Below are 257,423 nucleotides of genomic sequence, written 5' to 3'. Positions count from 1 at the left end.
GGCAGCGGTTGCTCTTACAGACACGTCTTGGATGGGGAGTAAGGACAAAAACAATACGAAAAGGAATCGACATCACTGTGTCTTTTCAGAGAGAGAAAAAAACTAATTTCATGGTAACTGGGCACCTCCTCTTGATTGTGAGGGAGGGAGGGGATCTGAATCTGCCTTGTTCCAAGCTCTGGCGATCCTGGCAGAGCCTCCTCTGCTCTCTGCTGCCTCGGCTGGGGACTGAGCCTGGGCAGGAGGAACCATGCGGTTGGAGGAAGGAGAACTAGACAGCGAGTGATCACAGCCAGGATCTGAGATCAGAGAGAAGGAATGTTGTTATGGAGAGGCTGAAAGCTCGGGGTGGGGATGACTCATGCTGGAGAACATACAGCTGTTGGAGTGGGATTTGGCACCAGCTCACCAAGGCTGCGGAGCCTTCCCCATTAGCAGAGAGGGGAGAGAGGAGCCCCCGCGATGTCTCCGATCTGGCAGAGGCAGCTGCCAACCTGTGCTGGAGGTGATGGGGAGGGGAGCGCTGCCTGCCAAGGCAGGGTCACGACCCGGAGAGGTATTTTGGGCAGCAGGCAGGGCTTAGCAGTGAGGTTTCTGGCTAGCAGTGTCCCTTCTGCCTGAGGGATGTGAACCCTTAGTGCAGGGGCTTGTCTGCTTTCGGCTGGCGTCGGTGGCGCTGCCCTGGGGAAGGGGGGAGTTGGAGCAGTGGGGATGGGACGGGCCTGGATGGGTCAGCTCTGCCCAGCTCCGGGGTTGCCGCTGTGAAGAAGTACAGGGGACGAAGCAGACTTCCCTCTCCCTTCTCTCGTAACAGCGAAACTGAGGCACAGAGCGGGGATGTGATGTATTCCCAGCACCAAGTGAGCTGCCGAGGTTAAAAAAAGCCTCGCGACGGCCGTTGCTCACTGCAGCATCCTTGGCCCCTGGTCACGCACTCCTCGGGCTGGGAAGAGGCAGAACGTTTTGTGGCTGGAAGCAATCTCTGGCTGAGGAGTCAGACCACCATCCCCTCCCGGGCTGCTGGCAGCTGGTGCTCGTGGGGCACGAGGGCTTCCACCCGGCTCCCACCCAGCTTCTACCCAGCGGGAGATGCTGTAGCAGCTTCCCCAGTATTCACAAGGTTGCTGCAGAGAGAAGGGGGAAAAGCCATTCCCCCTGTCCACCGAAGCCAGGGCGGGCAGGGAAGGAGATTTGGGCAAGGCATTAGGAGCCGGGGGATGAGCCAGCATCTTCCCAAAGTCGCATTCAGTGAGATTTTTTGGTATCGCGCCTGGAAATAACCACAGTGCCAGATTCCCAGCGCCGTGGGATAAAAAGCTCCATAGGCTGCTTCGGAGGTGGCCCCGTTTCAGTGGTAACAGAAGCGACTGTAAATATAAACAGGCTTGATATTAATCACGTTCCGTAAATGTGGAGTCATTATCTTTATGTCCCTGGAAAAGTAATTATCTCTGGCTTTTCAATAAGAACTTGGAAAAGCTTAAAGACTTAAATTCTGGAAATGTCATCCGTCTCCACGTAGAAAACCTGCATTATTTCCACAGATTAATAAAAGTTAACCAAATTTACAAAATGAGTGAGTTTTAATATCTTTCCAAAGCTTTAAGTTAAACGCCTCATCTCTTCCCAGTGATTTATCATCCTGTTTTGCAAACTTTTCCTGTCTTGCACATGTCATACTGTTCTGTGCTGTATTTTATTCTCTACCCAGTAGTACCCTGGGATCTGATTTACAGGATCTCTCCTCCACTGCCATGTAAAGCAATTCCTCCTCGCCTGACCAGGCTCACGGGTCGCAGAGCTCGGCGTAAAGAATGATTTCTTCCATACAAACAACCAAAAAGAAACGTTTTCCAGTTGAAGGGAACATCAAGCTGATGACTTCAGGCCAAAACCCAGCTCTGTGAAGTTTTATGCAACTGCAAGTCCATAGAAACATATCTGCACTCGACAGAAAATATTTGGGAAGATAACACTGCCTGCTGCATTTACATTCCTGATGCTCCAGCAGCGGCTCGGGGGAGGAGGAGGAGCGGGAGCGAGGTGCTGCAGCCCCAGGACCAGCACTAGCCAGAAGCCACTTGGCCATTGCATTTCCAGCATTTCCAGCTCCGGCGACACAAGCTGGGGGAGGAAATCTGCATTGAAGCTGGTTTTAATTTCACCCAGTGTCTCTACAGGAGAGAGCTGCTGTACGTTAGGAACTGAGCTGAAAGCTGGAGGGAAGGTGGTGGCTCCCGTCACATACGTACCCACCACCCGGGCGGATGGCTCGGGCTGGGGGTCAGCGCCCTAATTTTAAGCAGCCAGAAGTGTTCTGAAGCGGGTTTTTTTGCTCTGGAATAGCTGCATCTGTCCATTGCTTCGCTTGCTTGGTCACGCAAGGGATCAGGATCTGACCCCTGACGGGAGAATGGGACTGTCTGGGAAGGATTGTCACAAAATGCACCAAAAGGCTTGTCCTTCTAGCTCTTTTCCAGGTTTTGGAGAGGTTCCCACATCAAAATGTTTTGGTTTGTCATTTCGGTTATATTCTAAATTACTAAGCATTAGTGCTTGCTAATGTTGAAGTAACAAAAATAAAAGCTGGAGTGAAGTGCTTCAGCTAAAGCTGGGATGGGATATTTCACAGAAATGCAATATTCTGAGATTGCCTTTTCATTTCAAAATGAGCCATAACATTTCCAGCTCCACATGGCTCTTGGGGGAAGGTAATTTGTATTTTCAACCCTCTCTTGCTTTGCCAGAGCGGGCAGGGGCAGGGCAGGGCTCGGGGCAGGTTGGGCTCTCGCTGACGGCAGGCAGGTACGGCAGCTCGGTAAAACCCCGGCGGTTCGGGGGAGAGGTGAGGGATCTTCGTGGTGTCTCATCCTACAGGAGAAATCCCAGGGGAATCTGATGAAACCATCGGGGCCAAATTTTAACGCACACAGAGGGAAAAATGCGTTTTCAGACCCTGTGTAATTGAATTGCCGAAGCCGTCGCTGTAGGGGCTCAGGACTCAAATTGACTAAGTGCTTCATCAGCAGCTAACGAACGTGATCGATGGGGTGACGTCTGCAGCCGCAGAGCCCTTAAGGCATCGGTGCTCTGAGGGGATGGAGCACACCAGGGAAGCATCGTGCTCCGCATGCCCAGCTCTCACCCCGGTCCCTGATGGGAGACCTGCCCTGCCACGGGGCCGACCCGGGCTGGGGTCTGTGTCCCCAACCCCTCGCACCTCCTGTCCCTTGTTTGTCCCCTCCATTATTAAATCACACCCTCATTAGCACCAGGCCTTCATTAGCAGCTTGCAGTGCTGGCGTGGCAGGGGGAGAGGGCCGCTCCCAGTGGAGGGACCCTCTCGGAAGAGGTGACACCAACGGGGTCTGGCAATGTCCCCACTCCTTGTTTGCCCCTGTAGGACACGGAGCCATCCTGTGCCAAATACCCCCTTCCCAAAACACTTCGATACTTGTTTTGCTGATGCAGAAGCTGAACATCTTCAGTCTGTCACACAAGGAAAACCGCAGGGCTCAGGGATTTGGGCAGCCACGAGTGGAAAACGTCCCCTCAGTCCCCAAGCTGAGGATGTACCTTAGGTCAGCACATTAAATAGGCTTTATTGGCAGTTAAGGTAACTGAGCCCTGCATTTCCCAAATACAGCGAATATCACCAAAGCAGAGACGTACCCTCACTAATATTTGCTCACTTTGGTGTCTCTTGCTGTGTCTGCGCACCAGCTCCCCAGGCAGCCCCAGAGAAGGCTCCGGTGCCGCTATCAAGCCTCTAAAGGATTAGTAATTAAAAAAAAAAAAAAAGAATAAAAAATCCCCCAATACAATGCCCACAGCCTTTTCTTGTATATTAAAGTTAGTTACCGCAGGTCAGGCAGGAGGAGCCTGAGCAGTGTCTCAGCACTAACACATTTATCTGCTCCTCAGCCCACGAGCTGCGTCCCAGCATCTCTGGAACGTTATTGCATTTATCCACATCCCCGCTTCAAGTAACATCCCAGGGCGCAGGCACGGAGCGGAGGCCTCGGGAGGGGGGAGGACTTGGGCAAGACCCCTTGGAAAAGGAGACGAGCCCAACCTGAAGCTCAGACACAAAGCTTTCTTCATTTGGGCTATTCGGCTTCATCCCTGGATCAACGCTCATCCTCTGCACTCCTTTCCTCGACAGATTCGGTCCCCCCACCCACATCGCTTCACAGGCAGGGAGCCGCCGCGTGCAAAGAGCATCTCTCACTTCCTAGGGCTTTGGAGGATGCAGAACGCTCCCACACATCTCGCAGCGATGCTTCCGGCAGGGCAGCCCCCCGGGGGTCTCAGCAGCCCTGCGGCACCAGAACCCCAGCATGCCCCCCCCATCCTTCCTATCCCGGTCCCGAGGGACACCAGTCGGGCAGCGGGGCTGGAGCTGCACCCTGGTCGTGGCTAAAGGTGATGGTGGTAGAATTAGATAGATGTGGGTGGAGGTGTGGGGCTGGAGCAGGGCGATGGGTTTGAGGCTAAGAGGGAACCGAAGGGCAGGAGCACCCAGGCTTTTAACAGCATCTTTCAGGGAGCTCATTTCTCTCTGACCAGCTCAGATGTTGAGGTTTATCTCAGACACCTGATTTTCCCTCCCCTGGGAAGGTCCTGGGGCCCCCCTGGCTGCTCAGCGAGATGAGATGTGGTGGCCTCATTGAGATCAACAGCCACAGGGCTTACACAGGGCTGGGACTCACCCAAAGGGCACATTTCCACCCAAAGGACACATTTCCATCCCAAACAAGCCAGAGCAGAGCTTGTTTGCCATGAGGCGTGGCTGGCGAGCAGCTGGGAGGAAGGCAGAACAGCTCTCCACAATTTCATCTTTGCAGTTTTCTTCTCTTGAGTGAGAAGATCAAGAGGAAGAAGAAACAGAGAGGGGACATTTGCTGGCATCCTTCTCCTTCCCTCTTGGAAAGGTCAGATGCCGAGGATGGAAGCCTGGCACAAAGGCTGTTTCCAGGAAATTATTTGGGCTCCAGCATCTTGCTGCTCTTGGCCTTTTCAGCAAAGGCCGGGCAGGGACAGGAGTGGGCTCCACAGATGGATGAGAGCAACAAGAGCTATTAAAGCTAATGGGTGGGAAGTGCCCATGAATAAATCAGCAGCATCCTTCCAGCCATCAAAGCCTGAAACCCTCCAGTATGGAGCAAGAAGCGGAGGGGACATCAAGACGATGTATGTTTGGTTTATGATAGGGGCTATTCGATGCTGTTACCTACAAACCCAAAAGCCTTGGCCCTGTGGATGCCCGCCCTGCCGCCGTGGGGTGGGATTTTGGATCTCACCTCCCAGCCCCACACAGAACCCCCCTCCCAAGGCCACCCTGGAACACTGGCGAGAGAAGCCTTTCATTTCTGAATGCCTCCAGGCTGGATCTGTGCAGGGGTTTCACGCTTGCCCTGCCCTTTCGATGCCCCAGACGGGAGAGAAGACATGGGGAGGCATCACCAGTTCAAACCTCCCTTTAACCAGATACATCCTCCGACCGTCCAGCCTGGCCTCAGTAATCCCAAATACTAGGCATTAGGCATTTAATCTTGCATTTTATCATGTCTCCTCTTACCAGGGGGTCTGAAATTAAAAGAGAAGCAGGGAAGAGCTGAGATTCTGCGGGTTTAATAGGTTCTGGCTGGTGGATAAGAAGAAAGGAAGGAGGAAAAGGCAGCGGTTTCTTTTGTTGGCTTTCCTTGGCGTTTCCCAAGCAGCTATAATTATTCCAAGAGAGGGGAAGAGATGCAGCGTCAGTGGAGGGAGGGGAAAAAACGCCCCCTCCCTGGACAGAGGAGGACCTTGCGCTCGCGTCTCAGCCGGCCCCGGGCGCGAGGGGGCCGAGCGGCTCCATGGAGCTGAGCCAGCGCCTGGGCTGGAGGCCCGCGGACATAATTTTCCATGATGCAAACTGTGGCGGGGCAGAGGGGCGGACACGGGGCACGGACAAGTCATGGGTTTGCTGCCTTTGAAGTCTTCTCCTACCTTGCAGGAAGGCTGGAAGCATCTCCCTTCGCCCTGGGCTGGTGCTGGGGAGGGCCCTGGTCGGGCTGCGAGGGGGGACAGATGCTGAGCACCGGGAGTGGCAGCGGGATGAGCTGGGGACAGAGGCAGAGGGGATGCGCAGCAAGGAGCTGGGGGCCGGGGGTCCCCATTTCCGAGCACTGGGAGCCGACAGCGGTGGGGTTTGGCTGCGGCTCCCGGGCAGTACCCAGCGCAGGACCCAGCTCTGCTTTGCTGATGCCCTACGAGTCCTGAGATAAAAAATTCCCAGTCTTCGTTCCCCCCTCCCACAGCCTGCTACACGTCCTCTGGCCATCTCACGTTTTACTCCAGAACAGAAATCCTGAAGCAGGATACTTCACCATTAATGCCACCTCACTAGTCACCCCCACATCCTACCAATGCTAATCAGAAATGGAGCTGCCCTGGCTAATACGCGCACTTGTATTATTATTATTAGCAGAATGAAGAGCTTCTAATTGCATTTCCCTACCCCCACCCCAGATGTTACAAGTGACTGTACTTTGACCTCAGTTGAAACACCTATTAACAACAGGTATATACCTTCAATATGCTATTATCTAGATAAAAATAAGCAGATCCACAGCTGATGGGATACAAGAAAAAGCCCACAGGGTGAAGCTATAATCCCGCTTTTCCGTATTTACCAGGAAAAAGCAGGGTCCAGGAGTTTCAGCATCCCGCAGCGGTGGCCACTGGCTGCGGGGGAAGGTCACTGGGAACCACTGTCTGGGATGCTGCAAAATTCCACTGCTGCCAGCCTGTGGGAACTGCTGCACCTCACTAGGAAGAAGATGAATTTTGGAAGAACTATGCACGCTTAAAGAATAATGCACCCTGCCAGCCACTTAATGCAGCCCAGATAAATGGAACCGACAGCTGGAGCTTACCCAGGTAAAAGTGCCAGGGCAAGAGGGCTCTGGGGACAGGCGATGAGCCTGGGGATAAAGTAGGACACTTTCAGGGCCGATACTGCGAGGTTGTTGCCTGTGTGGGTGTGCAGAGGTCATTACGGCTTTGGAAAGAGCGAGATGGGGAGGTGGGACCTCTCTCACAGCGCTGATGCTCTGCGGCATCCCTGAGCCAATTGCACTTGTGGGACCAGGCTGTACCACCGCATCCTCGCTGCCGGAGCCCTCTTATTCAGGGGGGCGCTGCCGATGATAAATGATCCAGAAATATGCAGTTTTAGGCCACCAAAGTGGCAAATCATCCTCCAGTGGCAAGGCTGCTACCCCAGACTATTTCTCTGCTAAAGACTGTAATTAAGTCAGTATTTTTGCAGCAAATGCATTTTCACCTTAAAAATAAGAAAGATGAGAAAAAAAAGAATGTGATGGGTGAACCCTGCTCTCTTTCACCTTCTTTATAGCGAGCGGTCTCAGCTCTAACTCCCCTCCAGCGCCAGCCTCAGCCTGCTCGATGTCCCTGTACATCAGGAGCTGGTGCCTCTCCAGACACCTCTTGCAGGGCAACTTATGAACTGCCATCCGAAGGCTCAGCCCTGCCACAGATCACTCAGAAACAAATGGAACAACAGCATCTGGCTGGGGGTTAAATAAAACTCCACATGCCATGGGGCCGTAGCATCGTCCTTTCCAGCCTCAGCCGAAGCTCTGCAGTTTGTCTGTGGGGTGCAGGGCATCCCCCTTGCCCCCGTTACCAGCCGAGACGTGTGACCCTCTCGGGCGTGACTGCCATCCTCAGCTGGACAAAACTCCCATCACCTTCTCGAGGCTCCCCTGGTCCCCAGTGGGGAGATGGCTTAAACCCCACTGGGATGCAAGGACAGCATGGAGCGCGTTCCCTGCTGCGCTGCAGGCGGGGGTTTGCAAGGAGAAGCTAGGAGAGGCTCAAAGCTCCTGGCAGCCAAGACGTGCCAGCAGATGTCCATTTATCTCACACTCTCATATCTGGAAAAATAGTGGAAATCCGGAATTCAGCAGGACCCCCGGACTCCTGCAAGGCCAAGGATTGAGCGCAAACATGCAACTTAAGCACAGCAGAAGAAGACATCCCGCTGCCCCCTGCCCCACGCTGCGCACTGGGAGATGGGGCAAGACAAAGAGGTGTCAGGACGGCTTCACGTCACGACACCGGCTACGCACACATCACACAAACATCCCCGACACGGCTGCTCTGCCGGTGTCCCAGGCTGGCATGCTCCGGGGAGAAGATCCCCACAGATATCATTTTGCAGCTTAAACCCATCGTGAGAATTAGGCTCTGCCCGCTCCCAGCCAGCCAAGCATCCCCAGCGCGTTGCTCCATATGGCAACCATTACCGCTTGCGGCAACCGGAATAGTCTGCACCGAGCACACACACACGCTCTCTCCCCTGCCAGCCTCCTGCCCTCCCTCGTGCATAATCAAGCCCACATGCTAACGAGCAGGCGTGCAAAGCCAACCTGCCTCCCCCCGCCCAGAGCGCTCGCCGGGGCACGGTTTGTCGCGCAACTCGCCTTGCTGAAAGGAGCCCGGCGTGAGCGCTCCCGGCCAAAGGACGGCTCAGCCCTTCCTTGCTCCGTTGTGTGCTTTGGTTCTTGGGAAGAAACATCCAAAAGCTGCTTCTCCAGAGTGAGGGAGCAGCCGCTGTGAGCTCCTGCTTGCCTGGGACAGGCTTGGACGTGGCAGCCGTGCAGCCAGGCAGCGCATGCAGTTGTTTTACAAGCGAAGCCAGTAATGCTGTTTGCAATTAAAACAGCCCAGCCCTTCCCATGGCAAGGCCTTGCTTCTTGCCGCTGGGCCTCAGCAAGCTTCAAAGCCCTCGGCTGGAGTTTCTTGGCACTGGGCAAGTTTTCCCCCTCCTCTCCAGGAACCTCACTTGGAAAGGACTCGGCTGCTTGGGCCAACAGCACGGAGCAGAGGTGAGGAGCCTGGTCAGAAATTCAGGAGGTGAAATAACACGTTGACATGCTTTGCTGAGAAATTTTACGCAGAAGACACCAAGCTTCGTACAACCCATCCTAGTCCATACATGCGTATCTGTATCTATATCTCCATAACCCCGGCGGGTTGCTGCAGCCCGGCACCCCAGCACGAGTCCCAGGATGGTCACAGCTCAATGGCCATCAGCGTAAAGGCAATGACAACCGTGAAAAGCTCTGGCTATAATCCCTCTGGAAAGGATTAAGCCACGCTGATTTCAGAAATGAAGATGTTTTATGGCCACCTGAGGACTGAACAAGGGAGGAGACACCAGCAAAGGCACCCGGGACGGACTGAGCAGGAACAGCCAGAAACCAGGTTTTTTTTTCTGGGAGCAAAAGGGATAACTTTAATTTAGGGAACCTGACGCTGTTTCCCCCAGCAAGTTTTCAATTATGGCCTGGCTAACAGAAAATCCTGTAATAATTATGTCAGTGTTGCAATGTTATGGAAAATACCGTAATGAGATTAGGTGTGCGCCGGGCTGCTCCAGCGAGCAGCGGGCACAGGCCGCCCCGGCGTCTGCTCCCCTCCGGCCTCTCCTGCTCCCCACAAAGATTTTGGAGCTCAGAAACACCATCACGTTGTGGGTAAACACTGCGGGTTTCTCCCACGGTAAGCATGGGCTGGAGGGGAGTCAAAGAAGGTCTCAAGACGTGGTGGCTCGCAGAGGAGGCTCTCCAGACCTCTGATCCTCTTCGGCTTCATAATCTCCAGTGGCGTTTTTTTTTTCCTGGAGGTATTTATGGCTCTTTCTGTGTTGTTTTCCATGTCCCACTGAATATTGCATGTGCTATCGTTCCCCAAGGACCGATAGTCTGCAGAAAGCTGATTCTTTGCAGGCTTCTCTAGAGCTGCTAAATGGCACCTCTTCTCTTCCCTGGCATGATAATATCTGCACATTTGCCACTGATTATATTTGCAGGCACGTTTGGGTGTGATTATTAGCCGAAACCCATCAAGGAGTCAAGCTCAGTTGTTAGAGCATCTCTGGGGGCTGCAGTCAAAAAACAAAAGCAGCATCTTTCCCTTTCATGGAGGCACATGTTGGAGGCTCAGCAGAGCTGGGTGGGGGCCGAGCCACCCGCGAGTCCTTTACTCCCATCCCCCTTGCCATAGGGTGTTTGGCTGGAGATCCCGCCCCAGGCACGGAGAGCAAGAAGCGAGGACTAGGAGCTAAAAACAGTAAAAAAAGGCAAGAAGCAGGGAGGAGAAGAGATGTGCGGGCCCAAAGGGAAGGTGGGGAATCTCTGCCCTGAGGCAGGGGCCTTACAAAGCTCCGTTCCTTACAAAGGTGCTTATAGAGATTATTATTGTTAATTTATGTAGATCCACACTTGCACTAGAAGAACTTGGGAACTAATTAAATGGCAACTGAAGCACAGCCTGGCCTCGGCTCTGGCCCAGAGAGAAGCAATTCCTGGGAAGAAACGATCCCGAACCTAGAGGGGACTCCAGCTGTCACAGATCCGCTTTCCTCTATGTGCCGCTTAATCTTTCTAGAAATTATATGAAATTTGGGGTGAGTTTCTGGAGAAGCAGTAAACAAATAGGCTCACTAACGCCAGAGTTCTCACGAGGCAACAGTGCAGGCTCCTTGGGCATCTCAACGCTACAAAATGGGTTCAGTCTCAGTGAGCCAGGGGAAAGGGATCATCTGGTGAGCAAAGACTTTTGACACCACATTAAGTAGAAGACTTGGATCTGGTCTCCAAGCAACTGTGTCTAGATGAAAACCAGGGGAAAAAAAGGAGCCATTTGGGAGAGTAATTCGCTAAGCCTGCTGTCGGGCGCTGGAGCAATTACACACATGGCTCTAATAGGCAGGAAAATAATTAACACTCTGCCAAGGGCTCAAGTGGTGATTTTATGAGTCCTGCTGAAGCCGAGCTCCCATAGGGGTATCAGAGTGGGGTTTTTTATTTCCATTCTTTTGGGACTGTTTCATGATCTAACGTGCAGCTATTGAATTTTTCCATCCATGAATTTACGCTGAGCTGCCTGAGCAGCAATGAATTAGTTGACCCTCCTGCTCTGCGAGGAAAGAGCTCCACCACACCTCGCCTCCGGGACCACCCAAGCCACGCGCCCGCATTACCAACCCCTCCAGCTGCTGATATTTCCTGGCCAATGTTTTCCAAAAGTTAACCAGAACTTGCTGAACGTTGCAGGGAGATTTTGTAGGTTAATCACACTCCGAGCTTGCGCAGGCAGGGGAATGGAGAAGGGAGAGAGGAGAAAAATCCTGCCATGTTAGTATAACACCACATGCAATGAATACTACCGAAAGCATCCTGTACACCTCGCCTGTGGGGATTCACCACGTCTGACCTCAGCCATCTGAAAATCAACTGTCCTCTGGGCTCTCCCAGGAGTTAAGGGGATGATGTTTCCACACATCCGATCCCAAAACAACTGTGTGAGGGAAGGGGGATTAATTTGTTTCTGCAGATGCTGATTTCTTCTCCCTTGACCAGCACAGAAGCTTCTTTGGCTTCTGCTCAAGAGCAGAAGAGTGTGAAGAGGGTAACAGAAGGTAAAACCGTCCATTATATGCAGAGTGTCTCTGCCATAGCAGGTCTTACCCCACAGGATCAACAGAAGACTCTGTTTTCTTTATCCCTTCCAGTAATTAATCAATTTTACTGCTAAACAAAGCCGCCTCTTTGAAGGAAGGTCTCCTCTTTTAAATCTTGTTTCAGAGGAAGCAGTAGATGATCTTAACCAGATGTGTCTTCTTAAAGCGATGCAGTTGCTGTTGCCGTGGCTGAAGACACTGGAAGATCAAAGGATGCCCTGAGAGTTCACTTTACTCCTCTGCAAAGACACTGTTACCTGATTTCCACCATCCAGAAGGACTTAAACACATAATCCCAGCTCTTCCCACTGATGAAGCTCATACAGAAACATCACATCTGTCTCAGCTGGGTGCTAGAAACCCCCTGGGTGGAGGCGGGCAGTAGCATCCACCAAAGGCTCCATCATCTCACCGTAAAGGCCGCGATACCCCAGTCGCTTGGGCGTTAGTTAAGCACAACACCTGGAACGAGAGCCAAGGCTCACGGTTGGCTTCCTCTGCCACGCCAAGAGTCTCCAGCTGGGGTGGACATTGGGTTTTTTTTGAGGTATTAGCATGTCATGCTCCTCCTGGTTACCACCACAAGCTCTGTGGCTACAAATGGACAGGGTTAATTTTGTTACCTTCTGAGGTCATGCCCAGCCCTTTTCTTTGCAGTTATAGGGGCAAATCTCTCTATTTTTATCCCACCTGGAAGAAGGCTCCTTGGCTCCACAGTCAGAAGGTCTGATCCAAGTTCATTAAGGTTTTCCATCTGCAGTGGGTGTAGAGTTATTTGCTGGAAATATGGTGGCAACATGCGAGAGTGCCATCCGCTGCATCGCTCTGGGTGTTTAATGTAACTTGATTGTAAATAGATGTAAACAAGCACTGGCTTTAGGGCAAGAGAAAAGCTTTGGCAACTCTGTCGTGGGGATAACTCGGTGCAATAGCAAAACAAAAAAAACCCAAACCAGAGTCTGCTTCCTGCCCTGCTTACATCCAGCCCTCATGCACATTTTATAAGAGGAACTGCTTGGGTATAAAAAAAAAAAATGACTCACTGTGAAACTGATAACACTGAACACAACTAAGTTTTGATCCAAAGCCAAAAATGCTTTATTTACTTGAAATGTAAATGATTCCTTTATCTTCTGCCTGGTTCACGAGTTGTTTAGGGCAGTTTCCTTCCAAATGGGTCACTCGGCACAGAGTTTTGCAAAATCCCGGGGAAGTGGAGAAAGCGGCAAGGAAGACACGGAAACCCTCCTGGCCAATTTATGGAGAGGAGGGTGGGAAAGGGGCCTCCCCATCCCTTGGGAGAGCATTCCCAGAGCCGCCTTCGCTGGAGACCTGCTGCGAGGATGCTGCCACGAGATGAGCAACACAGCCCGTGCTGCAACCACCAGCATCGCTCTCCCACTCACACCAGCTACATCTCCGATGCTCACTTATCCTTCCAGCCCAGCCTGCAGTCGCTAACTGGTGAGCATCAGAGGAGCACAGAGACCCGGACAGCATCCTGCATCAACCGAAGAGTTCTCCTTTGGGCGCCATGGCATTCCCACTTGCTTTGGGTCACCCCATCCTGGCTCCTGCTGCAGTGGTGGGTAGAGAGATGGTGCTTCTGCCTGGTCTCGCTCAGGCTGGATGAACTCGGTACTGCTTGCTCCTATTTATTCTGGGCTTTCTGGCTGTGGGAAGGGTCTACAGCCCATCTTGGTGGGAGCGGGGGGGGGGCTGTGTTGCTCCTGGGTCTGTGTTGCTGCTGTCTGAGAGCATCTTTGCGCTGGTTTGTTAAGGGATTTGGAGGAGCCAGTGGGAAAGCCGCGGGTCTGCCTTCACCCTGCAATGCCCCACAGACCGCCTGGTCCTTTGCTGCCCATCCCACCACCTCCGGGAGGGATGCAGGGTCAGGGAGGGCTTTTGGGAGAGTGGATGCTGCTGGGAAGGTGGGGAAGGGAGGGAGGCGGGTACAGAGAAGGGGAAGCTGCATGTGTGTGCAGTGTTCATGGGTGGGAGGAGAACCGATTGTGGGAGAGTGGCAGAATTAACTGATGGCATGAAGAACTGATCGATGGGGAAGCAGCTTCACAGGGCAGCGGAGCTGAGCAGGCAGGGAAATCCCGCAGGCAGGGGAGGGAGACCAGAGGGAGGAAAAACAGCCCAGGGAGAAAAATGGAGAAGGTGCTACTGAGCTCTGAAGACTAATTACATTAATTCTGTCAGCGCATGGGGCTCTGGCACAGCACAAGGAGGAGGAAAAAAATCAATTTCTTGGGGGAGGGGAAAAAATATTTTAAAAATCAACATTTCAACTGTTGTGTTTCTTCTGAAATGAAGATGCTTGAAAAGTTTTTCACTGAAACCAAAGAGCAAGACCTTCCCCAGCCACCAATGAGCAGCAGAGATGTGCTTGGGGAACGGGAAATTTATATTTGAGCCTCTTCTCTGGCCTTTTTCAATTCCACCCATAAGAGAGACGAGTTCAAGATGGTGCGAAAACCATCTAGAGAGACTCATTGAACAGTTGTGTGGTCCCACTTCATAACACAGAGACATACCACAGCTTCCCCGCACTTCGTTTCTGCCAGGGATAACAAAACCCAGAGCCGCGTGCCCCGGGCACCTGAGCCCAGAGCGGAAAAGCTTCACTTGAGTTTTAGGGGGGTGTCTGAAGCGGAGGCGTTTTGGCAACCCCGACCCGCAGAGCTGCCGCCTCCCAGCACAGCCACGACCCCAACCACAGAAACCATCTGAGTTTGAAACAACCTTTTTTTTTGGTTTTTTTAAACGCTTGGGTGATCTGAATCAATTCGAGCACACAGCTGAAAAGGAGCCCAGGCAACACTCTGCAGGTAGAAAAGCTTCTTAAATCAGCATTGCCGCAAAAAGCCACTTTCTGGCCCAAAAGGACCCACCACCGATGACACGTGGGGACATCAGGTTGACCCTGGTGAAACCACAACCCTGTTTTTGAGGACAAAGCTTACTGCAAACGCAGCACCCACGTGACCGACGGCACCGGTGCTGCGCTCCGGGGCGGGAGCTGGTCAGCCTGGCAGGGAAGGGGTTTGCTGGGGGGATGCCAGAGCCCCCGCGCCGGCACCTCTCGGGGCCGCCGCACAGATACCCTGCTCGCACAAGTCTTCCGTGCGTTGCTCGGAGAAATGGCTGGAAACATTCCAGCAGCAAATGTATCTGTCTCCAAAAGGGAAAAAATAAATATATATATATATCTTTCTTACATTAACAGTGTCTGGGTGGTGAATAATGTAGAGAGGAGAAAGTGTCATGGGGCAATTAATAAGCTGAGGCTGTACTTGGTGGCAAGGATGTAAGAAAGTATTAGGGGAATTGACACACAAAGCCAATAAATATTGGAGCAAATGCATTATTTGGGGAAAGGACCAGCAGTTCTGCTGATGGCTGGGGTGCAGCGAACACAGTTAAAGTCCCCCCCAGGCACAGCAGAGCCAACCTCGCCCTTGAACCCCTCCAACCACTGTTATCTCTTTTTCCTGAAGCCAGAAGTCGCCCGTTGGCTTCAGACGTGCAGGATGGAGAGGGCAGGTTCCCCCCTCCATCCCCGCATCCTTCTTCCCCGCTGGGTATTGCAGGGTGTCAGGGTATTGCGGTGTTTGTCTTTACAGTTCCTGCTGCTGGGTGAGCTGCTGGGCTTGAGGGCTTTACGTGGCCAGACATAATGCGTGTGTAGGAAACCAAGGCAGAGACCCTGCCGGGGGTCCCTGGAGGCGCAGGCTCCGGCCAGCCCTGTGGGCATGTACGAGGTAAGGGCTGGCTCCGTGCTCAGTACATACCTCCTTTTACGCCCCCTGGTAATAGCAGGTTAACTGAGCCCTGATAAAATGCTGATTAACACCTCAACCCTGCTGCAAAAGGCACAATGAAAATCAGTGTTTAAAAGCACTTAGAAGGCAGATGGGCTTGGCTGCTTCTTCATTTAAGGAGATGTACAGCAGAGCAAGCTTTGCGGCAGCCCGGTCCCACAGGTGAGCCCTGGGGGGGATGCAGACGCCTCCTCCCTCGGAGCAGCCCCACTGCAGCCCCCCAAAGTCCCCCAGGCCAGATCGAGGCATGTTGCACGTGCAGGGAATAAAGGCCGCAGTCAACCTCTCAAAGGAACAACGTAACTCCAGCATAAGCTTTCCTCTCAAAATTAGCATTACTTCTTTGAAAGCAGACCAGCTCACACCACCCCAACCATAAAACCCCGACCCGCTGCTGCCATCGCGCTGAACGCAGCCCCTCAGCGCCGCACCAGCTCCCTTGATACTGACGGGAGCAGAGCTCAGCCCCTTAAACTCGGGAACCGTGCAGCCAAGAGCAACAGCCTCCCACCGCCCCCAGCCCTCCGGAAGGCTGCAGCATCCCCAGCTGTAGAGGCAGAGGATGCTGGCATGGGCGCACGGACGCAGCGCTGCTGCTCTGCTGAAGCCTCCAAGAGAGGAGGCCAAGGAGGAGAGGACGGCGGGTCCCTTCTTTTATCGTGCAGACGTGCTGCTGCACGGGGTGGAGGTGGGGAGGGCGCGCCTTTCCCAGTCGCCGGCTCTTCCCCCATCGGCCACATTTGCCCCTTCGGCAAATTTTCACACCAACGTTAAGAACAAAGGAGCTGCTCGAAGGGGAGCTCGAAGCTCTGTGCAAACAAACAAACCACACAGTCCCCCGGCGAGCACTGCAGGCGACACCTTCCCTTACAGGAAAGCATCGCGCTTCCAGCAGAGAGATGCCACAAGTGAAGGTTTGTGCACGTACCTCCCTGCAGCGCTGGGTATCGCTGTCCTCCGCAGGGCAGAGCTGCTGGAGAGGAGGAGGAGGAGGAGGTCGAGGAGGTCTCTTCTGGAGGCGCAGGCTAAGCGGGTCGCCCACCCGCTGCAATGGATGCGCACAAACGTAACCCTTGAGTCACAGCTCCAAAGCTCGGGGTAATTACAAGGGTTTGACGGGCGTCTGGGACAGGCGGACTCTGAGTTTTGCTCCAGTGGCTTGAGCTGGTCTGAAGGGCTGCGACCAGGCTCGCGAGGGCAGAGGTGTGCGGCTGGAGGATGATGCAAAGGCGCGACGTGGGTGGCGCATCCCTTTCACCGTGCCTTGTCCGCACCTTAAATCAGAGACCCCTCCAAGCCCTCGAGCGGGTCTGCAAACCCCACCAGGGCTCGTGCAAGGGCCTCGGCACAAGGGAAGCATCAGCCCCAAGGAGCATGCTCAGGGCTGACCACGGCATTCAAGCAGGCAAAAAATAAACTACAGGTTTTTCCTGCCCAAGGAGAAATATGACTCGGGACAAAAAATTCCACGTCTGCCTGAGCAGAATAATCTGCAAATATAATCAGCCATTTGGGTGATTAATGCACCTTGCTCAGTTAAGGCTTCTCCATCAAAATCTTGGTTTAAAAAAAAAAAAAAATCCCTTCTGCAGAGAAATTCAGAAGTCACAGGTGCGCCGCCCCAGACAAGCACGCAGCCCTGCAGAACCCCGAGGGAACTAACAGGGCAAGTAAAAGCAAAATTTGAAGTTACCGAGCACGCAACATGCATCCAAGCTAACCAGACTGGGAATGGGATCATGGCAACAAAAGCAAACAAGCTGGGGTTTAAATAGGAGCAAAAAAACCTCGGAAGGGAAAAACCAATGAGAGCAAATGTTTACCCTGATGATGGGATAGTTTAGAAGTTACGGCTGGGCGCCAACTCTCCAATATTTTTAGTTTCGCAAGGTCTGCTAACCTCGGCCGCCGCGGTGACTCCGCGCCCGGGTCCCCTCTCCGGCGGCGCGGCGCAGGTGCGGCTTCAGCCTTTTGCCTCTATCAGAAACACCTCTCTGAAAATCAGCTGGGAAACTTTCGCCACCTGATTCTGGGGGGAACCAACCAAAGGCATATCACAGAGCGTTCTGTGAATTAGCAGCTAACTACAATTAAAGCAGAAACAAATGCTCAGGTGAGTTAGTTAAAACCTAGGAGGGATGCAGTGAAGAAGCCCAATAGGGCATTAAGGAAGGTAAAACAGACACAAAGACACCCAAAAGGCAGAGCTTTAACATCGATTTGTACCAGTAACAAAGTCTTGCTGGTTTTAGTTAAACGCTCAAGTTTGGAAGCTGCTTTAGGAAGACGGCGGAGTCCCGGGGTGGCCTGCAACAGGAAACCACGAGGGATTAAAATACCCTGTGAGCAGCAGAGGACAGCAAGGAACTGGGGCTCGGGCACAGCCTCAGCGGACGAAGCGGCCGAGGCTGCCGCTGTCCTGCCTACAGATCAAGGAGAGCTCAGCTATGCGGCTTGGCTCCGCCTGACGAAAGAGATGAAAGACGAAAATGCTGCCTGCGTTTTGACTGCCAAGTTTAGCGGGAGGAAAGCAAGGGGACGAAGCCGGGGCCCTCCGCGACGGCCGACCCGGCGTGGCCACAGCCCTTCGGGCAGCGAGCCAGGCCAGCCTCCGCGCAAGCACGTGCCGGGCTCGGACCCAAACACGGAAAGAACGAGTCAAGTTTGAACTTATATTAATTTTATTCACATTTCCAGAAGAAAGCATCAGTGGAGTGCAACGTCATGGCTAGTGTCAAAAAGCTCAAGTATTTGTTTGGTTTAAAACAGGCAAATATTTCGGAGGCTGAACCCAGGCAACGGGCGCACGCTCCCTTCCCCTGCATGTGTTTCCAGTTCAAGTAATAGGAATGTCAAAAATAAGCTAGCTCATCACATGACGGAGAGGATGTCAAAAACTTTAAAGCTTTCTGTGGCATAAATCCCTAAGCAGGGCATGAAAGTAGCAGGCAGGAAATCTTCTACAGCTGAACTAGCTTATCCCCTGGGCTGAATGTTTTTTTTTTTTTTTTAATTCCTTTGGTTGTAGAGTTTTGCTATCAGTGTTGGGAAGCGCTTCTGTCAACTTTAATGCGATTCATTACCCAGAGCAGAAATTTGCTGCTACTGGATTACAAGGATGATGGTTGGTGATGGCAGAGAAAAATTTTAACAGGACTCTCCACCAAGGAGAATAAGAGAAAAGGAGAAAAATCTGATCATTTTGGATTTCAAAAACAGGGATACAGGATCCATTTTAACTGAGAACCGAGACTTCCCAATTGCACTGCTGGCCCGCGGGAAGTTGTCACAGCTCTGGGCTGCTTCTAAGTAAAGCACTGGTATTTCTGAGTGACTTCTGGGCTCCGTTGGGCCAACGGCTGGTCTCTGCTGACGCTTAGCAGGCAACAAAACCCGCCTCAAACCAGGTGGCATTAACCAGTTTCAGCTTTGTCCACCACAGAGCTACAAGTTTTGGCTTTGTGCTACAAAGTGCGTGTTTCAAATCAGACAACAAGGCATCAGACAAGCAAAGGCATCTGCAGACCCCTCGCGTTGACACAGGCCTCGACCGGGACTGGGAAAAGGCAGAGCTGAGTTTGTGCAGGCAGATCCCAGCAGCAGAAACGAGTCACTGAGCCGCACGTGGAAGCGGGGCTCCCTGACGCAAGCGAAACGGCATCAGCAGCCAAGGAATTCCTAAGTTCTGGGGCTAAAAGATGAGCTGGTTTACGGTTTTTTTTTCAGTCATGTAAGCATTAGGGAATTTTAAACATGTCCAGTGAAGACACTGGAAATCTTTTTGCCCTTGCGTTATTGTGAAGCTGCTTGATTTTATTAGACTATAGCTATATTTGGAAAAGGAGTCAGTAATAGATGTGTCCACATTCTTGCTTGCTCTGCAAAGACAATTATTGGATTACAAAAAAAGGCACAAGAAGCACATTCCTCCTTCTTCTGTCCCTAAAAGGGTTCCTCCTTCCTCCTTGCTGAAAGCGCTACTCTTGCTGTCACTGAACAAACTCCAAGTACGCATTTTCGTCTTCGATCCAGCTGGCTTGGAAGCCCCTAGGATTAAAGGTTTCTTTTCTGTTTGAATAATTTCAGTGACTAGAATCTCAATGCCTGTTTCACCAATCCTCTTCATCCTCTATCTATATATAGTAAAAGAGATGAAATAATATTATATTTTGTTTTATTGCTGGAAGCAATCTGCTGTCCCCCAACTCAGTTACCCAAAGGAAGGAGGTAACACAGAAAATCTGGCAGGACCTGATTGCTAGCAACAAGAGAAAGGCGAAATTGCGCTCACCCCACCTGGCTGCGTGTCACAGAGGGGGAAACCGGAGCAAGGAAGGGCTCAGGGTTATTATTTAGCAAGTCGGTGGAGAGCCAGGAACAAAACAGTCTGGCTGCGGATCCTCTGCTCCAGTCGTCAAGGAACAATTTCGCTTTGCCTAGAAGGCGAGCTGTGTCAGAGCCCAGGACAGGCCGCTTACAATTCAAGTCTTTACGCAGACATGGGATGCGCAGAGCAGGATAAAGGAATGTGACTCTTTGGTGAATATCCTGGTTATCATACTAAAAGTGTATTTTAATAAATTAAAGTCACACCTTGTCTAGTCCATAACACTGCATTAAATTACTCTCCTGCAGTTGCCTGGCTGATATTTAATGTTTCAGCTATTTTATGTCCCACCACCCCTACGTCCTCTCTGTGGAAGGCTTAAACTCCTTAAACATCTTATGCAAAAAATAGAAAGTATGGAGACAAATTGCTCTATATATTAATCCAGGACTGAACAGCTTCAGCGGTATGCATTCTGCTCTATTTACAATTCTAAGGAACTTACTTCTTTAGGCAAGTGACGAGTGATCAGGGAAGGCAGACCGAGTGCATTCCTGGTGTCACCACACAGTCACGGACAGCATGTTCGTGCTCAGCTCCCGATGGCTCTTGGAGAAGCTGCAGGGCTGGGACTATGGGAACACCACCGGCGACAAAGACGCCAAGTGCAGGGGGGAGTCTGAGATGCCTACGGCTGGATGGCATCTCATCATACAACGCCCTGAGAAACTGATGCGACCCTGGGCTGAGGCTGATTGCACGCCTGCCTTCGCAACGCTGTGTGCGCACACTTAGAGCGCTCGGGGGGTTCACACACAGAGGATTCAGCCTGGCAGCTCTGAATGAAGCGGTGAAAAGGCTTCCCTAGCTAAGAAGGTTCTAGCTAAACTCCAGAAAGCCAAATATCTATCAGGGAGACCTGCCAGAGGAAGAGTCACGAGCCAGCGTGCTGCCAGGCACAAACGGAAACGCTGAGCAGAGCCCCAGCAAGGCTCACCACTTCTCCCAGGGCTTCCACTGTAAGAGGGCGGCTCTGGAAATAATGGTGTGGAAATCCCCCCATCCACGACACTGCGGTCTTAGGCCCATGTTCATAAAAGCACGCTCTGACTTCCAGCACAGCAGGAGATACTCGTGCTCCCCCACCACCAGGGGAGCACAGACTGCCCGCGCAGGAAGACAGCCACAAGCTTTGCTTCCTCCCCGACGCACATTAGCTCTCTTTCAAGAAGTAATTCTTAACCTCATTTTGCTGTCTGTTCAAACCCTAATTCCCCTCCAGCCAAACCTCCCTGTGTGCTCTGCCTGCCTTCCTGCTAGAGAGGCAGAGGAGCCAGTGCCCTGCTGCTACACCCTGACTCCTTGGTAGGACAGACAAAAGACCACCTGGAGGCTGAAAAGCCTAAAGCACTAAGTGCTTATGAGTTTTGGTTGTTCAAAAATTAAAAGCACATTGTTTCTAGGAAATGTGTTCGCAACTGTACACATATACTGGCCACTGCTGGGCATCTGACTCGTATTCCTAGCATTTGGCTGACAGTGGAGAGGACAAGAAGGAACTTATCAAACTCCCAGGTGCTCCTGAATTGTGCTATTTTGCCATAAGATGTTCCTGGTCCAGACAGCGGTTGCACAAAAGCACTGATGGAAGAATTACAGCTACAATATTCATCTTTGTCTCCTGTGGGAGACATCTTTATGAGAGATCTTTGCCTACCGAAAGCCTGTCTACAAGGGCTTGCTTCCCACTGTCTGGTGGCATGAACGAGATGTTTTGCTTGTCATCAGAACTGATGCAAGTCATCACTGATGGAAACCCTTTGCCCACGGTACCCTTCTGCTGTGGTGTAAGCAGCCCAGTAGCCACGGGTATTAGAACTACGATCAGTAGGAGAAACTGGAATTCAAAAATCAGTCCCGAGAAGGTCAGCTCTTGAGTCACAGCATCGAAGGGTACAGGTGAGTTGCTCTGAAGTGCATCTTTTCCCTATTTTCTTACTCTCTTTTCAGAGATTTTATACATACAGAATATATTAAACATGCTGGTGATAACTCAGTCTCTCTTTCAGGCACTATCATTGGACACAGCAGTCATTTTACTCATAGCTTTCTTCTTGCTATTGCAGCTCCACCAATGTTACCCTGGATTCCCCTTATAACCGGAGGTTTCTTCTAGATCTCAAAAAGAGATTGATATATCAAAACCAAATTCAATTACAAAATATAATAATATCCTCTTCTTGGAAGTGAAGCTGCCCCATATTCCAGACTGTGGCAGGATTTTTACGTCCTCAAAATACTTTTAATAAGTTCTACTTAATATATATCTGAGTCCCAATCTGCCTTTTCGGCACGTTGTAATGCTCTCTGTTGAAGATCTGTTCCCTGTCGATTCCTCATGGGCTCTGCCAAAGGGCTCCTCTCAGTTGTCTTCTGCGGACTTGAACATGAGAATGGCATTGTAGATCTTCAGGGCAGGACCCAGCTTGATACTGAGGATTTTAACTATGTCGCTCTGGTTCAGGAGCAGGAAGGCCTCACCATCTATCTGCTAGAGGGTGGAAACACAACATAAGATAAAGATTACTACCAAGAGGTAGGCAGGATCCTCACTTCTGGTCATTCAATGAAACAGCACGCAACATACATACAACAACATACAACAACAGAAGTACAAACACAGCTCTGAAGACTGAAACCTTGTATTTCTCCCTAGTTCTGGCACTCACTCCCCTGTGAGGTGTCCTGTCCTAGGCCTCATCCAGCAGCCCTTTTGCTAGAAATAGAGACGCCCAAGTGTGGGCAAGGCTTATGGAGAGACCATGAGTAGGATGCGGGTTCATTAGACTTTATATTTACTATACTTGCTCTAAAAAGCCAACTTTTAGAGCAAGCTCTGGTCAGCTCCGCTAAAAACCTCACATATGAGAAAAATTCCTGAGTTGTGAACATCTGGTTACCCTCACAACTAGTACATACTACACCTACAGACAACAAGTGTCTGTTTAAAGGAGAAACAGTGGGATATTGTGAACTCATTTTCAGTGACACTAAGTGGGCTTGCTTAGCCCATGGTAAAGGAGATCGTACGCTACACAAAAGGCATAGTAAAGACACGTAATCTGTCTGGACTTACACACTCTCCTAAGCCATCAGCAAGGAAATACTCGATTAGATTCAAAGTAAGCAAGTGCAAAACATACTACCTTGTGAAAATACAGGATGCTCTAGGTTAGCAGTGAGTGAAATCGTAACATATTCTTTTAAGAAGAGGTAAAAAATTTACTTGGGTTTACAAGAACATCCACAGAGACAACACAGATATAATTAATATAAATCCAAAATGCTGCAGGGAAGAAGCCAAAGATGAACGGACACAGACAAAGAATACGTGTCTCCCAAAGTTATTCCATTAAAGTCCATTTTCAGGGACTGACAGCATCTCATCTGTCCTCTTGATGTTCACCAGTGAAGCACGCAACACCGGACACTCAACTCATCCAGAATAACAGTTCTTCTATTTCCATAGTCTTCCTAACCAGACCTTTTTTGGACATCAATGACTGGTGGAAGAGGATACGTTGAATAAACATGGACAAACATAGAATTAAAGCAAAGAGCTGGGAGCCAACAGATTTGGTTTCCCCTTCTCTAACTACACAAGAGACCATTAGCAAGTTACTTAACCTCCCAGTATGTACACTGGAAATGACAGCAGCCACACAACGTCCCCAGATCTTATCTGCAAGCTGCCTAGAGTCTACACTACTGCAATGAACATGTTAAAAATAGCTTGAAACAAATGGACTGCTGCTTAAATTAAATAATATAGTCAAGAGTAGCAGAAAACTGCTGGAAAACAGCCCTACATTTCAAAATGGTTTTGAGTCCAGTATTATTACTATGCTTCATATTCACTGCATTGCCTCAAAGATGCTTATTTTAAACAGACCTTTCCTGAACTGGACCTAGAAACAAGCACAATATCAGTGCCTGTGCTTTATTAGTCATTTCTTTGTTCCATCTTATTTGGATGGTTTTTAAAATTCTGTGCACAGTTTGTTCCTTCATTCCTAATGTAAGCAGCAACTTATCCCTCTCCCCCCCCCGCCAAGAGAAGTCTGCAAGGGATTTATTTACGCTAAACGGCGAGCACTCAAAGGCCTGGTTACAGCTAATGGAGAACGTGAGTGAGCTCAGCAGTCCTGTCACTCACACCTGAGTTCTGGCCAAAGCCAAATTGCTGAAAGGGTTTTAATTTCAAACTGACAATTTGGTACGAGCACAAACCTGAAAAACAACCCAAGCCCCTCTCATTTGGCACGGGGAGTCATACTCTGAGGCTGCAGAAAGTCAGGTATTAAAATAGAACATGGCTATCTGCTCTCTGAACCAGAAAGCAGCCACTGTGTTCAGGACCCGTTTAAATTATGGCTAGGAGAAATAAAATACATTGTGAATGGTTGGATTCATCAAAAGATTTGCTAGTTACATCTTACCTACCAGACTCTCACCTCTGAATACATCTTCACTAGAAATCAGGATGCACCTTTTACACTCAGCTACACAGAAAGATTGGCTCATTCCAATAAATTCCATTATTCCCACTATATTCCATTAAAGAGCATTCCACTATACTGTTGCATTGTGAACTGCGCTTTTGAAAGATTGGCTCATTCCAATAAATTCCATTATTCCCACTATATTCCATTAAAGAGCATTCCACTATACTGTTGCATTGTGAACTGCGCTTTTTTGCAAGCTTCTGCGTCTTTTGCTTTACATTTTGTGTGTGTGCATGTTTTTTAAAACAAGCGAAAACAAAATACAGATACATAAATCCCACAAAATGCACTACAGCCTGATTCATCCTGAAAGGAAGCCAGCTCTGGGGAGCAGTCATCTATTAAAAACCTGCCCTTTACCGTCACTACAATGTGCAATGCTTTTCCTCAGTACAGAGGGTGCGCTCAGCGCCGCACAGAACAGAGGAGGTACAGCCTCTTCCCTTGAGCTCTTACAATCAGAGCAGCAGAGCTGTGACAGCAGAAGGGGAGGTACATCTGTGCAAGTTTATCAAGGGCTCATAAAGAATCTCCAAGTCATACCTGCAATGTGACTGGAAGCCAAAGCACTCAAAGCCTGTGTCTATGATCCACGCAAAGAAGCGTGCTAAGAAAGAGGACGGCCATATCCTGCGCTAGCTGGGGTCTCTCAGAAGCCACGGTGAATGCACTGCAAACAGGGAACAGAGTCCCGCCCGGCACGTGGCAGCAAAGGCAGGGCACACTGCGTGCAGGAGGTGCTCTGATTTCCCAACCACTGCTTGTTGAAGGAAAGGCTTCCCCCTTGCTCTCACCTCAGACCATGGGGAAGCCAGCGATTCCTGGGAAACCCTATGACTGCCAGCCTCACCAAGAGAAGCGGGCATATGCGCTTGTTAGAGGGAGCAGATGAGATCTTCACTACACCATTCCAACAGGACATCTTTATAATGATGCCAAACCCACGGCACAATAGTCCAAGACAGGATGTCAAGCATAAGCTAAGTGATTGGAACTGCAGGGGAAATTTAAAGCAGCAGAATGCAATTAGCCGTGCTGGAATTCAGCTCGATGCTGAAGCTGCCTCCTAAATGCCACAGGCTCTTTAATGACAAGTCTGAGCATGTCTACACTCCCTGCCTTGCAACTCCACGGTAACAGGCGGCCCAAGCCACCTCGCTGCCACCGGACCCACACAGCACAGGATTTGGGCAGACTTGACTTACCTCTTCCCTGAAAACAGATGCTTGTTCTTTGCAACCAGGTAAGCGCTGGATAAAGCTTACGACCTGGAAGTACATTCGGGAAAAGAGAAGTACGGACAATTAAAATGGGATACCATCAGGAAAAAAGGTCATATTTCTACATATGAGTTCTACATATAAGAATTTTTAAAACGTTGATACTTACGACTCTCCCATTAACGAAGGGTATATATGAAAAACATTACTGGTTTGTCACTGCAACACCCCCACAAAGCATATTCTGGTTACCTCTAAAACTTTCTGTACAGCCTTTTGACCATTTATCTTTCAGTAAAAGTCCGGTTTCTCCATTGCTCAAAAAGATCTTCATAAAATATCAACAATATTTTAACAGATTAAAAGCCGCATAAGGCTTTATTATTTTAAACCCATCCACAACTTCACTTTCTCTATGATACTGCAGGAAAGTAGAATTAAAAAGAATAAAGGATTTAGACAGTTTCCCATGATGACACGCCTTTAAGAGACAAGATAAACCAACCGAATGAGTACTGCTGGTTTACCAACATACAGAAGGCAGAGGAGCTGGGAAGGAAAGTTTTGGTTTTATTTAATCCGTGGTGGGTGTACAGGATCCATGGAACCAACAGGATTAAATGACTAAAAGTTAATTTTACATTTCACATTAGGGAAAACCTTTCAAAGCAGGAAATCTGTTAACATTTGGAATAATCTCCCCGGAGACGTGCAAGCAGCCCTTGGATTACATTATATAACACTAGGTAGTGCGAGGAGCAGCCCTGAATGCAGCGGAGGATGACTTAATATGTATTGTCTTCTCCAGCTGTAGCTTCACTGGTTCATAGATGATTTGTATACTGAGGCATAATCAGATCAAGCATCTCATGCTAATTGGATGCTCCCTTGCAGGAACAGCTCTGTTTCATGAGGCATATTCACTTGAGTTATTACAGATGTGACATTCCTTCCATGAACACAAACAAACAGTTAGGAGGGGTCACTGTCAAACACGAGCTTCCCTTTAACTCACGATTGTCAGACTCTCTCCTAAATCGTGTCACTGCATCTCCAGCTGATCCCACCACTTGACTAATGTTCATTCCCTTCCCCCAGTTCCCACCACGCAGGAACGGAGCTGTCAGCGTGCCCTCTGGTTTTGCTCTACCCTGGCAGAGGCTGATTTTTGGTGAACAGCTCTGACTCCGTTGTTTCTGTTATGCAATCTGAAAGCAGAGCATTGCTCTCGTGTTTCGCCCTTATCTCCTCCTAGTAGGGACAGCTCCATTTTAAAGGGAACCCCTAAAATCCACATCTCCATCAGGCTGTGACTCCAAATTTTCTTCTGTAGAAGTGCAAACTCGTTATTATAAACAAATAACAAAATACTACTTTCCTTTTGAATCCTCCCCACCCCCACCCCCACCCCTTATAATTAAAACACAAATGAAAATCCTTCCGCAGGGTCTGGTACCTTCCAGAATTTAGGGGACAGTTGGACCCCTGGGGGCAAGATGCTAAGTGCCCTTTGGTGTTTGGGGTACTGAGAGGCTGGTACAAATCCCCAGGCAATGATCTGTGGTGTCTTGCTCCTGTGTCCTTCCCTGAACAACTGCTGCTGGCTACTGTCACAGACACTGAGTGACGGGCCTTTGATCTGCCCAGAAGTCATTTGTATGGACACTGCAAGCACTCTGCGCCACAAGAGTGGCCTTTTAAACAAACAGGAGTCCTGGGCTTTACCAGGACTGGAGAAAGCAGAGGGAAGGAGGATGCAAGAGGAGAATACAGGAGAGAAGGTCCCCAGGGTGCAAGCCAGACCCTGGTTTCCACCGAGCCGCAGCGACCTGCCTGGCCCATCACTGCTGGGGGAGGAGAGTCCCCAAACCAAGACAAGGGAGGCTCAGGTGCACAAGGCCAAAACACGGTAACACCGTGTGCCACAGGAAACCAACACAGCCCCACGACGGTGGCAGTGAAGGCCTGAACCAAGGGAAAGGATGAGGCTAGAGGGGCTCAAGATGAGGGTGGGAGAGGTGTCAGACAGGTTAGGAGCACAGTGGGATGAGGCAGATCCAGATTTTTCCTTTGAGGAGGTGAACACCTGCGTGCCCTTCCTGGTGCTAACAACCTCGGTGCTCACAGAGCTATCTGGTGGAAGTGTCTTACACTACGACTGCGTTTTGGTAAAGGCAAGGGGCTTGAAAAAGAGCTTGATGCAATTCTGAGAACACCTTAGAAACTCCACGCAACCCATATGGCAGGTGCTGATGCAATCCCAGATGTGTGAGATATACTGAAATCAGCACAGAATTGGTATACCTCTTCGGGAAGGTTGGAAGGTAGTCTCATATGGCGCTCCTTCAATACCAAGCTATTGCAGAACTGACAACCCCTGGTGAGACTATGCAGGGAGGAGCTGGGTTTAACTGGGATTTAGTAACCCACAAGCAATTAGCATGAGGACATTCCCCCCACAAGGTATTAGCATCCGATGCAGGATTAACTAAGGAACGATACAACTCCAGCTCGCATTAATGTTCTTCTGTGATTCAATACCCTTCTCTAGCTGTGCTCTGAAAACATCACAGGAAGCTTTCAATAAATAACAAAGCTGCACTGAAGTAACTACTCTTGATGACTGTTCAGCGTTACCAAGAGTTTCTTAGCTTGAGGGCCCCTAAATACTGCTGCTGCTCTGCCATTTCAGCTGTCCTCAACCAAGAGGATTAAAGCAACATTTTTGTCCTTAATGTGGGTTTTATAAAGTAAAAACAGTTCTTCAGTCTGAAACCAAAGGAGAATTTTACGCCCCCATTGCTCTTGTTTCAGATCAGCAGAATGGCCTCCTTTGTGCAGCAGAGTTCAAAGCACAACCCAAAGGCAAATGTTTGCCCTGTAGGAAGATGTTAGGAGCCCAAATGCCAACAGATCAAATCTACTTTGGACTCACTAAAACACAGAAAGTCCTGCTGCTTTCATCTTCCAGACCTGTGGCTACATTTCACTGCACATGCTGATCCTGCAAGTGCTCACAGAGGCCAAATTGACTCCTGTGGGAATTTGTGATGAACATAATTTGCAAAACCAGATCCACTTTACTGACATTCAAGTCAAAACCCATAATGACTTTAGCCAGTCCACTGTGGTGCTGCAACTGATCATTTTATGTGCCATTCACGCTCCTACTGGCAGTTGAAACTTCATCCGTTGTTTCAGGCTGCAGCGCAGGGCACAGTCCAGTGGACTCTGGGTTTTGAATCGCTATATCCAGAGGGCCCTACGTCCATGCCCTGTGGTCCCTGCTTACATTCATCCGTTATCAAACTAATATCCCAGTTAAATTTACCCAGCAGTTACTTTAAAGGTCAACTGCAAAGGACATATTTTATTTGGCTTGTATCCTGACTCTGTTCTTCCATGAACCAGCCCCCATGTTTTATCCAAAAGAAAGAGATTCTGATTTTCATGTCAGAGGATTAACTGCTTCTGCCTCTATTGATTTTCTAAAAGACCTTTTGGAAAATCATCGGAAGCTTTCTGAAAAGAAGGACGTGAACAGCAAATCTTTCACAGGGATTTTTTCCTCCTTGCTATGAACTTAATTCCAACATATTTTCATTACCAAAAAAAACCCCAAGCCCAACAAAAAAGGACCAAGTTTGAAAACAGCCACACTAATTGCTCTATCTCCTGCACAACTGCTGTGGTTCCTGTCTCCTGTGGTACTGCAATCCCACCAGACTCTAGCAGTCCTCTAGCATGAAGAGCAAAGTCAAGATTGGATTTATCTGATACAAGAGGCACTTAGGGAAAATACACTTTCTAAAAGTCTCTGAAGATCCTCTGTGCATCATGAAGAACGACGCCTTTTTCCTGCTTTGCAGATTACCTACGTCCTTGCAAGCGCAACATTACAGCACATTTCTCTTGAATTAAATGGCCTGCGATTAAGTGCCAGGATTCAAATTGTCACCACTTCCCAAGTGGAGATAGAAATATTATTTATGCCCAAGGCACTGAGGCAAAAACTAACTACTCGGCACACAAAAAATACCGGCTTTTTCACATGCCACCTAATTACAGGAGACATCTGAAGAGCTAGGACTGCAGAGACACATCCCCAGCTGCACAGCTACCTCTGTCAGAAATCAGGTCAGGCTGTGGGCAGTTTTGTTCCAGGGGAATCAGGCAGGGAGACGCAGGAAGAGTGGGCATGCACGGTGCAGTTTGGAATTATCTGCAATGTAAAAGTGAATCAGCAGCAAAGTCACAGGAAAGGGGGAGGGAGATCAGAGAGAAACGGAATCTGCTGTCAGAGTCATGTTTCAGGCCTGAGGACTAAAAGATCAAGGGGTAAATAAACAAAGAAAGGGAGGGAATCCTATTCAGTTAAATGAGCCATGGACACCAGAGGGTTAACAGGGATCCTTCCCTTCCCTTATAAAGGGACTTAGGTATAACTTCTAGCTGAGTCAGCTATGGCATATGCAAAGCAAACAGAAAAGCATTGCCTTGGAAAGGAGGAAAATAGAAATGTCTTCCAATTAGCACTCCAGAGAGGAGGGCTCTGTCATTCCCGCACCCCAAGAGAGCAGAGGAGGGAACAGGTAACTCACCTCTTCCACAGTCCATTTGGCCACGTGTTTGGCCGTGAGGCCCGAGACCTCTGGCAAGAGCTTGCAGTGCTGCTCCCAGCAGAGATGCAGGCGGTGGGTCGGGTTAGAGGCCAGGGAAGGCATGAAGATGGACTGGTGGAGGGCCTGCTGCAGATCCAAATCAGGGTCTGGAAAAGGAAACGAGACAAGTCAGAGCGACGCTTCAAGGGAGAGCAATTAAAACAAAGCAGGAGGAAGGGTCACACTCTGGAGGGAAAAGCAAGGCAGGGTGAGCAGACAGCCAGGCACGGCTACTGTATGTCACGCTGAGCTTTCAGGGCGTTCTTCCCACCCTCCCGACAAGGAGAAAGAAAAAAAACCAGATAAGATAAGATTGCCAGGCTGGAGGCTTTATCGTTAGCTTCTTCCCTGGAAAATGATGTCATGCTGCTAACAGGGAAGATGCTTGCAGCGTTTTATTGACAAGGTGGAGGAGTTCTGGTAACAGCATCTTCGGCTGGAAACTAATGGCATTGTTCCAGCTCACAGCTGTAGCCAGCCTGCAAAGAGCACTACGCGTGCCAGCTGATGGCCTGGGCTTGCCACCTCCCCAGGAGACTCCCAGGCCAGGAGTGCTGCATGTTACCTCCAGACATCAACTCCCTCCTCATGTGTCAAGTGACGGAAGCTTTGAAAACCAAGGCAAAAAAAGGAAAAGATCACCCCTCCCTAATGAGATCACTCGAGTAGTGCAGAGTCATGGTCCTACAGGGACTTGCCTGGTTATACAACAGGAAGTGAAGCAGAGGATGGAAACAAGATGTGAAATATCCCTCTGGTTGACAGCGGTTAACGTGTGCTGTCCCCTCGCCCCCCGCCCTGCCAGGCTGCGTGTGGGGCGCGCAGGCTGCCCGGCGCCATCCCGTGGCAATCGTACAGAATTCCCGGTTTGCTCCTGCCCTCCGAAAGGCTCGGCGTGCCCAGCGCCGATACGGCTGCCGCTCGCCTCGGCTGGGTTTGCTCAGCGCTAGCACTGACGGTTGTTAGTAGGATGGTGTGTGTAAGGATCTGGGGGTGCGCCAGTCGCTACATGTAAAGCACAAAGGAAAATAGTATTATAAAGGAAGAGCAAATTTCCATGATTTGCCTGCTCCTCACCAGCCGAAGTGAAAGCAGCACTGGAGGCAGAGCCTGATCTATCGAAAGGTCACTCTCCTGTCCCCAGCTGTGTCACCCTACCTCGTCTCCACCTCCTAAAGGATGTGCGACAGCATCAAACACGGGTCTCTATTTCTAATAATGAGACCGAAGAGGGAGGATTTAAAAAAATAAAGCCTGAGTAAGAACTGCTCAGTTCAGGAGCTGATGCTCCTGGGAGGGCTGTCACCTCCTCCTCACCGGCCTCCCCCAACTCCGCGGGGGTGGCAGCTGGCCTTGCCCCCACCTCCCTGCCGCAGGAGGTCCTATTTATGCCCAAGGGTTTACGTACTGCCACGTCCCTGCAGGGTGAGCACCGCTTCTATCACAGGCTGTCTCCTTTTCTTCACTAAGCCCAAATCCTTGGGGGTAAGCACCAAACCACAATCTAAAGAAATTATTTTCCCTTTGAGAAGGAAGCAGTGTTCTAATAGTTTAAGTATGGATGGGATGAAAGCTCTGGGTAATCACGAAATTACAGGTCGGTGGATTATTGCAGAATTTCCCTCTGCTGATTTCCATCATTCTGCTTAAGGTGAATGCAAAGGGAGAACAGACAGCTTTCCCTGCCAGCTGCAACTGCAGCTCATAGCTGGCAGAGTTCTCCAGCTCTGACTGCAGAAGTCAGCACTAGGTAAAAATTAGTATTTTAACAAAAAAAAGCTAGGTACCTGTCCCAGTTTGTGCCTGCTTAGCTATTTTTGATTGGAGACTTATTACCATGTTAAATCCTCCTAAAAGCCTGGTCAGCTTGGTTCTCTGAACTAGCTTTTTATAGTAAATCTGAAAGTTAAGCATATGGTTTGCTAAAGTGGTATCAGAAAGCTTCTCTTAAAACTTAACCTATCGCGTACCAGAAAAAAACAAAAAGACATTGTTTTTCCATTTAGTTGTTAATTTTTCTTGTCACCCTTAGGAGAACCTTAAAAAAGTCACCACCCAAAATTATTCTAATTATGTTTCTGAATACCCAGTGGGGTCTAAAGAAAGAAGTCGATGGAAATTCAGCTGCCTGCCAGGTTTTGACCAAGTCTCTGTTGTCACCTCTGCTGGCTCTGTCAGCAGAATGGTCAGACTGCCTGGGGAACAAAACCCCTTGCCACTTCAGAAGAGTTTGCAGTGGTACAAGAGATGGTGCAAGCTTGTCTTCTCAGGTAATAAATATGAGGCTTCACTCTACAAAGTATTAAACATTTCACCTCTAAGTAATTTTACCCTTCCTCCTCATTTTAAAGGAAGAAAGACCACCATTACCATCACCTCCAGCACATGGTTTCTCTTGACTGTGGAATCAAAGACAAAAATGCTGTAAAGTTTAAAACGCTCCTTGTGACTGTGGTATATTGCGCATATATGCAAACACACAGAAAAAGAAAACTGAACCAACCTTTTCCATTGCTTTCCTGTTTCACCAGCTGGAACTTTATATAGGCATGCGAGCACCCAAGCCTGAAAGCATGAATTACAAAACATTGCAAAAGATACACAAATTGATATAATTTCTTCTCTATACAGAGATTAATGGGACTTTTAGGAACCAAAACCTTTTCCCTCTTAAAATAAGCAATAGTGCTGCTCTGTCCCTGACCCCTCTCTCTCAGCTAAGGACTGTGCTATTAAATTCATGGCTAGAACTCAGATGTGAGTTTACTGCAGGAAAGAGGGGGCCCAAAATAATGGGCGGAAGGAGGAGATTTACCATGTCATTCTAAAACCCTGTGCTGCAAATCTCTGATCAAATTGGGCTGTTCTAAGTTATGATTTACACCTGTATTTCAGATAGAACAGCAGCATCAAGAAACACAACTGTTAATGCATGAAAAGACACCACAAAGATCTTATTTACTTTTTCGGTTTGGCTTTGACGTCTGCAGAGGAATCCTCTTCTACCCAGTCTCTCTCTCGATTGTTTTCAGACCGTTCCGACAGACTGTGAACACTGCTTTGACATGACTTTTCACTGTCTTGTGCAGATTTTCTGGAAAGACAGATAAATGATAGTAGCTAAACTGACATCCTCCGTTCCCTTTTCCTGCAGGACAGCAAAGCTGGTTGCTCCTTGCAAGTGAGAGCAACAACTACCACCTAGTGGCAGAAGCTTTCCTCTCCCCTACCCTCATCACTGGCAGAGTACAAAGTGCTTTTTTTACTCTTCAGCGTGGATTGAGAGATTATGTGAAATAAATCAGCCAGCCCCTGTGGACCGAGGCTCTGATCCCAGTAGCTACAAGAAAACCAATGAAGCATGTGTTATGGTGAAATCGTAAGAGATTTGAGATTTTTGAATCCTTATACCTCTGGATAACATTTAAGAGTCTCCAGGGCTGAGTTTGATGCATAAACTGAGCTACACAGTTGCACAAGGAAGGACAAGCAGTAGGGTGTTATCAGATCTGCATACTGAACTCAGACCTCCCACTATCAGGAAATGAAATACTTAGAAGAACAGAAATATATTACAATTCTAGAATGCCGTACATTCTGGGAGAACCTCAAAGCTCCTGAGAGCGCTTTATGCTAACAGCGCCAGTGAAATGCGATGAATTCGGGTGCTGAGGTTAGCAAATGGAGACATTTCTGGGATGGGAGGAGGCAAACCTTGGCCACGTATGCCGGGGGGGAGAGAAGTATTCCTTTTTTCTGGCCAAATATATCTTGAAAATGTTGTAAATCTAAGAAAAACAGATAAACTTTAAAATGTATATAACCCTTCCTATACAGGAAAGACTGAAAGCATTGCTGGAGTTTGCTCTAGTGAGTCTGGATTCGTACAGACTAAAGGTGACAATAATAAAAGCCTTTGTGTCCAGGTCTGTCCCAGAACACATTTTAACAGCCTCCGGCAGTCCAAGAGCTGATACACAGTTTGCTTCAATGGTACTGAATTCCAAGATTTTCATGTAAGAAAATAAAATATCTGAAGGAGCTCAACTTGTTTGCCAAGTGATACACATATAGTCATTACGCCTACGAGCGTAATGCAGCTGACTCTGGGGTGGATTGGAGTTCCAGTTTAACGGTGCAAAATAACCTTGCTTGACAGTTTTAGGACAGGAAATGAAGGAAAAGAATATATTTTAAATTGAAACAGCAAGGAAAAATTTATGGAGACAGAATGCAATTTCCTTTGTTGGAATGTGACCAGAGCAGCAGGATTAAGGAATCAAGAAACCTATTAAGGCATATGAGGGTATAAAAGTGCACCGCTCTGTGTTAAGAGTGTCTGGGGCATGGGTCAATATTACAGACAGAAGAACTCAATGCTCTGCTGCTTCTCTGCCAATTCCTCTGGTTTTCAGCCTTGTAAAATGATTTTGCTCCCTAGTACCTGCCAAAGAAAAGGGTTCAGCTCACCTGGATTGTGGAGAGTCCTCCTGAGAAGACTCTCCTGCTCCCAGCAGAAATGGGGCAGGAGTCTCCAGCACCTTGGCTTTCTGCATGCTGTTGCTAGGGGAAGGTTTCTCCCCACTCAGGCGGTCCTGTAACAAGTTTTCTCTGTTGAGGTTCACATCAGAATATGGGCAGCCAACTAACCTGTGTTACAGGGAAAAAAAAAAAAAAAAAAAAAAGAGCTGATGATGCATGTTTTTAAGCTCTATGGTCTTACCAGCCTCAGGCAGACGTACCCATCAACAAACCCAGAAAACGTGAGGCCAAGAACACTCAGGGAGATGTTATTACCCAGCTTCAGGTGCCGGAAAGCAGGGGTCTGCACAGCAGGATTAGAAACCAAAGTTATGTTTTCAAAGAGTCACCTCAGAAAACAAGAAGAGCTCTTCCTCTGTAACCTGCTCGTTTGAACAATATTTCATGAAATGAGAGAGTCCTGTGACTTTTGCTCTGAAAAATTCAAAGCCCTTTACCACATTATATACTACTAGATCTTCAGACCTCCCACCTCAGATTGTTTTCTTGCTCTTTAAAATAGTTTAATCGAGAAAAACCTTCCTCTTCCAAGAGCACATAAGAAATCAAAAGGCAGAGCACAGAACATGAGCACTCCTCACTCTTATACTTTAATGATCTACCCACGCTTTCTCCCTCTTTAACTGTCACCTTGCATGCTGTTCTTGGGTATATTATTTTACAAAAATATTTCCTTCAGTAATGCTGGAATGTAGAAATTGTAATGAATCTATGTTGGATTGCATTGCAGTTGTAATGATTATACTGGTATAAACAGAATTTATGATGAAACAGCACATTTAGACACAAGAGGGAGCTGCAACTGCAGTTATAACTATCTCCGGAGTAAACACCCTGCGATAATTTCAGTGCAGTGCAGGTGCTTGTTGCTGCATTATTATTACAGACAGCAGTCAGACTTTCGCAGGCAGAACCCTTACAAAAGATCTCATATACATACGTATAATGTGTCCCGTATCGTGGTCCCCTGACATGACCGATACCGTGGCAGCCTGGAGTAGGACACGCTTGTCCCACTGGTCCCACTCGATCAATAGCACCTGGTAATAACAAAAGTTAAGCAGATTTGTAAAATGCTCCCTGCATCTGAAGAGCAGACTGTACTTGGGAAAATTATTCAACATAACAATATGTCATCTACTTTACCTAGAGGGACTTGCAAAGCATGTCCAGTTTTTGCACACCAGCCTACTGGGTGAACATCAGGGCTGTCTGCATCGACCCAGAAATCGTAATTATGGTCCCAACCATCAAAATGTATCTAAAAGAAGCACACGGTCTCAGTGAGAGATACAGTTAAGGACATGACTCAGCTTTTATTTTAACTTCCCTCTTTGTTTCACCTTGCTCGGCCCGGGCTGATTCATTCAGTCTTTCAGTCAAGCACAATCCTACTTTGTGCTCAGAGTAACTATGTGTTTTCCTGACCCCTGCGCCTACGTTTTACAGGACAACCAGATTCTGGTGACACAGCCAAATCACAGGGTCTGCAAGAAAGCAGGGATCATGGGGTGCTCCAGCACACTCTATACTCAAAGATTAAATCTATGCAAACACAATGCTTATTTAATTGTTTTGTTTTCTGAGGATCCCAAAACACCATAAAAGCCAACAAGTTCAGAGAGTTTTGCAGTGAACAAGGTAGAATTTTCCGCTGGACGAAGGGACTAGTAATAGCTCAGATCCAGGTCAGGATCGCTGCAGTTTAAAGGCTACTGGGTTGTCTGCATGGCAAAGTTTCAAACAAATGTATGAACTGAGTAACATGCTACTATATATTGGCAAAACTTGACTTTTGCTTGCAATCACAGTGATGAGACTGAGAATCAAATGGCTAAAGGGGAGCAAACTCCACTCCTGCCCACGTAACCATCCTTTGGGAAGGAGACCTGTGGCCGAGAAGCCTCCATCAGCACAGCCTCCACTTTACCTGGCTCATACTTAATTCCTCAGAAGCCAAAGCACAACAGATTTTTCTGGCAATAAATTTATGTGAAAAGAATTAGTTAAAATACATTTATGTAACAAATTCATACTGGAGAATGACGCTGTACCAGGGTTTAACCTGCTTTGGGTTCTCCTTTAAGCATGCTAGGAAACAAAAATTGTCAGGTAGCTTCCCACCAGCAGAACATTAACGCTGCCTTCACTCGCACAGATCACATAGAAACCGCTAAGAGATGGAAAATCATGCTGTCAAATGTTATTTCAAAATAGTTACATTAAAACAGTAACTAACAATACCAGGCAATTCCATCAGATTTCAACAGGACTAAACAGCAGCAATCATTTCCAGTTGGGCAGGCCTGTAGGCTAGATTATCTGCAAGGCTCCTCATACCAAAAGGTTTTTTTTCTCACTGCCAATCACTATAGTCCTCAGCACAAGGGCTCTTTAAAGCAAGGTCATACCTTAATGCGATGGTCATCTTTGTCAACTATTGTTGCCGCTCTTATCAAGACGGGATTTCTTCTGTCCACAGCCTCTAACTTCATATTAACTTGGAATCCGTGAGCAGGACGCTGCAAGAGAGGATTGTAAGCAGAATGCTAAGAAGTCTGGATGCTCAGAGCTAGTCACCTGCTCTGAACAAAATGCACTGAAGTTTCTATCTACCTTTCAAATGCCTTTGCAGCTTTGGCCCCTCATCTCACACAGCAGACTGATTCAGAGGTTAAAATCAGTTTCCTAGAGGACTAAGCTGACTGTTTGTCAGCAGCCCAAAACTACCCGAGGGGAAGCCTGAGCTTCCTCAGCACAGAGGAGCATTTCACAGCCAGGGCAAGAGGCACTTCCCTACCAGAAAACAAGGCCAGACACTGCCACAAGCTCCACCAACACACAGACTCCGCAGTCTGACAGCAAAGCTCCCGAACACAGCAGAGAGATGATCTCACATGTGACAAGGACAGCAGCCAGCTCTGACTGGCTTCAGACCGCTGTCTCACACCTGGACACCTGAAGCACACCACTGCATGACATCTCTCTTCACTACACGAGGTGACATCCTTCTTGGCATCTGGATATGACAGAGTTACCTTCACCAGGCAGGTTATCATCTACTTCTTATGACAACAACTGCATCTGCTTGCTGACAACTGTCGAGAACTGCGGTGCCGGGACCTGAGAGCAGCTCCAGGTGCCAGTCTCCCACCTGCAGTTGCTGACTTACCCTTTTCTCTCAAACCTCAGTGGTCAAACTACTTTGTAAAAACTCCAGAATGTCCTTTGACCTGATGCTTGCCCTTTGCAGCACCACAGATGTAAACCTCTAAGGAACAGACAGCGTTTACCAATTTTTCCATTTATCTTTAAAATGACTGACTGCAAATTCCTGCTCTGACCTCCGCAGCTGGGGGTTATGGAACGCTGGACTCATTCAAAACACGTCCTCCTTCACTTCTGCACACAAAGGTCAGGATTTTAGCGAGAGATGATAAATCGTGTCTTTGAACAAGATCAGGTTAATGAAAAGACGATTATTATCACTCTTCCCTCACAATCTTCCTTACCCTTTCTATTGCCAGTAGCTGGGGGTGGGGAAGGAGGTCCACTTCTGAGCTAAGGGGATTACAGACTCCAAACCTCAAGTTTTTTCCTTTAGTCTTTTCACCTGGACGCAGACATTTATCCACAGGCTTCCACCTGCACGACACAATCTAAACTGCTTTTACTTTTAAGAGCATCTTATTGAACCAATCAACCTTGTCTGTCTTCCTTGAGGAAGGAGCCTGAGTGCTACAGAACAAAATCCTGCCCAGAAGATGAGCAGGGCTATTTGTTTAAGTCTTGCTGAAGGGTTGCTGCCTTTTTGGCAATAGCTTATGGACGTTTCTGAACTGACAGCCCAAGACAATGGGCTGAAATAATGATGCTGACAACCAAGCTGTCTCCTCCTGCGTTTCTGGGTGGAGGAGAAGGCAGAAATCCAGACACAAGATCTGCTATTTGTGCTGATGATCAGTGTCTCCAGACTACATAAGATACCTCTTGAAAACTGTTAAAAACTAACTCAGTGAGAAATGTCTGTTCTGGCTGTCAACCTATATTTTCACGTACTGATTTCCTGTAATTGCAAGCTGGAATAATAATAATAACAAAAAACAAAATCAATAACTGTGCCATGCATTTGCACTTCAGACCAACCAAGCCAGAAAAAATAACAAGGTTTAGTCTTGAAAGAGTTCTATTAACTGTTGATATATCAAATGCCTTTTTTTCCCCGTCTCATTTTTGAAACATGGTCTTGGATGCTAATTTATATTCTGGAGTTTCACGAGAGTCAGAATTGGCCCTTCTACGATTGTCTCAAAGCCAGATACCTGAAGGAGCAAAACAATGGCTGTAGAGATCTACATTAAACAGGAAGAGAGGCAGACAAGGCAGTTGCATTCCCCCTTGGGAGGACACTTCGCTTTGGAAGAATCTGAAAAAGGGAGTACTCAGTACCAAAAAGGCTCCCTGTCCCAAGCAAAGCCCTGTTACCTTCGGGTGACATTTCTCAACACATTTTATATGTGGAAAAATCTGCAGAAGGAATGCCGTAATGACAGATTACTGAGGATTTCAAACTGGGAGTTTTAAGTAGGTCGTACTTCACTGTTTCCTTCTGTTTCATGAAGAGTTTTATTATCTTTCCAAAACATTTGTCTCTACAAAACTACTTCTATTGTTCCTCCATTGTGTAGAAGACCAATTGCTGCATTCTTTCGCTCTTGTATTCTGAAGGTTCCTGTTTTCCAGCACTGTTAGGATTTTATGAGCATGGCTCAGAAAAAGGCTGAGCCCACCCTGGGGGCAACAAATGCGTCCCACTGACAAGCTTCACTCATTATCCTGCACGCTGGCTCCAAGGTGCTTCACATGCTGCGCTGCATGATCAAAGACGCTGTCACCCCAACTCTGGAAAACCTTAATCCAAGGGATGTTCTGGATTTCAACTGTGCTGCAGATAACTCCAGCTGTGGCCTTACAGTTCTCTAAAGAGGCAAAACCAGCTTCTTCCTATTCCCCGACACCCACCTTGCAACCTACAACAACTTCAAATGGACACCTGCTGAAATCTAGCAATTATCAAACTTGTCTGGCTGGATTTTTACCTCCCTTATCTGAGGCCTCCCTGATTGCTTTTCCTCCTCCGTCCCAAAGAGCTTACCAACAAAATATACTGGAGGGCAGCAGGTATTAACCTGCAACACTAACTTCATCAAAAGGAATCAAGACAAGTGTCACGATGGCACAGAAAAGTTTTTAAACATATCGCAAAATTTAGCAAGGTGAAAGTAGTGCAGAAGAAGCTGCCAAGAAAAAAAACAAACAACTTTAAAGTATGGGGTTTTAAAAATAAAGTTATTTTAAAGGTGTTTGCTTTGCTTCTGCTCACAGTGAGCTTCCAGATAAATGCACTGAACTCCAATGTAGGACAAAAGCTCATGCTCCCAAGGTTGAGAGAACCATCTTCAGATTTAGTCTGCTGGATGATCTTACTCCATCTAGGAGTTTGGCAGAGATGCTCTGTCATCTGTTACTATGCTTATTTCTGTGGAGGGCACAGCTGGCTCCTCCCTAAAAGATGATCTATATTAGAACATGTAAGTCCTTGATAGGAACTTCTCATTCTACCTTAATTCCAGCCTCACCAACCAGGGGAAGAAGAATTTGCACAACTGCAAGGTGAAAATATTTTAGAGAAGTTTTTAAAACTTTATGCGGAGTTCACGATGGAGGAACTGCACACTTCTCATTCCCCCTCAGAGACATACGCACGCACCACCTCTTCCTCCCTTTGCCACCAAACGCTGACAGTTGCTGGCCAGTGATATCCTCTTCTGACCCCCATGAAGGGAGAGTCTGGAAAGTCTGTTCACCAGCGTCAGTCCTGCTCAGGCGTCAACTGGGAGATCCCCTTTGCCCACACAGCCAGACCTTGAGCGGACGACCAGCTCCTCCTCTTCTCCGTGCCCTCTCTGAGGCAAGGCACTGCCCTTTACACATTCCTCTGAAAGCTCCTTTATCTGTGTGGCCTGAAGGCTCTTCCCTTACATCCACTAATGGAGCAAGTGAAGATGTTTAGTTAAAAATCCTTTCCAAGACAGCTTTGCACGCCATTTCAAAAAAAAAAAAAAAAATCACCTTGCAGTCTGCTGTCTGTTTCATTGTAGCAGCAGTGAGAGATGATCTTAAACTCGAAAGTCAAAAACCTAGTTCCACCTTCTTGGCGCAGACATGGTGAACTGCCATCAAATAAAGCATCTAGCAAGAAAGGCTAGGTAACAGCAGTTTCCCCTACCCTCCTGATCTAGGACAAACAAAGAGGTTCACCAACCAGTTTGAATGCTCTTGCTGGGGCTGCCTGGGAATTAGTTTCTTCCAAGTATTTCTCCCATGAGAAGGCTTTGGAATCCTTGTATCCTGAAAAAAAGAGAATTTACATTCAAGTACCAAAAAAACCACATTTATTGTTAAAAACAACAGAAAAACAGCTACGTAACACATGGCTATGATGCTAATTTAGAGCTGGAAAGCAGTCTGTTTATTCATACACAGCACTTACAGCACACACAGCAGCACTGCAAGTTTCCGTAGCTTCTACACAGGGCTTTAACCCTGACCTGAAAAACCTGAAGAGTTAATTTCTGTACAACTTAACCAGTGCTTTTTCTCTAGGGAAAGCTGCCAGTTAAAAGCTAGTCAGAGTATAGCATCACTAAATTAATTTCCTAGTTTATTAACTATTCTGTGTGTGAGTGCCTGCAAGATTGTAGAAACTTCTTGTCTCCTGCTACCAGTTCACCCATAGCTGAGTAAAACCAGCAGCCTGGAGATAAAAGGCTCCATCGCCGATACCATAATCTCAGACCCCTACATGGGTGTGCTACTCCAACAACAACGGGATGTCTCTCCCTGGCAGCCACATTTAAGAAACTGCTCTATTTTTTCTCCCTTCCTATTTCAGTATTTTTTAGCCTCGGTATTGTTTCCTTTTGGCAGGAGGGTGCAATGGCTAAACACATAGGACAGCCTGCAAATTGCTGCATGTAAACCTCTCAGCAGAGAAATCGGAATTGACTGCAGATTCTGCTGGGAGCACAGGTAATCATGATAGGAGTAGGGGAGCTGCACGCCACAGCCTTGTTGCACGTTCCAGGAGCAGGAACAGGTTGCTGAAGAGTAAGCGTTTACAACCCCTTTTGCATCTGCAGCAAAGGCAGAGAGGCTGATTCCTCCAATGCGAGGGATCTTGTAGTGCCACCCACTCAACTTGGTACGCAGTAATTACAGAAATTCTTGCTCCAGGGCTGTCAATCTAGCAAACAACAGACATTATTTTTAAATTTTTGTTATTTTTAAGGTGAATGAGCACTTCCAAGGCCTGAAAACAACATTGATTTTCCTGTAGGTTCTGTCCTTTTTCATTTGCCAACATTCTCTTCTTTCACTGAATTCCAGTGCAGCAAAAAGAGATGTGGCTTCAGTTACTCCTTTATTTCCAGAATTCCATCTTATCATCTATGAAATCATGATTTCTCTTTCTTCCAGCTCACCTTAAAGGAATTGCTACAAATACTTCAAAGTTCTTTCCCTTCTGAAATCAAATTCAATTACAAATTACCAAACCCCGGTCCATTTTTGACAGAGCTATGAGAACAAAATAAAATGCAGTGGTAAAAGGTACGAACAATGATATTGTTCAGTCAGTAAAGAAAAAGAGTATTGAATGGAACCTGCAGTTTGCAAATACGTAACTATGTGGAAGATACAGCTTGCACATTTTTTGACTGAGGCATGAAATAAGTCTCCCTTTCAACATACCAGGTGGTGTTGTCAGTGGGGTTCCAGTTTCTTGGCAGTAGCCAACAGGACGAATATACGGGCTGCTCGCTTCACACCTGAATCAAGGAGGGAAAGTTGGCACTGGTCAATTTTAAAGCAAAAAGAAAAGCAGAATTTCAAATGCTGTCTGATCAGCTTTTGCTGGGTTAGCAGATGCTTTCAGTGGGTGTGATCAGGGCATAAAAGACAATCATTACCTCGTTAAAATTTGTAATGCCAAGTTTTCAAGGTGTTTAAGCTGCCCCAAAGGACAGGGAAACACAAAGAAGTGTGGTCTGGTGGAAGAAATGTCTGGTGCTGTAAAAAAACAACAAAAAGCCCCCCAGACATGCACCATACCAACCACAGCTCAGCTTGGTCATAGATTATCCAAGCTAAAATGCAAAAGCAGCAAAGAAACAAAAAGCAAACCCCCGTCCCTAACCGAAACACCACTACTGTGGAAGAAGAGGAATTTATTTCTAAGGTCTTTGCTAAAAACTGCACGTTATCCACTAATTCTAGCTGAAACCTAGTGGTAGTTTGCCTGGTTCCCTATTTTACTGCATGTTTAGATTCACTCAGTCCCTGAAAGAGGCGATGGGCCAATTTGAGACAGCCCCTTTTGTCACATCTGCTCCAAGGAAGGGACCAAAGCAGTCTTTCAGATCTAGGAAAAAAACTGTGTGTTTTCAGCCAAGTTCTACTTTGAAGCTTTGTTTGCTCATGTTTGCCATTAAAATTTTCAAATTCCAAATGAAACACAGCATGAAAACAAAGCTTCATGGGCTAAAATGGTAAAGGAATGAGATCTAAAGTCCTGCAGAAGGAAACACTGGTGTTACAAAGCTCTGCATGATGTATTTATGGCAAAGAAAGACCAACCTGCCACCAAACAGGTGCCCATTCTGAGAAAAACAAACAGAAGGAGGTAGGGGAGACAACACAGAATACTGACCGAATCAGTGCTATTTTGATAAGTGTGTGCCTGTGTGGCTTTCACAGACAAATTCAAAGGAAGTTGCTCCATTCATGTAGGTTGGAAAACATGGACAAAAAAGGGAAAGCGTTCCCTTGACTAATATTCTAATAATCCTGGCCCCAGCACGAGGGCAGGGGATCAAGATTCTCAGATGCAGAACAACCATAGTGCAGGTCAGGCCTCAGAAGCCTAAATGTTGGCAATTGCTTTTATTTTCAAAAGGCCCTTGCCAAACTCCGCCAAAAGAAACGGAAAGGATTTTTACTGCTTCAGTACTGCCTGCTTCCAAATTTAAGTTTGCAGAGAGACATGCCAACACCCGCTACTAGTCCTGGAGGAGAGGATGTTACTAATTCCAGGTGGTGTCACTCACGGGGCTTACTCTTCCTTTAGCTCTGCCAGAGGAATGGATTACATGAACGTTCCCTGACCTGACCCAAGTCAGCCTTAAACCCACATCAGCATTTCCTTAAACGATTTTTACCTTGAATGCTTCACGGGCAGTTCAAGCTAACCCCACTGGTTTTGCACTGAGCCAAGTGACGAGCACTCAAACAACAGGGGAAGCTACTGGGCAACAGGCACTTTGTGAAAACCCAAAGTAATTATTCAGCTTCCTGAAAACTGACTTAAGATCTTTAATAACTGACTTAAGATCCCAACTTCAGTGATTACATTTAAAATATTAGATAATAACCTGAGTGGAAGAACAAAATAAACGACAGTCTACTTGCAGATATATATTAGAAATAAAATCTCTTTACCAGTAGTCATAACTCTCATCCCAGTTATCGAAATGAATGAGCAGACGGTTATCCACCATGTCCGTGATGGTTGCGACACACATCAGCGACGGATTCTTCTTGTCCACTGCCTCTAGTTTCATTCCCAGACGAAAACCAGAGGGTGTGACAGGCTGAGGAACAGGACATCAGGAGAGGGAAATCAGTCACGTTCTAGGTCTGGCCATTTAAATTACCCTTATAAACTCATTTGTTGCAGGTTGTAACCCTGAAATCCACAGACCAAACCGCACTGTAGTTACTAGCAAGAGCTCTTCAGACAAGATTTCCACGCGTTCTGGCAATGATCGTTACTATTTCTAAAAAAGAGCTGATGTAGCTCGAATAACAGAATCTCCAAGTACACAGCACCACCAGAGATTCAAAGGCTAAGATGCACACCACGCCTTGCAGAGATGAGTATTGGCTGAGGATAAGCATAAGCACTGCAGGTCCTGTCTTGTTAGCAGAAAAGTTAGAGTGTCTTCAAGGAAAAGAGGCGAGACAGTCAGAAGCACAGCAGAGCTGCACAGTTAGGCCTTGATCCTACTGAAGTCAGTGCTCCGTCCATCTGTAGTGTCAAATCTGCCAGACTGTGGACTTTATGTCATCCGAGTGACACGAAATGGGAGTGTTATACAGGAACTGAGGCTAACAACCAAAAAGAAAGCAACAGCAGGTGAAGCATGAAGAATGCTCAAGATCCACAGCCTCATAATGAATCCCATGGCACACATGAGTACGCTGCTGGAAACCAGAAATTATTTTAGAAATTATTAAATTAGAGGAAAGTGACACAAATATCTTGACTGTAGGGACACCGCAAAACAGACTGCTGTAATATATTTAATAAATGGTAGAGTAAATCTTTTCCTCCAGTATTAAGAAGGAAGGGAAATACAAATTCTCTCTCTGGAAAGTCAGTGACTGAGGGAAGGAAGAGAAATTGTACTAGTTTCCCATCTTAAAAATAAATCACAGCAGGAAATAGCTTGTACCGGATTGTACCATGGTTGTACCTCTGACACAAGCATATTAAAAATGTGTAAATATTCTGGTCAAAACTCACTTAGCCACAGACCTATTTGGAACATCTTGTATTCAGTATCACCACTTACAGTGCTGAGGGTCTTAAAAAGGCTTTTTGGAGCTGCTTGAGCTTTGCAATTCTTCAAATAGGAAGTCCAATTAAATTCTCCCTCTTTGAAACCTAAAGAGACAGATAAAAAGATTGTTTTACACAGCACCGTTACATTCAGATTGGTTTTTCAGAAATGGAAATTACCTGGGAAGAATATGAACTTTGCATGCTAACTGCCCTTCTACAATCTTCAGGGGTTACGCGTTTCAGCTAAAACATCTCTTTTTCAGTATAATGCCCAATCATTAATCTCAACCTTCAAATGTTTCTAGGAAATTGAGTGCAAGAAAGAAACAAGTTCTGAACTCCAAAGCGACTCCTTGCTTTACACACTCATCCAATAAAGAGTTTCTAATTTGACTAACAACGTCAATCTTTGGGAGTACCAAAAGGAAGCTGTTTTGTTCTTTTGTGATTTACCGTATTAGTTACACCTCTTCCCTTTAAGCCACTGAGATCGAGTTCCACAATAAAATCATACTAAAAATGAAACACACAGAGCCAGGACAACTAGTTCTTAGCAGAATTTATGGTTTCTTGTACACCATTCTAATTTTTTTTCATACCTTTAGGAGGGAGCAGCTTATGACTTGTTTTTTCACACCAGCCGACAGGATGGATGTCTGAGGAATCGGCATTAACCCAGAAGTCATAGCACTCTGGATAACCATCAAAGTGCAATCGCATTCTGTATCCTTGCACCTATAGTGAGGGGAGCTCTGATTATCATAAAGGGTCATAAAGAAGTTAAAGAAAAACACTAATCAAACAATTCTTCCATATTTGGATTTATAGATAAAAGTAAATTTAAGATCTCGTTTATTTCTCAGAAGAGTTTTATTTTTCCTCATTTACATCTCCCAGCTTCCACATTCCTCCTTTGTCACTTCAAACAGGTGAAAATGAAATTGGTCAGTGTAACTTCACTGGCCTCCTATTCCGCACTCACGCAGGCATCACTGTGCGGCAATACCTGGAGTACAAATGCAGCCCGAGAACTTCTATGTCTACACCAAATCAACACAGATTTCACGTCACTGAAGAAGCATAAAAGCATCTTGACTTGCTTATGTTTACTAAGTGCAAGGGCCTAACTGCATTTTTCTTTTTCATATTTGCTCGTTGCTTGCAATTAACAGGTCTACTATTCTGAGTTACAACTGCAAAAATCCAATAGCAGGATTTCAGGCACAGATCCTTGACCACACAACACTATTCCTTCAGTGTCATCTTGAACTCCTCCTAAACCTGAATTAAAGTACTATTACTCTTATGTTGCTACTTTTTATTGAAAAAACCCTAAACGTACATGGGACTTTTGGAACCAAAGACAGGAAGAGCAACTACCTCAGCCACTGTGAGAACACAAAATCGAGAGGGGTGTTCAGGATCCAGCCCTTCCAATTTCATTCCAACTTTAAATCCATTTCGACCTTGTGGGAATGACTGATTCTGTGGGGGGGGGGAAGAAGGAAACATTTAATTCCTGAAGACAAAATCTATTGCAGAGCAGTCATCAGATGTACTTAAGGCTTCAAATTTTCAACTCGGAGAAGAAAATCCTCTGAAAGAAAATGATTGCTGCTTTAATAGACAGGTGCAAGTACGGACATCAATAATGGCATGATCACCATATTTCAGATTTACTTGTTATTCTAATTAATCTCTCAAAAACACTGAGCCACAAGCCTGTTGCAATTAGCTTTGAACAAATCTTTCAGCAGATGCAGAAATGAGCTCTATTCAAACACAAAAGAATCCCCTTCACAGCCCAATGTAGGAGGACTGGCAGAAACAAAGAGCCAGGAAAGCCAAAATCACTTTGCCTGTGTCAGCACGAGGTCAACAGTCCAGACTTTCCCAAAAGGTAATTCCTCATCTTCAAGTGGTAAAACGGACAAGGCATGTTTGATCTGGAGCCCATTTACACAGCCATTCCAGAAAACGTTTGTGGTTTTCATTTATCTGAAGACTTAATCCAAATTAAACATTTGAAGTATAGTAAAGGCTTGAAACAAATCTGAACTGGAATTGCAAATGGCTTGTTGCATCCATTGCAGTTGCCTGACTTTCCTTCTCATCTCACTCTGTAAGGTGCCAACTGCCCTTGGCTTTGAAGAGCTCCCTTGGAGCTGGATTTTTAATGTGGGCTGGTGCACTGAAGGGCAGAGGCAGCTTCACCCGGGCTAAATTCACCCTCTTCCACCTTCAATGCATCAGACTAGAAATGAACACATCTTCCACCCTCCCTCGGAACAGTCACTTCCCATTGAGACAAATCTACAACATTCAGAGCTACCTGACTTGCAGTTTTCTACAGAGGGAGGATGGAAGGGGTGTTGTACAACGACAGACGAAGCGCAGGACATACCAAAGACATTAAGCTGTCCCTCTCCAACATTACTTGGAGATTGCCTAACAGCCCATTTACCCAGAGCTACCCAAAGCAGATCGAAACAGTCATTGTTTATTTCTGAGTGAGATTCAAACAGCAATTTTTACACCCTGGTTTGGGATGAGACTCACAGGGCAGATGTTTGATTCCACAGTGCTTCAGGGCTGGAAACAAACATGTTGGGGTTTTACTGCCTGCTTGCACCAAAACAACTCATAAACGTAACTGCTGGCTTGAGGGTAGCCTCCAATCCTACCTACACCGAGTTAGTCATTCTGTGATGTTGCCTGAGAAAAACACAGCAAGAGAGTTGAAAAAGCTGCCAACCTCTCTGAACAGTTTTAGGGGAGCAGCTGGCATCCGTTCCTCTTCTAAGTAGGAAACCCAGTTCCATACCTTCTTCTTCCCAGGAACAACTAAGCAATCAAAAACAAAGAGAAAAATGAATGTCTCTCTCAGATGCCTCCTGCTCTGCCCTTTTTCTCCTCCCACGTACACACCAACGCTGTCTTGCTGTTGCACCCCAAAGGAGGCAGTGTTACCCAACTTTTGAGGAAAGGTATGAATTCCAGCAGTAGGAAAACAGTGCTCATTTCTCATTTAAAAAAAAAAATAAATTAAAATCACAGGTTAAATGAGTTGTAGCACCCGGATTGCTGGCAAGCTGCCCATGGAAAGCTGCCACCATGAAGTTTGGACAAGATATAATAGCTTAAAATTGTGGAAAATAATTCCTTCTCCTGATATTTCACAGAGGAATAAGGGGTTAGATATAAACTAAAAGACAGCACAAAGAGGCATATAGTTGCAGCTGAAATAAACCTAAAACAAAACGAACAAAAAACCAAGTGAATTTTTGTTCAGTTCACAATATTTTGTGTATGTTTATACACATACATTTATAACCTGCTAATACCACGATGCATCTGCTAGAGAGGCAGCTACCAGTACACAGACAATGAAAACAACTTGGGCAGACGCTTGGATTCATTCTAGCAGGACCGTGGTCAGACACACAGAAAATTACATTTTCAATGCATATTAAAAATCTCCCCCCAGTTTACATATGCTAATGCCTTTAAGGTATATCATAAATTTAACCCAAAGTCTATAATCAATCACATATTGTTTACAACTTATTTTCTATTTAGCATTTGTAGTCTGTGGCTACGAAGCTCTCCAAAGTCAATGGAAAAAACATTCTCACTGGCTTCACGAGCTTTGGATCAGGCTGTCTCCTTCTAGATCCTCTATGCTGTGCCCATCATGCCGGCAAATCTAGTAAATTCTTGCTAATACATTTCAGAAGACTGACTCTGGTAAGAGGGTTATGTACCTAATAAACTATTCTGAATGTGAAATGAGCTCTACTGTCCTTTCCTCTTCTGTTTACTATTATTCATTTTATAGTAGCTAGTAAAAAAATCTATAAACATTAAAGAAAAGAGACTATGAGCTTAGCTCACCTTGTTTTATTGGTTTAGTGTTTCTGCGGCTTTTCATATTATTTGATTTATTCTTCTCCTAGACACAGATACGTTAAAAAAAAGTTTAGCAATATTGTTTTTTCCTCCCTCTTTGATCATCTCACAATGCAGGTACAATAAGGATGTAACATGTAACTAACAGGACTAGCATTATTTTCTTTTGAATAACCTTGCAAGAACATTAGAAGGCTATGTTTCATATATAACTTTGATCCTGCAGCATCCCAAAGTGGTTTACAAATTATTTAATATATGCTACTAAAGGTCATTTAAATATGGCTACCAAAGAGCAACATGGGCCCAAAATCTCCATCACAATACACAGGATTTGCTTTCTGCAGTGCAGCATTTACTGCTCACGTAAGCAACCTTACTGTAATGCTCCACTTTCCTTTTCCTTTCAGAGGTTCTTATGTCCATCTATACCCGGGAATGGGTGCAGAAAAAAAATAACTTATGAAGCCCTGAAGGAAGCAGAAGCTTCAAGTAACTACTGCCACAGATGAACACCCCAGAAAACGTGCTGTCCCTGCGTCACACTCGGAGCCAGACTGCCATCCGCATTTCTTCCACGTGGTTTTCAAACTCACGTTAATTCATCCAGGGTTGTCATTTCTCAAAGCAAACCAAAAAGGGCAAAATCCAAAACGCAAAGCTGCGGCCAAACACGCCCCAGCAGAGAGGGGGGCAGTTCCAAACGAGAAGGGGGAAGAGACAGAATGCAAGTACTTCTGAAAACATACGTACTTAAAAACATCTTATAGACATCACAGAGAAAAGCTGAGCAACAAGATGAGTTAAACTGTTCCTGACATGAGAAGTTTCAGCTTGCATTACAGCCTACCCCAGTGCCTCTGCATTACAAAAGCACGTGAATATAAATAAAATGGTTGAGACCTGAGACACTATGCACTCGGTAGCAGAGTGCAGGCTGGCATAAGGAAGGGCTCCTAAAGGGAGTAAGATGCTTAATGCAAGCTAAGAAAAGATCAGGTCAGGACTGAGGCACTTCTATTCACCAGCCATTAGATGCAGGCTGCTAGCACTGTAGCGGGTGTACACGCAAGCACCTAACAAAAAGCAATCAGACTCTGCGGTTTGACACTAATCTTCAATATCACATAATAGTACTTGACTGTAGTTTGATAAAATACTTTTAGAGGCATGTGTTTTTATTACTGCAAAATACACTTGGTGCACAGGGCTATAACTACATCTATGAAGATACAGTCTGAGATCTTGACTTTGCCTTCACACAAGCTATTCACCCTTATGACTCCTCAGACTTCAGAATAGATATTCTTGCTACTGGTGTAAATCAGGATCAGCCCCAGACCATTCTCACGGGCACAAAACACCCTCCCTCAGCTCAGTTTGCATTGCACAGTGAAACCTGAGACACAGAACAGTCCCTGCTCTTCACAGGTCTCTTTAAAGACAAGACATGCAGCCTCATTTACCTCATCATCATCTGCATTTTCCTCGTCATCCTCAGACTCCAGAAGCAGCCTTCTCTTCCTTCTGAGACGTTTGACAGGTCTGTCAGCCTCGTTCACCTGACAGCCACTGCTGGTATTAAGATTTCTACTATTTCCCCTGTTTCTGCAATCATCTGGAATGTCTCTGGTATCACTAAACATCCAAAATGGAAAGCAAAATCAAATTAAAAGTGCAACAATACTCCTACAGTATTTCTGGTGTCTCTGTACCTCTTTGGAAGAATGAGGATGCCTGGGCTGAGAACCTGAAGACGTGAATCATGCCTGCAGGATTTGCCAGATATGTATCTTTTAAAAGCTCCCCGAAGTACTGGCACAGCTCTCACTGCCAAGGCAGCTCGAGAGGGTTTTTAATTTTGCCTTTTTACAACACTACAGGAAGTAATGGGGAACTGAGGCATCAAGCACACAGCCAGTACTTCCACAGGCTGGGAAGTGAAATGAGGATGGTGCTCTAGAGAGGAGCTTTCCTCTGCCGGGCACGGGAGCCTCGAGGGGAACACGAAGTTCACTGCAGAGCTGCGCAGGTGGCTCTGCTTCAGCCCTGCCACGGTAACGCTTGCTCTGAGGATTTCATTCTACTCACAGCAGCGCTTTTCTCTAACACAATGTTCTCTTTAAACATTTTTAAACACAGAACAGGAAGAACGTCGGGTTTCTTTACCTGCCCCTGTGCTGCTGGGAGCCCATTAGAGTACTAAACTTTCCATTCTCAAAGCAATCCATTTGCTCACAGGTTTGGAAATGGGAGCAGGGCACGTCTTCTCTGGGCACTGCAGAAGCAAAGAAAAAGACAACTATTAAATTAAAATGCTAAAACACCTTTCATGCAATCAGTTCTGTCAAAGTCCTCTACAGACTTTCATTAGGTGACCCTCAGTATCCCATTGTGAGGGAAGTAATTATTATCTGTGTGCTGGCACACAGAGAGAGTGTACCACCTCATTAAAGAAAAATCCCTTTTATCTGTAATATTTTAATTCTGGAGAAACCCTGCCCCCTGTAAAAGTGATAAAGGAGGATATAATCTCAAGGCTATAACCAGGACACAGTTACAAATTCTTTTATATTTCTTTATTCCTAGTAACCCTCTAACCTGAAAGACAAATGTTGAACAAGTCCATCTTGTTTGGATACTTTTAATACAGCTGGTTACGTTAAAAAACTTCAGCCTTTATATATACTTTGTACATATGAAAATCCTTCATAGGCAGCCTCTAAAAATAGCACGTTATTGATGGGAGAATAGAAACAATTATTTCTATATCTAGCAAGGGACATATATCAATCTTTCATCTGAATGAAAGCATGGAAATGTAAGGAATAACTCCAATACACCATTTATGTTTACTTTCTCCTATGATTTGAGTTCTTCCTGATGCAAATTAATTTATGTTTAATATTTTAACAAAACAAACTACAGTCATACCCATTACCAGGCATCTGCACTATCCTGATGCACTCTGTGCTCAAGAAACCTGATGTGCAAATTGTGCTCCTATGTGTATGTCATTCCTACTCTGCATTTAGTGGCACTGTTGGTGTGCACTGGTTTGATCAATCCGTTTTTGAACGCACCATTAAACACTTTAAAAGAAAAAAAGAAAAAACACACCACAGAACACTGAGATATGAGTCAGTTTGCTTTTTGTTTAAAGCCATTTTCATAGCCTCCTTACCAGTACTTGTACTCGTTCTGCTAAGATGACTGACATTTTTCATTTATATTTCATTGCTCCCTATAGCCCAATATGGATGTCAGATGGTGCTGGCTGGAACTGGGCAGATAGGCTGCCTACGCGCAGAATGCACGCATGCCTGCTTCTATCACAACCTAAAGCCTCTCCCTGGGCTGTTGGGCACCAATGATTCCAGGCAGGGAAAAGACAAAACAGGGAAAACTTGCAAGAACCAAGAGCGCTTAAAGAGCTCTGCTCAATTAGAAGTCACACTTGCCTATAGAATACACTTGGACTAAAAGGGTGGGAAAAACACTTAGTGCTGAGGTGTCCGTCTCAGAGCCGGTTCTTCGCCTGATGGATTGACATCACCTCAGCTCGCACAGATGAGGAGGATGACCCACAGTCAGCAGGAGCATAAGCAAATGCCTGTAAGCAAGTGAATCTGTGGAGCTTACAATGAAACTTGAGATGAGAAAAGCCAGCAGGGTAGACAGGTACAAAGCCTTCCTACCCAGAAACACACATAGTTCCATCGGAATCCTGGGGAAAGCCAACTGGCAGACATTTGTCCAGGCAGGCAACAAGAGGAGAGATCACCCTCTCCTCAAAGGACAAATTCCTTCCATAGGGATGTATGACTTCAGCGATGTAGCTCTGCCTTGACTAGGGATCCAGCGTCACTAACGCAGAGTTTACACAAAGAGTTAATGCCCTTCCAATTACCGCACCAGGATGCACTGGTGATGTCGAAGACAACGAGATGTTGCACAGGCTCCAGCAGCTGTCCTGTAGTGCCTGTGTGTCCCAAGCTAATTCTCCGGCCTCCTGCCACCACCTTAGGGGAAGATCTGTTTCGGTATGTGGTGTCAGGCAAACCTGACAAGGGCTCCCTACGCCACAACCGCACGCTGTCACATTTAACCAAGAGCATTTTTAAAATATGACCTTATGTTGGACGGCTAATGGTACTCTTGGGATGAGAGCTCTTAATCACCACTCACTGCCCAGCGCTGGTCTCCGTTAGTACTCTCTGCAAGACGCTCAGGCACATCTGCGAGGAAGCACTACTGAAACAGTGAGTAATTTAATCAAAGGAAACTAGTGACTGACCAAAGTATGTGAGGCTGGTCAGCCTAACCACCCGAGTGGTCTGGAATGAAGGAGGAGCTATGGGGCTAACACACAAATATTCTGTTTTGAGCTACTGGTTTCTGGATGAACAGAGTAAGAACTGGTCTGCAAAGAACTGAGACCCTTCTTGCCCATTACATTGATGTGCATGTCCAGTAACATCCTTGTATTATCCTGTTAAAACCCAGTTTTTCCCTAATTTCAATTATAGTAGCCTTAGAAACCTACAAAACTTTTACGGCAGTGTAACTCTTGTCATGAGCCAGGTTAGAGGAGATTCTCAAAGATGTTCTTGCCAAGATTCATCCTTGCAAGCTGAATCCCCTTGATTCAGGATTCACCCTGAGCCAGGAATCCCAGGTTAGTACTGCACCATGCCATCCATTCATGCTCCACGCTGCGTCATGCATGCAACCAGGGAAAACAATAACGCTGGAAACTCCCGTTGCCCCTGAGAGCCGCCAGCCAAGGCACAGCTATATCAGTAAATCAGTGCTGGGTCCTGCAACTCAGCCACATCCATCTTTAGCACAGCCCTGGGGCACTTCTGGCCTCGGGTGCCTTGTACCATCCCAAGCAATTCCCAAGCATGGTTCAGGAGTCAGCATGGAGCTGAGATGCTGCCCAGTGGGTGCGATCACTCTGCCTGGGAGGCTGAGAGTGTTCAGTAAGGTAACACGACCAGACCTTTCCAGTCTCAAAGCTCCAAACGTGGCAGTTTAATTTAATACAGACACAGACTTAATTGCTGTCACGACAAGTGCATCCCCTGTGTTTAGGAGAAACACTGATGTCGTCGCTGATCCGCCTCCCTGGAAAGAAGGGGCTCCAACTTCCCAGAATCACCACTTAAAGAGATCCCAGCACGCAAGTTAAAACTCACCGTGAGAGGGATGTTTGACTACATCGACAAATCCAGCCCAGATCGTTTATATATCCACACTTACCTTCCACAAAGGCGAGCACAATGCATGTGCCAGGTACTGTTATGACTATGCAGTAATTACATTCACTCTAAGTACTCCTAAAATATTTGAAATAAGACAGTGACTCACTCCGCATGCTGCATCAGGGAGCACCATGCTACTGAAACACGCATTTCAGTTAGACCCGTTTCTAGAAGCTTTTTCAGAAACACTATATTCTCTTCCACAGCAAAAAGCTCACCTTCCAAATCAGCGCTAGAGGCAGCACAAGTGTTGATAGCAGCAGGAGCAAAGCTGGCTGGGCTGGCATTTACTGCTGAGGCCGAAAGAGTTCTTATAGCTTCTGCTTCTGCTTCAGTAATGATTTCTAGCAGTCCAAACTCATTTAAACAGAACTGCAGGTAACAGAAGAGAGCAGTCAAATAAGCAGCTGTAAAATGGCTACAAAGGGGGACAGGAAGGAATATAGGATTCCCTGAGGAGCAACTAGGTATGGGACAAAAATAAATGGCTGTATGCACATTAAAAATAAGTAACCATAGAAGTGAGAAACACCCAACACAACTGTTTGACAAAATGACACCAATGGGCCCCCCAAAACCCCAACAATGGATGCATTTTGTTGTCAACAAAGGAAAGTAACGTTAATTCTACCTGCTTTGGATGCGGCCCCTTTATAAAACCCAGACCTCTGACAAACACATCAGAATAAATACCCTCAGAAAAGCAGTTTAACCCAACACTCTGCTCTGACGGTTCAAATTCGTCCAACAAAGCACAGTTACATTTACTGCAGTTATGACAGACAGCAACTTCCCTAAAACCTCAGTGCAAGGAGGAATCGCCCAGCTGTTGACAGAAAGGTCATGTTCCAGTGGAGAACTTGTCCAACAGGTCCCCACGCTGGTGCTGACTGGGCTTTGAAGACCACACGGGCACAGCGACAGCCAGGACTGCATAAACACAGCGAGCATCTGGAGCTGCAGGAGGCCAAGCAGTTCTCAGCCCTGCTTCGATGACACTTGTCAGTCTGGTGGGAAACACACTTCCCAGAGCAGCAGATGAATGTAGGGATAGGCAGAGGCAATATTGCTGAAGAACAGCAGACACTGCGAAACAATTAGCCTTTCTTCATTTGATAAGCTCCTCCTTGCACAGTACCACCGATGAGTGAAAGCCGCCGCGGGGCCCTGACCCAAGGACAGAGGGGACAGGGACAAGTCCAAATGACCTAGAAACACCTAACAGAAACCACAGGCAGCGCAGGCGAGTAGGTGACATGCACCAGTATGGCCAGGAGTCACAGCATCCGAGCTCCCAGTCCTGGCTGCCCCAAGTTTTGACCCTTAAGAAACCCTCCACCAGCTGCTGGGGTAGGCGACCCTGCCCCGGAGGTCCTGCTAACACACCCATCCATGGCTCCCCCACAGCACCTGCCCACCAGCCCTGCACGGACACAGCCTCTCCTGCTACAGGCCAAGAGTGAATTCAGATGCAGAACAAGTAAACCCCTCTAGACACACAACGAAGTGCTCACACCGTGGGGTAGCAATGGAAAAGGAACGATATGTGGCAGACTTCATAGACTCTCATCCTTTAAGCTTAAAAAATATCTTAGGCTATGAAGGAACACTTCATTGGTCCAGATAAAATTATTAAAGTGTGCCAAATAGTATCAATGTGCATCTTTTATTAGTCGCGATCTGCAACTGAGCACCAAAAAACAAAAACAAACAAACAAAAAAAAAAAAAAGAAAAAAAAAAAAGAAAAAAAACCCACCTTTTTGATGAGCCAATAGCTCTATAAAGATTACCCACTCCTTTATCTTCTCTCCTGCCTGCAATACAGAGCTACTGAACTCCAGAATGAAAGAGACAAGTCAAAGGTGGGTTGTATTTGCAAGCTCTGTTCCAAAGCTGTCATTCATAGCACTTCATTAGTTTGAGATCTTTTCTCAACCATCTGCTCTTGGCTCAAACCTGCTAAACCCAGTTTAAAAGTATTTGCTTCACCTCTGAGGTAGGGGTTCTCATTGCATTGAGAAGCATCATTCTTCCTCTACTCCTGCATGCTTCCTGGGCTCAGGATCCTGCCTCCAGCACCCTATCAAAGCCTTACCCCAAATGCCTTTCCCCCCTTCCCTATTTTTTATCTGAAACATGTATTTCTTAAAGCTTCAAAGATGATGGACTTGCTTCTAAAAAGCTCACTTCTTCCTCTGCAGCCCTGAAGACACAGAGCATTGTTTTTATTTCAGCATGAAGAGAAACAATCCATTTCAAAGAAATGACAATTCCAAGCAGACCAAGCTTCCTGCAGGAGACCATCCAGTTCAGAGAAGCCTATCGCTTTCCTCCAATGCCAGAAGAGCAGCAGCACAACGGTGCAGATCCCGGGGGTTCCTTGCTATGGCTGATAAGGACAGCTCAGCATCTGAGCAGAAGGTCAGTGGAAGGAGCACCTCAGAGCTCTATGTGCCATTAGGCAGCAGAGCGAGTGCCAAGCACAGCTCCCAGCTGGAGGTAGGGAAGGGTGCCAACAGTATTTTGTATTAGCAGATTAGTCTCTGGGGTAGCAGTGCTCCTGCATACAGAGTAACAGTTCCGATTCAGCCCAAACCAGTGAAGACAGCAGGCTGTTACTTCCTCCTTTAATAATGTGATGGTGTACCTGCAGCCACATGAACTGGTGAAGCCCAATCCAGGCCTCAGAAAATATAAGTTTGTGTTAGGAAAACAACGATCATCTTTATTAATGGTCTCTGATCTGATGCTGAGGACTGGCTGATCCACAGAGGCAACCTCCAATTTCATCCCAAGGCTTTTCAAGGCAATACCCCTCACTCCTAAGTTCTGGAAATGCATCACTGTGCTACTTCAGGACGGCATCTTCCTTTACACAGAGGGGTTCAAGATAGCACGTTTGCTAATATGAAATCCATACAAACCCTCCAGAACCAATCTGTCCCTCCTGAGAACTTTCTTAAGGGAATTAAGGAAAAATATATTCCATTGTGCGTGCAAGAACTAGAATACAGCAGGAAAAGAGGGGGGGAAAAAAAGATTATAAACAGAAAAAAAAGTGTTTGTCATTTCTGCAGGGAAAAAAATGTGTCTGGCATCTTAAGAATGAAGCAGCTTCCTCTGCAGCTAGTTATCATGTTCCAGCTAAAAGTTTCTACCATGCTCACTAACCACGATACTCAGTGCTCTCATATTTGATCATCTAATATAAAGCAATACAATATTATTTGGTGTCTTTCAGTCTACTAAAGACTATGGTGCTTTGTTGATTCTGTACTATTACGAGGAATCAATAAAAGTGAAGCTGTTTCTGCAGAGGAACATTACTGCCGTTTAAGAGAAAACCTGTGCCAACACACTGTTAAGCTCTTTTAAGAAGCAGAAGTATAATGACTTTGATTAAATGCAGGGCAAAAGTTAGGCCACTGCAAAATAACCATCCACAGCTGCTCCTAGGAAGTCAGTGGACCCAATTCCATGTCAGTTTTACGGGAGTGTAAACCACTGATCTCAAAATACTCCAAGCATGCAAGTTCATCCACGTTCTCTCGACATGTGCTGGCAGAAGCATTTTCCTCACAGCCCAAGTGAGGTCTGAAGCCCCCATGGAAGACTTCCGCGCAACGCGAGGAGGAAAAAGGAAGGAAGGGGAAGATCGACAATGCTCCCAGAAGGTGTAGGTCCTGATTCTCAATGCCTGAGGTGATACCAACAATTTGATTTTTCAAAGCTCTCAAGCCCCTTCAGCTCCAATTTATTTCACTTGAAATTGATTTTTCTCCCCCCAGAGATTCAGAACTTGCAGCCTTGAGGGCAATTTTATGTATTATTCTCAGCCGTCAGAAGTGCAATCGAAACGAAATAACAGTTGAAGGTAATTTGGGAAACAGTCAACAGACACCCTCCTCCCCCCTCTAACATAGAGCTCCATGTTTGTGACTATCAGATCTTGGCTCTGATTTACACCAAGGCTGTATTCGTCACTGTCATGAATATGTAAAATACAGACAGCCATCAAAAGCTGCAAAAAAGAACCACTGATGTGAAAAGAACCTAAAGACTCAACCCCACAAATTGAGAAAATTTGTCCTTCTGAGAAAATCTCTTTCTCATGGTGGGCTGAAATTAATGGGATTTCTTGCCTGAATATGTTCTATGGACATGACTAAGAATTAGGAAGACCAGGCCCATAGCTTCTATCAGCGGAAAACAATTATTTTCAATACTTCCTGCCTTTAGAAATCAATTGGGCAAGAAATTAGAAGGGGACAGGGAGTACAGCCAGGCTTTCAGAAACGTTACTAAATTTCACCACTTCCTTGGTAATGCCAACCCTGTTGTTTAAAGCAAAGTGTTCTCCCTGCACAACTTTTATTTGCAAACTGCAGAATATATCGCACATATTTGGCGCTGCCAAACGCAGGGTGGCCACTCATGTACTGTGTTCCTTGGTTTCTTACTTGTATGTTGCTACCAGGCAAGGTACCAATGCCGTCTTTCCAGTCTAAGGCATTCAATATATCAGGGTCTGCTGCCGGGATGCTGACGATTCTCTCCGAGACATTCTGTTCCATCTTTCTGCTTAGTTTTTGGGCTCTTTATTTAAGAAATAAAACTGGGGTGTGAAAACAAAACAAAATAAGAGGCACAGAATAAACAGGCCTGTTGCTTGCGTTTCACGAAGGGTTTCTAGAGCAATACTAGTTTCAAAAGATGGGGAAAAAAGTCGACCTTGCATTTTGCCCATAATGCTTAAGTGAATAGGAATAGAAAGTTTCTTTTCTTGAGAAACTTGCACATATGTGCAATGTGTAGTTTTTGGACTGTGTATTTTTGTCATAACATACAGTTTGAGGACAAAAAGATAAACCAGTAAGTTTCAACAGTTACTTGATCTGTATGACATTTTTGCCAATTACGGTTCATGGCACGATCCTGGGTCTCCCGGATTCAGCAGGAGCTTTGGTCTGGCTATCAGTAGTACCAGGATTTAAAATTACAGAAACGCAAATGAACAGATGTATGCAAAAATACCATACAGATGTGACACCTCTGTACTGCCGCGGGGAGCCGCAGCACCTAACGGCTGTTGCCAGGTCCCTCTGTACTGCTAAAATGTCATGGCTCTATTCTAGAAATGCTATAAAGCTCTTAAAATGCTGAAGCTTCATGTATTGCTTTCGCATCCCAGCAAATAAACTAATGGGTTCCATTAGAAGATTCGACTAAAAGCCATACTGCTGTATGGGCTCCCATACCCAATTACCCAACTATTTTTGCAGTAGATATTAACCAAACACTGACCATAAATTAACCGTACTTTCTAACCCTTTAAGTGTAACCTGAATATTTTCAATCTACGAATGTAACTGCTTGCTTTAAAAAGAAAAGAAAAGAAGATTCACAAACTTCCCTTGAACTGTCAGCTCTACTGATTTTTCCAGCGTGAGCAAAATGGCTGATGTTAAGCACAGCCCAACTGACAGGTCTAACAGCATTCCCGTGGAAATGGGTCCAAAGAGCCCCGGCTGGGGGTCTTCCCTCTGACATTTGAATGCTTGAGTTCAACAAGGTCACTCCCAGCTCTTAACTGGGAGTAAGAGCATCCAAGGACCATGTGCTTGATCTGCCTTTGGCAGACTGTTTCTCTCCCTGAGCATTGGAAAGTGCCTTCAGATACACAGCCGGGGCAGGTTTTTAACTGCTGAGCGCTTAAATTCGGGCAGGCAAACTCCACTCCTGACCTAAAGCCTTCCACATGCTAGACCTCCTACTTACAGGTTGGGAGTGCAAGTTTAATTCAGTCAAAGGCAAAACCACAGACCTGATGTAGGATAATTTATGATGTTTGAGCATTCCTGAAACTCTAATTCAAGGATCACAGCTCTTTATCATTATATTAATTGGGTCAAAAGCAGGACAGACATTTGCAAACTGCAATACCAAGGATCTCTGGGTACCACAACCTAATCTCTGTAGGAGGAGTTCCTCCTCCTCTTTTTTTAATTTCCCCCAAATATAAAGTTCCAGCTACTTACAATCCTGCATACTTGTGAAGATTAGCGGCATATAAGCTAGTCAGAATGAGTCAGGAGGGTGAAAACGGGAGCAAAGCAGAGCAGCAGTCAAGCTGCAGAAGCCAGTTCAGCTTCCACCGGCTTTAACTGAACTGCAGGTGCGGAAGATCCACAGCCGGTGTCCTTGGCTACGTACACAGAATGGATCCGCACCAGCACCGTGCGTCACGGCCGTACGGAGGGTTGTGCATCGGACTAAATAAGCCCTATGTAGGGTAGTGTTGAACAACTGTAGCCGAAGGCCTGCCATACATTAATATTTGATGCAGCCTTGTACATCTATAAACACTTGTTTGTAGCCAATGTTTTGATGCCAGTTTCAGCAAGGGCAAAGCCATCACTTTTTAGACGCTATTCTTTGCATTCAGGCTTTAAAATAAAGAAGCTCAAACACCAGGACTACTTACAGAGCTCCCTGTGGGAGAACGGGTTTGGAAGATACTTGGACAGAAGTAATTAAGAGGTAGAACTTATTTAAAATGTAAAAAATAATCCTGTACTAACCAGAGAAGACCTGATACAATAATGGGCCCTTTTCAACTCTGTATTTTATAAATCCAGTAAAACCCCCAGAAAAATATAATAAAGAAATTACTTTTCTTATAATGCTCCCGATCAGTAGAATCTACAATAAAATCAAGATAGCCCAATAAAGAGAAGCAAACTGTGCAATTAAAAAGACAGCAGAAACTAACTTGAAACATTTTGAAGAGTCGTAGTCAAGCACGAATGTTCCCCATTTGTGATTGCTTTTAATCTTTACCATTTTAAAACTCAGAAACATTAACGCAAAAAGAAGACACAACAAAACTAAGATGAGTCACTCAGTCCCAAGTCGCAGATTCAGATTTATGAAATGATAAATGACTGCCACGCTGGCAGAGATAACGGCTCATAATTAATGTGCTACCACCCGGACCTTTGCGCTTTATCTTGAGACAGGGAATCTGTAGGCAGAGGAGGTCAGAAATGCTGAGGTTTTGATCTCATTTCTGCCACTGAACCACAGCGCAGCCTTGGGAAACTGCTTCATCGTTGCTGTACAAAACCAGCTTTGGGTTTTAACATCCAGCTTGCCTTAGTTAGGAGACAAAAAAAAACAAACACACACACACACCCAAAGAAAGAAAAAAGGCACAAGTTCATACAAACAAATAAAAGTGTGAAGGCTAAATGGGTGGATGGGGATTCACTGTGTTTCTCTGTACACCATCAGGCCTAATGGGAAGAGAAACATTTCAACAGAAATCCCATTTCAGACGCTGCCAGGTTGATTTCCAATCACAGGAGGATTTCAGTGTCTTTATATGAGGGTAAATATGAGAAATACAATGGTGCAATAAACCCAAAGACTGTAAATCAAGTAACACCACTGGAGTTTGCAGCCCTTCTGGCTAAGCCTCCATGTACCAGGAGGCAAAATTCTGTTCGAGAAGCAGCTGGCATCAAGAAAACCATCTGATACTGTGCTGTTCTGGGAATAACTGATTTACAAGTCACCTTTCTTCTCCAAAACAGAATGGGAAACCTAGCAAAGCTGGTCATTTAATTCAGTGTAATATATACGCACTCAAAGCGAGTTGGCGTTCAGAGCTCTGTGCATCCCCAGTTTCTTGAAAGATCTGGCAGCGGTGTCTAACACCCAATGCATTAGATCTGCCAGCCACTTACGACATTAGCAGGGAACTGAACTGCAATTTAAAGAGAAACAAAAAACCCAATAATTCATGACTTCTCACAGGGCACAACTAATCTGGTCTCAGGAACTGCTTTGAACACTTACCAGTTCAGACACAAAAATCATTTGCCTGTCCTTTGCTATGATGATGACTGATGATACTTTACTTACCCATCAAAAGCTATTACTCACCTCGGGCAAGTAATATTTTGCAAGGCTGAACTAATACCATTACAAAAAAACCCAGCCTCACCTCCAGGAACCTCATCAGTCAGGGACTGAAATGAACTTCCAGAGCCTGCAACAGAGCTGTACCAGCGCCTCAAGAAAAAGTGTTAGTAGCCACTAGCAAGCATTTAACAGGGTGAAAAAGACTTAAGTGCTTCCACTATGTCAGTGAAGGGGGGGAAAAGAAAAGATAAAATTCAGAATTGAGGAATCCCAGGCTCCACTCATTGTATTTCCTACTAATTTGTTTCTCATGAAAAGAGAGAAAAACTTTAACTACAAAACAAGGAAAATACTGCTCGGAAAGATTAAAGGTGGGAAACTGTCTAGGAAAAGAAAAGGATGCCTTGGGCTTACAGCATGGGCTGCAACGGAGGGGAAGCAAACACCTTTGGTCTTAGCTCTGCTGCAAGACCCCTAAGATAAACTACTTTGGTTGTCGGGAGTTTGCCATGTTCATTTGTACGATACAGCCCTTCCAAGGTTACCCTAAGTACAGACTAAGGTGCGGGTTACGCTTAGGTGTTGCTGTGCTGGGAGGCCAATGAACAGGCACCATGGCAATGCAACTTAAATCAATTTATAAGATCAGACAGCAGTACCGTAAGTTTACTCTAAAGCCAGCAGCTGATCCTAGTATTAAGCCCAAATCAGCATCGTAGCTCGTAAGTTGCTATCTCTTGGTTTCTCGACACAGTTGTGCCAAAAATACACAAACATATGTATGTACTTATTTCAGCTGTTGAAAGAAAAGCACCCGCACAGGCCGTGGCCACTCACTACGCATAAGCACTTTCTGCAAAGCACCTGTTTTACACACAAACCCATCTGCCCAGCTGATACACCAGCCAGCTTTCCCCACGGAGCACAGTGAAAAGCAAGCGTGCGGCAAGGCGGCAGCAGCACATCTGACAGCCAAGGCTAAGCACGGTGCTGCCTCCCTTCTAGCCTAACCACCCCCATCTGCAATCATACTCACTTTGCTACCTCTCTCGATTTATGTGACATCATGAAGCCAGCAAGGAAGCCGCCTTTCTGCTGGAGGAGCTGAACGAGGCACTCAGCGCTATGCTGGAGACCATTTCCACCTATTCGCAATAGAAGGGGAGGGACGCAGAAGAAGGTACAAAACCTTCTTCCACGTCCACAGAGTTAACGCTTTCTGTTTGTTTACTGAAAGCGAGGAACAGACACACAACTTAATTTTATAGCTTCCATAAAAAGTGTTTGGCGCCAAGCTCCTCACCTCCTCCTGCTCCTAAGCTTCTAAAGCACAGTGGCACCCTGACGCTGACAGAGCCCTGTGCAAACCTGACACTCGATGGGCTCAGCCACGAGGCGCAGGGACGTGTCTGCGAGGCCTGAGACCATGACACCGCTGATCCCAGTCTCTGGAAGCCCCCTGTAACCGCTGGAACACTTGCACACTCTAATGAACTTCACCCAGTGCCACGCAGAAATCATACGCCGTAAAAACCGCCACGTTCAGTTGTTCTGCAGGAGCGACCCAAAGCGCTCCCTCGCAAGACGCTGGAGCTTGTGACATTTCTAAATCTGATCCAATTTCTACAACAACAGATGCAAGATATAAATACTTTCCATCACTCGTAATCAGAACTATTTTCACTCAAAACTTTACGACCTGTAGGGAAGCTGTAAGGTTTGTGATTCAAGATGAAGTCAATTTTGTGACAACATAAAAATTGCAGCACTGGGAGGAAAAAGTGACTCTTCTAATGGAAAACCAAACGTGCAGTCACACCGCTTACATGTTTAACTAAGACACAAAGAATTAATTTTGTAATAAAACATGCTCTTAAAGTGGAAGTAGCTAATGAAAACAATCAAGAGGAGCACACCATTACCCATAATGTTTTGCTGTCCTCCAACTTTTATGACAGCTCTAACGGCCGCGTGTCAGGGGTAGGCTCCCAGATGGACATTTTAAAGGGACGTCAAATCTCTGCACTAGTTATTTGACTGGCTTCTGTTCTGAAGCCACTTTGCTATATTGTACTTTTCTGCATACTTGTAATATTCTGGGGAATAATTAAGGTTGGTTATCTGAAATCCAAATGATTGGTGTTAAGGGGACTAGTCTTAAACTCCAGAACTACCACTACCTACTCCACAAGTTTTTCATGTGTCATACGGACGCCAACAGTAATTGTTCCCTGTTGAATAATTCATATCCAGTATTTCAAAAGAAAAAAATGTGCAAAATTCACAAAGCAAGCTTAAAAAATACAACGAAGTGTAGGCTTGTCTTTCAGACGCATTTGATGCTGAAGTCAGGAGGCAGAACCAGCCTCAGTGCCCATACTCTGTGTACATAATTGTGCAACAAAAATTGCAAAACAGATTTTTCTTCTGGTATTTGTTTTCTAAATAGCTTGGTATAGTATGCAGTCAAATTATTATCTGGAGATTTAGCATTCCTACAAGAATGAAGGAATTAAAGTAAAATCTGGCACAGATGGCCATATAAAAACATCCAAACTTCTTTCAATTAAGCATCACATGCCTTCTTTGTGTTAAATACAATGAGAAATTGCAAAAATACTGCTGTCCCTGTTACAGAAAAGGTTATGTCAAAAATGAACCTTCTTAGAAAAGCATTGAGTCTGAAAAGCGAAGTGTTTAGTCAACGAACTAATTAAACAAAAACCTAGAGAAGTACTTTTTCATATAATATGAAAAAAAAGCACAGCTTGTACACATACATAAGCCGTTTCGATCCCTCCTTTCCCATCAAAAGTTTCAGCAAGTACAGATGGGCTGATATCACAGTCATGAAGGGTGAGCAGGGGAAGAAAATGTGCAAATTTCATGTGCAATATTGCTGTTAACAACGCACTTAAGTACATGCTTAGTCCTACTGGATTTCCTAAAGGATTTTGGGTGCACTTTGGAGCTTCACTGAACCCCGCTCTTTCTTTAATTTTGACTATATCACCCAACTTTTCACCTTGAAAAATTATAACCCAATTTTCCAGCTCTTTCAAAAAAAGAGGAAAAAAAACACCTCATCCACAATCCACATTTTCCAAAAATTTTCCAAATGTAATTTATAAACAACTTGTGATTTATAAAACAAGGATAAACAAATGATACTTTGGGCTCTGATATTCCTGTATCAGCTTTAGCACAGTAAGTTACAAACCAGAGTTGAGATGCTCTTTTTCTCCAACAACCCGGGACCGTCCCCAGTCTTGCCATGCCTGCTCTCTCAACAGAGTGGGCAAGGGCCCCTGCAGACCCTCTCCAGGCATTTCAGAGGCAATTCCTTCTCCATACCCCTTCTGCAGCCAAGGGTGACCCACTGGAAGCACACAAATCTGCACCTGGTTTCAATACAAGTGAATGACAACAAAAAGGATTCTGAACAGGTGAGGGCCTTGCACTGTTTGAAATTAATAAATTTTTTAAAATACATCTTCATGGGACCGACCTTTTTCCTGTGTATTTACTTTATTAAAAAAACAAACCACAAACAAAACAACAAGCCAAACTTAAGCGACCAAGCCCTATGCTATCTCATTTGAAAAGCTGCATTATGCCAAACTTACATATATTCTGTCCCCAAAGTAGATGTAGCTCCAGCACCAACAGGGAAACCGGAGCCCAGGCTCCTGTGCACAGGAGCAGAGAGGATGGAGCTCAGGCTCCCAGGTCCTGCACCACACTGCCATAAAGACATCATCCAAACACAGCACAGGGAAGAAAGCATCTCCCTGAAGACATGAGAAGGGCACACGAGTTTAGCATTAACAAGCTGAAAGTATTGTAGCTCACCCCATGAATTCACCGCAGCTATCTTCTCCCTGCTCCAGCATTCTCACCATTCATGTTCCAGCTTCTGGGGACACCATAAAGTATCATCGTGGAGACCAAATACGAGGAAGCAGTCAAAAAAAAAACCAAACGACAACCCAACAAACTATGTGCAAAGAGAAAAGAACATGTCACACGAAGATATGGAGCAGCAGGAATGCAGGAGAAGCTGCCACATACTATTTGAAAAGCCATTCTAATGCAGGTTGGAAGACACAGCGCACCCCTGCAAGCCTTCCAAAACCCCCGTCTCCACCATCCCCACCGCAGAGAGCCTGATGACACTTAGCAGCGGTGACTATTTCTGTGCCTGGGATCACCTGATGTGCCAACGGGACCTCAGCTCTGCACCGCCCTGCTGCCAGCCAAACAGCAACATGCGAGAAAACTTTGATCTGCCTCACACCAGGCAAGAACGAACTCTGCTGCTGCTTACGTTCAGGTTTCTTGCTTAAATCATGTGTTTTGTTTGGTTTAAAAGCTATAGTATAAATAGGGTTAACAAAACAAATCCTGTGTGGTTCATGAATACAGCTCCTACCTCTGTTATCCCATCATTTATCTGGATTCAATCAGAAATTAAAAAAAATAAACAGGAAGTGAGCCAAAAGATGCTAAACCTAGTACGAAAAGATCCATTCCTTGGAGGTAAAGTATTTTGCCAATAAGTTGAACCATCCTCTGCAAAGTAATCTGCCATATTTAGCAAAGCACATCTGCACACACACCTCACCTGCAGAGCACAGTTAGCGCTACTAATTAGGAAGGACGGGGTTTGGTTGGATCTCTGTTTGCTTCAACTGCTAATTGATTCCACGTGTCGGAGCTTTCAGCTGCCAGCCTTCATTAACAAATAAACAGTTGGTCATTTTACCCCCCAGTCTCTGATCTAATTTTTCAACCCACTGCGCTACCTTCTTCCCTCTCCTCTACCTCAAGACAGCACACTGCTGGTGGGCTTGAGAAAAGGCTGGATTATATCAACAATTATAAACTATGGGAGAGAGGGAGCAGGGTTTGTCTGGGGATGAGGAATTGATGCTGTAACTCAGGAACCACCTTGTTATTCCTCAGAAAGACTATGAAGGTCCAGAGCAACTGCTGCTGTGGTTCGGTCTGGTTTTGACCCAGTTTAACTATGTTTTCCTGATATTCACATTGTGCAATTCTGATAACAGGACTTAGACCTCCAAAACCTTTTCCTGCGCAGAGAGCTGGCACAGGAAGGCTGAAGAGGCGACACACCACACCTTCATCCACACCTCTATCATGGGTCCAGTCACCACCCTGGGAGAATCTGATCTCATTGCCCATCTCCCACTGGCAGGCTTGCAGCCCACTGCACTTCTCACCTCTCGAAAAATAGCAGCGTTCACATGGAAAAGGGCAAGGGGGTTATACTGAGGCTTTACCCTCAAATTCGTGTCTCCCCGCCAATGGAATATATCACCGTACCTACAGGTGTTTAGACTAAAAGCTATGCATGAAGATAGAAGATAGATAAGGGAGAGTCAGACCTCCTCCTGCAGATAAAACACCACTATTTTATGCCAACCATTATGAAGTAAAATTGCAGATGCTGTTTTAAATCTAGATGCTACTTTTAATAATCAGTCTAAAGACCCATACTCCTGCTACTGCCTTAAAATTCCAATAAATAAGGAATTGGTGGTAAAAAGTGTAGACAAACAGCAGGGCTGAGGCAAAGAAAGCACACCCATGGGCCACGAGAAGTCAGGAATCATCTGCAGAGCACATCTGTTTGTAACCACTCACCCTACTGCAACTTACTTATTATGGCAATAAAAACCACAAAGGCAAGATAAATTAACTCTGGCCCAGAAAAATGGAACTGGCCCTGCACAATCTGCCCAGCAGTTGTACCCAGTTGTACTCGGCAGCTCAAATTCAGGCTCCATTTCCACCTCTGTACTCACAATGAATTACAATTTATTTCACACGCATTCAGCCTTAATGGGATTATTTGCAATGTAAGGTGCAATCAATTTTAGGCCAAAACTAGAGCAGAGAGGCCAAAAATGTCCTCCGTTTTAATTGCATCTGTAATTACTTTATAAGACTACAATCCAGCAAAACTACCCTGGGGACTCTTACTAATTATTATTACATATCTTCCACCACCAAGCAGAAACACTCACAGAGGAAAAGACTCTCCCCGCTCTCAAAAATATATAATCGAAATAGACGGGACAAGGAAAAGCAGGGAGCAAAACACTGATGCTAACGAGACCATGTCAGATTGCTGTTAATTGCTGCATGGTAAGAAGAGTTTGCAGCATCAAGTACCCATTTTCTCTCCTTTTACTTCTGTTTTATTATATAATAAGACATGAACCAGAGAGATCTTGTGCAATTTGGCACAAAAGATCAAAGCTCTTTATCCCTTAATCCCAATTACAGACCAACATGTGCATGTTTTTGTTTCTTTTTTAAAACTTATCTGGGCAACATTTGAATAAATTCAATGTTTTCATGTTAAAAATCTAATCCCATTCCTTGCGGCACTAAGCATTGACAAAACTTCCCTAACCCCTTTCTTCTGAACACCAAACATCATTAAGATTGCCCCATACCGATTTTTACCCGGAGCACAGATCAATACTTTTAAAGTATTATATTTATCCCTTTATTTATCTGGCACTGGCCTTCCCTCTATTGAAAAAAATCTTGATATCGTTAGGTCTAGTCTTTGCTGTCAGAAAGTTTGATGATTTATTTCCCCCCCTCATGTAAAAATCTCTCTTTTCAAACTTAAATCTTTCTGGTCTTGGGTAAGCCTCCAAGGTATCTTTCTGTTACACTCTATTTTTGAGTTTCGACGCTCCCAAGAAGTTTCTGCCGGCGCTGGGACCACGGCTGAATAACCCCGATTTTCTCAACCGCCTCTTGCGGACCGATCAGAAACGGGCAAAAAAAACCCAACTCAGAAACCATAAACATTTTCTCATTTTGCCCCACAGCCCGTGAACAACTTAAACTCGTCTCCTGAGCGCGTCCTTAGCTGAGCTTTATAGTGGACTTTTCCCCCTCGCAGTGGTTTAAAACACACTTTCCCCACTCAGCCGGGAGCTCTACGATGAGGGAAGCCCCGAGGGGCTCCCCCGGCACCCCGCGGGGAGGAGACCCCCGGAGCGGGCCCGTCCTCGCCGGGGTCGCGCCGTGACGGGGCGCGGGGCCGCCCCTCAGCCCGGAGGCGCCATTTCCCCTCGCAGACCCCGCGGCCGAGGCGGGCCGGCCCGCTTCGCCCTGCCTCGGCCCCGCCGCCGCCCCCCGCCGCAAGATGGCGGCCGGCGGCTTCCCGCGCCGCCTCCGCCGCCCCCCGCCGCCCCACTCACCCCGGCCCGCCGCCCGGGGCCTCTCGCCGGTACCGGGGCTTTTTCTCTTTAACTCCGGCAACAATTTGCCCCGGCCGTCCCGCGGGAGGGCGGAGCGCATGCGCGGCCGTCCCGCTCCCCGCCGGCCCCGGCCCCGGCCCCGGCCCCGGCCGAGGCGGCGCTGGGGGCAGGGCGGGAAGGGGACTGGGACGGGCAGGTACCGGGATGGGGCTGAACTGGGACGAGATGGCACTGGGACGGGGGTCAGCTGGGATGGGGATGGGGACTGGGACGGCGATGGGACTGGGATGGAAACTGCACTGTGATAAGCAGGCACTGGAATAGGGAGGAACTGGGAAGGGGAGGTATAGGGACAGGCAGGTAGCGGGGTGGCTGGCATTGGGACAGGGAGGCACTGGGGTGGGGCTGGGTGCTGGGACAGGCAGGCTGAGGGATGGGGGTGAACTGCGACGAGAAAGGCACTGGGGCAGGGAGGTGCTGGGATGGGGATCAGCTGGGACAGGGCTGGGCACTGGGACTGGACCACAGGCAGGCGGGGGTCCGTGGGGGCGCAGGGAGCGGGGCAGGCATGGGGCACTGGGGGCGCAGGGAGCGGGGCAGGCATGGGGCACTGGGGGCGGTGGGAGCGGGGCAGGCATGGGGCACTGGGGGCGGTGGGAGCGGGGCCGGCGGGGGTCCCTGGGGGCGGTGGGAGCGGGGCCGGCGGGGGTCCCTGGGGGCGGTGGGAGCGGGGCAGGCATGGGGCACTGGGGGCGGTGGGAGCGGGGCAGGCATGGGGCACTGGGGGCGCAGGGAGCGGGGCAGGCATGGGGCACTGGGGGCGGTGGGAGCGGGGCCGGCGGGGGTCCCTGGGGGCGGTGGGAGCGGGGCAGGCATGGGGCACTGGGGGCGGTGGGAGCGGGGCAGGCATGGGTCCCTGGGGGCGGTGGGAGCGGGGCAGGCATGGGTCCCTGGGGGCGGTGGGAGCGGGGCCGGCGGGGGTCCCTGGGGGCGGTGGGAGCGGGGCCGGCGGGGGTCCCTGGGGGCGGTGGGAGCGGGGCAGGCACGGGGCACTGGGGGCGGTGGGAGCGGGGCCGGCGGGGGTCCCTGGGGGCGGTGGGAGCGGGGCAGGCATGGGGCACTGGGGGCGGTGGGAGCGGGGCCGGTGGGGGTCCCTGGGGGCGGTGGGAGCGGGGCCGGCGGGGGTCCCTGGGGGCACAGCCCCACGCCTGGTGCTGCTCTCTGTGGGCAGGCGATGAAGCCCGGGCACGGCTGTGGGGCATTAAGCACATTCATGGAGATTTGGGAAATGGAGATGTAAATCGCTGTTACCACGGGCATCCAGCGGATCGTGACCGCTGCGGACTGCTCCATTGCGCTGCCTGCCTCGCCGATGATGAATATAAAATATTTCCCCCTCTTCTCTCCATTTGTTATACTTGTTTTTCTTCTCATCTGAGAATGTAATTTTCCTTTGTATTTGAATTTTGAACCAATAAAAGAACTGATGGTAGGTTTTTTAATGACGCTTTGGGGTTTTTTTGCCGTAGTAAGTGAGGAAGGAGCACGAGTGGGCCCCAGGCTGTGACAGCTTAAATGGAATGGCACTTCAGAAAAATAATAGATTAGATTTGAAATGGCTCCTTGGAAATACACATCATAATATTCTTCATCCCTTGAGTGAGGCACGCAAAATACCCGTCTTTAAAATTAGTCAGAAAAAAATACATGTTTCACCTTACCTGTGTCAGCTCCTGACTGGTGTTTAAGCACTTGCCAGGTCCAGGGGATGGTGAGGAGCTGAAAGAAATAACTAAACTATCCATGTTTATTTAGACTTATAGTTTGGTTTTAATTGCAGTAAGTTAAATTTTGTTGGGAGATCCCTCTTTTGGGGCTTCTCACCCTTTCATCTCGCTGCTCTGGCCACTTGTTTCAGGACAGAGCCCGCCCCGTGCCTGCCACATGGACTTATCCTTTCCCTCGGAGCTCACGTACAGGTTGCATTTCCCCTGTGAGACGGGTCTCCCAACCCTAAATCAGGTTTTAGGACTCTTTTTTTTTTTTTCAGTGCACCTGGGTAGATGCCTCCATCCAATGCTGCCTTCACTCTTGTATTTATTCAAACAGAAATATTGCTTGGAAATATTGCAGAACTATTGCAGATGTTCCACTGATTCTTCCTCTCCGGCCATATAATGTTATTATCATTATTTATCATCGGTGTTATTATTGTTATTATTACCATTATTGCACTGGCTTCACACCCCCTGCCAGTGAAGTCCCTGCAGTTTCCCGAGCCCGTTGTGCAGCACCATGACTGCAGCAGCTCCAGGCTGGGAAACACTAAGTGCCAGCACCGGTGAGCCGAAGGTTTGGCTGCAAAACCGACACTTTTATGCAAAATTAGCAGGAGAGAGCCACTCGGTGACGTTCAGACACCTGTGAGACAGAACTGACTGTTAAATTATACAGCAGGGCCCTGCTGAGGCAGGCGCCCATCGCTCCCGTTGCAGTGCTGGCGGCAGAGGCGTGCTGGGCATGGGGACCCGCGCCGCCACAGAGACCTGGTGCAGCCACTGCCCTGCCGCGGGGGGCACTTACGATGCTTCAGCCTAATTATCTGCAATAAGATGCCCCAAAGTGGCCTTACCCTAGAAATTCCTGCTCCGACACCCCAGGCCGCGCATCTGGTGCAAAAGGTACCTGGGCTGAAAATCGTGGTACCCACCGGGGAGGATGAGCACGCTCGGGGCGGTCGCCCTTCCCCAGGCCTTTCCCAACACCGGGTAGTGGAGCCTCGCAGCGCTCCTGCAAAGGGTCTGTGGGGAGGTGACGACACCCATCACGCGAGAGCAGACAGACCCGAGTCAGTATTTCCACCCCACAGGTAGGGAAACTGAGGCACGCTCTGTGCGGGCAGCGGGCTGAGGCTTCGCATCGTCCCTGCCCCTCCGAGGCACCCAGGATTATGCAGCAAAAGGAGAGGGTGCCATGGAAATGTCTGTGTTCCTATTTTTTTCCTGCTTTCCAGACATGCCTCAAATAGTTTCCCTTTTTTTCTCGGACAAAGCATTGAGCATGGGTGGAATTAGGAAAAAAGAGAGCAAGAGGCTCCCGATGCGCTCCCTTCCAGCGCCGTCCTGCCAGATGCCACCTCCCGAAGCTGCTGAATTCAGATAAGAATGTAGCATAATGCACCCAGAAAAGCAGCTCCTCTCTCCTGGACTACAGCGGGCTGTTTTCTCCCGTGGAGGGAGGCTCTGTGTGAACCGCAGCATCCCCCGAGTTGGGGGTGGTGGGGAAAAAGGCTTTTGATTTTCCATGCTGCTGCTTTTGCCTTTTTAAAACGCTGATCGCTGAGGATTTGGGGGTGATGAGCTGAGGTGCCGCTCCCTGGCCTTGCGAACCCACTGTGCTCGAGGGCTTTGCAGCCCGAAGCAGCTCCCTTGGGGCAGGGAAGGGGCAAATGTGCTGGTGGGTTGGTGACGGAGGGGTGGTGGGTGCAACGCTGCGCTCGTGGGACGTGACCTCGAACATCCCAGGCATTGGAGCATCTCTGCTGCCAGCAGCCTGTGGGGATGTTCCGGGGGGGGGCTCAGTCCTGGAAAAGAAGCAGAGGTGCCGGAATCGCTGCCAAGATGGGGACACAGGGACCAGGAGAGGTTTGAGGACCACCAGGCCAGCCCACAGAGCCCACCAGCACCCGCAGGCAGAGAGGTTGAAGGCCATGACTGTCATCATCCCAGTCTCCAACCAGGGACGCCGGGCTGTGATGGGGACCACAGCCGTTTCCTTGGAGGAGCCCGTTCCCACCCAGCCCCCCGCCAGACTCAGGGGACAAGGAGGCTGCAGGGGACCCCTGGGGATTTGGTGGTGGCTGGAGTCGCCCACCCCACAGAGGCAGGAGGTGGAGGAAATAATGCTTTTTATTTTTTTTTTATATAACCTTGTATAACTTCTGTAAACAGTGGCAGCAACCCCTTTAACATGCTAAATCCTGCTTGAAAGCTTGCCTTGCTAAAGGCTGCCTTCACGGCAGAGGATGAAAGCCCCAGCGGAGATGCACAGAGGGAAAGGGGCGAGGGCGTCGGAGCTTGCTTTGCTCAGCAGCTCAGCGCGGTTTGGGACAGCTGTCACCTCCCCACCACATCCACCCCATGGGAGCATCACCAGGCCCCCTGAGAGCAGGACACATGGGGACACAGCCCCGAACAAGCCACTTTCTGCTCCTGCTGCCAGCACTGGGACCCTCCTGTAGGAAGGCACTGGGGTGTTCAATGCCCAAGGAAGGGCCAGAGCTTAGAGCTGAGGTAAGCGTTTAATTTTTACCTTCCTGATGGTTGCAGCTGATGAAATCTCCTCTTCAGGAAGTTGCTCGCTCCCCGTTTGCCCCTACCACATCCTTTCTGAGCAGGTCCCCAGCACGAGCTGTAGCTGCGTCCCGTGCGTGTGGTGGCACAGCTGGGTTCCTGGCTTTGTTTATGCTTCATGCGAGCAATTGGAGATGTGGCAACCTTAAGCCAGCCAAAAAAAGGGCTCAGCAGGCTGGGAAAGCAGCTTGGCCTGGGGGTGGGGTAACGCTGCTGCTGGGGTCGCTCCATCACTGCAGCCCCCGCTTAGATCTGGGCGCGTTTAAGGGTAAACCAAAGCACGGGAGGGTGCAGAGCTGAATTGTAGCAAGTGCTTAAGCACAGGCTTCATGTCAAGCATGAGAAGAGCCCCAGCCCTTCACTGGGGTTACTCGTGTTCAGAACAAATCCAGCCGGATCACGGCCTCGGAGCAAGGTCTGCTGAGGTTGCAGAAGCCTGGAGTGCAGGTGAGCAACCCTGGGCTTTGCAGAAGACCCTGTCTCCGATAGGTGACCAAATTCTTTCTGAAATCCAGAACAGTGCTTTTAAATTGATCCTCTAGGTACATCTTTAAATACTTACCTGAATTTGTTAAGAGCTGCCCTGGTAGGGATAAGCCAAAGGCTCCTCCTGATACAGAAGCAACTTGGGCGAACAGGCACTGATCTCAGGCTGCCCAATTCTCAAATGTCTTTTTTTGTTGTTGTTTTTTTTAATCAAAACTTGTCTTTTCTACCCCTCGATGATCTATTTGCAACAGTCAATCACCTGCTTTGAAAATGGCAGGAAGAAAAGCAGGGAACCCGCCACTAATTGCATCCAAACCCCACACTACGGCCCTATTCACACACAGAAACCTCCCCACGGAGCGAGTGCCGCTCCGCGCTGTCAGCATCGCCCGAGGTGCCCACACACACAACCTCGGAGGATTTCTGTTTTTCCCACTGCAGGGCATGTCCCTTGCTGCACGCAATGAAAATTTACACCTCGGCCAAAGGTTTTCCCCCTACCTCCACCTCCAAAGGCCCATCTTCAGGTATCTAGGGAAGAAATGTTTCTCCCAGAGGGCTCACTAAAACCACGCTCACTTCATTAGGAGCAGCCTTGGCAGCCAGACAGCAAAAGCCAGAGTCACTTTTTAAAGTCTTAGCCTAGACTTTATCATTTGCAGATTTTCTTAAAGGTATTTTTCATCTAATTATCCCCTATTAGCAAGCATCTTGCCTAGCCTGGTTTGCTTCTGTACTAAGATTAGGCAGCAAAAGGGATTAGAAATGTTATTATGAAAGCCTAAGATGTTAAAGCACTAAACTTATACAGCTGAAAAAGACTGTTCCTTCTAAAGAAACTAAATATCGCTTCTGCAGAGCTTTCTGCTGTAGTAATATGACATTTGATAAAGTCTGAGCCACTCACCGAGCCCTGACCCCTCTTAAACTCTACGGAAATATTTTGCATTGAAAGCAACTCTTATGATCTATGGCGCTTTCATCTTTTTAATATGGCAGCACAAGTTTCAAATGATCAAATTATACGGAATTACTTGCACCTATGAAGTTAACATCTAGCTGCGAGGACTGCCGTCGCTAAAGAAAAGTTTTTGATTAAGCCATAACTAAGCTTTTTTTTTTTTTTTCCAGACCAAGTAAGAACCTGCAAAATATGTTTTGCCCGTTATTTTTCAGAACATTGCTGGCTGGCAGAGCGGGGTGCTGGGGACGTTGGTTCCTCACTCAAAGCCACCCGTGCAACAGAAGAGCTTGTGGAAAGTTCAGTTTGAGCAATTTGCCGATGGCCCAAGTCTAAAATCAGGTTATTATTCAGGAATATCTGCAAAACTCCTGCTAGAAGCTGCCTGCCTTCCTCCCCCAGCGAGGTGGACACGCCAGCAGAGCAGCCCCCACCACTCCCGCTGTTTCCAAGCCCAGAGCTCCTCGGAAGCACATCCTGCGCTTTTTTCCCCCCCTTTATAAAGGCTCCCCCCAGCACAGGTGTTTTATTAGCAGGAAAAAACTCCTGGCAACTATGCTGAGAAGAGACAAGCTGAGGCTCCAGCCCCAGCTCCAGATTGCTCTGCGTGTAACTGGAGAAGCCGGACCGGGGAAGCGAGTGCCAGGAAATTCCAGTTCCCAGAGCCCCTCTGGACACGGCCAATGCAGAGGAGACGGGGGTTCTGTAGAGCAGCTCCCTTCCAGGAAAGGGCCATACACAAACGGAACCTTCACTCCATGACTGGAAATCCCCAAGCTACAGTTCCCCCCCCGCATTTCGGGGCGGACGTTAAGACAAACACTGGCTGCTGCGCGGTGCCTGGAGCAAGGGCTGGTTCGTGCTATCGAAGTCTGTAACATCCTCGTCCCACCTGGGTCAGATGAACACCTTATTTAGAAAGTGATGGTTCACGCCTGAGATCCCAAACCCACAATCAGGGACGTGAAGTCGGAGAAGAACCAGAAGTAAGCAGCTGGGATGGCTTCGCGTTCTCCTGCTGAGTGTGCTAGGCTAGAGAAACCCCTCTAAAAGCATCGTGCTTCTTCCCCCGTCATTTCCCAACGGGGCTGTAAGAAAAGCTGTGAAAAGAGGAAACGACTGAACTGATGATCTACAGAATAAAGCAAAAGGCAGCGAAGGGCGCCTTCCGGGCCAGCCGCGCTCGCCTCCAGCATCAGCTGTACAACACGTAAGATGTTGTGGGACAAACAATGATTCCGGTTGGCTTGAGTCGAGCGAGTTCAGCGGGTGAAAAACTTTCTTCGCTGTATAATGGAAGCTGAAGCTCTCACTGAGTTTCACTGATGCAGTGGAAAACAGGCTTGTCACCTTCGTTATTGCTTCTGCTTCATTTTCCTGTGTTCTCCTTATTGCAATGTTAAAGCGCCAAACAACCCAGCGTTTCTAGAGAAATGAGTTATTTTAACTGGGTTGCATTCGAGTGTCGTGACTACATTTAATATTAAGCGGCTTTCTAAACCTAGACCCCAGTCTCTGCGAGTACCTCGTCTGTGGATTCAAGCTTACACCTACCAATATAAAGCAAATCGCAACACAACTCCATGGAACCACTACCAAATGTCATCAAGCAAAAATAGTCTTTATTCAAATTTCATGGAAACAGGAATCACTGTACTTTGCAAGACAGGGAAAAATAAAATAAAAAAATTTAATATAAAACAAGGATATTGTCACAATACCAGAATATGGAACTATGCTTTTCCCTATGGATTACTGCAAGTACCTATTTTTTTTTCCTTTTGACTGTGCTATTCACAACTTTGTAAGTCCAAAAAATATGAAACAAAAATAGTATGAAACTTAAGACTTAGCACTTCCACTAAATGGCATACATCGAAGGGCATCAATTCAAGGGCAAAGACTGTTGAAGCCGTCGTACCTACCTATCAGTCATCACTGCAATCAATAAACCCACCCAGGTGCAGCGCTCGTTCTCTGCAAGGCTCTTCCTGGAAAACAGGGCAATTCTGGTGCTCTAGGAAGAGTTATATTTAAAGAGAACCTTTCTGTAGGGTGGAAAATTTGCTGAACAGCCTTGCACCAGAGAGCACTGCAGGGAGGGAGCGCTGCAGTTAACAATGACAGACATACCATCAGGGTTGTTAAAAATATACAGCATCGACATGTTTTCTACTTCAATCACTTGCGCTATAACTACTAAACATGTACAAAAGACTTTTCCAACCGTTCCAAGTGTGGCTGCAGCAAGGTTAGGATCTGGAGCGAGACCTTGACCGCGATCGGGAGCGTGACCTAGAGGCAGACCTAGATCTAGACTTGCTCCGGGACCTAGGCTTTGAAACAGATTTAGACCTGGAACGAGAATCTGATTTGACATTTGGTTTTGACTTGGAAATGGATCTAGACCTGGAGCGAGACACCCGACGTGCGGCTGCATCCTCACCCTCACCTTTTGCCTCTTTTTTGTCAGAATCTGATTTTAGATGCTCCTTTTCTTTGGAGGCTGACCTGGACCGCTCGTGGCTGTCCTTCCTTTTCTTCTTGCTACTTGGTTTGCTGTCTCGCTTGCTGCGCCTCTTGCTTTTCTCACTCTTGCTGCGGCTCCTGCTTCTACTTCTGCTGTCATCCCTGCTTCTCTTCCTACTTTTCCTTTTATCCTTACTGTGGCTCCTGCTCCTACTCTCATCCCTGCTCTTGCTCCTGCTTCTAGCCTTGCTAATGCTCTTCTCCCTCTCTTTGCTTCTACTCTTCTCCTTGCTCCTACTCCTCATGCTCTCCCTCGTCTCTCCCCTGTCCTTACTCCCACTCCTGCTCCTACTCTTTTCCTTGCTGCGGCTCCTGCTCTTTGCTTTCTCATCACTGTTATGGAGAGTGCCCTCAGATTTATCTTTACTTTTGTTTCGGGATTTCTCTGCACTCCTGCTGCGGCTCCTACTTTTATCCTCTTTACTTGGAGTCCTGCTTTTCTCTTTTTGGCCTCTGCTACGGCTCTTGCTTCGACTACGGCTCTTGCTTCTGGAACGGGACACAGACCTGAAAGCACAAAGGCAACAGACAGCTCCACTTCAGCGTAACTTGCGTTTGACTAGCACTTAAATACTGCACATAATACCACAGGGAAAAGAAAAAACAAAGTGTTCCTACTGCAAATTTAGGATGATGCTTCTCATTTAAGTGAGTAGCCCCCATTTCTTCCAACACAAAGACATACCTGGATCTTGATCTACTCTTGGAGCGACTACTACTGGCACTGCGGCTCCTGCTCTTATGAGAATGTCTGCTTCGAGAGCGAGACCTGGAACAAAAATCAATCAGCTTAACGTCACCACATGCCCACGGAGAGCTTGTGATCCCCTCGTCCCCTGTGGGTAAAACCCCATAGTATTAAAGCACCTTTCAAGCAGCTGAATGGTGAGTGTTACACAATAAAATCACAAAGAGAACACCCTTCTCCCCACTGCTCATCTCCTGGTGCCATGTCTGGAAGTGAGCAGGGGTGTTAATCCGGAAGAAAATATGCAACCTTATTGAAGATAAGGAAGCAAGAACCACTTTCCCAATCAAGTCAGAGCCACTAGCTTTGACTTCAAGCTTTGATTTCATAAGCAAGCTGTTCTATGAACAGCAGAAGTTTGCCTGAGTTTTCCTGTGACAAGTTCTACCCCAGAATGGAAAGGGGAAAAAAATACGTGGTCACGTGCTGGAGTGGTTCTCCCGATCATACAACGAAAGCAGCAGATCTCTAAGAAACAGGGAACGGGTGGGGGTTTCCAAGCTGAGAAAGAACTGTTAGTCCTGGCGCTCACAGCAGAACACAGTGTTCAGAGCCAAAGCATTAAAAGCACCTTCTGTTTCATTCTGTGTGCACAGCTCCACCTGCCATGCAGCCTTCCGCAGGACAGCAAGGGCTAAGGACTCGATGTCGTTGGGGGAGAACAGCAGCACGCTGTCGGGTGCTTAGCCTGCAGATACACACATCCCCCAAGACACCTCTGAACAGAGGCCTCCTTCCCTTGTTACTTGCAGGTAACTAATACATTCTCAAAAAACTAGGTTTACCGAGAACTCCGAACACTTCCGAGGTGCTTTGGAACCTGCTGTATATTTGTGTAATTGCAGCTAGATTCAGCCTGAGCTACATTAAAGAGGCATACCTCGAATGGCTTCGACTTCTGGAGTAAGAGCGGCGCCGTCTCGATCCAGGTCTGTCTTCCACTAATCTAATCTTTCTGCCATTTACTTCTGTCCCGTCCAGCTTTTCAAGGGCTCTTTTCATGTCAGAATAGGATTTGAACTCAATCACACCTTCATTTTTCCTTCCTTTGTGTGCATCTGCATATGTCACTTCCCCTGCCTGACGCATATAATCCTAGAGGAAGAGGACAGAATAACCATTGCCTCGAATCCAGAGTCAGGCTTCCAGGCTGACCCCGTTCACTTCTGCAGCGACGCTCACTTAGCCTCTTCTATTCACACGGATGTCAGCAAGGCTCTTAACCAACAGCATTTGCAGTGCTAACGCCAAGGTTTCTGAGCAAACCCAATAACACACTCCCATTTCACAGTTTGTGTGATTAGAACCAAGGTGGTGTTGATAGCTTTGAGCCAAATGTTAATTTAAGGTCTCCCATCTACAGTCTAATATCAAATATGCTCTGGACTATGATAAGTTTCAAATGAAAAAAGGGATTAAAAAAATAAAATGCTTGCTCTCTAAATCACATTTTTGAAGGTAACTTGGGAAAGGTGATAAACTTGAGGTTGAACACAAATCATCAAGAAGACTACAGGCAAGCAGACTTCCCTTCGTCCTCCACCTAGGTAATGTCTCTCACTCTGCTGGAAGAAACCCCCCCACAAGTAAAAGCTCAATTCATTTTCCCACTTCATGCTTCCTGGCTTCTCGGTTTCAATTACTGAACACCTCCGATTGTCAGGGAGGGCCCTCCTGCCCTGCTCTGAGCAAGCCGTCAGACAGGGCCGTCTCTCAGCCACTGCAGACTCTGGCACAGAACTTCAGTTCAGCCTGTTTTCAACCCAGCTACTCCCACCTTAGGTACACTGAAACGAAAGCTGTTCAAAAGAAGCAACGCATCCAGTAGAGGATTAATCATGCCATGCTCTACTTACAATTTGTAATACCAGAAGCAAAGACAAGCTATTGACGGTGTGAAGCATTAACAGCAAAAGACATTCAAAGAATCTCAGTACGTACCTGAACTAGTGTTACATATTCAATTACAGACCAGTTTCTACTACGTCAAAGTTTGTTTAGAACAAATTTTACACATCCTTAAAAGAGAACCATAAAAGAAAGCGTTCCTGTAAGAACAAGTGTTTTTAACCGTTGCTGCTACGTTTGATAAGGAAACACTACCTTTTTGCACCTACTATTGAAATTCTGCTCCCTGGCCTGTCCCCCCATCCATGATGCAGATAATCACGAGCCAACACTTCACCTCCGGCGTACTCGGAGGCACTGGGGGCTACACAGTGTTACCCAGCGCTTCCACTGCCGAGAATCACTTTCCACTCCTTCCGACTTTGACAAATACTAACTTTTGGCAGCAGTTTTGCATGATTGCTCATTCTGGAGGCATCCTTTCCCTGAAACTCTCTTTAAAACAGCTTTACTTCGTGTGGAAATTCGTAACAGAGACTGTGCAAGAACAATGCTATTGTTTCCAAATAGCTCTAGCACCTTACAAGTTCTTGAGTGGAATCCAAAGTGACAAGGGTGAACTCCTCCAACTCCAGTGAATCCTACCACTGGCATGATTAAAGTCTGTTTTGACAGGGCTTAAAGGCAAGATAAACACATCTGTACGTGATGTTGGTTTGTGGTAAGGAAAAAAGTTACTCCCTCAGCGACACCAAGTCGGCAGGTGCAACTCCCGACGTTGCGTTAATGATTTCATGTCTGCAAATACACTTCCATATGGACTTAATGTGCGTATTACTTCCAAAATCTACTTGTATGCCTATGAGTGCACAGATTTATTAGCAAGCTGGAGTCAAGAACACAGGCGTACACCATTTTTCCCTTGTAGAAACGGACGCTAACTTTTTTACCCTTTGTGCTCTTTAATAGAGAGAGGGTAAAGAAAGGGGCCCCATACCTTAAGATCTTGCCAACTGCAGCGGCTTGACAAATTTTCCACAATCAATCTGTATTCTGTACGGGTAGGAGGACCGTACTTATCTCTTCCGCTTCTTCTATAACCATATCCACCTTTAGGAGGTGACAAGCAGACAGCAGTACTTCAACTAGGGAATTGGAGCGCGCTCTCTACATCCCGGATGAAAACTGTTCTGCCCCGTACGATCGCAAATGGATTAAAAATTCACCCACCCACTGGCCTAAATTCAATCCCCTTAGTATAAAATGTTACAAAGCTCCAAAGCATTAAAAAACAAATATTTACTACAAGCACATAATTAAAACAACACACAGAATTATAATTACGCTACAATTAACATGCAATTAAATTTAAGTTATTTTTAAAACAGTTTGAAAGAAGAAACCGAATTAAGCCAGTTGACTAATGTTACTTACATTGCTTAAAGGTTTTCTGAATATCTGACATGAATAAAGCTTTTCAGGCACCTATTTCAGATTAATCTCATCTGTCTCTAACCCTTGGGGTCCTCACCACCCAGGTCTAATGGGAAAAGGTTGCGGTCGTCACATGGCTTCCTTTTTTGGTCAGCCAAGGGCCACAAAGGTCAAAGAGCCTCTCATGGAAAGGTAACCCCGGGTCAGCAAATGGAACGGGCAGTCATCTTAGCCTCAAAGGACTCTTTCAATTAAAACATTGAGGTCTTTGTTAAGTCTATGTTAAACATCACATTGCAAATAAACCATTCAAATAGTTAAACGAAATGATAATAATAAAAATGGTACAAGAAACTGTGTTTATTAATTTATCAATTAAAATAGTTTAATACAGCAAACAAGTTAATAAATATTCAGATCAACAGTTACATTTACAGTTACAGAAGACTATTCACAACTTCATATCATTTTCTTTTAAAATTACTTTTTAAAAAAAATGAGCAAAAAATTATTTTATTTAAAATAAGCCACGGATACAAATGCATGTTAGTGCTTACTGCGTCCAGAACCGTAACTGCTGTCACGACGTGGGCCTCTGGCATGCTCAACGATCACTCTCTCCCCACAAAGGTCTTTACCATTTAGCTCATAAACAGCATCATCTGCATCTCGCAGATCATCAAACTCAACAAAGCCATACCTAGAGAGAGGGAGAGAACAAGGATCACTTTAATTAATCAGGTTCAGAACTGAACCCGAGGTCTCTGCGCCCAAAACCAACTCGCACCCCGCAGCGGTTTCTGCGGAGCCCGAGGAGCGGGCCTCTCCGCGTGCTGCCCTGCGGGTGAGCGGCGGTTCCCACCTCCTGAAGGCCACCTCAGGGTTCAAGGGCACAAGCGCTATCCCACAAACCCACTAAATATGGTGCTACGCCGCTTTATTCAATGAACTCGCTCAACAGCAGCGAGGCTTTTGATAGATATGGCATTTGATAGATACTGCGGGTGTTCCACGAATTAGGATTTATCCTGATTTTTGAAGAGCCCTGGGTTCATTCCCGGTTCTATTGGGAAGCTACCTTAATTCTTACACTTCACATGGATATATTCATTCATCTTGTAAACACAAGCAGTCTGTGCACCCTGTGTGAAAGGTCCAAGAAGAAATAAAATACCAAGGCAGGATAGGAAAAAGGATTTTGCTTTCATCAGACTCATGTTACTCTTGGCTGAGGACAGTACTGACGGTTTGGGTAAGAAAAGCAACGTACTCGTGCAACAGGACAGATCTTCCACCTGCTGAGATACCTGCAGCTTCCCACGTACTGGTGAGAAAGTGTTTTATGCCTGCTGTATTTCCAATATCCTAGCGTTTAAGGGAGCCTGGCGAGTCCAAGCCTTGTTAAGGGACTTGAGAAAATGCAGCAAGAGTAGCCAGGAACAAATTTCCTGGGCAAACAAAGACTCAACCTGCGGCCAAGAGGCCTTGCAAGGGCAGCACAGGGTCAGGTCCAGAGACGAGCAGAGAAAGTTTTGTGTTTGAAAATATCTGTTGAGCCTTGCTCAAGACTTGGAAGTCATGGGCAGATCAAGTGCAAGAGGAAAGGTACAAACTGAAAAAAACATATAATGCTTATTTTCAACATTCAGATAAACATTGTGGCATTGGCTTCCTATTACCAAAACCGAATGCAAAACAGAGACAAAAGCTTGCACGCCACTGCTTGCCTGGAAAGTTAAAGCCAGCGTTTAATCTTCAGGGGTGCCACAGACACCAGTGCCAATGTCAGGCTGCTGCAAGTGCCCAATCCCGGTTGGGTGGGGATCCCAAAAGACCAAGCGCAGGGTTTTTAAATAATTTCTTACAGCTGGTGCTTGGGGACAACCCGGTGACTTGCTTACGGTTGGTTGCAGGGCAAACTCACAGCAGCACTGAAGCAAAACTCGAGCCTGCCAATTTCTACCCTGATGAGAGCTAAACACCTCTTTAAAACCAACATTGTGTAGATGCCCATTATCCCAACAGGTCAGGGGAAGAGGACAAAAAGCATCAGAGTGCTGTTTATTGGAGTTCAGTGTCTACCTACAGTTGAAATCACTTCTCCTTCCGTTACCTGCCAAGGCCAGATCCAGGCTCCAGAGTCCCCGAGGCAACAGCCAAGGATGCTGCAGCCCTGTGCACAACTGGGAGCCTCTTTTTGGCTACAACCTCTCCGGCTGCTGTAGGCAGACACTTAATGCTGAACTGGGGTCTCCACAAGCCACACGAGGAAATTTTTTGAGAGTGCTGGTGTTTTAAATAATCCAGAAGAACAAACCCCTGATACAAAAATGCTGGCTTCCCCTTCTAGGTCACTCCATTTTTAAGCTTTCTCACTACCTCCCCCAACCACAGCTACAGCTTTCCTGTGTAATGGTACCTGTATTAACAAAATACTTAAGAATGACTCCAAACACCACAAATAAGGTGGCTGCTTTCGCATGTAAGTGCTGTAGTTTCACGGAAGAAACAAGCGTGATTGATTTATAACAATTGAAACAATCACAGTCATTATAAAACCATTTAAACTGCAACTTTCTTCCCTTCAATTCCAAAAATAGAGCAAGTGAGCTCAAATGTTTCAGATCTCACCCTAAAAGCAATTACTTACAAGGTGAAGTACCTGGTACGCACCAGCACTTTCAAGACAATAAATGCACAGACATTTGAAGCTAGAATAACGGAGGAATATCTGAATTCAATCAGAGGATAGTATTAAAATTGTTCTTTCCAGAAGCGCACCCAGGAGTTGCTTGGGGGCACTCGGTCACCCGTGCCGCACACCCGACACCACACAGCACCTCCAGAAGTTCTTTAAGACAAACAAGCAAGCTCACACAAACCTCGAGATGACTTGCTTTTAAAGAATACTAAAAAATCATACACCACATCACTCATAAACGAAAGTAGTACTGATCCACCTGTTTTATATGTATAACATTGCACCGTATGACCTAAAAACATGAATCAAAAACCTTCAGAAGCACAGTTTTACACCACAGAAAGCCACAACTGCTGACACAGCCTTAACTACAGCAATCTGAACCTGCTGTGATGACAGCAGTGCAAGTAAATCTTCTTTTAAATGTCTACTATTACTACTTCATACGTGGCATAAAAGGACTTACTAAAAACGTCAATGCAATTTACTTCAGCTAATGTGAAGCTACACCATTTTCTGCTCATGTATCAAAAAAGGAAAGAGCTACAGGAGGATGTGCTTATCCCAAGCAATTCCGATAGACTGAACCTCCTAAAAGGCGGTTTTTTTCATTTTTTAAATCTGAAGTGAAAGGAAAAATGGGATTTTCTAAAATTGCTTAATACCTCAAATAAAAGGCAGACCCTCATCTTTCTCCTTTCAGCTGCTCCCCCACCCTGCATCGCTACTGAAGCCTGCTGGATCCTCCCAGCTGCCTCGGCACCCCCCTCTCCATGCCAGCCCATCAGGACCACCACGGCGCCCACCTCACCACAGCGCCCACCTCTACGGCATTCCCCAGGTGCCAATTTTTCCCCACTACTCATCAACGGCTGGTGCTGGAGCCCAAAAGCACGAGTCCCACGAGCCGAGAAGGACGTCAGGGCTGCTTTCCCTGCCCTTTGCCAACACAGGCTGGAAATCCATGAGGTTTAGATGGGCCGCAATCCGTTGGGGCTTGACCGGCGGCTGCAGGGTCAATTCAGGAGCTGCTTTGTAGGTTCCCAAGAGAGAGACCTGCTCAACTCTCGCCCCGCTCTCCTCTCAAGAAATCAAGCTGGCGGTTTGGCAGCTTTCTGAATTTCACGTTGTGCAATTGCTTTGCACGGATAGCTATGCTCAAAGTGAGCTCGCTGCACCTCACCGCTCCTCCAACACCTCTGGATGAGCGAGGTCGCGGCAAGCAGGCATCGACGTGAGCAGCTGCAGAAGAGGAAACACATGAAAAACTGATTCCTGCCTTCAGCTTCATTTGGAATAAAGAATGCAAAGCATCCAGCCCTAAAGAGTGCTCCTGAAAGTTCACTTGTAGATGGTTTGCGATCCATTTAGGCTGCTCCCTCAGAGTGTGCACTGTACGCTCCGTAGCCAGGGAGGGGAACGGCGGAGACGCAGGCAGCACTGTGCCTGCCAGACATGCTCTGCCGTGGCTACAGCCAGGACACAAACCACTCACTTAAATGAGTCACTGAAGTTGCAACCTCAAAAAATATTTGAATTTCAATACTTCAACTACTTAAATGTAATATTTGGTAGCAATTGTTTTAAGTTTCTGGACTCATGACAAACGTTGCTGAGAATCTCTGGTCTCCTGGAACACCTTAAAGCAAAGAGAAATTAAAATCTCACCATTTCACCCTAATATTAAGAAAGAAAAAAAACCAATCCACAAATCCACTGGAATTAAGGCCCAATTCATTAGCAGGTCACCTTACCGTCATCTAGGTTTCAGCATTGGGTATCAGTATGTTGTGACAGCAATTTGATTTGGGTTTTTTTTTTAAACACCAATTGTTCTAATGAAAGTTAATGGGCATTAAATATTTTGGCGAGGATGGAGCAGGGAAATCAAATCGTTTCTCTTTGGGCAAGAACTACAGAATTCAAACCTAGCTAGGTGAAAGAATTGAATTTTGAAGCTTTTTAGTTTTAATTGCGTTCCTCAATCTGTTGAAGAAGGTACATCCTTCTGCCTTGCATGAAATCTCGAAAGCTGGTCAGAGTGATGCAGGCAGGTAAGTACACAGGTAGACTATTTTTTTTTAGGGTAGCAAGACTGCAAATAGGTTTGCCTATCAATGAAAGCTTGCAGCTCTTTGAGTTATTACAGCTAGCTTTTAGCGTGTTTTTAGGAGATAAAAGAGCGGGCTGAAAAGTCCAATTTTCTGGTCACATAATACGTTTGCTACCACCACACACGGTGCCGGTTGTCAGTGCAGTTCTGAGTCGGAAAAGAGAATATGAAAATTATGAGCGTACAATCAGAAATTGCAATGTGGAATGGAGAACGCCACAGAAACCAGACTTTTTATTTTCCCATCCTTCTCTCAGGTAAACATTGCTTTAAGTCTTCGAATTGCAAGCTTAAATTACAATTAGCAGCAAGCGAGACCCAGCTAAGCTTTTAGGACTCCGCTGTATCACATTTCATCCTCTTGCTCAAGCATTTCAGCTTAACTGCTGAAATACCGAGCAGCTAATCTGCTGGCTGAGCACCCAAAATAGCCCACAAATTTCCAGAAGAAACAGAAAGAATCTCTGAAGTCAAACACCGGCGGTAATTTTTGATCGTTTGCTAAGCACTACTAAAAATAAGTCGTGGAGAAAGGATCAGAGAGAGCGCAAAGCAAACCACAGAGCACCCCGGCAACAGCACAGCACAAGGAGACACCAAGCAGAGACAAACAAATTCCAGTTTGACAGAAAATTGACTTAGAGTGATCGGAATTTAGCTACAAACCAACAGCAGCCTGTTGAAAGAACTTCAGAATATACAACTAAAGGAGGAATTAAATTGAGTTAACCCCAGACATCCAGACTGAGCTCTACCTAACCCACAGCTGAAGCAACCAGCTACAGAAGCGGGAACAGCAAGGTGAGCCACAACTCAACTACATTATCTTAAGCCTCCCGTATTCCTTCTGTTACCTGCAACTTTTGAACTCTGTCTTCCCCAAGTGAAGATACAAAAATGACTTTAGCTCTGGAAGAAAGTGCATCGCATACAGGGCGCCCGAATTTCACACACAGGCAGGCTGTGCCTGCCTCCCCACTGTACCTGTTACCGCTCGTACTCATGGCGCCACAAGTTTGGGCCGCTCAAGCGCACCCGTAAGGCGACTCCTGCACCCGCACCACCTCCCCGCAGACGATCTCTAAACGCCGAGCTGGGATCATAGGGCTGGTCCTTGGGAGATATTTTTCAATAAAGCAAGAAGACAAATCCGTTAGCCATGTAACTTGGGAGTTCTACATCTGCCAAGGAAGTCTGGGTTTTTCCCCCCAACATCTGTCTATGAAACAGAAATATTTAATTTGGAGGCTTTAAACAGCAACAGAAAACCTGAACCCCCCAAAAAACTACTTGCAAGGATCCTCAGTGGGACTGGAAAACAGACTGCTCAAATATTTCAGGTACAGGCAATCCTCAACAGCACCTGAGGCTGTGCTGGTTGGAAACACTGACACGTGCACACTTGTTTGTTTTAATAAGAGCTTTTATTAATCTTACAAACCTATTACACATACACCTACCAGTACAACCAGCGTTTAAACTTAATGAGCTTTTTTTTTTTAATGCTCAGGGACTAACTTTTACAAGACATTCCTTGTCTCAATGCCTCCAGCAAAAATAATAATTGATAATAATTGGCTCTCCTGGCTAACAACAACAGAATCCACGTTCCACTCAGTCTTCTTGAGCAAGACTTCAAGTTGGGTTTCTTGCAAAAACTAAAGACGCCAACACTCATGAGGCTGGCGGCTTCACGTGTCGGGGGGAGAAACCCACCAAAAAAAGCAATTTGTTTTCTTTTGAGAAATCCACACTTGCATGTCTTGGGCATGTCCTGACGGAGTGGGATCCCACCCCTCCGGGTGCAGCAGGGGGTCAGGGGGGACCGCACGGGGTGGGTCAGGCTTTGGGGGGGAGCAGGATACCCCCACGAGCTGGTGCCACCACACGCCTCCCACCCCAGGGCTCCGAGGGCAGACCTCTGCTGCAAGGAGGGTGCCTGCAAAGGGGGGCTGGGTGTGCCTGCACCCCAAAGGGGTTTTGGGCGGGGGGGTGTGTGTGTGCTGGCTGGGGTATGGCCTGGCTCACCCCTGCGAGCTCATCCTGGGCGTGGAGGGGAACCCCTCAGGGCCCCCCCTCCCCCCAGCGGGGTGCAGGGCACAGGTGACCTGCCCCGCCCAACTGAAGAAGGGACCCAGGCCCGCCCGCCCCTCCCCGTTGCCATGGGAACACGGGCGTCCTGCCCCCCTCTCGCCACACAGGCCCCGGCGTCCTGTCCCCCACCCCGCTGCCATGGGAACCCAGGCGCCCTCCCCCCCCGCCCCCCAGGGGGGGACTCAGACGTGTGTTCCCCGCCCTCCAGGGACCCTGGCGCCCCGCCCGCGCCCCAAGGCCGCCGCCCGGGGCCGGACCGGTCCGCGCTCCGCCGGCGGGCAGCAGGAGGGGCCGGGCCGGGCCGCGCTCACCCGTTCTTGAGATCCACCTCCAAGATCTTGCCGTAGCCCTTGAAGAACCGCTCCACGTCCCGCTCCCGCGCCTGGTAGCTGAGGCGGCCGATGTAGACCCGCGGCATCGCGCCCGGCGGGGCCGGGGGGGGGCCGCCCGCGGGGGCGGGGCTGCACCGGCGGCCGAGCGCGCCCGGCGGGGGCGGGGCGGAGCGAGGCGGCGGCACGACGTCAGAGCGCAGCGCGGGGAGGGGAGAGGGAGCGATAAGGGGGGGAGACGTCACGTAAGGCCACGCCTCCCGGCCTGGCCTTGCGGCTCTTAAAGGGGCCTCGCTGCTCTGGGAGTCCGCTATGTTTAGTATCTTCATCAATGACCTGGGCGAGGGCATCGAGGGCGCCCTCAGTGAGTTTGCAGCTGACACCAAGCTGGGCGGGAGTGTCGATCTGCTCGAGGGCAGGAGGGCTCTGCAGAGGGACCTGGGCAGGCTGGATCCATGGGCCGAGGTCAGTTGTGTGGGGTTTAACAAGGCCCAGTGCTGGGTCCTGCCCTTGGGTCACACCAACCCCAGGCAGCGCCCCAGGCCTGGGGCAGAGGGGCTGGGAAGTGCCCGGCGGAGAAGGCCCTGGGGGTGCTGGCTGACAGCCGGCTGGGCATGAGCCAGCAGTGCCCGGGTGGCCAAGGAGGCCACCAGCCCCCGGGCTTGTGTCAGCCCTGGTGTGGCCAGCAGGAGCCGGGCAGGGATGGGGCCCCTGTGCTGGGCCCTGGGGAGGCCCCGCCTCGAATGCTGGGCTCAGGTTTGGGCCCCTCGGGACAAGAAGGCTCTTGAGGGGCTGGAACGTGTCCAGAGAAGGGCAGCGGGGCTGGGGCAGGGTCTGGAGCACAAGTGTGCTGGGGGGCGGCTGGGGGAGCTGGGGGGGTTTAGCCTGGAGAAGAGGGGGCTGAGGGGAGCCCTTCTCGCTCTCTGCAGCTGCCTGAGAGGGGCTGGAGTGAGGGGGGGGTCGGTCTCTGCTCCCAAGTCACCAGTGACAGGTGAGAGGGAACGGCCTCAGGGTGAATCAGGGGAGGTTTAGGTTGGAGATGAGGGGAAATGTCTTCCCTGCCAGAGGGGTCAGGCCCTGGCACAGGCTGCCCAGAGAGGTGGGGGAGTCACCGTCCCTGGGGGGTTTCAAAAACCGTGTAGCCGTGGCACTTTGGGACATGGTTTAGGAGACATGGGGGTGTTGGGTTGGGTCTTGGACTTGATGATCCCAGAGGCCTTCTCCAACCTTAATGCTTCTATTAGTCTATGTGACAGTGGGCTGCGGGACATAGCAGGGACGGCGGTCGCCCTTCCCTTTGTGCAGGGGACCATACTGGTCCCAACTTCCCTTATATGCAGGGCACTGATGGGGGTCCCCCACGTGTCAGGGGGCTTGTGGGGTCTCCTGTTGGCAGGGGCTTGTGGGCTGCCCCCTTCCCAGTACTCTGGATACCGATGGGCTCCTCCTTCCCCAAATGCAGACAGGGATGGGCATCCCCCATTCCTGCACCCTGGGGTGCTCAGGCGTCCCCCCATAGCATCCCCCCTACCTGGGGACATCCCCACTCCTGGCTGCACTCAGCCATTCCTCATTCCCACTGATGAACAACAACATTGCTCTTGCAGATCCCTAAATGCCATTTTTGGGGACTTATTTTTATCATTTCAGTTGACACATCAGATGCCTAAAACACGCCAAATCCCAGCAGAGGCTCTTGGGAACACGTCAGCCTTAGCAGCCAACCCCCCCCCCCAAAAAAAAAAAAAAAAACCAACCAAAAAACCCTCACCATCACCCCCCTAAAAAATTCATACGTTGTTTCAGCAACGCCAGCAGCTGGATTTCCAACCGCGATTCCGCTTGTTTGACAAGTAGAGTTAAATTTAATTATTTATTCCTTCGTGCCCTGGTGTAGGAGTAAGCACTCGGGAACATTTTGTGAAAGTAAGAGAGTTCTCTAAAGCTTGTTAGGTTTTATTGCCAAGTCAAATAAACAAGGGGGATAAAAGCTTTGCATTAATTTTTCTGGTTTATGTCATGCTTAATAGTGCTTTTAACGATCTCAAAGCCCTTTTCTTGCTTTTTTCCCCAGTTTATTCATCGATCAGGAAAGCACTGGGGCACATGCTGCTGCCCTGCCTCCAACGCCAGCGGCTTTGCTGCAGGGATAATGAAAATACAAAATACTGGGGTGTGTAATAGTGATGGGAGAGCAGAGGGCAGATGCTGGCAAGGAGTTTATCACAGGTTACATCTAGTAGGCTTCTTGGTGTGCTCTTGTCTAAGGTAGGTCTGCGTGAGAGAGGTTACTAGGGGATAAAATGGCTTTAATGTGGCCCAGCAAATTTGGCTGCTAACATGGGCTGTGAGTTTTTATTTCAAAGTGGTTTGATCTTCCAAAAGCAAATGCAGTAGTAGAGGAGCCCCCACCAAGCTTGAGCAACAGCCCTGCCCGACTGCCCTTCTCCTTGCACCCCAGACCCAGAATGTGCCTCCCAATGAAGGTGTGATGCTTAACTCCCCCTTTTCACTCCCAAAAGCCGAGCTGGAGGAGTGAGACTCTCCCCTGCAGCAGTAATTTTACATGTCGTGGTTTTCCATCACACGTCAGCCTCCAGGGAGGTAAATGTGCTGCTTGCGGCTCTTCCCCGCCATCAGCAAAACGCAGCCGTGGAGCAGAGCAACCATTTACCACTCTCCACTGGCGATACTCAAAAAGTCCCTACGGGAAAGAAAAAATATTGCATTGACTCTGAAATTGTGGGATGCTCAGGCACAGGATGGCATTACCCAAGGCATGACCCATGCTGCACCATGGCCGTGCAAGAAATAACCAAAATCCTTGTTCTGAGCTGGTGCAGCAATTTATTTCAATTGCAAAATATATTTAGGTAACGTTTCACATGTGGAGCAGCACGGAGAGCCTGCTGAAAGCTGGGAGCATCCCCAGGGTACATGGACAGCCACGACAGAAGCAGCGCTGCTGAAATCCCAGAGCGGGGCTTATCCCATAGAAGAGGGTACGGGCATTTCTGCACAGGGGGAAGGCGCCCAAGGGATAAACTTCAGGTCTGGGGCACTTGGATGCCCAGCGCTGCAGCCGTCCCCATCCATCCCTGGGCACCACCTCCCAGGGCCCACGGGACGCAGCACTGCCCTAGCAGGGCATTCCCACTGCACACGCAGTCGATTCACTTCTCGGCTCAAAACTGCTCTCCCCATGAGAAGAAAACAGGGCTTTTCAGCAGTTCCTTCTCTCCTCCGCTTCCTGTTGCCGGGACGCAGGTGCCACGCTCTGATGTCACCGAGATGCAGCACAGGCGTCACCGTGAGGACAGAGAACTTCCCCTGGCGCTGCCCAGGCCGCCGCACCACGGCATTCGTCCCGCTGACCGGCAGCACCGGCCCTGGCTGGCCGGGGAAAGGGCCAGGCGGGAAGTTGCAGCCAAGCTGTGAACAAAGCCGTTGAAATGGAGCCGCCTTCACCAGCGGCATCCCGGGCTTCCGACCCGCAGGAGCCCGACTCGCGGGCGGGTTCAGCTTCTCCTGACCATGCGCGAGGTGACACGGGAACACCCTGGGATGCTGCCACCGGACCTCTCGCAGAAGACGGCGCCTGTCAAGGTTTGCCTGATGAATCCCAGGCCGCCATCATCCCCCGCTATTTCTCAAAGGAGGTCTCTGCCAAGAGCAACCAGTTTGCAGCCTCCCTGTTCATCAAGAAACTCTGGAAGATCGTCAGCAGCCATCGCTTCCGCTCAGTCTGGTGGGGCGACAGCGGGAACTGGGTCGTGATCGCGGAGAGACTCTTCAGAAGGGAAGTGCTGGGGAGGAGGGGACCCCTGAGGATCTTTGAAACCGACTCCATGAGAGGCTTCCTTCTCCACAGCTTCTGCAAAATGGAAGCGGATTCTCCCGTATCTGTCTCCATCGAGGAGCTGCGAGCAGCAGCAGCGGCAGGTTCTGATCTGGGCAAGGTACGTCGCTTCCACCGCACGCGGAAGAGCCCTCAGGACTTTACGGGCAAGAGGGTAACGTTCAGATAAAATAAGCCCTTACAAGAGAGGAGATGGGGATGGGAGCAAACGGGCTGATTTCCTTGCACGGGTCATCCTCAGGAATTCTCGATGCACGATTGCGGAGGAGCAGAAATGCTGGCAACACAGAGTTTGGTCATTTCTGCTTACTCTGAATCTGTGAAACGGAAAGACCGTCCCATCGTATCGCGCTTTTCTTGTGCTTGCTCTGTATCTGGCTGCATCTAAACTGTAAATCTTCTTGTGGCACCTGCTGAACGCCAGAAAGACACACGTCAGCATCAGCACTATTGCCAACGTGTCCACGCTGAGGTGCCTGAAAACTAGTGGTATTTGGGTTTCTCCATCCGTTTTTAGGCTTTTTAATACCCTACACTCCTCTGCTCCCAGTTGCCAAAAACACAAGGGTGGTTAGTACTTCACTAAATGCAAAACCCAACATTTTTTTCAGCTGAAACTTGAGGTTCAAAATGCCCCAGAGAGCCCTTTTTAATGCCCATGTCTGTCTCTTCTGATGCAGATGCTTAGTTCTCGCATCTCTGCCCTCCTCCTCCTTGCAACGATGGCAACTAACTCCCCTCCTTTGCATTTTGTAGCTGCTCTTCTACTACAGCCCCTTTGTCAGGAGGGATTACCCCAACCTCCTCAGGTTGTGCACGCAAAGTGCTGCGGAAAGAGAGAGAGCCCCAGCTGCATCCCCGCGGGGCCCCAGGGCGAGGGAAGAGCACCCGAGGAGACGATGACCTGATGCCCGGCTGGCGGTAGGAGCGGAGGAGGCAGCGAACACCACGCACACACCTGCAAGCCCCGGCTCCGCACCGCCCGAGCCGCGGGCTGACACAGCCGCCCACGCGGGCAGTGCCGCTCCCTCCCCACCAAAACGGCGCCGCAGCCACAGCCCCGCTGGCAGCCGGGAGGCGGCTCCCGCTCCACCGCGGCTTCTCCACACGCTGTCGCACCTCCTGCCCCGGACAGTCCCCTCGCACCAGCCGTGGCACTCCCCGCATTTCCACCTGGGCAGACAGATCCAGCTGCTGCGCAGGGCCCCGGGGCTGGCCTGCCTCCGTCCCGCGCTCCCCGGTTTCTCACGGCCGTACCGGTAGCAGTTTTTGCCGTGCCCAGGCCAGGGCCGCCGCGCAGCCAAGCTCCAACCCACCGCTGCTGCCCAACCTGCGCCTGCGGGCCAAAGAGCGCAGCTGCCGGCGACGGTGCCGGGCCCCAGCGGGGGCTGGACTAGGAAGAGCAGAGACCTTGGGGAGCAGGTAAGCGCCGTGCAGATGGAAATGCCTTACTACAGGGATAAGTAATGATACGCTGTTTGTTGTTCTCAGTAATAAACCTTTCCCAGCTGTCTTGTCCTGTCTCTACAGGCTCACAGTCACCGTCTCGACACCCGGGGCGGGGGGTTGCCTTCGGGGACATGAAGGGTTTGGCTCCAGCCCGCGAACGCCAAAGGCCCCAGGCGCCGGCCCCGCACTCAGCAAAACCCAGCAAAAGGCCAAGCTGGGGCTGATCCAGGACCTGCACCGGCACCCAGGGCCACTCAAACCAACCCAACCCCTCATGGCTCTTGGCGAGTCCGTGCCCCTTCCTCCCCCAGCTCCCCCAGCCGCAGCGGGGCTGCAGGGAGCAGACTCGGCCTTCTCCTGCCCGTCCCGCATCCCACCTGGGGATAACTACAGCACTGCAGCTGGCAAAGCCCTATATCTCTCCTGCAGGAGGCACACAGCGGGCTTACGGAGGAGCAGCCTCTCCCATCACCATTGACTAAGGCTTCCTTTAGAGAAGGGGCTTTCACCGCAGCGTTTAAACACGATGCTACTTCATGATCCCCTTCCTTCCTTCCTTCCTTCCTTCCTTCCTTCCTTCCCACAGAACAGGGAATTCCAGGTTTGCCTGAGAGCAGACCTCTAACTCCTGCTGGGGGGACGCTCCACACTTCACTGCCATTTATGCAAACACCCACAGTGCTCATGAGAAATTCCATCGCCGCTTCGTAGGTTCACAGCAAATGTGCAGCGTGACACAGCACGGCCCGATCGTGAAAAGCTTCCCTGAATTAGGTCCCGAGTCAGAGAGGTCAGTATGTGATTCTGCCTCCCGAGTTAAGCATCCGTACGCAGACGAAGAGGACAACAGCCAATGCAGCTGGCACCGGGACGCAGTGGACAAATGTACTTCATCTCATGCCTTGTCCCGAGGAGCCGAAAACGGGTATTGCTGCGTCGGTGGCTGGGGTTATGGAAATCGGAGACCTTCAATATACCTGAGAGCTTTCCAGGTCTGCACACAGCCACGGAGAAGCAGATCAGAGTAGGAACACTATTCGAGCAGGGTTCACAGACGGAAACATACCCGATGAAGTCATGAGCGGTAAAAACGCTAATCCACAGGGGGGATGTCACTTGTACCAACCCAGGAGTTGAAGACATCTGGGCTTGTGACACGGTCTGCACCAGAGGACACACACATCGCTCCTCGCTTCGGGTTTCTAAGCCAGTGCTCTCCAAACCAGGGTGTGCCGCACGCTCCATCGGGACGCGGGAAGGAAATAGTTGAACTTCACAGAATCCCGGAATGGGGGGGGCTGGAAGGGCCCTCTGGAGCTCATCCCTGTCCCACCCCTGCTTGAGCAGGCACCCCCAGAGCAGGGGCACAGGGCCGCGTCCAGGCGGGGGGTGAATGTCTCCAGGGAAGGGACCCCACAGCCTCCCTGGGCAGCCTGTGCCCCTGCTCCGGCACCCGCATAGGGAAGGGGTTTGTCCTCATGTTCAGGTGGAGCTTCCCGTGTTCCAGCTAGTGCCCGTGGCCCCTTGGCCTGGCGTTGGGCACCACTGAGAAGAGCCCAGCCCCATCCTCCTGACACCCGGCCTTCAGATATTAATAAGCATCGATGAGATCCCCCCTCAGCCTTCTCTTCTCCAGGCTGAACAAGCCCAGGTCTCTCAGCCTTTCCTCCCAAGGGAGATGCTCCAGCCCCTGATCACCTCCGTAGCTCTCCGCTGGACTCTCTCCAGCAGTTCCCTGTCTTCTAGTCATTTTTATTTCATTTAGGTTTCCTCGTACAGCAATGGTATATTCTCAAGAGTAAATGACTTCTTTATGATACGTTGGAACGAGACAGGGAGCAACCATGAAAATCTCTCGTACCACACGGAGATTTGCTGCTTATCTCACGGCAAAGGGCTTAAAAGAGCTGTCGAACTTAAAGGAATTTTATTTAACAAAACGACAAGCGTTGCAAGCTTGCTGACGACCACTTGCTGTCAGTAGTATGCTACCTTGCAGATACTGCCCAAAAAATAAACACGCTTACGGTGCCCCTTCAAGGGCAAGGCACCGTTTGAACGACGAGTGAGACAGTAACTGCTCTTTGAAAGGAACCCATGCTATGGAGAGAGCATTTGCTAAAAACCCGAACCCACACCACCTTCCAGGTAGTTTGCAAGCACAGCTGGCTGACACTGGGAAGACGGACATTTACCAGCCAAGAAAACCCTTGGCCTAGGCAGCAGATGGATTGAATAACAAGGACCGGGGTTTGAGGAGCGCAGCCGGTGATGCACTTCTGCCATTTGCGTCTACACATCTGCATGAGGAGTTGGTTTCAGCCATGACAGGCATTAAAACCAAGTATCAAAATAAACTGGATTTAGGACCAGCCCTTCAGGTGGCTGTATCACAAAGAACTAAAGGCCGATTTTAAAAACTAATGAAGCGTAGGCATCACAGAGTCCTCACTATAAAATATTGTTGTTATTATTAATGGTATTTTTTTAGCAAGAGAAAAAGGCGGGGTTCTATTAGTAATGAAGTAAAAGAAAAGAAATGTTTAGAAATATTGTTCACCTTTATTGCCTACTTGTTTAATTTCTACTGCCTGTGATTGTCTGAAAAGGTACATAATACATTAGTACATATAATACTATATATACACTATAATATATTATATACTATATATACTATCATATATTAGTATATCTGATTTATAAATAAATATACATATATTGGGGGTGTTTATGTACAAAAATTTTTTACTGATAGGAATGTGCCATCAAACAAACCCCTTCCATAGCAGGCAGCAGTGGCCAGATGGACATTTCCTTCCCCAACCCTCTCCAGCAAGACCCTCAGCCACAGTCCAGTTTCTGCACTGATTATCGTAGAGTCATAGAATCATTTAGGTTGGAAAAGACCCCTAACATCAGTGAGTCCAACTGTTAACCCAACACTGTCAAGTCCACCACTAAACCATGTTCCTAAGCACCATGTCTACATGTCTTTTAAATACCCCCAGGGACAGTGACTGCCCCCCCCCTCTCTGGGCAGCCTGTGCCAGGGCCTGACCCCTCTGGCAGGGAAGACATTTCCCCTCATCTCCAACCTAAACCTCCCCTGATTCACCCTGAGGCCGTTCCCTCTCACCTGTCACTGGTGACTTGGGAGCAGAGACCAACCCCCCCCTCACTCCAGCCCCTCTCAGGCAGCTGCAGAGAGCGAGAAGGGCTCCCCTCAGCCCCCTCTTCTCCAGGCTAAACCCCCCCAGCTCCCCCAGCCGCCCCCCAGCACACTTGTGCTCCAGACCCTGCCCCAGCCCCGCTGCCCTTCTCTGGACACGCTCCAGCCCCTCAAGGGCCTTCTTGTCCCGAGGGGCCCAAACCTGAGCCCAGCATTCGAGGTGGGGCCTCCCCAGGGCCCAGCACAGGGGCCCCATCCCTGCCCGGCTCCTGCTGGCCACACCAGGGCTGACACAAGCCCGGGGGCTGGTGGCCTCCTTGGCCACCTGGGCACTGCTGGCTCATGCCCAGCCGGCTGTCAGCCAGCACCCCCAGGGCCTTCTCCGCCGGGCACTTCCCAGCCCCTCTGCCCCAGGCCTGGGGCGCTGCCTGGGGTTGGTGTGACCCAAGGGCAGGACCCGGCACTGGGCCTTGTTAAACCCCACACAACTGACCTCGGCCCATGGATCCAGCCTGTGCAGGTCCCTCTGCAGAGCCCTCCTGCCCTCGAGCAGATCGACACTCCCGCCCAGCTTGGTGTCAGCTGCAAACTCACTGAGGGCGCCCTCGATGCCCTCGCCCAGGTCATTGATGAAGATATTAAACAGAACCAGCCCCGACACTGAGCCCAGGGGAGCCCTGCTCGGGACCAGCTCCAGCTGGGGTTAGCTCCGATCACCACAACTCTCTGGGCCCGGCCATCCAGCCAGATTTTTACCCAGCAAAGAGTACATCCGTCCAAACCATGATCTGCCAGGTTGCCAAAATCCCACCCAGCCCTTGGCAAGTTATCTTAAATTTATGGTTTTTTTGCAAGTGTTGCCATGCGGACTCTCTGCTGATAGGGTTGTACAGAGCTGAACCTCACTCCTGAGTAGGAGTACAAAGTATTTCTCACCCCCTTATTCCACCGTTGGGTTTTATGAGGTTTACAGCACATCTTTGCAATTTTTACTCTTATGGTGCTTGTGGATGAGACTGGTTGTGGCTCTGGCTTTACTGGTGGAGCCACTGGGGGAGGGAGGGGCGAAGGCATGCATTGCACTCGCAGCATCTCATCCCCTGGCAGCTCAGAACTGAACTGTCCTCTTCCAACCCAACCTGGGTTTGAGCAGCAGGATATGAGTGGCTGCTAATTTAGGGACAGAATAAATAACCTGGGGTTTCTCTGTCACTTGCAATGGACCTTGAAAGGCCAAGCAGGCATGCCTCTACCCAGGCACCAGCCCCTCAGCCCAGGGCTCTGCTGGCCACAGAGCTGAGGGACCTCACCAGCAGCTTCCCCCCCCGCTGAATATCATAATTAGAACTAAAAAATTAAAAGAAAAATGAACTGTGCATTGCTTTGAAATGGCTTTTGAATGGACTTGTGGCTCTTGCTCCCCAGCTCTGTCGCCCCAAGGAAGAGCCTTGTCCTTTCCCTTGCAATAACTGTGGGGGGGAAAAAAAAAAAAAAAGCGTCTTTGCCTGCCTTGGGGCACAGATTTGGGGAAAGAGCGCTGGTTTTGGTGCCCCACAGGCACTAACAGGGCAAAGCCAGTTCCCTCTCCTCCACAGCAGCCGCCCACCCAAAATCACATCCATTCTGCAGCCACTTTTAGCAGGATACTAACTGCTTATATGCTATTGTAATTAAAGCTTTACAGGATGGAGAAACCCCAGGATTTAGGACAGGGAAAGGGCCAAGCAGCAAGGGAGCCCAGTGCGTCAGGTTTGCCCATCCTCAGTGCTGCGCATCCCCTGCCCACCCTCACACCCCCAACTCAGCACAGAAACTTTTATTGGCAGCATCTTAAAAAAAAATACAGATATTAGACATTGATTTCCAAGAGGTTCTCGTCACGATCAGTAGTAGTAGCAGAAACAGCAGCAAAACTGAATTCAAGTCCAGGTACTGCAAAAGGCTCCCCCTGCCCTGCACATGGCCGGCTGTGAGCTGCTGCGCGAGTCCCCTCCCAGCCCCGAATGCCACCACCCAGGGCTCTCCCCGAAGGGACGACGGTGCCTTACAGCTCCCGCTGGCGCAGCAGCGCTGGCTGGTACTTGGTAACTTGGTGCTTCTTTTATTGTTCCTGTTTGAGCTCATTTTTGAAATGAGGTGACGCCACAGGCTGGAAAAGCCCTTTGTGCTGTTGTCTTCCAGCCTGGACGGGCAGCCCCTGCTCCCATCCTGCCAGCACTGCACACGCTGGGCAGGGAAAAATTTAGAGAAATTTTAAAAAAATAAATAAATAAAAAATGGGGTTTTCTCTGCAATTCAGTGTGGGGAGTGTCCCCAGCCCAGGGGCACTTGGCTGCTGAACTTGGAGGTGGCTCAGAGGTGGCAGCAGCACAGGGCGGGCTGTGGTGGCTGGGAGCTGGGCAGCGACCAGCCCCGTGCTACCCTGCAAAGTCACCCAAACACAGCCAAAAATCACCTGGAGGGACAATGCAAACAGTAGAACAACATTGCCAGCTGCTAAGCCAGGCAGGAGACAGCGGTGCAGCCCTCCCAGCCCCAAGAACACACGTGCGGGGCAGCTGCTGCTTTTTTGACACCCTGAGCTGAGCAAGCCGCTGTCCCTGGGCTCCCTGAGCTTTCTCTTTACCTGAACTCACCCCAGCTAAAGCGAGATTGCAGCCTCCCCCCAGAAGCAATTATGCATGCTGCTGTCCATACACAGCTGCAGAGGCTTTTAGAACTTTAAGTGGGCACCAAAAAGTTTAAAAAAAATAAAAATCAATGGATCTGGAGGTATTTTTCCCTAAGCAACTCTCATCTGCAGACAAGGCACCAAGGGAAAGCTTGGCTGCGGTGCAGCAGCACTGGGCTCAGCCCACTGCCACCCACATGCCAAGGTTTTGGGGGGTCAGAGGAGGAGAATCTGCTTCGAGGACGTGAAGGGCTTCGTGGATGCCTCCAGCGCTGCCTTGTAGTCCTGGAGCGGGACCTCGGTGCAGGCCGGCGCAGCGAGCTGCCCCCTCCGGATGAGCTGGCACAAGGCGTCCATCATGCTGCCCAGGCTCTCCTGGTCTGCAAGGGAAGGAGGGAGCTCTCACCGTTGCACATCCCACGCCTGCACCGTGCCAGAGCCACCGACTGTCCCTGGGCGAACACCCGCCTGAAGCCGTACAGGGTCCCGGGGTGCAGTGTGCTCCCAGCTCGGGCATGCGGGATGGGGCAAGAGCCCCTGGCATGGTGGCACGCTGCGGTCCCTGCCTGAGCCACACCGCCCAGCGCCTGCGTTTCAGCTGCCCTGAGGACTATCAGCACTCATGACACGAGTAAGAACAAAGAGGATGGCACCGGTGTGGTGGTTTGGCAGCCGGTCCTGTGCTGACCCGCCGCACCGGTGCCGCCCCTCAGCGTCCATCCAGCTCACCCTGCGCGTGGTCCTTCCTCCACTGCGTCATCCAGAAGCCGCGGAGCCGCACGTCCCGGAAGATGAATGCGCTCTGCAGAGAGAGGGAGCCGCGCACCCAGGTGAGACCTGTCCCCTCCCAGCGTGACAGCGGTGGAGGGTGGCAACAAGGCTCCTTGCTCCTTCATTAGCGCTCCCGTTTGGGAGTCAGGGCACATCGGGATGCACAGACGCAGCTCTGAGGCATGGAGTCAGGGCAGGTTTGATGCTCAGCATCTGTGGGGCCATTCCCCCCCTGCTGGGATTTCACAGCAGCCCAAATCCTCCATAAATAAAACCAAGAGACCTGCACCAGGATGCAAAGCAGCTCAGCCCATAATGGACCCCAACAGTTAAATAAAAAGAAGTTTGGCGGCTCTCAGTTTGCAGGCAGGGGAGAGCTGAGCTCCCGTGGTGCCAAGCGGGAGCTCAGGAGCCGGGGACATCTGCAGTAGAGCATAGGGGACATGCCTCAAGGGAATCAAAAGCATCTTCAGTACTCACCACAGGCACCATTACAGGCTGCTTTGCCATCCCCCCGTAGGTGACCATGGTCCCTTTGGGCCTGGAAGTGGAAGGGGGCATTCAGTTATGTGGTCCTCAACGTGCAGCTTTGACCTTGCAAGCTCTCTCTCTGCCATACCCAACCCCACCGCTGCACTGACGGGGCTGTTCTCGCACCAAGGGCTCCCCCAGTTACCCCTCAGACTCCACTTTCCAGAGCTCCCCCCTTGCTCCCATGCACCGTTAGCTGCATTTGCAGCTAAATACACCAGCTACACCTGGCCAGGACCTGGAGGATCTTCATAACTGTACCTCAGATGCCTCCAGCCACCGGCAGCGTTCAAGACACAGTGATGATGGGTTAACTTTAAGTCACTGCTATCTTCCAAAACCACTTCTCCACTCTCCAAAACTTCAGTGATGACCAACATCAGCTTAACATCATCTCTGGCCACCTCTTGCACTCCGGGAGCCCTGGAGCAGGACCCTCCGGTGCCGGCTGCTGTCCCTGAGCCCGTGCCCAAGCCACCACCCAGCCAAACTTACTGCAGATGCCGCAGCATCTCCGTAGTGCTTTTGCCTCCAACGCAGTTCAGGGCGAGCCGGGGCTTCGGGGTGTTCTGCAAGAGTTTATTAAGAAGGTTCCCAAATTTTAAGGCTCCTTTCAAGGATTGGTCTGTGGTTCTTGAGGGAGCAACTGCCTTAACCTCAACATTTACCTGGGGGCAGCTAAGAGTCATAGAGCTAAAATCTATGATCTGGCCCTTGCAGTAGCATCAGAAGCCCTCAACTTCTGGCACTAAATCCTCATCTAGAGAGAGTTTTGTCTTTCTCACCATCCCTGCACCCTTCCCCATAGCGCTGAGCCATAGGGACAGCCCTGGACAGTCTCTCCGGTGGGATCAGCATTGAGGTACCTTAAATATATCTTTCATCTCTGGTTTTCTCAGCATCTCCTCTGTGACAACGTGGTCTGCGCCCAGGGCCATCAGTCTCTCCACCAGCTGTGGGAGATCAGGTCTGGGGAAGGAAGAAGGAAAAAAAATAAGAGTTGATGAGCCAGAAAGCAGGGTGTCACCTTCTCCTTCCTCCTCAGATGTAGCTTGGGGACACAGGGTGGAGGCTGGAGGACACCTTGGAGGAGCAAACAGGAGAAAATCCTGGGTTGGATGGTCAGGATGCCCAAATCCAGCTCCCAAACTTGCCCTACCTCCTGCCAACCTCCAGCCCAGGTCAAGGCTGGAGGGGCTCCTGCCCCACAGGAGACCTTCTCCGCTCCCAGGGGACCCACCTGTCCCTCACCACGTTGATGGTCTTGATGCCAGAAGCTTTGGCGATCTGGATAACAGCCTGGCCTACGCCACTGTTGGCGGCGTTCTGGATGACGGAGTCACCTGGATATAAATAAATCCAGATTTTCACTGCAGAAGCCACTGGCAAATCCACCCCGATTTCCTTCTGCCCAGCAAAGCCATACCCGGCGCCAGGGTCTCGAAGTCGGCCAGCATGCGGTACGCCGTGCAGGGGTTGACGCTCAGGGTGGCTGCGCACAGCAGTGGGATGTCACTGGGCACCTTCAGCAGCCCCTCCTCGGGGAACACCCCCCGCGTCCGCCACGTCCCTGGGGTACCGGCAGCATCACAGGCAGAGCAGCGGGAGGGCGGGCAAGGAAAGGAGAACGTTATGAGACCTCAACTCACGCTGCAGCCTTAACGCAGTCGCTGCAGCATTGCCACGTCATGCACCACCTAAATCCTGGAGGGTGACTTATGAAACACTTTCCCGTATGCGTATGGCCAAAATATTGCAAGAGGCAGGGGATGGATCCCCCACTGCCCACGGAGATTTATCACCCAGCAGAGTCTAATTGTTTCCCAGAAGGATAACGGGACTGGGGCTCCCTGGGCACAGGGAGTGTGCTGAGATAATGGAAATACTCCCCATCCTACGGATGAGCCCATATATTCAAAGCCAATTCAGTTAGATTTACTCCCTCTATATTTATATCTGATTTAACCCCCTATCACCCATTTACTTTTCTTTCTTTAATGTTTAAAAGTATCACATTTGGATCTTAACTAGATAGCTTTCCTTCTCCCATTAAGCGAAAAAGCCTTTTAAGAAGAACTAGGCAAGGAACAAGCTGTTATGCTAAACCAGAAGCGACCATTTTTCTGGCCATTGGCATTTTGGAGGAGCACAAGAGACATTTGCTGGAAAATAAATTCCCATGCTTTCCCATCAGAGCACTATTAAGAAGAAAACTGTAATGAGATATAACCATGACCTTGCACAGGTTAAATGCTTTATCCTGGGTCTTTAAAGAAGCTCTAAGTAGATGTGACAAGAGGCGGTTGTTTCCAGAGAAGCAGAGATTGCTGCTGTGCTTCGTAACAGCACAGAAGCCCCATAAAGGGTCTATGCTATAAAAAAGTAGATTATTTCTAAATTCCAGTTCAGCATAAGCAATGGCTTCGCTACCGCTCCAGTTGCAGTGCTCTGGGTTTTTGTGTTGCATGTGTCCTGTGAGCAGGAGCCCCTTCCCCAGGGACCCCCCATCCTTCCCCAGAGCCCCCCTGCATCTGCAGAGGAGCAGCAGCATCACTCGCTGTGGCTGGGGATCAGGTATCGACCTTGCTTTAAAAAACAAAACAAAACAAAAACACATTAAAAATAAAAATGCATGGCAGAAAGAAATAAACTTAAACCAAGATATAAACAGGTAAGATCTGAAGATGCCTTTGTGCAGCTCCAGCTGTTATCCCGATGCTTCTAGTCTGAGACAATCCAGCCCATTACATTTATTAGGTTAATACAGGACTAAATGGGTTCCAACTGCTGCTTCCCTCACCCGGAACATTCTCTAATGGAGCTTCTTTTTTTTCTTTCATTTTAAGTCACATCCAATTAGAAGTAATTGCTGTAAGCAGGAGGGGCACGTGGCTCTACCCACACCCGCAAAGACAGAGCTTTGGAGAGCAGCAGTTTTGCTCCGGGACCCCCAAAATCCCCACACCAGCTCCCCAAGCATCAGTTTGTACATGAGCATGACCGCAGGTTTGCTCTCCGTGCAGGCTTGAGCAGCTCCCAGCAGGCTCAAGCATCCCAAAAGTCCCCTGAGGATGGGGGGTGCAGAGGAAGACCTCGCCAGCGAGGAAGGATCCAGCAGGCCGCGGCTCCCGGCACCGAGCATGCCAGGGTACACACTCACCAAGTCCGGCACCTGCCAGGATGACCCAGTCCCCGGGTTTCAGAGCCGCCACACGACGCCCGACCTCCAGCACCTCCCCGACACCTTCATTCCCTCCCACGGCCGGCAGCGGGGGGAGGATGGCGTAGGTCCCTGCCGGGAAGCCCAAGGTGAGTTGTGTCCCGTCATACCCCAGGCCTCCCCATCCCATGAGCCAGCTCCAAACCCTCCGAGATCCCGCCGGGAGCATCCCGCAAGAGTTAATATGCAAAAAGGAAGCAGCCAGAACGTTACCTTGGATCATATTGATGTCGGCGGGATTGATGGGGGCTGCCAACATCTTAACATGGACATCAGAGTCCCCCAGCTCGGCCACCTCGAGGTCCTTTAGTCTGAACAGGGGACACAAAGGACAAGTGCATTAATACAGGCTTGGCTGATGTCTGCTGCACCTTGGTTTAAGCTGGAAGGAGATGCCTGTATTGCCTACACAGCTCATTAGACTTAAAATAAACAGCACTGTATTCCCCATCTCATCTATGTTGCTGTAGCGTGGTCTCCTCCACTGAAGAAACCCAACACCCAACTTGGATGGCCCCATCAAGACTCCCCTGTCCCCAGGGAGCAGCAGGTAGCAACACCCGCATCCACCCCTAAACCTCACACCCTCAGCCGGGGTTAGGAACAAACCAAATTTACGCCTTGCACAGAAAAAAGCCCCTCCAAGAGGGATGACGTCCCAACCCCTTTGCCACGAGGCTGTTGCAACGCAGTGAAGATGCTCTTACACGGAGGGAAGAGCAAGGCTGGATCATGTAGCTCATCTCCCTCCCACAAATGCATCCTCCCGGTGTGCACGGCCCCAGGGGAACTGCGACATAAATCTTCTGGGATACCTTGGGTCTTGCAAGGAGAGAGAAAAGCTCCTCCAGAAAACCCAGCAGTGCCACGACACAGACCAAGGGGAAAGAGAAACTGGGGGGCTTGATGGCTGCCTGACCCATCTCCCAGCCAGGGCAGTGCCCATTTGCAAGATGAAGGCAATTTTAACTACATTTAAACGAGCTTGGGGTTCTGCAAAGGCTGCCAATTTTAAGAGCAGTTATTTGCTGCGATTACCCGCCACTAAGTACATGTCATTAGGCCAAATACACCGAATTTCTTTTTGTGGCCTGGCCCGCGCTGGCAAAGTGGTTCCCCCTTCCCTCCTCCAAGCCTCCCGGCTGATTCGGAGATGACTTCGAGGTTTGAATTAAATAGCACCGTGCACGTGTCAGAAGGCTTTCAGCACACGGAAACTTGCATCACTGGCTGCAGCTCCGGCTGTAGGTCCCGTGTACGCCCCAGTACTCTTTTGGGGGAGGGCATCAGGCTCCAGCTCTTGTCCTCAGCAGCAGCCACCCCAACAGAGCGCCCGCAGCCCGAACCCCTGCCGAGCATCCTTGCTATGCGGGTGCATCCCCAAGCACAGAAATCCTCTGGCTGCATCACGCAAATCCCCCTCTGTCACCTCTCCGTCTGTCCCATCCCTGCACCCCCATCTCAGGGACTGGTCTTCTGCAAGGATTTCCCTCTCCTAATTAGCAATTAGGATGATGAGACATGAGGGAGGGTCCCGGGAGGGTCCAAAAACCTCACTTGGAGAATCTGGCATCGGTCAGGTAGAAGATATGGCCTGGCAGCCACTGGATATGACTGAGAGTCCTGACTTCTATGGATTTTGCTCAGAACCATGGGGTTTTGGCAAGGTTATGAATTATGAAGTCAGGTGCATGTCCAGTGTCCAGGCAGGAGGCAGCAGCGGCTGCTGTGCAAACCATCCGCCAGCATTAGCGGGATGAAGTTAGCTCCTTGCAAACCCACATCAAATCAAACTGCAAAGCTTTGGCAGGAAAACACGGTCACTCCATCCTGTTTAAGGTTTTAAAAAATTAAAAATAAAATAAAAATCAGCAGTACAAGACACAGGGACCCATTTGGAGGCACTGCGGCTGCTGGGCACCCGCGCCTCCTGCTCCCTGGTCCCCAGCAATGCTGTCTTCACGCTGTACGCATTTTTCCACCTTGTTAGGCAGCAAATTAAATCATCTTGGGTTTTGCCACCCTCTGCATGTCGGATTGAAATCCCTTCCTTTTTCTTAAATGAGGTTAAAAATTGAGGTTACAGGTAATACCTCACAGCACCTCTGCAACGTGTCAGCCCTGTGCCAGCACCTTGGGCACGAACCCATTGCTCAGATTTCCATCACATTAAAAAAACAATCAGATTTATATTACACAGATTTTTTAGATGGAGGCTGCTAGAAGCCAACCACCCAACATAATCCCACGTCACCAAGCAAAGTAACGCTCACTAATCTTAACAAATTCAGCAAGTTGCGCAAAAAAGCCGCTGTTTCATCTGGCTGGGGGTGTCGCGGCTCGTCCTGCCCCGCTTTAGCGTTACAGGAATTTGGATATTTTCAGAAACCTGAAAAAAAAAAAAAAAAAAAAAAAGAAGTCACGAAGCACAAGACCAGCCTTGCGCAAGCAATGGGACAAACCTCAGGAGCCATCAGCGGTGATAAGCACCATTGCACAATTAAATGGTCACGAGGAAAAGCAATCATCCATCCCCCCAAAATCCTGGGGGTTCAGTGTCTGGATGCACCCGGATAATGTATCAGCACCTCCTGCATTTTTAGGGGTGACCTGAGCTGGTTCAAGCAGGGCAGCAAGTCCTTGAGGTCTTCTCCTTAGAAAAACAAAAAGGCGTAAAATCCACCAAAATGTGACTTCCCCCTTGCAAGGCTTTTTGGCCTTTTTAGAAGAAAACCCCTGGGCCAACGCCGAGCGCCAGCCGCTGTCCCCAAAACCCGCGTGCGACGCCGATGGGCACGACACCGGCGTGGTCCCGTAATTGGGGCCTCAAAGAGAAACCCCATCAACGTGACGCAACCAAGGATGAAGCCAAGGTGCAGCGATGCCGGGGGTCAGACCTCCCCATTGTACCCCAACCTAAGCAAGAATGGGCTTCCTGGGAAAAACCACATGGTTTTAAGGCAAACTGAAGGAGCAGCAGCAGGCAGGTGGGGTACAGGGAAGCAACCCCCCACCAGCAGCTGCCTGCTTGACCACAGCAGACTGTGGGATGTGGGAAATGGGGGCACTCCCAGGGTCCCCCTATGTGCTTGGGAGCCTCCAAGCACCCTTGGTGCTGCCCCAGGGTTCCTACAGGGAGCTGCACCCCATCCCCACCCTGCTGCCCCTAGGGCAGGCAATCCTCAACCACCCCTGCAATGCACCCCAAAAACAGCTTGCCAGCACCCCCAGACACACACACCTCATCTGCTCCCAGCCCTGCCCCTACACCCCCAGCTTTGCCCCCCATTCCTGCACCCCCTACTGCAATGCACCCCAGTAGAACCCCCCCACCTCATACCTGCACCCCTTGCAATGCACCCTGCCATTCCTGCACCCCCTACTGCAAAGCACCTTGGTAGAGCCCCCCCACCTGCTCTCCCCACCCTGTACCCCCACTCTCCCTGCAATGCACCCCCAGCATCACACCCCATTCCTGTACCCCCTACTGCAATGCACCCCAATAAACCCACACCACACCCCCCACCCTGGACCTGCATCCCACTCTCCCTGCATTGCACCCCCAGCTTTGCCCCCCCATTCTTGCACGCCCTACTGCAATGCACCCCGATAGAGCCCCCCCCGCAATGCGCCCCCCCGCACCCCCCCTTACTGCACGACAGCCGGGGGCTCCCCGTGCCGCTCGTAGCGCAGCCCCCGCGGGGGGCCCCGCGCCGTGGCCGAGCCCCAGCGCACCGGGGGGCTCCGCACCCCGCGCAGCACCCGCGCCGCCGCCCGCTGCATCCCGGCTCCGCTCGTCCCGCCTCAGCTAGTCCCGGCTCTGCTAGGCTCGGCGCTACTCGCTTAAGCCCGGCGCGGCCACCAGCAGCGTCACGAGGGCAGCCCCGCCCCCTCCGGGTCGGCCCCGCCCCTCGCCTCTCTTAAGGAGGCTCGGCCACAGCTGCGGTGAGCCGGCGGGGTCTCTGCGGGGCCTCTCCGCGATTGCTGGGGCGGGGGGTCCTGCTTCGGTGCTGTTTTATCCCAAAACGCTTGTGAAAATATTGCGTGTGCCGGTGTCAGAACAGCGGAGGCAGTGCCAGCTCCCTGTGCCGAGCCACGCCAGCCCGGAGGCCTCAGTGATGGGCACAGGGGCATCCTATCAAGCCCAGGCAACGGGGTCCTCGGATCTTGGTGCATGTGATGTCACATTCTGGGAAGAACAGTCCCTTTTCTCTGATTTATTAACCGGTGGCCTCCAGCCACCCCAGGAGGAACGTATGTGCTTGCTATGGGCAGGGAGAGCTGCACGGCAAACGTTAATCAGATGATTACTTAAAACAACAAACGCCTGACACAAGTGGTGAGAAACAAATTCCTAATAGTAATTTAATTCAATGTTTTGTATAATTATCTTGAAGGAAAGGTCTCATTTATTCTTCCAATTAAAACTGATTAGATCGGAGGGAAAAAAGGGAAGTGCAGATGCCCGCCTCACTGATCGGCCTGTCACAGCAGAATAAACAGTGGGTTTTAAAAAGAATTTCTTATTTCATGTAGAGATTGGACTTCTCTGGCTGGGTGGTGGGAGCAGCTCAATAAATCCCGGTTTGCTCATCACAGTCCGCTTCTGTGTGCAATTAGGAGATTCCTTCATCAGTGCCAGCCCAGGGCTTTGCTGGTCCCCTGGGGACCGGGGCGCCTGGGGATGCACCGTGTGTGTGAACCCCATGGCAGGGCTGGTGGTGCTGCCCCTGGGGTGGTTGGGGAGCCGCGATGGGAGCCTGCGGCCGGACCCTGCACCTCCTGGTGCTTTGCTGTTTGCGGGTCTGGGGGGGTCAGGCTTCCTTCCCTGCCTGACAGCGCCTGGGTTTCGATGGCCTTCAGCATCACCTGTAAATCTGGCCGCCTTCCCTTCCCGCTCCTCCCATCCCATCTCGAGCACCCGGTACTTCATTCCCATAAAATTGCTTAGCAATCCAACGATACCCAAGTGAGAAGTTTCTTGGCTCATGCCCGGCAGATCTCCTGCCGGCAGAATGTCCCTCGCCTGTGCCCTCCCCAAACTGTCCCCGTCCCGGTGACACTGCGCACAGACCCAGGCTGGCATCTGAAATTAGCCCATGTCCTGCAGGGTGAGGGTCCCTCCAGGCTCAGATGACCCATCCCGAAGGCTGTAGTAATCTGAAATGAAAGATCACGATCAACTTGCTTGATATTTCACATTGTTTTTTTAAAAAAAGGAAAACGACATTTTTTGGGGGCGTGAATTCATGTGAGTGGAAGGTTTGAGATGAAGGAAAAGTCTAGTTTTGGAAAAAAAAAATCCCCTTCAAAGGTGTCGATGAGGATTTTTCTGCCTCCCTGCTCTTCCGGGGTAGGATTTGCAACTGCTTTCGGCGGCAAGGGAGGGCTCGGCACGCCCCTGCTGAAGGCTCTGCAAAAGGATGAGGGGCGCAGAGAGAAAAAGGACTTTTCCCACTGACTACTTCTGTGATGAGACATTTCGGCGTCGCTTGCAGCTGGGGTGGGTGTAACAATTTTCAGAGACCAGTGGAATTTGTAAGTTGATCGTTGCTGACAAACGCACCCGCAAACACCCCGGCGCTCGCCAAGCTGAGAGCACCCGCGTGCTGCAGAGCACTGATGCCACTCGTGACGCTGGTTGCTCTCTCCCGGCAAGATGGGTAGACTGGAGAAGCTGGATGGAGGGACAGGGTGGGACCGGGCGATGTTCACCCACCGTGGGAGCAGGTCAGCCAGATCCTGACGCATGGCATCGCATCTCCCTGCCTCCCCGGGCCACCTCTGGCACGGCCCGGCCATTAATTCCATACACACATTTCTACTGCGTTAAATACAATATGGCATCAAAACCCGGAGAGATAGGAGTGCTGGAGCAAGCAAAGTCAGGATCGACCTCGAGCCCTCGGGTTGCTGGAGCTGGTTCCCAGCCCCCTACGTGGATGCTGCCAGGATAAAACCCCACGCCGGAGCTGGGGACCTGCCCCCCGACGTCAGGGCGATCGCAGCCCTCGGATGCAGAGAGGAATTAGACGAACCCATGGATTTCAAAACACATTTTCTTGCTCTAATTGGCAGAACCCCCTATTATTCAGCATGAATCCTCGGGACAGGCTGGATTTGCTCTCTGCTCTTGCAGGTCCAGGAATGCCCCATCCATGCAGTGAGTTTGAAAGGGCTCAGAGCAACCATGTGCCACCGGTGACGGCACCGCGAGGAGCCATCGAGTGACAGCAGAGCCACGGAGGGCAAACCAGGCTTTCCCCATCTCGTCAGTCTGGTGTGATCCTGAGCACATCCGTGTCGCAGCAGCATTTTTACCACTGGGGAGGAGCAGTCCTCAGGAGGCTGAGAGGGGTGTGCGGTCGTCTCCAGCATGGCTGGTGGCTTTAAATCAGCGTTTTAATCTAATCACAGCAGTAAAATAATAGGATTTTAATAGCCTCGAAAACGGCAGCTTTCCGAGGGTGCCAAGAGCATTTAAGATTTTTTATGGCGGGGCGGCTGCAGGAGCAGCTTCGGGCACGGCAGAGGATGCTCGCGATGCAGGCGAGCCTGCGCGCTGGGAGAGGCGGGTGCCCACGCTCCGCACCACGTGGCAAAGGGTTAATAACTAATTACACCGGCAAAATGAGATGCCTTTCCATACCCTTAGAAATGTATGCATTCGCAAATCAGGGCTGGCAGACAATTTATGATTATTTTGTTAAAGTTTCTCCTGTAACAAGCACAATTTCCTGGTGATTAATGACTACTTCATCTCCTGAAATTGCAATTTTTTTTTAGGAGAGATGCATGAAGATCGTCTTTGCAGTTGAGGGTTTACGAGTGGGTGGGGAGAGGAGGAAGAGGAGACGGTTCCTGAGCACCTGGCACCGTGGTGGGTGCTCGGGACGGGGGAAGGAGCGATGCTCTCCACTCTCCTCTGCCTTAAACCCCTGTTATTGTTAATGAGCTATGATTTATCACAGCCATTGATTACTTTGACTAATTCATACTTGCTCAAGGCTGGAAAGCAGAAGTTCATCCGATGAGGAAGGTTTATTCTTGCAGATGCGGGGAGCCTGGGGGGGATGCGGGGATGGGTGGGACCGAGCGCCTGCAAGAGCTGGGTGACACCAGGGTGACACCAGGGTGACATTTGCTGTGATTTTATCCCCAAAACCTCAAGACCTGTTGAGGACAGAGAATTTGTCCCCTGGTTTACACGAACGAGTTGAGCCCAGAGGGTTCAGCCCGACCCCGGGAGCCTCGTGTGCGCTGTGCTGCCTCCAGCTGTCCTAGCACTTAATCAAGTTAATGTGGAATTATTAATTAACTGCTTACAAGATCAACACGCTTTTTAATTAAGGAGAATAATAATCTATTGCCTTTTCCCTTTTCAGGGGAGAAATTGAAGGTGTGTCTGCTTCGCTTAGGAATAATTAAGAAAGGTGAGGCTGGAGAGCTTGCCTTAAAGTGGGGTCCTTGAGGGGGGTGCTTGGTGTTGCACCTCGGCAGCCTTCCCGCAGAAGCCAGATGTGGTCCAAGCACTGCTGGGTCTCCGGGAGAGCCGACACCCTTGCAGGTGTTTCGGGTCAGGATGCTGGCCTGGGATCCCGGGGCTGGGACGCAGCAAGAGGATGAGGCTTTGAAAACTCACAGCCCAGACCCCCAGCCGTGCCCTGGGCTGCATCCCCAGCAGCGCGGGCAGCAGGGCGAGGGAGGGGGTCCTGCCCCCCTGCCCCGCTCCGTGAGACCCCCCTGCAGCGCCGCCTCCAGCTCGGGGCTCCTCAGCACGGGACAGACACGGGGCTGTTGGAGCGGGGCCAGAGGGGGCACAGAAATGCTCCGAGGGCTGGAGCCCCTCTGCTGCGAGGCCGGGCTGGGAGAGCTGGGGTTGTGCAGCTGGGGAAGGGGAGGCTGCGGGGAGACCTTATTGCGGCCTTCCTGTGCTTAAAGGGGGGCTGTAGGAAGGCAACCCCTTTATCAAGGCCTGTTGTGACATGCCAAGGGGGGGTGGTTTTAAACTAAAGGAGGGGAGATTTAGGCTGGAGATAAGGAAAAAAATTTTTACGCTGAGGGTGGTGAAGCCCTGGCCCAGGCTGCCCAGAGCGGTGGTCGATGCCCCATCCCTGGAGACATCCAAGGCCAGGCTGGACGGGGCTCTGAGAGACCTGATCTGGTTGAAGCTGTCCCTGCTCACTGCAGGGGGTTGGGCTGGACGGGCTCTAGAGGTCCCTTCCGACCCAAACCAGTCTGTGATTCTGCGATTCTAAAACAATCCGCAAAATAATTCCCTTTTTCAGGCAGAGAAAGGGATGCTCAGAAACAACCTGCGGGGGAAGGCGGTCGATGGGCTGCACCGTCCCACGGATCACAGAGCTCCTGTCTCCACCAGCTTCTCCCCCCTCTTTTCACCTGGTCACTGCAGCCACCGTCCCACCCCTCTCTTGTGGCTGTCCTAGGGCTCCTGGGCCTGTCCCCACCGCCTCATTCTTACAAGGCTTAGGAACAGCTCGGCTGTTATTTTCCCATTTTGAGCCCCATTCACCCCAAACCCTGCAGCACTGGCAGAGTCCCATCGCTCTGCCTCAATCACCTTGTTATTAGACGCGCCTGAATCTTCGAATGAAAAATACATTGTGCTTAAAGACCCACTTTACATAATCCTTGGTTTATCCCTGAATCCCTCATTTAACACCTCAGACCGTGCTGGACAATCCCATAAACGCTGTTGAATCCTTCACCTAAAAACTTGTGCCCGATGCTCCCGGATTGGGGCAGATATCACTGGATGCTCAAGGAGGCTTTTATTTTTTATAAGCATGCCGATGGCTGCTTCTTGTCCCTCTGATTTTTTTATCCCCCTTTAAATTGTTTCATTGTCAGATAATTAAAAAAAAAATACAGGAAGAAACGCAATGTTCAGCAGCTGACGGAGAATTGACGAGTTCTGATCCTCTGCCAGTGAGATGAACAAGGAGGTTTCATCCTGAGCCTAAGGCAGGAGAGAGAGATGCTGAGAGGATCCAGCTGTGCTGCTGACCGCTAGCTCTGCCTGCGAGCGGCGTAACCTTGGGGCATCGACCTCGCTTGGTCCTTGCTGTTGCTTTTCCCATCGCTGCTTTTTTTCCCGTGCGGCTCCTATTTGGGTCGTGCAGCAGAGTTAGTCCATCCCTAGACTCTCAGTGGTGATTAATGCCAAAATCATCCTTTTTAGGCACCTTTCCAGCTTGGGGCAGTGCAGGAGCTGGTCCCCTGGGGTCAGCGTTTGGGAGCTGATGCAGAATTGAGGTGCGACGCCTGCAGGGCATCATCCAGCCGGGCAGAGGAGGATTGCGGCCAGTGGGGTGAGGTGCTGCTTTTGGGACCCATGTTGCCACAGCGGCACCCAAAGGCATCACCCCTGGGTGACTTGGCAGGGAAGATCTCTTGAAATATCTTGAAAAGATGCCCAGTTGAAGAAAGGCATCAAATCAGCATCTTTTATTCTTTTTTAACTGTATTTTAGCTTTTCTTTTTTCCTCCCCCCTGCTCTATGTCCCAATAAGTTCCCATCCTGCTCCTGTCGGCTGCAGACCCAAAATATTTCCAGCCTCGCAGGAAACGGTGAGCATGAACTGTCTTATTTAGGAAAAGAATTGATCGATCTCTGGGTTTTGCTGGTTCAAAAGCTGGTTGGTTTTGTTTGTTCCTATTCTGCTCAAATGCCCGACGAGCTCTTTTTGTTGGAAACTGCCGAGCGCATCCTTTCTCCGACGGGGTTTGGAAAACCGCCAGACCGGAGCTGCTGATGCTCAGAGGAGGGCAAACAAGAGGGAGGAGAGCTGACCCTTCCCCCATGATAAAATTGAACAAAATAAAATAAACAAGCTGTAAAACCACATTTAAAATAACAATAAATAAGTGCTGCATACAATATTGTTCCCTCCTTTCCTTTCAGCTGGATTTTAAATGCTCGGGGAAGCCTGGTTGCACACCCATCTCCGTGGTCAGGCTCCAGCCTGTCAGCACCGAGAGATGATTATGAGAAATTTGAGCAATATCCAAAACCAGGTCTGAAAAAAATGGCTTTTGTGATTTTGGATGTGATCAGAGACCCAAAACGCCCCAGGTGATGTACAGCCCCCCTTCCCTTAGAAAAAAAAACACGCCAAGGCAACAAGGGAGGAGGGTTTTGGTGTAGATTTGCTTGGGTTTAATGCCTTTATTCTTTTTTTTTTGATCAAAGTCATTTTATTGCAAGGTTTAGGGATGGGCAAATCCACGCAGCTGGGATTGTAGCTGGTCTGGGTTAGGCACTGAGTGGACGGACAGATGGACAGTGCCTGGTTCTTTGGAATATTTTTTGGCTTAAAAGTGGTTTGTAAAAGTCCCAGGAGCAAATGTGATGCTCCTGGACAGCTCTGGAAAAGGGGGACTGACTCTGACCCTCATGTCCCCTGATAATGGGGTTTTTGCCTGGTTTACATGACAACGCTGGCAGATGCTGCGTTTAGGACCGCAAGGAAGCGCAGAGCTATTCCCCCGCTTCACCCCCACCATCACAGAGGCCTTTCCAGGAGTTAAAAAAGAGGCAAAAATGACCCAAAGTGAGATAAATAAGCCCAAAAAGGTGGGTGGCATGGAGCAGACATATGGGCTAAGCCTGCCCAGGGGGCAGCGAAGTGGATGCAGCCCCAGGAGCATCGCGGTGTGCCTGGAGGTGATGCCAATGGTGCCGGTCCCTAATGAGTCCCCGCGGCTGTCACCACTCGTGAGGGACAGAAACGGGAGGTTTTTGCGGGGTGGCAGAGAGGGAAAAAGCGTAGCCCTAATATCAGTGGTGGGATTTTACATTTTGAGGTGGAGCTGCTGCCTCAGACTCTTCTCTGCCAGCCCAGGAGGGGGGACCTGGGCTTTTTGCATCACTCTAACAAAATCCCTTCAAAATCCTGCTGGGGGAATTGGTGGGCACGGGGAGGTCAGGCTGAGCTGGCCGGGGCAGTGCTGCCCTATGGGGCCAGCCCAGAGGCTACGGGCTGACCCACTGGCTCCAGAGCATCTCCCACACGGGCTGGGATGCTGCCATGGGCCGTGACGGTGGTTTCACCTGCAAATTTGGGGAGATCGCATGCAACTCATGGGAAATGCAGGGGTAGCTTGAGAAAGCTCCTTCTGAGATGGAGAGCAACGCTTCTCCATAAGATCAGTGCCTGGGGTGAAAAAATTGCAGTTTTCTGGGTGCATGTGGCCCCCAAACTCAGCCTTGCGTGGGGCATCTGTGAGGCTGTGCCACCAAGCACTCAAAAAAAAATGCTGCTGGAGCAGTGCCTGGGCGAGGGTTTAGCTCTGGGCGTTGGGCACTGATCCCTGGGCTTCCCAGTTCCCTGCGGAGAAAGCCCAGCACCCTTTGAGCACAAAGCAGGAGGGGGGTTGGCAAGGGGTCAGGTCTTAAATAACATCTTCTAACATCTTCTAACATCTTCCCGGCTATTTCCTCTGGGAAGTCTTGTTCATTCGTTGCATTGAACAGGAATAGGAAGGTTTATTTGGATGAAGACACAGAAGTTATTTCATCCTTTCAGGCTGTGATAACTCATCTAATAGCCCTATTACATCCGGCCACGGCACTGCGTCGGGCGTCTGACCGCTCGGGGCTGGACGGATGGGGAGGAGAGCAGCGGGATGAGATAATCTATTTTGTCTGTTCAGAAAGAAAAAGGATTTTTGGCATTAGCAAAAGGCAGGTGATTTGAGAAAATAACAGAGGCTTATTAGAGATAAAGAACTGGATGGGTGTGTAATAGGTGTAGGTATAGAAAGAGAAAGAAGGGGATGCGGGGGGAAGAGGGAGAGAGAGACTGGTGTAAAGGGAAAAGGGGAAAAAAAAGCAGAAGGTAAGAAATTAGGGAGTTAAATTGCTTAAATTTCAGTGTAGGTTGCTGGGGGTTGTGTCCCTGCAGCTCGGCAAGAGCTGTTGGCTGCAGGGAAGGCACCGCTGGGAGCGATGCCTGGGGAGGTGCTGGCCCTGTGCCCTGTGGCTGTAATGGGGAAAAATGGGGAATTATTGTGCTGGCAGCAGAATGTGGTATTCTGAAGATAAATTAAAGATTATAGGGTTTTGGGGTGGAAAGCCCTGGTCAGCATGGAGATGCTTGTCCAGCTGGTTTGGGTGAGGCCAGTGCTCCAGGTCCATCCTGTGGCGCCGGGGTAAGGGCTTGGGGCAGCCCCGCTCCCTCAGTCTGCCTTTTTACGGAGACAACCGAGAGCAAAAAAATCCTCCCCAAAGCACTGTTGACTCCTAAAAGGTTCAAAAACCCCAGACCCCAGCTTTTTAATCCCAACCTGGGGGAACCCAAGAGATGTGGTGAGGCCATGACAGCTGCATTTGAGGCTGCTGACACCGAACACCCTGGAGTGAAAACATTTATCCTTCGAATGGGAGGGACGGTTTCAGTCGAGACCATTTGCAATCACGGCAAGGCCTATATTTTTCCTGCAAATGACTATACTTGAAGAGTGATTACTTCATTTTAACTCGATTGCTCCTACAGGGCGCTTGGGGGCTGATGGCAGCGGGGAGACGGAGCAGGGGAAGGGCTGGAGGCTGTGGGCTCATCCTGCCAGGTGCTGAGTGCTCACTGCCCCCAACCCCTCAGCTCTTGCTTAGAGTAGAAGGATTTCCTTGGGGAGGGATTGGGTGTGGGATTTGTACCCTGGGCACTGGCTGGAGCCTGGTCCTGGAGAGTGGTCACCAGCTCCATCCCTGCAGCTGCATGGAGCAGTGCTGTTTGTCTGTCTGTCCGTCCTCCCTGCTTCCCTCTGTCCCTCCTCTCTTCTCTCCGTGCAGGACTGGTGCTGTGCAGGATTAGTGCCATGCCATGCAGGATGGGTACTGTGCTTTGCCACCCCCAAAACCATCTCTGCACCCCTGCCTGCACCCCCTGGCCCCGCGCTGGCACCGCAGAGAGGCAGGTCCTCCCCACCAGCTCTGGGGGGCAGTGGCACTCCTCTGCCAAATTCCCCTGCCTTTCAGACCTGTTACACAAATGGGATTTGAGCTGGATGTGCTGGACAGGAAACCATCCTCACCCAGAGCCCTGAGGCCAATTCCTGCTTGTATCCAAACCTGCTGGACATATGAACACATTCCCTTCAGGCATGCACACGTCCCCTCCACGCATCCCCTCCGTGCATGCACACGTCCCCTCCACGCATCCCCTCCGTGCATGCACACGTCCTCTCCACGCATCCCCTCCGTGCATGCACACATCCCCTCCACGCATCCCCTCCGTGCATGCACACATCCCCTTCATGCATCCTCTCCATTCATGCACACATCCCATCCACACATCTCTTCTATGCATCCCCTCCACGCAGCCAGCAGAACAGCCATCCCGGGGGGCTCCTCCAAGCTCCTTCCCCCAGGAAAGGAGCCGCACGGGAGCTGGCGGCCACCCGTGCGGCTGCCCTGGGCCAGCGCCAGCCCTTCACAGGGAACAAGGCGCCTTTGTGGAGCCCACATCTCCCTCCAGCTCCTCTCATGCAAAATTCGGGCCGCGTCCCCATGACGGGTGGCAGGTCTAGGGTGCGTTAATGGTCCTCGTTAAGCAGCACAGATGTATTCCCAAATTAATCCTGGAGCTCGCACGAGGAGGTTGCGGTTTTCCCCCCGTGCTTTGGGCTGTGGGGCGACAGAGCAGGATGGTGACCTGCTGGCGAGCTGGGGACGGTTTTGTTGCGACATGCTGTCTGCAAAAGAAACCCCTTCCCGGTTCGGTTTGCAAAGCAATTGGTTTAGAAATACAATTTGGGGGTTTAAAAGGCCGTGGGAAGTGCAGTGCATCGCTCGAACAGGCTCGTGTGGATTAAAAGCTCCCTGTTTCCAGGTTGGCTCCCCCCAAATCCTGGGAATATCCTGCTCTGCTGCACCTCAGCTGCATTTCCCCTGCCCCCACCCCTGGCCTGCGATGTTTCAGTTCAGCTGCTGGAAAAAAAACCCAACCCATATTCTTCCCCAGCCTACCCCTCTGGTGCTGCATGACCCAGGTCCTCTTCCCGGCAGGATTTTGGGGGGCTTTTCCCTTCAATGCGTGAAAAAGCACCAACTCCCTCATCCCGACCTCTTAGGGATGTAACGGGGAGTGGGAGAGCGATGCTGGATCCTGCGGCATCCCTGGGGACCCAGGGGGACCCCGCAGAGCCAGCACCATGCCAGCCCTCTGCCGCCTTCGCTGCTGTGCATCTAAGCGGCTTAATTCCTTTATTGGGCATTATTTTAACAAGCTTTTAATGTCACCGGGAGAGGATTTGTCAGGATCGCTCCGTGCTTGGTGTGGGGCAACGCGCTGCTGGTGCCGGCTGGGGATGAGGCCGCATCCGCACCCAGCTCGGGGCTGGTGTAGTTTGGAGAGAGGTGTCCATCGCCCCTTGCCTTCGCCCCAAAATGTGCTGTCCCAGCCGGGGGACACAGATCCCTGCGGGTGGCAGGGGGTGTGACATGTCCGCTTTGTCCCAGGAGCCCTGGGGACAGATGCACCCCTGCGAGTAAGTGCCGCTGCAGTGCTACCCTGGCTGGGGGGCTTGCTGAGAGCAACTGGTGGGGACTGGGAATGGAGGGAACATGTTGCACACCCCTACGGCACAGGGAGGAGTGACACTGGGGACACTGCCACAGGGAGTGTTCGGGGCTGGCAGCTCTGGGGTGACCCGAGCCCTGCTGAGCCCCTGCGCCGGGGAGCTGCTGTGCTTGGGAGGAGGAGGAGGAGGCAGGGCGAAGGATGCTGTGCAGCGTTCCCAGGGCTGTGCAGGGTCCCCAGGGCTGTGCTCCGTCCCCGGGTCAGGGCAGTGTCCCCAGGTCAGTGCAGTGTCCCAGGGCTGTGCTCTGTCCCCAGGTCAGGGCAGTGTCCCCAGGTCAGTGCAGTGTCCCAGGGCTGTGCTCTGTCCCCAGGTCAGGGCAGTGTCCCAGGGCTGTGCTCTGTCCCCAGGTCAGGGCAGTGTCCCCAAGGCTGTGCTCTGTCCCCAGGTCAGGGCAGTGTCCCCAGGTCTGTGCAGTGTCCCAGGGCTGTGCTCTGTCCCCAGGTCAGGGTAGGGTCCCCGGGTCAGTGCAGGGTCCCCAGGTCAGTGCAGTGTCCTCAGGTCAGGGCAGGGTCCCTGGGTCAGGGCAGGGTCCCCAGGGCTGGGCAGGGTCCCCGGGTCAGGGCAGGGTCCCCGGGTCAGGGCAGGGTCCCCAGGGCTGTGCAGGGTCCCCAGGGCTGTGCAGGGTCCCCGGGTCAGGGCAGGGTCCCCAGGGCTGTCAGCAGAGCCACCTGTTAACGGCAGATTCCTTTGCTCCGATTACACCAACGCTGGGGGTCCGCGTAGGGGACACGATGCACATGGAGCCACGGGGACAGGACCGTCCCTGGGGCAGGACCACGCTCCCTAAACACAAACACCACCCAGCTGCAACCCCCACCCTGTAGCCTTCCTCCCCTCCTCCTCCTCCTTCCTGGGGGAACGAAGGTCCCATGAAACAGGCTGTTATTTTTAGCTCTGATTTAGCCGGTGCATCCCGGGTTTTCCACGTGCAGTAAATTAAGCGATCCTCCCGTCCTGGGAGCGCCTGCTATGATTTACTTGGCAAAAAGCTTTTCAGCTCCCAGGAAGAATTTATCTTTGAAATGAAGTTGCAATGATGCAGCCCGGGCTGGGATTAAAACTGTGGCAGCAGCGGCCTTTCTTCATCAATGCAAATGCTACTGGGGTGTCCGGTCCTTCACCTGCACCCCAAGAACTGGCTCTGGGGGTGGTTTGTCCTCGCTGCTTTTCCTGGCGAGTGTTTCTCCAGGGCTGGATTTGATCCCAAATAAATAAGTCAGCCCGATGCAGAGGAGCGGCACAGCAGCACTCTGGGGCTGAGCTGAACTTGGGTGAAGCTTTTTGGCGCTGGTGGGCGACGTTGTTCCACTTCCAGGGCTGGAATTTTCCTGGTGGGTTCACGGAGCTCAGCGACACCCGGGTACCGTCCCCCACCATCCCCCCAACCCCGCTGGGTGCTGCCCGGTCCGTGGGACGGGGCTGCACCACCACAGGGTGCTGCTGATGCCGGGGCTTCACCTTGAGTGATTTGGGGTAAAAAGTCCCCATGTTTTGTGGTGTCATTCCCTTCCCCTTCCAAGTTTTTGTCCGCTCAAGCAGTTTCTCAGCCCGGAGTCGCAGCCGGGGCTGGGTGACCCAAGCACGGATCACGCCGGAAAGCTGATGCAAAGCTCCCCCCCCTCCTTGTCCCAAACCTTTGGAAAAACATTTTCCTCCCGAAATAGGGCCGAAGAGGATGTCGACGAACAAGGCGCCTTTCATCCCCGCTGGCACCGCCGGCGGGGACACCCGGGGGCTGCCAGCGCTGCGTGCCTCCTTGCGCGCCTGCGCCCCGTGGCCCTGGCCGGGAAAGGGCCGGACGTTTTCCTCCTTTTACACCCTTTTGGGTTTTTCTCTCTTCTGCTTGCTCCGAGTGACGTCCTGCACCTCCCTCCCTCCAACACCCTCGTCACACCCCAGGGGACGGTGGCGTTGCTGGGTGTCACTGGGGTCCCCTGGGCCACTGCCACCCCTGTACAGCCCTGTCCAGGTTCCCATGTCACCATCTTGCGAGAGGAAGCATCGTGTCCCTGTCCTTCGAGGACCTCCAGCAGGACACGGCAGCTTGTGGCAGAGAACCAGGGAGTTTTGGGGTTTGAGGACCCCCTGGGGTGGGCTGGAGCCCCTCTGTCACTCCCCTTTTGCTCAGCTTTGTGGGGGGCTGGACCCCCTCACAGGGTGCTGCTGCACCCATCCCACTGCAGCCCTCACCGCCACCCACCCCAGGACCCCCCTGCCCAGCCACCTCCCAGCCCAGCACCTGCTCTGCAGCCGGGGACCCCCCAGGACATGCTCTGGCTTGGCGGGGGCACCCCCAGCCATGACCCATGGGGACACCCCCTCTGTAGCTGGGCACCCTTCTGCAGCCAGACACCCACCTGCAGGCAGGGACCCCCAAAGCCTTGCACCCTCTTGCAACCAGGAAGCCCTCCCTGCACCCAGGGACCCATTGCAACCCCCCTGCAGCTGTGCACCCCCCTGCCAACCGGGACCCCCCGTGCAGCTGTGCATCCCCCTGCAACCGGGGAACCCCGTGCAACCGGGACCCCTTCTGCAACCGGGACCCCCTCTGCAGCTGTGCACCCCTTTGCAGCCAGGACCCCTTCTGCAACAGGGGACCCCCGTGCAACCGGGGACCCCCTGCAGCCATGCTCTGTCCCGCACCCAGGGTCCCCACCGCCCCCCCACCCGCCCCCTGTTCACCCGACGCCAACTCCGCAGCCGCGACCCCCGAGCAGCCGCCGTTCCGGGGCACCCCGCTCCCGGGGAGCCCCCCTCAGCAGCCGTGCGCCCCCCCCCCCCCCGCCCCCCCGGGACACCCCCAAAACCCCGCCGCGGGCGGGGGGGCGGGGCTCAGGCTGCGCGTGCGCGAGGCGGCCGGCAGGGGGCGCCCCCGGCCCGCCCGCGGTGGCGGTAGCGGCGGCGGCGGCGGCGGCGGCGGCGGCGGGGCCCGCGCGGCGCTGACGTCAGGGCGGAGCGAGCCGCCGCCGCGCGGCCGCCGGTATTTGAGGCGCGGGGCGGGCGCGCGTGCCCCGCTGCGCCGCCGCGCCGGAACCGCGGGGCCCGCAGGCGGCGGCGGCGGCGGCCCCTCCGCCCGCCCCCCCCGCCTCCGCCCCCCCGCCCCGGCCCCGCCGCCGCCCCCCCTTCCCCCGCCCCGGCCGCACCATGCGAAGCGCCCGGGCGCTGCTCCTCGCCCTCGCCCTGCGGGTCTGCGCGCTGGACACCGAGACGCCCGCCGGTAAGAACGGGGGTGGGGGGGTGTCCTGCGCGCTCCCCAGCACCCCCGGTGGTGGGGCGAGGGGAGGGCTCCGCCGCTCCCGGTGCACGGCTGCTCCTGCCCGTCCCGCCGCCGCGGCTGCTTCGGGGCGAGCGAACGGCCGTCGGGACCGGGACAGCGGCGGCCGGAGGGTGCCCAGCCCGCCGGCGGGCACCGGGGCTCGGCTGCACCCCGAGCCCGGCGGCTTCCCGGTACCGGGGGGCCCCCCACCCCTCCTCCTCCTCCCGCTGCACCCCCGGGAAGGGAAACTTCACCCCGGTGGCAGCGGGGGCTCGTCTGCGGGGGGAGCCCCGCCGGGAAGCGGCGGCTCGGGCGCACCGGGCATCGCCCGCCGTCGGGAGCCCGGCCGGGGCACCGGGCGCTGCAGCCCCCCGCGGGGCGCGGCGGGAGCCCCGGTATTTATTTGCAAGCGCCGCTCGGCCCCGGGGGGTCCCGGCGGGGGCCGGGGCTGGGGGGAATGTGGGGACCCTGCGGGAGGAACAGGTGGCGGCCGAGGCCGCTCTCCGGTTGCAGCCTCCCCGGCTCCCTTTGTGTCACAGGGATATAATTAGAGTTTTACCAAAGCACGATCGTTTTATTTTTAGTTTATTTGCAATTTTTTTCCCACCTTTCCGCCTTCCCTCGAGCACTGTGGCGGTGAGACCCGCGGCTCTCCCGGCTCCCCCCCCCCCCCCCGGGAAGGAGCACGGCCTGACCCTGCAAGCGGGGGCTGGGGAAGGGGCAGAGGCGAGGTGCGGGGCACAGCTTGCTCCCGACCCCTTTGGGAGGCAAAAGCGGGGCTTGGGTGCTGAGAGGTGGGTGAATTTGGGGCTCCCGAGGCGCTACCTGGGGCTGAGAGTGCTTTTTGCAAGGGAAACTGAGGCATCGGGGAGAAGGGAACTGGTGCATTGCTCCAAGGGGACCCCAGTGCTGCAGCCTCCAGCTCCTGGGTGATGGTCTGTGCATTAAGGTGTATTTTTGCCTGGTTCTTGAATTTTTTAACCTTAAAAATGAAGCGTCTCACCTACATGCAGTCCCCATGCTGGTGCATTGGGGTTTTTTGGGTAGTGGCCTTTCTCCAAAAATTATAAATAGTGACACCTATCAGCAGTAAGCAAAATAGGGCTGACCTGTACGGAGAATTGGGGGACGATGGGTGGGGGGAGTACGAAGCAGCTGAGGCCCTCCGCAGCTCGTGTGAGGTGGAGGAGATGGGGAGGGAATGGGCTTATATTTTACTGGGGCAGCTGGAGGGGGGAAGAGTCGAGCGCTGGGGTTGGGGGGAGATGCTGATCTGTACGTGGAGCAGCCCCGTGCTTCAGGGCAGAGCAAGGAGGCAATAGGGAAACTGAGGCGTGCGGCTGGTGAGGGGCTCTGGGTCCTCTGCCAGAGGAAGGTGCTTCTGCACCCGCCGGGGCTCCTGAGCTGTGCCGCTCCCCAGCCCTGAGGTGCCTGCCTTTCTCTGGCTGTCGTGGCTAAGCTGCAGCAGCCTGCTAGGGGCTGGAGGGATGGTAGCCAGGATCTGATGCTGCTGGCAGTGGAGTGGGGCTGGGGGGGCTTTGTGGGGAGGCTCCCCCTCCTGAGCAAACCCTTTCCCCTCCAGGGGCTTCCTTCCGTGCAAGATAGCATTTGCAAAGGGCAGGATCGAGTCCACTCCTGGTGTAAATCAGGAACATGTTTGCTCCAGCATTTCTCCTGGTAGATGCAGAGAAGGCTCAGCTCCGCGGTGGAGCCGGAGGGGCTGGGTTTGGCTGGAGGTGAGGGGTCTGCCTCCAACTCCACGGCTCTATCGCTACTGGCTGCTTTTTACGTGAATCCTCTTGTTTGCTCCCGCTGATGCGGCTTGGCCAGCTGCGGGGACGTTGGCCGGCTGTGGGGGCATCACCCGGCTTGTCCCTGTGGGGCTTGGGGCTGCACGGCAGGCAGGGCTGGTAAAAGAAATATTTAAGCCAGCTGCGTGTGCTCTGGGGTCACCAGGGGCCCCGAAGCTGGTCACGGGGAGGACCAGCTGCTTGGCTCTGTGGGTGTTTGGGAAACAAGTGGTTTTCTTGCTGCTCCTTTGCAAAGAAGGGGCATAGTGTGATCCCTTCCATAAGTGGGGAAACTGAGGCACGGCATGCCTGTGACCGGCTGAGCTGCGAGAGAAGCTGGGGGTGCTGCGGTGTCAGCCTCCCCAACGGCTCGGGATGCTCGTTGCTAAACTTTGGCAATTCATTAAGATTTCAGAGTGACTAAGCTGTTGGTGCCTGTCTGAGCTGTGCTTCTCCTGGTGGGGGGGGGCTGGGGCGCAGGGTGGTGTTGAAAGGCGCCTGCTGAACCTCCACACCGACTCATTCCTTGTGCTCTCATGGTGTCAGCTGGCTGTGACAGGGACCTGGGAGATGTCACTGGTGTCATTTGCCGGCCCCACCTTTCTTCTCTGGGCTCTTCACAATAAGGCAGGGAGCCTTTCCCCATGCTAAAAGCCCCTGGCTGGGAGCAGGCTGGCTTGCTGGGCTGCAGGCTGGGCCATGGGGCAGTGGCTTTTGCAGGCTTGCCTCTTACCTCCTTTTGCCTTCCCTTGCTAGAACAGGGTGCAGCTCTTCTCTGTATTGCACCCATGCACCCCAAACCTTCAGCAGTAAGTTGCTCTCCAGGTGTACCCCAGCCTGCCCCGTCCCCCCTGTGCTCCTGGGCCGTTTTGCAGCAGCGCTGGCAGCAGAGACCTGCGGTGGGGACAGGCGCCTGCAGCCGCTGGCACTGTGTGGCACTCCCGCCAGAATTATGCGGAAGCTGTTCGTACTTGGCTTTGACTGCGTTAGCAACAATTAACCAGCTCAAATATTTGGGTTTGGACCTTCCACTTCAGAGACTGGTGCCACCAAGCAGCCTGGACTGGGGTTGGTGGCGTCTCTACAGGCACTAGGACTGTTTTGGGGGGTGCTGGCAGAGTGGTTGCTGGTTGTGCTGGATGAACCCCTCATTGGGGACCAGGCAGGTGGGCTGGGGCCACCTGAAGTTCCTGTCACCCCCCGAGGATGGCCGCTGGAGGAGGTGGCCCGGGTGAATCCGACCCCGCGGTGGCTGCGTTGTCTCGGTCGAGTGAATGGGAACTACCGAGCAGACGCTGTCCCCAGGGCTGGGATTGGGGTCGGGGAGCGGAACAAATCCGCCTGGCGTCCCCCCGCCCCGGCCGTTAACCGCAGCGTCCTCATCAGTGGGGGTCACGGGGAGGATGCCCGGAGAAGTGGGGGGGAGAGGGATGCTGTGTCTGTGCATCCCAGCGCAGGGGCTGGGTGGGGGGTTAGGAGCTGGGGGCTGTGCCTGGGTGCTGCAGGGACGCGTGCTGCCGGCAGCCCCCTGCACCAGCCCTGGGGTGCTGGGGACAGGGTCAGTGTTCTGTGCTCTCTGGGTGCCTTATCCTGCACTTTCCAGCGCTTTGCCTGGTGTTTGTTTCCCTCTGCCTGGCTTGTGATGGGCTCTCCCATGTCAGGGCGTTTTTTTTCCCCACCCCACCTTCACCAACCACATAAAATACGCAAGACTCTTGTATTTTCCTTTTCAGCTTGTTTCAGGCTTGGATTTTTTTCCCCCCTCTGCCTGTTCTGCTGTTCTGGGAAAGAGTCTTTCTCTTGCTTGCTGTTACGTGTGTGTTTTTAATGCCCTGGGAGCATCATGGTCTTTCCCTGAGCCCCCAGCCAGTGCAATCACCCTCCAGGCTCCTGTGCCGGGATGCTCTGGAAAAATCCCACTTATGCTGATGTACCCAGGTGTGCTCTGGGCAGAGGTTTCCTGCTCCCAAGCACTTGGCTCTCCAGTGTGCCCCCCCTCCATGCACTGGATCATGGTGGACCTTCACTCTTCACTGCCCATGGGGGTGAAGCAGAATTTAGGGATGCTCCGAGTGATGCTGATGTTCCTGGATGGACCCATTTCTCTGGCTCCGTATCTGCAGCTCCGTGGTAGAGGGTGGCGATGCCTGTTTTCTCCTCCCACCAAGATTTGCAGTTGTATTTGCATCATTTTTGCCTGCTTCTCCTTGCTCCAAAACTCCCATTTCATGTTTTTTTAGCTGGGTGCTTGGACCTGTGGGAACAGGGATCCTGGTGACTCACCTCCTGGCCCGCACTGCATGTTGTTCCCTTTGTTGTCCAAACTAAGACAAACCAGCCCCATTCCAGCTTCACTGGGAGCTTGCCAGCAGGATTGGGGCCCCTGAGAGCAAAGATGCGTCCTGGAAGACAAAGGCAGTTGCTTGTTGGTGGCTTTGACCCCTGCCCTGGCAGTGACGACCTCCCTGCTGCATGTTGATGTTGGTTTTCCCCCTGACTGCACCCGGGATGGAGCTCTTCCATCGCACGCAACCCATACCCCATCCTCTCTCTGCAGAGAGCCCTGAGCACCCCAAAACACCCCATAAATCCTCTTCTGGCTGCAAACCTCCCCCCCGGGGATTTGCTGCTTTGCTTTCAGCAGTTGTGCAAGGGTTAAGCATGAGGGGCTGGCGAGGCAGAGGCAGGTAAATCCCTGCTGCATGCTCAGAGGTAGCACAGGCTCTGGAGAGCCTTATCAACACAGCCCTGCCATCTGCCTGCTTAAACCTCCATAAATAAGCTTTTTAATAATCTATTATTAACATGCACTATAATTGTCTTATTAGACATGTCTGGGAACCTTTAGTTACTGCGTGATTAAATGTCAAGATTCCCAAACCACCGCGTCTCCCCGACAGCAGCTTGGGATTTGTTTTGCAGCTTTCCTTGGACCACACTCTCCTGTACCAGGCTGGAGACCCCTGCCTTGTGCTTGGGGAAACTGAGGCTTCCCCCCCCCCACCGGACAAGGAGGATTCCCAGCAATTAGTTCCCCGGAGCTAATTGCCTTCTCGTTGGCAGCCTTAAAATAAATATGTCCTGGAGATGGAGCTTTTTCTTTCCGCTGCAGGTGGCCTGGCAGAAGCTGCTGCCGATTGGGATGGATGCAGGTGGGTGACAGGGTGGGGGAGATGGGGGTGCCAGCCTGTGGTGCCCTGGCCTTCCCTGGCTGGAGCGGGTCCTGGGGAGGCGGGACCTGCTCTTCCTCGCTGGGTGAAGGGCATTCCTGGGGAGGAGGAGGAAGGCTGTGGAGCTGGCTGGTGCTGGAGGGACTTCCCTGGATGTTCCCTGAGCTGTTTTGTTTCCTGGCCCTGGGAGTGGCTACTTCTACATCCTCTGCCTGGATCAAAAGCTAAAGTCCAGCTCTGTTCCAGCTGCTGGAAAGCAAAGGCAGAGCCCCTGCCTGCCTCCTGCCTGCAGGGGCAGCCCTGTTCCCTGAGCTGCTGCTGGCACTGTGAAGGGGGGGTTTTACACATCAGCTGCCCTTTTGAGCTGGTTTTTGGTGGTTTGTTTTTATTTTTAATCAGGAGTGTTGCTCCTGCTTGCTGGGTGGTCGTTAGCTGCAGCTTGTCCCCTGGCTGCTTTCATGCTCCTCTGGGTCCTGCCTGGGGTGTCACAGCCCTGGTTTGCAGCACCTGCTTGTGCCCCGGGGCTGGCAGGGGCAGATGTCCCGGGGTAGCCTGTGGGCTTCCTCCAGGTTTAATGGGCTCAGGCTTTTTATCCCAATTTCTCCCACCTGGAGAGCAAATCCCAGTGTGGATTGTGGCAGCTGCACGCTCTGTGAGCCAGGATGGGGCTGTCCCCATCTTCTGTCCCTGTGCTCCTCTGCCAGACCCCAAATCTGGGTGCTGGTGCTCTGCTTCCTGCAGGAGCAGGACAGCAAAGCTCCCCCTTGCTGTGGGGCTGCGGGGGGGGCCATTCCTGGGGGATGCCTGGCTGTTGGGGTGCCAGAGCGGCTGGTCACTCTGCAGCGGGGGCAGGGGTGCAGGGAGGGTGACACTCCTGCAGTTCAGGGTTCAGTGCAGTTCTGGTATGTGACCCTGCTGTGCCTGGCACTCAGGGCTGGAAGGAGCCTCCCAACCATGGCTGGCCATAAACTGGTTGTTTCATGGCCTTCCTGCCCCCTGAAGTGCTCCAGATGCTGGGGAAAGGGGAGCTGGGCAAGGGTGGGTGCTCATGTCCCTCCTGCGCCCCGCTCTGCCCTGCAGCACCCTGCACTGGGTCTGGTGGCCCCAGCTTGGAGAGGGGAGGGGGCACTTTGCTGGGCTGCCCTGTCACTGATGGGGGGAGCAGGGACACAGTGTCTGCCATGCCCACCGGTGCACCCCACTGCCTGGGGACCCCTCTGACTGCTTCCCATCGTGGGTGGGCTCTGACTGGGTGGGCAGGGGGCTAGGGAGAGCCCCCCATCCCAGGCAGGGGTGCAGCAGGGAGCGGAGCATTGCACCCTCGCTGCAGCTGGGGGCTGTAAATGTGTTGCAGCCAGAGTGACTCTGAATATTTATTTTGTAATCCACTGTTTGTGTTGGGTTGTTTTTTTTGGTTTGGCTTGAAAAATATTGAGAATACCATGATAGGGTATTTCTGGTGCAGACCTCCCTGCAGCTGCGGCTCTTCCTGGCCGCACGGGGTGGCGGAGGGTCCATTTCTCCCTGCTCCGGGGCTGCGCTGGGTGCTGGGGACCCCCCTGGGGGAGCCCTACATAAACCAGTAAATTGCTTTGACTTCCTGGAAACCCCCCCCCCCCATGTGGATCAGACCTTTCTCGTCATTAAGTCAGTCAGGGTTGTGGCTGGGATTCAGCGGCCGCCTGGCTCGAGGTGCTCTGAGCTCTCACAAGACAGGGCGAGAGGACAGGGACACCGATGACCTGATGCGTCTTAACAAGGCCACTGTCCCTGCAGCCGTGCTTGGTGCTGGCTGACGACCGTGCACGGAGACTGGCTGTGGCAGCCCCTGGATATTTGAGCCTGGGATCCTGCTTTGTGCAGGAGACCTTCAGCCTAATTAGCCCAGGCGAGGAGCAAGGGCTGCTTTGGTCCAGCGCGCTTCACCCCGCGGTCGGCCACTGGTTGGGGCAGCTGGATGTCGCTGGGAGGAGGATGTCACCGGGAGGCGAGTGGTGGCCAGTCTGGGAGAGGAGATGAAATGCTTGCTGCAGCCCAGCTGCTCCCCCAGTGTGGGGGGCTTGGCTTTGGGGCGCTGCCCGGGGGTCTCCTCGCTGTCTGATGGGAGATGGTGGAAATGGCCTGTTCTCTGATGGGCCAAAGGGGATGGAGCATCGTGGCTGCTCACTTATGGTGGTGAAGGCAGGTGGAGGGATGGATTACGGACAAACTGCACTTCCTTGCTTGGATGGATTTGGAGGGGTCTGTGGAGTGGCTCTGGTTTCGGGGGTGCTCTGCAGGGCTCCTTGGGGTGCAGCCCCCTCCCTGTCCCAAGGTCCCAGTGCCTTGGTTCCCACTGAATCTTGAGCTGTGATGGTGGAGGGTTCAACAGCAGGGATTTTAACACCTGTCAGCGCGTCCAGGCAGATCTGCCCAAGGGTGGTGTCTCCTCAAAGGCCTTTCCCTGCTGCTGGCAGCCCACCCGTGGGGAAAAGGACCTGTCATGGGGCAGGGCAGCCCCATGCACTGTCGTGTGCCAGGTCCTGGGTCATGCAATGCTCCTAACCCTGTGACAAGCGCATCCCTGCCTGTTGGCAGCATCACGTTAAAGCCCTCTGTAATTAGCAGAATAAATGCTCTTCATATAATCACTAGGCGCTGTAATTTGGCTAACTGAATTAGCAGAGGTGGGTGATCCCTGGTCCTCCCCACGCCCAGCACCTCGAAGTCCCTGCTGGGATGTCTGGTTCTGTGGTTTTGGTGGCAGTGGGGCACCCGATGGAGGTGAGTGCTGGAGCTTTCCAGTGTGTTTTTGGGGAAGGAGTCAGCTCCGGGGTGACTCTTGAAGCCCCTCCCCGTGCCAGGGCAGGCTCTGCCCTCTCCCAGTGGGAACTGGGATGTGATGGGGGGTTGGCTGATGCCCAGCCAGGTCTTTTGCCAAGGACTCTCCCCATGCTGCTTATTTTCTACAGTATTTTCAGCTGAGTGATAACGTCCCATTGATTTTTTTTTTTCTTTCTGCAGCCAGCAATCAGCTTGCTTTCCTTTGATTATAACAGTATCAAACTAAAGCAGTGCATCTCTGCTGTTCCTCTCTTTATTAGCTGAACTTTTTATTTAGTAAATCATCCAGGCTCCTGTCTGGGGAGCTGCTGCTCGCTGTGCGTGGCTCTGAACGGCGTTTCTCTGTGGAGGGGGGCAGTCCCCTGCCTTTCTTCCCGTGGGGCGGCAGGGCTGTCCTGCTTGGGCTGGGTTTGGTGGCTGCAGCCCGTCAGGGATGGGAGCTGGGACTTGGCCGGGGCAGGGTGTGCGCAGGGAGGGGGTGAAGGTGCTCGCGTGGGGTTGCGAGTTGCTGCATGCACTTCCAGCACCGCTGCAGGGTCTCTCCTCTGACCACCCAATTGGCGCTCCACCAAAGTTTTGTTATTGCTGCAGAATTAGTGTAATCCCAGAGCTTTTAGCGCGTGACCAGTGCATGGGCTGAGGATGCTGCAGACCAGCCCCCCCGTGGGGATGGGGGCAGCTCTGGGATCTGGCAGTGGGGCAGGGTGAGAGCACAGTGCCTTGGTCAAACTCTGCCCAGGCTGCAACTGGGGTCCAAACAGGGCCATGCCCGGGCCTGGGGGGAGTAGTGGGACACCTCGTCATGGGTGGCTGTGGGATGGGGGGTGGAGATGCTTGTGCTGGGATTGGGATGAAGCAGTGGTTGCGTCCTGGTCTGTAGGAGCAAGAGAAAAAAAAAATGGGGAAGGCAATAGCAGGAGTGAGGCTTTGGGCATCTGAAATGGTGGAATGGCAGCAGGGGGGTTAGAGGAGTGGGGTCTGGTGTGGTGAGAGCTCCTGTGGTGGGGGTGGTTTGGGGGGACTGAAGGGTGTGCTGCAGGTGAACCCCCCCGCCCAGCATTGCTTGCTGCTTGCAGCAGGTTTGCTTTCCCTGGGGCTGGATGGAGGGTCCCGAGCCTTCTCATGGCAGGGATGTGGTACGTGCAGGTGCTGCATCCCAGGGGGTTGCTGAAAACCCAGGCTTGGGGGTTCTGTGGGCTTGCAGGGAGGGTGATGCCCTGCCCTGCCTAGATGCGGGGGGGGACGACAGACCCCAGCAGGGTGGGGGCAGGGGGCTTGGGGTGCTGCTGTGGGGCTGGGGAGTGGGTCCCTGTGTGGGAGCAATCCAGGAAGAGCGAAGGAAGGGGTTGGGGTGCATGACGGGTGGATGCACTGTGTGCCCTCTTGGCTGCCAGCGCTGTCCGTGAATCCATCCTGCATCCTGGCTGTCAGCCGCCAGCTCATCTCGTGCGGCCAAACTCAGGATTTTCCTTTCAGGGACGTGGGTTCACGCCCATGCATGCACTGAGTCTGCCAGGTCTCAGCAGTGCGGTGGCACGGTGGTGTCCCTGCTGCTGTGGTGCTCCTGCCTGCTCACCCTCGGAGCTGGAGGGGGCAGGGGGTGGCTGCCTGCCTGCATCTCAGCTGAGTTTTTATAGAGCCTATGAAAATAAGGGGAGTGGGATGGACTTTGAGCAGCTTTCCAGAAAAAAGGGAGACTTGATTTTTTTTTTTTGACCACTTGCAAAGCAAACCTGGCTTCGCAGCTGGTGGTGCCAGCGACAGAGGGGAGGTATTAAAAGCAATAAATAAGCTGTTGACGAAAGGCATCCGCAGGCTCCTGCGACTCTGGATTTACAATGTGCTGTCCTGAAGTGCCAGGTGCTTTTATACCTAATGCCTGCGTGGGTGTCTGAACCTGGGGGACCTGAGGAAATTATCTGCCTGGTTAAAAGAAGTTTTAATGTCTGAGAGCACTGGGATGCTGGTTTTTACCCTGGTCTCAAGGGTGGATGAATGCCCAAGCCAGCGCTGGCCAGGGATGGCTGAGCCCAATTTGGGGACTAGTAAAAACGCACCTACTGATGGGATTTTTGGGCTCGATTAGCTGTATCCCCACTGTTGACTGGTGGAAGGGTGCCTGTCTCAGGCACACTCCCCAGAGCTGTGACATGGACTCCAGACGTCTGGACAAGGATGGATGGAGCACCTTCTTATTCCTCCCATGGGGGCTTCTGCCAGTGGCTCTGACTCCCAGCAGATCCTGCCTGTTCCCCCCCACCATTTAATAGCAAAGGGTTTTACCTGACCTCGTGCCTGCTGGGCCTGCAGGTGATGGATTTGCCCATGTCAGCTCCATCACCACCTTTAAACCTCAGTGTCAATCCTCCCACATTGTTTTTCCCAGCTTTCCCAGTGCAATGGGAGGAGGAGGATGCCAACTCGGATTTTGCATTGCACTGAGACGTGCTGCTCCTCTGCCCTGTCCTTCCTCCCTGCTCTTATTTTTCCGGAGGACTGGTTGCTGAACATGGGGACCGTGCAGCCCCACCACCAGCTGGTTTTGCCGCATGAGGGCTCTTCAGCAATGCAAGCGGCTCCGTTCTCCGCCTCAAAAGGCCATAAATAACGCGGCTGAGCTGCCTCCCCAAGGCCCCGCCAGCGCTGGCACGTGCTCCATCACAGGAGGATTAGCCCACCAGCATCCTTCCTTCCTGCATCCATCACTGCAGAGGGGTGGTACCCAGAGGGTGAGAGGCTGCTAGGGGGGAGACTGAGGGTTTCCCCCATCTTTATCCCCTGCAAAATGGGGTTGGTTTGGAAAACTTGGTCTGCTCTTGATGCTGCTCTGTCCTGGAGTGGCTCCTTTCCCTGCTGAACCTGTGTCAAGGGAGCATCTCTGTGTAGTCAGGGGTTCCCTGAAGGTGGGGAACCAGGGCTCATGGTCCTGGTCTTTCTGCATCTGTGGGCATGTGGGGTCAATAGCCTTCAGCAGGGCCATGGGGACCTGATGGTAATAAAAGTCAGGGAGACACAAGTGGTTACCCCGCCCCTTTTTTTCCCCCCCTTTTTTCAATTTATTTTCATTATTTCCCACTTTTTTACCTTTTTCCCAAGGTGCCAGGTGGCTCCATAGCCCAGGAGCTGTAATTGCACAGTAAGTGATCAATAAGGGCAGGATGAAGGTTTCCAAAGGTCTGCCTTGTTTTTCTTCCTACAGAGTCAAAGAGGCAGCCCTGACTATGTTAATTAAGTAATGGTTCATTATTAAAGCACTTGTGTTGCAGGTTAGTGGCCTCCTGGCTGGGGAGCTTGAGGGTGTTTCTGTGCTGCAGGTCCTCTCCCAACCTGGATATAAATAATGGAGAAATACTGCTGGTCCTTCCCCCGGGAGCAGCGCTGGCTGGATCCAGGTCCCGTGCAGGGACAGCACTTGGGTGGGCTGTTAAATACTTGTGGCTGCTCCGGCTGTGGGGCCAAAACCTCTTGGCTTGTGCCCTACAGCATCGCTGCAAAGCAGTGGGGTGTTGCGGTGCCTGGATGCACCTGCATTGGGGTGATGCAGCACCCTGGTCCCACCAGTGCTGGTTCCCCCCAGGAGCTGCTTTTGGGGGTGGAAGGGAAGGGGAGCTGCATTCTGCAGCTGGGTGTGCCCAAGGAAGGGCTCTGACTTGCGAGATGAGTTATTCCCACTTCGCTTTTAAACGCATCTTCTTGATAAGGTGATGCATGACATACCTGGTCCTTGCCCAAGCACAAGCTGGCCCTGTGGCATTGCAGACCCTTCAGGGTTGTATTCTCGCAGTTGTATTTGCTTTCCCCAGGCTTGGGGATGCCTGTAATGAATCCATATCTCCCAGTTCCCCCTGTCCCTGTGCCTGTGGTCCCTTGGAGGCTCCCAGGGGCTGGCCACTCGCCACAGGAGGCTTAAAACCCCGTGGGGACTAGCAGGTAAAAACCAGAAAGTCTAACAGGCCAAAAAAAAAAAAGATTTGACTTCTGTAGTTGCTGGTAGACGGATATTGTTCTCCTAGTCCTGCGCTTTTCCAACACTGAGGTTATCAGGCATAAGTGACTTATTATGCAAATCCTCCGTCTTAATATCTGGCTGCTCTCTCTCTGGAATTGCATTGGCTAAACCCCATGTGTTATTGGAGCTGCTAATGTTTACACATTAGCTTCTTTGGCTAATATACAAGGCTTCAAGTTGCAAATTGATGTTTCTTACAGCTGAGCAAATTATTTTTCTATTAAATGCAATATTTAAAATGATTTGGAGAAGCAAAACAAACTACTGGTGAGAATTTTAATGGAGCTGCTTTCCATATTCTTCTAATCAGCTTTTATTGGGGCCAGGAAATCGGTAATATTTTTTTTAAATGTTCCTATTTTGCAGAAGGGTGGAACAGAGGAGCAGGGAGGGTGTTCATCGTAATCTCTGGTGTGTGTAATGCACAAAAACATTTGCAGGTGCCTGTTGCATTTGTGCCCCAAGCCCTTTGAGTGTGCAAAGTGTGGCTAAGGGGGGCTTTAGCTCCCCTTTGCCTGGACTAGAAGAGTTTTTCCTGCTGCTGAGACCGAAACCCCGGGGTGTTTAGGCTTTGGGGTTGGCGGCGGAGCGGTAGGGTGCTCTGTGTGGTGGGGGCCTCCATCAGTGTGAGATGCCAGGATGCTGCCGCACAGGACTTGGGCTGCGTCTTGGTTTTCTTGCTGAGCTGGATTCCTTGGTGCGACATCCCCCGCGCGAGTCCCAGACCCCTGTACAGCACCATCCCCCAGGAGTCTGAGCCCCCCGCAGATAGAAACGGGGTTTCCGATCCCTTATCCATTAATAACCTCGACCGGGAACCTCAGTATGGTATGTACAGGATCTTGCTGGGTAAGAAGTGTATCTAATTTTAGATGAATTGCAATATGTGTTCCTTATCCCCCGTGTCTGCTGACGCCTGGAGGAAAGCGGCTCCCGGCGTTTCCTTCCCGGGGCATATTCCCGTAGGAGCATGCCAAGGAAATAGCCTTTAAATAGCAGCTGGGATCTGGGTGGTGGGAGGCTGGCTCGGCTCCGCGGGGGTGGCGGGGAAGGGGTGGCATCTGCTGGAGCGGGATCCTGTATCCCAGCAAACCCCGGCTCCCTGGGCTTTCTGCTGTCCCTGGGGGATGATGCCGGTTGCTGCAGGTGTGATGGGACTCTGCCAGGTCACCTGCAGGCCTCAGTTTCCCTATTTGCAGCAGAGGCATTAACCATTTATCCTGTGTAATGAACTTTGGTGCAGTAAAATAGTGTCTTCCTCCTGTGCTGCAGGGAGGCCTTGGGTGATAGTCAGGGGCTGGGTGACTCTGTAGCCTCCAGTTCTGTCCCTGCTCCTGGGAATTAGTTAAAAATGATTTGAGAGATGCTGATTTGGGAGATGTTCATCCCTGCTGCCTGTTGGTGTGCCCAGGGTAACGGTGGGTCATAGCTCTGTTTCACTGCATGAGGTGTTTGCATGTGACCGCCCAGCAGCCGGGGTGACGTGACGCGTGGTGTGTCCTGTGGGTACCCGATTCCTGCTCATAATGACCCGGGATGAGGGGCAGGAGCTGCAGGAATGAAAAATTAATCCTGGCTCCTAAAGGTTGCCTGTGTTAGCTTTCCCAGCTGGTGCCTGTGGTGTGGGGTGCCGCAGGGCTTGTGCCCTTAAGGTGCTGCACCCCAAAGACAACTGGGGCTAAGCCAAGATGGGAGCAAAATAGGCTTTTTCCATGGATTGGATTTGCTTTGTCCTGGACTGGGACTCCTGGGCATCCACCCTGAATTTCATAGTGCTGGGGAGCTTGTGCTTGCTAAGGCTTGGGCATAAACACTTTTTTTATAAACCCTTTCCACTTGTATGTTTATGTTTGTGTAGCATCCCCATGCGATGATGCCCTGAAGGGTCTGGGCGGTGCGGTTACCCCCCGCGGGGTATGGGAGCACCCCTTGCGGTCCCATCGCGGATGGTGCCGGGCTGCCCTTTAGCACGGGAGCCTTTTCAAGGCTGCTGGATAAAAGAGAAGCCCGTGGAGCTTGTCCCATGGTGCAGGAGGTTAAACAGAAAAGGTTTAAGTGTGTAATTAACTTTGGAGCGAGAGGAGCGTAGACTTGGTGGATGAAAGAGCGCCGGGTGGGCCGGTGGGCAGGCAGCCACGTTCCTCAGTGGCCACGGAGATTTAATTAGACGCCGTCCATTGTACTTGGTGGTTTGGTCTTTCTTTTCTTCCCTCTTTGTAAGTGTTTTGTTCCTTCTCTCCCCCTCCCTGGCTTTCCTCCCCTCCCTCCCCAGGGAGGGGGGTGCTGGGTGGCAGTGGTACCCAGGAGATGCGGAGCAGCACGGATACCTGTCTCCCTGGTGAATCCCTTAAAATTTGGTTCACCTGGTGTTTAACCCCCATGCTAGCACTCACCTCTATTCTCCCCTCTGCCTGGGCACGCCGCAGTGCTGGTGCTGCGGGGGCTTCGTGCTGGGCTGCCCCGCAGGGTGTTTAATGAGGCAGGGGGCTACATCTCATCCTTGGCATGGGTGCCTGTCGTGTGTTGGGGCAGGCTCCGGGGTTTGGAGGGGTTTAGGCAACTTTGGGGTGTTCAGGCATCCTCTTGTATGCATTGTGCCCCCGGGGAGCAGAATGTCATGCTCTCGGCAGTATTTTTAGCTGCGCTTGCATTTGAATTGCGCCTCCCACGCTCGCTGCCTTCATCCCGCTGCCCAGAGCTGCTGTTACCCTGGCCACGAGCTAGGGCTGGGGACTGGGGGCTCCTTGTTTCTGCCTGGTGATTTTTAGGGAGCATCTGGGCCCGGAGCGGTCCTGGCTGGCTCCAACACACCCCGTCCCGCTACCGTCAGCCCTAGGGGGGGTATAACCATCCCTGTTGCTGCAGATGGCTATTCTGGGTTGCAGTCTCCCTGCTCTCCTTGCAAACCTGTTGATGAAACCTTAATTTTTTTGAAAGCTGCTCTGTGTTTATCCCTTTTGACTTGCTGCGGGTGTTGGGGGTCCCACAGCCACCCCCTCTGGAGCTGGGAAGTTGGCGTTTAATTGCTCAGATCTTAATTTTTATGTCCTTATTAATCTTGTGGATGGGGAGGGAGAAGGGGCTGGAGGTCGAGCTTCTCCCCAGCCCGCCCTCGGAGGGGGAGAAATGGTGCCAAAAGCGTCCCACAGCTCATGGAAACCAAGGCTCTGCAAAACCCTTTGTATTTTTCCCTGCGTATACAAATCATGGACAAACTTGTTGGTGAGATGGAGTGGCTGGTCAGGCTGCCTTCGTTTCGTGCCGTGGATGGGGGGAGCAGATGGGAGGGAAGGCTCGCGCCGGGAAAAGCCATAACAATAAACCTGTCTGAGGAGGGAGATGGATGGGCTCGGCCAGCTGTGCCTCTGCCAGCAAATTATCTACTCCCCATAATTGCGTTTTAAGCCTCTGGAGCCTGGGCATCTTCTCGCAGGTGGCAGAGGATCCAGCCTTGGGGTGATGGAGCAGTGGGGAAACTGAGGCACGGGGCCAGTTGGTGCCAGTGGCTGTGCTGGGTCTGGCAGTGGGGTGTGGGGGGTGGAGATCCAGCCCAGGAGGAGGAGGAGGGTACGTCTTCTATGACGTCGTTAGCGGCTGGGGGTGAAGAAACTGCTTTTCCCTGGGAAATGGGGCTCTGCCAGCCTGAAATACTGTTTGTCTCTGCTCTGGTTTCTTGGACCAAAAAAACCCAGAACACTAAAAACAAATTTTTCCCTCCCAGAATATCCCATTTCAGCAGATCTTGGAAGAAACACTTGGGCTTTTTTTTAAAATCACTTGGCACTTAGTTTCTGACACTGTTTTATTTTGAAAAAAAATTTTTTTCTTTCCTTCCTGGAAAATCTTGACAGATTTGTGCTTTTTCTCCCATTAGAAAGCGCAGCCAAGTTTCAGACTCTTCAAAATCCGGCGTGTCTCGTGGCGAGAGCTGAAGGAGCCAAGGACGGGGGTCTGTGGTGCGGGGGCACATCCGCACGTGGGCTGGGTAGACGCTCCAATTTGGGAAGGATTTTAAGAAAGCTGTGAGGTCTCGGTGCTTCCAGGCATATGAATAGGAGAGAATTTGCTTTTAGTTTTTTAAAAAGAAGTTTCTTGTGATTCTGAGGGGGGGGGAAAAAAAAAAGAACTCTTGGCGATGGAGCTGGAGTACATCCTGGTGCTTTAGAAAATAAGTGTAAAGGTGGGAAAAAGACCCAAATCTGTTTTTATATGAAAGTGTCAGGAATCATAATTTTCTGGGCATCTTATGGGCTGTTTTTCAGTGTTTGGACTTGTGTTTGCACAAGCGATGTGTCTGAGCATCCGCCGGCACGGGGACGCACAACCCGCGCCAGCAGCAGCGAGGCCATTAACTGGCAAATCCCTGGGTGGTGGTGGGAATTACTGATGTAATTTGGGGATAAAATAGGAAAAAAAACCAGAAGAAATAATCCCCTGGCCAGGCTCTGCTTTCATGCTGGCCCATTAGGGAATATTTGCCTTTGTTCGTTCTGCTTGCTCAGGGCTTTCTTAACGTTCCTGCCCTCGCCAGCCCAGGGGCTCGTATTAATTAGCGCTGGCGCCCTGGTCCGTGTGTAATCCATGGGTTTAATGGAACAATAGGTCAGTGTTAACAAACCGGAGCAGCCCCATGGGCAAAGCCAGCCCCAGAGCTCAGGGATGGGGGGCTGGGTGCGGGATGGGGGGGCTGACTGGTGGGTGCCTTAGCGTGCTGCCTCCGTGTCACCTCCATGCACGTGGGGATGAGTGGCCTCTTGGTATTTATTTTGATTCTCCGTGCTCAGCCGTGCACCTTGCAGACTGGGGAGCCGGTGTGTGGCTTTTGCCTTTGCTCCTTGCAAAGGATAAAAACAACCCCAAGCCCCCAAAAGATAAATAAAAGGCTCAGAAGTGTCAGCCCACAGCTGGGGGGGTTCAGTGATGCATTTGCTGCCGGTTGTTGGAAGTCCTGGCTGAGATCTGCCACTGTCGTGTCAGGCAACAGACAGACCCCCAAGAACTCGAGGTCAAAACGATGTGGGCAGGTGGAGAGCTGAAGTCAAAGCAGAATTTTTTGCAGAAGCCCTTGGGGTCTTGTGAATCCTTCTGCGACTGCGGTCGAGTGCCTGTTTCCTGGGAGAAATCCCCTGTTCAGTGACTGGCCCCTGGGAAGCAAAGCTGGGAGCTGCACCCTGCTCCTGTGGCTGAGACCTGCCAGCTCATTTCACTGGTGGGGGAACTGAATGGGAGAGGTGGGGGGATTAGCAGCAGACAGGACCATACCCTTGCTTGTTGGTGCGCATCAGGGGATGTCTGGGGTCCCCCTGTGTTTTGAGGGGGACAACACAGATGGGGACAGGACACCACCCTGGCAGAGCTTTTGGGGAGGGACCAGCTGTTCTGCGGGCTCTTACGGGGGACTGATGGGGTCTCTCTCTCTGCAGCCGGCTGCACCTTTGAGGAGGACGGTGACCTGAACCAGTGCGAGTACAGCCAGGGCGAGGACGATGACTTTGGGTGGGAGCTCATCCGCAGCTATATGATGCCTCACCTGACGGCCGACCTGCCTCATGGTGAGTCCTGGTCCCCAGCGGGGCCATGCTCGTCCCCCTGCGTCCCTGAGGATGGCTCCAAACCCACTGCTTTATCCTTTACCCCAGAGCCAAACCACATGGCTTCTGGTTTAATTGCCACAGCCTTTTAGGCCTGACTTGTCCTTGGTTGCATGCGTGGCGTGTTGCTGTGCCAGCTGGCAAGGTGTGATGAGCTGTGTTGGTCCTCAGCGCGGTGGGGAGGGATGCTGTGTGGCCCTGGGGAGGGTGTTGTTTGGGGTCAGGGGATGTGGGACCCTGCTGCTTCTGGGGGGATGAGGATTTTTAACAGAATGGCAGGGACAGGGACATCAGGTGGCTCTGGTTACCTCTGAGCCCCGTGTCACTGCCTTGGCAGGGTGTTACCCCATGCCACCCCAACCCACCCTGGGGCAGGGGGCTGGGGGAGGGAGCCTGCAAATGGTCCAGGCATGTATTTTTTGGGGTAGAAAGCCAAGATTTCCAGCTGTTTCCCACACACGTAACCTCTACCATCACTGCGTTTGCTGCCCACAGCCCAGATGCCCCCAGCCCTGGTCCCTGAGTGGGCTGGGGGCTGGGTGTGGGGTGTCCCCCCTGCCATGGCACTTCCCCGCCCGCAGCAGCGGGGTGGCAGCAGCTCGGGCAGCTTTCCACGCTTCCCGTGGGTCTCAGCAGCGTCTCCAGTGATGCCAAATTCCCCATCTGGCATTGAGCACGGCATCTGCGGCTGCCGCCAGCCGGGGTGCGCCCAGAGCCCGTCGCAAAGGGGCACTTTCGGAGCTGCTCTCCCTGCCTGGGATCTGCAGCCACTGCCTGCTCTTTCCTTGCTGGCACGTCGGCTTGTGCTGCTTTTGCAGGCTCACGAGAAACTCCCATCTCTGGGAGATGTGGAAAAGAGGGGGAAAAACTGTTTCTGGCTCTTGCAAGTGTGTGGAAGGGCTCGTGGCTGTGAGCTGGAGGCATCTCTGAAGTCTCAGAAACTGTAAGGAAAAAAATGCAAATAGACTTTTTCTTCTTTTTATTTAAAATCTCATTGCTTTTAAACCAGCTTTTGCTATTTTCTGGGTCCAGCACCTCTCTAATGGCCAGGCTGGGGGAGCAGAGCCAGCTGGGCAGCTGTGGGGAGCTCCCCATCTCCCACGAGGATGGCGTGGGTACTGTGCCTGTGTGACATTTGGGAGCTTTGCTTGGTCCCAGCTCTGGCCCATGTCCCGCTGTGACCCCCCCTGAGTTGTCCCTGGACCCATTTGCTCTGCAGGATGTACCGGGCTGGAGAAGCTCTTTGTTTTCCGGACTATGGGCTCCTGCTTCGTCCCAGTGCTCCAGCTCCTCCTGCCCAGCCTGGAGGTCAGGTCCTATGCTGAAGATGGGCAGAAAGAGGAGAGCTGGTTTAGAGCTTGATAGTAAAAACAACCTTTTTTTTTTTATTAAAACATTAACTGCTTTATAGAAAACCCTTTACTGCTTCATCAATCCGCCTCCAGCTGTTTATCTCATGCCTTGCTTGTGCCAGGGCTTAATTTGGCTTTTCCCCTCCACTAACCCTCCTCTTCTTTTACCTTCTCTTCCCATTGCCTTTCCCCATCCCTGCTGGCATGTGCTGGCTGAGGGCAAACCAACCCTTAGCCTGGCTGTAGGACTGCTGACAGATCCCCGCTCTTCCTAGATGTTTTTCCAAATAATTGCTTCAAACTGAACTGTCTTAATTTGTGTGTGTCCTGGGGGGGATTCCCAGGGCAGTGAAGCAGAGCTGGAGATCGAGATGGCTCATGATGGAGGGTCTTAAACCTGTAATTAGTTGGGTTTTCTGCTTGACTTTTCAGCTGTGATTTAAAACCTGCAGCAAACTGCCTGAGTTGAAAGTCTGGGGGCTTGCAGGGGGCTGAAGGGGGTAAGGTAGAATGGGGCTGCTCTCCCTGTTTGAGGAAATATTCCATGGGTTAGCAAGAGATGGGGCTTAAATTAATGCAAAGTTTAAGCAATACACTCCAGAGTTGATGGGGAAGTGGATGCAGCCGTCCCGGGTCGGATGCTCTGAGGCTGAGCTTGTGGGCACGGAGCATCACAGGGTCAGGCCCCCGGGAAGAGCACCCGTCCCTGATGCTGATCGGTGGTGAGGCCCCAAAGGATGCTTGTCCCCAGAGTGGGGGTTCCCCTAATACTGAGTAGACACTGTTTGCCTGTGGTCTTGGGGCACCCAGCGGGTGCAGAGAGCCCATTTTTGTGTAGTTTCACTCCAGTACACATGGGGAGCTTTGCACGAGGCTCCTGCAGCCTTATCACCCCTCTCAGTGCCCCCAGCAGCTTGGTGGATGAAGAGTATTTCACAGCACTGGAGCCTCTCCAGGGAGCACTTTTCAAAGGAGTCTCGTGGTCTTAGATTAAAACGAGTTTTTGTTGGAGATCAGCCAGTTTCAAGGAGCGTAGGATTTATTGGAGCAGGTGCTGGCTGCTGGCCACCCGCCTCCACCTTCGCATCCCCCTTTCTTTTTGCTTTCTTGTTTGGTTTGGGTCCCCCCCTTCTCATCCTGACTTGTCTCCCTTTCTTACCTAAAGATGACGGATGGGTCTCTCCCCTGGATGGGTCTCTCACATTGCAATCAAGATTTTATTTTTCTGCTCTTTATTGCTGTGTTTTTTTTAGGGAGCAGTTGCAGGGAGCCAGGTAAGGCAGGTATGAGGGGTCTGCACCAAAATAACTCTCCCTGGATGCTTCGGGTGTGCGTTCCTCCTGCTCTGCCACAAGCATTGCCCCTGTGTGCCAGGCTGGTCCACACCTGCCTTCAGGCACTGCAATATCTAATCTCCTACAAGCCCCTCTGTTTCAAAGCTGGGGAGAGGAGGGGCAGTGTATGCTTTGCTCTGCAGCACCTGGCATTGCTGGGCACCCACAGGGCTTGCAGGATTTGGCCGGACCCCAAAGCCCTTTGAGGAGCAGGGGAACCAGGGGTGGTCCAGCAGGCAGGGTTGGGACAGGGGAGTGAAATCAGGCTGACTTCTGGAGCTCCTGGGATGAAATACAAGTTGAGATTACTTAATGAGCATCAAAAAACTAGGCAACTATGGTGATTGCGACTGCTCTATCGAATGCCTCTGGGTTAAAGTCAAAGGGGTCATCTCCAAGCAGGACCTCACAGTGGGCATCTGCTATCAACCTCCTAACCATGATGACGAAGCTGACGAAGCGATATTTGGGGCACTAAAGCAAGCTTCTGGCCAACAGAACCTGGTCCTGATGGGGGACTTCAACCACCCAGACATCTGCTGGAAGAACAATACAGCAGCTCACATGTCATCCACCAAGTTCCTGGAATGGATAGAGGACTCTTTCCTGATACAAATGTTAGATGTGCCAACCAGGAAGGAGGTGCTGCTGGACTTGCTATTCACAAACCGAGAAAGCCTGCTTTGTAACATCTCGGTTAGTGAGAGCCTTGGCTGCAGCGACCACAATGTTGTGGAGTTCGGGATCCTGCTGAGTGTGTTGAAGGTCAGCTCTAAGACAAGGTTTCTGGATTTTAGAAGAGCAAACTTCAGTGCACTCAGGGCTCAACTGGGAGGGATTCGATGGGACACTTCCACGGAATACAAAGGACCTAGTGAGAGCTGGGAATTTGTCAAGAACTCTCTCTTGGAAGCACAAAGCCAATTTATCCCCTTGGAAGGAAAAGGAAGTAAGCGGAGCAAGAGGCCCCCTTGGCTCAACCATGACCTCCTGGGTCTACTCAAATCCAAAAGGGAAGCACACCAGAGATGGAGAAGTGGAGGATTATCTGCCGAGAGCTACAAGGGCATTGCCAGAGTGTGCAGAGACGCAGTTAGAAAAGCAAAAGCCCAGCTCGAATTGAAACTGGCTGTAGACATGAAAAACAGCAGGAAAGGGTTCTTCAGGCGTGTCAACCATCAGCAGAAAAAGAAGGGAAACACAGGCCCACTGTTAAACTGAAAAGGAGAGTCAATCACCAATGAGGCAGAAAAGGTCCTCAAGACCTTCTTCACCTCGGTCTTTACCAGCACTGTTGGGTCCCAGGCTTTGGGAACAAAATTGCTGATTGATCCAAACACCGACCCACCATCGGTGAAGGAAGAGTTAGTACGTGAATTACTACAGGAGCTTGACCCCCACAAATCAATGGGCCCTGACAACAACCACCCGAGGGTGTTGAGAGAGCTGGCATCGCAAGGCCGCTCTCCATAATCTTCAAGAAGTTGTAGAGAATGGGGGATATCCCAGAGGACTGGAGGAAGGCAAATGTTACCCCTCTCTACAAGAAGGGCTCGAGGGAGGATCCGGGTAACTACAGGCCCATCAGCCTTACTTCAGTCCCTCGGAAAGTTATGGAACGACTCCTCCTGGGGGCCGTCACAAGTCAAATGAAGCACGTGATTGGGAAAAGCCAACATGGCTTCACTAAAGGCAGATCGTGCTTGACTAACCTGGTGGCCTTCTATGACAAAGTGACTTGCCTGGTTGACATGGGGCGGGCAGTGGACATTGTCTACCTGGACTTCTCCAAGGACCTTGATACAGTCCCCCCCAGTCCCCTCTGGAGAAATTGATGTGTTACGGCCTAGACAAGGGGTCTGTGCAGTGGGTGGGGAACTGGCTGGCAGTCAGCACCCAAAGGGTGGTGGTAAATAGCTCCCTTTCCAAGTGGTAACCTGTCACTAGTGGGGTCCCCCAGGGATTGATATTGGGCCCAATCTTATTCAACATCTTTATAAGTGATCTGGGTACCGGCATCAAGTGTAGCCTGATGAAGTTTGCGGATGACACCAAGTTGAGTGGGGAAGCAGACACTCCAGACGGGAGAGCTGCTCTGCAGGGAGATCTGGATGGGCTGGAGCAGTGGGCCAGCAAGAACCTTATGAGCTCAACAAGGAGAAGTGTAAGGTCCTGCACCTGGGAAAACATAATCCGGGAGTGCAGCACAGACTGGGATCCACCTGGCTGGAGAGCAGCTCTGTGGGAAGGGCCCTGGGGGTCCTGGTGGGAAGAAAGCTCAACATGAGCGAACAGTGGCTGCTGTGGCCAAGAAGGCCAACAGGATGCTGGGCTGCATCAAAAAGGGCATTGCCAGCAGAGAGAAAGAAGTCGTCATCCTGCTCTACTCAGCGCTTGTCAGGCCATACCTGGAGTCCTGTGTCCAGTTCTGGTCCCCGCTGTACAAAAAGGATGTGGCTAAGCTGGAAGGGGCCCAGAGAAGGGCCACCAAGATGATCCAAGGACTGGGAAGCTGCCATATGAGGATAGGCTGGGAGAACTAGGTTTGTTCAGCCTTGAGAAAAGGAGGCTCAGAGGGGATCTCATCCCCATGTACCAGTACTTAAGGGGCAGCTACAAAGAAGATGGAGACTCCCTTTTTACACGGAGTCACATGGAGAGGACATGGGGGGATGGACACAAGTTGCTCTTGGGGAGATTCCGACTGGACACGAGAGGGAAATTTTTCACAGTGAGGACAGTCACCATTGGAATAATCTCCCCAGGGAAGGGGTTGACTCGGCCACGTTGGACACCTTCAAGAGTCGTCTGGACAGGGTGCTGGGCCATCTTGTCTAGGCTGGGCTCTTCCCAGAAAGGTTGGACTAGATGATCCCTGAGGTCCCTTCCAGCCTGGGATTCTGGGGTTCTGTGTATGATTCTGTGACATTAGAAAACCCTCTGTGAATTGGAGTTTCTGTTCCCTGCTTGGCTCTTCCCTCTCCCTGTGCACAGAGCTGCTGTCGTGCTCCCCACCAGCCGCATCGTGATGCGCCGGCACGGCCTTATCGGGGGTGACAGAGCCATTGTCCCCACCCTGATGAGCTCCGTGTCCCTCCATCCCCTCTGAGGAGTCGCTCCTTTGGCTGATAGCTCCGGCACGGCTTCCTGACAAGCTCCTGATGCGTATCCATAAAAACCTTGGAAAATGAAGCTTGATTTTTGGTTCCTGGGGTAATTACTCCAGTCTGTCCAAGGACCTTGTGGCAGTGGCAGATCAGCCCTTGGTCCTGGGGCTTCCCCGCAAGATGCTTGCCCTGGGGCTCGGTGCAGAAGTGGGGAGCGGGTACCTGATTCCCGTGCTGGCTCCATGTTGAGAAGGAAAACCAGTGCATGAGGAGGCACCGTTGGTATTCATCTTCCAAAGCGATTTCCTGGAGGCAGATGCTGCAGTGCTCAGACCTGGTCCCCTGGCACCTCTTGCCTGGCAGTGCACCCTCTGCCTGTCATCCTGCCTGCCTTTTGCTGCCTTTTAATAGCTCTTTGATTTTTTTTTTTTCCATTTTTATTTTTATCCCTCTGTGGTTTTGTAGGAGGAAGAACTTGTTCAGACAGGGAAGCAGGGGGAGCAGGTTCTTCCCTCCTTCTTGCTGGGCTGTTTTGGGCTTTTCCTGGAGGGATGCAGGCAGCTCTGGGCAGGACCCTCGGGCCCGGCAGCACGATGGGGGGAACTGCTCCTTCCCTGCGGGTGAGCAGGGCTTCAGCCCAACGCTGGGGAAAAAAAATCCTTGGGAGCTCATTGCTATCCGATTCGTGGCCAAGATTATTAGAGGTGCTGAGTTATCCTCAAAAGACCTGGTCTGAATCCCAAGGAAGGGCTGATGATCCCACAAGTGGGAAAATTTGGCTGGAGACCCCGCATGAGGACTTTGCTGGGCTGGGCGGGAGGCTCTCTGTGCACAGCGCCTCTGGGCTGATGTTGCAGCTTAAACCTCATCGTTGGCTTTGTGTAACAAATTGATGGTTTTCCCGTAGGGAATGCTGCTGGAAACTTGTTTCTCTTTTTATATGTTTGATTGAGATATTATTTAGTGCTTTTTGAGTCTTTTTTTTTTTTTTTTTTTCTCCAGAGAGCACTTGGGCTCTTCTCTAAAAGCCCACCTGAAAAAATGAATTGTTGCTGCAGCTGAGCTGGGGACACACAGCTGACTTATTTGCAGGGCGGGTGACAGCTCTCCTGGACTGGCATCTTGATTCAAACTGACCTTAACCTGAGGACCAGAGGAAGGATTAAAGAGCGATGCATGCTATTGGTGTGCACCTGAATCCTCTCCCTCAACTGGGGCATCTTGTGGAGCTGTTTGTGACTCCCATTTTGTGAGAGGTTTAGAAATTATTTTCCCCATCATGAGTTTTGGAGCAGATTTTTGCTGTAATGCCAAGGTGCAGACAGGGCTCAAAAATAACCCTCTGACTGATGGGAGTGGTCCTGCCTGTCCCACCCAGCTCTGGGGTGCAGCAGGGCTGGGATGGCCCATCTCCTCCATCCCCATCTCTGGCTTTGCTGGCAGCAATTAAGATAAGCTTTAAAAACTGGGATTTGGCGCTTTGCATAGCTCTTGCTGCAGGGCTCTTGCCTGGGCTGGGAAAGCTGCTGAATCCTGGTGGAAGCTGAGCACCCTGCGGTGTTGGGGGCTCAGGGGAGACCCTGGCAGTGGTGGTGGATTAACAGGGACCAAGTGGAAGGTGGCTGGGGGACCCCTGCTGTATCCCCCAGGAGGGTGCTGAGCATCCCCTGGAGCAGCTGAGCACCATCTCAGCTGGATCAAAAGACCAGGAGTGAACGCCTGGCACCCACAGAGTGGGTGGTAGCAGTGTGTGTGTGCAGGCTGTCACCTGTTTGTCACCAGCTGGCTTCCTTGTCCCACTGCTTCCTTGAGCTCCTCTGCTGTTCCTGGGAGCACTGGGGGTGCATTAAAAAATAAAACCCAACCAAAAGACCTCAGTGAAAACCAAAAACATCCCTTGCAAAAAAACCAAACCCTAAAAAAAAAACCCCAAACCCCCACACCCCCCTTCCAAACAAACAAAAAAAACCCCAGAAAAACACAACACCACCACCACAGAACCCACAAAAAACCAAACCAGGGGCTGCTGAGGCCGTTTGTAACTCCGGGCCGCCTCTCTGTGAGGAGCTGCCTGCCCTCGTCTGTGCCAGGCGATGCTCTGGTGCAGAAAGCAGCACCCCAGCACAGGGCTAAGTAGCTGCTTCTCCTGTGTTTAAAAAGAAACCCCAACTCCTATCCTGGATTTGGAGCTGAAGCTGGGACCAGTCGTTTATGGGGGAGGAGGATATAATTAGGATAAAAGCGGAGCGGCGGGAGCCGTGTTTCTCCAATGCAGCAATGCTGGGAAGAAAAATAAGTGGGAAAAATAGTGCGTGGTGGGGAAACCCTGCCAGATGAGTGATGCAGCGGAGGACTGGCACCCGTTTGTGTCTGTGGCCCCAGCTGACTTTAATGGCCATTCTCTGTCTTTTAAAATAACTTGTCAGTGGTTTAATTTTGGTCTCTTTATTTTGGTCCTCCGGCCTTTTGTTTTTAAAGGGGGGGGGAGGAAGAAGGGGCTGCGCACATTAATGAGAGCCTGGAAGATGGAGTGGTTGGAGGTGGCTTTTGGAAGATGTCCCCTGGCGCGGGGCGGTGCCTGCGCTCGATGCTGCTGTTGCCTGGGCCAAATGGAGCCGCTCTCGTTAGTGCAGAAATAATTTTGCCAGAGGGAAAGGGTAGAGGGGAGGAAGAGGAGGAATATGGACATAGTGCTTTTCCCTCTGTTTGTGAAATGTGGCTGTGTTGACTCTGAGAAAATAAATTGTTATCGTTTTATTTCACCCTGAATAGCTGCCCGGAGGGGCCAGGAGCGCTGGGCAGCCGTGCGATTCGGTGACATGGGACAAATTTTGCTTTTTGGTGATTTCTTTCCCCTGTCCCAGCTCCCGCCTCTGGAGGATGCGTTGCAGAGCAGTACCCAGCACTGTGTCTCCCCAGCTGATGCTGTGACCCCCTGGGTGTTTTGGGGTCCCCCCAGGCATTTTGGAGTCACCCCAGGTGCAGCTCCCAAATGCTGAGGGGACAGATGTGTGCCCCCCACAATTCTCTGCTGCCTTTGTTAGGTTTTTCTTGGTGCCTGCTCACTGGGAGCTGATGGGAGGAAAGCGCGTGAGTTCATTTAAATTAACCAGCGGTGAAAGCTATTAATAATTAAGCGCTCACTGTCAGGAAAACAATGGTAGACTTGAATAAATGGCCCGGTTTTGTTACTTACAGCTTCTGCTGTTATTAAAATGGAAGGGATATTAATAATCCCCTTGCCTTTGGCGATGGGGAGGGTTTGACGGGGCAGCTTCCCAGCCGCCCCATGTCGCAGCCCCACGGCTGTGCCGGATGGTGCCGGGAGCTGCCACGAAGAGCTGCGACTCCTGTGTCCCCCTCCTGCCTCCGGGCTACCTGGGATGGGGCATGCGGGGCAGGGATGGATGCTGCCTTTGGGATTTTCATCCTGCCTGCCCCATAAGTACGGTTTTGGGGTTGCACTGGGGCAGGCGCTGGGACTCCTGGTTTCATTGCTGGGATTTTGGGTGGTGTGAGGCGGGGTACCAGCAGCTGCCGGGCGTGGGGTGGGTGGGTGGGGAGCTGGGACTGGGGTGGGCATCCAGGAGAGCTGCTGTGCTGTCACTCGTTAAGCCAACGAGTGCTTTTTTAGCCCCTCCCTGCGAGCGCCTGCTGAGCACGGTTTAAACTTGGCGACAACTGCGTGGTAAATGATACGAGGCGGTGGGAATGGAAATTAAACGGCTGGGGCCTGGCTGGGGAGGGCAGTATTGATGCAGCTGAAGCTGTGAGCATTAAAGAAAAGCAGGCGGAGGGTCTCCGGTGGCATCAAAGCCATTACCAACCCTGGTGTCCTGGGGGACTGCGGCTGCGAGCAGCTTCTCCTGGAGGCAGCGGGTCTGATCCTTTCCTGCTTGTCCAGTGGCCAGGTCCCATTTCAGTGTCCTGCTGCTGCCCAAAAGGGTGCCTGACACTGACCTGGTCCCTGGCTCCTCTCCTGCACGTCCCTGCGGTGGGCGCGGACCGGTACCCAGCAGGACCTGAGCATCATTGCCAGGTTGCGTGCATCTCTGCGATCTTGCAATCTCCACCTTCTCCATCCCTGCCGGCAAGGCTCAGGAGATGTGGAATAGGGGGATTACTCCACACTCCCCCCCCCTTCTCCCTCCCGCCACAGGCTCCTACCTGATGGTGAACTCCTCGCAGCATGCTCCGGGCCAGAAATCTCACCTGCTCTTCCAGGCGCTGAGCGAGAATGACACCCACTGCCTCCAGTTCAGCTACTTCATGTACAGCCGGGACGGCCACAGCCCCGGCACCCTCAGCGCCTATGTCCGGGTGACGGGGGGCCCGGTGGGCAGCGCTGTCTGGAACGCCTCCGGCTCCCACGGCCACCAGTGGCACCAGGCGGAGTTGGCCGTCAGCTTGTTCTGGCCCAGCGAGTACCAGGTGAGGCCCAGTGGACCCCCCCCCTTGCATGACCCGGAACCCCCTGGCAATGGGTGACCCCTCTGTTTGGTGTGGCAGGTCCTCTTCGAGGCGGTGGTCTCCAGCGAGCGCAGGGGCTATCTTGGCTTGGATGATATTTTGCTCTTGAATTATCCGTGCTGTGAGTGTCACGGGATGGGGGACCTGAGGGTGGGGGACCCAAGGGTGGGGGACCCTGAAGGGCAGCAGGGTGGTGGGTGCTGCTGGGCTGGGCAGCAGGGTTTGGAGCTGGGGCCCATTGGGATGGTGCTGGGGAGAGCTGAGGGACTAATGCCAGGGTTCAGCCTGGTGGCACCTGGGTGTGCTGTCGTCACCTGGGCTGGTGGAGCTCCACCTCCTGGGTTCCTCTGGAGCTCCTTTTTCTGTCTCCATTACTGAGTTTTTATAAAACCTTGGAGAAACGCAGACTGCACACGTGAACATCCCCATTGAGAGGGGCCACCCAGCCTGGTGGGAACCTGAAATCCTAGGCTGTCCCAACACGTTGGCTGTCGGGGTTCACCCCTTTTTATTCCAAGCTGGGGTAGGAGACGTGCACCCCTCTATCAGCCCCGTAGCCCCCATCTGGCTGCAGTGCTGCGGGATGCTGGAGGGGAAGGACGCATCCCTCCCCGGGACACTGGCGGGTTGTATGGGGATGGGAACAAATTCCTGACTCCTAGCTGGGCTGTGAGGACGGGGATCAAGCGCACCTGGAGCTCGGCCCCAGCCATGGCATCCTGGGTGAATTTTTGGGCTGTGGCAGGGTTTTTACAGCAATGCTACCGCGGGTCCCCTTGGAGCACGGCCACTTCATCACCTCTCGCTTGCATCCCTCGGCAGCAAAAGCACCTCATTTCTCCCGCCTGGGCGACGTGGAGGTCAACGCAGGGCAGAACGCCACCTTCCAGTGCGTGGCCGCCGGCAAGGCTGCCGAGGCCGAGCGGTTCCTCATGCAGGTGAGCAACGGCGGTGGTGAAACCAGCATCTCCACTGTCAACCCCGTGCATCGCTTCTGGAACGCCTCTGTGCCTCCCCTCTGGGGGAACACACTGCTGGGCAGGTGGGAGATGGGGAGTCCCCCCTTCCTTTTAAGCAGACATCATTTGGGGATCCGTTTGGTGGCTGTGGATGTCCTGGTAACACCTTGTCTCTTCCCGTGGGGCAGAGGCAGAGCGGCGAGGTGGTCCCTGCCGCCTCCGTGAAGCACATCAGCCACCGGCGCTTCCTGGCCACTTTCCAGCTGGACGAGGTGTCCAAGGAGGAGCAGGACCTGTACCGCTGCGTCACCCAGTCCAGCCGCGGCGCGGGCGTCTCCAACTTTGCCGAGCTCATTGTGAAAGGTGGGTGACTTGCTGTTGCCTACTGGGTTTCTGGGTCATGGACAGGTTATTTCTGCTCCGCTGTTTGCAGAGGAAGAGGAAGGTGGGATGCTTGGGGAGGTGAGATCACAGTTTCTTGCTGGGAATGAGTCGCTATACATGGATGGTTCAACATAAACCCAGGAAACTACCTTTCCCCATGGCTTTAGATCATTTATTTTTGATTGCAGTAGGTGGGAATTAATTAATTATGGTGAAACTGTGCAGCACCACGCTGGGCAGTATATCTTATAAAGATAATTAAGGTTTGATCAGATGAAACCCTACTGCAGCTGTTAAGGCCTCGCTGAAAGCGATGGAGGGCATACGCATGGGCTGAAGTTTAAAGACTGGATGGTGCCCTCCCATACTTTGGTGTCCATCCCTGTGCCCTCTGGGTGGGGGATCCGAGTTTGCCCTGTGCCCTGCAGTCCGAAGGAGATGGGTTTGTTAGGGAAGAGATGGTGGGAATGTCTTGACTGTAGCTAGTGGAAAAAAACCCAAACTAGTGGTAGCTGTGGTTGTGCTGGTGTTGGCCTGGCTCTAGGGCTGGGGATGCTGTGGAGATGCTTCTGGAGGGGGTTGCTCCACCTGCCCCATCTCTGCTGTCTTCCAGAGCCCCCCACACCCATCGCGCCCCCACAGCTGCTCCGGGCCGGCTCCACCTACCTCATCATCCAGCTCAACACCAACTCCATCATCGGCGACGGCCCCATCGTGCGCAAGGAGATCGAGTACCGCATGACCTCGGGGCCCTGGTCGGAGGTCCACGCCGTCAACATGCAGACCTACAAGCTCTGGCACCTGGATCCGGACACGGAGTACGAGATCAGTGTCCTCCTCACCCGGCCCGGCGAGGGGGGCACGGGCAAACCAGGGCCGCCCCTCATCAGCCGCACCAAGTGTGCAGGTGGGTGCCACGCTGCATCCCGACCACCCCGGGTGGCCTTGGGCAAGGTCGCCTGCCGCCCTGAGCCCCGGGCGGGGCTGGATGGGTGCAGAGGGTGTTTGCTGCTGCCGTCCAGGAGCTTCAAGCAGTCCAGGGGCTTGAAGCATGGCTCCTCCGACAGACCTGCCTTTAACTGACTTTTTAGTGGCTGTGCCCAGCATCTCAGGGCTAATTAACCCCCCGTTGGCTGGAGGATAGCAGGGTGTATGGGTGAGGCTGGATCCTGAGCCGACGCAGTCACCCTCTGCGGAGGGGCTGAATATCCGTCCAGCCTGAAAACGCCCTGGTGGGTGGTGGGGTTTTCCTGATCGGAGCCAACAGCAGCTGGGCGTGACCTCGGTGCGGGAAGGCACAGCGATGGCATGCACAGAGTTAGCAGCTGCCACGTGGCTGGTTTCCATCCCTGGAGCTGGGCAAATGCCGGCAGGAGACGGCTGCTCCCCCTCCGCCGGGGCTGCAGGCTCAGGGCCGGACCCAGCTCAGGGCATCTCCAAATCTTGGGACCGCTGTCCCTGAGGGGTTGAGCCCCTTGGCTGTCCCTGGTGAGGTTCCCACATCGTTCCCTCCTTGGAGGGAGCTGTAAGTTATTCTCTGGTGCCTGGTTTTGAGCGGTCTGTGCCTCTAAAAATATTTATTCTAAAACTATATTAGTGCTCTGCCACCCCGGAGGGGCAGTAGCTTTGGCTGGGGGGTCGGCTGCCTTCCCGTGCACGGCGATGACTGGGGGGTGATTCAGGGCAACCCCATCCCTGCCGAAGCCCCCTTGGGGTGTCCCCAGGGAAGATGGGAACTGGGGTTTCTCTGTGCCAAAACGTCCCAACCGACCCCACAGTACAACCATGCTGCCAGTCTGGGGGGTGATGGGGTTGTCGACATCCCTGCGCGTCGGTACTGGGGGGGTGACCGGGGTTGGGGGTCGTCCCTGTCTGCGGTGGGTCTGGGGCTGGCGGTGGCGTTTCAGACACTCCATGGCAACTGCCTTCCTGATGCTGGCGGTCAGGGGCTGGTAATTGAGCAAAGTCGAAGGCAGCGAGGCGGCGTGATGCAGGCACGGGATTGTTGTGCCATGCTCAGCCCGAGACCCGGCACTGCTGTGATGCTGGGCTGCGACCCTGCGCAAAGGAAAAACCCCAACCCAACAAAAGCGGAGGTCCGTGCTGCTGAGCTGGGAGCGAGCCGGGACCATCGCCCCGCAAACGGGGACCGGTGGGCACATCCTCCTTACACGTGGCAGGAGCGGAGCGGGGCCCGGCCGCGTCCCCGGGGCTGTGGGGTGTCCCCGGTGGCTCTGGCTGTGGGGAGCCCATGTGCCGGGTCAGCTTCGGAGATGGGTGCGCTCGGGTGTGCGAAGAGAGCGGCTGGTGCTGGTGGAGGGGGAGGTGCAAACCCTGACCCGGGCATCGTGGCAAAGGGCTGGTGGCAGCTTTTCATCCCAGAACCATTTTCAGAGGTGCTGTGAGAAAGCCTAGATTTCTGTATTACCTTGAAGCCGATGATGCTGTTTGATGCTCTTGGCACCCTGTATTTAATATCCTATGGTTACCACGTTCAGGCTCCCCAGGCCTTCCCATGTGCTATATCAATGTATTTTTCTCCCCAGCTTCTCCTGGGTCATAGCGGGTTTGAGCATGGCAACACAGCCACCCTTCCTCTACCTGAAAGGTGGCTGTTGTTGGATCCTCTGCATCCTTCCAGCCTCGCCAGCTCATCCTTCGCAGGATCTGGCCTGGGAGGGGACCCTGGAAAAAGCCACTGGGTAGATGCATGCTGCAGCTCCCGGGGTGAGGGGGGGTTCCTGATGCAGCCATGTGCTGCCGCTGTCATCGGCCCCGGGTGCCGTGCTGCTGGCTTCTCTCCTGGAGCATTTAAATACACTGGAATAAAAAGGAAAGGGGAAGGTTGAAGCCTGGCACTATGCGGTGCTGCCCGGGGAGGTGTGGGGGGCTCTGGAGGCCTCGGAGAGGAGCAAGGAGAGGACCCTGTGCCCTTGGCACCCCAACGGGAGTGATGCCGTTGGGTACTGGGGCTGAGGTTTGGTGTTTTTTGGTAGAGCCAGACGTGGCTATGGGTTTAAGGCTGTGTGCTTGTTGCTGCACTTGCCTCCCCCTCCCCGCCCTCAGCTCGGGTTTTGTACCATCCCACGAGGGCATCAGGACCTACAGGAGCATCCCTTGATGCTGCAGAAGCCTCTTGCAACCCTGAGTTGCCCAAATTCCTCTGCAGTGCAAATCCTAGGGGAATTGCCTGAGGGATCAGCTCTGGGACAGCGTGGACAAAGACCCTCCTTCCCTCTCGGTGTCCTTCCTACCACCCTTGGGTATGGAAAGGAGCTTACTGTCATCAACCCAAACCACCCATGGGTGTGTGCTGGTGGCAAAGGAGCTTGGCCCCTCATTAAATCTGACTTCTCCTGTTCTCACCAATTGGACATAATTAAACTCCTTCTTGGTGACGGCGCTCGGTCTCTGTCCTTTAGAGAGCCTGACATGGGCTCAATGAAAGTGTGAGGGATCCCGTCCTGCAGGTGTGTTTATCTGGTTATTTGGGGCGGCTCGTGGCACGGATGCTCCCAGTGCCTGCCATGGCTCTGGGCTGGCCCGGGGCTGGTACCCAGCTTCACCTCCGGAGGGGAAGATGAACCAGCGGGGGCTGCTGTCCCTGCGGTGTTGGTGGCTTTGAGACCCAGTGATGAGCCCAGCCCTGTCTGCAGGGCAGCAGCACCCTGTGCCGGGGCTGGCCCTGGATTCGGTGTCAGGGTTGCTCTCCACACCCACCCTTCTTGTTCCTACGCTGTAAAAGGGCTTTCCCTGATAATACACATAAACTCATGAGATGTTTTGCTTCATAGCTCATCTCTCCCTGTCTCTATTCCCCACAGAGCCCATGCGGGCCCCAAAAGGCCTGGCTTTCTCCGAAATCCAGTCCAGGCAGCTGACGTTGCAGTGGGAGCCGCTGGGTTACAACCTGACCCGCTGTCACACCTACACCGTCTCGCTCTGCTACCGCTATTTCGTGGGCACCGGCCACAACCAAACCTTCCGGGAGTGTGTGAAGATGGAGCATAACACCAACCGCTACACCATCAAAAACCTGCTGCCCTACAAGAACATCCACGTCAAGCTCATCCTCTCCAACCCCGAGGGTCGCAAGGAGGGCAAGGAGGTGGTATTCCAGACAGATGAGGATGGTGAGTCTGCCCGGGGGGTGCACCGTCCCCAAAAACGTGACTCCGTGGCTGGTGAGCCGCTGGGGCGTAGCAGGGTGCACGTCTGTGGCTCTTGGCCAGGGGCATGACGAGAATATCTCCTGGCAGCCGTTGTGCTAACGGGAAGGTGAAAAGCGTGTTGCAGCCCCAGAGCTGTGCAAGGGGAGGCGAGAGAAAGGAGCAGTGATGGTGGCTGGGGAAGGGAAGTGCTGGGAGCGGCGCGGGGGGCCAAGGGGACTGGATGGAGATGGGGCAGCACCAGTTGCTCTGGCGGAGGAACGTCCTACGTTGCTGCAGAAATGCTGCCCTGGTCCTTCGAGTGGAGCGTTTCAGTCGTGCCTGGTCTGGTGAAGGGCACAACAGTTGGCCAATGCCCGGCTTCTCCCATCACGAGTCATCCTCGCCTATCCCTTAGTGTGGAACCAAAGCCTAGTACCAATAACAATAACAATTAAAATAATGCTTCGCACTTAGGTAACGTCTTTCATCTGCTCAGTCGCTGATTAATTCGGCGTTGTTATGTTTCTGGGAGAGCGCTGTTACCCAGAGCCCAGCGCAGCTTTGCTCGGCTTCCCCAGTGCTCTTCTCTGGTTAAGTCTGATCTTGGGTGGGTTTGGGTTGTACAAACAAGCTCTGCAAATGAGCACGTGTTGATAAGGGTTGTCTGGCCCCAGTTATTTGCCAGCAGCGTTGCTTCTGAACAGCTGAGCCGTTTCTCTTCTCCCCTTCCCGGCTGATGTCCTTGCTGAAGGCTCCAGTGTTGCTCCAGGACTCCTGGGTTTGGCACCTCTTGCTACTGTCCAGCCCTTCACCGAGGTTGTCCTGGAGCTGGGGCCACCATAGACGTCTCCCAGGTCTGGCCTTACACTGCACCATGGTCCCCGGCTGCAGCTTTCCGTCAGCAGGGTGCTCAGGTCATTCTGGGCTCTGGAGATCCAGCGAACGTGGCAGGAGGTAGGGGCAGAGCTGGCTCCCTGTCTCCAGTGCCACCCATCAGCGATGGGCCACATCCAGGTTTGGCTGCTGCCGCTACTGACTCCTTCCGCTCGTCACATCCTCTTTGCTGCCCCACCAGCATCTCGTCTGCGTGCCGTGACAGCTCAGCCGCGCTCAAGGTCAGCTGGGCAGCCCCCAAATGCTGCTGCTCTGACCACGGGCGGGGGCTTGCGTGGGGTGCCAGGAGCTGTCGTGCCCCAGGCTGGGGGCTGGGTGCCGAGTGTGGCCGGAGCATCCCTGGCTCTCGCAGAGGCACCGGCACTTACTGTTAAACAAGAACGGGATTAATCTCCGAAGCACTTTTTAGCATCAAGTATCAGCAATTAAGGCGGAAGAACTGATAACTGCGAAGGATCTAGACAGCTCCTGGATGACCCCCAGGGAGAGGCCTGCCATGAAATCCCCCAGCGCGGGACTCACCTCGATTTGGGACCCACCAAAATGTGCAGCTTGCGTGTGTGTTGCTCAGCGCTCCCATTTCCCAGGCTGGAAAGCAAAGCCTGCAGAGCTGCAGTGGAGCCGGGAGGGTCTCCGGGTCCCGTTTTCATCTTTAAAGCCTAAACTCGGCACCTTTCTCTGCGCATCAGCACTTTCCGTATCCCCAACCTGAGCCTGCCCAACTGGGGGCACCCAGCTTCGTGCTCCTGACAGTTTATTTTCCGGCTGTAATTGCTTCAGCTGTTCTCACTGTGCTGTGACTGCTCCAGCTGTTTTTTTATTGAATATTAATACAGGAGCTCCAGATGGGGTTTTTTTTTTTGCTATACCGTAATCACTCCAGCTGCTTTCCCCTATGCCTTGATTAACCGGGACTTGCAGCTTCCCCCTTGGACTGAACTTGGGACCACGTGTGCGTTCGGTCTCGGGTGGGGTCGGTCGGTGGATATCCACCGGTGGATATATTGCAAATATTCCACACAGGCTTGGCCGAGGGTCTCCCTGCCTGGGAGGGCGATGAGGATTCGAGCTCCCACAACTGGGTGACGAGCAGCTGCCCGGGCAATTAAGGGAAGGTGGTGAGGGCTCATTAATAATAGGACCCTTGATTATTGTTTATTTTGGCGGGAGGTCAACTTCAGTTGCAGCATGCGCTGACGCAGTGCTGGGGCTTGTCTTGGGGGGGGGCCTGGTCTGGGCTGCACCCCCGTCCTGGGTGGTAAACCCTGGTTTTGGGCTGGAAAACCCATTTCTGGCATTAATCCCTGGGCCAAATCAAGGGCGTTGTTCACAGCATCCATCTTGGACCCCGGGCAAAGTCCTGTTGGCTCCTGGGCGTGTGGGCAGGGCACCGAGGGAAGAGGGTGCTGGACCCATAGGTTGCCCGACTGGTGTTTAAGGGCCCCATATAGATCCGTGGAAGGTCGGCGACTCACAGCTGGAGATTTTGGTCTGTGTTTGCATGAAACCATGAGACTCAATCCCAAGTGCCTGTGGAAATATCATTGCGGCGTGTTGGTGCTGCGGGGAGATGAGTGCAGGGAGCCAGCTCTCTCCCTCGCAGGCAGGGTGCGTGCAGTGCCAGCCAGAATAAATATATAGTTAAATACATGGTATACATAAATAAATATATATGTGCATATATGGATGGCAGAGGCATATATGCACACCTGGGAGCTGTTGTGCACCTCTGATCTCAACCTGGTGCATATGCAAGTGCATGGTGCCGTACCTATAGATATAAAAATACATAAGCTATATATATATATAAAAATATCTGTGGAGGTACACACATTCTTGCCGTAAAGGTTTCTGTAATTCTTCGCAAATTTAATAAGTGCCTTGTGTACACGTGTAGGACACGGCGCCTCTGGTTAAATTAACTTGTAAATCAAGTGGAAATTGTGTATTTGCACGGTGGGAAGCACACGGAAGGTGATCCCTCTCTCTCGGCCCTGTAATTAGATCTGAATAAAAACTGCAAAAAAGAAAAATAGAGGGGAAAAGTGGATGTCCCTCTGCAACAAAAGGGTGCGTGTTTCGGGTACTGAAGCCCGCAGTGGAGGATGCTGATGGTGAATCGTGGTCTTTGCTGGGCCATCGCCTCTGCGCTCCTCCTTGCTGACCCCCTCGGGTCAAGAAATCCATGGTGAGGAAGCGAATATTGATCCCGGTGCCGTCGATCGCTGTTATTGTTTGCGGTTATTATTGTTGTTGGTGTTAATTAGAGGGGAAGGCTGGGGCATGTCAAGCCCATCTGCAGATGAGGATGTTATTGCTCAGCGGGGGAAGAGCCAGCAATGTCTCCCGAGGATGCTGCTGGCTCCAGGGGGGGATTTGGGTTCTGTGGGAAAATGGAATTTGGGGTTTTTTTTTCTTTCCTTGCACCGGTGAACTTGGGCAAGCTCTGACGGTGACGGCGCGTGGGGGACTTGCTGTGCGCTGTTGGAAACTGGGCGATGCCAGAAATGTTCCTTGTGGGTTTGTGCCATGGCATGGGGACCTCCCCCCACGTGGCAAAATGTCACCAGTGGGCCCGGGAGCATGGTGGGACCTTTGTTGTTCTGAGGAGCGTCGCCCTGGGGAGCCACCAGCCCTGTCGGGTGGCACGTGCTGGAGCTGGGTGACGTGGCAGAGGGGACATGGTGGCTTGGTTGCGGGGGAGAGATGCTGCACCCGCCTGGAGGGGTTTCCCAGAGGATTTCTCCTTCCAGCCCACCCTCTTCCCGCATCCAAGCATGTCCCCTTTCCTTCCCCAGTGCCTGGTGGCATCGCCTCGGAGTCCCTCACCTTCACCCCGCTGGAGGACATGATATTTCTGAAGTGGGAGGAACCGGTGGAGCCCAACGGCCTCATCACGCAGTATGAGGTGCGTCCCGGCCGGCTGTGACACCCGGGGGACCCATGGGGACATGGGAGGGTACTGTCGGGGGGGTGCAGTGAGGGGATCTGGGGCAGCTGCTGCTTTTGGTTGTGGGGATTAAGGGTGGCTGCAGTGTTAGCGCTGGCCCCGAGCCCTTCGTTCGGAGCACGGATCCAGCCTGCGTTCATCCTCCTGCTAGCAGGGTCTGTCCCTGCTGGGGAGTCCTGCTTTTGGGGTCCCTGGTATTATCCAGCAACGGCTTTTCCAATGAACCTCTGCTTTTGATTTACCCCAAAAAGCATCTGCCTTCTAGGCTGCCCCTATGACCATCCTCTCCTCTGAATTCATCTCTTTAACCCCTTTTTTTGCCTGGATCTGGGGTCTCTCCTCTCTCCTGTGGCTGCTGGTGATGCTCTGCCCTGTCCCTGCAGATCAGCTACCAGAGCATCGAGTCATCCGACCCGGCAGTCAACGTGCCTGGCCCGCGGCGCACCGTCTCCAAACTACGCAACGAGACCTACCACGTCTTCTCCAACCTCCACCCCGGCACCACCTACCTCTTCTCGGTCCGGGCCCGCACCGGCAAGGGCTTTGGCCAGACGGCGCTCACCGAGATCACCACCAACATCTCTGGTAGGTTCCCCTGGGCTCCACGCCTGGTGCTGGGGCTTCTCCTCTGCACAGGTATACGATGGCAGTGCTGGAGCCCCCGGTGCGCTCCCCTGGATTTTGGTGACTGGCTGCTGCTCTTGAAGGATGCTCTTGGTGGTGGGAGCTGTGCCATGAGCCACCCGGGCAGACCCCAAACCCACCGACTGGGCTGCCCGTGGGTCTCTGGCCGGCAGCCTGGCACCCTGGTGCCAGCTGAGCTATCAGCGTACAAGCGAGGGTTTAATTGGGCTGTGTTAGTAAGCCTTGCAGCACTTGGGGCTGTTTGCTCATGTCTGAGGCGTCACTATTAACCACAGCAAATGGGCTGAGATGAGCCCTAATGGGGGCACTGAAACTGCAAAGCAGCACGAGCTGGACCCCAGCGGTCGCTAGTGCTGGCTGGGGGACCACAGGGTCATGCCAGGCATGAGGGCGTCCCCCCGCATTGGTCTGGGGGTGCTGCTGGGCTGGCTTGGGTGTGCTTCTGCCTTGGGTGGGATGCTTGCACTGTGCCGGCGGTTTGGAGCTGTGCTGTCCCCAGACACGTGGGCTGCATCTCAAGGCTGGGTCCTGCCAAGGTTGGATCCTGCTGCTGTTGCCTCCCCTCTGCCAGACCGGTGTTGATAACCCCCCTCAGCACACACCCTCGGGTCCTCTCCCAACTGCGAGGGCTTTTTTCCTTTGTCATAATCCCCATTGCACCATTCAGCGATGCCTTGCCATGGGCAAGGCTGCTTGTGCCTCAGTTTCCCTCTGAGCGGGGGGCAGCCCCAAGTACATCCCTGGGGACCAGAACTCACCCCTACCCGCTCTCCCCTGCTCCCTTTGCAGCTCCCACCTTTGACTACGGGGACATGCCGTCACCACTGAGCGAGTCGGAGAGCACCATCACGGTGCTGCTGCGGCCAGCACAGGGCAGAGGGGCTCCAATCAGGTAGGCTGGGGCTGTGCGAGGGTGAGACCCCCCCAGATGGGGTGGCATGGCATGGATGGCGGGGTCAAGTATCATGGGAAGGGCAGGACTGTCTTTTTAACGAAGCTAACCTGTGCCTGGCCCTCACCAGCACCTACCAGGTTATTGTAGAAGAAGACCAGCCCAAGAAGCTCAAGCGGGAGGTGGGTGGGCAGGAATGCTTCCCGGTGCCGCTCACCTTCGACGATGCCATGTCCCGGGGCTCTGTACACTACTTCGGGGCCGAGCTTCCCGCCAGCAGCCTCACCGAAGCCAAACCCTTCACCGTGGGGGACAACCAGACCTACAGCGGCTACTGGAACCCTCCGCTGGAGCCCAAGAAGGCGTATCTCATCTATTTCCAAGCCATGAGCAACCTCAAAGGGGTGAGTAGCTGTGGGACCCTGCTGCAGCCATTGGGGTATCTGGGGTGCTGGTTGGACCAGGCAGGAGCCCACCTTGGGTCTGGGGGAGGGTCAGAAAAAACAGGACTTGTTTTAGATTCCCCTCCCTTGGGTCCCTGCTCTGGGCTCACCCACAGTGTCCTGCTCAGGGGCAGCTGTTGCTCCGGGCCACCCTTACGGCATGTTGAGGTCATGGATGGGTGTCCCCCTTCTTCCCAGCACCCCCAGGCTGTACCCGTCCCCCTCCCTGTGCCAATGCTGGGGGTGATGGAGCCCAGCCTCCACCACCCACTGCGGTACCTGCCAGGACCCCAACAAGTGCCAGTGTGGGGCCGACCACCTTCCTGGCATAACCCAGGGGTGGAAAAGGACCATTTGGGCAGCAAGAGCCACGTGTGCGTTACTGGGACACGCTGCCGACACAGTGGCTGCTGCAGAGAGCTCCCGGGAAGCTGCTGAGTTCCCAGTCTGCCCGCTCCCCGCCTGCGGCTGCCTGTTCTCTCCTGGAAGCTGTAGCAGCCCCTGCATCCCCCTGGGCTGATTTCCTCCAAGTCACCGGTGGGACCACTGGGACCCCCTGGGGACCCTCTCGGCTTCACCTGCTCCGGTAGCTCCTGTCCCACCCCAGGGAGGATGAGCTGTGAAGGCGAAGCAGCAGGACCACAACAGCATCCTTATCCTGCACGGCTCCATCTTGCCAGAAAGGTGCCGGTTTTTGAATCTTTTCCTCCGCTCCTGGATCATTCACACCTTGCTGGGTTGTAATTAGAGCTGAGACGGACAAGGAGGATCTCAGTGCTGGCTCGCTCAGGCACTGCTGGATAATAACAGTGGCTGACGCTGTTTTATAGCGTTCCTGCTGGGAGGCAATGGATTTGTCCCGGCTGCTATCAGACGTTGCAAAAAAGCTGGATCCCAGCTTGGATTTTTTGTGGGTTTTGTGCCAGATGGAGAAAGAAGCAGGAGAAGCAAGAGCTGGCGACTTCGGTGGGGGGAAGCGGGCATGCTGCATGTGGGCACGTCTAGGTCCAGGGACCAATGGAGCAGCATTGCCAGCACTGGTGTCCTGAGGGGCTGGAGGATGCTTGGCGAAGAATGTGGTCCTGCCAAACTGGTGCTTTTTATTTTGCAACAGAAGTTGGATACACAGAAAGATGGAATATTTTATCTGAACCCATCCCTGAAAAAATGCAAATGCTAAAACTGTGGGAGAACTGAGCTTGGAAACGCTCATGGCAACCTTGGCACCATGTGTGGAGCACCAGGGATGGGGCTTGTAGACATTGATTGATGGAACCCCCCTGCCCCCTCACCGTGAAGCTCTGAATGATGACCTGGGAGTGTTTTAGCTGAAGTCGGTGATGTGCTTGTGACCTGCAGCTCAGCTGGGTCTGCTGGGTCCCTCCTTTGATCATCTTGAGCTTTCCTGTCCCCTGTGCCAGGAGCGATGGCCTCAGCTAAACCTGGGGATGCTGGGGACGGGTCATTCAGCAGCATCTCTTGGTGTGTGTGTCCCCAGGAGCTCCTTCAGCTCAGCAGCAGGTGCTGCAGCACAAATCACCTGCAAAATCCCTCGATTTGGGGGTCAAAGCTTCAACGGGACCAGCTTTGCCCAGAGCAGGAGTGGAGCCACTGGGATGCTCATCCGACACTGACCTCCCTTTTTTCCCCTCTATAGGAAACCCGGCTGAACTGTGTCCGGATCGCCCGCAAAGGTGAGCTCTCCCTCTCCCAGCCAGCGTGATCCCGCTGAGGCTTCATACCTGAACCTGTGGCTGCTCCGGCGGTCGGGGCTGTGCCGGCGGGTGTCGTTACCGGCGGTGGTCGGGGGGCGTGCAGTGGTTATTACAGTCCCATCCCACGCTCTTGTTTCCTGCTTTCTTTGGTATCTGGTTTTTTCCCTTCATTGAGTTTAATGCCGTTATCGTGGTGGGAGGCTGGAGTCGGTGGTGCTGGATGCTGAATCCGGGGATGGACAAGCTTATGTTGGGCATGACAAAAGGTGGCATAAAGGGACCGTCTCACCCCATGGGAACAGAGAGAAGGATTCGCCCACGGTCATGGTGTGGCACTGCAGAGCCCCGTAACGTCTCGGTGGAATAAAATGTGTTCAAGGAGCAATGTGCATCCCATGGGACAAATCCCAGTGTTTTCCCATTTGATGTTGCTGACCCCCTACCCGGAGCTGAGCGTTGACCCCTCCTGCCTGTCCTTGTCCCCTGGCAGCTGCCTGCAAAGAGAGCAAACGTCCCCTGGAGGTGTCGCAGCACTCGGAGGAGATGGGCCTGATCCTGGGGATCTGTGCCGGAGGGCTCATCGTCCTGATTATCCTCCTGGGAGCCATCATCGTCATCATTCGGAAAGGGTAAGGAGATGCGGTGTGGCGGCTGGTGCCTCTGTCTGTCCCCTCTTTCCAGCTCAGCCCTTCACCACCCCAGCACTAACTGGGAGTTACTGGTGGTGATAACTGCGCTGGGCAGACTCCAAACCCTCCCTTGAGCTGTGCCCCCATGCACTCGTGCATCCTGCCAGGCATGGTGCTCTCCTTGCTCTGTGATACTCGGCATGGCAGGAGGCACTGGGGACGCTGGGGACCGAGGAGCAAAGTCCTGGGAATGTCCCTTTGCCCCTGGGGCTCTGCAGCTTTGTCCCTCTTCCCCATATTTTTCAGTCTTTTGCCTCTTTTTCTGCTGCTTCTTGCCTTTGTGCTGCTCTGTCGATTCTGCATTAACGGAAATGCTCCTGGCCAGGATCGGGCTCGGAGGGGCCCAGCTGTCCCTGTCCCACCAGTTCTCCCCTTGCGAACAGCAGCTGGGGGACCCCAGGGCATGCAGCCCTGTAACCCTCTAGCCTAAAATTACAAAAATCAGCTTGATCTGCACTGAGATATTGTCTCTGGGCTCCCCTGCTGCCTTGGCCAGCCTGGGGCCAGATCCGTCCTCATGAGCGTTGCTGTCTGGAGCCCGGCTCTGCTGGTCCCCTGCTGCAGGGTTGGGTTAGGGATGGGGCCACATATGATTCCCTTGCATTGGGCTGGTGTTCCTGGAGACGGAGAGGAGGGGAAGTCATGGCACGTTTCTGCTATTGCCACTCTGCCATGCCCCAAAGATGGTGGGCGAGCACCCAGCACCTCCCAGCACCAGTGGGAGCAGAGCCCCGGGGGTGCTTGGTTCTGAGGTGATGGCCAAAAAGAAACCTCCATCCACAGCTTTTGCCTGGAAAGCAGCGCAGTGTGTCCTGCTGAAATACACAGGCAGACCCTGGCTCTTGTCCTGGGCTTGGGTTCCTCCAGAGGGCTGGGAGGGGCAGCATTCCCCTCCCTCCAGGGCTGGGCAGGGGGCTGCCTGCCAGTGCCCACCCCAGGGTGTGGGTGTTCAGATCATCCTGCATCCTCCTGGGCTTGTTTTAATGGGGAACCACTGAGCTTCCAGAGAAATGTGAGCAATCCCTTGCTGAGAGCCTCCAGCTGGCTCTAAATAAGATGTTAACATTTGGGTGCATGCTGAAGGGGATGTTTTCCCAGGAGTGACGGTCCCTGGGGACCCCCAAACTGCTCTCCCACCCCCACAGGGGTCCCTGCTCGCTGGGGAGCCAAGCAGGGCTGGTGTGGATGCAGCCGTGGCCATCACGGCACAGTGGGAGGGAGGAGGGTGAGGGCTTTTCGGGACACTCATCCCCGGGGGCGCTGGGGATGCGGCTGCTGCTTTTCACTCGGGTGCAGCGCCCTGGAAAGCAGCTTCTTACCGTGTGGTACTCGAGGCGACGCAGAGCCGGGGGGGCTCTCAAAGCAGGGGAGAAAGGGCAGCAATTAAACACCTTCCCCGTGCAGGGCTTGGGCTGATGGAAGGAAAGCACGTTAACAGCCAGGGGGGAGACAAAAATAGCAGGGCGCAACCTCAGCCCGTGTAAATCTGCAGATATCTTTATGGCTTTGTTCTTCCTTCAAGGATTCTTGCTGTTTTATGCCAGCTGGAAAAGCAAGGCTGTGGCATCCCTGCACACTGCGAGGGGTGCAGGACTGGCTCGCGGCTCCCTGCCTGCGGTTGCTCTGGGCTGATGCCCGTGCATACGGCATCGGATCTGTCCTTGATGGAGCAAATGCCAGCAGTGCCGATGTGTTTTCGGGAGCAATGCTGTTGGGATGGTGGGTAGGAAGCCAGGAGTGCGGCTGCTGCATTCCCATTGCCCGTGCTGCGGGGCGGGAGGAGGAGGAGGAGCAGCTTTGCTTCAGTATCCTGGGGTGAACCTGTCAAAGGACAAACCAGAGCCACAAATCAGACCTAGTGCCAAGGGCCCTGAATTCAGGGCTGTTGGGAAGCTGGGACGGGCCCATAAATCTCCTCCAGAGTGTTTTGCCGTTGGAAAAATACTGATGTGGTGGAATGGAAATGCGCCCCCAGAATATGCTCGCCCTTAATAAATGGTGCACTGAAAACACGTCCTGACCCCACCTTCCTCACTGGGGTTGCCCGGCCCCTGACTGCCTCCCTGGGGGATGCCCTACATTTTGGACATGTTTGCCTTTCAGTCTTAAAAGTTATGGAATAAGCCTTTGGACAGGGGTGCTACGGACGCCCCACCGCCAGTGTGGGGACCGTGGTCACCCTGCGAGGTGGTGCTTGGGCTCTGCCGTCTGGACATCGACCCCTGCCCGGAGTAAATAACCTATGGATGCAAAAGGGGACCCAGGTTTCTTTACGGCGCATTTAATTTTCTGGCAGCCGAGTTGCCCCGTAACCCCCCTTCCCTATGTCGGAAAAAAGCTGCTTATGCAACTTCTGCTGTTCTCTTTTGTTTGCATGCTTGCCAGGAGGAACTACTATTCTTATTCCTATTACCCGTAAGTAATTGTCATTCTCTCTCTCCTTAGCCCTTCCTCCTGGCCCCCCTTGCCCTGCTGCTCCAAGTCCTTTCCTCTGTCAAGTATATTTTAAGGGCCTCTTTGGCTCGGGGGAAATAATGCCGCTGCGCTCGTTAGAGACCGAAGGCAGCGTAAAGGGGAAGGGCCAGTGGCTCCGGGTTGAATTCTGGATTTTGGCAGTGCCTTCCGGTGTCCCGGCCCCACCAAGATGCCGGTGTGGGCTCAGATCTCCTGTTTATCCTTTCCCTGGTTTAATCCTTGCTCTGGCTTCTGGAGAGCCTGATGCTGCCTCAAAAACATTCCATCAATTTTTTTTTTCTTAAATATCTCAAATTTGGGGTGTGAGGTTCAGTCCTAGTGAGAGCTTCTGGGATCCCCAACGGGGACCTTGCATGGGGTGGAAAAGCCTACCGTTACCCCTTGTCCTCTCGCTACAGGCCCTATTAAAGAGTCTGGCCCCGTCTTATAAGACCCTTTAAGTATTGAAAGACAGCAATAAGGTCTTCCCAGAGCCTTCTCTTCTCCAGGCTGAACAACCTCAACTCTCTCAGCCTTTCCTCATAGGAGAGGTGTTCCATCCTCTGATCGCTTCTGGGGCCTCCTTCTGGACCTGCTCCACGAGGTCCATGTCTGTCTTCTACCGCTTGCCCGCGTACCGTGCAGCGCAGTGGTGCACGTGGCGTGTTGGATGGTCGATGTTGCAGCGGGGGTGGCACGGCGCGATGGGTGGGAGAAACGGGGCTGGAGGAGACCTGGGGCTGCCCTGTGCAACACCAGCGGGCCAAGGAGAGCCTTCACTTGCCCAAGGAGTGATCCCAGCTGTTCCAGACGTGGGGCGTTTTGGGGAGGGGACAGGAGGGAGCGTTGAGGATGAGGAGCTGGAGTTGCTGAGGCCGGCGTGGGATGATCCACGTGGGACTGTGACCAGCTTGGGGCACTGGAAGACCAAAGTGTGGTGACCACTGGGGGAAATAATCTGTCCTACTCCCCGAAATAATCCGAGCCCGGTAGCTTTGAGGTGATCTTACAGCACTGTCAGGTCAGCCCTGCTTACGTGTTGTTCTTCCCCCTCCTCACCTTTGCATCCGCTGGCAGAAAACCCGTCAACATGACCAAAGCGACCATTAACTACCGCCACGAGAAGACGCACATGATGAGCGCCATTGACAGGAGCTTCACCGACCAGAGCACGCTGCAGGAGGACGAGCGCCTGGGGCTCTCCTTCATGGACACCCACAACTATGGCAACCGAGGTAAGGAATGGGGAACAGGGAACCCCAGCATCCCCCCACTCCCATCCAGCTGCGACAGGGGTCCCCTAAATATCCCAGAAACAGCTGAAATATTTACCTGAGGGTCAGTATTGGGTATTGCATCTATTTTAGCCTGATGTGTGTGACACATTGCAGGCCTTCCCGTGCCCTGCAAGGAAGCATCCAAGGGCATCGATCTTATCAGGGTCTGTAGTAGCTTTTATTGTCATCCAGATTTTGCTGAAGGCTCGAGTTGGGTCTCTGCATCTTCATCTCTGGAAGCAGAGATCTGAGCTTGTGGCTGGGAGGGTTGAGGCCATCTGGGGGCTCAAACGCTGGCTGCAGTCCCCCGAGGCTGGGTGAACCCCAACTCTTTGCCTTATGCTGTGGTTGAAAGCTTTGCACCAGCCTTCACTCAGCACACCTGGCGTGGCTTTGCTCCGCAGGGTTCTGCGTGGCCCTGGGCTTTGAAGGCTTAAAGACCCACCACGTTTACATCGGAGGGAGACTGATAATTTAACACCCACCGGGGTATGCATCTTGGTGCTGATTTAGTTGTAAAATAACTCGTTGGATGCCCCAGTTTCAACCATATGCTAATAACATCTGTTACAGTAACTTCAAGATGCTGCTTACCCGCAGCTCTTCTCCACCGGCTGCGGGATTAATACGCTTCCCAGCATTGTCTCGCGGATAATAGAAGCCCAGAGGGCAAAGTTTTTCTTCTCTTAATACATCTAGCTAGGTGTATTATTTTTTGGTTACTGTCCTTGAAACGCTCAAAGGCTGGTGGGTCTCTGAGTGGGCTGAGCTGGGGCTGCTGGTCCTCGATTTCTTTAGGGGAGGGGGCTCTGGGGCCTGATCCTGCTCCCACCCGCTTGCTTGCTCTGCTGCTGGCTGCTCCTCGTCCTTCTGCTTGGTACAGGGTGGAGGATGAGATGTGGGGAGCTTGGGCTCTCTGCCACAGCTGGGGACAGCCTCTGCTGCGGCCACCCGCTGCCCGTAAGCATCATTAATTAATGCAAGCAATGGGCTGCTCTGCTCCGTGACCAGCTGGGGGCTGCTCCCCACCGTGCCTCAGTTTCCTTGTGTTTAAAAAAAAGTCACGGATACTTCTCACAGAAACGCAAGTGGGTCTCAGCGTGTGGCCGTGCAGAACTGTCAGCACCTTGCAAACGCCTGCAACTAATTTCTCATTAAACCAGCGGCCGGTGCGCCCGTCAGCCATGCCACGGGGCGCAGCGTGGCCGTCCCAGGCTGTCCCGTTGGTTCAGCCACGCGTTGGCAGCCTGCAAGGGAGCTGTTTCTGGTTGCAGAGCTTGGAGCATCGTCTCCTTGGGGCTGTGGTGCCTGATGGAGACCCTGCTCTGTGCGTGTGCTGCACCGGTGCTGCACCCGTGTTGCCCCCACGCTGCACCCATGTTGCACAGGGAGCTGGGAGGGGCAGGCGGGGGGTGAGGGGCAGCTCCTTGCATTTGAGCAGACCAAAAAAAATAAAGCCTGGGAGCTCTGTGAGCAAGCAGGCAAGGCTGATTTTTAGAAATGTTGTTAGGGGAGACGGCATCCAGGATGCACCATCTTGCAAAGCTGCTTCCCAGCAGCGTGTGGATGGTGTTCCAGGCTGGGTGCTGCAGGGTCCGTGCCTGCTGCATCTCTTGGCAGCAGTGGAGAGCGTCAGGTTTTGTGCAAACCCAGGTTTCAGGAGCCAGTGTGGGACCTTGCCCCGACAAACGCAGGCGAGGTCTTAGTCTGGCTCTGCTGGTAATTACATGGCAAAGGCATAAACCAGGTAAATACTGCATAAACTCCCCCATTAAACAGCAGCGAGCTCCATTTGTGTCAGCGCTAGGAATAAGGTGCCAGTATCTAGCAGCGAGGAAAATTAACTGTTAAGCTGGGCTGGAGACTTCGGCAATGCGATTATTCAAGTCAGGACTTTGTGTGAATGTCTGGGCATGTAGCTCTTACTCGTCTGGATGGGAGTTAATTGCACTAATCAATGGGAAATAAGCTTATTAACCCCCTTAAGGTCCTGCCCACTGATTTCTACGAGACCTGCTGTGGTCCTAAAAGGCTGTTTTTGGCTTTGTGGTGTAGGAAGAGCTGCAGAGAGCACAGGGAGGGTCTGGACCACTTGTGGCCCCCAGAGAGAGACCGGCTGCAGCACCAGCATCTCTCAGGGATGTTCCCAGGTGCCTTCTCATCCTCCTCTGTGCGTGCAAGGAGGTGATGGGGCTGCGGTCCAAGGCTTTGCTCCCCTGATGGCCCCTGGTTCTCCCTCCCCTTCTGCAGGTGACCAGCGCAGCAGCGTGGTCAATGAGTCCAGCAGCTTGCTGGGGGGCTCCCCCCGCCGCCAGTGTGGCCGCAAAGGGTCGCCGTATCACACTGGGCAGCTCCATCCCGCCGTGCGGGTGGCGGATCTCCTCCAGCATATCAACCAGATGAAGACAGCAGAAGGCTATGGCTTCAAGCAGGAGTACGAGGTGAGAGTATCTTGGTGAGAGCACCTTGTGCTGGCGTCTCGGGGAAGGTGGGAGGTAGGATGGACAAGGTAGTGCGGGCAGGACCTGTGTGTGAGGAGAAGATGCTCCAGACCTGGAGCCGCACTGCTCTGGACAGCAGGAACTGGAGCTCGCAGCTCTCTGGACAGGCATCATCAGCACGAGGGATGACCCTGCGTCTGGATCAAATCTCTGGTCCTGGCAGCTCAGGATTTAATTGTCAGCTTGAACAGGTCCCTGAGATGAGCCAAACCAGCCATCCCGCACCTCTCCCGTCTGCAGCGCATCATCCCGCCCCTCCTGCATGGGACCCGGATGCTTCTCCCTTTCTCAGGTCCTCCTGGGCACCGCGATGTCATGTTCTTCTGCTCTTCGACACACTTGTCCTGTGATAAGCGTGGCCATAGCCTAAGGACAAGCAAATTCTCTATAATCTGGCAGCTCCCAAGACCGTGAAGACCCCAGGGAGAGGACATGGGAGAGGGTGGTCCCAGAGGGAGGGAAGTCCCTCCCAAGGGTCATTGGCTGCATCGTGCCCATCCTGCCGGCGCGCTTGTAACGGAGTGGGTTATTCCGCGCGCCTCTGCCGCAGTTCGCCCGGTGGGGTTGATTTCCTGACTCCTCAGTGTCCCACAGGTCTGGCAATTGAAATTTCCCAGTGAAATTACTGTTTAATGCTTCGTTGTTTCAAGTGCAGGAGCTTTTTTCCCCCAGCTTTCATGTATTGGACAAACCAGGCCTTGCTATAATCATTACTGCTCCTTGAAAAGCTGCTGTATGTTCTTGGAACTAGTCATTTGAAAGCACTCAGATATTATGCGAGGGGAGAAAACATGTAATTTCCTTCCACTTCCCTCCTCTTACGCCAATCTATGAATGTTACTGTTATTACACACAAACCTATTCTGTGCTGGGGAGAGAAAGGGACTGGGGAGGTTTAGGAAAAAAACCACAACCAACTCTGGAAAAAAACCAGGCAGTCTATAATTTGCTGGAAAATGGGGTATTTTGTGGATACAACAGAAGTGTGTAGCTGGCAGAGCGTGCTACGGAGATGGAGCTGGGCCTGTGGGACCTGGCTGCTGGGGTGCAGAGACCACCCTGTCTGCCCTGCTCCCCGGGAAGGCTGTGGGGCTGGGGGAAACCCTACAATCCTGCCCTCGGGTCGTGACAGCCATCCCTTCCTTACAGAGTTTCTTTGAAGGCTGGGATGCTTCGAAGAAGAAAGACAAGACCAAAGGGAGACAGGATCACGTGTCGACATGTGAGTGCCTTTAGGAAAGGCTTAGACGCCCTGAACAGCTTGAAAAACCTTCTAAAGGGCTTTGGGGGCTTTTTTTGGTAGGTGTGCGGCCCATGGCAAGGGGTAAACTGGCGGGGTTTGGTTGGTCAAGGGCAGCAGAAAGGTCCTTGCTTAATGCAGGGGTCCCAGCCAGGGAGCTCCTGCTGGGCATCGGACACTGGAGCAAATAGGAGGGCTGGGGCTGGATTACTCTTGAGGATGGGGCACTTTGGGGTGATGGTAACATCACCATGATATTGGGTGGTGCTGGAAGGGCCCAGGTAACGGGGGGTGTTTTCTTGTATGGACTGATGAGAAACTGCAGCTCAGTCCCAGGGAGCTTCTGGTATGGATGTGCAGGATGAGACAAAGGGGTTAAAGGATGAGTTTTTAGGACAGAAGATTGGGGAATGGCTTGGCCCTGTGGAAGAGGGGGTGCCCCTCACCAGCTCCCTCCACAGTCAACATGGCACGGCCACCTTGCTCCATGCTGCCCCTCTGGTGCTGTTCCTGCAGGGATGGAGACACCAAGCCTGGCCCCCCAGGAGCTCTGGTGCTCTCCACCTCCCACATGCTTTGTTCCACAGCTTTATCCCTTGGCTCTAGGATTGTCCAGGTCCCCAGGTGGACAGCGAACGTTGGTCAGAGCTCTCCGCTCACCCCTCTGGGCTCTGGCCATCCCGGTGCCCTGCCGGGGCAGATGGTGAGGTGCTGGACGGTGGGTGCCCTCTGTCTGTGGCGGGACTGGGCAGAGCTCAGGGAGATACCGTGCTGAAAGCCGCTCCCCCGTGTCCCTGCTGGTCTAAGCCACCATCTTTTGGAAAGACCTCCACCAGCTTGTATTTATTGCTCCCGAATACAACCCACCTGCCGGCGTTTGGCAGATTTCTGGTGCAAAACGATCGCAAAGGGCGCCCAGGGACGTGGTGGGGTGACATGCCGTCCCCGTGCTCACCCCCCCGGGGCGCTGATGGTCCCTTCTCCCCTTGCTCTCCAGACGACCGTCACCGTGTGAAGCTGCACCCGCTGCTGGGTGATCCCAACTCAGACTACATCAATGCCAACTACATCGATGTAAGTGGGGATGGTGCCTCTCTCCATGGAGGGTCTGGGCTGGGACAGGAGAGTCCCGTGGGCTGTCAGCATCTGTCCAGCAGCGTTTGGAGGAGCTCAGCCCAGGGCAGGCTGATCTGTGACCTGAGAAATGCCATGAAGAGCCTGCCTGATTCACGTTCATCAGCAATTTCTGCTTGCTGCGTCTCTCCCTCCTCTGCTCCACTCTATCCCTCCTTTCTCATTCCCTCTCTCCTCCCCTTGTTCATCCTCTCTTCTCCCCTCACGTGCTCTTGCGGCCACGGATCTCCCTCCTCCCTTGGCGGAGGATGCAGATGTTGAATGGGCCAAGGGACCAGCTGGGGACTCACTGGGGTACCCCCCGATCCTGTCAGTGCCTGTGAGTCTGGGCAGAGCTCAGCCCTGGTGTCCCCTGAGAGTGATGTTGCCCAAGAGTGATGTCCCCCGTTGCCTCCAGTGGCCAGGGAAGGTGCAGGAAGGCTCCCTCAGGCACGAGGCTCGAGCGTCTCCTGGAAGCAGCAGCAAGTGCCACTCTTCCCTCCTTTCCAGAGGATGTCATCTGGCATTGGTGGCCTGATGCCACCATCATGGGTTCCCTGTGCCCAAGCAGCATCCCCGTGCCTGTCCCCTGTCCCCGTGTGTCCTTTCTCCCCTGTGGCTCTCCATGACCTGCCCTGGGGCTAGTGCTCTAACCTGTCTCTTGAGCTGTACCTCACTAATGTCTCTGTCTCTGATCTTTTTCTCTCAAACTTGTGTCCCAATGGGATCCTTAAGATTCGGATTAATCGAGAAGTAAGTAGACAGTTCCCCTCTCCTTCCTTCTCTGTGCTCCCATCTCCTCCCAGGTGTCATACCGGGCAGTGTGGCGTTAAATAGCACCTGGGAGAGGCAGGCTGGGAAAATGTGTGGATGAACTTGGGTACAGTCCAGGGAAGGGGAAAGTGAGGTCTCCATGGTGGCACATCCTCCCCGGGGTGACGGAGAGCAGGGGCCCTGTGCTTGGAGGAGAGGCTGAATTCAACCCACAGAAATCCCCCATGAAAGGACCTGTGGTGGGTGGCCATGGCCAGGGTGTGGAACACTGGGTCCCTGGTCCCTTTGGCAGTGGCCTCGCTGGGACATGCTCTTCGGGCTAGCATGTCCCTGTTAAGAGCTGGGAACGGCCCCAGTAAGTGGCTGGGATGAAGGAAGGGAGCGGGGCTGTCGCTGAGCATCGTGTGGCTGCTGAGGGTTGGGATATCACTGGGTCGAGCCAATGGACCCCAGGATGCTCACAGAGTGCTGCTGGGGATTTTGGTGCATTACAGGGGTGAGGATTGGGTGTTAGATGAGCCTGTCATGGGATGTGGGACGTGCACCCTCCCAGGACAGGGTGCACCGGCTGCAGGGTGGCTGCTGAGCCACTGCCTGCTCCTGCAGTGGCGGGTGGCACTGCACCGGTGGCCAGGACCTGGCCCGGCGGACGTGGCGGGTTGCCACCACTTGGCTGACTGGGAAATGTTTTACGGGGCTGTGCCGCAGCTTTCCAGTGTCCCAGTGTCCCTTCCAGTTGGGACTGACGTCTCTGCTTCCCTTGCAGGGCTACCACAGGTCCAACCACTTCATAGCCACGCAAGGTGAGCTGCCCCATCCTTCTTCCCTGTGCACTCTCAGACAGTGGTTTGGCAGCTCCTGATTTAGCAGCTGGGTTTTGTCCCTGGTGGGATTTAACCTTTTGTGGGCAAGAAGGGGAGGGAAGGGGCTGATTCGGGGCCAAACGGGGCGGTAGCAATGTGGAGCAGCTCCCACCCCTCCTGCCACCCCACAGCACTGTGTGTCCCCGGGGGAAGGGGTGGTTTTGGCCAACGTGGAGGATATTGGGGTTTGGTTTTGCTTAAAATGCTGTGGGGGTGTTTGTGCCACAGAGGCAGGAGGGGAAATGTGGTGGCATCACGGTGCCCGTTCATCTCTGGTGGCCTTTCCTCCGTCATGCAGGGCCCAAGCAGGAGATGGTGTATGACTTCTGGCGCATGGTGTGGCAGGAGCACTGTTCCAGCATCGTGATGATAACCAAGCTGGTGGAGGTGGGCCGGGTAAGGACCCCATCCCATCCCTCTCCCTCCTGGCTCTGGCTCTGCCAGAAGCTTCCTCCACAGAGCTGAAACCCCATCCCGTCCTCTCCTTGCAGGTGAAATGCTCCAAATACTGGCCGGATGACTCCGAGATGTACGGGGACATCAAGATCACCCTGGTGAAGTCGGAGACGTTGGCTGAGTACGCCGTCCGCACCTTCGCTCTCGAGAGGGTACGGCACCGTTCCTGCCAGCCGCGGCCTGCCTGACCCTGCCCTCGCAGGCAGAGGACCAGCTGCCTTGGGCATCTCTAACCATCGCTAGATTGGCATTTACCAACACCCTATTTATTTACCCCAACATGGAGCTTTCACCCCTGATGGAGGAGCAGCCTCTGAGCCCTGGGGATATTGGTAGCTTCTCCCTTTGCCTTTTCCCTGGCTCTGTGCCCTCTGCCGGGGCAAGCGGCTCAGCCCTGCTTTGGTTTCAGCAGTGAGTGAGTATTTAATTTCCATGTGAGCACCACATAATTGCAGCGGGGGTGAAGGATGCTTTTTCTCCTCCGGGCTGGAGTGCAGGTTATGTGGCCATTACTCTCCAGCACAGTACCTGGGGATGGAGCTGGTGCTATTTACCCCTTAATCTACAGGAATGTGAAATTACTGTCTAGTTATAGGGCAGGTCACAAAGATGCTCATGGAATTAGGCCCGTGGCTGCCGCCGCCTCCTCCTCTCCCTCCTTCAGCTGGCGTTTAACCCTCTTGCAGCCAAGGAAGAGGGAGCTGCGGGGCTGTCAAAGCATCCGACTGCTGTGTGGTCTATCTCGCTGGATGCTGAGCTGGCAAAATCATGGATTCCCAAGAAAATTAGGTGTTTGGGCAGCTTTGCCCTCCCGGTGCACCCTCGCTCCATCTCAGCCTTCCCTTGCAGCGGGGCTACTCGGCCCGGCATGAGGTGAAGCAGTTCCACTTCACGTCGTGGCCTGAGCACGGCGTCCCCTACCATGCCACGGGGCTGCTGGCCTTCATCCGCAGGGTGAAGGCGTCCACACCGCCCGACGCCGGCCCCATCGTCATCCACTGCAGGTATGTGCATGGCCGTGGGGCAGAGCTGGCTGTGGGGAGCGTCCTCTGGTCTGGGGTTTGGTGGGGTATGGATGGTCGTTGCGGGGGGAGCGCTGTGTCCTGGGTGGGTGCTTAGCCTCTGGCTCCGAGTGATGCTAAAAGCTCTGAATGATGCTAAAATACTCAGCAGGAAAATATAAAATACATAAATTGGGTTTGTAACCAGGAAGGGCTGAGGCAGGGAAGGCACTGGGGCTGGTGGTGTGAGGTTGGATGTCCCTCCACGATGGCATCTGGCTGTAAAATATCACCCCTGGGCTAGTGGCAGCGGCTGTGGGTGGTCCAGGGGGGCCAAGCAGGGAGCAGCACCTTTTTGGAGACTGCCCCAGCACCCGTTACTGATGACACAGCTCTGCCCCCGTGGGCAAGGGTGGCACGAGGGGACGGGCAGCTTGGCCGCCGCTGATGGTCAGGACATTGGGTCTGGCCGAGGGAGAGGTGGGGAGGGACAGCCCCGTTCCCAGGGTTACCCGCAGGGCTGTCCCCACAGGGCTCAGCCCCTGGGACACTGCAGCTGGGAGAACACCGGTGGCATGTCTGAGCGGGGAGCGGTGGCTTTCTGTCCCCGAGCAGGCATCCCTACACGACAGGTTAATGGCTCTTCCTCCGCTGGGCAAACAAGGAGGAGCTGATGAGCAGGAGGGACTTTTTTTTATTTGATTTCTCCCTGTCAATTGCCTCATCAGTATTCATTCACTGGCAGCAGCGAGTGTGATTAGTGCCCATAGCCTGTAATCACTGATAATCACGACGAATGATTCATCAGCCCCAGAAATTAGTATTTCACTGGAAAAGACTTTGTAGGAAAGGAGCGGGGGGAGCGGTTCTGTTCCCGACGCATCGCAGGGAGGGTCGTCGCATCGGTAGGTCTTTCAAGGCAAGGACAAGCATGCTGGGATTTGGGATATCGCCGCTGCTTGGTCATCTGGCTCCAGGCATCCTGCTGGGCTCAGCCTTCACCCGAGGGTCCTCCCTTGGGGAATTCAGACCCTCTCTGTGCTGGGGGTGCCTCCTTGTGCTCTCAGGGCTCAGCGCTGAGCATCCTCCTCTCCCGCTGCCTCTGTCAGCCCTTTTGGGATGAGGTCCCGGAGGACTCTTGGCGCTCAGATGGTTTAGCTACTGGTTTTGTTGCAAAAAGCCTGTATTTTCTTGTCTTAAAGCAAAAACGAACCGTAGATGTGGGTGCCCACGCTCCCACCCACCACCTGACCATCTTGCAGCCCCCAGGCCACTGTAGCAGTGTGTTTGAGTGGGTGGTGGAGAAGGTGGTTTAAGACAAAAGTGGGCTGTGGTTATGGAGGCGTGTGAGGTCCTGGCGCCTTGCCTGGACCCCAGCTGTGCCCACACCCATGGGCAGGGGCTGTGTGTTGAGCCCTTGCCCCCACAGACCTTGCTCTGTGCCTGCTGGTGCCTCGGACCGTGTGTGGATGCTGTGCAGACTGGGAATGTGTTTGCTGTGTTTTCCCCCTCCATCCCTAGTGCCGGCACGGGGAGAACAGGCTGCTACATCGTCCTGGACGTTATGTTGGACATGGCTGAGTGTGAGGGTGTTGTGGACATCTACAACTGCGTGAAGACCCTTTGCTCGCGGAGGATCAACATGATACAGACAGAGGTGAGCTGGTGTTAGGGACAGCCGGGGACGTGGGGCTGTTGTCACCAGCAGGTTGTGGAGCCTCAGCCCTCTCCCCTTTCCTCCCCCTGAAAGGAGCAGTATGTCTTCATTCACGACGCCATCCTGGAAGCCTGCCTGTGCGGGGAGACCAGCATCCCCGCCAGCGAGTTCAAGCCCACCTACAAGGAGATGGTGAGGATAGAGCCGCAGAGCAACTCCTCGCAGCTGCGGGAGGAATTCCAGGTGAACGGCCCCAAAATCCCTGCGTCCCACCTACAACGCTGCCTTGCTCCTCACCCTCCTGGTGCCCACCACCGCTGGCACCAGCAGGCTCTGCACAGCAGCAGGTGGGGGTTTTGGCCCTGGTGCAGGCAGGAAAGGAGCTAAGGGGAGCACGTGTACTCGCAGACCCTGAACTCGGTGACTCCGCACCTGGACGTGGAGGAGTGCAGCATCGCCCTCCTGCCCCGCAACCGGGAGAGGAACCGCAGCATGGACGTCCTGCCGCCCGACCGATGCCTTCCCTTCCTCATCTCCGTGGACGGAGACAGCAACAACTACATCAACGCGGCCTTAACTGATGTGAGTGTGCTGTGGGGAGGGAAGGGGCCGGTTTGGGTTGTCTCGGGCAGCTTTTCACGGCAAAATCTCACTTGGTTTGAATTTACACCCTTGTTTTGCACAAGGGTGTGAAGGCACATGGCAGCTGTGTGCAGGGAGAGGAAGGGCTGGGGCCGGTGTAGTGGGGTCCTTCAACCCTTTTTTTGCCTAGCATCATCTTGCTCATCTTGAAAGAGCTTTTTGGCTGGTCTAACAAGCTGCAAACAAAGGGTCTTCATTTATTTCCTAGGAAAATGGAGCACAGGAGGGAGGGGAAGCTCTGGGAGGGGCTGGCAGCACTGAGCTCCCCCATGCGCTGCCAGCACCTTGCCGTGTATCCTCCTGCCCATCCTCCCAGTGCAACTGAGGGGGCTCTGACTGTTCCCAAAGCTACTGTGCAATTAGAAAGGACACCCATGATGGCTAAGCTATTTCCTACCTGCTGACGACCGCAAAGCAGAGCAGAGAGGATGCTGCAGGCTCTGAGCCCACACCGAGTGATGGGTCATTTATCACTGAAACCACTTTCCTCTCCTTGAAATAAGCTGGGGTGCTTTGCACCAGCAGCGCTGAGCCCTGCTGCACCCTGGGCACCTTCCCCGAACCCTCCTGGTGGCAGCTGAGCACCAGCACCAGGCTGAGCCCTGGGTTTTTTCACCCCTTGGGTGATTTACCTTTGTGCAGACCTCATCTTCCTGTTACCTACTCTCGCAGCAAGAAGCAGTTTGTAAAGCAGAGGTGGCTGCTGGCAGCTGGGGAGCAGCACCCGTCGGGCTGCCGGCTTTGGCTACCGAGGGATGGGAGCTTTGTTTTCAGCTTGCTCGGTGTTTGCATATCTGTTTTATTTTTATACACTACTGAGCCTCCCTTAATCTCTGCTATGGGATCAGAGAATAGAAATTTCTTTTCAGACAGGAAAAGCCCTTTGGATGAAATTCTCGCTGAAGGGTAAACCCCACAGCTCATTTTCTTTAAGTGCCAAAGCGGTTTGCTTAGTCCGTCTGTCTGTCAGATGAGATTGGTCTGTGTTGCCCATCGCCGGTGCTGAGCGCTGCGGCAGTGCCGGTGGCACTGTGGTGGAGCCGCTCTCTGCTCCGTGTCAGCCGCTGTCATTTACACCAGTGCCAAGGCAAGCCTGGTCAACACCTGGTGAAACCCCCCTCGCCCTGCAGCTCTCATCGACCTCCTTGAGCGCAGAAAGTGGGGGTCTCGCTGCCGCCGCACGGACAGGACAGGAGGAAAGGTTTCGTAAGGGCATTTCCTTGAGCTAAATGAGGTGGTTTTGCAGCAGCCAGAGGACTCTGTTAGCGGAGAGCTGCGCTAATTCGTGGGCACAGAACATTTTCTGCTCTGTTCTGTGTCTGAAGAGGCTTGAGCTAAAGTGTGTTAATTTAAAAGTCTAATTGATGCAGCGCTGAGCCTGGCTCCCCATCCCTCAGCAAGCCAGCATCGGGATGACCAAGGGGACAAATCTCATTCAAAGCACAAACAAGAAGTACAGTCATTTCCCTCCTTCCCCCCCTTCCTGCAGTCTCTAGAAGTCTTTAATTTGGATTTTCTTCTCTCTGAAAAGACCATTGACCCCATTGTCTCTTTGCTGCTCTCAGTGCCTGGAGGTGTTGGGGTGCTGGGAGGGGGGATGATGCCGTGGGTGGTGCTTTCATGCAGGACCAGGGTGCAGAGCTGAGGGCTGGGGCCACCTGGCAGCCACGGCTTCTGCTTTGCTCAGAGGTGACATCTTTTGCCTAGGTATTTGTGCAAAACACCCTTCCCTGCAAGAGCTGAGAGCAGAAAGCGGGTGCTTTTGTCCCACCAAGGGTGGGGATCAGTTAGACCTGTTTTTATAGCATCTCTCCAGGGACCGAGGCTGTGCCAGGGAGACCAGCTCTGCTCAACCATGGAGGAGGTGGCTTTGGTGGCACTCATCTTCTGGTTGTGCTGTTTTTTCGGGGTGCGACAGCAGTGGCGTCAGTGCCACCACCGTGTCTTTAAAGGTGTTCCTCTTCCCTCTCTGCAGAGCTACACCAAGAGCGCTGCCTTCATCGTCACCCTGCACCCGCTGCAGAACACCACCACCGACTTCTGGCGGTTGGTGTATGACTACGGCTGCACCTCCATCGTCATGCTCAACCAGCTCAACCAGTCCAACTCCGCATGGGTGAGTGCTGCCGCCCTGGGGACTGTGCTGGGCCCGTGGGTGGCCCTGTCCTGCTCTGACCCCACCGCCATGGCAGTGCTGCAGCCCCTGCCTTGCTCACTCAGCTCCCACTCCTCTGCGAGGGGAGACGGGACTGGCTACAGCACCCAGGGTTTACCCTCTGTAAGCACAGGGCTGGCCAGCTGGAGCCAAAGATACGAGGCAGCAGCAAAGCAGCCTGGCTTCCTTGCGTTGGCGATGGGTTGGCGTTGCTTTACTGTACCATAATCTGTGTTGATGCCTCAGGGAGGCACAAGGTTAACGACAAGTATAACCTTGTTATAAAGAACTGATTTTCATCCTCCTTTTGCAAAGGGGAAACTGAGGCACGTGGGATTTCCCACGTTCATCTCTCGGGCACTGGTGGCGTGTCAGTACGGCTTTGCAAATCAGCCTGTTGCAAAGCGGCTGTCCCGTGGGTTTTGCGGTGTGATGGGATGTGCAGATGTGGTGAACTGGTGGGGGGAGGTGTCCCGTCACCTGGGGGAGAGGGGACAGAAGCTGGGGAGGAGGGGGCCATGCTCAGCCTCACATTAAACTACCTGGAAGGTGGTGTGGGTTCGGGTTTTTAGCAAATGCTCTCTCCATAGCATGGGTTCCTTTCAAAGAGCAGTTACTGTCTCACTCGTCGTTCAAACGGTGCCTTGCCCTTGAAGGGGCACCGTAAGCGTGTTTATTTTTTGGGCAGTATCTGCAAGGTAGCATACTACTGACAGCAAGTGGTCGTCAGCAAGCTTGCAACGCTTGTCGTTTTGTTAAATAAAATTCCTTTAAGTTCGACAGCTCTTTTAAGCCCTTTGCCGTGAGATAAGCAGCAAATCTCCGTGTGGTACGAGAGATTTTCATGGTTGCTCCCTGTCTCGTTCCAACGTATCATAAAGAAGTCATTTACTCTTGAGAATATACCATTGCTGTATGAGGAAACCTAAATGAAATAAAAATGACTAGAAGACAGGGAACTGCTGGAGAGAGTCCAGCGGAGAGCTACGGAGGTGATCAGAGGCTGGAGCATCTCCCTTGGGAGGAAAGGCTGAGAGACCTGGGCTTGTTCAGCCTGGAGAAGAGAAGCCTGAGGGGGGATCTCATCGATGCTTATCAATATCTGAAGGGCGGGTGTCAGGAGGATGGGGCTGGGCTCTTCTCAGTGGTGCCCAACACCAGGCCAAGGGGCCACGGGCACAAGCTGGAACACGGGAAGCTCCACCTGAACATGAGGACAAACCCCTTCCCTGTGCGGGTGCCGGAACAGGGGCACAGGCTGCCCAGGGAGGCTGTGGGGTCCCTTCCCTGGAGACATTCACCCCCCGCCTGGACGCGGCCCTGTGCCCCTGCTCTGGGGGTGCCTGCTCAAGCAGGGGTGGGACAGGGATGAGCTCCAGAGGGCCCTTCCAGCCCCCCCCATTCCGGGATTCTGTGAAGTTCAACTATTTCCTTCCCGCGTCCCGATGGAGCGTGCGGCACACCCTGGTTTGGAGAGCACTGGCTTAGAAACCCGAAGCGAGGAGCGATGTGTGTGTCCTCTGGTGCAGACCGTGTCACAAGCCCAGATGTCTTCAACTCCTGGGTTGGTACAAGTGACATCCCCCCTGTGGATTAGCGTTTTTACCGCTCATGACTTCATCGGGTATGTTTCCGTCTGTGAACCCTGCTCGAATAGTGTTCCTACTCTGATCTGCTTCTCCGTGGCTGTGTGCAGACCTGGAAAGCTCTCAGGTATATTGAAGGTCTCCGATTTCCATAACCCCAGCCACCGACGCAGCAATACCCGTTTTCGGCTCCTCGGGACAAGGCATGAGATGAAGTACATTTGTCCACTGCGTCCCGGTGCCAGCTGCATTGGCTGTTGTCCTCTTCGTCTGCGTACGGATGCTTAACTCGGGAGGCAGAATCACATACTGACCTCTCTGACTCGGGACCTAATTCAGGGAAGCTTTTCACGATCGGGCCGTGCTGTGTCACGCTGCACATTTGCTGTGAACCTACGAAGCGGCGATGGAATTTCTCATGAGCACTGTGGGTGTTTGCATAAATGGCAGTGAAGTGTGGAGCGTCCCCCCAGCAGGAGTTAGAGGTCTGCTCTCAGGCAAACCTGGAATTCCCTGTTCTGTGGGAAGGAAGGAAGGAAGGAAGGAAGGAAGGAAGGAAGGGGATCATGAAGTAGCATCGTGTTTAAACGCTGCGGTGAAAGCCCCTTCTCTAAAGGAAGCCTTAGTCAATGGTGATGGGAGAGGCTGCTCCTCCGTAAGCCCGCTGTGTGCCTCCTGCAGGAGAGATATAGGGCTTTGCCAGCTGCAGTGCTGTAGTTATCCCCAGGTGGGATGCGGGACGGGCAGGAGAAGGCCGAGTCTGCTCCCTGCAGCCCCGCTGCGGCTGGGGGAGCTGGGGGAGGAAGGGGCACGGACTCGCCAAGAGCCATGAGGGGTTGGGTTGGTTTGAGTGGCCCTGGGTGCCGGTGCAGGTCCTGGATCAGCCCCAGCTTGGCCTTTTGCTGGGTTTTGCTGAGTGCGGGGCCGGCGCCTGGGGCCTTTGGCGTTCGCGGGCTGGAGCCAAACCCTTCATGTCCCCGAAGGCAACCCCCCGCCCCGGGTGTCGAGACGGTGACTGTGAGCCTGTAGAGACAGGACAAGACAGCTGGGAAAGGTTTATTACTGAGAACAACAAACAGCGTATCATTACTTATCCCTGTAGTAAGGCATTTCCATCTGCACGGCGCTTACCTGCTCCCCAAGGTCTCTGCTCTTCCTAGTCCAGCCCCCGCTGGGGCCCGGCACCGTCGCCGGCAGCTGCGCTCTTTGGCCCGCAGGCGCAGGTTGGGCAGCAGCGGTGGGTTGGAGCTTGGCTGCGCGGCGGCCCTGGCCTGGGCACGGCAAAAACTGCTACCGGTACGGCCGTGAGAAACCGGGGAGCGCGGGACGGAGGCAGGCCAGCCCCGGGGCCCTGCGCAGCAGCTGGATCTGTCTGCCCAGGTGGAAAGGCGGGGAGTGCCACGGCTGGTGCGAGGGGACTGTCCGGGGCAGGAGGTGCGACAGCGTGTGGAGAAGCCGCGGTGGAGCGGGAGCCGCCTCCCGGCTGCCAGCGGGGCTGTGGCTGCGGCGCCGTTTTGGTGGGGAGGGAGCGGCACTGCCCGCGTGGGCGGCTGTGTCAGCCCGCGGCTCGGGCGGTGCGGAGCCAGGGCTTGCAGGTGTGCGCGTGGTGTTCGCTGCCTCCTCCGCTCCTACCGCCAGCCGGGCATCAGGTCATCGTCTCCTCGGGTGCTCTTCCCTCGCCCTGGGGCCCCGCGGGGATGCAGCTGGGGCTCTCTCTCTTTCCGCAGCACTTTGCGTGCACAACCTGAGGAGGTTGGGGTAATCCCTCCTGACAAAGGGGCTGTAGTAGAAGAGCAGCTACAAAATGCAAAGGAGGGGAGTTAGTTGCCATCGTTGCAAGGAGGAGGAGGGCAGAGATGCGAGAACTAAGCATCTGCATCAGAAGAGACAGACATGGGCATTAAAAAGGGCTCTCTGGGGCATTTTGAACCTCAAGTTTCAGCTGAAAAAAATGTTGGGTTTTGCATTTAGTGAAGTACTAACCACCCTTGTGTTTTTGGCAACTGGGAGCAGAGGAGTGTAGGGTATTAAAAAGCCTAAAAACGGATGGAGAAGCCCAAATACCACTAGTTTTCAGGCACCTCAGCGTGGACACGTTGGCAATAGTGCTGATGCTGACGTGTGTCTTTCTGGCGTTCAGCAGGTGCCACAAGAAGATTTACAGTTTAGATGCAGCCAGATACAGAGCAAGCACAAGAAAAGCGCGATACGATGGGACGGTCTTTCCGTTTCACAGATTCAGAGTAAGCAGAAATGACCAAACTCTGTGTTGTCAGCATTTCTGCTCCTCCGCAATCGTGCATCGAGAATTCCTGAGGATGACCCGCGCGAGGAAATCAGCCCGTTTGCTCCCATCCCCATCTCCTCTCTTGTAAGGGCTTATTTTATCTGAACGTTACCCTCTTGCCCGTAAAGTCCTGAGGGCTCTTCCGCGTGCGGTGGAAGCGACGTACCTTGCCCAGATCAGAACCTGCCGCTGCTGCTGCTCGCAGCTCCTCGATGGAGACAGATACGGGAGAATCCGCTTCCATTTTGCAGAAGCTGTGGAGAAGGAAGCCTCTCATGGAGTCGGTTTCAAAGATCCTCAGGGGTCCCCTCCTCCCCAGCACTTCCCTTCTGAAGAGTCTCTCCGCGATCACGACCCAGTTCCCGCTGTCGCCCCACCAGACTGAGCGGAAGCGATGGCTGCTGACGATCTTCCAGAGTTTCTTGATGAACAGGGAGGCTGCAAACTGGTTGCTCTTGGCAGAGACCTCCTTTGAGAAATAGCGGGGGATGATGGCGGCCTGGGATTCATCAGGCAAACCTTGACAGGCGCCGTCTTCTGCGAGAGGTCCGGTGGCAGCATCCCAGGGTGTTCCCGTGTCACCTCGCGCATGGTCAGGAGAAGCTGAACCCGCCCGCGAGTCGGGCTCCTGCGGGTCAGAAGCCCGGGATGCCGCTGGTGAAGGCGGCTCCATTTCAACGGCTTTGTTCACAGCTTGGCTGCAACTTCCCGCCTGGCCCTTTCCCCGGCCAGCCAGGGCCGGTGCTGCCGGTCAGCGGGACGAATGCCGTGGTGCAGCGGCCTGGGCAGCGCCAGGGGAAGTTCTCTGTCCTCACGGTGACGCCTGTGCTGCATCTCGGTGACATCAGAGCGTGGCACCTGCGTCCCGGCAACAGGAAGCGGAGGAGAGAAGGAACTGCTGAAAAGCCCTGTTTTCTTCTCATGGGGAGAGCAGTTTTGAGCCGAGAAGTGAATCGACTGCGTGTGCAGTGGGAATGCCCTGCTAGGGCAGTGCTGCGTCCCGTGGGCCCTGGGAGGTGGTGCCCAGGGATGGATGGGGACGGCTGCAGCGCTGGGCATCCAAGTGCCCCAGACCTGAAGTTTATCCCTTGGGCGCCTTCCCCCTGTGCAGAAATGCCCGTACCCTCTTCTATGGGATAAGCCCCGCTCTGGGATTTCAGCAGCGCTGCTTCTGTCGTGGCTGTCCATGTACCCTGGGGATGCTCCCAGCTTTCAGCAGGCTCTCCGTGCTGCTCCACAGGATGAACTACATGTGAAACGATACCTAAATGCATCTTGGCAGTGAAATAAAGTTGTGCGCTGTGCCCCGCTCTTTTCTTGGGTTGGGCTCCTCTGCTTTTCTTTGCTGTAGAACCTTTAGAACCCAAACGAGGAACCTCAGCGATGTTCTCTCACCCTTTTGTCAAGCTATGAACCACCTCTGAGTCAGAGGCGGACAACGGTGGGAAGAGTGACTTTCCACTTGTGGATAGTGAAATTGTGAGGGACCAGATGCGTCAGCTGAATATTGCTCAGTGTGGGGGGGGCCTGATGGGCCGGTGGATGTTATGGCAGGACCCCTCTCGACCATCTGCCATAGTCTGGGGAGGTCCCTGCTGAGTGGGAGGTGGCCAGTTTTATTTCCATCCACAAGAAGGGTGTGAGGGTAGAGCCAGGAAACTGCAGAGCTGTTAGTCTGACCTCAGTACCTGGAAAAATGATGGAGAGGGTCATTCTGGGTGCTGTTGAAAGGTGTTTAAAGAACAACGCAGTCACCAAGCAGTGTCAAGATGGGTTCACCAAGGGAAAGTGCTGTTTAACTGGTTTGCTGTCCTTCTATGATAAGGTGACTCTTGTGGTGGATGAAGGGAAGGTGGTGGCTGCAGCTTTTCTGGATCTCACAAGCGTCCTTCTGGACAAGTTGTCCAAATGTGAGCCGAGCAGGTACAGGGTGCGGTGGGCGAAGAACTGGCTGGGTGGCAGGGCTCCAAGGGTCGTCGTGAGTGAGGCTACGCGTGGCTGGGGACCGGTGACCAGCGGTGCTCCTGGGGGCTCAGTCGTGGGAGCGGTTCTGCTCAGTGTGTGCGTCAATGGTCGGGGTGCAGGAGTTGAACGCACCGTTAGCAAGTTTGCTGATGCTACCAAATGGGAGGTGCTGTTGACTGTCTTGAGGGATGAGAGGCCTTGCAGAGGGATCTAGACAGATTGGAGCATTGGCAGTCATCAATGATGTGAACCGGACGAGAGCAACACAGAGCCATGAAGAGTGTTTTCAATTGAAAATCTGAGAAGCAAGTTGTTGTCTTGGCTGTTGCCTCTCTGGGCCTCTGTGAATCCAGAGGGGAGGGTGTCGGTGCAGAGCCAGCACCCAAGGCTGGCTCTGGGCTGGGCGGGCAGGCTCTCCGGTCCCGGTGTGAGGATAGGGCTGGGCACGCTGCTGCATCGAGCCCTGGCTGGCAGCAGCGGTGCCATGAGCCCTGTGGGCTTTGCTCCCCATGGGACGGCCCTGCCTGGCTTCCCTCTGTGTGCAGAGGGATGCTGGAGCCTGGAACGTGGAAGGGCTTTGGCTGCAAGTGTGACTACGGAGCAGAGCAGCTTTGTTGCCCTGGCAGTGTTGCCCGAGTAGTTGGCAGGTCCACCTGGGGGAGGGCGACTGATGCTTCTGCGTGCATTTTTCACCTTGATTCACATTTACCCTTGCGTGCGCTGAGATACCTGCCGGGGACCAAGTGCCCCTTTGAAAACCCAGTGCTGCAGCAGTGCCACCATCTTACTGTCCCTTCACAGTGACCGTCCACCACCTCCCATCTGCAGCACCAACATCAGCTATAAGCTGAACCCAGCTGCAGTGGACCATGGCAGGTAAGGAGGCAGGAAAACTGATTTTATTTCTCTCTGTCAACCGGTTCTTTTATTCCACGGTCCAGAAATGACCTACAGCCTCACAGGAGCTGCCCGCCCCTGTGCCATCGTCCCCCAGGTCCCCGTCCCCTGCAGAGGCCGCTGTCCCCCGGCTCCGTCCGATGGGGACTCTGCCATTTTTCTTCATTATTCAGCCCTGCCTCTCTCTCTCTGGACATCTATTCTTCAGGGATGTCTGTGTTACAATATTTAGCTGGATCTTAAATGTTTACCAGTTTAGGACCAACAGGTAATAAATCAACCTTTACAGCAGGCAGCTCTGAAAGGTGACTTAGAGGGTATATCCCTCACTTGAACTACGTCTTGCCGAAGGAAGTTTTAATATCCAAATTATAGCTCTGAGTCTAGAAGGCTTAGAGATCTTGGAGATTTATAGCCCCTATTAATAACCAATTATTTCTCAAACACGTTTGCCATGCAGTTAGGCCCAAGCCGTTAGATGGCCTGAAATGCTAAATGCCCTGTTAAAGTGTGGTGACAAACATCATATATTTTGTGTTGATGCTGGTTTCCCAGCTGTCACGGTGTGAAAACATTCACATCCTTGACCCTTGGACTGAGCCATCCATCAGTGCCGTGCTGGACATGTGGCGGGGAGCAGGAGCCGCTCCCCAGCCCTTACCAGAGCTGCAAGCTGGGATCGCTTCGACTTGGAGCCATGTCTTGGCCATGGGGCAAGGGGGACTGTCATCCCGCGTTGTGTTGCTTCTGATGGCGGAGCTGCCTCTGAAGCCGGTGGGGTTTTAAAGCAGGCTTGGAGCAGCCCAGCCCTGCTCCGTCATGGTGCAAGATCAGGCCTGTGCTTGCTGGGACTGAGGCAGGGGCCATCCTGCCGCCTTCTGGACCACCAAAGCCCACTGCTGGCAGCATCAGCTGGTGGGTTTGTGCAGCAGGAGAGGGCTATGTGGGTGCTAAGGGGGTGGACCTGACCATTCAGCTTTGATCCCTTAACAAGCTGAGGCCACCTGGCAATGTGCCATGGCCCGTGAGTAAGTCCCTCGGTCCAGCTTCCCATCTGGGGGCCAACCCCCTGTACCAGCCACCCCTCTCAGGGTCTACCACCAACCACTCCATTCCACTAGACATTGCCTGTGATGCACGATGCCCTTTCCCACATCCCAGTGCGTGTCCCTGGACACCGCGAGTTGTGCCTCTTCTCTCCACAGCCCTGTCTGCAGTACTGGCCTGAGCCGGGGCTCCAGCACTACGGCCCGATGGAGGTGGAGTATGTCTCTGGAGCGGCGGATGAGGACATTGTGTCCCGTCTCTTCCGAGTCCAGAACATCACACGGGTGAGTCTCTCTCCTCTGGCTCCATGCGAGCCAAGGGTGGTTGGGGGGGCTTTGTGCGTGTCTGTGTGTGTGCCCGGGTGCCCCCCGGGCTTTGTGCGTGTCTGTGTGTGTGCCCGGGTGCCCCCCAGGCATCTTCCTGGTGTAGAGATCCGGCCTGGGTGAGCTTGTGTGCAGGGGGTGGATCACTTTGTTAGCTGCTGCTTTGGAGAAGGGCTGCGGCATCGCTAAGAGCTTCTTTCCATGGGTGAAGACCTCATTTGGAGAGCAGAAGGATGACATATCAAGTGAGGCCACGTAGTCCTAGAGCTCGGCATTGCCTGGCCAGATAATTCTGCATATAAACTAACTGAATGATGCTGCAGATGCTGGTGTTGTTTTCAGCCTAATCCAGCTCTTCCAGAGGATGCAGGCACAGCTCCCGTCTGTCAGAGAGGAGCCCGTCAAAATGCCACTGGCTCCATCCAACCTTTCTGGAGTTCGTAGCTCCTTGCAAGATTTTAGATAACTCTGTAGGAAGACCTTTCTCATCTTGCCTGGAGGTCCATCTCTGCCTTGCCATGCATATACCACAGGATGGAGAGTCACTGCATGGGCACGGCAGCTTCCCTGGGATGAACAGAGCCCTCTTCCTGCAGGGTGGGAAGATCTGCACAGGTTTTCACTTGTTGTCCTTGTTGCATCGACACTTGGCAGGTTCAGCTTGCCTTTAAATGAGAAACGCAGTGATATTCAGCAGGGACAGGGACTGCAATGAGCAGCCCCATGGGCGCAGAACTGTACGTGGAAAAAAAAAGCTGATTTAACTACAAAAGCTGGCTATGAAGAGGTGGCATCCTTGAGGCCTTTCAATCTCCTGAGGATTGCCAAGAGGCTGAGGCTGATGCCCCAGTGGAGGTCATCAGGCAGATGGGAATTAGGGAGCTTGGAAGGGAGCATGCGGCTTGGCTGACAGCCTGGCTGGGAAGGGTGCTTCGGCATGGGAGCTGGGTCAGAAGAGAAATCCTGATTATCTGGACTGTTAACACGAGGGTTTTGGTTCACGCTCCCCATGGGAGCATCTGGCATTTCCTGGGTGTCCGCACAAAAACATTCACCAAATGTGCTTTGCTGTCAGGTGGTAGAATATACCCCATGCTAAATTAAAATGCAACATGACTGAAATCTCTGGATCTAAGAAGAGATTTCCCCAGTGAGCAGATCGCTGGAGGAATACTGGTAAGCGCATGGAGCTGCTTCTTGCCAAGCCTTGCTGGCTGGAGGGGAGCTGGGTGTTGGGGGGCGTCACAAGTCCTCCAGAGCCAGACAGAGCTTTCATCTGAGCTTCAAAACAGATCCCAGAACTTTCCTTCCTGGGCTGTCAGAGGAGTTTTCTCCTGTTTTAACTCCACTCACTTGTTTCATCTTCCCCCTCTGCCTTCCTGGATTCCAGCTGGAAGCGAAAGCTTGAGCCTAGGGAGGTCACCCCATCCCAGCCATGTCGCCAACCCACATCGGAGCTCCTGAAAAGGTTCAGAAAAGCCCCATGCATTTGGGGTGTGCTGGTTGGAGTGGGCACCAAATGCCCCTGACACCCACCCCCCAGGTTGGGGGGGTCCCTGCAGAGCTGCAGGAATACCCGGTCTTGCTGGTTGGAGCGGTCTGGTGCTCGCCCTCTGCATCACGGATCTGAAATCAGGTGGATGGAGTCTGCCAGATCTGGGGAACCCCCCATCTGTGTCTGATCCCCCCTTTCTCCTCTGATGCGTGCTCTCCACACGTGTGCTGCTGAGCCCCCAGATGTGGTTGGGAGTGCCTGACCCATGGTTTCATCCCTCAGGTACTCCTGATGCCCCGAGTACTTCTGAGCAAGAGCTCCACATCTGCCTGCAAAAGCCTGGCCTCGTTTAGCTTTGCGGATGTAATCTTTCTCCTGCAGCCTGCTAACCAGATTAGATTTCAAAACTAACCAGATTACCAGGGTATTAAGGCACACTTCCACTGCTCCCCGCCTCCGTGGGTGGCAGCTTCTGGTTTACAGTGAGCACAACAAAACACGTCCCCTGGGATCTTCTGCAGGCAAGACAAGGGTGTGATGGAGAAGCCTTGGGGAGGCTCAGGCGTCTGGTGACAGGTTTTGTGAGACACACAGACGGTCTGAGATGCTGTGAGTTACCATAAACTGTGTCAGCAGAGCTTCCCTCAGGTGGAATGGGGTGGTGGGACCAGTGTGAGCTGTGGAGGAGAGGGCTGAACCATCCATCTAATAGCACCAGGAAAGGGATTTCTGCTCTTCCACTACTGTTAATGCATGACAAAGCCCTCTTGCCCTCCATCAAACCTCCAGTGGAGACAAATGAGGGCAGCCCTTGGGTTCAAGCTGATGAGGTTTGCTTTTTCTAGTTGCAGGAGGGGCACCTGATGGTCCGGCATTTCCAGTACCTGCGGTGGTCCGCGTACCGAGACATCCCAGACTCCAAGAAGTCCTTCCTGCACCTCCTGGCCCAAGTGGAGAGGTGGCAGAAGGAGAGCGGCGATGGCAGGACCGTGGTGCACTGCCTGTGAGTGTCAGCTGGCGAGGAGTGGGCTCTGGTGTGGGGGGAGATGCCACCAGCTCACATGTCCACTGTTCTGCCTGGAAATCCTCTAAAAAGGTCTCACTGGCGTGACATTGTCCCCAGATGGTGCTATCTCTCCCACAACGTGAGTTTTGGGTGAGGCACTTTGCGATCACCATGTCAAACCTCCTCCATGAGATGGATGCTCAGCGGGAGTGACGCCTGCTAGCAGCAGCGCCGCTGTTCACGCCGGTCCCCTGCCTTGCGGTGGGGCTCGGCAGAGGTCCCAGCCCTGTCACCACGTCCCGTGCATGTAACCGGCTCCAAAGGGACGTGGCAGGAGCTGTGCAGCTCCCACTGCCTGCTTCTCATCGAGGTGGACATGCTCTCTCCTCCCAGCTGGGTTTGGCTTACACAAACACCCGTGTGTGCTCTCTCTGGATGGGACTTAGCACGTTCGCAGATTCGTAGAGACAGCAGGCGAGCCTTTAATCAAAAATTAATTACAGCCTCGTCCATTTTCATTAGCCGAAGGATAATTTGAGGACATGCTTTATAAAACAGTGGCATCATGTTCTGTCTTCCTCTCCCCGCTCCCCTTTGCTGCCGGAGATCAGATGTGGTGATGTGGGATGGTTTCAGCCCAGGATTTGGGGAGGTACCCAGTGAGCTGTGCGCTGGGTGAAATGTGGGATGGTTCCCCCACCCAGCACTACCCAACAGGTCAACAGCCCAGGGTCACCCTGCGGATGGGAAGAGGGTAGTAGAAGGACACAGTGGCTTCCCCAAGGTCACATGAGGAATCGGTCCATGGCAGGGCTGGAAAGTGAGCCCACATGTCCAAGATCCAGCCCTGATGGTCCAAAAAGGTGTTTTCATGCTGTGTTGTGGCTCTTTTGAGGACTGGAGGGCAGGATCACAGCTCCTGCCACCACGTGGGTCTGGTTCGGGAACCCCAGTTTGGAGGGACAGTGGGGTATAAGCCCCTGCTCTGGGATATCTCCTGGAATGGATAGAGAAAGGGGGAATTAGAGGGAGCAGGGAGGAGCTCTAAAGCCATCTTCTCACCACCAATGCATGTGTTTTTCCCACCAGGAACGGAGGTGGCCGGAGCGGCACCTTCTGTGCCTCCACCATGATCCTGGAGATGATCAAGTGTCACAACATGGCAGATGTTTTCTATGCTGCAAAGACCCTCCGCAACTACAAGCCAAATATGGTAGAGACCTTGGTAAGCACCAGACACCACTGGCATCCACCCCAGCTGCTGATCCCCGTGCATTCCTCCAGCAGGCAGGCGAGGTGCTGGCACATGCTCACCTCCCAAAAAACCTCCTTTCCCATCCCAAAATCTGATTAGTATTACGGGCAGCCTCCTGCAGAGCATGTCTTGGTGAGTGTGCCAGCACCGTGCCGGGGGCTGGGGTGGACAGGGAGGTGAGGCAGCTCTTGAAAGGAGCCTTCATCTTGCCATGCCAACACGTCCTGGGTGTTGATGTTGGGCTTGTCGGAAATCCTTCCCAGGAGTAGTAAGGCAGGTCCGCATTAAGTCATGGGATGTAATTGCGGTTTTTCGGAGGGTTTGCGGTGCCAGGAGCAGCTCTGAGGTTGGAGTCAGACAAATTCCTGTTGGAAATGCAGAAGGGAATGGTGTTTTGAGTGAAATTAATTGGTGGACAAGTTGCTGGGGGCAGCGATGGAGCCATGTTTCATGACGGGGAGGCTGGAGGTGTCAGCGGGTCAGGGTAAAAAGCCTGTGCCCTACTTCAGGCCCTCGATAACAGGACAGGGGAGGGAGCAGGCGCGTGTCTGTCCCCGTGGTGGAGGAATCCAGGTGCCTAGTGGTGTTTTAAAAGCAAGTCAGCTGGAAATGTTTACCCTGTTTAGACTATAAAATCCCTAACTTGCAAAATGAAATGGTTTCGCGGAGGGGATGTGATTTGCATTAGGAATTGAAGTGGAGGAGAAGGTGAGGGAGGGGACGGGGAGCAGAGGGAGGGATGGAGATAATGAAAAGATGATGTGACAAGCATGAAGGCACCAGATCCATTGGGCTAAATTGCAAAGGTATTAAAAAAAGGCAACATTTCACATCAGGACACAAGCGTCCTCCAGCCTCAAATGAACCTGAACCGTCTATTCTGGGAATCCCAATCTACTGGAGTCACTGGGAGGTCGGATCCTCGCCCGGTGTAAAGAGCTGCAGCCCAGCGGAGAGCAGCGGCGCGTAGCAGTTTCCTGCTGCCTGTGCATCTTCCCCCTCTGTTTGCCTGTGGGGTTTATTTTTATATGATGATAGATGGAAACAATCCCTTTTCTTAATCCAAAAAGCATTATGTGCTTTTAATCTAATTTGTCGCAGCCTCCTCGCTTTGAAGCCCTTCTCCCCTGATGCCTGCTCCCACCTGGGCTCTCCGAGCAGCTGCCCACCCGCGCGGGGGATAACTGGATTTTCGTGCCGGTGCTCAAGCTGCCGATGAGGATTTTGGGAGATGAGCTGTCCCCTTTCCCTCCCTGCTGTCACACTTGAATGCTCCCACAATGTCCCAGTGCTCACAGCGGCATCAGAAACCTGATTTTTGGGTTTTTTTTCCCTGACTCTATCTGGTTTTGCTTGTTGGATGCTTGAAGGAGGAACCATCTCATGGGGGTGGGCACTTCCAAGGTCCAGCTTGGATCCCCTCTGGATGAGGGCATCGAGGGCGCCCTCGGTGAGTTGCAGACGACACCAGGTTGGGTGGGAGTGTCGATCTGCTCGAGGGCAGGAGGGCTCTGCAGAGGGACCTGGACAGGCTGGATCCATGGGCCGAGGCCAGTTGTGTGAGGTTTAACAAGGCCCAGGGCCGGGTCCTGCCCTTGGGTCACACCAACCCCAGGCAGCGCCCCAGGCCTGGGGCAGAGGGGCTGGGAAGTGCCCGGCGGAGAAGGCCCTGGGGGTGCTGGCTGACAGCCGGCTGGGCATGAGCCAGCAGTGCCCGGGTGGCCAAGGAGGCCACCAGCCCCCGGGCTTGTGTCAGCCCTGGTGTGGCCAGCAGGAGCCGGGCAGGGATGGGGCCCCTGTGCTGGGCCCTGGGGAGGCCCCACCTCGAATGCTGGGCTCAGGGTTGGGCCCCTCGGGACAAGAAGGCCCTGGAGGGGCTGGAGCATGTCCAGAGAAGGGCAGCGGGGCTGGGGCAGGGTCTGGAGCACAAGTGTGCTGGGGGGCGGCTGGGGGAGCTGGGGGGGTTTAGCCTGGAGAAGAGGGGGCTGAGGGGAGCCCTTCTCGCTCTCTGCAGCTGCCTGAGAGGGGCTGGAGTGAGGGGGGGGTTGGTCTCTGCTCCCAAGTCACCAGTGACAGGTGAGAGGGAACGGCCTCAGGGTGAATCAGGGGAGGTTTAGGTTGGAGATGAGGGGAAATGTCTTCCCTGCCAGAGGGGTCAGGCCCTGGCACAGGCTGCCCAGAGAGGGGGGGGGAGTCACTGTCCCTGGGGGGTTTCCAAAAATGTGTAGACATGGCACTTGGGGACATGGTTTAGGAGACATGGGGGTGTTGGGTTGGGTGTTGGACTTGATGATCCTAGAGGCCTTTTCCAACCTTAGTGCTTCTATGGTTCTTTGTTCTGTGACTCGTACGAGGGCAGGACAGCACAAGAACAGATCACGTAAAGAACAAGGATGGATGAGACTGCCTTCACAAGCCCAATTTCAGTGATTTTTGCTCTAAAACTAGGAGCCAGCCATGTTGGGCTTTCCCTTCATGCAGCTGGGGAGCTACGGGGGAGAGCAAAGGGTGGGAAGATGCTGACACCATCCATAGCTGTCTTGGGAAAGGGAAAGGATGGGAGAGTGAGCCTGGTCTCGCCACAGGCTCAGAGAGGAGCTTTCCTGCTCGCACCGATTGGCTCTGGCCCAGCCATTGCAGGTGGGTCAGACTTTGACCTCAGCACCAAAATGCTCATTTATTTGGTGTTTCCCTTGGAAAATTTGGATTTTTGGAAGTGAAAGCTCCTGGGACTTCCCTTCATGCCTCTCCCCCCACGCAAAGCAAACACCCAGACCAAAACCCTGCCAGGGGTGGAAAATGGCAAATTTTTATCTGCAGCAGGAGAATTTGTGATGAGAAACGTCCTGGCAGCCGGGGCAGGGTGTCTCTGGACAACGGGTGCAGCGAGGCCACGGCACTCGCCTGGGCATGCTGCCCATTTGCAGCCTCCGCTGAACTCAAAAATAAAAACACCCCTCGATTTCATGCCCGTGGTTTTATTTCGGACGCCTCTGACCCCAGACCCCATCAGTTCTGCCACGATCTGATTGACAGATGTCAATCTCTGCAGCGGTCGTGGGGGTTCTGTGGGAGAAGCTGGTCGGTGGAGCCCCGCACTGGTGCTGCCTGGTTTGTACCCTGGTTGTAGTGAATAAACTGTATTTTCACAGTAGCAGGACGTCGCAGTCCTTGTCTGTCCTTCGGGGGAGGCAAAGGTGCCGTGCGCCCCCAAAATGCTGGAAATGCGGTGCGTGCGGTGTGTTTGGACCGGCGGGATGGCTCGTCCCCTTCCCCAGCAAGGGCTGTTTGCCAAGAGCAGAGTTCCTGCCGGCTGTTGCTTCAGCAGGACTGTCACAGGGGACAGGAGAGGGACGCAGCCCTTGGCGAGGGCTGACCTGTGTGTTCGTCCCATAGAACCCCTCGCAGGCTTGTCCTTGGGGCTGTTGAAACTTATTTTGACTTGAAAAGCTTTGGGAAATAGTTTGCTTGGGATCGTAACACCCTCTTTTCTCTCTCCAAACAGGAGCAGTATCATTTCTGCTACGACATAGCACTGGAATATCTGGAGTCCCTGGAGACCAGATAGCACCTCGCCAGGGGAGCGGCGGCAAGGGCTTGCGCAGGGGTCGTGCCAACGTGCGTTTTGCACTCGGACGTTGCGTTAGTGCTGAAGGTGAGGAGGGGAAACAGCAAAGGACCCGACGAGAAAACCCATCAGATCAAGACAAAAAAACGACAGGACGTGGGGACGTGTTGGTGGGTCCCCATCTTCATCCTCTGCTCTCCATCTTTTCTTCCTGCCCCGAGCACATCTGAGCGGCTGGGGGCTGGATGCCATGACTCGTCCTGTCCCGGCATCACTTGGAGTCACGGTCGCGGCATCGGTGTGTGCAGGCCGTGGCCCTGCAGTGCTGCCTGGGCATCTCTAAAGCAGCTGGAGAGGAGGCCAGGGAGGGGAGGAGGTGGACAGAAGGAACCGAGGCTGTTTCCCAGCAGGGAAGGATGGATATTTGGAGAAGAGATGTTGCTTTTTTAATTGTGTGTGTGGAATCGAAGCTGCTGTTCTGAGGAGCCCAGACGGCTGCTGGCAGGTTTTGCCCTTGGTGGGGCCACACTCTGAGCCGGAGCAAAGACCCTGAGAGGAGCTCTTGAGTCTCTGCCCGTTGCACCATCAGTTTGATCTTCGCTTTTTTTAGTTCTGTGAGTTACAACCCTTTGTGCGTCCAGCCCTGGACAGCGCGGGGACGTGGGATGGTGGTGGGATGTGGAGGGCACCGGGCATGTGATGTCCCTCTGCAGGGACTGACCCGGACCCCTCCTGGCACCTTTGCAAAGCTTTTCAAGTGATGGTTCCCCTCTGTCTCTGCACCATTTTCTCCATCTGGAGCAATTAATTCCTCCTAGGCTGACCAAAAGGGACCAGCCCCCAGGGCCATTTTTAACCCTTTCCTAGTGAATCGCTGCATGTGAAACACCTTTGGTGCCCAGAAACAAAATCCTCAGAGCTTGGGTCCATCCCGAATGCCTGCCCCAGGCAGTTGCCCATCGATGCTGCTTGGCTTTTGGTGGGGTTGGTGAAGCGGGACGGTTGGGTTTGGTGGTGCCGTTGCTGTGGGGTGAGCTGTGCCGAAACTCTGAGCCGTGGCAGTGTTTCGGGGCTGGGCATGGGGAGGTCCCCACGCCCCCAGTGCCACCTGGGGCCAAACGTATGTGAATGGTGATTGAAGGTGCCTGATACTTCTCGGCTTCATCCTGCTCTGGTCAGGTGTGAGATGTCACTTTTTCTGTCTGATATTGTTATAATTACAGGCAGGGCTTTCTGCATACGGGGGAGAGCCTGGTTGTAATCAAGCTGTGGTCAGGGTTTTCTCTCCCTGCAAATGGCCTGGAGAAGGTGCAACCAGAGGGATGCAGGTCTGGGAGCTGCCTCAGAGACTTGAGGAACTGAAGGGAGGTTGTTTCTGTCTTGAGGGCCAGGCAGAACCCTTCACAGTCATTTTTTGCGGGGCACGGAGCAGAACAGATGAGAAACTGTCCTCCATAAGCTGGAGGTTGCACGTGGGCAGCCCCATCCTTCATCCCCTCCCATCCTTCATCTCCCCATCCTTCAGCCCCATCTCCCCAGGACAGGGGAAGCTTCTCACCTTGCCTGCCCAGAGGCTGGGCATCCCTCTCCCTGGGGAGTTTCATTTAGATCCATACCACGACTCAGAGCTTTGGAAGATGCCATTTGGCCAGACCTTTCTGCAGCTCGAGGGCCACAGAGCCGAAACAGCTGCGCCCTGGATGAGGAAACCCAGGAGATATTTCCATCTACCTTCCAAGGGTGGAGGAGAACAACAAGATAAATCTCTGCCCTCTCTCCACCTTGGAGGATGTCCCACTCGCTGCCTTCCAGATACCCAGGGGTGGTGATGAGGTTTCAGCAGCATCGGAGGGTTTTGCCCAGACACTTGGTGTTCCTGCGTACTTGCTGAATAATTCACACGGCCTGACAATAACTTATTCCAAGGGCTATACCACATTATTCCCCTTCTTTCTATCCCTGCTGTCTAACCCTGCCGTGCGCCCATGCTGTCTCGTGACTGCAGAGTCTTTTTACCCCACCAGACCCTGCAAAGTGGTCTGGTTATACCAGTACCTGTTAACACCAGTACTCGCATCTCAAGCCTTGACTTGGAATAAATTAGTGTCCTTTTCCCAATCCCCATCTCTCCGTAGATGCGTCCGTGCTGCCCCAGGATGCCACGGGGAAGGCGCTGTGTGGTGGGTGCAGAGTGGTGCCAGGGTGCAGAAATTGTTTGGTTTGGGATGAAAATGGTTGAGCTGAACCTCTGAAATGCCTGGGGATGGATGTTGGTGGCACCATTCAGCCCCAGTGTCTGGGGGCTGGAGAGATGATGCTGCTTCATCGCAGACCCTCCGGGAGCCTGGGCCACCTGCCATCCTCCCTCCGGTGCAGAGGGAGGGAGCATGCCCCAGTGCTTTGCAGGTAAAGTGTTGCCAGAAAGAAAAAAAAAAGGAAAAAAAGAAAGAAAATTGAAACCCCATGTAGTCATAATGAGACCCCAGAGACTAGAGGAGTTGTATATATGTTTTAAAAGTGAGGGGTTTTTGTTTGTTTTTTTTTTTATTTTATATCTTCTTGCTGGCTGTCTCTGGGTTTTTAGGGCATCTCTTCTGAAGGGCAGACTTTGAAATCAAAGTGCTGTAGAAACCAACCGATCTCCAACTCCTACTGAGACGCTCATATGACATGAGGCAAGGACATCCTGTACATAGAAATATATATAGAAATATATATATAAAAATATAAATACTGTTCTTAAGATGGATAATGTTTATTGGTATTACAGATTGGAGTGGTGCTTTTTTTTCTTTTTAATAAAAACAAAACAACAACAAAAAAAGGAAAAAAAAAATTAAAACCGGAGAAGAACACCAAATTGGAACGATTTTGTCTGTGTGAGAAAAAATGACCCCAAAAGCTGGCAGCACCCAAGAGCTGCTGCCAAAAGGACTGGTACCACGAGGCGGCTCCACCCTGGAGGGGGACGGTGTGGTGGGACCGAGGGAGGGATGGCGAAGGAGGAACATGTCCTATGTGGATTGTACCACGCACATCCAGCTGTTGTGAACTGTTTTTTTATTATTATTATTATTATTATTTGCTTTCCTTCCTTTTAAGAAAATCAGTTGCATAAATAAATGTTCCAAATTTGTGATGGCCTCTGGATTTCTTTCGCTGGCTCCGGTCCGGGAGCTGTGATGCAGCGAGCCCCGATGCAGGTACCCACCAGGCAGCTTGTAGAAAACACCTCCATATCGGCCGTATCTTGCTTTTCAGGGGTATTTTGGGGGAGCACATTTGCAGCGTTAAATTCCAGGACTTGCAAAACCTTCACGGCACAGAGGAGTCGTGTTTGCCCGTCACCGCGCAGAGGAGGCTGTGTTGCCTCGTGCCTGCAGGGCTTTGCTGTGTGTTTCCTCCTAACAACGGCACGGTTGGACTGGGCAAGACCTGCCAGCCAACCTGGGTGCCCACAACTTCTTGCAACGCTTCTGATGCAAGTTTTCTGTTGCTGGAAGAGGTGTTACAGAGGAAAAAGTGTGTTTTCCAGCTGGAAAATGAAACCCTATTGTAAGAAAAGCCTTCTGGAGAAGAAAGATCCTGCATTGTCTTCAATGATTTATTTATTACAAAGCAGCCTTCACTTTAATCTGTTGTGATATTAAACACTACCAGTAACACTTGAGTCTTAATTTAATGGAGACCAAGGGGGGAAAAAAAAAATCTAATTGATTTGTCAGGACCGTTTTTCATCTTTAATTAAGGTTTGTGAAGGATGCGGTAATTACATTTTACCAATAAATAATAAAGAGGGGGATAATGCAAATTAAAATCAAGAGCTGCACTTGGGAAGGGCTCTGGGTGTGCCCGTCACCTCTGGCCTGCGGGGTCAGCCCTTGGCAGGGGCGTCCCTGGGGGTGAGCTCGTTGTCCCCCAGCCCGACGGTGCTGTCCTGGAGGGCAGGGTGGCCTCGAGCAGTGGCAGTGCCCGGGGCGCCGGGGGCACAAGCTGGGGTGGCCCCTGCAGCCCTGCAACCTCCTGTGCCCGCGGTGTGGGGGGCTGCAGTGGGCCGATGTCCCCTGCTCGGCGAGGGGCTCCGCACCAGAGCAGCCTCCCAGCAAAGCTGTAGTCCCCAGGCCATCCTGCTGCTGCTTATTCCTTTACCTGCCTGCTTGCTATCCGTGGTGGTGACTGCGTGTAAAAAAACAAGCCTGAAACCAAATCAAACTGGAAAGTATCTGATAAATTTACATCTCTCAAAAATAAGTGAAAGACAGCCTTCTGCAAGGTTTTTGCTGTGTGGCTCCGAGCGCCCGGCTTCCCCAGCTCCCCTGCAGCAAACAGCCTGGCCCCAGGGCACGCAGCCGGGCTGGCCACCAGCTTGGTGGCTCGTCCACCCAGAGCTGCTTTTGATTTCTTCAGTGCCCGGTTTCCCTCCTCCCCGCGGTCCCCTCTCTGCCGGAGCCAGGGCCTCGCTCTTCCCGAGCTGTATTTCAGCCGCAGCTCGTTGGGCACTTGCTGTCACCAGCCACTAATGATGAAAAAACCTTTCCCCCTGGTTTTATGAAAGCCATCATTCCATCGGCTGGTCCGTAATGAAGAGAGAAACAGCAGCTGCTCCCAGGGGCCCTGCGCCCACCAGGAATGATGAATTGCCCCTTCGCTGCTATGCCCCATTACAGAAAAAAAAAAGGAGCTGTTTCTGCAGGGACAAGGGTGGTGGTGGTTGGGTTTGGTGGCTCTCTGAGGCCCTGGAAGCTTGGGGAGGTGGGTGGCATCACTTTCCCTCCTTGCTTCATCCCTGCAATATGTCAATAAGGCATGGGCAGCCCAGGAGGGTCAACAGGTAACCGGCACCGTCCTGCGGAGCCGGGTCAGGGCCACGAGTCCGGGTCCCTGTCCCATAGCGACGTCTCACGGAGACGTCCCTCCTGTCCCAGCTCTGGTTCATCAGCGTGTCCAGGTGAGTGATGTGCTGGGGGGTTATCCCGGGGATGGGGATGAGGTGGGGACGGGATGGAGCGAAATGCCTCTTTCCCCGGTCTGCAGAGCTGCCGAGCCAAGGGTGCCTTGGCTGCGGGCGCCCGGGTCTCACTGCCGCGCTCTGCCAGGCACAGGCAGATAGAAGGCACTTAAAAAGAGCACTTTGCTTTTCAATAACTAATCCAAATGTGCCATCCAATGCCCAGCTTTTGGCCTTCGGGAATTATGCACCAACTCAATGCCTGCTTTGCGCTGTTATCTGCAGTACACACCCCCTGGTAGACCTGGGAATAATCTCCCAAAGCCAATGTCATGGTATTGTTGGAGGCGACCTGGGTACTCTTGTTCTGTTCACAGGCTGGTTCCCTAATTCAGGCTGACAGACAGCGCTGGATGTGCTGGGGGACCTCAGCTTCGGCCCCCGGCTGGTGTCCAGCAGTAGTTGCAGAGGTGGGATCTCTGGTCCCCTTGGCCCCCTTCCTCCTTGCCTGGAGGGGTTGCTGTTCCCAGTGGATGCTCTGCTCTGTCCTCACCAACCCCACCATGACCATCCTGCCCTGTACAAATGCTCGTTGGTGTTCCCCATGCTTCCAGTGCTTCAGGCAAAGTGGGTCCCTTCCTGGTGTGGGGGTCCTACCTGGGGCTCTCAGGTTTTGGCTTGTTCCTTTTTACGTGGCATTTTAAAAGTTGTCTCAAGTCAAGAGTGAGGGCAAAAGCGGGGCTGGGGGGAGAGTGTGTTAAAACCCTCCAGATAAACCTTGGCAGATTAATTCATTAAAGTGAAACCTGAATTCAATCAGTTACAGTGGCCCATTTATCACCCATGATGTATCTGTGAGGCCAAGTGCTGTCCATGGCTCAGGCTGGGCAGGTCATCGCCATCCTTGGAGACCAAGTGTGCTGGGGGGCGGCTGAGGGGGCTGGGGGGGTTTAGCCTGGAGAAGAGGGGGCTGAGGGGAGCCCTTCTCGCTCTCTGCAGCTGCCTGGAGTGAGGGGGGGGTCGGTCTCTGCTCCCAAGTCACCAGTGACAGGTGAGAGGGAACGGCCTCAGGGTGAATCAGGGGAGGTTTAGGTTGGATGTGAGGGAAAATGTCTTCCCTGCCAGAGCGGTCAGGCCCTGGCACAGGCTGCCCAGAGAGGTGGGGGGGTCACCGTCCCTGGAGGGGCTCAAAAAATGTGTAGACGTGGCACTTGGGGACATGGTTTAGGAGAGATGGGGGTGTTGGTTTGGTGGTTGGACTTGATGATCCCAGATGCCTTCTCCAACCTTAGTGATTCTATGACTCTATGATCCTCTCTCTGATCCCCAGCCTCTGGAGACCCTGCCGAGCATCAACACTTCCCAAGTTCATCCAGTGGGACCGGAATGGGGACATGTGTCATGCTTCCGTCCCTGGGCCAGCTGTCCGCCCTTGCTTTGCAAATGAGCCCAACAGCCTGGATTGGTCATGAGTGGTTGGTCTCAAAGGCACCAAAATGTGGCCCTGGGGACGAGCGGGTGGATGGGAGGTGCATGCTGGGCGCTGGGGTGCTCCTCAGGCTACACACTGCCTTGTGCTGACGTAGGGCTCACAGGTAAAAAATTTTAACCCCAGTTTATATCTTACTTCTGTGCTCCCAGCAGCAGCAGCACCAGAGCTCACCTCCGAAACTGGGAGCTGGAGCGGTCCAGGCAGGCGAGCCAGGGTGCCGCACCAACCCCCCCATCCAACAGGGAGCATGTTTCAGCTCCGTAACTCAGTCCGTCCCACGCAGATATCACCGGTTATTCTCAGCCCTTGGCCCTCTGGGTGTGTGCGGAGATGGCGAGCTCCCAGGTCCGGAGCATGATCCCAAAATCCAGGAAAGCCCCAAACCAGCCAGGGTTTCACCTGAGCTGCTCACGGGACTTCTCTCTTGCTGTGATGGGGAGCTGCCCAGGAAAAGGAAAAGGAAAACTCTGCTAACATTATCGAAAGAAAAAAGGAGCCCGCACATCCTACCATTTCTGTGCTAAGCCCAGGGCGGTGCCTGACGTCCCGCGTGAGCAGGGTGGGATGCCGGCAGCAGCCTGGTCCAGGCTGGGATTTATGTCTTTGCTGAGCAGCGGCTGTGGGAGCCAGAGCCTGGAGGAGGAGGAGGAGGAGGGTGAGACATTTTTGGCTTGATGTTTCCCCCTCACCTACTGTTTTGGTTGTTAACGTGAGGCTGCCTTAACCCGCACAGCAGCGAGCTGGGATTTCCCGTTGGAAAAGTGCTTTGCTGAAAATTCTTTGCTCACCTCTTGGGCAGCTAAAAGCAGCCAGAGCTTAAAACGCAAGCAAAAAGCAAGAGCAATTTGTGGTCATGATTGGTTTTATAGCATGAACTGCTGATAAGGATCCTGCACATCCTCCTCCTGCTGAAATTTCCCTAAATTCTTGACTTGCAGGAGAAAAAAAGGAAGCCAGTCTAAAATTGAGCGATTTCCATAAAAACTGGTTCCCTGGGGAGAAAGTACGAGTTAGTACCGATGTTGCTCAGTTTGTTTTTTGCAAAGAAGTGTGCGGAGGGCCCCTGGGTGGGATTACCTGGTGGGATGACCTCGGCCCCACAGCCAGCCCAGCTCTGCAGGGATGCCCACAGCACATCTTCCGTGGTGGGCGCAGGGAGCCGAGGCTGAAGGGCTCCGCCAGGACCTGTGCCGAGCGCCCCGTGCCCGTGCGGTGAACCAGTGGCACAGGCACCACACTTCGCTGGAGACTTCCCATCTCTCCAGTGCTACAAATGCAGCAGAGTAATTTATTTAAGTAGCCTTAATGGTACTGTAATCTATATGCTGATAGTGTCACCTCTAAATGTTCCATCAAAAGGCTCAATGGGAAGAATTCGTATTTCAAAATAAATATTTCCTCACGGTGTGCAAAATATCTAATCATGTATTTATCCTTAAGTACTTCCAAAAGTCAACATAATTATTCCAGTCCCATTAAGTTTAATTTGCAGTAAATTATGCATTTAGCTTTAAGTTGAGGTTGCTGGTTAGAGTCAAGATAAAGCTCTTGCTATTTATAAAGCAGTATTTCAGCAAGGAGATAAAATACAAAGGGCTGGACAAGAAAATCCTGCTTGGGAAATTTGGGGAGAATTTCAAATCGGGAGGTTAACAAAAAAAATCTGTAGAGTGAGTGTCTAATCAAACGTGTGTAAGCACATTCAGTGAACTAAAATGAACTACCAAGCAGCTTACAGGGCTTGGGCTGCCAAAAGAATTTTCCTCAGGATAAAAAATTTGTTATTTTTCTCAGGACGTGGTTTTGAAAACCAAATGAATCATTTAACTTTCCTCTTAGTGTTGTGTTTTAGAGGTTTACAGGACAGGGCAGGTGTTCCTGCTGGAAGAGGTAGCTTTTATCTGTGATTTATCTGTGGTCTCGGATGTCCCTGCAGATTAACAGCAGCGGATAATTGGTCGTCCCCTCCCTGAGCAGCCTGAAGCCCTTTGAGTCAATAGGAGATCTCCGATGGCCAACGACGGTGCTCGGTCTGCCCTTCCACGTTAATGGTTGCCAGAGTCACACCTCCATGTGCTGGAGCTGCATCTCCATGTGCTGGATTCATGTCTCCATGTGCCAGACCCTCTGCACTGCAGGGTCAGCAGCCAAAGGACATTTTGCTATCCAGTCCCAGGAGGTGAAGGCGGCCATGGGAGGACTTTCAATCCCAAAGAGATTGCGTTGGTGGTGCTGGTGGCTTGAAAAATTGCCCGTTTGCTGGCGGGATAGAGGGTGGTCCCTTGGGTGAGGCAAGAGCGGAGGGGATCTGGGTCGGCTCCTTCGTTTTGTTGGTGGTTCTTTGGGGGACTTTCAGGATGACATCTCTCCGTGCTTCACCTCTTCCAGGATGACCTTGTCTGGAGTTGGTTGGCTGCTCCCCTGTGCACGGCATCGCTGGGGAAGGGCTCAGGGCAGTCCCCCGTACCGGGCAGAGTATCTCCCATCACTCACTGTCACCCTGGGGACAATGATCCTGCCGTCCCACCGCCCTCCCCGGCTCTGACAGAGCTCTTGGCCAAGGACAGCACAGTGCTTAGCAAAGCAGGACTTGCTCAGGGCGCCTGGGATGTTGTTGCTGCCCATTAAAAAGGGCTCAGCTGGTTGGTAAAGCTGCCAGATTTCTAAAGAGGAGGCACTCAGCCGTGTCTGAACTTCGGGCGTCTCTTGGGGGCAGTCAGACATGAATGCACCCAAAATTACCAAGGACATTGGAAAATGAGGGCCTGAAGCACCCCTGCAGGGGTGCACGGTGGCTGCAGCCAGGTCAGCAGCAGGGTGAAACTGTCCCTGGGACTCAGGGAAGTGGTCTGCTGGGAGCTTAGAGGTTGCGGCTGAAAAATCAGCTCAGCCCAGAGGCGTGAGTTTGGGGAGGCTTTGCCTGCAGCAGTGGGGTTTCGGCTGAGCGCTGGGGGGCTCAGGCACATTTCTGTCCCCGTGGTGGGGTGGGAGGTGCAGAAAAACACCCTGTGCGTCGGCCAGTCGAGCCCACGTCCCCACGCCTGTGCCAGCCCCCCGCCGCCAGCCCCCCACCGCTCCGTTCGCACTGATTTTTCTCTTCCTCGCGCCGAGCCCTGAAGCTTTTTCGCTGCTGTTTGAGTGGAAGTTCCCCGCAGCTCCCCTGGGGTGCCAGCGCTGTTTTTTTTTCTAATTTGAGACATGAAAAGCTGTGCCACCTCCCTGGCACCTGATGGGCTGTGTACTTTGCCCCGTAGACCTCGAACCTGCCCCGGCTCGAGCTCCGCCGCGGCGCAGCAGCGGGTGGGTTCGAAGGGCTGGCTTTGAACTTGGCTGTTGGTCCCCCGCGGGTCGCAGTGTGGGCTCGTGGCGGCAGCCTGTCAGCAGAGCAATCATCCTCTAATGAAACAGCACGCGAGCACCTCGGGCAGCCCACGCCGGTGCTGCCTATTGATTAAGTTTCACCGTCCTTAAATGGATGGTGTTAAAAAAAAACACAGAAAAGGGTATATATGGAGCAGCTCGTCTCTCCCTGTTGTGTGGGACACTTAATGTGGTTTGAAGAGGGGTTGGCTGGCTCAGTGTCTCTGGGATTTTTGTTTTTATAAAATCAAAACTGATTAGGAATGTCTGGCTGGGAACTAGGTCTAATAGCCCGTCTGTTTTGTTCTGTTTTGTCTTTTCCAAGACTAGCTTTACAGCGAGAAGTGTCTAGATCGAGGCAGGGAGGCTGGAGTGGCTGCAGGAAGGGCTGGGAAGGGGGAGGCTGTCCCCGAGCTCTGACCCGAGGATTCCGGTGGCTCTGCAGGTCCCTGGGAATTCACTGGGGTCCTGGCGAGCATGTGGGTTGGGGGCTGCTGGGGTAGGATTCAGAAAGTTGTTGCTCCAAGGAAGGATTACAAAGTCGCAAGAGATTTTGGTCTATGTAAACCTACACCATCATCCCTCCGTGCGACAGTCCCTGCCTCCCTCGGCCTCCCTTCCTGCCTCCTTTTCACGTAGTCGCATCTGGCTGTGAGCGCATCTGGCATAGGGAGGAAGGAGAGCTGGCCCCGAACACCGCCGGCCGCTGCAAATAGGATTGGAAGTAACTCAAGAAATATCGCTTTGTATGCAAAGGAAGTTTCCTCTGGTGAAAATTGCTGAGGGGAGGGAGAGGAGAGCTGGCTTTGCAGGAGGAGGCAGCACCGCGCAACGAGCCGCTCTCCTCTCTGATTGCTTCCCCCCAGCCTAGAGCAAAGGTGTTTTCAAGCTAATGTGCCACATTTGGACTTGATATCAGTCTGCCAATCTCAACACCAATATACTGCCCGCCAGCCTAATTTGGCCTGCAGAGCCTGGTTCTGGTGTCAGTCCCCCCGCTGCAGGCCAGGAGTACGGCCGCGGCACGGTACGGCGGCATGAAGCCTGTGCAGTCAGCTCCGACGGGATTTGTTTTCCTTGTAGGACATGCCCTACCGCAAAGCTTTTTGCACCTGAATAGCACCAGCTATCGTACTCATTTTGCTGGATTTGTGGTGTCTGGTGTGACTCACACGGCGCTCCCGGGATCCCGGCCCCATCTCTGGGCAGGGCTGGCTGCCTGCGGCGGGGTGGGTGCCGGTGGGAGCTGGGTGGTGGGCTGCGGGGAGGTGGGCAGGAGCGGCTGGATCCTGCTGGAGGAAAGCAGGGTCTTACAGCCAACCTTCCTGTTGGGCGTCTTCAGTGGCATCCAGATACACCGTGCTGGAGGCTGGAGGTTCCCTATGCTTTGCTAATTCATGGGGACCAGGGGCAGCTCACCCTGGGGAGGTGGAGGAACATCAGGGGGTTGGGTAGGACCCTCCTCTGAACCTGGGACTTAAGTACTGAAATGTAGAAGCATTTCCAGGCTAGTCATAATTTCACAGCAAATTTTGCACTTAGGTGATTTTGGGTCTTGTCCTTCTCTTCTCTTCTCTTCTCTTCTCTTCTCTTCTCTTCTCTTCTCTTCTCTTCTCTTCTCTTCTCTTCTCTTCTCTTCTCTTCTCTTCTCTTCTCTTCTCTTCTCTTCTCTCCTCTCCTCTCCTCTCCTCTCCTCTCCTCTCCTCTCCTCTCCTCTCCTCTCCTCTCCTCTCCTCTCCTCTCATCTTATCTTATCTTATCTTATCTTATCTTATCTTATCTTATCTTATCTTATCTTATCTTATCTTATCTTATCTTATCTTATCTTATCTTTTTTTCCTTGCTTTTCCTTTTTTTCTCATATTTCACCACACCAAAAGTTCCTGCTGTATAGACACTAGAGACCAAACCCCCTCTAGGTATTTCTCCATCCACTCTTTTGGAGCTAACCTGGCAGTCCTGAGCTCTATATCTGTCACGGTGATCTTCTACCCAAATCCCAGAGATGCTGCCCGATGCCCAGATATCCAGGTGCAGCCCCCCCCAAAGCAAATGGGGAATTGCTCCATTTGGGGGGAAGGACATGTGCCTATGTATGAGAGCAGCGCCCTCAGCTCCCTGAGCCCCGTTTGCGGGGCGCCGACCATCCTCAGCCCCAAGAGGCTGCAGAGGACAGGGCCGGATGAAGGGTTGGTGAAGCAGAGGTGAAGTGCTGCATCCAAGGTCACGAAGCCAGTCAATGAAACAGCCAAGAGTTACACACCAAGGCTGTGCGTTTTAGGGGATCTTCAGACCGGGTCACGCTCTTGTACAATGCCGAGGTATGCGCTTACTATCAAAGCTTAGTCCCCTTTTTGCTTTCTCTTTCTTGAGAGCTTTCGGAGACCATAAAGAGAAACAAGAGATGTTTGCAAGGTTAAGAGACTCAGTGTCTAAACTTGCCATAAAGGTTTGCAGTAATTTACAGCTGTAGGCAGCAGGCACTCTTCATGGGGGGAAGGGAAATGCAATTTAAGAGAACAGAAATAAATAAGAAGCCGCAGCAGCTAACACTCTCTGATTTAATCCCCAGCCCACGAGAAAGATTTATTCCATTATCTGACAGTTTGATCATTCCAGGAATCCCATAGGTCAACGCATATCTGCTGCTATTATCTCTGGGCTGTTTCCACCAAGATGCACAGGGAAGATTTGTTAAAGAAATGAACCAAAGAGGGGTGCTGATAGGAGTGTAATAGATGGGACCCCCAGAGACCTTTGTCATGGAGATAACCTGAGCGATGCTTCTACACAGCGGCCTGTGTGGGTTGGTCTGTGCTCTGGGTGGGAGGGAAACATCGTGGGGGGGTGAGGAAAGCTTGAACCTCAATGTCTGCTAGGAAATAGAGAGGATGAAGAGCTGGGGTGTAGGGGGGTCTGTGCAGATGCAGCAGCCCCTGCCTAGCACCCCCACCACGCCATGGGCTGGTATCCATGCAAGGGGTGCAGATCGGTGGGACAGAGCTGCGGTGGCCCACCATGGGGCTGATGATGTGGGTCTGACTTGGGGAAGACAGTGGGAGCCAACATCGCTCAGTGCCTGCAAACCGCTCTGGGGGCTTATTTCCACCTGCACCCCATGATCCTCCAAGGGCAGCTTCCTCACGTGCTCTTCTCTGTCACCCCACAGGTATTATAAGAAATTTAGAAGGTAAAGGTCTGGCCACTTGAGTGCCTTCTGGGATCAGAAGGGCCAAATCCCTTCATGAAAGGGGAATCTGCTCTCTGCTATGGGGCTGAGCCTCCACAAGGAGGGTGTCAGTGGTTCCTACTACCTTTGGTGGGGATGAGCAGGCAGGTGGGAGGACACACTGCACGCTCATGTGCAAAGAGAATTTCCCAGGAAAGGGAAATTCAGTCACAAGTGGTGCACAAGCCCAAACGCAGCACAGAAGGACCATATGAGACTAGTATTAGGGCCCAAAGCAACCAGATATTCTCTTGTAAGTCCATTAGAGCAGAGAACAGCTGCCCAGCCTGTCAGTACACAGAGAAGGAAGCTCTTAAGGGGGCTGAAGGATGGATGAATCATTAAGCCATTAACCTTCATTAGCCAGGGCAGGCAAGTCTCAGGTGCTTCACAGGTGATAGCAATGAAGGAGTGTAGGCCCTCAGGGCCAGGGAACATTCATATACAGACCCCTGGGAAGTAAGAAGCCTTTGGGTTGGTGGAGCCTTATGGCTGTTATCCCAAGGTGTGTGAGCAACTGCCTGGTGAGATGCCTACGGGATGGCAGTGCTGTGTCTGTTAGCGTGGGAGAAAGTGGCTCCTGAAGCGCAGATGCACCAAGGACTTGCCTCCTGGGGCCATCGCAGCTCAGCGCATGATGTGGCCTCGTCTCATTTCACTGTCTGAACGGCAGAGCTGGCTATCCAGGCTGGTTATCTTGGAGGCTGCTGTGCTTGGAGTCACTGTGGGAGGAACTGGATGACCCTTCTATCAGGAAGAGCCCTGTGTTTTGGTGTGGGATGCCAGTGGCATGGGCATGGCACTCCTCTGAGCCATGCAGGTGCTGGCAGACATGTTTGCTGCTCCAGATGCTTCTTGGTGTAAATGCCAGAAAAGGGTGAGTGTGAAACATCCCTTTAAAACCCTGAAGGAATGAGATAGATGCAGGTTCAAAGCCATCCAGTGGGGCACCTGCAACATGTTTCCTTCGCTGTGGTTCTCCCTTTCACCCTGCTCGGCCATGGGTGCCTCCTGTGCAACCCCAGCATGCCCTCCCAAACATCACACGTGCTCTGTGTGTCTGGGAGGAGCCATCAAAGTACCCTCTAGGGTACTTGTTTCCCCACTTGGCTTTTGTCTCCAAACTAACCATTTCTCAGTGCTTCCCCCCTTCTTCCCTTGCTGTCTAATAATTTCCCGTTGCAGACTGTGCCTTTTGCTGTCAGAGCTGCCTGGGAATGGCACCAAAAAACCACGGGAAACTCTCCTACGCAATCAGGCGCGTAGCCACAGAGACATATGTGGAGGGAAATGCAGCCCATACCAACAAACAGCCAGAATGCAGATACACAAACAGACACAAATAAACAGGCTCGCACCCTCCAGTAAGCCTGAAACACATCCACACAGGGCAGATGCGTTATGCTTGTATAGGTTTTCCCCTTCCACACACCTATAGCAAGAGCAAACACAAAGGTGGGGCACAAATGCCTTAAACACCCATGCACGTGCTGCCCTATAGGTAGACTGTTTGGCAAATGCCTCCCCTTGGTTTGAATTTCTCTGGCTGACATTAAATATAATGCCGAGATCCAGAAGCTGAAGTTGTTTGCAAGCCTGTCCTTGCCCAATTCCATGGCTTTCATGGGCTTTTTTTTATTTAGGCTGGCTAAGGCCTGCATAAGGGTGGGCAGAAGACTGCTGGCCAAGGAAAGTGTGTGAGCTGGGTAGATGGAAGCCTAATTAGCAGCATTGCCTTAATTGACCAGAGGAAGTGGTTGGGGGTTGCATTTTCCTGTGGGCAAATACTGTTTTTCTCCTGATCCAGGGAGTTTTTTTCAGCATTAACTAAATAACTATTGACAGCCCAGCTGGCCTCTGCATGCCATGCCAAGAGGGGAAGGTGTTTGGCTTGGCTCCAGGAGGAATGATTTTGTGTGGAAAAGCCTGCCAGGCTCTTTTCCCTGGGATGATATCCTGGAGTGGGAGCAGGGTGAGAGCCCTGCCACTCGGGAGCTGGGCTTTGCTTAAGCTGTGAGCGGTGTGGCAGGGAACTTGAGACCCCAAAATGTGACTTTGTTTCATATGGAAAAGAGCAAAAAATGCTGGAAGTCCCTGGGAAGGAAGAGGCAAAGCTAGGAAAATGCTTTCTGTAATTTTAAACGTTTCCCTTTGAGGAGCTCACAGGACTTCATGTTGATGTTGGCTCTTCAGGCAAGAGCGAGGTTTGTGTCAGACCACAAAATATTTTTCAATCAAAACAAAAAGTAGCACCAAAAGGGAAATAACACAACACTGTGAGTGTTGAAACCTGATATTTTTCCAGTGCTTTTTCCGTGGCCTTCCTCCACCCCAAAACCCCAAAAAACAGATTTTTGCAAAGCTTGGTGTGCATTTCCAACGGCGTCGCAGAGGCGGATTTCTGTGGGGCTGGTTTCTGCGTTGCCCTGTATCCAATCCCACTGTCCACATGCCCCCTTATTAAGTACCTTCTCTCCTTTTGGCGCGGCTGAGCTGAGCACAAGCCCCATCCTGGCTGCTCAGTGCTGTTGTGCCGCAAGGAAGATTGCGGGTGGCCACGGTGGCCCAGTGTGTGCCCTGGCACTGCAAGGAAGGGGGAGGTGATGGGGCAGCAAACCCTTTACCCAGTAACACCGAGACCCTGCCAGTCTCCATGATATTCTTTGTTAATGCTTATTCTGATCTGGAGCCAGCACTGCCAGCTCTACCTGTTACAGCTGTGCTGGTCGTTAGGTGGCTGCTCTATCAGTGTGTGTCTCTCTGTGCAGATGCACGGCATGGTGCGCAGCCGGGCTGCCTGCTCATGCCCAACAAAGGGGCATGAACCTCCCAAAATGGCCAAGCTTGTACCTCCCCCTGGCCCTGCTCCGCCACTTGCTGACAGCCACCGCAACCAGCGCTTTCCCGGCAGGCACCGGCGCTCGCCCAGCAGCGTACGGCAGGGCTGGCTTGGGATGAGCAGGAGCCTCGCTGGAGCAGAGCAAACCCCAGCACAAGCAAAAGCTGTGGGGATTCACCCAGCAGGTTTTGCAAGCTGTGCTGATCACACGTGGCTCTGCTTCACCACCTACTTTTCCCCCTGCTCCTTTTTTACCCTAACTCACTGTCTGTGCTGTCTTGCAATGAATTCTGCTGTAGTTGCTCTGAAGGAGGGTCTGGGTATGCTGCTTTGGGGCCCTGACCATTTATGAGTAATGAGAGGCCAGGAACAGGCCAGAACTGAATTGTAGCTCTTTGTCTGCTAGTTTGATCATCTGCTAATTGCAAGTGATGGAGGTGGCCAGCCACAGAGCCTCTACAAAGTCCAGACACGGGGCGGTCCTTGCAGGGATGCCCCACTGGGCAGGAAAGCGCTTTTCTGATCCAGGCAACAAAGTGAAACTCAGGCAGCACTCTGAGAGGAGGAGGAGGAGGACTTGAGTGCTTGTGTGCAGGGCAGCAGAAGGCTGGTTTTCTTCATGGCTGGGGACTTGGGGTAAGTTGCTCCATTTCGTTTCCCCTCTTGATGTTTGCCTCCTTGCCTCGGTCTCTCTGTGGGGCATCTTGCTGCCTATAAACTGCACTTAACACATTCATGAGCACAGCAAAAGGAAAAGGACTGATTATTCAAAATGCTGAATAAATATTGACAGAGTGCTCCCACGATCCCTGTTGCTGGTGATGCTGGCTGGGCTCCTCTGTGCCCCCTCTGCACAGCAAGAGCAGCGTGGCGTGACCTGGCTCACTGCCCTCAGGCTGGACATGCCAAGGGGATGCAGAACAAAGTTTGGGGTCCCCCACCCTTGTTCAGGTGCACCCAGGTCCTCATGATGAAGGGTGGATATGCAACTCAGTAGGGAAAGCTGTTTGCAGAGTGTGGGGCTTTGCAGTTTGGCACTTTCCTCAGTGCTGTGTCCCAACACCTGAGGCTCGCCGAGTGAATGGACAGTCTGGGGCTGTGCAATTAGCAGCGAAGCAGCAGGCTGGGCTGCTGCGATGCTGGAAGGTGCCTGGGCACTCACCCAGAGGTAGGACTTGCTGCCAAGCATTTGAGTCCAAGGAAATTAACTTATTTTTAAAAATTGTGTTCAAGGCGTGGGCCATTCCCATTTGAAAGCCCTCTGCTGATGCCAAGGAATGGCTTGGTAGGGATATATTTGCACCCCCTGCCTGCATCCCTGCCTGCATTGCCTGGGGATATGTGCGGGGGTGCAGCTCAGCTCTGGTTCAGACAGAGTCCCACCACCACTTGATGCTGCACTGACCAGGAAATGCCTGTGGCATGTAGGAGCTAGGAGTCCATCACCCGGGTCTCCAAAAACAGCAGAAAAGCAAGTCAAGAGGAGAGAATAAAGCGAAGGTAGGCAGGAGGCATCCTCCATGGCAGGGGCTTGCTGAGCCCACTGTGTCCCAGTTAGCTGTCTACCCATCCCATCCCCACGGACCCACCTGCATCCATCGTCAGGGGCTGGCCTCCTCCCTGTGGAGACCCTTCCTTTCTATCACCTGTCTCTAATGCATCCTGGTGAGATGTCTAACATGTCCGTCACCTGCCTTAATTTCTCTCCCCATTGATCTCCCTGCCAGCCCCTATTTAGGGCCAAGGGGTTTCCCAGCCTTCTGCTACAAGCTGGGTCCTTCATCAGACGCAAGCAGACGTGCCTCCTGCCGGACTTGTCCCACTCTGAGACGCATTGCCCCTTGGGGGTACCTGCTTCTCTGTGTGCTGTTTGGAGTCGTGGCTGGCCAGCTCAGGTTTAAACACTGGTTCACACATCTACAGCCTCAGGGGAAGCCACCCTGCTGCCTGGCACTCCCAAAGAACTCTGAAACCGCTACCCCGTGTCCTTTCACAGAGCTGCCGTGTCTGGAAGATGACCCAGAAAGAGGATAAGTCCAATCCCTCAGGTTTCCTGGGCCTTTCCATGCCACCCATGCCAAAGTGCTGACATTTGCATCCTCACTGGCAGCAGGAGCAGGACAGGAATGGGGCTGGAGCGTCAGCATCTCAGCCTCGGCGTGAGGGCCAGGCGGTGCAGGGGGGATGACAGAAGGGCTTAATGAGGGTTTGAAAGAAACATCTTGTAAACTTTGGAGCAAAGAAGCTGCAGTTTGATTTGAACATGTTTGCTTGGCAGGGGCTGCCCAGGCCCCTGCTGCTGCTTTTACCGTTGCTAATTAGGCAGATTTCCATCCTGCCAGTCGCACGCGCTTCTCCTGGAGGTGGCTCCACTGGCGAGCCCTGGCCGGGCTAACGTCCCACTGCAGGTGGTGGAAATGGTCAGTGCGTCCCCCCTCCAGTCCTGCCTGGAGATGGCTCATGTCCTGGGGGCAGCCCAGGCACCGGCCGAGCCTCCTGGGTCGGTGGCGTGGCCCACGGCCAGCACAGGGAACGTGTGTCCTGGCTGGATGCCTGTCTAGAGCAAAGCACTGGTGATGCCGATGGGGGATACTCCCAGATGTCTGGGACCCCTTGCTGGCCCCCGTTGACTGGGCAGACAGCAGCACCCGGCTTTGCACGGAGCACCCAGATTAGTACAGACCCCCCTCGGGTTTTGGCAGTGATGTGGTGGCCTGGAGCAGGGAACACTTAAAAATCCTTACAAGATTGGGACTAATTCTGCTCCCACCAGAGCCATCCTGTGTGCACTTTCCCTTCAATTGCAACCATCTGTTTCTTTTGAAGCTTGATAAATATTTCCTTTCCCCCGCTGCCTCTCCCCTTCACTCCTCCACCCAGGCAATATCTTGTAATAACCAAAACATCTGCAAAAACACCTCCTCCCACCCCAAAAGCACTTTCTGTTTTCTTTTTTTCCTGGCACAGCTTCACTGTCATGGTGGCTGTCTGGAGACGGGAAGAGGCAGTGAAGGCAGCCCGTGCTGACCTGCCTGTGCCACATCTGTGCCGAAGCTGTTGCAGCTGTTTTCCCGGTGTCTCCGTGCACAAGCTGTGCCCAGGAGATCAACTCGCTCCGGTCGCCAGGGTAATCCATCTCCTTTGTTTAATGTTTGCTGGGAGACAGGTCCCTCTTAATCTATTACGGTGTCATTAAAAGGGAAAATGTTTGCTCCGTAGGGCCTCAAATGGCCTTTTTAAACTACAGTAAAAATGTAATTACCGGCTCACTTAGGAATTTAATCCTTTCTTGATGCTAACATGAACAGCTCTGTTTCTACTGAAGTGGCATCAGATCTATAGAGATGGGTCTGATTCAGAAACTAGGTCAGGATAGCTCAAATTCGGCCAGTGATGTCCCACCACTGTTAGGGATGTGCTGCTGCTGTGATGGAGCAGGTGAGTGTTTTACAAGATGCTTTGGGGTCTGCAGGTGAACATGTTGGTATTTAAGATGACCATCTTGTCCAAAGCTTAGAAATTTCATGGGTTCCTGAATTTCTATCCCACACCCTTTAAGAGATGCTCAGGCTTTCCAGGCTTCATCCGGGATGGAAATAGCCCCTCCTCATGCAAGTCCTACGTGGAGAGGCTCAGCCCACGTTGGCAGATGGCATTTGGTGACAGCCTCCATCCAAGCAGCCCTTATACCTCATGGGTGCCAGCAGTCCCTGCCATATGGGGCCTCCCAGAGCTATATGGACACATGGAGACAGGCCTGAGGAGGCATCAGCCTTACCCAGCCCAGGGATCCCCAGGGCACTGTCGTCACTGCTGTTGTGGCTCCATTTGTCACCACGGTATGGTGCGGGCAGCTGCAGGGCCAGCTCACAGGGGTGTTTGTTCCCATGGGTATGTCAAACACCCTCCAGAAACAGAGGCAGCATAAGGATGTCATCCCAGTAATTCTCTATTTTCACATCAACTAATGCTCCTAAAGGCAGATTGTTCTGCTGTGGTTGGTTTCTTGTTTATTTACAGTATGAACTCTGCAGAACAGGGGCCATGTCATCCTCTGTGTGCATCCAGTGGGTGCGGTGAAGGGTGCACCCCTCGCTGGGTCCTGCTGTAGAAAGGATGGCCCAAGCTTCAGCGCTGAGCATACCCAGCTCGCCATGGCAATGCTGCTGAAAAGGGGAGAAGAAACACCCTCAGCTGGTAAAATCCAATTATTTTTATTAGGGGGGAAAAACCCACAACCCTTTATTCATTCTGCGTGTGTGCTTTAAATCGTAGCAGTCGCACCACCGAGTGGAACTTAATTATCTTACTGGGAAGCAGGGATTACTTAGTGCGTCTCACAAAGAGAGGCACTTCACACCGTGCGCTGAATGCAGCCAAGGTGAACGGGTTTCCATTAAAACCAGCACGACCCCAGCCGCCCGCGGCTGCCCGCAGCTGTCTCGGGGAGCAGCCCGGCCAACCAGGGCAATTGGTGCCTGGCTTCAATAGTGGCTCTGGAGCCTGGAGAAAGGCTTCTGCTTCTGATGCTTTTAAAGGAGTTTTAATGTTCCTTGTCAATGAGTTTTTTTGCCCTTTGTTAAGGTAGCAGGGAAGAGGCTCTCATTTGAAGTGCTGCCTTAAAAACCCTTGAATGAGAGGAGATGTTTGAAGGTCCTGGAAGACCAGAGAGGTCACCTTGCTTGCTTATAGAAGAAATGTCTTGTTGATGCCACAGCCCTGGTGAGGAGCTTAAACCTTTGTGTAATATTAAATTTCATTAATTTCCTTGAAGAATATCCCCATGGGAGAGTTCACTCAGAGGAAAAATTTTGCCCCTGGACCCAAATCCTCAATAGCGGGTGCAGGTGCCTCCATCCTGCTCACGACTTTGGGCCTCTTGGGGATCTCGGAGGAGCCTGGTGTGAGCAGAGGAAGCTTGAACTCTTGGTCCCAGCTGGGGCCTCGGCAACTGTCCCCAGCCCAAGCTAGGGGGACCTGGAATGGAGGGCTTCAGGCACGCTTGTCCTGGCTGAAGGAAACTCGTGTCCCTCAAGTTATCACCCTGCTGCTCTGCTTTCAGAGCAGATGAGAAACCAGTTTCTTTTACAGCCACCAGCTCCTGCAAGGAGCTCTTGCCATAAAGTGGGCAGTTTTGTGTCTTAACAAAGCAGCTCCAGTATCAGTTGTTTTAATCAAAGCATTTGGTTTGCAACTCTTTTTTTTTTTTTTTTTTCCTGCATGGCCCAGTGCAATTAAGAATCATCTTCATGGCAACGGCTCAGGCTGTCTGCGTGCAAGCTGGGATGTCTGAGACCCTGCCCTATGTCCAGTCAACAAACTGCGGGATCCAGTTTTGGTTGTAATTTTGACCAATTTATAATGAAGTGTTGAAGGGAGGCTAATTTCATAACATGGCCTCACAGGGCCAGCACATGTGCAGAAGCCAGAAGCAACCTCGGCCGCAGTGCTCACCGAGCAGGGACGGGGGGTTGTGGGTCCTAAGGATGTTGCTCTCCCCTGCTTTGCTCTGAGCCACCCCTCCATAGGGTGCCTTTAGGCTCAGAGGTAAATGTGTGGGATGATCCACAGCTCTTATGTTGTCTCAGGCTTCTTCGAAGGATTTCTAGCTTGTGTTTGCATCCACGAAGCAGAAAGATACAATTTAATGATCGTAACTCCTTGCTCTCGCCGTCGCCCGCAGGAGTGCAGGAGGCCCCGGCAGTCCTCAGTTTGGCTGTGCCCTTCAGCGCTTCTGCTTTGCAGTTACACCAACGGCAACGAGCCAGGGAAAGCCAACCCTTCTCTGCTTCTCCCCCAGCCCCACGAGACGGTTCACGGTGACATTTGGGGTCCTGCGAAATTGGGGGAGCAGACGGTCCCCCTGCAGAGGAGCAGCAGCACCGAGGAAAGGGGAAAGGTACGCTACTATTCTTGCCATATCTTGGGCTACTCACGCTGTTTTATTTCTTCAGGGTTTCTTTCCTTATCTGTATTTCTGCCTCTTTGTCCAGTAGAATTGAGACATCCTCTTTAACCTGTGCTAAATATTTCCTCTGTTGCTGCTGTGAGTCAGCCCAGAGGCAGTTGCATTCTGTGCCTGGAAGACGGGCTTTGTGCACAGATAGCCTTTTGCAGATGACTTTGTCCCTCTTCCCTCTTTCTGCCTTGAAAATGGAGGGCAAAGGCTGTCTGGGCAGTGTGGGAAACCCAGTCGCAGAGACCAGCTGCCCTCCCGAGCATGGTCAGGTATTTATAAGAGTTGCTGTAGGAGGTGCAAGAAGTAGGGAAATGCACACACCAACCCCCACCCACACCCCCACTGCCCACCCTTGGCTAAGCCCAGCTCAGCAAAGGCTGGTGCAGAAACGGTGAGGGGTCTGGGGGGGCAGGGGAATAAAAGTCCGTGCCCAGCTGGTAACCAGTGCCTGCAGGCAGGTAGGACTGTTGCTGTGCCCCTGGCAGTGTGGGGCTGCCTGTCTTCATCCCGCCCCTTCAGGAGCTGCTTCCTTCAGCTTCTGAAGGAGCAGGAGGGGGTTGTAATTCCCTTCTGCTTTTAGCTACAGGGTTCGTGCTATACGGTTCCTTACAGCAAGAGATGTCCCAGGTGAAACTGTCAGCCCTGTCTGCTCCTGGAGCTTGCTCTGACCTGGGGCTGAAGCAGGGGAGAGCATCGTGAATGCCCTCTCCCCCTGGGGCTGCTGCTGCAAGCCTACACCATCCCCCTCACTCTGCCTTCCAACACAAGATTGTTTAGCTTCTCTGAAGTGAAGGGAAAAAAAAAATACTCTCTCTATCCCAAGGGAAGGCAGAAGAGACAGTTTGGATTTATGCTAAACAGCCAATTAGCTGTCACTGGCTTTGAGCGAAGACAGAGCAGCAGCCGTGCCTGGGTGAGGCTCTGAAGACTGAGTGGGTGAGGAGTGGTACCAATGCGCCTCAAAGGCCAGCCTGGCTCCTGCCGCGGTCCGAAGCGGCATGGCCAGCACCTTCCTGCTGTGTGAATGCTGCGGTGTTTCGTGGCATGGGCTCGGCATCCCTTCAGCCAGTTCTTGGTTTATGGGAGAGGGGGAAAATATGTTGGGGCGGGGAATATATTAGGCATGGCGAGTCCTTTCCATCCCACCTTGCCAAAGCTATAGGGGTGTTTGTGCTGCAGGAAATATTTCTCTTCTCAGCACTCCCTCCTGAGCACAGCCCAGGGCTGTTTTCACTCCTTCCAATTTACTTGATCTAGTTCTGAGTGTGTGTGAGGATCTGGCTAAACGAAGCATCCTCCGGCAACATCTATACAGGCAGTGTAACCCACCCCAAAGTGCCTTGGTGCAGGTTGTGCACTTCGAGTTTGATTTAAGCTGGAATTACAGCGCTGGAGGTCTGCCCTTCCTGGAACAACCAGCCAACGCCCAAGTCTGGAGCCCTGGCTTGGCGGTGCTGGCTGCGTGGACGCAACCAGGCACAAAGCCTGTAGTAAGAGCCATGAATTCATTCTCTTGTGTTAATGTGAAAGTCGTTCCTGAAGCAAAAGTCATTCCCATACAACGTATTTTGGCGGTCAGGCTCTGTCTGCCACGAGCTGTGGGGGACAGCTGTGCTCAGGCTGGTCTTGAAGACTGGTGGTTTGGGGCATGTCCCACGTCCCACTCAGGCTTAACTCTGGCTGTTAAACTAGCTTTAGCACATCGCTTTGCTCTCCTTCTTCTGAGCTGACAGTAGTTCTAGCTCCACCTATTGTTACACAGTCGGATGCAGTTGAAGCTCATATAAAACGGTAAATGGGTATTTATGAAACTTCTCGCATGTCTAACTAGGAGCACTGCATAAATCCATAGTTATTAGCCTTTCCCAATAGCGCAGGGAAGATGTCACTCTCCAGCAGCGTTCTGCTGAGTTTTCGGGAAAGCTCTTGTTCTTCAGGCTGAACTCCCATTTGGAGCCAGTTGTTTTCCAGTCCCACCAGTTGCTTTACTCCTGTCCTAGATCCTGTTTGTATCTGGTCGCTGTCGCAGGTGGCGTGGCCTCATCCCATTGCATTTTGGCGAGCGTGCTGTCAGCGAAGCTGCGAGCTCCTCCCCAGGCTGCAGCTCCCCCCCTGCCCCAGCCCAGTTCCTGCTAAGCTCCTTCAGAAACTTCTCCCTGCCTTTTACGGTGGGAAAGATGTCCCACGTGGGCAAACCAAAGACGTGAGCCTGTCTGGCCTCGAGGCTTGGCTCCCGTGTGGTTTGTGGGAGCCCCGAACCCCGGTGCAGAGTTGGGGGTGCATTTCGCGCACCCCATTCCGATCTCTCTCATAACCTTCCTGGAGGGCTGCCGTGCCGTGCAGGCAGACAGCGCTCTGCCTGTCAGCAGCATCCCACAAGCATGTCGCTCCCCACTGAGAGTATTTAATTACCTTTGATTGCCCCTGACTTGTTTTTAATTGTTCCCCAATAACACATCCTGATCAGGGAAGGAGGAGCGTTTTCTGTTACAGCTGCAATGCCCTGAACTTTAGTCCCTCGAGTTGAGAAAGGATTAATTTTTTCATGCAAAATTGCGTGGGTTTCTCTCTATCCTACCCAGCCAGCAGTTGCTGGGAGCACCTGGAATAACTGGTTGTTATTCTGGTTCATGGGCAAAACAGAGACTGGGGAGAAGAGAGCGATGGACTATCCAACGTGCTTCACCAGGCTGGCGGCGGCGCTGGGACTGTGACAGGATCTGCCAGTCCTCAGCCCCATCCTGCACAGACCTTTCCGGGTCCTCGCTCTAGGTCCCTCTGCCCTCTCAGGCACTCCTCTCTACAGTTGTGGTTTTTCTCATTTCTTTCCATACCTTGACATAACGGGATGAAATTAAACTACATCAAATTTCAGCTGTCAAGAAGGGGGGGAAAAAAACATAATGGCAAAGTCCGTTAGACCATGGAATAATCTTCCAGGGGAAATGGTGGGAGCTTTATTACTTCAGTCATTTCCATCTGGGCTGGACAGAAATACTAGGAAAAAGAAATACTGGGAGAAAAGCTGTAAATACGAGAGCATGTGGGGGATAAGGGGGCTCTTGCACTGGAAGATGCCTGACCTTGACTTGCTTTTTCTATATCCTGAGATGTAAGGGCACACTTACAAGTGGAAAATCCACTTCTAACGAGGGTCTATTCTGTAACGAGGAGGTAAGAGTTCTTAGATGCTCACGTACCACAGTGTTTAAAGAAAACCAAGCCGATTGGGTCTGTCAGCTTGCCTGCAAGTTAACTAGGCTTGGTAGGATTCAGTCTTTATTTTTATTGAAAATCAACGGTTAGAAACTGAAGCCTGTTTTTAGTTGCTGACATTTATTGCTGATGTAACGTATAGTCAGACTCAGCCTCCCTTCTCTTCAAGCTGTGCAAACGCGGTGTTTGCGTTGCTCCCTACAGAGCCTGTCCTTTGGGTGGCAGAGGTGGGTTTAGCAGAGGCTGGAGGGGGGTTAGCCTGGTACAGGTGCATCCCGCCTGCCCCGCTTTCCCTGGGGTGTTTTTTTGCTGGATGTCTCTGCCCATGAAGTGACCAGCGAGACCAACCCGAGGACACAGCTCCTCTGTCGGGGGGAAGGCTGTGTTGTGTGTCAGCCTGGCGCCCACAGGCTGACCCCAGGAGCTGAGCTGGAGCCGCTCCAGCGAGCTGAACTTTGCCGTCCTTTTCCACAGGCTGTCTTCCCTTTGAAGGCCCACGGTGGCATGTGGATGGATGTCCCTTGCCCTGCTCACACTGCTGGCTCTCTGCAGTCACCGAGTTTTGTATCTCCTGGGCAGGAAACTCTTGGGGTGTCCCTCTGCAGCACGCTGGCATGTTCCCATCTCCTGAGGCCTTATGGCACGAATCTTGGAGCTGGGTCTGCAGGAGGTGTATGAGGGTTTCAACCAGGCTAGCGAGGTGTTCTGTACAGTCTAGGTAGATACATCTCCTTAGGCTGCTGCTCTCCACAGTGTAGAAATGTTCAGAAAGACCTAGACTCATACCCGTGTGTATGTGGACACCATGTGCTGCTTTTACACTGGCTATTGCTCTTTAACTCTATATTTTTTTCTCTTCGTGAAAATTTGGTGGCTCCAAGTCTGTTGTTAGCAAGGGAGAAATGGCTTCCCAAGCTTTGGACTAGCTGCATCCCAGCCATGCTGGACCCATTTCTGGGCTGGGTACCTGACCCTGTGGAACATGCCTCTGAGCTTTAGGTGGAGGCTCACACCTGGTGCAGCACCTTGTAGCTAAGGGTTTTCCTGTGAAAAGGGCTGGAAGCAGGTCACCTGTGGGCTCGCAGCTTTTCCTGGAGGAGCACTTTGTACGTAAAGGAGTGTCTTGCTTCTCTGTGCTGTGAGATGGCCACTGGCAGGAAAGCGGGTGCTGCGCAGGGAGAGGGTTTCCTCCTCACTGGGACCAGGTGTGTAGTTTGTGCGGGCAGGAGGGATCCTCCAGGGGACGGAGGTGTTTGGCTTTTTCAGAAAGGTAAAGTCCGGTCCTTTGGGGTACAGATGCGTGGTAAAGTGTGGGGAGAGGATGCTTACGTGCATGTGCACAGGGCAGAAAAGGGCTTGTGGCACAGGCAAGCTCCCTGGTTCCAGCTCTTTCTGTCCAGGCTGGGCATGATTCAGACCCAACTAAGCACAGCTGCAGAACAGGCTGACAAGTTTTACTGCAGTTAAGCCACCTACTGCACTAATAATCCTATTAGTTTCCCCGGATTTAGCGTTTTGCATCTGGGTGTTTATCAGGATTTAATGGCTATTGACGCGTTAATATTTAAACACCAGCACGTGTTGCCATTTCAGCAGTTTGCTCTCGAGGGTGCAGATGCCCTGGGTCTTGCTGTTGTTTTGACTCCAGGACCTTAAAACACCAGGGTGGTTCCCAAGACATCCAAGCAGCCAGACACAGGGATCTGTGCGTAGCTGCTGGGTTTAATCCTGGGCTGACACCTGGGCTAGGGATGGGTATGGGGCTCTCTAGGCTCATTCTGCCCCTCTGAGCACCTCCACAGCTGTCCTTGGGCTGCCCTCAGCCCAGGCCATGGCATTTGAGGAAGATCCCCCTTGATCTCCATGTTTCTTATTGCTCTCCCTCTCTCCACCAGACACATCCCTTGGTGCTGCTGTTGCTGTAGCAGGGCTTCAGAGTAAAGGATTTCAGGCTTCAGTGCCTGCCGAGCTGGGTGCTTTGGGGATGAGAAAGCAGGAAGGAATCCCTCCTGCAAGGTGGCACTGTTTCCTGACCCGGGAAAGTTCAGAGCAAAGCAAACGCCCGGTGTTTATCAGGGGTGCTGGTCTCACTCTCCTCTCTTGCACCTCCATCTCCTCCTGTGCAGTGCTCCTCCCAGTTTACACCAGCGTTAAGCCTGTGCTCAGACCTACTGCACCTCCAGCATTGATCCTCAACACAAAGCTGGTTAAACTTACAGGCACACACACACGTGGATGGGAGAGACCCCCTGCCAGCCCGCACCGGGCCAGCGTGGAGGGAGGGGAACAGGTATTCAGCAAAAGCAGTGTGAAATCCACTTGCAGGAAGGGCAATTAGTGTTAATAGCACCTGAAATCGATAGAAGCACCAACAGATCCATTTTTAACAAGCTGCCCAGAGAAGGTGAATGCAAAATCCAGAGATTAATAAAGGAGGTAAGTGTGCTCTTCAGAGAGGTGACAGTGGAAGTTGCATTAATGGAAGAACGGTACAAAGCCAATTTAGGCAGGGGAGAGAGCTTCCCAGCTGAAAAAAGGTGGTGAAGCAGAGGTCAGCAAACTTTCCAGAGATACCTAGGCTTAGGATTGGAAAAGACACTTTGGTACTCTTAGGCAAGAAGCTTATGAGCACTTGAGAGCTATGAGGAATGTCCAAAACTTTTAGCAACTTAAAGGTGATGGGAATTATGAGAGTACATCTCATACCTTATACATCTTTTGCCTGTCCAGCAAAAGCATCTCAGTTCTGATATGTGTGGGTATCCGCAAGGCAGGCAGCCTCGTCCCGAGATTTTAGGGTGTTCTGGAGCCACATCGTTGCAACCAGACTTCTGCTCCTCAGAGTGAAGGACCTCAGCGTATAGGAGGCGATGTAGATGAGAGCAAAATGTGGAGACAAAGGCCAGGAGGCACAAAATTCTCTGAAGAAATGGTTGCTGATTGGTGTGGTTTCAAGACAGCAAGGAAATTCTGCTGTCAGCTCCGTGCCCTTGGGGAACCCTCTGTTATCTCCGTGGTTTTCATGTGTTGGTGTCATCAGGCTTGTAGGAGAGACAGAGCTGATTTGATTAAGCGGCAGCTCATCTCTTAGCCTGCTCTTGGCAGGCTCTGAACAAATCAGGAGCTCAAATCAGGTTTATCTGGCAGTGTGGGCACAGAAAATGTTCATCGTAGGAGACTTCATTTGGTCTTCTCGCCTTTCCTCCTCTTTTTCCAATTTCTTTTTCTTAACACTAAGTGTCTGACTTTTCTTGGGACTGATATTTAACGTGTCACTTACCCACACTAAGGCAGAGTCAATTTTCCTTCCAACTCCATTAAAAAGCTTGTAATAAAAACTGAAAAGGATGGATGATAGGGCTAGTTAGTAGCATTAAATTAATTAATATGGGAAGATGAGTCTAGGAGGTTTCCTAATGCAGTTTAGTTTTATGGATTTTTATTGCAGGGCTCTTCTCTGTGATCAGAAGAGTTGTCCTTCCACATGTGCTCCAGAGGGACTGACGCCCCAGGCACTGCATTGCACTGAAGCCAGGATGCTCGCGAGGTGTGGTGCTTTCTGGCACTGCCTAATAAATACATGAAGGAGCAGAACTAGTGGATCTATGAATGCTAAACAATTGCATAACATCTTCTGTTGTGTCTGAATCTGGGGAGCGATTAAAATGAAATTCCTGGTACTGGAAATCAAAATAGAGCTATTTGTGGGTGTGAGGGAACTAGGCTTGGGAGAAAGCAAGACAGCAGAAGAGAGGAGGTAACAAATCCTAGCGTCTTAGATGAACCCTAAACCCATGAGTAAGATGATAATATGTCCTGGAAAGCTACCAGAAATGAGTTAATCAAAAGAACAGCACAGAGAAGACATGGCTTCAAGAGAGCTTTGCCAGATCTTTCCTCAGCTGAGAGTGGGATCCAGCAGAGCCACTGGTGCTACAGCCATTTACACGGGGCGTGGGTGGATCTGGCCACCGACACCTGCTGCACAGGCTGGTGGCTCTCGTGGCTGCTTGAGCAACAGCCAGTCTTCCTAGGAAAAAGCCAAGCTTCTGCATCGCACGTAATCAGAGATCTGTGGATGTGGATAATAAGGGCAAAACTACTTCTGGGCAGGTTCTGCTGCTCTGACACTGAGCAGTGCCTTATTCCCCCAGCAGCTCTGTGTGCTGCTTCTGATTCCGGCACCGAGAGGCTCTGTTCCTCCTGCCCAGGACCCTCCTGGTCCCTTCCTTCGAGCTGATGCACTTACTGCTCCCAGAGACCTCTTGCAGGCAACAGCAACGAACAGAGAGATGAGGCAGGGCAGCCGTGTCCCAGTGCCGCCGCTGCCGAGGCAGGTGTGCAGGAACTAGGACACCCCTCCCTTTCTTGAACAGAGACAAAGCCTTTTGTTCTGTGCTGCTGTTACGGGACATCAGAGAAGCTGGGAGGCAAACTCCTGTGCTGATTCCTGCTCTCAGAATAACTCCAGCGCTGGCTGCTTTCACCTTGCAGAAATCCATCCAGCTAAGGTCTCTTTCCATCCCCCTGTGCAAGCACAGAGGTTGCTAACGGGGCTCCTCCTACCTGCAAATGCTTTATAATTATTCAAGGTGTGTATGCACAGGGGGGCACCGTCTCCAGCATAGAGGGCCTTTAGCAGCCCGTATGCAAAACGTCTCCCTCTGTTTTGTTGACTCAAGGCAGTCAAAGGATGGATTCAGACCACTTGAGGAGTCTCGTGCCGGGCCCTGGCAGAGTTATAGCTGTATTGTGAAAAACTCTTTGCTGGGAAGCCTTTCTCAGCAGCCTTAACATAATGGCCAAGGGAGGGCAAACACCTCCTTCAGCCTTTCAAATGGTCCCTCTCCATCAGGGCTGAACCATGTTTGAATTCAGAGCTCTTGTCATTCCTCTCCCTGTCTGGTTGCCCTATTATTGAGGTTTCAGGCTTTCTTGTTCAGCAGCTTTAACCAAATTTGCTCGGAAAATTAGAAAATAGCTATGCATATATCCAACCCACTTCTCTTGTCAATTCCTATTTAGTGCCAGAGATCAGAGGGATATTCGGGTAAAAGCATCTGGTAATTATCCTCTGAGACATCTGGGTCCCAAAGGCAGCCTTTAAAGGAACTGGGTTTTGCCGTGGCGAGGGGGATCAATGGCAAATGCTATTGCACGGGGGTAGGAGCGGACACCTGGGAAAGGCACAGCAGAGAGAGGAGCCAGTGTCGCTTTGGCGTACGCTGCCCAGGCCAGAGGCGATGCTGCATCTTGCAAACCGCCTGCCCGTTTTCTCCACGTAGGTTGTAAGACTGGCGGGTGCTTCTTTTGAGTGGGTGAGTGTCAAGGTACCATATATTTCTGAGGCAGCTGGTTCTGACGGTCAACAGCTCTGGGGTCAAAGCTTAGATGTTGTCCAATGCCTTTTTGGGGTCTGCCACAGACCTGGACCCCAAAGCTGGGGACTGAAGTCCCCCAGTTGCATCCCCTCAATGCACATGCCATGGGAGCTCCACCTGCTCCTGCCCAAACCTCTTTGGGGTAACCTGGCAGGGAAGGGAGAGGCAGATTGCTGCAAAAGAACCTTATCAGCTTTATTATTTTCTATTCAGAGCACCTGAAAATTACAGATGTCTAAAGCCAGCAGGAGCCCTGAGCTCGCCCAGCCTCTGGCGTCTGTGGCTTTCGGGCAGTTTGGCATATGGGAGAGGTGAGTGTGTTGGGACAGAGCCATCCCGAAGCAGCCACTGCCTTCATCGGCACGCCCGGCATCTACAGGGGTCTTGTACGGATGAAACTGCGGGGACATCCAGCTTCTGCTCGCAGCAGTAAATGCAGCCACAGGTGTGTTTGGCCCAGGATACCAAAAGCTTGTTCAAACGCCTCTTTTTGCTTTTTCCTTGGGTGATCCTGTACAGGGCAGCCCCAAGAAGTCCCACGTCTCGTCTGCGGCCCTGCTGGCCAGATGCACTGTGCAGGGTACAGGGACAGGGACTGACTCCTCTCGGCTGCTCCCAGGAGTGGCTGGAAAGGCAATTGATGCACTTGAGTGGAGGGAACCGGAAAAAATAATTTGAAATATCCTTGTGCCACATATGCTTTATTTTGAGGAGCAGGCAATAACCCTGCATCGCCAAATGAAATATTGAATTTTAAGGGAGATGCAAACAAGTACAAATGAAAAATGTCTTTGATCATAAAGAAAGCATTTGCTAAAATTAAAATGGAATGCATTACTGTCCGGGCTGGAGACAGAAATGTCAGCAGAGCTATGAAAGGGGAGGCTGACTACTTAGGTGACCAGATACATTTATTGTTTTCTTTCCATTAATGCCAGTGGCAGTATTAGAGGAAAAAAAATCCAATTGCCTGACAACACTTTAGAAGTGAATTAAGTCTAGTCCTTGCAGAGGTCTCCTTAGCTTCTGTCTCAGCAGGAATGGAGACTTGAATGGACTGACATCCAGAGGGACAGGGGTGGGGAGAGAGGAATTAGTTTTGCTGAGTAGAAATAATATAGATAATGTCATAATAATCATTAAAAGGACAAGTGAAATTGGTCTGGGCCTTGAAGCAATCAATATGGCCCATTATCCGGTTGAATTGGCATTTGATGGGAATGGCTCATTATTGTATTGGATGTGTCTGTGTTTCACATCATCAACTAATTCGGAGCCAGAGGTGTATTAATATCAGGCCACGTGCATTTGCAGGGAGTGTGTGGCAGGTTTGTGTTTAGGAAAGTGGTTGTGTGGCTGATCTGAAAGCACGTGTGCTTGAGCATCCTGTAGGTTTCATTTGAATGAGACTGAGCCAACCTCATCCAGAACCCGTTGAAGTTAATGAAAAGCATCCGATGACTCTAGTGGGCTTTGGGCCAGGGCTGATGTGTAGGCAAGCATACTGCTCGGTGATATAAGCACCATCTGTAGGTATGTAAATGCTCGATGTGCAGTCGTTGGCTGGGGCAGATGATCTTGTGAAAATTCAGGCCAGGCCAGATCGCAGAAAACTTGTTCTGGAGGAATTGTCAGCCTCATTTTACACTGCCACAGGGTTCAGCTAGTGGGGAAGAGTGTGGAGAAGGCTCTGAAAATGTGGTATTTCCTGCACAGATCGTTAGGGCACAGGTCCTGCAGCTCTCCATCATATTCTGTCTGTGAGGTTGGAAAAGTGACCCCAGCATGCATTTGTTTTTGTAAAAGGTCCAGGACAGATTTCTGCAGCATCTAAGGCTGGGGCTGTAAGCCCTGAAACACCCATCTCCCACGTGGTTTACATCAATAAGGACGAGCATCCTTTTGCAGAACCCCCGCGTCCTCTTTCTTCCAATGGGATCCCGCAGCCAGAGCTGCAGAAGGACTCAGGGGGTGACAAACTAGATGCTGAAGCATCTGGCCTTGCTGGTAAATGCTGCTTCCTGGTGAAAACCTGGCACCCCATGCCCCGGTGTGCCTGTCTCCCATCTGTGGGATGCAGTAACTGCTGTCCTGCCTCACTGTGGTGGAGAGCTGTCATTTGCTAAGCACTGAAGGAGCTCAGCCCCAGCACGGATGGCAGCTGAGGTTGCCACGCTGTTTAGAGACACCAAACTACCCTTATATTGCACATCTGGATTTCAAGAGTCGTCTCGTTTGGAGGTAGACTGTGGATTGCACTTCGCTGCGATCAGGTGGTCTGTGGCGAAAGCAGTTGCAGGAAACCAGCACCTCTCCCTGCCCTTTCTGCTGCGTGGGTGAGGTGTCCTGCCCCGGCGAGGGTGCTGGCGGCATGGCTGGGGGTCAGCGGCTTTCTGAAGAACTGCTGGAGGACTTAGTCCCGGTGCGGGTGGAGGAGTACCGATGAGACTGGTTGCAGCAGCAAAGCTTACAGCGTAGCCTCGGTCAGAAACGCAGGAATGAACAGCTCGGACAGGACTTTCTCAGCCTCTGGAGGAGCCGGGTTTGCAATAGAGCCCTGACCATGGCTGCAGCATGGCACTCTCCTGTCGGTCACGAGACAGTTAATTTCCATTTTTCTCCAAGCAGGAGAAAGCACAGAGGTAAAAAAATCTCAGTGATTTCAGTCAATTAAACTAGAGCCTACTGGGTCTGTTGCTTTCGGATTTTTTTTTTTATTTATTTTATTTTATATTTTTGTAAATGAGTCTTCCAGGGTCTTTGAGCACTTACCATGGGGAGTGACAATCACAATCCGCTGCCTCGCCTCTCCCCATGCTGCCTCTCCACAGGAGCTCAAGAAATCTTAACATCCCATCAAAAGCTAATTACATTCTGACACACCAATTGGAGACATCGAGAGATGGGGGGAGAGAGCAGCTTACATAATGGTTTTAAAATTACATGGAGCATGCTGAATATTTGGTACTATGAAGCACCAATAGTTCAGAGCAGCAAAGGGAAAAGGGCAATGGGAATGAGTTATGACAGGATTTGTACTTGAAACCCACTCCAGGTTGTAGGTGCAAGACCTGATCCTGCACCTTGTATTTGTTTTCAATCATTGCAGCCTTCAAAAAAAAAGGGAAAGACGCCGCTGGCCCTCCCCCTTTTGGGTCTCTTCCTACCCATGGGATCAAGGCATCACTAGAGCAAGGGGGTGGTTGTCATCTCCGTGTCCTCTGGGAACCCCCTCTGGGTCCCAATCAACAGAGACACCCCCTGTCCCTGTCTGCAATCTCAGAAGGAGAGAGCGGAGAGCTGTGGGCAAGGTAAGAAGAGTCCGAGAGTAACGGGGCAGAAGGAGCCATCCAGGGCTGCTCACTGCAGAGCTGCAAATGGGTGTGGGCTGGAAGAGGCTTTCTGGAAAGTGCCCGTGTTGTCATCCCCTTCTTGAGTCCTTCCCAAGGCATTTGCTGTTGGCCCGACCTGAGGGCAGGACACTGGTTGAGATGAAATGGGTGCACTTGAGCCTGGAGCTGGAGGTTATGGTAGGGAGATAGAGGAAAATTGAATTGCCTCGGATTTTTCTGGCCTTTTTCTGGTCTGCAGCACTATGACTGTAGCCTGTTTCAGCCCTAACACATGCCAAGAGGTGACAGACTCCCACCAGCTAGAGCCTTTGCACATCAGCCGCTCTCTAGAGCCCCTGGGAAAGTGAGCCTTACCAAGCAAGGCTCTGAAAAAAAATTATTTGGCTTCTTGCCCTCAAACTAGTGGAGAATCTTCACTTTTGGCTCTCGAGGACCTGCATGGCAGCCACGGACCCCCCCTCCTGCAACGGGAGAGCAGTGGTGCATGACCCGGCCGCGGGGCTGCAGTGTTCACCCCACCTCGTCCTGGAGATGGTGCTGATTTCTGAATCAAGCCGACCAGCTGGCCTAGTACCAATATAATTCTTTCTTGATGTTTTTGGCTGGGCTTACGAGCATGGTAGGAGGGCTGTGGCTGACCAGGCAGCAAATTAACTGGAATTTTGTTTTCTAATAATTTATATGATGCCTATGTATTTTGGCAAGACACCTTCATTAATAGAAGATGCCCTCTGTCCACTGGCTATTTACATTACAGGTTTCCCAGGGACCTCACGTGATGCTCCCCTTTTTAGTGACCTTCATAAAAGAGAGAAAAATGCTCATTTCCCTTGATTTTCATAAATGAATTTTGTTCCCTTCTGCTTTGCAAGGATTTGTGCCTCTGGATTTAAAACACTAGAGGCTTAAATTTCCCTCTATACTGGTGTAAATCAGGATTCACTCCCTGGGTGTGACCTGAATTACAAAAGCTCCCGGGCAGCCCAAGAAAGATGCTAGCGTGGCCTTGTCTCTTGGTTTGGTGGCCCCAGACTGCAGGACAAGAGCATGGTGCCAGCGGGTAAGTGCCAGCGTGCATGTACGGATGCCAAGCGGGAGCGACGGCCAACATCTCAGCTTCTTGTCTAGAAGCCCTCAGAGATGCTGCCGGGTCCCCTGACTACAGGTGTGGAGCCACCACCACTTTGCCCGTTCTCCCTCGTCCCAGCACGTGGCTTCACTCAGGGCAGTGCAAGGCATAGCAGGATGTCACCTGCCGTGTCCTGTGAGGAGGGTGGCATGTAGCAGGCTCCAGTGAGGCCACAGGCACCTCTGTGTGGCTTTGGCATGTTGTCCCCCAGATCTCTGACTCTCTGCTTTCGCTGTCAGCCAGCCTGCCGGACCCTCTTGCAGTTATATCTGTCCTCCTGTGGGGAGAGTGGCAGTAGCAGAGAGACCTGCTGGCTCTTTGGGATCCTTGAGACTAAGCTTCTTTGAGGTTTTTCTTAGCTGAAGAAAACAAAGGCTTATTAAATCCATCTCCGAGCTCCGGTGACGCAGAGAGGTGACATCAATGACGTGACTCACAAACCGCCAGCAGAAAAAGCAGCATCCAGGAGGGCAGGTTCGTGCCTTGTGCTGCCAGGAAGGGAGAGGAAGGAGGGGGCACCCTGTGGCCTTGCATAGGTGCCTGGAGGCAGGGGCTGTGCCGGGCATGCCGACACCTATCTCCTGCCCCCTCCTCCTTGGTGTCCTCCCACCTGAGCAGCCAGGGGAAAAGCTCTGCTGTAGGTGCCGGAGCTGGTGAGGGCCCACCTGGAGCCTCGGGCCATGGGGCTGGGAGCCCATCTGGCCACTGTCTTTTCACTGCACTGTGGCCCCAGCAAGCTCGGGTCCTTCTCCAGCTGCCTAAAACTATCTAGATCTGCTGCCATCCCTCCTCCTGCGCACAGTGGGGATGGCACCGCTGGCTCTGGGCACGGGCAATCCCTTCTCCTCTTACCCAAGGGAAACGGCCAGCCCACCTGGAGAGAGCTTCCTGGCAATGAAAGTTCACAGATTTACAGCCCTTATGGCATGGATCATACCTCAGGAACCCATGGACAGTATGATTCACGACCTCTGCGTCCTGGGGACTCCCATGCTGCCTGGTGGCTCTTGCCTCCACAGGGGGTCACTTGTAGGCAGGGGCTAAACTTTGTGGTGGTTTCCCTGCTGTGCACCAGATGGGGGCACCAGTTTTGCCCAAGCTTGGTTGGGAATTAATCAGCTGTCACTAGTGAAGGGCAAAGCCTCCACGAAGCACCAGGCAGGGACAAACTGTTCCCCTTTCCATCCTTCCCCTCTGGTTTGCAGAGCGGTATCAGCGAGTTGAGTATCTCCATTTCCTCATGCTGGAGGGCTGCAATGAAAGCCTCCCCTGCAGAGATACGGGTGCTCCAGGGCACCACAGCGTCAGTGATGCCAACTGGAGAGCCAGCTGCGTGGCTGCCCAGAGCGCTCCGTGGCTTCGCCTCGCTGAAGGCTCTTCTCTCCCCGTTCCGCCAGAAGGCTCCCAGGAGGACCATGCCCTTGAGGGACGTGGCGCCTTGGTCCCATTGCACCACAGGATCCATCTCCCTGCTTTGAGCATGTACTTTTCATCCTTTTAATTGGAGCGGAGAGGAGCAAGTGTGTCAGGTGGAGAGGGGGAAGCAACAAAGGTTGACTCATAGTCTATGTTTCAGAGGTTGGGGGGGGGAGTTGGGGCTGGGGAGGTTATAGCCCAGGTCCTGTCTGATCTCCCTTGCTGTTTTGGCCTCTTAGAAGGATGCTACCCTGTAGAGCTTGAATCAAAAGGTGCTGCAATGACTGATCGTGTTACGTGGGCACTGCCTGTGCCAGCAGTGCTACATCAGCCCAGGGCTCAGGCAAATGCCCAGCCTGAGCTATTCTGCCCCGTGCCTCAGGGGTGCCCAGCATTGGTGCCTGGCTGGTATTTGCTGGGTAGATAAAATGTAAATTATGGCTCAGCCTGGCCTTTTGGAGTAGTATGGACTGCACCCAGTAAAAGGAGGATAGGGATTTTGTCTTGGGTCAATAATAATTAGGGTCTATATTCATTAGTCTCATGTGCTCGATGGGTCACTGGCTCCTTTCTGGTGCACTCTTTGCTCTTCTGCAGCACCAGTCGCTTTTAATTCTGTAACACCAACAAAAGCAGAGGATTAAACTGAAGCTGAAAGCCAACAATGCATAAACCTACAGTTCTCTGAGCAGCAGGAGAACCTGGTATGGACTAATCAGGGCCTTCAGATGTTTCTGAAAAGGCCCTTATGGGCATCTGCCTGCCCTGGGTCCCAGCCTGGGTCCCCCTTAATAAAGCTCTTTCTGCCCCCACTGTTCTCTGCTGCATAGTGGGAGCTGGTGGGGGCTTCCCAGGCACAGGGCGGGTGAGTTTGTTTGGTCCTGTTCTCGCAGGATGCTTGGCTGCATCCTCCTCTATTCCCTCATAGATGGAGGGACTCCTGCAGAGTGGATGAGAGAAGGCAAACACTGACTTTCTAACCTTAAATATGCAGAGACAGACTGAAAAGGCTAAAGAAATGGGTAGAAGAACAAGTAGGGGGAAGGGATGGATGGGTGTTTGGGGCTGTGTGGTGGGATGAATGCAAGTAATGTGTGGGGATGGATGGGGAGAAGGTTTTGGTGGTTCCAGAACACTGGTCTTGATCCTGGGGGACAATTCCTCTGTGGACCCTGCAGGCAAGGGTGGGTGGTCCCTGATCTCGGGTGCGTGCAGCTCCCAGGGGTTTTAACGCCAGGGAACTGGTGCGGGAGCTGGCTGGTCTTGCTTGCAGCGGGTGCTTGCTGCTCATGCGGCCCCTCGGAGCCTGCCTGCGAGCCCGCTGCCAGCGGCCTGGGGGCCAAATGGCTTTTTCATCTGCTGACAGCGATCCCAGAAGCGTGTGACACTTTCTCCTGGGCTCTGCAGGAGGGGCCTGGGCACACGCCGTGCTCATTTACATTCTCCAGCTAATTAAAAGAACCAGGGCTTCTTTGTAGCTTGCAAAGCCCTGGAACGGCTCCAGGGTTCCCTGTCACGATCCGCAGGCCTGGGTTGGGACATAATGCCAGTGCAGGGTGGCCGTGGACACAGACAAAAGGACTTTGTAAGACCAGAGCTTGGCTGGTGCCTGTGGCAGAACACAGACCCTGCAACAACCACCCTCCTGCTCTGCCTCCGAGCAAGATTCATTCACCCGGCTGTGGCAGAGAGGCTCTCCCTACCTGTCTTCTCTCTCCCTGCGTCTGTGTGTCTTGAATATTGATGGAAACCCTCTCTCTCTGCTGCAGGATGCCTAGAGACAGCTGACACCAGGAGGATTTGCAAACACATCGAGCGAGGCCAGGAGGCACGCAAATTATCTCCTGCCCCGAGCTAGGAAGGTTCGTCCTCTGGGACCCACCAAAGAGGGTGAGAGATGTGTTTTTCCTGCTTCCCCATAGCAGACGGGCTGTATCACAGCACACGTCAGACCTGTGGGGCTGTCGCCTGCAGACGGTGCCGGCGCTGGGTGTGCGGAGGTCAGGGAACGAGCGGGGAGCTGCGTGCCTGGGGGCTGCTCCGGGTTTGGCTCCTGGTGTCACCATGAGCCTCCATCCAGGGTCTGTTTGCACTGTGCACTGCAACCTTGGGCTGAGATACTAGCTTTCGGCAGCAGTGTGGCCATGTTGGTGTGGTGCAGTGGCCAGGTTAAGGAGCCCTGTGTCTCTAACAAGCCCCTAGCACTCTGCCAGCAATCGTGGTGGCTTCTCTTTCTGATTCTAGCCCTGGTGATGGTACAGAGCAGCACAATGTGGGTCCTCCTGGTTTGAAAGGGCTTTACACATCCTCACTGTTAGCAGGGGTTAGATATCAAAAAATCTGGGCTACCTCTTTGTGCCTACGGTTTCCCATCAGTCCCTAAGCTTCTCACCCTCACCTCAGCCATCAGATCACCTGCCCCAAATGAGGAAACTCAGGCATCAGGTCCTACCCATTATTTTTATTGGAAATCAAACCCCAACACCACAAACCCCCACAAAACCAACCAAACAAAAAACTCAGCTAAGGGATAATCACCTTTGCATCAGCCAACTGCCTTTTTCCTGGTAGCAGTTTGATCCCGGATGATGCCCCAACTCTGCTGCACTCCCAGCACCTGGGGTAGCCCATACTGATGGGAGAAGAGCATGGCTGTGCTGTCTGGGACTAAATATGGTGGCCTGGGTTTTATTTCTTTCTCTCTTTCTGTCCTTGAGGTTTGTATTTGTTTGGCTTAAGCATAAAGGAGTAGATAATGTTTGATGGTCAATGGCATGGCTGGGTAACTTGAACTTGAGGTGGCATCTTCCAAGACACCAGGATGGGAGGGTGGTAGGCAGAAAAAGCTGCCCGTACCAGAAATGAGTCATTCTGAGGCACAGAGATGCACCTCTTGAAGAGATTGAGGCTGAAACTATAAACCCATGGATGTGCCCTGATCCTTTGCTAAACTACGGGATGAGCAGGTTTGTGTGTCGGCTGCGGGGTCTGCCTGCCTCCGCAGCACCGCTGCCGGAGCCGAAGGCACGGCGTCCCTTGTGGGGTGCTCGCTCTTGGTACGGGAGTGCACGAGCAACCCTCGCATCTGCGGGGAACAGGTTACTAATCGCTAACAGCGTTCGTGCAGTCCTGCTGTAAGGTGCTGGAGCGGGTGGAAGCGATGCGCCAAAGGAGGGGTTTAAAGAGGAAAGTGCCTGAAGATTTCAGCTGTACACGAAGCTCTTCCCAGCCTGCTTGGGCAATTATCCGAGGCACCACAGAAATAAAGCTTGCTGGTCTGCAATTGTGTTTCCTCGGTGTGAAATTCGCCTCTCTGCGGTGGGAGAACTTTTAACTGGCAGCAAGGAAAGATCCCAATATTTTGCAGAAATCGGGTTTGCGTTTACCAACTGTTGTCACTTGTGGGAAATTATTTTGTCAACTGTGTAAACACAGGATGGTGACGGGAATTAACCTACCTCCAAATGCTGTGGGACGTGATGTGGGGAAAGCAGATGCTGAATCACAGAAATGACCAAAGAAGTTAATATCCTCACCAAGGCAGAACTGGAAATAGGGATAAAATATTTACATTTTGCCACTGACCTAAAACATTTCAAAGAACAGAGAATCAGCTCTCCAGATTTGTAGGTTTTTTTAATGGTCGTAACAGTCTGGTTGGCCTGCCCAACGTGGGCTGATTTTCATGAGGAGATGAAGGGGAGAACTGCAAGCAATTCTCTCCCTCCAAGTTATGTGTTGCAAATTACTGACAATCAGCACAGAAAGTTTTGCAGCAGAATTGATGGTGTTGCGAGGCTCGGAACTGGAACCCTACCGGTGATTTGGAGAGAGCTGGAAATTGCTTATGATCTCATGGTGTCAGGTGTCTCATTTACAATAAATAAATACAGAAAATACACCCCAGACAATTGCTGTCAGATACCGGGAGTCATCAGCCAGAGAGCTCCCTCGGAATTTGGTATTTTAGGTCAGCTGGCTTTAACTTATTGGAAACTGCAGGCAGATAAATATCAAGGACTTTCTGAGTCAGAGCTGCGGTATACTGAAGACATTCAGTTGTTCTTATGGGGTTTGGGTCAGTCTGTAAATGAATAAATGAAGTGCAGAACCGAGCAAAAGCCACTTTCAAAATTTCCCATGAAATTAAAAAGCAAACCTTCAGTTGTTTTCTTTCGCTTCCCATGAATATCAAAGGCAGCAGGCTGTACGGGTGAGCCTGGCGGTGGGTTCAGAGAGCCCTGTATGGCACTGTGCGGAGTGTTCTGGGAAGGGCAGGGCTCATTTGCAGCCGTTGAAATGGAAATGTAGAAATCCCACTTTGTTCCCGTTTGTCCTGCAGGGCTGGAGACGAAACACGCTGGCAGAAATGCCGCTGGAAGCGCCAATGCGATATATCGTTGCAGCTCAGCGATTTCAACCCCTGTTAATTTGTAAACATAACTATTCACGATGGAAAACCTGATTTGCAGAACTCTGCTTATCTAAGGGAAGAGAAAATGGGACCGTCCAGTCTCCCTGCTCCGCCACAGCTAATCAGCATGGCTCAAAATGCAGAGGCCAAATCCTCCTGCTAGAGGGTTTGTGGATGGCCCATTGCCTCTGAACCAAAGCTCCTGCTGGTGCTAATTCCACTGACGTCAGCACCGATGTCCCCAGCAGAGAATTTGTTCCCCAGAATTATTCCAAGCGATTGTTTAGTGAATAATTCTGGATAATGAAAATGCAGAGGGGAGGAATTGGAAAGTTGTTCACTGTCAATTCACAAAAGAGGAGAAATGGAGGAATTTATCATGTCAATGGTTTGCCTATGAATTATTCACTCGCTTCACAAAAAAAAAAAGGAAAAAAAAAAAAGAAAAAAAATCCCCTTCCCCCCAAACTGCCACCCCATCCAAGACGAGGTTCACCGGCTTTGTTGTAATGTGTTTTTGATGCGCTGGTTGCTGGTAATGCCCCCCTGCCAGCTCCCGCATGTTGAATTGCACATCGCACACACGACACGTGAGTCCCGCTGCTTGAGGGGAGGTCGTCCCTGAAGCAGCGAGGGGAAGTAAAACAGCAGTACTAAATCCAGGAATGATGCCAGAGAAGCTATAAACAAGTGGAAAGGCTATTAACAGCATATAACCTGATGCTGCTATACCAATAATGGGAGGAGACTATGCATCAGCAAGGGACATTAGAGCAATGCTTTACTGTCTCCATGCTCCTAAGCATCCATTTGGCAGCAGGAAGGGAAATGCCATTGCAAAGGGGTTGACGGAGGGAGGTAGAAGAATTGCGCTGTCGTGGAAGATGGAAGGTGAAGGAGGGTGCCATGGGAAAGGAGGAATGGTACGTTTTGGCTGCTGTCTCTGAGGTGTGCGTGCTCGAACAGAAAACCTTAATCAGGGGCTGGGCAGAGATGAGCTGAGCCTACGGACTGGTCTCTTTGAGAAGGGGAAAGGGCAGTACCAACCCCATGCACGTCAGTGCTGAACCTGCAGTTACCTGCACGCATCTGATCTTGCTTGGAGATGGGTGAGCTGAGATCCTGGAGCACTTTGCTCTCAAACTGGGGCTGGGAAAGTAATCTAGGGAGCCTATAAATGGTCAGGAGGAGCATGTGTTTATTTTTTCTTATGCTACTATTTAAACCTGCATTGATTTAGCTAAAAATGCTTTTTAATACCCCATTTAAGGTACCATAGTAAAAAATGTCCACACAAGGGCTTTCAGGATGCTCACGGAACTCGTTTGAAACCTCAACTAGAAAGTGGCATAATTTACTGGAAGAGGCAAGATCTTACTCTCATTTTCATAAAATAATAGTGCTAAAATCGAGCCATTTCTTAAGAAGCTGAGCTTATAATGCTAAGCTGAGTTTTCACTAAAGAAAAACACACGTTTTAGACTATGAAATGAAACTAGGAAAAAAGCCAAAAAAAGCAGGTTATCGTCTATCACCTGCATTATATTGGTACTCTTATGCCTTTCTTAAGATCTTCTCAGGGCCAGTGTCTGCACAAGCATGAAGTGAGATGTTGCTCCTGCCTCACAGCCTGTGTAGAGGAAAATTGAATGAGTGTGAAGGGACAGGACCAAGAAACGTCTCTGACAATGCTTTTACAGCATTTTCCCTCGTGCCCTGGCCGTGGAGGCGATGCCTCCCTGCACGAAGAGCAGGGGTGGCTCTGGCGCGGGGTTTCCTCCTGCTGAGTACGTACAGAGAAACACAGCCGCACCCATCATTAATTCAGCGAGCAGGGGAGTGCTGCATGTTGTTTTTGTAAATACAGTAGACTCTCCTACGTGGTAACAAATTATGGGAAAGGTGTTGTATTGCTCCTCAGTGACTCTGGCTCTTGCTGGATGGATAAGTCAGTTCACAGTGGGGGAAAAGGTTCCCAGGGAAGCATTGCTTGTAAGCGGCTATTGATCTTACGAGATGCTGCAGAAAACGTGTCTGAGATACCACATTCATTTCTGATTTCTCCTTTGATGTTGCCATGGTTCAGTGGAAGGATCTTGTATTGGTGGGAAATAAACATTGGGAAATAAGGTTTCATTAGGGTTCTTGTCCTTGGGGAGGTAATTGAGGAGGCTCAGATTGGCAGTCCCTGGGCTGGCAGTTTGTCCTTTCTAGTTAAGCCCAAAGGTGAAAGGATTAATTCTGGACGAGTGTGTGTGAGCAAGGCCAGGGCAGGAGGATGCTGACAGGCTGGTCCATGGACCAGTTTTACAGTCACAACCTGGAGTTAAATGGGCTGAAATCAGCTTTGCAGGCTCTGCCGAGGCAAGGGGAAAGGCTGTCGTTGATGGTCCCATTGGCTCGGTTCTATTTAGCAGCACCAACCTGGAAAGAAAAACACATGGTGCCTGGTTTCCAAGAAGCTTTCTCTATGTTACTTTAGTCAATGGGTTGGCCTTAGGGTTGGGTAGGAGCTGCTGGGGTCAAGCTTGGGAGGTCTGTCCCATTACCTGGGGCCATGGCTTGGGCTAGGAATGGCAGAAACGTGTGTTCCCATCTGCAAAACAAGCAGCTGGACCCATAAAGTGAAGGCTGCCCTCACTGAGGACTGAATGGGGACAAAGCACAGCAACTGAGCCAACGCTGCCTTGTACTACACTTTCATGGTACATTTTCTCTCTGCAGGTGAGGAAAGGTCACTGCTCTTCAATTATATCTGGCTTCTGAAGGCAGCACACTTTCCTCCCATTCCTCTTGATTCAGCTTTGACACCGCAGCAGAAAACGAGGAATAACAGGTACAGTTCGGTCGGCTTGACGCAGGTTTGGTGCGCTGCTCTTTGCGGGAACCTTGACCAGGCCAAGAGCAGCGGGTGCCAAACCGGTTCTCTTCTGGGTGCTGCCCCACTCTGTCTTCACAGCAGAGGGTCACCTTCTGCTCGCAGGATCAACAGGGAGTATGTCCTTTGCCAGGGGAGTGTCCCTGGGTTTGATCTAGACACAACGCAGGAGGTGAACAAAGAGATTCGCCGCTGTGCATCGAAATTTCCCTGTCCCTGGGAAGCAAATTCGGTCCCTGGGACAGTATTTCAGGACATACCTTCATGCAAGGCTTGCCTGTCTTTTGTGAAGACATTGTAGGACAGCATTTCTTTCCCCAAGAGAGTAAGAAGGGCGTTGTGGAAGGAAACCAACTTTTTTCTTTCCACCTCCCTCCCCCCAAAATGTCCAGTTTGAGGGATGGGCCAAGAGGAGAATGGACATGGTGGCACAGGGTGCAAGTGGCAGCAGAGCAGTGTGGGGGCTGCATCCAAGCCCCCGTACATTAGAGAGGTCTTTGGGGGCTGTCGCTGCTGTAGATCATTGACCTGCATCACCACACAGCCGCGTGCAATGGGGCATTTGAGTTTTGTACATGAGAAAAGAGGGAGTTAGGGCTCAGCGAGTGGAAGGTGCGCGGAGATGGTGTGCTTTGGTTTCCCTGTGCTGGGAGGAGCTGGAGGCTGGGCTTTGTGCAGGCAGAGGTGTTAAAAAGAAAGTGAGTTCTGTAAAGATAAAAATAATCAGGTGTATGGGTTGCTTGTGTGCACGCATGCATGTGCGTGCCGGGAGAGACTTTGCAAAGTGAGTAATAACACCACCGGCATTAATTTGGGAACACGTTGGACATTTGGGGTGAATATGTACCACGGATTAGTGCGTTTGCATCACACAGGGGAGGGCTGTTGTGCCCCAGTGCTGCACCCAGAGTTAAATGGTGAAAAGTGCACATGCAGGGATAAAGGTCTGAAGGATGAGCTGATTTTTCTGGGAGTCCCCATTCTCTCCTGCTGCTTCACCACGGCAGCCTGCGCTGTCTTTTATTGGTCCCATTAAAGCTAGTTGTCTGTGCAGGGATTGATTTCAGACAAGCACAAAGTTAATTCATTTCCAAAACGGAAGACTCCGTATACATAAGAGTCTCTGTCTCTCTCCTCTCCACCCCCCTGGATAGGTGAGCCATTTCCTTACAGCTCTGGAAGCCCTTACTAAGATTACAGTGAGGATGGAGACTATGCTTCGCCTGCATGTAGATTCAAGGATAAAACGACAGATGTCTTTCATTAAACATCTCCAGAACGAGCTGTTCAGGAGGCAATATGTATTCAGACGCTATCAATATTTCATAAAGCCGTAATAGATGTTATCATAGATCCTCCATCCAATATTTATTGCACCATAATCACTGATACATTGCACCAGGGCTCTCCATCCACCCTCCCCTGCCTGTCCCCCCATAAGACATGTACACAGGATTTAAATGAAGTGCAAACCTAGTGCCACAATAAATTCGAGGGAGTTTGAAGTTGTTTGTTACTTCAGGCACTTTCGGGCCCAACGATAATGAAACAAATCTGTTTGCAGAAGGCGTTTTTATGGAAGGGTTTCAAAGTGAGTTGGCTCAGTGTAAATCTCTGGGTTGAGGCCATTAGAAAGCATTTAAGCTGCTGCGAGGCAGCAGGCTGTGTCTCCAAGTCTGTGGGTGTTGGAAAGCAAAGGCCTAAAATTAGCAGCATGGAAAATATGAATCCTTTCGGGAGTCTGCTGCGAGGCCAGCACAGGTAGGAGAGACCTGAGTACGGCTGGAGCTGGACCCTTCCCACCCTGACCCCACCAGCACTCTACGGAGCTTTCTGAGCAGCTGTGGTGCCTCCAGGGGAGCTGTATAGGGGAAGAATTGGACCTGAAAGATTTATCGTTGGGCTTTCAAAGGAGCCTAATGGATGAAATTTTATAGCCGGTGTCGCTCAGGAGGTCAGACCCCTGGTCGTGACAAGCCTTTCTGCCCTCAAAGCCCATCAGTCTAAGGGAGGCCATCTGTCACCCTCTACACTTATTCTTAAGCCGGTCAAACTTCTCAAAAGCATTTGGCTTCATATCACAGGACATCCTAATGGGTAAAGTGGAGCCATCCAAAATCAACACGGTGCACATTAAATAAATGAGGTTTGTAATTGGTTTCCAAATGGAGTCCTAAAAGGGGATTCTCATCACACAGCTTTGTTTCTTGTGGAGACCCTAAATGGCTGGTCTTGACACTGTCCCATTTAATGTCTCCAGGAATGAGCCAGGGGAAAAAAAAAAAAGAGAAGAATCTGTTAAATCCTCATTGATAAATGTTAAAAGTGACATGAAGACTGGTGAAGAAAAGTGGCCCTCGCAGAGCCCCAGTTAATGATATAGAGCCTCAGGTTTGCCTGGCAGCCCTGGGTCAAGTAAACATGGTATTTTGGTATGGTCAAATGTCAGACCATTCAACTCACTTAACGAAGGCCATCTAAACATGAGGTATGCGGGGTTCACTTCTAGTTCTGGGAAGGGTAGAGGCACCTCCAGAGCAGGAGTTATTCGTTGTACCTTAGATAACCCTTAGAGTGGGAAGAATTGCCTCTGGACTATGCCTGTTTCTTTCTACTGACAGTAGAGACAACTTACACCAGTGACTTACTCAAATCACCTAACTCCTAGATGGCTAAAGCTGGTGGAGGAAGCCCAGCTGTGGAGCCAAGGAATGCAGAGAATAGGTGTAGGATTGGGTAACTGATGGCTCAGGAAAGCCCTGGGGAGGCAGTAGGTCACCGATGAGCAACTTGTGATCCTCTGGCCAGTTTTGCACAGGGAAGTTATGTTACTCCTGTACTTGGCACAGTATCCACAGTTCAAAAAGGGCATGGAAATATTGGAGGAGATTCAAAGAAAAGCCAGAAAAAGATGAATGAACAGGAAATTACACCTTTCGGAGAGCAAATCAAGGAGTGTGATCTGCTTAATTTAGCAAAGAGAGGGTAATAGCTGGCTGATGGCACCATTACACCTGTGGGGAAGAGAAACGGTCGTTCTGGAGAGCTTCACAACATGGCAGGGAAAGGCTTGCACAAGAATCAGTGGCCGGGCGGCTTTGCCAGGACAGCCCAGCCCAGGAGCAGGGCGGTGGTTTTTTAACAGCAAAGGAATTGATTTGGTGATATTGCTGGATTTCTCATCATCACTGGATGTTTTGGAAGCAAATAACTCAAAACCGTCTTTTCTTCAGGGCTATGTGTTACATCCTACTGAACTTCTCAGAGGGATTTAAATGGGGTTGTGAACTGTTAGAAAATGCCTAAGAAACACCTACTTTACCAAAATTTTATTGTCTCTTCAGGCCCATGGGGCCCTGAGGGGAAGCAGGCCATGAGGAATGTGCGCACGTGTGCGCAGGGGGAGGGATGGCTTTTCAGGATGTGTGAAAAATATTAGCCTAAAGGCTCGCAGTAGTCTTGAAATTTGGAGCATAAGTGAGATAAGAGATTTCCCTTCAAAATAAGGTGCCCATGAAGACACTGGGTGCCAAACGGGTTAGGGGACCTGGGAGAGGCTGGAGGTGCTGGAGAAGAGGGGGTCTGGGCTGGGGTCTGGGTGGGACTAGCATCCTAGGCAAGGTGGGACAGAGGAGCACTTTTCCCCACATCTCACTCCATCGCATCCCTTTAAAACAACCCCCTAAAGCCAAGCATCACGTCTGTAAGCAAATGGGATTTTAGCTTTGATTCTCCATGAATCACGGGAGCCGTTTTCACTTTGGAGAGCAGTGTGAGGGCCGGAGCGTAATGAGCTGCTGCATGGGGCAGGCAGGGAACACTTATTTGACTCTTTCAGGCCCTGTGAGCCCCCAGGTTTGACTTCGAGTTTCTGTGAAACAGAAAACATTTGCTGATGTAAGTGTGCCTGAAATAACTAGGAAACTTGGGGGCTGCTGGCACTTGAATAAATCCAAATGTCCTGGTATTTGGTTAAACTTGAATCTGAATATTTGTGTATGTTTTTTACAACATTTACTTGCCTCAGGGAGCAATTTGTGGAGCTGAAATAATCCAAAATCCAAGACCTTTTTTATTTTTCTTCCCTGCCTGGTTTTTCCACCCTCCAGGAAGCGAAAAGCCTTGAGAAGATTGGATCATGCATTATTTTTACCCTTGCAAATAGTTCCCAGATGCATGGAGCTCAAGCTGTGAAAAATGCACAATGCGAGCCCTCAGTGTGCACCGGCTCTTGAAATGCCAACCGGGGAGCTGAGACCGGACCATTCGTCTCAAGGATAAAACCCCAGCGGGGCCCCAGCTGGGAGCGTGTCACCTCGAGGTGTCTTGGCAGAAACGTGACCTTGCTTTTCCCAAACATCACCATCTGTGCATTGCTCGAGTGGGAAGATGCACGCACCTTGGTTCCTTTGAGTTGAATTTCAGATTTCTGAGGAAACCTGGCTTCCTGACAACTTGGCTTCATCTGCCTATTATATGTAACACATAACCTCCTTAATATTACACGTGGCACCTTTAACTGCTTAATTTACTTTGGGAAGCATTGCCAAGTACAGCTATTCTGTTGACATATCATTTGCATGATAAACTAGTATATTTTAAGCCCCAGATAGGATGCTTCTATGAGCTATCTGTCTACACTTTTACAAGCTACCAGCAGTATTGTACCTTTGCTCTTTGAGTTAGAGAATGCAGCCCCACGTCATGCTCGCAGAGAGAATGAATGATCCATTCTTCCAGGAGGAAAGCAGAGACTCTTGGCTTGTCTACGTCAGGGAGTCAGATCGTGAGATAAATCTGAAATAAATTCTTGGGTAGACATTCTCCTTGGACTAAAAATGACTTTTTTTCCCCCTTCAGAACAACTATTCTTGTTTGGCTAAGATGGAAATGGTGCTTTTTCCCTAGACGAAGGTGTTTGGAGAGCCTCACAGCAAGGAGCCTGCAGCTGGTGGCTCTGACTTGGGCAGACCTCCGCATGTGCAAGTGCATTGCTGCACGGGAGCAGACGCAACCTGCCTCTCCTGGATCCCAAGTCCACCCTTCCACCCCCCCGAGACTCCTCCTTCTGGCATCATGCATCTGCATGTCTGCCTGCACCCTCTCCTGCCTTTTGGAGGTGGCACACACTGCTCCGGTGTTGCCAGCCGCTAACAAGCACGTATCACTCCCTCTGTGCCCTGCTCAATGGGGCAGTGTCACCTTCCAGCTCTTCTTCGTATTAGGCTTGCAGTCACACAGCGCCCCGTAAAGCTTCAAGGCCTTTGAAAACTGGAGGCTGACATCTTGAAGTCTAATTTGACACATTTCCAACAGGGGAAGCATTTATTACATTAGACAAGTTGATGCAGCTCTCAGGTTGGGAATTGCACTTATTTGCCATAATAATGGTGTAAAGTCCTCTTCCTTTTATTGTGTTATCTCTCTTTAATCATGCAGAGACGCTCCCCAGCAATTTTAATCAAAGGCTCAAGCATCACTTATCTGAAGACTAATGACTCAACTCAATGAGAGGAAAAACTTTGAAGAGCTTGCAGTTGAGCTGGGAGGAGCAAAAAAAAAAAAAGAGTTTATTTGAAACTTTTTTCCTTTCTTTACATGTGTCATTATTTCACCTAATTTTAGCTGGAGAACCTCTGTGTGTCTGGTGAGCGGGGACGAGCCGCGTCTTGCTGCTTTTCCTGAACGTGCTGCACTTAGGAACATGCCTGAGAGAACGAGACATACTTTCACAGGAAAGACATTCCCATTGGAAAAAGGTGATGTGGTCAAAACTCTTCTTTTCTACAGAGAAAAATGCCAGATTGCCTGAATTGTTTTCCTTGTTTGATGAGAATATTTGAAATATATTTGTCTTGGAATGAACTCTTTTACCTTCAAATGCCATTTCTAATAAGAAAAGAAAGGATCTTTCTGACTTAAAACAGAAATTCTTGTGGAAGCTCCAAAAACTTGTAAAAAAATCCAAAGAGGGTGTAAAAGGAATTCATGTGAGATTTGTAAATACAAGATTTTTGGTGCTGATTCCTGCTATTTTCCTGAAGTAGCTCATTGTCTATCTTAGAATTGAACTGTTCTGCTTTCGATTTCTTCATAGGCAAATCCCAAGGACCTCCTGACACGGAGACCATCTCTTTCCTCCTGGCACAAAGGCTCTGCTTGGGATTTGCTGTGCTAGTACTCTCTGTAGGTCAAGATTATCAAAAGTGGGTGCCCAGATTGCAATGAAGTGATTCCGGCTGCCAGGGGCTGGGAGTTTTCCAGCAACCAGACCTTTTTGTGTTGTCTTGGCTACAGCAAGTAAAAGTGAATCTTCCAAAACCGCACGTGCTGTTTGAATGACTTACCTGGGTAGGACAGAGGGTTTCCTAATGGCAGGTAAACAACATCATCCCTGCTTTCTAGCTAGGGGAATTAGGCATGGAATCAGTGTATTGCTTGGGGATCTCAGTGTTGGAAGGAAATCAGTGGTCTCCAAGGCTACTTGCAAGCCAGTATGGAGATCCTTAGCCTCCTGGGGGCCTGGGTTTGCTGCCATCCCTGCAGGACCTCCTGCCTGAGGAGATCAAATCCACCCACAATTTTTTTTTCTGCAAGTTTCTCTTCATTCTCATGCAGCTCTGCACAGCCACAGCAGGAGCAGAAGTACTGCATTCTGGAAGAGAAGCTTCCTCCGGGAGTTGATGAGAAGCAGAAGTGAACATTAGTCCTTTGACACACCCTTCCCAACAGTCGTGTTTTTCAGACTTGTTCTGCTGGGAGACCTCCTGAGAAAGACCTGGACCGAAATCCTGCTCACGACACGGTGCTCAAGACCAAAACTCCCTGGCCAGGATGGTGCTGCTTCAGCAGCTTCTTCCAACAGTTTCCTCCTGTGGGACAAGATCCAGTTACCTTTGATGGGAGAACACGACCACTCTTTCTTTTGCCTTCAAGCTCTTTCTTTGGTCACAGGGGTGAAGAAAAAAGAGGGTCACTGAGCATGACCCCCTCTTTGAGTGGTTTTAGCCATCTCCACCAGGTGTTTGGCAAACTCATGTGGGTGTACCCATGGACGGCCACGCTTGTGACCAATTGAGCGCATGCGGGTTTCTTGTGGGGGTCCAGGATTTGTTGTCAAACCTGCACCCCCTGCCCCTGCCGGTGCTGGCATGACCCCCTTGCCCTGCTCTTCTTTTTGCAGTGAGACTGATAAAGTGATGCGGGGGAACCTACACAGAGGCAGGTGCCATGTCTACCTTATAGGATGTTTTTCAGGCATTAAATACAGCCTCGATAATAGCGTCCGGTGGGGTGCTGTGTTTGCCGTGCGAGGGCCGCGTTAGGGCAGTACCCACCGGCCCAGGAAAGGAGGGATTGCCTTCAAAGCCAAAACCATGCAAGTGCTACATTTCAAAGCAGTTGAAACTGAAATGATAACTGCTCTGAAAGTGGCTGCGCTTTTGCAGTGACGTGTTTCTCCTTACTTCACTGTGGTTTTGCAGATTCCCCTCTCCGGGCCTCTTTGCACGCCGCAGTAAGAAGCTCTCTTGCTTTACGTCTTGGTGCCCCCAACTCCTGCCTGTGGGTTCCTGTCTTCCTTAACAGGAGTGGCTGCAGTTTAGAGGTGATTTACGGCTGCTGGCGAGTCAGAACCAGTGGGAGCTCCTGGGATGGAGACGGCTGCCTGATTTGCCATACTGATAAGTACGAGCCAAACGCACCCAGCGATGCCAGATGGTTGTAGCGTTATCTATCACAGTGGATCTCTGAGCAGATGGATGCTATATAAACATTTCACAACTGTGGTATTATTATTGATGCAATTACTATTAATACTATTTGTAAGTATTATATTAACACAAATATAGCACTGTAATAATGAACACAAAGCACACTTAACGTGATTGCTGGCCTAATAATTAATGACGTCTATCAGTAATCATAGCTGCTATTACAACTAATGATGCAATGGCAACACATCTTGATTTCCAAAGGAAGGAGGATTTGGGAAAAGGTTAGTGAGATGAGTCAGAGCCCAGGGAAAGCTGTGGGAGTTGGAGAGGATGCCCAGCTTCGGCGAAAATTGCCATGAGCGACTGAAAAGCAGGGACATAAATGAATTGTGGGTCTTAGGAGAAGCAGTCTGGGGCTGTAGCTGTTTTCAGGCATTATGGCTCTGTACCAGCTATCTCTGAAACAAGCTTTGCAGCTTTCTGGGCTCTGAATTCAAGGTGGCCAGAGCAGTTTGAAATGTATGGTTTGTGCCTTAGTGCCAAAGAAAAAGCATTAATTGGGGGATCTCGGACCTGCTACTTGCCTGCGCTCTCATTTCAACTCTGCTTCCGACCTGCTGGGTGACTTTCTGTAAATCTGTGCCTCCATCTGTCTTGTCTATTTTTATTGCAGTCTTTTTTGGGCCAGGACTTGGCTTTGTGTCTGTGTGCAGCTCCTAGCACAACAGGGTGTAGAGTCTAATCAGGACCTCTTGATCCCGTAACAACACTGGTAATGAGATGACTGGAGATCCTGGTTGGAGCTCGGGGCTTGATGGTGGTCCACGGGCTGGATTTGTCTGGCCTAACCTGAAAGGCTGATATGTGTCCAAGTCTGAGCTAGTTTCCAAGCCCAGTGTTTGCCTTAGAGCTGACTGCAGTATGATATAATTTGTTGTTTTGGTGGTTTTTTTTCCCCCTCCATAAATATTATATAGAGAGCTGAAGGTGTGTAACTTTGATTTAAGTGCTTTAACCCGTGCACAGGTCAGGGTGAATGAAACTCATCCAAAGTCTGGGTTTGAGAGAAGGGCCCATTTTCCTCTTAAAGTGTAAAACTAATACAATGAGTTTAGAAGTGACTAATTTTGCTGACATACAGTGGAAAAAAGAGCAAGCAGGTCTTTTAAGTACCTTCTTGCCCAGCGTCTCATGCAGTGGCATGTCCTCTGGTGTGTTGAGCCCCAGGAGATGGAGATGACTAGGCACAAACTCTCCATGGGGGAACGGGCATCCTTTGAATGCCATTGCATGTCACGAAGCCCCTAAAGCTGCCTAGCACTAAGGCCTCTTCCCTGCAGGGCTCTGCAGCCCTGGGACATGACCCTGAGAAAGGTGGTGAGCTGCCATCCCTGGAGATATTCAGAAGTTGACTGGACAAGGTCCTGAGCTAACGCTGAGGCTGGCTGAAGTTCCTCTGAGAAGGAGGTCAGACTAGAGACCTCCAGAGGTCCCTTCAACACAAAAATATTCTGTGATTCTCTGACGTGTAAAAATCCCTTTTTGTATGCACGTGAATCTTAAGGCATTTATATACCTTTTCAAAAAATCAAGCCTAGACTTTTCTGCTCCAACAGACCTCTTTGAAAAACCCAGGCTAGCCTATGAATGGCTTTAGACAATATTTCCCATCTATAAATGTCAAATGCAATATGGGAGTTGGAGGTTCCTGCCCAATAGACCAACGTGGGAAAGATTCATGGTATGTGCTTTACCCACCCCCATGAACTTCTTGGCCTTCCAGCACTTTGTTAATGTACATTGATTATGTTCTGAGGAGTTTACTGCACTGTTAGAAAGTCATTTAGGGATTTATTGGGCTGGCTTTAAATACTGAAAGCGAGTCATTACCCTGACCCGCTTGTGCTGTGCCTGAGCCTAATACCTAGGTTCAGGAGGGAGAGACTACAGCCCAGTGGTGAAAGCCCTCCCAGGAAACTTTATTTTGAAGGTAACAAATGGGTTAAACAGAGCTTGTTAAGGCACATCTCTGCAAGCCTAAAAGTACACAGGAATCGCCTAATTTCCTCTTCCACCCCACTTAATCAGAGATAATAATAGGATAGCAATAGGGATTCAGACCTGATGATGATAAGTGCCATAGAGCAAAATAGGCTGTGCAGGCGAAGCCCAGCTCTTTGCACCGGTGACAGGGGATGAGGGATTCTTCACTGAAGGATTTTCACTGAAGATCAATGGGACTTGGCTCTCTGCCTCCCATCATAAATTTGAACGTCTCTCCTTAGATTCAGACGATTATTGGTGAGACGTGTTGGCAGTTTCCCTTCAAACAGAAGGGGGATGATGGAGATTTTCTTAGAATTTAGGATTTGGCTCAACCCGAATCATGGGATGGGCCATTAGCCAAGAAAAATATAAACCCTTTCTGGAAGGACCATTCATATTTTTGTAGGGTTTCTTTTATTTTTTTTTTTTACAGTGCGTTGCTGCAGGGGCATGCTTGGGATTTCTAGCTGATACAGTTGTGGTGGTGGTAGTAGTAGTAGTAGTAGTAATAATAATAATAATGGTAAGATGCTGAGATGCGCACTGGCAGCTTGGTTCCCCCCAGCACACAGGCCAAGCTGTGAAGTTCGGCTCCTAGTCCAACGGCTCTCGGTGGTGCGGGGAGCTGAGCTCTGTGGTGGTGCTCAGAGCACAAATCAGCCCTGGCACATCCCTTGGCTTTCGCGTTCAGACTTTTGCTGTGTTTGGAGCACGTGGCATCCCCATTTCCTACCGGTGGACCTCTCCACCAAGGTGTGCAATGAAATCATGCAAACCTGGGAAGACTTGAGTCGGGCTCAGGTGAGTCCAGCGTTGTTGGAGATCATTTGGATGGCTCCTCAGTCCCATGCCAGCACTGTTTTGGTGGCAGGTCTGCTGCAATCAGGCCAGCTTAGGGTCTGCTCTAATTTACATCACTTGGCTGCAGCCCCCTTTATCCACACAGTTAGTTTGGAAGGACTCCTGCTTTGCCAGTCCGAAATGCACATTTATGCCAAGTAGAAACATCTCCACAAAGGGCTCAGTAATGTCCTGCAGGCACCATCGCCCTCTGATGTAGGGATTTCCTTTAATGCAGATACCTCAGCTGTGAGTCCGCAGGTGGGGAGGTGTCCCCCTTCCTTCCACCCCACCGAGACCTGGGCTGCATCCAGGAATGAGATGAACCAAAAGAGACTTGCAGAGAAAGAACAAGGCAAGTCTAATCTAGGTTTTCCAATGTAAAGGAGAAAAATTTTAGCAGCAGAAAAAGAAAAAAAAAAATCTAAAGCTCAATAAGGAGTTAAAATAAGTCTAGCAAAGCCAGCAGTGTGAGAGGAAGCCCTGAGCGCTCTGGGTTCCTCGGGTCTCATCCCCTTGAGGTCCTGCAGGAGGAGGAGCACACCATGCCGCAGCACGGGATGGTTTTTGGGATGCTGTGGGAGCAGGTCTGACTCACTGAGTTTGGAGGGCAACAGCTGGTCTTGCCATCTCTGAAGAATTCAAGAATAAAAAGGAGTTTATGGCTCTGGAAAGCGGAGTTCAGGGTGCCTCTCCTGGAAAGGGGGTTTGGTTGTGATAAGTCAGCTCTCAGCCTTTTCGTAGGGAGGCTGCGCTGCTACGTAGCTGGGAGCTGGTCCTCCCTGCTGCAAAAGCTGTGGCTGGCGCAGATGTTTACATCTCTCCTTCCATCCCATCTGAGCAAATAACCCCTCTCAGAGACAGAGACAGACATATGGAGGGGACAGCAGAAGATTTACCCAGGGCCAGTGCTCAGCACGGTGCAGAGCCCGGGGAAGGGCTGCGGGCCAGGCTCTCAGCTGCTATAAATTAATGTCACTCCATCAATGTCAGGAAACACATGCTGGATTATACCAGCCCTTTGGTTTCAGCTCCTGAGGCCCTGCTCGGGTACCGGCAGCTGAACGCCGCCTCCAGATTTCTGGGGCCGGGGAGTCTGCATATGGTTTTGCGCATTCACCTCGGTGCCTGCGTTTGGAAATGCTGGTTCAATACTTTAAAACCGATGCTTTAGTCTGGGGAAGGCAAGCTTTAGGTGAGGTCGTGGACACGTTGAACTCAACTGAGATTTTTCCATTCAAACATCCCTTTTCTACTGGGTTTCTTTAAAAATTGAGATTTCCGCAAAATATCTCCCCCTGTAAGTGTCAATTTTGTTGGAAGTGTTCGTTTCTTTTCTTCAGGAAAGTAGGAACGAAATACTTCCCTCTGGGCTGATGTTAAACTCTTTTGTCTGAGTTGCCACAAGTGGAGCTTTCTGGGTAAAAATTGTCACCTGGAATGTTTCTGACAGAAAAATCAGAATGGATTTAGTCAAAGTATTTTGCAAATTCATGCTGAATTGTGACAATGAACAAAGAAAACTCTGCACAACACCTGCCTGCGTTCTGCCTTTCAACATTTTTTAAATGAAATGAGCCTTAATTCAGGAGTCCTTTTTTTTTTCTTCCTGACACTTAATGCCTTTTCACTAAAACAGACACACACACATTTATATAAAAAATTGAATCTTTTCAGCCTAAAGAATAGCTTTTATTCCTATCAAAATGGTTTTCTCCTCATTATTTGTGGTGCAGCCAAATGCAAACTCAGGTGTTTACGTTTCCCGAGGGAGATGCTGAAGACCACGACCTCCTCTTTGGCTCAAGGACCATGAAGAACTGCTTTTCCTCTGTGGCTCCTGCTCCTGGGGTGCCAGCCCAGCCTCGGTGTCTGTCCCACAGCTTTCCCAGGCTCAGTGGCAGTGTGGGCAAAGGCAGGTTGATGTTTTGCTGTGCCAGAATGAGCTGTTTTGATATATCTGAATGGAAATCCTATGGGATTCCAGTTCTGCCATTTTTTTCCCCCACATGTTTTGAATTTTCTGTCCTCAATTGGGACAAGAAAGTGTCAAAACATCAGTTTGGGATTTTTGTTGCTTCTTGTCTCTGAGTCGCTCTGACGATGCACTGATTTGCTCCCTTGTATCACCCAGGCTTGACAGATTGGGTGCACTTTGCGCTGCAGTGAGACAGACAGCATCTCTCCTGGCTCCCGACTGCTCATGGGAGAGGTTCTTGCACACCAGCCTGGAAATCTCCTGCTCTTTACTCATTCATTGAAGGCAGGTGCTCTGCAGTCTTCCTCCTTGCCGGGGTCTGGCAGCACAGCCTTGCCTAGAGCTGCCCACCAAAGCCTAGTCTAACCGCTGCTGCCTGCACCTGGAAACGGTGGGGAAAAAGCAGTGCCAGAACAAGCTCCAGTGCAAATCCATCAGGAAGATGGGACGAGGAGCTGGGCAGGTTTTCCTCGGGTGGTTCTGGCTTGAATTGGTCCATCCCTTTGGACGAGTGGGCATGAAAGCCCCCGTCTCACTGCCAAGGGCAGCCAACCCTTTTCCTCCAAAGAAACTTTCTACACAGTTTACCTCTGTCCCCCAGTTAAACATGGGGACTTGAAAAGTTCACGCCACGGCATCCAGTTCCCCACATTAATCTATTTTCAAGCTGGGTGGACTGCCTGACCTGGATTTCCACTCTCCCTTGGCTGGGGGGTTTTGCTCTGCTGATGCCTAATTACATCCAGGCAAATGTTATTTGCGGAGCTGGGCTCCAATCTCAGCTTCTAAATAAAGCTGTTCTCGTGGTGTGGAGGAAGAGGAATGAATGGCCACAGGACCATTAACGCTGGCATGGGAGTTAATGAGTCCTAAAGAAATCCTGCATTTCACTGACTGCTTGGCAGAGTGGTCCTGCTTGTAACAGTGCTCAATCGAACTGCATCCTTTCGCTCCTCTTTTTAAAGTTACTTAATATTTTATGAACATCTGTAGGGCAAGGCATTAGCTTCCTTCTCCATATCAGCCCTTGATAACTTACTTGCCATTTTTATTACACATTAAATGCTTTATGAGAGTGATTGTGGAATCTTTAGAGGTGCTTCCAGTGCAATCTTCCTTGCTGTCCCCTTTATACAGCGACAGCCAGCAGTGGGATGCATTGCTCAGAGGCACCTCTCCCTCCGCTTTGCAGGTGGCATCTAACAGTCTCCAGTGGGGACCAGTTCAGCTGCCCCCGTGCAAATGCAGCAAAGTTCCTGCTCTGTGGGATTGCCTGGGCTGGATCTAGCCCTGCCTGTGGGGAGGCAGGGATAGGCAGGGGAAGGTGTGGTGTTTGCTAGATGTGAGCCTCAGGAAAGGTTTGCCGTCGGCGGGGAAGCATTAACGGGGATGACAGATGTGCCCAGCAGTACATCCTGACACATCTGAAGCCGCGATAGCCAGGGGAGAGGTATGCTGGCGTACCCATGGCGTCTCTGTTTCCTCCTAAATGAATCCTAAAGTGGCAGTGAGGTAAAAGGGAGGGAGGCAGGGATTTCTGGTTGTGACTCCTGTGTCTGTGAGGTTATTTTTAGCACTCTGCAGGGATCCCCAGTTTTGATGCTGCTTCATCTTTGAGGTGTTTATGATCCACTGGGCTCTGCTCTGAAATTACAGACAGGGAATAGATGGAGGAGTGGAACAGGACAAATGCAAATGCCAACACCTGCCTTTAATGCTGCAAGATAACTTGTTTGATAGTTCATGTCTCTTTGACTTCGCTTTCTGGCTGCAGGGATGCACGGCAGGCAGGAGCAACTAGGGAAAGAGAAGCTCCAGGAGAATACTAAGAGTACAGGGAAGAGCAGAGAATGGTTTTAAACAAATATAAACACAGGTATTAGCACTGGAAACGTCATCCTAAGAGTTACTGGTTTTGTGTTGAATACTGAGATTGAGGTGCACCAAAACTCCTGCCCTGTTGCTTCCCTGTATCACCCGCAAGACCTTGCTGAGAAAGGGCAGTCACAAAAGGACCTGAGCCTGCAAGGATGGGGTCCCAGTTCCCAATTTCTGGACTTTACCTTCTTGTGGATGCTGTACCCCAAATTCGGCACCGAGGATTCGCTGCTAAAGGGTATGTGAGCAGAGCTAGGATCCTATGAAAAGCCAATTTGCTGAGAGGGACCCCGGCTGCTCATTGTATCTGGCAAAACCTTCCACAGCACCTCAGGGGAGACACAAGCTTGAAATCTTAATTAAAAAGCAGAAACCAGGGTTTCATGCTAGGCTGATGTTGTGACTCTCTTCCCTTTATGGACAATTCTTATGCAAGCTCCTACTGTGTCTGTGGAATTGCTAATTTAAAGGAAGCTACAGATTTCTGCAGTGCAGGGCCTGTGTCAGCAGTGTTTAACATCAGGAGAATGGAGGTGTGTGCTGATCCCTTTTGTTGTTAGGAACTTTTTATTTCTCCCAGTCCTTCCTTTCTTGTCATCTACTTCAGAAACCACCCAAAGGAACATTGTCACCATCTGGGCTGTGTGGAGAGAGCGCCGATAAAACAAAGCATCACCATTCAGCACTAAAACAATGTTTATGGCGAAATAGTGATGAGGTCGTATCAGTAAAAGATATCAAATGTAGGCTTCCCAGCACTAGAGCCTCCTTTGGAAATTTGCAGAGGGAAGGGGACAGAGTTGTTTGGACAAATGCACAAGCATCTCTGGCTGAGAGGGTTGAGAACAGCATTTGGGAGATCTGTGATTTATTTTTCACTTTGATACAAGGCTGGTGGAAACTTTAGAAAGTCAGGCTGATACTGTCAAATCTGGCCTGATCTATAACTAGCCTGACGTGACAGAGCTGTCCCATCTCCAGCTGAAAATGGACTGAGGATCCAGTCTGACAGCCTCTAGAAAGGGTTGACTTTCTTTTCATGTCTTATTAGGGATGTACAAGCGCCTCTCTTGATGCATGACTTTGAAAAATTAATTGCTTTACTTTCTCCATCTCTGGAAGAAAATAAAATCTTCTGTCCCATTAGATCAGTGGATGGAAAGAGATTTAAAAGGAACCTGGTCATGATGGGAAAGCTTAACAGGCTTGAAAGTGCAGTTCTTTGGCGTGGTCCTAATAGGAATACACTTACCCAGAATTAGGGAGATTTTCAGGGACGGGCTGCACCTTATGAACATAGATGGCCCTGGGTAGACCAAGAGCTCCCTTGTGGATCCCTTGGGCACCCGGACACTGCCACGCATTGAGCAGGCATGACTTGCACTTCCTCACAGAGCTTCAGGGAAGATTTGAGTTCAGATTGATGCCAGCAACAGATGAAATTCAAGGTAACTTTATCTCTCCCCTTACAGAGGAAGGACTGTTTCAGACAATGCATAATTCAGTTGTGAAACTCACTGCCAGGGCTAGCGGAGACCAAAAGCAGAAATGGCTTTGAGAAGGCATTAGGCAAATATATACAGAAAAGGGCCATCAAGGACTTTTAAATACAAGTTACTTGCAGATACATCTTCTGGCTCAGGAAGGCCCTGAGCTGCAGATGGTTAGAATTGGGAAGGGTTTATGGCTCATGCCTGTCTTGTTCTTGCATTGGCCATACAGGACACTGGCCTAGATGGACTTCTGGGCTGATCCAGAAGGCTGCTTTTATACCCTTATAACAAATGGCCTCTGCTAAACAATTAGAGCTTGATCAAAACGGGAGCTGGAAGTAAATTCAGATTTGATCTGACGTTGTTAGTTCCGTGCAGGAAGTAAAGCTACAGCCCTGGGCTTGGACACAATTTGGGTCTTTCCCCTTGTCCCAGAGATGCTCGAACTTCATCCCTGTGATCGGACTGCGAGGTTACAGCCCACATGTTTGCAAAAGCTGCAGATCAGTGCATGGAAGAGAACCCCCCTCCCTTTAGCACAGCAGTGGGGCTTGTGGGCATGGTGCTGCATGGATTTTCTCTGGGGACTGTCAGTCGCAGGGGTCCAGGAGTACTTGAGCATCTCCAGGCTGCAAAGAGAGTGAGAAGACAGGCGCAGGCTGGTGTTAGGTACTTGTGTTCAGTAATGCCGTTTCCAGACGGAACAGGCCAGCGGTGAAGTAGGTTGATGGATTAGTCTATCATCTCAGCGAAGCGAGGTTTGCGTCTGCCTAAGGGCATGGCTGTAAATGAGCCCCTAATGGATTCTGCTCCTAAAACTTCCCTGTAATAGAGAAACAGCTGCATCCCTTAGATGTGGGAAAGGGGGGCAGAGATAGGCTTTGGGTTACACCAGAGGGAAGGGATGATGGAGCCCCGAAGTGGTTAGGATGGGAAGGAAACCTCTGCTGAAGCAGCCTGGGTCAGCCTGGGCGATGCTGCGACTGGTTAGAGACTGTTAAATGGGAGATGTGGGCATCCCCCCTCCCTCACTCCCAAACGCTGCTTGCTAGTATTGCTGCTGCTGTTATAAACCCCCCTAAATCATTAGTCTGTCTAAAATCTCACCCCAAAGGAATGCCACGCTTGCGGTGAGGAATGTACCTTCCCCTGCTGCTATCTTCTGACCCTGCCATCCCCCCCTCCTTCCCACATCCCTGCACCTCAGGACCCCCAGTTTGGCTCAGATATGGGATGGGAACATACGGTGCCCTTAGTACGTGGGGCACCACATCCGTGCCAGCCAGGATGCCTCTCTCCCTGCGCTCCCTCCTACGCAGCCACCTCTGCATCGCCTCCCTGTTAAATCAGCCCTTGCTCTCCTGCTGGGTTCAACAGAGGGAGACGTGGCGCTGCTATTTCCGTGCGCACTCAGCGTGGCTGAGGACTTGCTAATAGTATTGTATTGTTTCTTCGTGCCTACAAATAAACAAATAAACGGCGTCTGCTCCGTGATGAATTTAGCTTCTCAAAGTTTTCATTGGTTTTGCAGCTCCTGAATGGCCGGGGATGATCCTGGCCATGCAAAACACGCGGCTGTGGAAACATCACCACCAGATGCAGAGGAAGCTGCCAGGCCTGTCACTGCAGGGGCAGGTACGGGGTGTCTGGGACAGGTCTCTGTGCTAGGGGAGGGCTCATGCTGGGTCTTATCTTGTGCCTTGTGTTAGCCATTCAAAATTAATTTTGGTGCATGGGTGGGTGTTGCTTGCTGCCTATTTTTCTGAAAAGCTCAAAATATATCCTTAAGAAAGTGCAAGAGCCTCCGTTGTGAGGGCAGAGGAGGCTCAAACCACCCAGGGACCCAAACCACTGCGTCTTGCCCATCTCTCTGGTGAAGCTCAGAGTTTCTTGCCTGTCCATACGAGGCAGCTAATGCCCATCCCTGGCAGAGCCCAAACCTGCTGAACAGACCCTCGGCCTGACCTCTGAGCCATTCTGGCCACCCCGGGCTGAGGGGTGGTGTGGGTGTCCCAGAGCATCGCCGATGTGTCCCTACGCAACACTCATTGTCTCAACTTTCTCAGCTCACAGCCTTGGCCCGTCA

The 257,423-nt window shown here is 51.8% G+C and overlaps 6 protein-coding genes and 1 long non-coding RNA gene across 9 annotated transcripts; 3 read left to right on the top strand and 4 right to left on the bottom strand.

Annotated features, from left to right (window-relative positions):
- Window positions 1–18,377: 18,377 nt before the first annotated feature.
- Window positions 18,378–69,901, bottom strand: LOC142066710 (lethal(3)malignant brain tumor-like protein 4). 3 transcript variants are annotated; one of them, XM_075114530.1, is made up of 21 exons: window positions 69,716–69,799; window positions 54,760–54,913; window positions 51,444–51,552; window positions 50,741–50,912; window positions 49,260–49,317; window positions 48,121–48,209; window positions 46,746–46,850; window positions 45,965–46,100; window positions 45,376–45,467; window positions 44,240–44,391; window positions 42,494–42,570; window positions 41,007–41,092; window positions 37,093–37,203; window positions 35,828–35,942; window positions 35,622–35,721; window positions 34,610–34,789; window positions 33,102–33,233; window positions 32,643–32,704; window positions 30,080–30,246; window positions 25,464–25,526; window positions 18,378–22,244 (listed from the first exon to the last, which is right to left on the bottom strand). In XM_075114530.1, exons 3-21 carry the CDS (start codon window positions 51,503–51,505, stop codon window positions 22,116–22,118), a joined length of 2,088 nt encoding a protein of 695 aa, XP_074970631.1. In that variant the 5' UTR covers window positions 51,506–51,552; window positions 54,760–54,913; window positions 69,716–69,799; the 3' UTR covers window positions 18,378–22,115. The 3 variants fall into 3 exon arrangements, with proteins under 3 accessions (XP_074970631.1, XP_074970630.1, XP_074970632.1); XM_075114529.1 differs by lacking the exon at window positions 54,760–54,913 and having other exon boundaries at window positions 69,716–69,901; XM_075114531.1 differs by lacking the exons at window positions 54,760–54,913; window positions 69,716–69,799 and adding an exon at window positions 66,321–66,403.
- Window positions 69,902–77,119: 7,218 nt separating this feature from the next.
- On the bottom strand, window positions 77,120–89,495 carry SRSF4 (serine and arginine rich splicing factor 4). Its single transcript, XM_075114705.1, has 6 exons — window positions 89,296–89,495; window positions 82,634–82,776; window positions 81,640–81,752; window positions 79,675–79,889; window positions 78,732–78,815; window positions 77,120–78,553 (listed from the first exon to the last, which is right to left on the bottom strand). The coding sequence occupies exons 1-6, from the start codon at window positions 89,400–89,402 to the stop codon at window positions 77,770–77,772; spliced, it is 1,446 nt and encodes a 481-aa protein (XP_074970806.1). The 5' UTR covers window positions 89,403–89,495; the 3' UTR covers window positions 77,120–77,769.
- Window positions 89,496–92,186: 2,691 nt separating this feature from the next.
- On the top strand, window positions 92,187–94,695 carry LOC142066746 (heat shock transcription factor, Y-linked-like). The gene is made up of 2 exons (XM_075114637.1): window positions 92,187–93,272; window positions 93,929–94,695. Exons 1-2 carry the CDS (start codon window positions 92,766–92,768, stop codon window positions 94,073–94,075), a joined length of 654 nt encoding a protein of 217 aa, XP_074970738.1. The 5' UTR covers window positions 92,187–92,765; the 3' UTR covers window positions 94,076–94,695.
- Window positions 94,696–99,591: 4,896 nt separating this feature from the next.
- Window positions 99,592–108,855, bottom strand: MECR (mitochondrial trans-2-enoyl-CoA reductase). Its single transcript, XM_075114636.1, has 10 exons — window positions 108,636–108,855; window positions 105,197–105,294; window positions 104,924–105,055; window positions 103,190–103,333; window positions 103,004–103,106; window positions 102,630–102,732; window positions 102,259–102,332; window positions 101,713–101,773; window positions 101,191–101,263; window positions 99,592–100,841 (listed from the first exon to the last, which is right to left on the bottom strand). The coding sequence occupies exons 1-10, from the start codon at window positions 108,764–108,766 to the stop codon at window positions 100,678–100,680; spliced, it is 1,083 nt and encodes a 360-aa protein (XP_074970737.1). The 5' UTR covers window positions 108,767–108,855; the 3' UTR covers window positions 99,592–100,677.
- Window positions 108,856–122,712: 13,857 nt separating this feature from the next.
- PTPRU (protein tyrosine phosphatase receptor type U) lies at window positions 122,713–198,910 on the top strand. Its single transcript, XM_075115133.1, has 30 exons — window positions 122,713–122,804; window positions 140,059–140,187; window positions 150,179–150,450; window positions 150,529–150,610; window positions 151,312–151,427; window positions 151,637–151,811; window positions 152,446–152,739; window positions 155,657–155,965; window positions 159,676–159,785; window positions 160,211–160,412; window positions 161,262–161,364; window positions 161,495–161,768; window positions 163,465–163,501; window positions 164,013–164,151; window positions 167,743–167,900; window positions 170,193–170,383; window positions 171,593–171,665; window positions 172,681–172,757; window positions 174,337–174,373; window positions 174,732–174,829; window positions 174,925–175,041; window positions 175,739–175,893; window positions 177,412–177,547; window positions 177,641–177,790; window positions 177,956–178,129; window positions 180,165–180,305; window positions 188,285–188,410; window positions 190,790–190,947; window positions 192,040–192,175; window positions 195,711–198,910. The coding sequence occupies exons 1-30, from the start codon at window positions 122,732–122,734 to the stop codon at window positions 195,771–195,773; spliced, it is 4,305 nt and encodes a 1,434-aa protein (XP_074971234.1). The 5' UTR covers window positions 122,713–122,731; the 3' UTR covers window positions 195,774–198,910.
- Window positions 183,538–185,594, bottom strand: LOC142066977 (heat shock transcription factor, Y-linked-like). The gene is made up of 2 exons (XM_075115135.1): window positions 184,384–185,594; window positions 183,538–183,727 (listed from the first exon to the last, which is right to left on the bottom strand). The coding sequence occupies exons 1-2, from the start codon at window positions 184,888–184,890 to the stop codon at window positions 183,581–183,583; spliced, it is 654 nt and encodes a 217-aa protein (XP_074971236.1). The 5' UTR covers window positions 184,891–185,594; the 3' UTR covers window positions 183,538–183,580.
- A 13,294-nt stretch (window positions 198,911–212,204) lies between the features above and the next one.
- LOC142066907 (uncharacterized) lies at window positions 212,205–224,498 on the top strand. Its single transcript, XR_012663825.1, has 4 exons — window positions 212,205–212,277; window positions 214,609–216,363; window positions 216,871–217,540; window positions 224,265–224,498. It is a non-coding gene; the product is annotated as an uncharacterized LOC142066907 (long non-coding RNA).
- Window positions 224,499–257,423: the final 32,925 nt, after the last annotated feature.

This window comes from Phalacrocorax aristotelis, chromosome 20 (assembly GCF_949628215.1).
Source record: "Phalacrocorax aristotelis chromosome 20, bGulAri2.1, whole genome shotgun sequence".
Classification (NCBI taxonomy): domain Eukaryota; kingdom Metazoa; phylum Chordata; class Aves; order Suliformes; family Phalacrocoracidae; genus Phalacrocorax; species Phalacrocorax aristotelis.
Note: the sequence above shows the minus strand (reverse complement) of the source record. Positions and strands in the feature narration are given on the sequence as shown.

Excerpts from the sequence above, each read along its gene's own strand:
- LOC142066710 (XM_075114529.1), bottom strand. The coding sequence starts at position 69,815 with ATGCGCTCCGCCCTCCCGCGGGACGGCCGGGGCAAATTGTTGCCGGAG. Across the intron at positions 46,101-46,745 it reads GTGTTCTCACAGTGGCTGAG|GTGCAAGGATACAGAATGCG; the intron begins GTAGTTGCTCTT and ends CCCTCACTATAG. Across the intron at positions 41,093-42,493 it reads CCCACTGACAACACCACCTG|GATACAAGGATTCCAAAGCC; the intron begins GTATGTTGAAAG and ends TCTTTTTTTCAG.
- SRSF4 (XM_075114705.1), bottom strand. The coding sequence starts at position 89,402 with ATGCCGCGGGTCTACATCGGCCGCCTCAGCTACCAGGCGCGGGAGCGG. Across the intron at positions 81,753-82,633 it reads CAGTTACGGTTCTGGACGCA|GTGGATATGGTTATAGAAGA; the intron begins GTAAGCACTAAC and ends CACCTCCTAAAG. Across the intron at positions 78,816-79,674 it reads AGAAGTCGAAGCCATTCGAG|GTCTCGCTCTCGAAGCAGAC; the intron begins GTATGCCTCTTT and ends TTTTTGTTCCAG.
- LOC142066746 (XM_075114637.1), top strand. The coding sequence starts at position 92,766 with ATGGAGCCGCCTTCACCAGCGGCATCCCGGGCTTCCGACCCGCAGGAG. Across the intron at positions 93,273-93,928 it reads CAGGTTCTGATCTGGGCAAG|CTGCTCTTCTACTACAGCCC; the intron begins GTACGTCGCTTC and ends TGCATTTTGTAG.
- MECR (XM_075114636.1), bottom strand. The coding sequence starts at position 108,766 with ATGCAGCGGGCGGCGGCGCGGGTGCTGCGCGGGGTGCGGAGCCCCCCG. Across the intron at positions 105,056-105,196 it reads CGACATCAATATGATCCAAG|GGACCTACGCCATCCTCCCC; the intron begins GTAACGTTCTGG and ends GCTTCCCGGCAG. Across the intron at positions 103,107-103,189 it reads CTTCGAGACCCTGGCGCCGG|GTGACTCCGTCATCCAGAAC; the intron begins GTATGGCTTTGC and ends ATTTATATCCAG.
- PTPRU (XM_075115133.1), top strand. The coding sequence starts at position 122,732 with ATGCGAAGCGCCCGGGCGCTGCTCCTCGCCCTCGCCCTGCGGGTCTGC. Across the intron at positions 167,901-170,192 it reads CCACAACTATGGCAACCGAG|GTGACCAGCGCAGCAGCGTG; the intron begins GTAAGGAATGGG and ends CCCCTTCTGCAG. Across the intron at positions 171,666-172,680 it reads ACAGGATCACGTGTCGACAT|ACGACCGTCACCGTGTGAAG; the intron begins GTGAGTGCCTTT and ends CTTGCTCTCCAG.
- LOC142066977 (XM_075115135.1), bottom strand. The coding sequence starts at position 184,890 with ATGGAGCCGCCTTCACCAGCGGCATCCCGGGCTTCTGACCCGCAGGAG. Across the intron at positions 183,728-184,383 it reads CAGGTTCTGATCTGGGCAAG|CTGCTCTTCTACTACAGCCC; the intron begins GTACGTCGCTTC and ends TGCATTTTGTAG.